Source organism: Sus scrofa, chromosome 16 (assembly GCF_054392235.1).
Source record: "Sus scrofa isolate SSC_HxYL_T2T_F1_AM1 chromosome 16, Sscrofa_HxYL_maternal_Yorkshire_Landrace_v2.0, whole genome shotgun sequence".
NCBI classification, from domain to species: Eukaryota; Metazoa; Chordata; class Mammalia; order Artiodactyla; family Suidae; genus Sus; species Sus scrofa.
In genome coordinates, this window is record NC_139398.1 from 47,421,175 (window position 1) to 47,672,507 (window position 251,333).

The following is a 251,333-nucleotide window of genomic DNA, read 5'->3' on the forward strand; positions in this document are numbered from 1 at the left end:
TTTCTCCAGGTAGGGCCTTTTAATTAATTAATTAATTATTACTTTTTATTGCTATTTTAGGGCCACACCCATGGTATATGGCAGTTCCCAGGCTGGGGGGCAAATCAGAGCTGTAGCCACAGGCCTACACCACAGCCACAGCAACATGGGATCCGAGTTGCATCTGCCATGTACACTGCAGCTCACAGCAATGCTCAATCCTCCACCCACTGAGCAAGGACAGGGATCAAATCCACATCCTCATGGATCCTAGTGGGATTTGTTCACTACTGAGCCACGAAGGGAACTCTTCTAGGTAGGTCTTGTTATCATTCTCTTTAATCAAATTTGTGATTCTCTTCTAAACTCTCTCCAAGAACTACATTTTCTTCTCCACTGTGGACATAGCTGGATGTGACACGCCACCAAGGGTTTGATTTAGGGTGACTGTAAAAAGACTATTACTAAAAATTCCTGTTGTAGCTCAGCAGAAATGAACCCGACTAGTATCCATAAGGATGAGGGGTCAATCCCTGGCCCCACTCAGTAGTTAAGATCTGCTCAGTAGGTTAAAGATCTGGCATTGCCACGAGCTGGGGTGTAGGTGTGTAGGTCGCAGACGTGGCTCCAATTCCACATTGCTGTGGCTGTGGTATAGGCTGGCAGTAGCAGCTCTGATTCAGTTCCTAGCCTGGTAACCTCCATATGCTGCAGGTGTGGCCCTGAAAAGCAGAAACCAAACCAAACCAAACCAAACCAAAAACTATTACTGCTCTATGCTACTCTCTTAATATGCCATTTGGTAATTGATCTAGCCACATAGCTACACCATTACTAGTTGTTTCAAACTTTATTTTCTGATTCTGCAAGTATTTTATTCAGATATATATGTACATGGCCAGTATATTAAGTCATTTGAAAAATGTCTGTCATTCTTACAAAAGATGCTTTCCTATGTTCTTTTACTTTACTATATTCTAGCGGACATATCCACTACTGAGAATGGAATTCTCCATGCTGAGAATGAACTAGAGGAGTCATAAAATTGCATTCTGCAGTTTTTCCCTATTTGCTATACATGATTGTCTTAATGATTTAGAAATGATTCAAGCTTCCAAAAGAGGAGGTGATTTTAAAAAGGAATAGTTAAACATTTTCTAATGCAATCATATTTCTAGCTGGGGTGAATGTTAAAAATAGGAGTTTCAAGCATCTAAAAGTTACAAATGTGGAGAAAGAAAAACTAAATGTAGGCGGGAGAGGGAAGACACACTATAGTTTCTACTCAACACAGGGCCATTCAGGCTATTCAAAAAGAGAAGAGATTTTAGGTCAACCATAAATATGAAAGATAATCTGATGGAGAAAAGGGCCTGAGGCTGTGGGCAATGGCTGTGGAATGCAGTCATCTCTAACTTATCCTGTCTTTGCTATTAGAGTGCTTTTTATAGAGGAAAAGGCTTATTTTCTCTAGCAGTAAAGCTTCTTAATGAAGATTGAATACAAAACATATGCTCACTGGAAATATCAAAAAACAAAGTGGATATAAAATCTTAGTATTATTTATTTTTCTACCATTTCAACAGGACAAAATTTATTTTGCTATTTTTGCTTAAAGGTCAAATTGGGTAACAAATATCATTATTGACATACAAAAAGGAGAAACTCTTAACCTATGTTAATCAAGATTAGCTAAGTGTTGTAACAAATAACCTGATATCTCAGAGTTTTTTTTAAGGAGGTTTATTTCTTGCTCTCATCACAGTCCAGTGCAAGTCTCTTTGAGGGGGCAGTATGGGGAGGGGGTCTCTCCTCCATGGGGTCATTTGGGCTTCTTATATCTGGAGGTTCTGTCCTCTTGGATCCCCTGCATCTGGATGGCAAAGGAGAGGTAGAGAGGGGTGGACCAAGCTTGCAGTGATGGTCACTTCTTCCACCCACATTCTTTTTTGGGGGCTAACTGCAAGGGAGATTGGGGAATATAATTTAGTTGTATGCTCAGAAAGAAAAGAAATCAGGTTTGGAGAGTACACTAAAAAACAAAAAACCAAAAACTAATATTTGGGGGTTCTCTGAAAAAGTCAGAAATCTAGCAAATCTTTAGAGCCTGCATTTCTACTTGACATTACATGGCCAGAACAAAGCAGCAGTTTCTCCCTTTTCCAGGGGCCAGCCCAGCCCTCCAGTTCACTTTTCAGCCTGCTTCACTCACTTGCATTCTGTGGTCTGCATGTGATTCAATCTTTTCTGTGTTTTATATCTTGTCATTAATATGTTAATAACAACAATTGACTGTAATGGATTGATTTGGTTCTGCAGTTGTTAATTATGCTTTAGATGGTGATGAAAACCAGCAGTGAACTCAACCTGAAAATCCCTTTCTCTATAGAAGTAGTGTCCAGTATCCAATTATGACTGAATTGAGATATTTTATTTTTAGACTGGTTGCTTGTTTATTTATCATTTATGTTCTCAATAGAGATAGTAATTTATCAGAAACATTGTTGAATGTGAAAACTTTGCTTTTCTATTTCTTCCTAGGAATAATGCTTGCTGAACTTGTAATTTTAAGATCCTTTTTATGAACAAAGAGCCCTTCACAGAAAAGCAGGCCTAAAGCAACCTAATGTCCTTAGGTTGACAACAGAACAGTTTATAGGCATATAATCAATTTCATGGTTATTGATTATTGGCTATATGGGGGAAGGGGTGAGGTAGGGTAGATTTGGTATAGCTATAAAAAAAAGTCCACCTCAGATAGAAGTCCAATATATCTACCTTGTGGTTCTTTTAGTTGAACTAGAAATTGTTCCATGACTGAAATTCAGAAAATCAAATTATCTTGAATGGGGTGGGGGGTGGGTAAATTTTAAATAACAGATACAACTCCTTTGCTCCTTTGGAGAACTCTGTCCATAAATACCTCAGAGTTGAGTGTTAGAAGTTTGTATGCCATTCTAAAAAGAGGGAAATAGATTATCAAATTTATAACTGAATAAATTGTTTGCAAAGGAAATACCTCTGAACACGCTAGACAGACTGGAAAAACTTAACACAAACATACTTAAGTCCAATTAACACTTAGAGAAGGAAAGCACAACATTATATTGAGAGCTTTATCCTTTTTGTTTGCTTTTTTCTTCACTAAGTAGAGATTAAAGTATTATTTTTAAAAACCACTTGAGGGTATTGTAATGTGTCTGATAAAATTGCTTAAGCTCAGAATGATGGCCTTTCTACTCCTTTTCAGTCCACATGAATTCGGTTACATAAGTTCCATGGAGAGAAGTTTTAAGTGGATTTATAAAAAAAGACTGATGGAAGAGTTTAAAACTTTGTTTTAAAGTTTTATTACTGATTTTGATGAGGGGAATAAACTGCAAATGCAATTTTGCAGATTAGTCAGCCCTGGGTGTCAGGGAATAAAGACATAGCAGATTTAGAAATCCTGATAAAGACAGAGAGAAAAAAAAACTTCTCTTGTGAGAAAACATAAGTGGAAAATTCATAAAAAGTCACCTTGAGTGGATGTGAGGTGGGGCAGGAGGACTGTCCGTGGAGATATAAGAGGTTATCGGAAAAAGGCAGAAGACCTAAACAGACATTTCACCAAAGAAAACATACAGATGGTTAGCAGGCACATGAAAAAAATGCTCAAAATCACTAATTATTAGAGAAATGCAAATCAAAACAACAACGAGGTACCACCTCGCACCAGTTAGAGTGGCCACCATAACAAGTCAACAAACAGTAAATGCTAGAGAGGGTGTGGAGAAAAGGGAACCCTCCTTCACTTTTGATGGGAATGTAAACTGGTATAACCACCATGGAAAACGATAAGGAAACACCTCAGAAAACTAAATATAGAACTATCATATGATCCAGCAATCCCACTCTTGGGCATATATCTGGACAAAAGTTTCCTTGAAAAAGATACATGCACTGGTATGTTCACTGCAGCACTATTCACAATAGCCAAGACATGGAAACTACCTAAATGCCCACTGAGAGATGAATGGATTAGGAAGATGTGGTATATAGACACATATATACACACAATGGAATACTACTCAGCCATAAAAAAGAACAAAATAATGCTATTTGCAGCAACATGGATAGAACTAGAGACTCTCATACTGAGTAAAGTAAGTCAGAAAGAAAAAGACAGATACCATATGATATCACTTATATGCAGAGTCTAAAATATGACACAAATGATCTATTGACAAAACAGAAACAGAACATGGACATGGAGGATAGACTTGTGTTTGTCGGGGAAGGGGGAGGGAGTGGGATAGATTGGGAGTCTGGGGTTAGTAGATGAAAACTGTTGCATTTGGAGGGGATAAGCAATGAGGTCCTGATCTATAGCACAGGGAACTACATATCTAATCACTTGTGATGGAACATGATGAAGGATAATGTGAGAAAAAGAATGTGTATATATATATATGTGTGTATGACTGGTTATTTGGTTATACAATAGAAATTGACAGAATACTGTAAATCAATTATAATAAAAAATTTAAAAAATAAAAAATAAACTTATTTAGAAATTCTATATTTCCTTGAACATGGCACAAAATAAACTGAAAAATGAAAAAAAAAAGAGGTTATTGGATGCTGTGGGATGAGAGAGCTCCAGTGAAGAGCACTAATACACTCTCAACTTACTTCCCTGGCTCTAAATCTTCACCCCACACTAGGATGTGGGAATTATTATTACCTTGTCCCAGATGAGGAAACTGAGGCTCAGAGGGATGGAGTGATCAAAGTGCCCAAAGTCCACAAGCTAAAGAGTTGGGGCTGCAAGAATTTAAGTTCAAGACCCCCAGATACCAATGTCTGAGCTGAGAAAAACAAGAGTGAAAGAGAAAGACAAATACCATATGATATCATTTATATCTGGAATCTAATATATGGCACAAATGAACCTTTCCACAGAAAAGAAAATCATGGACTTAGAGAATAGACTTGTGGTTGCCAGGGGCTAGGGGGAGTGGGATGGATTGGAAGCTTGGGGTTAAAAGATGTAGACTATTGCCTTTGGAATGGATTAGCAATGAGATCCTGCTGTGTAGCACTGGGAACTATGTCTAGTCACTTATGATGGAGCATGATAATGTGAGAAAAAAGAATGTATACACGTGTGTGTAAGTGGGTCATCATGCTGTACAGGAGAAAAAAATAATGTATTGGGGAAATAAAAAAATAGTAATAAAAAATTTAAATAAAAAAGAAAAAAAAGAGTGAATGCAGAGAAACAGCACAAAGAGACTCAGGTTGAAAGGCAACTGATCAGGAGCTTAAGTTTTAAATGCGGTTCATTGACTAGAAGACTCAAAGGAGGAAGTCTGAAAAGGCCTGAGGCAAGGTGGGCTGAGAGATGGAGCAATTCTCCCTCCAGCCTCCAGAGACTGGATCCAGTATGGGCTTAACCAGGGTACTTTGGTAACAGAAGGATATATGCTGGACAGGTTCCAATAGAGCAATAAAAACAATCCAGGGAACAGAGATTTATCTGTTGGAAAAATACACAAATCTAAGTGCCTCTAGCTTGCTTGAATGGGGAAGAGACTATGACGGATGGCAACCCTTTGAAGTGTGCACAGCACTGGAAGAGTGATTAGCCAGCTGTGGGGGTATACCTGGGAGTTGAAAATGATAAAACGTAGACAAGAAACCTTTAAGCTGAAAGCAGAAAATGCTTTTTGGAAAAATTACAGGGTAACTCCTTGAGGCCCTGGTATTTCTCCCTTTCCCTGATTCATTCTTTTTCAGGAGTCACAATGTCTCCTGGAGAAATACCTTCCCTATGAAGCCCCTGTAGCAGCAGGTGGGACTGGCTAGGCTGGCCCTCAGGGATACTGTTCCCAGGAGCACAGTGGCTGGAAGATCCAAATGGGCTGGACAAGGTGACTCATTTGCTTTTCCTCCCTTGGTCATAACTATGAGTCATACACTTTCATCCCGTACAAAATATGGAAAGTAACATCAAAAAGCCCAAGATATTGTTATCGAGTATTTAATGAAAAACCCCTTCTCATATAATCCTTAAAAAATATTTAGTTTTTCATTTTGTTGCTCTTTTTTTGATTTAACAGCATACAGAAGGTGGGTGAGGAGATGGGAGGCTGTAAGCAAGACAGAGAAAGATTAAGGTGTTAAGATTAAGGTGCTGCTGCTTCAAGGCAGTGATCCAAACTGCTCACCCTTGAAAAGAAAGGGCAATGGTCAAGCTCTTTTCCAATAAGCAAGGACTCTTCTCATAAATAAGTCAGGAGTTCTGGCCAACTGAGTATTCTTCAATTGTGTTTGTTGCCCTGAGTCTCGATGGCTAGACAGGATAGGGTGGTGGGTGATTTAAGAGCATGGACTTTGACATCAGGTGGTTCTGGATTTGAATCCTGGATCTGTCACTTATTAGCTATGTGATCTTAGTCCTTGACTGCCCTGAGACTTAGGTGCCAGATCTATAACTAACAATTATAATAAAAATAATAGTAATAATAATGCTAACACTCCTACCACTGATTAAGCTTCTACTCTGTACTAGATACTCTTCTATGGACTTTACATATATTACCTCATGTCCTCTTCACAACAACCCTAAATATAGGTACTAATATTGTCTCCATTTATAGGTATGAAACCTGAATCACAGAAAGTTCGAGAAACTTGCCCAAGGTCATGTGATTAGGTCCCTTTCTAATTGTTGTTTTTCTTTTTTAATAAATGAATCATAAGAGTAATCCACAGCATTCCTTATTTTTAAACCAAATTATCTAAAGTTCATAGAGATTATTTGTAAAAGAGCTGTAAGCAACACTAGGTACTAGGCTAATACATATTTCCCAGCTCTATTCTAGGAAGCACTCTGTTCTGTCAACTAACCAAACTAAACACGCAGAAACCATGGAGACTTTACGTTCAGTACATATGTTTTCAAATCCAGGGGCATACCACAGAGAAAAATGTCTTTTCTACACACACACACACACACACCCACACCCACACACACACACACACACACACCCCTCTAATTTGATGTTCAAGGCTATCTATGAAGTTGACACTGTGCAGTTTTCTTGCTCAGCATCTTGGTTGGTATATTAGTCTGTTTGGATGCTGTAAAATACTGGCTGGCAGATCCTTTAACCCTAACCCTAACTCTAAAACAGAAATTAACTTTCTCACAGTCTGAAGGCTGGAAAGCCCAAGTCCAAATTTCCAGCAGGGTTTTGTTTCTGGTGAGGATTCTCTTCCTGGCTTGCAGATGGCTGGCTTATCACCATTTCCTCACATGACCTTTCCTTGGTGCTTGTGGAACAGAGAGAGAGATAGCCCTCTATTCCTCTTCTTATAAGGCTTCCAATCATACTGGATTAAAACCATGCACATTATGACCTCTTTTAACCTTAATCACCTCCTACAAGTCCCATCTCCAATTATAATTACTCTGGGAGTTAGGACTTTAACACTTTTTTTTTTTTAATGTCCACAGCCACAGCATATAGAATTTCCTGGACCAGGGACTGAATCTGAGCCACAGTTGTGACCTACACCACAGCTGTGGCAACACCAGATCCTTTAACCCATTGCACTGGGCCAGGGATCGAACCCACGCCTCTGTGGCAACCCGAGCCACTGAAATCAGATTCTTAACCTACTGCACCACAGCAGGAACTCCTTCAACAAATTCTGTGGGGGACACAATTCAGTCAATAGCAATTGGCAATTGGACTGAATTTTACCCTGGGGCCCATGTATCTAAGAGATTCATTCATGATTCACTCAAATTTTTCTGTGGATCAGGGTTATCTCTAGATGAATAACTGACAAGGGGCTGTAAATCAGGTGTTTGTGTTACCCATAAACAGATTAAATGTAATAAATAAGATCTTTTGGTAAAGCTGAGTGAAAAGCTTTGGAATATAGGGTGGTGGTTTTCTCTCTAAAAATAAGTCTTGGTGGCTATTGTGCTCCTAATGCTGGAGGCATTTCAGAACATAAACAAGGGTCTAAAAGTAAAAGTTAGATCTGGAAAGGAAAAGGCCCATTCTGCAGAAGGAACATGTTCCTTCCAAATGGTTTGCATAATTTCCTATGTGGCTTTCATGTTACAGAAAACAAACACTTAGGAGTTTTGGTCGGCAATGTAGACCAAGTTTCCACATAATCTCTGAAATCTCTCTGGGGCTGGGTTAGTTAACTTAAGAAGGCTTGCTACTTCCTTCCATGTGTCATTTAAAACATTGGAAAATATGATTATACCATTTTCTTGCTTTTGGGCAACATTACTTAATCCCTTTGGCCATAGGCATGCTCAAATAATGGTGGCATCTTTGTATGTGGGTGATGATGGGGGACTGAGGAAATGGGAGGGGTTGGATTAAAAAAATTGGGCTTTTCCAATTATAAAAGCTCCTGTAGTATTCAGCTTCTCATGTTAAAAATAGGACCTATTTATAAGGCTATTGTCTCGAGAGAAGATTTTTTTTTAAAAAAATTTAAATATCTTAAGAAACCAAGACTAGGGACTCTATTGGTTCTTTCCATAGGGATAGAAAAGACCACTCTTTCTGGACACGAAGACCATGCATTTGCTGCTCTATTGGAGGGGTGGTAGGATGCTGGGGACAGGTGAGAGAGTCCTGCTCCTGATGGGGTTTTGGGGAGGGTAGAGAAGGTCCATACACAAGGACCTTTATGGCCTAGGAGGCATCTGAATAGGTGGAGGGAACACTGAGGGCACAGAAGGCCCTTGTTCCTTCTTTAGGACCCCAGAAAGAAACAAACTTTGCAGCTGCTACTAAATCAGTGTGCAGGACAGAATGTTCAGGCCGGGGAGGCTCTGAGGTTCTGTGCCTCACTTTCTGTGTGATGAGGAAAAGCCTGTGAGCCTCCTGGGGTCCTTTGTGGAGGCAGGAGGGGACCTAGAAGCAGAGGCCAGGCCTGGATGGACGATACAATGGGGACTCAGAGGACTCTGGGTTGGCAGGCAGCACTCCCTGAGGTGGATCTGGGCTGGCCTTAGAGTGTACGGGTCCTAACCAACTTGAGAGACCTGATCACCCATTCACTGTCACAGGATCCCAGGTGGACAAGGTGCCTGTGCCAGAGATCACAGCAGCCGGGGACCCCAACCACCAGGCTCCATCTTTTTTCTACATCAAGGTCAGATAAGCCACAGCCACCTTCTTTCTCCTGCCCCTTCTTCCAATTTTCCACCTTAGAGAGAAAGGAGGGAGAGGAGGCCGGAGAGTGAGAACAGGGAGGAAAGAAAGAAGTTTTCTGAAAGACTGAGTATGTGTCCAAGAATAGCTAACTGTTACTCAAGGCACTATTTAAAAGATAAGCTAAGACCAAGTCTTAAATCAGATAGGACTAAAGGTTAAAATTTTCTTAACTATGCAGTAGAAAGGGTAGCAAGTCATATTAGCTGTAGACAAAGTAAAGGAACAAAATCTAATGTTCTCTTGGTACTTCTGGATTACAGCATGGGTGGATTTTGCTTCACATGCTTCTTGTATCATGGATAGATGTGTGTGCCCCTTGGGTACGGCGGGAAAGGAATGAACTAAAGCAAAGTTTCATTGGGAACATTCTGGGTGAGGAATTTACCCTATTAAAATGGAATTTCTGGGAACATCCAAACCCAAAACACTGCATAAGGTCCAAAACAAACTGATATATACATATGTAATTATGTCAGACATTTCAGCACCGAGTATCCTACTTCTCACTGCATCTTAATGGAAGAGTCAAACTAGAGCTCCCTGACCTGTGCTCTTTTGACTATAGCTGCCCCCCCTCCCAAAATGTGATTTACAAATGTACTGTAAGGCAAATCTGTCCATCACCATCACAGTGACAGCCACTACAGGCAGCCAGCACCTGCTGAGCCCTTGCTTTATACCAAGGATTTCCGATCCTCTGCTAAATCCTTTTTTTTTTAATTTAATCAAAGTTTACTTAAAAAGGTAATCCTTTAAAAGATTTAACTTTAAAGTCTCCATAATAATTAAAATTTATTTTAGGTATTTTTACCTATAGGCTTTCAGTTTTACAAGGAAAGGCAGGAGTGATTGGACTGTGTATCTGTGTTACATTCTTATACGTCTACTCCTTGATATTGTTGCTGCTCTCTAATTTGCATGCTGTTTGCATATAAGTAAACAATATGCTTTTCTCCTCAAAGAGCTTTTGTTTTTCTGGAGATCTCAGAAACCAAACTATGACAAGGGACTTAAGAGTTTCCACTGCAGCTCAGTGGGTTGAGAACCTAACCAGTATCCATGAGGACTCAGGTTCGATCCCTGGTCTCACTTAGTGGGTTAAGGAACTGGCGTTGCTGTGAGCTGTGGTGTACGTTGCAAACTTGGCTTAGATCTGAGGTGGCTGTGGCTGACAGCTGCAGCTCTGATTTGACCCCTAGCCTGGGGAACTTCCATATGCCACAGGTGCAGCCCTAAAAAAACAAACAAACAAACAAAAAAAAAGACAAGGGATTTAGAAGCAGGGTTAATTTGCCCCTCCTGCCCAAATCTGTTTCCAGGTTTTTTTAACCCCTTCTCAGCTCCTTTCCCCTTAGAATTACACAGTTTAATGTTCTTCCAAGTGTGAAAGCCTAGGGTCCTTATCTAGATCCTAAACATTATGAGGAGCAGAATCTTTACTCTTATGCAGCCACAGCACCTGCAGCTTACATACAATGAGCACACAAATAGCTTTTACTGAGAAGGCCCATCAGCTCCTGCAGTTGTTCTCCCCTTAGCTTACAGTCTATTCAAAGGGGGAGCTATATGCCAGAAAATGGCTTGGAAAAAATCATAATAAATTTTATAATTCTGTGTTTAATGTGAAATATTGCCTAAGGATCCTGAAATTTAATACTCCATCTGCTATTTAAAACCTTTCCATTATTTGGCTAAAAAAAACTAAAGCATTTTTAACATGAATCCTCCACTCCAGTCAGGCTAGTTTCACTATTTCCACAATAAGCTCATTCTTAAGTACCAGCAGTTCTCACACCAAGGCCACCAAATTTTGGAGTTGGAATAAATTTTATGCTCCTGTGACAAGCCTGTTTCCGATGGTACTTACACATTGGTTTTAACTTTATGTGGTGGAGGCAGAGGATCTTTGGCTAGCATTTCTGACACTTCCATGTAATGAGGCTTCTTCTGCGACTCACGCCAAAGGCCAGTCAAATTCTCCGGACTTGGGTTTCCTTCCGAGTGGTGTTCACCAGGGTCTGTAATAGTGATCCTTTGCAATCTATCAATAAACAGGTTGTCCAAGCTGCTAGAATGATTCTCTGCTTGACTTGAAATGTGATGCTGAGGGAGGCACTCACTGGCTTCGGATGCGGAAGGCACAGCGGCTCTACTGCTGGAAGGTGGGCACTTGCTCACTGAGTGTTCAGGCTCAGGGGCCTCAGCATTGCCTCCAGGAGTAGCATGGACCAGGTCCTGCTGTGAGGTTGTCTGAGATGAGGTGATGGTAGCTATAGAGGAGCAGCCAGGAACTAGTGATGAAGTACCAAGTATCTGGTCAGAATTCTGGGCTGTATCTGTGTCCACATCAATAACCTGTAATTGCTTTTGTCCTCTGCTTACAGTCTAAACTAACAGGATGAAAGAGGTCACTACCTCCTCTAACTTCTTCATGTTCTTCAATGGCAACTTTCAGTTTGGCAACAGAGTCTATGATCTTTTTACCTTTGTCGGGCAATTTGCAGATGAATTTTACATTGTGCAAAAGTCTCACCTGGCGCCTTCAACGTCTCCAGCAGCTCTGCCAAACTCCGCTGGCCCAAGTCCTCGGGGGCTTGGGGCTCAAAGCCGCGAGGCAGCGAGGACATTCTGCAGGGGCTGTGGCTGGCGAGGCGGCGGGCACTCGACGTCTGCGATGGCTCCCTCTGCAGGCGCCGGATCCGCGGCCGGCGGGGACTCTGGCCAAAGAGCGGGAGTCGCCATTTTCCTGGAAGAACCTAAATGTTTTATATGATTGTATTTTCATCTCTGCAGCAACCTTATGAGATGGTGCTAAAATAGATGAGGGAATGGAGGTTCACAGGTGAACTAAGTACTGAAGCTGGGACTCAAGATTATGTGTTACTAGTTCCAAAGCCCATGCCTGTTTTTTCCACTACATTATGGGGTGTTGTTGTTGTTGTTGTTGTTGTTGTTTTTGAAAACAACACTTTTAGAAACTTTCCAGTAACTCTGAAATTCAGTTTGGGGGGCATTACATTATGTGCCTCCATGCTGATGGGACTCACAGCTCATGGGTGAGATACAGATGAAACTTGGTTCACTTCATTTACCTTGATAAGTCATCAAAGTCTTGCAAAGCATTTGTTGGAGGGAAAGTGAAAAGGCTCATCAGGACCGACATTTATTGAGTGTTTACCACATGCCAGGCCCTACACTAAGCCAGTATATGTGTTACTTTCTTTACTCACCCCAGCAACTCTATGAGATATGAACTGTTCTTATCCTCATTTTAGAGATGAGAAAGTTGAAGCACGAGTTTACATAACTTTGCTCAAGGTCATGCCTTATATTTAACTGTTCCAATGCCCCTATTTAGACATAATTTATACATAAGAATTATGCCTGATCACTTATGGTGACGCCTGGATGAGCAAATCCCTTAGAGATGAGAAATTCCCTTTAAAAAGCAAAGCCAGATCTTATCCACCATGGGCCTGAACTGCTAGCCTGTGCCTGGGGTGACAGCACACTTTTGTCCCTGCCAGAGTCTGAGGGCAGATGTGACCCCTGCCTGCCCCCAGGAACAGCTGTAAAGTTTTCAACAAGGGCCATCCTTCCTCTTTCATCTTGGGGCTCCCTACTCAGGTACCCTCTTGTCCTCATCACCCCCCTCCTCCTTCATAGGACAGGCTCTGATGCCAGACATCTTGCGGGGATTGCTTAGACTTTGCCTGGAACTTATTCACACCAAAGACCACACACATTTATGTACTTGCATCTTCTCCTTTAAAAAAAAATGATTATATTGTAAAGGGAAGTCTTGGCATCCAGGAATACTTAGGAAATCCCGGGGAGAAGAGAGCCTAAGGGGGAACTGGATGGTCCTACTCCAGAGCCTGTTCCTGTAAAAGTAGAGGCTTCCTTCATAGCCCCTGACACTTTCAGCATGGTGACAGAGGCTGGGGAGGCTTTTTTCCAGGGAACACATGCTCTCCTCTTGCCCAGGACAAGGGCTGGGGCTCCTCTCCTGCTTACTGCCTCTACAAAGCAAAGGTCTCATTCTCTTTCCTGGTGGTCCTATCACAATTCGGCATCTCTCCTCTCTTCCCTCTGCTTCGAGATCTGAGGAAGCATATTCTACTGTTTTCTGGCATTTTTATCCAAATTTCAGTCAGTAAAGTACTGAATTAATTTTAGCTAATATCCTAAAACATATCTTCATACCTCTTATTTTTATCCATCTCTAGGTATAAAGTTTCTGATAAGTGAAAGGGCCATTAGGTACTACCTCCTCGTTAGCAAAGGTTTTCAGTACTTTAATAAAAGTTTCTGTGGGAATGTTTTACACATTTCAAACTTGATATTCAAATTCAAATATATTCAACCCAGCAAAGAGACAGAAAATGTCACTACCTCTCTTCATCTGGTCTTGGCTAAATCTCTCACATGGGATGAAGGAGAAGTGAGCAGAAATACACAGAAAAATACCTGCTGGGTTTTGTGAACCTACGTGCTTCTGCTTTTGATCTCAACTTTACATATTCCTTCTTTCTTCTTCATGTTACATATTTCTTTCTTTTCTTTCTTAACCTGACTTATGCAAATTCTGTTAGCCTGTTGTAAAGACACAGTATGTATGGTAGCACTTTCTGGCTACCACACTTCTCTGCTCTCTAGCTCACTGTGCAAGCCTTAGTCATTCTCTAAAATCCCAGATCTTAGTCCACTCTTCATCAACCTTCCCAGACCTCTTCAGTTGCCATTCATTTCCTTCTCTTGGGAACCCCACAACACCCATAAAAGAGCAACTCGTTTCAGCAATTAGCAGTACACTGCTGGCAACTATTATTCCACATATGGACATTTTCTCTTTTTTCAGTGACATTGGTAGTTTCTTAAAAGAAGGTATTTTTGTTTTCCCACATGTAAATTCCAATACAAAGTAGACACTTGGTAAATGCATACTGAATAGATGAAGGCACTTGATCTGTCTCAAAGGGACAGCCCTAGATTTGATTTGATTCAGAAGAAAGCACAGCTCAAAGGAATGCTATTGTTTTGCCATTTCTTCACAGTGGAAAGTCCCAGTCAGTTATCAATTAATGGTGAGTATCAAAGCCACAAGTATCTAGTGCTTTACAGGGGACAACTTCTGGAGATAACTCCACAGACAAAGACTATTGTGAAACAGGTTGAATGTGGGCACCATTTACTCCCTCTCTGGTCTCAGACTAATCACTTAACTCTTGCAATGCCACATGTGGAAAATACATTCTGCTATCAGTCTTGTCTGAGTTAATAAGCCTGTGTTCCGTGTTCCAGAGGTGCATGGACTCCTGGCCTTGTGAGTTTGTGCATTTAAGAATCTTTGGGTAAAAAGCAATGATACAAACACAAAGGATCCATTATTAGCATCATCATATTGACATTCCCATATTGTGTCAGGTCAGGGGAGGATGAAACAAGGGCACAGCCTGGACAAGTGACAAGGCATATTAACAGTGGGAGCAACAGTGCTGGGTAAACAGTTGTAAATCCCCAATACTGAACTTTGTTAACATTTTACCGAATGCTTTGTCCCTTTTAAGCAAGCTGCAAAGCAAGAATGAATTCACACAGCCTCCTAGGAGGGCAATGTGATTACTCTGTTTATGTGGAAGATCACAAATTAATCACAAGCTAATTTGTAGCTTGATGTTCACCAAGCTGGATTTAGAAACTAGGCACCACTTTGCTTAGAGGCTTGGAGGAGACAGCTATTGGTAGAGGAGGCACATTTTTAAAAAAGGAGCCTGTTCTTCCCAGTACTTGAAAGGAAACTCGGCAGTTGGCCTGAAGAAAGCTACCCATCTCTCTTTCTGGTGTCCTCTGGTGATTTATTTCATTCTTCCTGCCCCATTAGGGGCAGCATTCTAGGACCCCAGCATCCTAGGTTTCCAAGGCTCTGATGGTGTCTTCCCAGAAGAGCAGCATATCATGGGTCACTGATGATGGAAGCTTACTTTCAAAGGACATGCAGTGAGGATATGATTTGGGGGCAAAATCCCAGAATATTAACATTTTGTTAAATATAAATGGCCAAAGAGCTGATTTTGCTAAGACATTTCAGGGGGAAGTTTCAAATTGTCATGACTGCCATCTATTAAGGGGCAAGGTGTCACTAATTCCCAGTGGATTAAAAGCACTGCTAGTTTTTCTCAGGGACATTTCCAATTTGGAAAGCCTGTCAGTTTAAAAACACAAATTAAATGTTGTCTTTGAGAGGAAACAAAGCCTCAAGGATTTAAACTACTGGCTGTTAAGTGAGATTTTTCTTAAGAAATCCTTCAACTGTGTGTTCTAGAAAGGACTGTGTGTTTAGAGCAGAGGGAGAGGGGTAAGGAGGAGAGGAGTTGAGAAGGAGGACTTGTCTCTGAGGAATGCAGCCTCAGGATACTCAGGCAAATTGCTACAAAGGAGGAATCTGACAGAGGAACTGCAGACATGAACTCAATCTCTTGAGGTGTCTGAGTCAAAACATGTTTTATGACTTTGATGATAAAAAATAAATAAATCTATATATTTAGAAGGTTAAGATAATGAAGATCAAAGCTACAAAATTTGGATGAAAAGAAGATTACTGTCATGTTTTAAGTTTTGGAAAAGAAATGATGAAATGACCCTTGGATCACATGGCTAAAAGTGGATATTTGGGTGCCTCAAAAAAAGAGAATTTCACAAACTTTTACACAGAAAATTCATCATAGTAATGTATAAAAAGCATATGAATTCATGTTGCATGAAAGGAAGTTTAAAGTACGAATCTATTATTAATGAAATAGCCACTGTAATGGCTATTTATCCATTGTTTATAAACCCAGACAATTACAAGATGAAAAATATATCACTATAAATATATTGGACTCTTTTCCATTCACTTACTTAATATCTTTAATATCTGTTGCTTATGTTCACCTCACTCCTGAGAAAGAGCAGATTTTATCTCCATCTTATTGTTTGAGAACGCAGGGCACAAAGAGGTTAAGTAGCACAACAAGGTCAAGTCTAATTGATAGTATTTCCTAGATCTTGGCCTGTGGATACCCTGAGACTCTCCACCAGACCACAACTTGCTCTCAAACCAAATATTCTGAAGTACCCAAGCCTACCAACGAATGAATATCAAAATGAATCTTGAAAGAGCCTAAAGTACAAAGGAAACTAGGAAATACAATCTACAGCCATGTTTAAGTCTTATCCAGGCTGGCTTCAGGATGTTCAAATGAATTTTGATGAATACAGAGGAATTTCTATGAATTGATAGGGGTGTGACAGGAGTAGCACCTCACTGTCCACTGGGACAACCTTTGGTACATTCATTTGGCTTCAGAAAGCAGTCTTGAGGGACCGTAAGAATATAACAGCACAGGTTTTAAGGACACACTGTGCTAGGATTTGCAAGACCTATGTGAGTTCAGACAAGTTATATAATCTTCTTGAACACCCATATCCTCATCTACAAAATAAAGAGGTTGTATTCAATGATGTCCTTCCCACTTTAATATGTTATGGTTTCATGAAGCAAGACTTAATTTAGCACCTAGAAAGATCCTTAGCGCACACGAAGTAACTCCATCCAGAAGGAAACTGCCTTTTCGGTCTGTTTCAGGACTTGTTTAGGGATTTACCACAATAGTCAGTGACAGCCTTTGTTGGCTGCCAATTGTCTGGACAGTCCTAGGATAGATGCTGGCATGGTCCTTAGCTGGACAAGTCAGGGGAAGAGCTGCAGAAGTAAAGGAGGGACACTGTGGGAGAAAAGTGACTCAGAAATGAGACTGTTCTCTCCATTCAACTCTCAAGTCTCTAAACTGGGCTCCTATTGTGGAAATTAGACCTTTGAGCAGTGTTCCATGTGTTTATTCTACTTGTATCAAAGAGGCTTTCATCTCCCTAGAGCAAATTATTAACACATTCCACCAAAGATGTGAGGGTGGAGGCCTGGCCTTGGAGAAAAAAAAATAATCACATCATAATAAAGAGCTGCCCGAATCATGAACTTAAGAAAAACTAACATAAAAGTCTCCACTTCTAATGACAGTGGTTGGCCAGATGCCAAGGTCCTTGTGCCCAAGAGAGCATGGCGGGCTGATTTCTTGTCTGTAGGCTGACCCTTGTGCCCAGGAATTTTCCATTGGAAGGCTGGTGGTGTGGGAGGTGGGGGCCTTTGTAGGCTCAGCAGGTTGAGGCTCTTGCAGCCGGTTCCTTTCACCCTTAGCTGGAAACCAGATTTTGTTGGCTGAGTGAACTGTGACTCTTGGTTCTAGGCATTATATCTTTGCTCTCAAGATTGTTTGGCTGGGGAGAGAGGGGAGAAAAATAAAGAGGAAACAAAACAAAATAAAAAACACCCAACACTCTCAGATATATCCAAGAGAAGAAACAGATATAAAATAAGCAGAGCAATTGTTTCAGTTTCACTAATGGATTATTCCTCAAGGCAAAAGGCTATGGGGGAATAGTTTCTAGATAGAAATTATGCCACTTTCTAGAGGAAGTTCACTTAATTTACAGGAGCTATGTGGTGCCTAGGCACCTCCTTTGAGATGCAGCTTGAATATATGTGGTAAAAGGGCCTAACACAAAAGAGAATACAAGGATTTATTTACTGCTGTTGAAAACCAGGACCTAGAGTCTGACTTTGTTTTTGTTTGCCTTTTAAAAAAATGTTTTCAAGTAATACCAAAATATATGATACTCTAGAGCTCATGTTCAGCAACTGTGACAACTAAGACTCATGAGCAGCCATGAATATGTTATTTGACATTTGTATCAGTTTTCTCCACTGGGGGGTAGAGGAGCAGCAGAAAGAACAGAGGAAGTGAGAATACTGGGGGACTTGAAATGCTTTATCCAGCCAGTGGGTCTTTGTGTGAAAACAGGGTAACATTTTCGGTCCTCTGCTTGGCCATGTGAAATCAAGCGTTTCCCTGTGATGTGAGGAGGGACTTCTGACACTTGTGAAGATGGATAAGTATCTTTTGTGATGATCAAAACCAGTCCCTTAATGAGAAGGGAGCTCAAAAATACCATTTCACCTATTTCACATATAGATTTTTAAACTTTGGCTAATCGTGTTAAGGACCGTTTGCTTGTCACTTGACTGTTTCAGAATGTGTCTCACAACATCATCTGTGCTATTGCTATAATTATTTGCATTAATGTATTGAGACACTGAGGCTCAGCATGTGTATAATCTGCCGAAGTTTCTCTATCATCATTAATCTATAACCTCAGTTCCCAACAGGGAGCTAATACCACCCACCCAACCAACTCCTGGGGGGCCTTTGGTGGTATGTGGAGACAGTCTTGGTTGTCTTAGTTAAGGGGAAAAGTGCCATTGGCATCAAGTGTGTAGAGGCCAGGGATGCTGTTAAACATCCTAGAAAGTACAGAACGCCCTACCCTCCACCATGACAAAGAATTAATTCTCCATTCCCAAAAGTACTAAGCACCAAGACTGAGAAAACATGCTCTACATATTCTCACTTTAAAGTTCCTCTTTGAAATAAATAAATAAATAAATAAAGTTCCTCTTTGACTTCAGTTAGCATTTCTAAACTGACAAAGGGCAAATCCATTTTATTTCCCAAACTCCATACATTTTCTTTCTTCACTAATTGCCTAACAGAGGCCACTACCTGGTTGTTATGTGGGAAGCTTAAACACAACATGACCAAAATAAATCTCCATGTCCTATATTCTGATCTTGATCATAGGCCCTATCATCTAGGGTTTCTCTAGTTGGAAACATGATTGCCATTCTTGACCTCTTCCTTCCTGTTTTCTCCTCACTCAGCCAATCCAATCACCTGACCAGCCTTTCAGAAACACCTGAGAAACATCTCTCTCAAGTGATGTTTCTTCTTATCACTGAAACCATTTTAGCATTGGTAAAGCCTCATCTCAGGATAAACTTCTGTCACCTTAGCTTGGTAAACCATACCAGGCACTTTTCTTAGTGCCCATGAGATATCATCACCATCTCCATTTTAAAGGTGCACAGAGATTAAGTGGCTAGTCAATGAAGAAAGCTGGGTTTGGACCCAGGCCAGCCTCTGTGCTGTCAGCTACTATGCTCTGCTACCTCTCCATTTATCATCCAAGACTCAACTACCATCTTTTCTGGCAGGAGTCATATATTCCAATTATTCTAAAAACTTCTTCATTCCTGGAACTTTCTAGAGCTCTTCACATTTCTGTGCCATTGAAGATTACGTTTCAAACAAACAAACAAAAAAAGGTAAAGAAAGAAAATGATGCTTCCATCATCTGGAATACCCTTCTTTCTTCTGGCTAGCTCCTACGCATCCTTTATAATCTCACTCATATATGAGCTCTTCAAGGGCAGGAATCATGTCTTGTTTATTATTCTTAATCTCTAGCACTATATCTTCTCTATAATAGGTATCCAAATATTTACAAAATATAAGAATAGACTATTTCTCTTTCTCTACTTCCAAAGCAAAGCTACTCTGAAAATATTTTCCAGTGAAAGCAGCTCGAGCCATTGATATCTCCTTCCTACCTCAAGGCAACTGATCAGAAGTTAATGCTTGCACATGGGTATATACAAGGGCAAATTTATTTAAAATATATTGATTATATGAATTCAATATATACATTGTACTGATTACATGAATTCAAAGAAGTGGCATCAGCAGGGTTCTGAAGAGCACTGAGCATTTCTAATTTGTTTATGGCCCTAAGTTTCTGCTTTGATTTGAAAATAAATCTCTTCTCTTTGTCCTGGTTAAACTATAACTTGTTATAACAGAGTAATTTGTTTCAAATAATTTATTTCAGAGTGTAGGAAAAATTCAAAAGATGTTTATATTGGAAAGTTTACCCCAACTTCACGTTATTTTAACAACTTTTATCTCCCTCTCCCTTGTTCCCCCAAACCATACGCAGTTGAAGAAAAGACACAATATGGTACAAGGATTTAAGGTCATCCTAACTTCTATTTCCAGGATGATTGCCATAGGCATGTGAGAAGACAAATATTTCCTGGTAAACATCATTTTTGTCATCAGCAAAAGAAGGACATATATTGTGTAGAAAGAAATCATTTGGAAAGACCATAAAGTCTTTATGCTCAGAAAAAAGATCTGTTAATCCCCAACTTAATTCCCACAAACCAATAGCAATTAAAAAATAATGACAAGAACTAAAGATAAAAAAATACCATTAAGAACTAGGGGAAGGAAGATGTGAGACTGGGCCCCATACATGATTATTGTGGACAAAGCATTGCTCTGAGGTTGGGAGAGTTAAAATGAAGAGTAAGATATGGTCCTTGTTCCTCAGAAGATGTGGGTAACTGCAATAAAGACCATTTTTTCCTGTAGATTTTTAGTAACATAGGGTCAAATTCTTTTTTTTTTTTTTTTTTTTTGACATGACATTTTCTCTTTTTTTTTCTTGCCAAATGGGATGACTGTTCAGGATGAACACATTTTATGTGATAGTTCTAGTAAACTCTCCCAGGAGGATCTTAGCTTTGTCTCTGAAAATCCATAAATCCCAGGTAGAATTATAGTCATTGGTACTCTTTCTAAGTGTTCCCAGGGAATGGATAAGCTAGTCACAAACAGAGCAGTTAACGTGTAAAACTGCTAACTAAATGTCTATCCACCAGGAAAGTGAAAAGATATACTATTCCTTTTGTTATCTACGTACCCAATAATTCCCACAGCAGTGCCAGCTCTATTTAATGGTGTATTTTCTTTAGATCATTTCTCATACGACTTTGTAGAAAATCAAGGAGTAAATGTTCTCCTTTTGGGCATAACCGTTCCATCCTAAAGACTGGCTAAAATGGTTATAGAGGCTGCTCTTGGCTTTCTAAAGCCAGGATTTTTATTAGCATGCCTTTTATGGCTATTCCTCTTGCTTGGAATACTTCCTCATTCCACCTTTCTAGTGACCCCTTCATCTAGTTCACTATTACTTCAAGGTCAACTTAAAATCACTGCATTTCAGCAGCTGAACAGATAGATGAGGTTGGGGTTTTTGGTGAGACCATTCATTCTTAACCCTAGCTACACATTAGAACCACTTAGAGGAGTTTCTAAAAACTACTAATAACTGGGCTAACTTTGGATCAATTAAATATGATTATCTAGGGTGGGTATGGACATTGGTACTTTAAAAAATATCCCCAGGTGCTGTTAATGTGTAGCCAGTGTTAAGAACCTCTGTTTTAGAGCCTAACTCCTTGCATATCTCCACAGCCATTCTGAGAGACTTGTAAATATTGGTTCAATGCCTCTCTTTATCACCATATCATATAATAAAGTGGGGAGTTTTGCTCCCCAGGAGGTCTCTGTGTGAGAGAAAGAAGAGCTCATTTTCCAGGTGTGTGTTCCCCTCCTTACAAGCAAGACAGGAAATCTGCTGGGGGTGGGGGTGCTGCTTGGATCTCTTGGGAGTGCTTCTCTAGTCAAAACTACAGACTGGTTCATTTTTTATCTTTTTTATTTTTTATATGATTTTTTTCCCATTATAGTTGATTTACAGTGTTCTGTCAATTTTCTACTGTACAGCAAATGTGACCCAGTCACACACACATATATATACATTCTTCTTCTCACATTATCCTCCACCATGCTCTATCATAAGTGACTAGATATAGTTCCCAGTGCTGTATAGAAGGATCTCATTGCTTATCCATTCCAAAGGCATTAGTTTGCATCTATCAACCCGAGATCCCAGTCCACCCCACTCCCTCCCCTTCCCCCTTGGCAACCATGAGTCTGTTCTCCAACAGACTGGTTCACTTTTAAGCTTAGTTTTGGCTGCTAACCTGTGCTTGTTTGAAAGTGACCCCGTGAAGAGACTGGGCAACATGGATATTAAATGAATGAATGAATGAATGTGTGAGTGATTAAGGGAGTCACTGAGAAATTAATACTTTTTTTTTAACACTCAACTTCTAATTTTCATGTATAGTCTCTCATCACAAGATAACTTTCAACAGTTTTTTCATTCCTTGCAGGAACTGTCCCACATACCTAATTGCTATTGAAAATCTGCACTTGGAAGTTTAAAAGATGTTTCGGATTTAAAGTCCAAAACTGACCTTCTGATCCTTCCCTTCCCCAAACCTGCTCCTACCAGAGGTTTAACCACCTCAGCTGCTCACACTACAGACTTTGAAGGCATCCTTGATTCTTCTCTTTCAATTACTGCTTGTCTAATTTAGCTGTCAATGCTAATGCTAAGACAGGTCAGCTACACCATATAAATGTATCCCACATCTAAACACATCTGGCCACATTCATTGCCTTTCCCTGCTCCAAGTCTCTCTCTTGCTTGCAGTTTTACAACAGCCTCACCATTGATCTTTCTGCTCTTGCTCCCTTCAGTCAATCTCTGATCTTGCAGCCAGAGACATTCTGTTAAATGCTAAGTCAGAGTACATCATTTCTCCACTTAAAACCCTCAGAGGCCCCTTATTTCATCAGTAGAAACCAAGAACTTTCAAAAGCTTTTAAGACACTATACAAACTGGTTCTTTATTTCTTTGTCCACATCTACTACCAGGATCCTCCTTGATTCCCTATGCCCTGACCTAGCCACACTAGTCTCCTTGAATGTTAATCCTCAAATGTAATCATGCTTCTGCCTCAGGGCCTTTGCACTTGCAGTTTCCTCTACCTGGATACTTATTCCAAATGTCCACACAACTCATTCCATCACCTCTCTCAGCAATTTACTCATCTGTCAGAGTCACATTTCGGCCTACTCTGAAGAAGCTACCTAAAATGACAATGTCCTCAACATTCCCTATACCTTGTTCCTGCTGCATTTCCTCCATACTATGTATTTTATTTATGTGTTGTATTTCTTCTCTCCCTCCCTCAATTAGAATGCTTCATCAATGAGAGGAGGAATTTTTGTTTACTTCTTTGCAGTTATATTCAAAGTGCTTAGAATACTGACATTCTGGACTGCTCTCAGAAATATTTAACAAGATTAATGAAATGAAGAACAGCAGGTTGTTTCTAACATGGAAACATAGAGGTAACAGAGCATTATAAGCTTTCCCTCCCTCATCCTTCACCATTATTCCTTTCTCAGCTTACCTTTGCTCTTTTTTTTTTTTTTTTTTTTTTTTTTGTCTTTTGTCTTTTTAGGGCTGCACCTGCGGCATATGGAGGCTCCCAAGCTAGGGGTCGAATTGGAGCTATAGCTGCTGGCCTATGCCACAGCCACAGCAACGCCAGATCTGAGCCACATCTTCAACCTACACCACAGCTCATGACAACGCCAGATCCTTAACCCCCTGAGTGAGGCCAGGGATTGAACCCACAACCTCATGGTTCCTAGTTGGATTCGTTTCCACTGTGCCATGATGGGATCTCCTCCTGCGTCTTACTTCTTAAACCTAGTATTTCTTGGAAGTTGCATGACTACAGACCACTCTCCATTTTCAGTCTGCAGTGCTAGTTCTTGGACTAGAAGTGCACCGAGTATTGTAGAATATTGCATTTCACTAACGGTAAATTCACTTCAACTTCTTTTCTGAATTCTCAGCTCATGTTAAAACTTCCCTGTTTAAGAAGCCACCATTGAGATTTTGGGGGTAAGTATTCTGAAAGTCCATAATAAATACCCAAGTAAATCCATCTGGATTTTTTTAAAGTATTTTTAAGTTATTGCTATTCACTCAATGAAGCACTCTGATCATAATGTAGGTGCATGGTGCTCAAAGACATAATTCTCAAAAATGCAACATTTTTTATATTGATTTTCTTCTTGTTTGGGTAACCCACTGATATATACCACAGGATGGAGAAAACAGATATGAGGTAACAGGAACAGTTTGAGTAAGATCCTGAAAGAAAGAGTACACAAGATGACACAAGTTTTGAAGGGAAAGTGGGGACTGGCCAGAAGCTCAGATTCAAGCCTCTTGGAGTAGCCAGATAATAACTGCACTAGATGCCAAACCAGACACTTCCGAATGTCATGGGACACATGATCTGCAAAGAACTTGACAACGAACTTCGGCCAATCTCTTCATTGAGGAAACTGAGGCCCTAAAAAGGGAAAAGTAGTGGGCAGCAGGACAGGCACTGACTTAAAACAGCTCTTGAGTTCTGCTTGGGGCCAACTGGTCCAGAATACAGAAGACATGCCCCCAAGGTTGCCATAGGATCAGCAGATATGGCTGTAGTGGGACTACAGACATCCAGCAGGAAAACAGCTTCAGGGAAAGAAAACAACCCATATTTCAGATGGCTCAGAGTAAGTCTGCCCTGAGTAAAGCTAGCAGCCTTGGCCTGGGCTGCAATTCCCCTCCTTAAGGCTAAGAGTAAGGATGAGAGCAATTCTGGGTTGGGAAGGGTGAGGACCTTTAGGTGAAACAATGGATGGGGTGGAAACTCTCCCAGAGTCAGAGCTGTTGTTACTGTTCCTACTGCAGCTGTTCTAGACAATGGTACTACCAGGCTGAGTGTGGGTGTGTTCTTTCCTGACACTGACGATGATAATGGCCCTCTATTAAAATGTTTTGGACTTCATCATCACTCCTTGTATATTATCCTTCTTGAAACTTCTATTTTGGGTGACCTCCAGCCAAAAACAAGCCCTCCCATTTCTATACAATTGCTTCCTGGCTTGGGTTGGAATCCAACATAGAAGAGGCAGGGGAGGAGACTTGCTTCACAAGGGCTAATTTTCTGTCCTTGCAGCTCCTGGCAGCCCTCCCCTCTGGGCTTGCCTCTCTGCTGCTCCAGCCTCCTGATCAGACACTCTGCCCTGTCTTGGGCTCTCTGCCCATACTGCACCCTATGGATGAAGGAAGGGCAAGCTTTACTCCACGGGTCCAGGTCTCCTCCTCTAACCATTTCCCTTGGCAGGCCAGTGACTTTCAAGGACTCAAGCTGTCAAGAGGCTTCTCTAGGAAGACACAGAAAGCCTGTGCAAGGCCAGCGTCAGCACACTTAAGTATGGGACCCTCAGGATGCTCGGGTAACAAAGCACAGTCTGAGCTGGACCTGCTATACCTCTTTTCACAGTATCCTTGTCTTTGAAGGTCTCCAATCCAAGCGACACAGGAGAGAAAGAAAAACACTGGACCCAGGTTTCAGAACCATGTCCTAACATCTTTTCTGACCTATTGTGACAGATTCCAAGGGGAACCTGAAAATGACTAAAAGTGAAAGGCTAGGTTTTTAATGAAATATGAAAGTAACTGAGATAAATCATGTCAAACAAGAAAGCTAAAAGTCAATTTAAGAAAGTTCTTTAAGTCCATGAAGGGAATTCATCAGAGTTAAGGGACAAAGTAAAGAAAATGGCTTGTATTAGAAAAATGATCAGATGTGAAAGGATGTGTTTATATAGAGAGGTTTCTGGGAGACTGTTGGAAGTTTCTTTCTTTGGTGATATATTCATACACAGATTGAATATAACCCCAGAACTGGTAGCAATCTTGAAAAAGAAGAGAAAATTTGGAGAACTCACATTTCTCAATTTCAAAATTTACTACAAGGCTACAGTAATCAAATCAGGGTGACTTATAACTCAATGCAACAGGATTGAGGGTCCAGAAATAAACCCTTATATTTACACCAAAATTTGTGTATCCATCCAGCTGTTCATAGATATTTAGGTCATTTCTGGTTTCTGGCTGTTACAAATAGGGCTCCTATGAATATTTGTATATAAGTCTTTGTATGGACATATGCTTTCTTTTCACCTGTAAATACCAAGGAGTGGGTTGGCCTTATATAATAAATATATGTTCAACTTTTTTTTTTTGCATTTTTTTCTTATTGTGGTTAAAAAAATACACAGCACAAAATTTACTATCTTAATCATTTTTAGGTGTACAGTTCAGTAGTGTTAAGTATGTTCACATTGTTGTGAAACAGTTTTCCAGACTTTTTCATCTGACAAATCTGAAACTTTATATCAAGTAATGATGCCTCCTTTTCCCTCCCTACAACCCCTGGTAACCACCATTCTATTTTCTGTTTCTATGAATTTGACTACTTGAGATATCTCATATGAGTGAAATCATATAGTATTACCTTTTTGTGTTGTAGCATGTGACAGAATTTTCTTCCTTTTTAAGGCTGAGTAACATTCCATTGTTTATATATGCCACCCTTGGTTTATCTGTTCATCTGTCCAGGGACATCTGGTTGCTTCTACCTCTTGGCCCGTATGAATAATGCGACTATGAATGTGGTGTGCAAATCTCTCTCTCTCTGACATGGGTGTGCAAGCTTTAAAGAACTGCCAGACTATTACCTAAAGTGGTTATACCAAATTATATTCTTAGCAGTAACGTATGAAAGTTTCAGTTCATCTACATCCTCATCAATATTTGGTATGGCTAGTCTAATTAATTTTGGCTCTTCTTATAGGTGTGTAGTGGTATCTCACTGTGGCTTTAACTTGCAGTTTCCTAATGAATAATGATGTTGAGCATTTTCCCTGTGCTTACTGCTGTCTTTGTGTCTTCTTTGGAAAAGCTGAGGACCTTTGGGTGAAACACTGGATGGGGTGGAAACTCTCCCGAAATCAGAGCTTCTTCTTGTTACTGTTCCTGCTGCAGCTGTTCTAGACAATGGTACTAATGCGCTGAGTGTGGGTGTGTCTCTACATTGACTATGATAATGGTCTTCTTTTTCAACGTTTTAGAATTTATCATCTATTCAAGTCTTCTTTTTTGAAGTTTTGTTCTTTATTTTCTTATTGAGTTTGAGAGTTCTTTATATGTTTTTAATATAAATCCTTTATTAGATAGGTGATTTTCAATATTTTCTCCCTGTGTGTAACTTGTCTCTGTTTATCTCATGCCTTTAAAGACACAAGTTCTAAATTTTATGAAGTTTAAGTTATCCACATTTTCTTTCATTGATCATATCTTTGGTGTCATATCCCAAAAATCTTTTCCTAATCCAAAGTCACAAATATTTTCCCTGTGTTTTAATCTAGAAGTTTTGTACTTGTAAGTTTTACCTTTAAGTCTATGATCTATTTGAGTTAACTTTTGTATACTGAGCAAATATGATCCATATTTTGGCATGTGGATAACTAATTTTTCCAACAGTTTTCATTTGAAATCCTGCCTTTTCTCCACTGAATTTTCTTTGTATTCTTTTTTTTTTTTTTTTTTTTGTCTTTTTTGCTATTTCTTTGGGCCGCTCCTGTGGCATATGGAGGTTCCCAGGCTAGGGGTCTAATCGGAGCTGCAGCCCCCGGCCTACGCCAGAGCCACAGCAACGCAGGATCCGAGCTGCGTCTGCAACCTTCACCACAGCTCACGGCAACGCCGGATCCTTAACCCACTGAGCAAGGGCAGGGATCGAACCCGCGACCTCATGGTTCCTAGTCGGATTCGTTAACCACTGCACCACAACGGGAACTCCTGTATTCTTGTTTAAAGTCAGTTTCCATGTGTGAGTGCACATATATCTGGACTTTCTATTTTATCCTATTGATCTATCTTTATACTACTGCTACAATATTTTCATACTGTAGCTTTGTAAACCTTGAAATCAGCTAACATTAGCCTTCAAACTTTGTTCTTTTTCAAAGTTGCTTTTGTTATTCTAGGTTCTTTGTGCTTTCACATAAATTGTAGAATTTTAGTCAATTTCTATTATTACTGGAATTTTTATTAGAACTACATTGAATCTGTAGATCATTTAAGGGGGATCAATTGACATTTCAACAATGCTGAATCATGTGATGCATGAACATGATACATCTCTTCATTTATTTTGATCTTTAACTTCTCTTAGCAATGTTCTGCAGTTTTTGCACGTCTGTCAGATTTATCCCTATGATTCCATTATTATTTAATAGTATTTAAAAATTTTTCAGTTTCCAATTATTTATTGCTAACTGAGTCTGATTTTTACTTTTACATTTATCTTATTAAAGGCTTCTGTCTCTCCTTTCATTACTAAATGGGTAAGCAGTTAAAAAGTGTTTATTTTGAGAAACTTATTGGCCAAATACTACTCATACAGGTCTGGGAAAAAAAATTCACCACAAGCTTTTTTCATTACCTTCTTACAGGCAGAATCTTTTCCCTGTATCTTTGGATAAGGGGAACACTTCTCTGCAGTTCTTTTCTGGAGCTTCCTGATTTTCTATTGCTGCAAACAAAACCCACAGAGATTGAGCTCCTGGCACAAATGCTACCAGTTTTCTAATCACTTGGCTTTGGCCGCTGAAGGTCATAGAGCTTCCTGGCAGGAAGTGGGGCACAGACGGCAGGTGGCCCTGCCAGAGCAGCTGAAAAAGAGCTCTATTCATGGCAGATTGTAGATCACCAACTCACTGTGACAGCAGTGCATACCTGCCAGCCTCAGGGCAGTCTGATTAGGGTAATTTAGGTTTTGTCTTCAAGCATAATCATTAGAGCTGTCAGCAGCATCCATGATGCTAAAATAAAGAACTGTGTCCAGGGAATGGCAGAGAAGACCTAAATAGGTGCCCCTGCAGGCATGGAAGGCTTAGAGACCATGGATTCATTTCAACTCCAGAACAAACTGACTCAGGAATACTGAATAAGAAAATGTAGTTATGTTCAGTGGAGGTCATGGTGGTCTGAAGACAGATAGGGCTACTATATGGATGAGAGCTCAGAGGTGATCTTCCAGTCCTACAGGTGAATTTCAACAAAATGGTCCATTTTTTTTTTCTCAAAAGCAATGGAACCACAGACTATTTAAGAGCAGAACATGTTGAGATGTAATTATTAATTTGCTTAGCATGATATCTGCTCAACAAAGGCCACAAAAACTTAGAAAGTTTCAGAGAAGACATTGTTGGCTTTTGTAAAACATCAGACTCAGGACTAGAAACTTTATATTAAGTACAAATGGAGATATTAATAGATTTCAGGAGCAACAGAAAGGCCTTCCATGCTCCCAGCCCACTATGCACATCTATACCTGAAATTTCATGAATTCCTTTGCTTCTTTTTTATCTACTGAGATGCCAGTATCTCTGGTAGGAAGATAAGACATTATGCCTTATCATTTAAGCTGGTAGTGTGAATGGACTTATCAGAAAGCTTTTTTTTTTCCCCTGGCCCTTGGAGACTACAGCATAAGAGAAATGAAGGAGCTGGAAGTCTCATTAAACACCTCAAATTTCACATAGGGCTAGCTCTATAAAAGCCACATAGAAGAATCAAAGGACATGATCAAGAAAGTGAAAAGACAACTCTAGAATGGGAGAAAATTTTTGAAAATCACCTATCTAAAAAGGGTGTAGTGTCCACAATAGAATTCTTATAACTCAACAACAAAAGGACAAAAGCCCAATTAAAACAATGGGCAAAGAATTTGACTACAATTGTTCCAAAGAAGACATACAAATAGTCAAATAAGCACTGAAAAAAAATGCTTAACATTGTTAATCACTAGGGGAATGCAAGTCAAAAGCGCAATAAAATACCACTTTACCATCCACCAGGATGACTATAATGGAAAAAATAGAAATTAACAAAGTATTAGTGAGGATGTAGAGAAACAGGAACTCTCACATATTGCTGGTAAGGATGTAAAACAGCACAGCTGCTTGTGGAAAACAGTTTGGAGGTTCCTCAAAGTTAACACAGAAATACCATGTAACACAGCAATTCTTCCCTGAGTATATATATAAAAAGAACTGAAAACAGATATTCAAAAAAAAAAAAAGTGTACACATAGTTCACAACAGCACTATTCACAACAGCCAAAAGGTCTAAACATTCCAAATGTCCATCAACTGAAGAGTGGACAAACACAAAATGGTATTTCTGTATAGTACGATACCATAAAGCCATAAAAGGGAATGACATACCCATATGTGCTACAACAAGGTTGCACCTTTAAAATATTATGGCACATGGAAAACAAACAAACAGACACAAAGGTCACACGTTGTATAAATTCCATTGCTATAAAATATTTAGAATAGGCAAGTCCATAAATACAGAAAGCAGATGAGTAGTTGTCAGGGGCTAGGGTAAAAAGGGAATGGCAAGTTAACAGCTTAAAGGGCTTGAGGTTTCCTTATGGAGTGATGAAATTGTTCTAGAACAGGAGAGTCATGATGGTTGCACAATGTTATGAATGTACTAAAAGACACACAGAATTGTATACTTTCAGATGGTTAAAGTGATAAATTTTATGTATATGAATTTTACCTAAATAAAAAAATAAGTCACATAGAAACTCTATGCATCTTTTAGTTAATGCTAGGGAAAACCAATATTTGCAAGTGCCCATTCATGGAGAGACAATTCTGTGTTATGAGTGATGTGTAAAGAATATGTCATTAGCCCAGTGTCTGCAAAGCCTAGTTAGGCAACAAAGCTTCAAAAGTGTAAACTCTTTTTATTTTTCCTGATGTACTGTCAGGCTGAAACATAGGAATTCAAACCAGAGTGAAGGAAGATGGGCAAGAGAAACAGATTTTCGATACAAGAAACATAAAGGCTAAGAAGCTGAATCAATTTGTCATAGTTGAGGGGAGTGCCAGGAACCAGACCTCAACACAGGACAAGCCGAACAGTAGCAGAGTAACACAGGGTAGTGGTTGTCTACCCTTGAAACAAATGCTTTCTCTCCTGTCATTTCCAGTTCCCAGTCCTTGGACTGTAAAGTATACACACACCTACTAACACAGAAATCAAGCCAGCTATGTACAATACTTGAAATCTGAAAAGTTATTCTAGGTTTATCCAGATATTAAAAAAAAAAAGAAAAGAAAAAAAAAAAAACAGTGGTTGATTTCCCCCTCCCCCTTTGGTTGAGAGTTTTGTTTTGTTTTGTTTTGTTTTTTAATTTGGAAAACAAAATGAAATTAGGTACTACTGAATCAGAGAGAAAGTTCACTGCAAGTACTTTGATTAAATTTGGTGATGCAGCTAGTGGTTTTATAATTTAATCTTTACCTACCCATAAACCATAGTTAAAGATACTATATAAAAAGTTTATTGGGGTTTTTTTGGGGGTTTGGGGGGTTTTTGTTTGTTTGCTTTTATTTTTTTTCCATGAAAACCTGTTTGACTGGACCAGGACGAGTCAAGGGTCATGAGCTAGGTGGTTGTATGGATCACTCAGTTTCTCTCTTTTATGGCTTCTAATTGGCGCCTAGGCAGCTAGCTTGAAAACAGCATCAGGTGAGTTTACTACTAAGGCTGGGGAAAAAAATACATTTTAGATCCTGATGATGCACTAATAACTCTGTCATCTTTATATGTTAAAAAAGGCATACATCTCTAGGCAGCAATTGTTCAGTGGTCTATATATTTGTGGTAAATGAATGATTCAGGTTATGAAGAAGACAGAGGATGATGGAAGTTCTAAATTAGGGATAAAATCATTTTTTCCCCCTAGTCTGCATGTTACTTTAGTCCACTTCTAGTTTAAAGACATTCTGAATAACAACAGGATCAATTTACAGTTGAGATTACTAATTGAATCTGATGGAAACTGAAAAAAAGTGGCATGCAGACATTGGTTTAAGAGATCATTCATGCTGGAAAAACTTATTTCCAAATCACTATATTACAGTCTAAAGAACAATTTTAAAAATATCTTGGCTCCATGAAGAAAGAAAGAATAAGATTCCTATTGTGTTATTAGGTATATAACCTAATTTTAGAAATAAAATTTAATGAATTCTATCTCATGATACAACTTAAAAAATACTTCAAGTCTAGGGATCACCTTTAGTCAGGTAATCCCTGGATACTCAAGGTATTATAATAACACAAAATCAATTTTCAAAAAAATCACTGAAGCACTTTAGTATTTGCCAGTTAGATTTACTTAGTCTCGCTCTTATTGGAATCCATCAGCCTGCAATGTTCAGGGACAAAAGTCTCTTTGCTGGACATGAACCAGTAGTCTGGATGGGAAAGTGTGGGGCCCTGAGTTCTCCTGATGTTGGTTTCCACCAAAGCTATGTTAAACTGTTTTAGCTTTGGGCCCAAGGGATGGTTCTGGTTATGTAATTACCTAAATTCTAATTTTTTTCATCAGGTAACCTGGCTTCAAATTTACTCCTCCTTCTCAGTTCTGTGATTTTTGACATTTAAAAAAATAAAAAAAATTCATCTTGGTTGAATGGGAATCATATTTATCAAATGAATTCTAAACCAAGAAACTTAGCAAAAGGACCCCTTGGTACCTTGCTCACTTGGCATTGCACGTGAAGAACCAGAGGTTGTGGCTTTTTCTCAGAGGGGTCTGGGTCCATGCAAGAAAATGCCTGTGGTCTCTCCAAAACTTTTTCACAGACAATGCACATAGGAGAACACATCATGAGGCTGAATTTACAGATAAGTCTGTATACAATTAAATATCAAAATAGATTCCTTAAAATTATATTTGTTCGCTCATTGTTAACGGATTCTAGGAAAACCTTTGCATTTTTCTTTAAGCCACAAACAGTCTAATTAACTTAAAAATGCACTTTCAAAGCAAAACAGATAAAACAAACCTTTAAAGAGCCATATATGATAAATTCAGAGAGGATTAGACATTGAGGCCATTAAAGACAGTAATGCATTGATAATGAGCTATCTCTCCCATTGTCTTCCCATTCCAGGCAGGAGGACTACAGAAGTATCTTACCATCCTTAGGTGTTTGTTGAATGAATGGCAGTGTGCAGAAGTACAGACAAGCTTAGGCACTAAGTGATGCTAAGGGGATCTAAAGTGTTTCTTAGGTGAGGATACTGCTTCTATTTCAGAAGACTTGACAATCTGATATTCTAAAAAGGCAAACACAGCCCCAGAGACTTTTTAGGGTCACCTTTTTAAATGAAGGGGGTTAATATTTACAATGAGCACTACTGGAAAAATACTATTAATATTTGGAAAGTATCTGGAAAGATGGTTTTAGATATTTTGACCTTCGTATTGTTCTTCAGCATTCACTCTTCTAAGGATCACACTACTTTTCACTTAAAAGCCTGAATTCAGGAAAGGATCTGGCAAATTCATTCTCCTTGAGTTTCAGTAGTTGAAAGAGTTTATTATAATATGTTAATCTACTTTTCAATTGACAGAAAAGGTTTAATATATTGCAATAGCTCTTCTGTTTATTTTTTAATAAGGGTTAATGTCTTAACCCAAGGTGATATATTTCTAATTGTAGAATTAAAGACATCAGTTAAAGCATGGAAAGAAAGAATTTTGTAGAAGAAATGCTTTTTAAAAGAATTAGACTATTTAATTCACCTATTTTTTAAAAGTATAATTGATTTATAATGTTGTACCAATTTCTGCTGTACAGCAAAGAGACCCTGTTATACACATACACATTCTTTTTTTCACATTATCTTCTATCATGGTCCATCCCAAAAGACTGGATATAGTTCCCTGTGCTATACAGTAGGACCTCATTGTTTACCCATTCTAAATGTAACAGTTTGCATCTATAAACCCCAAACTCCCAGTCCATCCCACCTCCTCCTCCTCCCCGCCACTTGACAACTATAAGTCTGTTCTCTATGTCTATGAGGGTGTTTCTGTTTTGTAGATAGGTTCATTTGTGCCATATTTTAGTATTTCACCTATTTTCATTTAAGGTCTGGTAATTTATCATCTGATAGTATTTTGTCCTTCCTGCATATTAAGAATAGCTAGTACAAACAAAGCAAGTGGATGCCTGTAATTGAAATAGGCAATCCCCAATGGACCCATGAATTTTACCCTGCAAATCTGTCAGCAGCTTGCTCTGTACTCAGGCTAAACTAGGTACTCAAATATCAATCTATGTTTGCAAAGAGGCAAATTTTAATTGTTTTTGTCTTTGTGAAAAAAAAAAAGTATTCTGCATTCAGAGGACTAAATAATTTTTTTTCTGATTAGTTAAAATAAGTTCTATTCTTTTAAAATAATTATTGGGCTATGTCATTGTTAAATTTTCTATTAAATCATTACCTAATGGTGACTGAAAAAAGATCGTTTGTATTTTTTAGAACTCTGTTTATAAATGCATTCTCCATTTTCTCTTTATCATTTCTCTGTAAATTGCTTTTATCTAAACAACTCAATACCCTGTTAATATATGTTTATTCATCTTAAGATATATATCCAGAAATGTGTGTTAGAATGAGACCAGCCCTTTAAATACTGCAGATTGGCTCCATTTCTGAAAATTTTCCTTTTCAGTGCTTTGCCCATGAACTGTTTTATAGACTCACAAGCTGCCTGCCATATATAAGCCTGATCTCCTTGTTCTGTTTTAGATTTGAAATTCCCAACAGGAAAGTAACTATTTCAGAAACCAATCTCAGAGGCCTGTTTACTTTGCTTTACAAATTCCTAACCTTTTCCTGATGTAGAAAGTATGCAAAGCTCAGGTTAGGTCAACAACAGAGTCAAGGTTAACTGTGAGAGAGTGACATGGGAAAGAACCCAACTAATCCAAACATTAAAACATCAATAGGCAACTTAAACTAACTAACTTTTAGCCATCACCTAAGTAAATGTGCATTTAATGTATTTGTTAATTGATTCTCAGACTTTTTATATCTGCTTTTTCCTTTTGCTTAAGGATGGGAATTTCATTGCTCTTAAAGAACTGTATCTTCTGCTGGGATAATTCTGTTCTTGGCCTCTGGAACAGCTCATAAATTATATATCCTGAATTATAGAATGCAAGAGTTAACAAAATGGTTTCCTATTCCCCTGGGAAGCTCAGGTAGGAATGGCTGCTTACAGAGTGATTAAGTATAGAACTGTAGGCACAGAACAGCAGTGGACTCATAAGCTTTTTCATTTACATTTGAAATTTTGTTTGTTTTGGCTCTATTAATTCATATGTATGAGAAAAATGCAACCCCAAGCTTATGTCTAACCAATGTTAATTGTGTCAAAGAGAGATGGGGGCAAGCTTTCAGAACCACAGCATGTCTTGGACATATATCCATTTGACAGAGTCACTCTGCTATTCCAAGTCTTCTCCTGTGCTTGAATGAAGAGTGCCTTCACACATGGGATAGTCTTACAAGAATACTACATGGCCTCACAGCCACACATGATTTCCTATTCAGGATTTATCAGGTTAACTTAATCTCAGAGGATTCCAATTCTTTCAAAGTAGGAAAATATTTATTATAACCAAATAATTTGGGGAATGAATGGGCTGAACAAAAAAGTAAATAATTTTATTGAAGAGCCATTAATAAACATGCTAGAGTCCACTGTGATCTTCAAAAGAATGGAGGATCATTTCCCACAGATATTTGACCTTGGGAGATTTTACTTTACTCAAAAAATATCTCCTAAAAATCTCATGTTCTGAAGGAATCAAGCCACAGTTGAATTTTAACGGAAAGCTTGCTTCAGTCATTGACACTTACTCCAGCACAAATCAGAACGTTGATTTTGCTGACTTGGTTGAATTCCATGAGCAATGTTACTTTGGACCAGATCCATAGCCAGTTTCAGTATCCTATCACAAAAAAGCTGTCATCAGTCTTTGAGATAAGGTGTGTACATGTGCTTTTAAAAATCTGAAGCTCGTTAAGTAACCTTGAAAGAGTTACTGTTATTTGATTTTTAAGAGCTTCATCAAGTCCCAGCAGAACTGAAGATTCATGGGAGTAAGAGAAGTCTGTGGGAAAGCACAGCCATTGGCGACAATGACAAATTCCTTGAACTATTAAGGGTACAATTCTTATTCCCTGGCTTTCCACGAAGAGCCTCTTATGAGAAATTTAATCTAAGTTTTTATACCATATCTTAAACCATAGGGGTACTATAGTTTTACTACTATGATGTTAAAAATTATTTTGCTTATTTAAACAAAAACATTTTTAAGTCTTCAAGAGATGCTAGAATATTTATGGCGATGCTTTCTGGTACAAAGAGGTTCAAACCAGAAGAGAACAACTGATACCTCTTGATTTTGACTCTGGTCTGGCAAGAACTTTTATTGGCAGGATTTTGAGGCTGCTTCCTATTCTGTATCCATAGGGCTAGAGAAGAAAAAAGGTAATCTAAGGATGGGACAACCTGGCCAGTCAAAAACCAGGTCAAGCCAGTTCTAGCCTCAGGTCCAGCCAAACCAGAACTGAATGATTTAAAGGACAATGACATGTATTACTGTGGTCAAATTTATTGACTCAGTCATCTGAAGCTCATCTAAGAGACTCTGGAGCTCTGGAGCTATATCTGAAGATATAGCTCTGGAGCTATATCTGAAGATGGTTAGAGATCATTTAATCAAACCCCCATACTAAGAACCTAGGAGACTGAGGCCTAGAAAGGTTTTGTGAGATGCCCTCAGAGTGACTTCAGGCCCAGAGTATAGTATCCCTGAGAAGCAGACAGTCGGCCTGTTTTTCCAACACAGCAATAAACATCCGTTTCTGACAGAGCAGAAACACAGCACTGCAGATTTCCTATAGGCTTTTATAATTGGAGAAACCTCCATACTTATTGCACATCATCTTGCTTTAAAAATCAGAGAATGGTGTGATGAAGGGAAAATATGGAAAGATATAAAAGGTAGCTTTAGCCAGAGATAGAAACCAGATAGGAGAAAGCTTGAGGTAATACTCTAATCTGTGCACAGATAAGATAGCTCCCTGCTGAGAGTAGACAGACTTCTCAAATGAGTAAATCACAGAGTGATGCGCCATTCCAGAGCAATCTGTTTAAGTAACAATCTACTTCTTTTGAGACTTCTGCTTCTGGTCAGGATGTAGAAGGATGCTGAAAACTATCACCCCTTTAGTAGTAACAAAATAATCCAGACAAAATAAAAATTATATTTTTCTACAGGGCAGGGGAAAAGATACTGATTCAGCGAAGACTTGATGATCTCAATTCCGAGAGACATAAGTTTTCAGAGGTGAACTGGGGGCCACTATGACAACTGCCACATCTTGGGCATGTACCTGCTGTGGGTCCAGGCAGAATCTTGGGACAGATGGAGGGACTTTTCATGGATGGAAGGAAATTGGTGAAGTTTATAGGACAGTGTGGTCTAGCTAGAAGGACAGCATTCCCCCAAATGCAAGGACAGAGCACTTGGACCAACAATTCTCCTCTTGCCACTCCCCTCATCAAGAGGCTTGTTGAGAAAAAGAGCAGTTGGGGGAATGACTAGTAAGCAGAGCAAAACTGTATAACTGCACATTCTGGAGCCCTGCAAGAGTTTAATGCAAAAGCAAACTAAAACCATCTGAAACTTCAGATAGTCCTAATCCAACTCAACAAGTGACAAGTCAAAGAGTCAGCAGATGAGATGAGGGAAGTTGGGTTAACACAGGTGAACTCAATATAGTTCATGTGACCTAAAGCAAGCACAACCCAATACAAGAAGAAATCTGAATTAGCAACTCCTCCTTCTGAATACAACCACAGAGGACACTCATGCCCTCTTTGAGAAATAAACAAAACAAAGTTATACGTTGGTATCCACTTACTTTCAAATACAATATCCAAAGATATCAATGAAAAATTACATTACTCATAAAGAAGCAAAACCCCCCCCACATATTCAAGAAAAACAGTTATTAGAAACAGACTTGCAGATAACAGTAATTGGAATAATCAGACAATGAATTAAAACAATTGTTATAAACGTATTCAATCATTTACTGAAAAAGATAATTATGTTGGGTAAAGAGATGGAAACTCTTTAGGAATAGAAACTATAAAAAAGAACCAAATGGAACCCTAGAGTCAAAAAATTAAAATCTCTGAAGGTCCAAGATCACTGGATAAAATTAACTCTACATGGGATATGGCCCAAGAAAGGGAAAACAAACTTGGAAACTGGTCAACAGAAATAATTGGAAGTAAAAATGAAAAAGGAAAATAATTGGAGAACAGAATATCAGTGAAACCTACAGTCAATATAATACTCAACAGAGAAAAGCCAAATGCCTTCCTTCTAAGATGTGGAATAAGACAAGGATGGCCACTCTCACCAATTTATTCAGCATAGTGTTGAAAGTCCTATCCACAGCAATCAGACAGACAAATAAATAAATTTTAAAAATAAACAGAAAGAAATAAAAAGTATCCAAATTGGAAGAGAAAAGGTAAAACTGTCACTCTATGCAAATGACATGATATTATGTGTATAAAACCCTTAGGACTCCAGATAAAAACTACTCCATCTGATCAACAAATTCAGCAAAGCAGCAGGGTACAATATTAACATTCAGAAATCAGTTGTATTTCTGTGTATTAACAACTAAATATTAGAAAAGAAATATAAAAAACAGTAACTTTTAAAACCATACCAACAAAACAAAACAAAACAAACTGAGGAATAAACCTGACCAAGGAGGTGAAAGACTTAAATGTTGAGAAGTATAAAACATTAATAGAGGAAATTAAACAGGATTCAAAGAAATGGAAAGATATCCCATGCTCCTGGATTGGAAGGATTATTATTGTTAAAATGGCCATGCTACCAAAGCAATCTACAGATTTAATGCAATCCCTATCAAATTACCCATGACACTTTTCACAGAACTAGAATAAATAATCCAAAAATTTATATGGACCCACAAACGATCCAGAATTGTGAAAGCAATCCTGAAGGGAAAAAAAACAAAACAAAGGTATAACTCTCCCAGACTTCAGACAATATTACAAAGCTATAGTAATCAAGACAGTGTGACACTGGATCAATGGAACAGAATAGAGAACACAGAAAGAAACCCAGACACCTATGGTCAAATAATCTCTGATAAAAGAGGCAAGAAAATAAAATGGGAAAAGAATAGTCTCTTCAGCAGGTGGTGCTGGCAAAACTGGACAACTGTATGTAAATCAATGAAACTAGAGCATACCCTCACACCATGCTCAAAAATAAACTCAAAATGGCTTAGACTTAAACATAAGACATGACACCATAAAATTCCTAGAAGAGAACATAGGCAAAACATTATCTGACATAAACCATACAAAGTTTCTATTAGGTCAGTCTCCAAAGGCAATAGAAATAAAAACAAATGGGACCTAATCAAAATTACAAGCTTTTGCCCATCAAAGGAAACCATAAAAAAGGGCAACCTATGGAATAGAAGAAAATAGTTGCAAAAAATGCAACGAACAAGGGCTTAATATCCAAAATATACAAACAACTCATACAACTCAACAACAACAACAAAACAAACAACCCAATCAAAAAATGGGCAGAAGACTGCAATTGACATTTCTCCAAAGAAGACATATATATAGCCTGTAGGCACATGAAAAGACGCTCAACACTACTAATTATTAGAGCAACTTAAATCAAAACTACAGTGAGGTACCACCTCACACCTGTCAGAATGGCCATCATTAATAAGTCTATAAATAAGAAATGCTGAAGAGGGTGTGGAGAAAAGGGAACCCTCCTACACTGTTGGTGGGAATGTAAATTGGTAAAACCACTATGGAAAACAGCATAGAGGTACCTCAGAAAACAAAATATAGAACTACCATATGATACAACAATCCCACTTCCAGGTGCATATCTGAACAAAATTATAATTCAAAAAGACACACCCTCCCCTATGTTCACTGCAGTACTATTCGCAAGAGCCAAAACATGGAAACAACCTAAATGTCCATCAACAGATGACTGAATTAAGAAGATGTGGTATGCACACACAATGGAATACTACTCAGCCATAAAAAGAATGAAATAATGCCATTTGCAGCAACATGGATGCAACTAGCTTCTCATACTAAGTGAAATAAGTCATAAAGAGAAAGACAAATACCATATGATATCACCTATATGTGGAATCAAATATGGCACAAATGAACCTATCTCCAAAACAGAAATAGACTCACAGACATAGAGAATAAACTTGTGATTGCCAAGGCGGAGGGGTGAGGGAGAGGGATGGACAGGGAGTTTGGGGTTGGTAGATGCAAACTATTACATTTAGAATGGATAAGCAATGAGGTCCTACTGTATAGCACAGGGAACTATATCCAATATCTTTGGTTAGCCCATGATGGAAGATAAGAAAAAGACTGTATGTATGTATGTGTATGTGTGTATATATATATGGGTCACTTCACTGTACAGCAGGAATTGGCACGACATTGTAAATCAAGTATACATTAATAAAAATCAAGAGAATCAATATACTGTAATTGGAATCCCAGTAAAAGTGGAGACAAATAATTGAACAGGAAAAAATATTTGAAGAAATAATTGCTGATTGCAATAGCATGCTTGGACGTGGGAGGGCATTATGCTAAGTGAAATAAGTCAGACAGAGAAAGATAAATACTGTATTTATATATTACTCTTACAAGTGAAATCTAAAAAATACAACAAACTAGTGAATAAACATAGAAGCAGACTCATAGAGAAAAAACTAGTGGTTACCAGTGGGGAATGGGGGAGAGGGAATATAAGGGTGGGGAACTGGGAGAGACAAACTATTGGGTGTAAAATAGGCTCAAGGATGTATTGTAAAACATGTCGAATATAATCAATATTTTGTAATAACTGTAAATGGAAAGTAACTTTTAAAATTGTGTAAAAATTAAACTTTTTTTTTTTAAAAAGAATGGCTGAAAAAAATTTTTTTTTGTCTTTTGTGTTTTCAGGGCCACACCCACAGCATATGGAGGTTCCCAGGCTAGGGGTCTAATCAGAGCCACAGCTGCTGGCCTACGCCACAGCCACAGCAACACCAGATCCGAGCCGCATCTGCAACTTACACCACAGCTCACTGCAATGCCGGATCCTTAATCCACTGAGCGAGGCCAGGGATCGAACCCAAAACATCATGGTTCCTAGTCGGATTCATTTCCACTGTGCCAGGATGGGAGCTCCTAAAAATTTTTAAAATTTTGAGAAATACCAACCCACAGATTCAAGAACAGAATTCAAGAAACTCAACAACTCTCTAATAGCATGATGAAAACTAAGCATATTATAGTCAAATTGTTGAAAACCAAAGAAAAAGAGAAAATATAGAAAACATTTAAAAAATACATTGCCTACAGGGTGATAGCAATATAATGAGAGTTAACATTTCCTTACAAACAATGCGACTCAGAATACAATGAAATAATACCTTTCAAGTGCTGAAGAGAATAAAACAAAATAAAACAAAACCCATCAACCCAGAATTTTATATCTAGTGACTATATCATTCAAAGGTGAGAGTGAAATTGAAGATATTTTCAGAGACATGAAATCGGAGATATTTTGTCACAGTATACCCGCACTATGAAGAGATACTAAAGAAAAGGTCTTCAGGGTGAAGGGAAATGATATCAGGTGAAAACTCAGATCTACAGAAAAGAGTGAAAAGTGCCAGAAATGATGATTATATGGGTAAATATAAGTTATGTTTTTTCTCTTAATTTGTTTGAAAGACAAATAAATATTTTTGTTTTTGAAAGCAAAAATATTAAAAATGTGTTGTGGGGTTTATAAATATGAGGAAAATATATGGCAAGAATAGCATATAGAATGGAAAGGAATAAATGGAAATAAATTCTTACATGTAAAGTAGCATAATACTAATTCAAGGCAGACAGATGACAGATGTTATTTCTTCTTTTACATACACAGGGGAGCTGAAGCTCACAGAAGCTCCTTGAGTTGATCAAGATTACAAAGCAAGATAGTAGTCAAGCTTAGGGCAGGAACTAGGTGCTCAGACTCAATTCTACTGCTCTTAAAGCAAAGTTGGGATCAAGTAAAATATATTGCATGGATGTCTGATGGTTAATCCAAGGATTTACATAACTAAATAGATCTTATTTCTTAGTCTACAAGGTTTTCTTTATAATGAGTTATTTTATCTACCTAGGATTTCCCCTTTTCTCCTATGGGTTGACATATTATTTATAAAATGTATAAGGAAAAAGGAGACACGCATAGTTCTGCTTCTTTTATGGTTTCCCTTTTCTGTTCAGTTTCTCCCCAAATCAATCTGCTTCCCTCCACTGATGAAACCTGGTTGTCACCTCCCATGCAAATGAAGAGCAAAGAAGAAAAGTTATATAGGGATAGAGGAGTTTAAATGGAGGGTCTTTGGAAGGTGTTCATTCAACCAGATGATATAAAAAGAAATGAAAGTCCATTAAGAATAAAAAATTGTGTTCCCTTTTCACTGACTTTTCACTTCTTGGTTTGGATACATTACTATGTTGACCATGAAGAAGGATTATGTCATCCAGTCTTATCAAGTCAGATTTTTGCATAGAACAGGATGACCTTCAATAACCATTGGCAAAAAATAAGTAAAAATGAACTCCTGCCATCCCTGCTGCTATTTCAGATGCCCTCTGCCTGTCAGTCAGCAAACAGCACTCTATCCAATGGTCCGTTTCCAAAAACAAAGAACATGGTAGTGCCATTCTTACCAGTTCTCAGCTTTGCATGGGCCAAGAAGATTCCTTTTAAACCTAGGCTTTAAGAAAAGTCAACTGGGATCTCTAATCCACCCATATCAAATCACAACCTGACATAACCAGGGCTTCTAGGGCAGAACAATTGTAAAAAGCTGCTCCAAGCTTGAGGAAAACCAGCTCCATTTTTGTTTTGCACATAGAGCATTTCCTTTGTGGGTTGTTTAGAGGCAGGACAGCCTTGCACACAGATCAGTCCTTCTGGTTGGACCAACATAAGAATTCAGGAGGAAATGGTGGGGAAACATTTCAGATGTGTTAATAGTCTGTGCCCAAGAACCTGGCTTTATGTAACTCTCATGTCTGTAGAAGGTCATGGGAAAGGACCATTAAAATTTTCCTGGTTCAGGAAAATCTAAGGATCAGAACATCATTCAAAAAAGACTGTGATAGAGTAGTCAGATTGATAGACAGAAAGTAGAAGGCTAGTTGTCTGGGCTGGGGAAGAGGGCAATGGAAATGACTGTTTAATGCAGATGGTGTTTTAGTTTGGGAAGATGAGCAAAGTTCTGGAGATGAATGCTGGTGAGAGGTGTACAACAATGCAAATGTACTAATGCCACTGAACTGTACACCTAAAAATAGTTTAAGTGGTAAAATTTTATATGTATTTTACCATACTTCTCCTAAAAAAGGAAAAAACCCTATGAGTGATTTAGTAGTTAGCCCCAACTAGCCTGGAGAAATTGATGGGAATTCAATTTTGTTTTTAAGCACCTGGCAAATTTTGTTCACTTCCCCACTGCATCTCCTACATTCTCTCAGCTACTAGAAACATATAGGACCTAGTTCTGTTTTGGAGAAGAGGAAGTAAGATTGGGAGATAAAGAGATCCAAAAAAAAAACCCCTAAATATGACATTAGTATTAATATTCTATGCCAAGCATCATGCTGCTACTTTATGTATAGTTTATTCAACTCAGGGCTGAGCAGATACCTATTGGTCTGATTTTAATGAGAATTTTTACAGTACAAAACTGACAGAACACTATAAATCAGCTATAATGGAAAAAATAAAAATCATTTAAAGTAAAAAAAAAAAAAAGAATTTTTACATAATGCCTGAAGTCCTTGAAATTAACCTGATTAACCTGCTACAGGAGTCGTGGATGTGTGTTGGTGAGACTGAAGATCAGGTGGTTGTGAAACAGGTATTAATGTCCTTGTAGCTCACTTTCTCAAAATTTGAACCACAAGAGTCATTTTAAAAGAATAAAACATTTCTCCTATACCCTAAGAATAAATCCATAGACTTTTGTTTGAGAAACAGTGACTTAAATGACAGAAACTGCCTTCTATGAAACTGCCTTACACTTGTGAACTACCACTGCAGAAGGAAGTTCTGTACTTCTAACCGATAAAAGTAACATTTAAGATCATCATCGTAAGAAAAACATCAATTTAAGAATTTTAAAATTTTCTTATAATTTGTGGTCCTCCCTCCTCCTTCAAGAACATGATCAGGGACCTACCTCTGTTTGAGAAATAATTCCCCTAGAAAGTTCTGGGAGCCTTTGACAGCCATGATTGGTGGGGACAAAAAACAGGGGTGGGGAGGGAATGAAAAGTTTTGGTGGTGGTGGCGATTCTGAGCAAAAATACTTTTTAGTGTGAACTGGAAGTTCCCGTTGTGGCACAGAAGAAACGAATCTGACTATGAACCATGAGGTTGCAGGTTCAATCCCTGGCCTCGCTCAGTGGGTTAAGGACCCAGCATTGCTGTGAGCTATGGTGTAGGTCACAGATGCAGCTCGGATCTGGCGTTGCAGTGGCTGTGGTGTAGGCCGGCAGCTGTAGCTTGGATTAGACCCCTAGCCTGGGAACTTCCATATGCCTTGGGTGTGGTCCTAAAAAGACAAACAAACAAAAACCTGAACTGACTTCCTAAAATGGGGAGTAGGGTTAGGAGATAAATGGTGTATTTATACGGAGGGAAAATTACTTTGTTATTTTCAAAAGATAGTAGGTGGACTGATTGGCTACATTCAGCTATTTTAGAAAATGGTGCCTAGTAAAAATATTCTTCAGCATCAGGACTTGGGTGTCTTCATTTCAGGACCCCCCACGTTTCTCAAGCAATTTGATTTGGGGTGACTTGTTTGGAAATTTAGAGCAAACTGCCTTGTGAGTACTTGCACGAGCTGATTTGGTTTCTCCCTTGGGCTGTACGGCTGCTAGCCACGTACTGCCTACTTGGTCTAGGGGCAGATTTGGTTCTTTTTTTTGCCCCCCTTTCCTCTCTGTGGTTCCTCTGATAGGAATAATCATTTTTTAAAATGGAAAGGAACCTACTCCCTTTTCATAATCTCAGCTACAAATCTGCTTTTGATTCTGCATGCTTCATTCTGTTCCCTGAAGGATAATTTGGAGATTTGAGTAATTATCCCAAGACTCATAGGAGGCTGTCTTTCGAAGGAGGGCAATTCTGCTGTGGTGGAGACGGCCGCTGTCAAGCATTAACTTCTTAATAATGAAGCCTTTCAGGCCCTCAGCTATCACACAAAGATGCACTTGAGGCTAGTGGCTTGGCGGAGTGTAAGCGGACCACTTCTATTCTTTCCTTGGACAAAATAGTCCTCTTGATCTCTGGGTTGGAGCTATTTTTATTTCAGTACAGTCCTTTTTTGCTTTTTAACTTGGTGGGCAAGTCTTTCACTTATATTTTGATCCACTGCTTAATCTGTTGCCTTCTTTTTTAAAAGAGACCTGCAAAAAGACACCCTTCCCAAAATCCAGTAACTAGCTGCCCCCTTTCAGTATATTTAGAATCCTCCCTTTTTAGAAGAGCAGTGACTCAACTTCTGAACTAAATGTGTATTTGCTCCTCTGATCACAGTACACTTCCTGTGATTAGCATGTAATGTCCCTGGCACAGCTTTAGGGACAATCATACCTGCAATTAACAACCAAATTAGGATGTATCTTTTCTTGGTAAACGAGATCCACCAGAAATTCAAGAACAGCTGCTGCCCTCCCCTCCAATTTTAACTCTGCTTTTCAAACTTGTAGCAGAGAAATGAACTAGAAAATTCTATTTCCTATTTGATAAATCACTGTATTTTAACTGATTCAAGAAATACTTAGAATGCTTAATATGTAACAGACACAGTGTTCTTTTTTCCACTCATTACTGGGAGCACTGTGCCTGAGACCTATGAGTTTAAAAAGAATTATGAAAATACTAGACCTAATATATTTATATTATAATAAATGTGGCAATTATATATACATACATATATATTAACATCCTGTGTAGGCACAAAACTAATGAATAGTTAATTAAATTAGCAGTCAACCAGCAACATATCACCTTAATTAACTGCAGGCATTAAAAAATCTCATTACATTCAGAAGCAATTTTTTGGTAGATTTTTCTCATTTTCCAAAGATTCCCAAATAGTCTGCTTGTAAGCAAGTCATAATTTCAAAAGCAAACTTACTTTAAAAACTATCTAAATTTTTTCAAAAATTACAGTAATGTGAGATATAGAGGTATCAAAATGCTGAATATGATAAAACCTCTTCAGGCTTTAAAACATCTCAATGAGAATAGATGCAAGGTGCAGGGATGTCAAAGAGAAGACCCTAGCCTTTCTTTTCTTTTTTTTTTTTTTTTTCTTTTCCCACTGTACAGCAAGGGGGTCAGGTTATCCTTACATGTATACATTGCAATTACAGTTTTTTCCCCCACCCTTTCTACTGTTGCAACATGAGTATCTAGACATAGTTCTCGATGCTATTCAGCAGGATCTCCTTGTAAATCTATTCTAAGTTGTGTCTGATAAGCCCAAGCTCCCGATCCCTCCCATTCCCTCCCCCTCCCATCAGGCAACCACAAGTCTCTTCTCCATGGACTTGGAGAAGAGACTTGTGGTTGCCTAGCCTTTCTGAAGCTTACAATCGTGGGAGACAGATGTGGCTACTGGCTACCAGAATGCTAGTACACCTAGTAAAGGAAATGCAAAGGATGTGTTTAGGAAACTGCTGTATTCCTGTTAACACTTTGCTTTTATAAAGGACACACTGCTCCCAGATAGGACCTAAGACACAGAGTCTCTGTAACTTAATGCCCTTTGGAATATCTGAAGACAATTCTCAAGCTAACCCCAAATCCTTTCGTTTCTGCTTCTTTCTGTTCCTCATATAATATTTTAATAATTTCACTTTGAGCATACTTCATTTTGTGTTTTATAAAATCTGGTGCCCAAAAAGAAAAATTACACTCCAGATGTAGTATAAGTACAAAAATACATGAGAGTCTTACTACCCCACTAGTATTTTATTCTTATATTAATTCAAATGCATCATGACTATTGGGCTCACAGATTGCCCTCAATAGGTACTTGTATGGGTGGCTTTCTAAGTGTTTTCACATTTATATTTGTTCAAGGGAGTTTTGTAATCCCCCCACCCCCAGCAACCCTGCTCCCGCCTCAAAAAACAAAAACCACCTTGATTTTCTTATTTAGCTTAGTTCTTATCCCTCCGAGTTTTGTGCCAGCTTAAACTTGATAAGCATGCCTTCTACACTGGAGAGGACAGAGGTGAGAAATTGTGGGGGTGACAGAATGGGGGCCTATACCCAAGGGACTACCCCAAAATTATTTCAGTCCCTGTGGGTTAGTTGTTACATCAGGCAGAAATTCCAACAATGGTATTGTTCTCTATTTTGCCAATAGAGATACCACAATTTATTTCTTTAATAATTTACTGAAAAAAAGATGTTCTGATTTTCAAAAACCATCCAAAAGAGTTCCTGCTGTGGCACAGTGGGTTAGGAATCTGACTGCAGCAGCTTGGGTTACTGCAGAGGTGCGAGTCGGATCACTAGCCCAGCACAGAGAGTTAAAGTTTCTCTCATTGTCACAGCTGCAGAGTAGGTCAAAGCTGCAGCTTGGACTCAATCCTTCACCTGGAACTTCCATATAGTATGCATAGAGCCATCAAAACAAACAAATACACAAACAAAAAAAATCCAAGCAGAAATGATGCTTTTACAGTTTCTATTTACAGTTTCATATTACCTCATGCATGATTTTAACATTATATGACCCAGGACTCATGTATGAACCATGACATTTCTTTAGAGGCAAAATATCTGAGTCTAGGGTGATGAAGTTAAATTTATGTGGCACCAAAGAATCGTAAAGATAATGGCACTACATCAGTCATGGTAAAGCTATAAACTTGGATGGGACCTGAAAAGGTCTCTACCTCCAATTATGTCATGCCTCAAATCTGTCTTCATTTCCCTTAGGTCTTCCTTAATCTCTCCTTTGAAATTCTGCATAAATGACACCATTTTTTGAGCTGTCATAGACATTTTAATTTTTTAAAGTTTTAAGCACAGTGTCCAATTCACTATTCCTTGTCTAGCTTTGCCTTTTGGTACAGATCTAAAGTAACTGGATCTCTGATAAGTATTTATTGGCTTAGAGGGCACATAGAAGTGTGGGTCCTGCCCAGGATTAAAGGGCCTGGAACCCAGGGAAGGCACCACATTCCCTGGTCATGTGAATTAGCTATGCCTGTTGCTAATAAGCCTCCGGAGATGTTTTACCAGGATCACAGAAGCAATTTGTGATGCCCAGAGTAGAAGAAAAAAAAAAACCAAAAACACAATCCAGCTTTATAAATCTCGTAGAAAAGAACTTTGCCTTCTTTACAGAATTATTCTCCTTATAATTTAATTTTTTTCAAAGCCAGAACAACAGAACATAGAAATAAAACCTCTGTAATTCAAAGTGAATTATGGAAATGTATTTTTTTTCCAGTTGTGTAATTCAATTCAGCGTTCTTATCCTTCAATAAAACCCTTACTATTACTAGCTGAAAGCATGAGTTATAACCATTTTTTAAAATTCTATGGATCTCATCCATGGAATTTCTTTGCTCTTCAATACTGTCTTCCCCCAAGGGACTCATTATTCATTTACACATCTAGAAAGTAAATAATGTGCTATTAACCAGAAAAAAAAAATGCAGCCTCCAATTCATTGTACCAGGATATGCTCTATCTTTCTCTCGTTTTTAAGCAAGACAAGCATTTGGAAACAGAATACTTTAAAAGGAAAAGATCAGAACTTGCTTTTCAATGAGTTGAGAACAACAGGCACCATTGTAGCCCAAAGCAAGGGTCTTAAATACAGTTCAGGGGGGAAAAGAAATCCATAACAGGCTATTATATGTAAGCTCAAGATTTAGATTAAATATTCTTAGGTTCCAGATGATTCTAATTTCACTCTTAATGTGTATATCCATTTCCAAATTTAATCATTACTTAAGACCTCTGTATTCTGATAAATTAAAAACACTGGTAGTAATCATTTTAACTAGAAATGGGGGGTGGGAGCGTTATTTCCAGAGCAGTTATTCGTCGGTGGCCCAGTTGGCACCATAGGGAAAATTCTTCCCAGTATTCTCTGGAATGGGAGAATAGGACACAATCTGGTTTAATCAAAAGAGTATGGGTCAGGATCTAGTTCATATAAAGGGCAGCATGAACCCTGCCTGTGTATGGCACCTACACCAAAGGACAGGCATTCCCAGACATACAATCACTAATCTTGTCAGCATCTCAGAAGTGCAGATGACTGACTCTATCTGAGTTGATTGAAGCTGGCTACTCTGGGCTTCCCTGGAGATGAGAGAACTACTGAAGAGGTCAAGTTTTGTTTTGTTTTGTTTTGTTTTTTTCTCTCTCATAGAGGATCAGCGATGATGTGAAGAAGAGTAATACTAACATTTAGGGAATATTTATTTCATTCACTGTTTTCCACGTATTATGTATATGAACACATTTATTCCTAACAATAATAGCAAGGAAGTAATGAATATTCCTATTTTACAGAGGAGGGAACTGAGGTGCAAAGAAGTTAAGCCCTTAGCTTGAGCCCAGGTGGTCTGACTTTAGAGTAGCATTATTTAAAAGGAATAATGTGATGCACATATATAATTTGAAATGATCTGTAACCACATTCAAAAAGTAAACAGAAATAGATGAAATTAATTTTAATAAAATTTTTATTTTCATGTATCCCAAATATTACTATTTCAGCATATAACAATACAAAAATCAATGAGATATTTGACTTTCTTTTTTTTTTTTTTAATGGCTGCATCCATGGCATTTAAAAGTTCCCAGGCCAGGAACTGAATCCAAGCCACAGCTATAACCTACACTTCAGCTGCAGCAATACTGGAACCTTAACCCACTGCGCCATAGTAGGAACACTGAGATATCTGACATTTTTGAACTAATTCGTTGAAATCCACTTTTACACCTCCAGTACATCTCAGTTTGGACTGGCCAGGTTTCAAGTGCTTGGAGCCACATGTGATCTTAAGTGGGTCTATTGATCTTAAGTCAACTTTCTAAATAGTCTCATTTTACTACCAGTGATGTGCCATGCCCTGCAGAAAGATTACTCCTCTCCATGGCTGGAGGCAGCTTCTAAGTACAGAGGTGTAGTGGAGAAGGGGATCAGTGCACAGTTTCTGGGAGAAGGGGAGGAATCAGACCTATTCCATCCATTGGGAGATTCTGTAGATACTAGAATTAAGGGCCAGATCTGGCAAGACTCAGGTTGACAGAAGCAGCCCAAATGTGTCCCTTCAGGCCACAAGCTCTGCACCATATGCAGTGGCCCTGCACCTCCTTCTTCTCAGGCTCTCTGTGGGCTCACTGAGAAAACTTGAGGCAAAATACGGGGACACAGAAGAACCTGCCCCTATAAGCAACTCTTGAGTGTGGGCACTTAGCAAGGTAAGGCAGGCATACCCTTGATGTTTCTGTTGGAGAGGGAAGTAAAAGCAGGACCTTTAGAAAGCACATCATGGGCTGTCCCTGTGCCCGTGGGAGGCTGTTCTGGATAGAGAATGATACTGCACGTGCTCATCACTGGTATCATAAAAAAGCCAGAGGCAGTCTCCACAACTCAGATCCCTGGGCAGTATGAGTTACAGATGTTTTCTCTTGACTCTCCCTCTTTGTGGACAGTCCTTCCTGGGGTTACAGGCTTAGTATCTCTTTTATTTCATTAATAAGTATTAAAAAAACTCATTGCTCTGTCTTCCAGGTAGACTGAAGACAGCTGTCTCTCCTATCTTAGGTCTTGCTTCTGGAAAGAGAGGGCTACAGGGAAGCAGATGTTCTAATAGACCAGACGGGCTTCAGAAAGCTAGGCAATAGCCAGGGGACCAGGGTGGTCTCCTTCGTGCCCCAGCTGGCCGAGAGCTGTCTAACGGAGGCAGTGTCACAGGGCTGTTGAGGGGGTTCCTTCCAGTCATAGAGAGTAGGACCTGTTACTGAGCAACCAGCTATTTCACATCCAACAGGCACATTCCTTCTGTTCTGCTCTGAAGTTGTTTCAGAAACTACATTTCCTCCCTTCAAGGCCCACCTCCTTGGCCTTGTTCAGGTTTATAAATGGAGTGTCAGAGAGGAAGGAATAGAAGATCAGGTGGTAGATGTATGTATACATAAACATTTCTGTATTTGTACCCCAAAGAAAGCACTTCTCCATAGAAATCACAAATCAGCATCTTTCAACCTTCTTTGATCATAATTCACTGCAACAAAAAGTTAAATTGGCACAACCACCTTGAAAAAACTGTTTGGTGGTATCTACTAAGGTTGAACTTCCAAGTACCCAGGGACTCAGCAATTCTACCCCTAGGTATATACCCATGGGAATGTGTACGTATGTCTACCAAAAGACACATACCAGAAAGGTCATAGCAATACTATCTATCATATCAAAAAAGTAGAAACAACCCAAATTTCATCCACAGCAAACTGGTTTAAAAAGTTGTCTGTGGTCGTACAATATATAATATGTGTCCTGTATACCATACAATAATGCATATGATCAAACTACAGCCACATTGATGGTTCTCTCAAAAACAGCATTGAGCAAAAGGAGCCAGACACAAAGACCCAAAAGAATACATGCTACATCCCCCAATCCATTTACACAAAGTTCCAAAAACAGGCAAAACTGATCTATGCTGTTAGATATCAGGCTACTACTATATTTTGTTTTATAACAGACAACATGAAGGTCATATATAACTGAATTGAAAGGATAATGAAGCTATTCTTACTTTCGCTATATGCACTGATTTCTTTTCTATTCTGTTTTCTAAAGCCTCGTTGCCACTCACTAAATGGATTTTATAATCTTTAATGGATTGTGACCTGTAGTTTGGAAAACACTGTTATTAATGCAGGTTGGGCTCTCAGAGTAGCCCACAGGCTAGCTAATCTCTCTCAACCTGTTTCCCCTCCATATAAAGAGACTAACAGTACCTATCTCATAGTGTGGCTGTGAGGACTGGATGAGTTAATGCACTTAAAGTGCTTAACGCAATGCCTGGCACATGTTCACGAAAATGCATGCACATGTGCACACATACACACACATGCTTATATTAGTATTTTTATTCTAATTCTCAAATATTTCTACATCTTCCCTTGGGGAAATAAAGCTTTCAAATCCCTGCTCAATATCCACTGACAGTACAATGAATCTTCTAGTAAAGACTTAGAGGTGACATTGTTCCAAGGAAGCCAGGTTCCTTGTGATTAAGACTTGAGGGTTTCCACTAGAAGTGAGCTTCTTTAGATTGTTTCTGTGCTCCCACACCATGTTCCATAGAGCTGTTTTGTTTTTCGTTTTTTTTTTTTTTTGTCTGCTTTGGTCTTTTAAGCAGGGCCTGAGATCATTTAGGCATGTATAGCATAACTGTATCTATACAATCCTTATTTTTAAAAAGTCATCTTAGCTTGGGAAGTGTTGGCCACTGCAAAGAGCAACCCTTCTATTTGGCCAGGGGGTCTGACCAGCCCCCATTGCTTCCTCCAACAACAAGGGCTTTATGCTCTCATGCAAAAAGACCAGCTGTCAGCTTAAATTTCCCTAATCCAGCCAGATCCCAACTCGGCCAATCAACAGTCCCTATCTGAGAGAAGCCCATCTGTGAAATGCAGCAGTGCCCTTACTGGAATGACATGTCATAAAAATTAGTTTGGGCACTAATCTAAGGAGGCTTTGTGCTGAGTCGAGGGACTGAGAGGTCCCGGTTGGTGTCCTTCTCTTTGCCAAAGAGCTGGACCAGATGAGCAGGGCAGAGCTTGAAAATGCAGCAAGCACCCCCACCTCCTGCCCCCCTACCATGTGATGCTATCCCCAGGGGTGAGGAAAGAAGTTACCCACTCCCCAGAGTGGGCAGCTGGTTGCTCTGTCACGCGAGGGGCTAAAAGGATGGGTGGATGGAAACAGACCATATTGCTGGTGGGGTTTTAATGGGTTTGTTGTTGTGACTTGTTTTCTGGCTGCAAGATATATTACTAATGCATGTTGGTCTTAATTTGTTTTAAAAGTTCACATGAACTCATCTCACTAAGAAATAATCTTTTGGTGTGAGTTGCTGCTCTCACCTCTGGAAGAACAGTGGTTCCCAATAATATGTTTTCTGAACTACTGAGAAAAATTAAAAATTTTCATTTCGCTGTATTTTAATGCACAGATAACTTTTTTCCCCTTAGCCCACCTATTCTGACCTATTTGCTTCCTCTCATTTGATAATATACTCTCTCCCTCACCCCTTTTTTTCTTTTCCTAGACTCTTTTCCCCTTTCAGCCCTCATCACAGGACCATGGAGAGATTCAAGATGGGTGCATAACAGCTGGGCAGAGGGCAGAACTGAACCTGGCATGCAGAGGGGTGCCAGCTCTTCTCCCCAACTGGTTGGGTGTGGCCAGAAATGGGAGGAGGCCTGAAAATGGCCCTGACTTAAAGGATCCTGCAAGGTAGGGTAGGACAAGGTTTGCCCACATGTAAAAACTGCTAACCATTCACGGCAGAGTATGAATGCAGCTATACAGAGGGCAACAGCATAGCAAGGGTATGGGACTGTCTGCCCAAATTCACCTGCAGTATCTGGCAATCTTATTTCCACTACTTCTCCATGTTTGAATCACATTTATTCTGTTTTCCAATAATTTTTATCGAGGGCCTCCTAAGCACTCTGCATTGTTCCAGGTGCCTAGGGAAATGTTTCATCAAAGACCATTCACCAGTCAGGCTGCCTGGAAGTGTGCACTAGGCTGACTTTGACCAATTAAAATGTAAACTTTATAGACAGGAGCTCAAAGGATCTGGAGCAGGCCTCTTTACAACCTTAATTGACTGAATAATGTGCTTCATCTGTGCCATTTTAAAAACTCACCATGCCATGGATCACAAATTTTGAATTGTATCTTCAGACAGTGGCATGTGCATTTTTACACTTGCCCATTTTCATGTAGTTTAATTTCTGCTTTGAAATATTTTGGAATTTTTCCTGAAAGTGTAGACCTTGTCCTAGAAGTTTAGAGACATTAATTCTGTAGTAAAGTTGGGGGGAAAATCCATCACATTCTTTTTTTTTTTTTTTTTTTTTTTTTGGTCTTTTTGCCTTTTCTAGGGCAGCTTCCTGTGGCATAGGGAGGTTCCCAGGCTAGGGGCCGAATCAGAGCTGTAGCCGCCGGCCTATGCCAGAGCCACAGCAACTCGGGATCCGAGCCACGTCTGCAACCTACACCACAGCTTACGGCAACGCCAGATCCTTAACCCACTGAGCAAGGCCAGGGACCGAACCCGCAACCTCATGGTTCCCAGTCAGATTTGTTTCCACTGCGCCGTGACAGAAACTCCAAGAACATTTTCTGACTTCATTATTTTTAAAAATTTCAATTAGTCTTTGGGATAAAGAGAACTAATCAATGTTTTGGCCGTGTCTTTCCTCCAAAGCAACATAAGTAATCAGATGGCCAGTTTAGGTCAGCCCTGAGTGGTGAGCAGCTAGCTTTACAGCTTGAGGGAACCAAAGAGTATTTTCTAAGGACTTTGTACACATTATATTCTCAAAAGAAAAGCAATCCATCTGTTAGTTAAAAACACATGCTTATGCAATTTTACATGGTGAAATTTGTCTTTTCTGCCATGTAACAGTAAGTCATGAGGCTTACTGATAGATAAATATATGAAGAGAGATTGTAACATCCTATAAAGTAAGAGTGAAATGAATTAAAACCACAGACAAGGGGTTGAGGGAGAGGAGAAAAGACACAATGTTAAGTCTCAGGGTGGAAATCATAGTGAGCTTGAGAGAAGACTAGTTAAAAGAACACTTTATTAATTTGTTCATTTGTTCACTTACTTACTTGACTCTTCATTAAACACTAAGGGCTAATTAACACAGTACCAGGCACTGTAAGATCAAATAAAGTCTACTATTTCTCCCAAGCTCATGTGATCCCTTTAAAGCTACCCTTCCACTCTTCTTCACTACATTAGGCTCCTTTTCCTTCTCAGTGAATCCCTTCCTCAACACCCCACACAGTCACTCCTAACCTCCTCCACACATTCTACTTCTCTGCCTTTGCTTCTTTATTATTCCGTTCATTTTTGAAACCTCATTCTTCTTTTCCTAATATCATAACACAGTCCTAGCCTTAAATTAATAAATGAATTTATTGAGTCCAACATGGAGCAAAGATTGTATAAAAAGTATAAGATGCAATGAGGAGCTACAATTCATGCTTACAACACAGACTTTGGACAGCATATCACATGTGCACAGTACCAGCTGGATACTCCATGCAATGAGTGCTACAGGAGTTTGTGGATGGAAAACCCACTGGAAGTTTCTTAAGGAACTGAGGCTGAAGTCTTGAAAATAAGATTTAGTGGTTGTAAAGAGAGCAAAGACATCCCCAGGTAGTGTGAAACAGTGCCCATCCCAAGAAATTCCACCTCTGTGGCTAGTAATTACTTGCGACTCTGTGAGCACATCCTGGAGCTTAAACCTTCTCTCTGTCTGTGCGTTGAATGCATGTTCACTGCAGCCTTAAAAAAACAAAGGTGAGTCAGTGTGTCTCTCTGGCTTTTGTATTTTTCTCTGTCTTATTTATTTTAAGCCCCTTGAGAAGAGGCACATATCTCTAGCTTGAAGGGACCAGTGTACTCTGCCTCACTGATGGACTATAAAAGGACTAGCAGGTTATAAGAATTTAAGATTCAAGGGATATTTATGACAATCAGGTCAGTTCCTGTGAACAGAGAAATAAAGAGGTGAAAGAACTGAGACTGGGTTTTGTACAAAGAAAATATTTGAAACATACCAAATCAAGAAGTATTGATTTATTATTCTGGCCATGATGCAGTACAATGCAACCACAAAATGAGAGGGAACAGCAAAACAGGGGCAGAATATGCTGTGAGGGTAAATCAGGTAATTCAGAAAGAGCAGGCTGACCGGGTCCTAGAAAGAGGGGCTGGAGCCACTGGAGCCTATGTTGTGATGGGGGCAAGAACAGATGAAGAAACGCCGGGGAGGGAGTGTGCTAGCAAGGTGGGACTTCTGGACTCCAAGGAATAGTGAGTGATGTCACTGGCAGGACATTTGGGAGAGCGCAGGGCTGTAAGGGTGGCTGGGTTGAATGTCCTGCTTAATTTTAGGTTGGTTGATTCTGTGCTAATATCTACACTTAGGCAGCTTCTGTGAAGCAAAGGAATCCTCAATAAAATTTTCTGATTTTTATTGTCTTTATACTGAGTCTCAACCATGAAAATAAAAATGCCAGCTAAGTCAGCTTAATAAAAATAAAAATACAGGACTCTCACCAGGAAATTCTGGGCTTTCCTGCACCTTTCTCTAAGATTTATTAAAAAAAACCTAATTATTGAAAATAAATTTAAAAGATTACTGTGTGTCTTTTTATATTATTTCTTCTATTGTAGTTGAGTTACAATGTTCTGTCAATTTCTGCTGTACAGCAAAGTAACACAGTCCCCCCCCGCACCCCCACATATATATACATTCTTTTTCTTAAATTATCTTCTACTATGTTCCATCACAAGTGACTAGATACAGTTTCCTGTGCTATATGTCAGATCTCATTGCTGTGTCTTTTTTTTAATGACTTTTATTTTTTTCCATTATACTTGGTTGACAGTTATCTACTATACAGAAAAGTGACCCAGTCACACACAGGTATATATATACACACATTCTTTTTCTCACATTTTCCTCCATCATGTTCCATCACAAGTGACTACATATAGTTCCCTGTGCTACACAGCAGGATGTCATTGCTTATCCATTCCACATGCTATAATTTGCATCTATTAACCCCAGATTCCCAGTCCATCCCACTCTCTCCCCTTCCCCCTTGGCAACCATAAGTCTGTTCTCCAAGTCCATGCATTTCTTTTCTGTGGAAAGGTTCATTTGTGCCGAATATTAGATTCCAGATATGTGATATGGTATTTGTCTTTCTCTTTCTGACTTACTTCACTTAGTGTGAGAGTCTCTAGTTCCATCTATGTTGCTATAAATGGCATTATTTTGTTCTTTTTCAGGCTGAGTAGTATTTAATTGTGTAAATATACCACATCTTCTTAATCCATTCATCTGCTGATGGACATTTAGGTTGTTTTCATGTCTTGGCTGTTGTGAATAGTGCTGCAATGAACATAGGGATGCATGTATTCTTTTCAAGGAAAGTTTTGTTCGGATATATGCCCACGAGTGGGATTTCTGGGTCATAAAGTAGTTCCTATATTTAGTCTTCTGAGTACTCTCCATACTGTTTTCCATAGTGATTGTAACAATTTAAATTCCTACCAAGAGTGTAGGAGGATACCCTTTTCTCCATAGCCTCTTCAGCATTTGTTATTTGTGGACTTATTAATGATGGCCATTCTGACAGGTGTCAGGTGGTACCTCGTAGTAGTTTTGATTTGCATTTCTCTAATAATTAGTGATGTCAGGCATTTTTTCATGTGCCTATTGACTATGTGTATTTCTTCTTTGGAGAAATGTCTCTTTAGGTCCAAGCACCACTAGCTGAAGAGATTGTCTTTTTCCTATTTTATATTCTTGCCTCCTTTGTTGAAGATTAATTGACCATGGGTGTCTGGGTTTATTTCTGGGTTCCGTATTCTGTTCCATTGGTCTGCATGTCTGTTTTTTTTTTCCCCAGTACCACACACTGTCTTGATTACTATAGCTTTGTAATATAATATTAAGTCTAGGAGAGTTATGCCTCTTGCTTTGTTTTTGTTCCTCAGGATTGCTTTGGAAATTCTGGGACTTTTATGGTTTCATATAAATTTTTGAGCTGTTTCTTCGAAAAGGTAAACAAAATTGACAAACCTCTGGCTAGACTCAAGAAGAAGAGGAGAGAAAAAAAAACAAATAAACAAAATAAGAAATAAAAAATGAGAAATCTCAATGGATACTTCAGAAATACAAAAAAAAAAAAAAAGAGAGAGAGAGAGAGAAAGAGAGAAGACTATGAACAATTATACACCAACAAACTTGACAACCTAGAAGAAATGGACAACTTTCTAGAGACTTACAGCCTGCCAAAACTGAATCAAGAGGAAACAGATCAATTGAATAGACTGATCACTAGAAATGAAATTGAATATGTAATAAAAACTCTCCCTACAAACAAAAGTCCAGGACCACGTGGCTTCATGGATGAATTCTACCAAACATACAAAGAGGAACTTACACCCATCCTTCTTAAGCTTTCCTAAAAGGTTGAAGAAGGAACACTACCAAAGACATTCTATGAAGCCACCACCAACACTAATACCAAAACCACCCAAAGGTACTACCCAAAAAGAAAATTACAGGCCAATATCTTTGAATGAATACAGATGCAAAAATTCTCAATGAAATTTTAGCCAACCTAATCCAATAACATATAAAACAGATCATACACCACGACCAAGTGGGATTCATCCCAGGCTCACAAGGATGCTTCAACATATACAAATCAATCAACATCATACACTGCATTAACAAAAGAAACGTCAAAAACCACATGATCATCTCAATAGATGAAGGAAAAGCATTTGACAAAGTACAACAAACATTCATGCTAAAAACACTTATCAAAGTGGTTATAGAGGGAACATACCTTAACATAAAAGCCATTTATGACAAATCCACAGCCAATATAATATTCAATGGAGAAAAGCTAAAAGCCTTTCTGCTAAAATCTGAAACGAGACAAGGATGCCCACTCTCAACACTTTTATTCAACGTAGTATTAGAAGTCTTAGCCACAGCAATCAGACAAACAAAATAAATAAAAGGTATCCAAATTAGAAGAGAAGAGGTAAAACTGTCATTGTATGAAGATGATATGACATAATATGTAGAAAACCCTAAGGACTCCAGACAAAAACTACTCCAACTGGGAAATCCCATCATGGCTCAGGGGTTAACGAATCTGACTAGCATCCGTGAGGAGGCAGGTTCAATCCCTGGCCTTGCTCAATGGGCTTAGGATTTGGCATTGCTGTGAACTGTGGTGTAGGTCACAGACTTGGCTCAGATCCTGCATTGCTGTGGCTGTGGTGTAGGCTAGCAGCTACAGCGCTAACTGGACCCCTAGCCTGGGAACTTCCATATGCCACAGGTGGGGCCCTAAAAAGCAAAAAACAAACAAACAAAAAACCAAAAAACAAAAAACCACTCAAACTGATCAGTGACTTCAGCAAAGTAACAGGATATAAGATTAACATTCAGAAATCGGTTGCATTTCTGTATACTAACAATGAAATATATTAGAAAAGACATACAAAAACATAATACCTTTTAAAATCCCACCTCAAAAAATTAAATGCCTAGGAATAAGCCTGACCAAGGGGGTGAAAGATTTACATGCTGAGAACTATAAAACATTAATCAAGGAAATTAAAGAGGATTCAAAGAAATGGAAAGATACTCCGAGCTCTTTGGTTGGAAAAATTAATATCGTAAAAATGACCATGCTACCCAAAGTTGTGTGTCTTTTTAATATGCTTGCCTAAGAGTCATCCTACCTTCTAGGGGAAGGTAACACTGTCTTAATAACAAGGACCCAGATTCTGTTGTTAACCCAGACTTAGATGTTACAGGACACTGACACATGGCAAATGGTTTTTGTCTAGAAAAAAAGGTAATTCCCATGGTATGGCTTCACTTTCCTGCAGGATATTAACCAGTTTGGTGTCAAAATTAGCAAATTTATTCAAGAATTTTTCTTTCCACATATCAGTTCTCATATTCCCCTTTGGATAAGTTTTGTCATTTCTCTACTTCTATCATTAACAAATTTAATAGATCTTGGAAACATGCTCAAAATTTGTATGAGATATATTTTTATCTTTTTAGAAGTTATAACTCAACAACTCTTAGAAGTCTGATTTGGTATCACAGATTTAATTTACTGATTAACAAACACCTGGATTATGATGTGTCTCTGATAATATTAAGACTCCCAGGAATTCCTGTTGTGGCTCAGTGGGTTATGAACCTGACTAGTATCCAGGAGGATGTGGGTTTGATCCTGGGCCTTTGCTCAGTGGGTTGGATATCTAGCATTGTGGTAAGCTGTGATGTAGGTCATAGACGTGGCTTGGATCTGGCGTTGCTGTGGCTGTGGCATAGGCTGGCAACTGCAGCTCTGATTCAACCCCTAGACTGGGAACCTCCATATGCCATGGGTGTGGCCCTAAAAAGTGGAAAAAAGGGGGAAAAAAAAGAATCCCCAAATCTTGTAATTAGCATCAATAATTTTTTACAATATATTTTATCCATGTCCATGTAAAAGCACATTGGAAGGAGACGACCAAGAAGAACTAGCCCTCGTAAACCACTGAGCAAGTCCTGAATAGAGTTAGCAACAGAATCTAATAATTTCCTAGTTTGCAAGAAATGTTCTTCCACTATTCTGTAGAACTGGTCTTCTGCAGAATCATAAACCCATGTGATTGTGAAATTCTTGCAAGCTGTCAAGTCAGGAAGCATTTCAAATAGAAAGAGGAACTTAGAAAAATGTATCCCTGGGGAAAGATTTTTTTCCCTTTCCCTTCTCCTAAAGGACTCATAATTCATTTCAGCTGCTTTGAATCTTCATGGCATCATCTTTTTTTAAAAAATGAAAAACTGACACCTTATGGAAAGACATTAAATATAGGAGAAAATGCAATTTTCTTCTGGTGAGGCCTAGTTAACTACCCTTCGTGTTTAAATTATATAAAATTTTATTATTGTGGAAGTCCTGAAATATCTGAATTAATTTTTTTTTTGTCTCTTTTTTTTTTTTTTTTTTTTTTTGTTGTTGTTGTTGTTGCTATTTCTTGGGCCGCTCCCACGGCATATGGAGGTTCCCAGGCTAGGGGTCGAGTCGGAGCTGTAGCCACCAGCCTACGCCAGAGCCACAGCAACGCGGGATCCGAGCCGCGTCTGCAACCTACACTACAGCTCACGGCAACGCCGGATCGTTAACCCACTGAGCAAGGGCAGGGACCGAACCCGCAACCTCATGGTTCCTGGTCGGATTCGTTAACCACTGCGCCACGACGGGAACTCCTGAATTAATTTTTTTTTCTTAAAATTAACCCGAAATCAGCTGATGGACCAACCCCAATTACTTCAATAGCTCTATGACAAAACTGAATTAAGCTTCCCAATGTCTTGTTTCCAATTTTTTTTTTTCAGAACATGGTACATTTCTTACGGTATGAAATTACTGCATAGTACAAAGTTGAATTTTCCGTGCATACAAAAAAAAAAATGATGGAGTTCCTACTGTACACAAGATACCAGATAGAACGTACAAGTTAGTTTCCGCCTAAAAGGAGCTTACAATTTAGTTGGAGAGGCAACAATCAAATAATATCCCTTTGTAAAAGGACATAAAGATACAATTTTGATGTACTTAGAATATAGAGTCTATTGCAGAGGTCTTGATCATCTATGGATTGCAGCCAGGTAAACCATGGTACAGCTTCTCTAATTAGAGTGGTACATGTGCATGTGTGTGTTCTAAGGTAGGACTGATATTTTATAGGAACCATTTGGAAAAGAAAAAAGGCCAAAGGAAAGAGGCTGAGATTGGTAAATTATCTCACTTGCTCGTTCAATTAGTAACCACATCCCATGAAGGAACATGTTTTATGAAGAAGGCAAAGCACCAGCCAAGTACCTGGCACACAGTAGGCATTTAATAAATACTCACTGAATTAAGTTAAAGATATATCAGAAGTGAACTTTGACTTCAGAGAGCTTATGACGTAGGAGGGAGGCTGCATTTTCTATTTAGTCGAATAATTATAATACAATGGAGAAAGTGGATTCCATGAAAAAGATACTGATGAAAAGCTGAGAGGGCACAGGGAAAGCAGTGCTGGTTGGTATATCAGATTACACATTGGGTACAAGGCGGTACGTGAGATGGACTAGGATGTGTTGGCTGTTGACTTAATGGTGACTAAGAGAGGGACTTTGTAGGTAGAGGAAAAGCATAAGCCAAGTCTCTCAGAGGAAGAACAAAGTGAGACCTGAATAAGGCAACTCAGTTCAGGCATTAAAAGACGGCAGAAAAATAGCTTCAGAAGGTACAGTAGGTTTAAGTGGTGATGATACCTAATACCACACTAACAGTTTGAACCCAGAGCTGAAGACAAAAAAAAATTATTAAAGATTGTTTTCCACTTTTGAATAGGCTGCTGCTCCTAGCAGAAAAGATTGGCATTCTCTGTTGGATTACTTTAAGCACCCCTTTAAGAAATCTCCGTATGTTTGGTGATATTAGAGCTTCTGATGCCCTTCAGTAACTGTGCCACTCTGATTTACTCTCCTGCTGTTAAAGCTGACCCTCCTCAAGCCCAGAGTAAAGGAATGTTGATTACAAATATCTTATGGAGTTGTGGCAGAAGCTGCATCAATACTAAATAACCACTGTTTACTGAGCACTCACCATGTCCTAGGATGCTGACAGGATGTAATTATCCAGAAAAACTGAGACATGAACTGTAATCAGAGTTCCCATTTACCAAGGAGAAAAGTAAGACTCTGGGACTGATAATCCTTGCCCCCAGTACTAGAGAAAGAGCAATAATTGGGCCATGGCATAGTGATGTGAGAGTCTGGGCAGGCTGCTTCTCTGCACAAAGAGTTCTTCCAATTTTGCCTTTAACCTACCCCCATCCCCAATTTAGTTTAATAGAAAAGTAGATTGCATAACTAGAAGACTGGCCTGGACCTTGGGGGCCATGTCTTATCTAAAGGCCAGTTACTGTCTGCGTCTCAAGAATGTCTCTCTAGGCCACTGTTTGCATCATTTCAAAACCAGAGAGCTATGGAGTTTCTATGAGGCCTATTCCTGGGAGCTGGAGATTGCAACTCAAGATTGAAATGTTCCTCAATTGTTACTGTCAACTTGCTTGGTCCTTTATTATCTACTGGCTTTGGAGCACTTTAAATCTTAAGATATATCTTAACCCTCTTTTCATAGCATTTAACTTTTTCAGATCTTTAAAATAGTTTTCTTTTTTTTGTCCTTGATTATCCAAATGTGTACAACTAAAAATATTTTGTAACATTCAATCCTTAACCCTTATGGACTTTCATTGTTTTAGTGGGTATTTTCTGAATTCATCTAATCTTTTCATGTATCTTTACAATTTAGGAGATGGATGCCCAGAAATAACTACAATTATTTTCTAGCAGAGACTCCAACGAGTAGGCACAAAGAAGAAACTTTGTGTCTAGAACTGAATTCCTCAGGTATGGCCATCACATGATTAATCCAGCCTCTCCTGAGGCTCCTCTTAGCATCAGTATTCCTAGGACTCATTGTCATTCTCATCTTTTTTCTTTTGCCAAAATAAGATGATATACCTCTAGATTTATTTATCAAACTAATTAAATATTTCCATGTCTCTAGAGGAGCTACATAATCATACACAAGGGAAAGCATATTAAATTATGCAGCTAAGACTACAAAATATAAAATAAAGGAAATAAGGAAGAAAAAGATAGAGGTATTTCTCCTAAAAGAAGGTCATATGGAAGAGGTGTCTTGTATCAGTCCTAGATGGTTTACAAGCTCCCACTCTGCACCACAAAGTCTCTGCTTGACACATGTGGAGCAATCAGAATGAGGCTTAGTTTGTTCATGAGGTTATAGACCCAAGAAAGCAGGAAAACTTCTGCCATGAATATCTATTTATTTATTTATTTTTGTCTTTTTGCCTTATCTAGGGCCACTCGCTGGCATATAGAGGTTCCCAGGCTAGGCGTCTAATCAGAGATGTAGCCTCTGGCCTATGCCAGAGCCACAGCAATGCCAGATCTGAGCCACGTATGTGACCTACACCACAGCTCATGGCAATGCCATGATCCTTAACCCATTGAGCAAGGTCAGGGATTGAACCTACAACCTCATGGTTCCTAGTTGGATTCGTTAACCACTGAGCCATGATGGGAACTCCTGCCATGTATATTTATAATCAATGAAACTCTGCCTCCATAGCTTGCCTTTGTGTATCTCATCCCACTTGTTTATTAATCAAATTTCTTCCTTGTTTTATTCAACAAAAAATTTTGAGTGTATACTATGTTCCAGAAACCATATGCTAGTTTCTGGTACTGCTTTAATTATTCAAACTGGCCATTCTTCTATTGTGTAAGATCTTATAGGATCTCAGTCATCTGAAACCTCTTTTAGATAGCATTAAGGGAAAAGGCCAGAAAATAAGGTTTTGATTAATAAAGAAATTTTTAAAAAAGTGTTTCATGGTTGCTTTCCATTCCTTGTAGTATTTAAAATGCCTTAATATTTGGCTAGAATCTGTATAGGTTTCAAAGGACTTCATAAACACTCTGAAGTTAAAAGTGCAGTTTTAGGGTTCAGGTAGTTTCAGAAGGCCTTCTTCACCATGAACTCCTTAAGTGCAGAGACTGCATTTTATTACTGCTTATCTCTCTAGAATCTCCGCCAGAGCTAGGTATGGAATTGATAATCAGTAAGTGAGTTTTGAATGAATATCTTAACATCCCATGTTTGTAGGTTATTTTTCCTACTGGTATGAAGTGGAAGGCTGTTTCTACTATCTTATTTTCATGGGTCCAGCACTGTTCTCATCAGACAAGGCACTTGGCTAAATCTCACCCAGGAGAAATGTCAAGGTGGACTTAGAGCATGAACAGACAATGCCATGTTATCTAGCCACGACATTACTCCTTGAAGCCAAAATCAAGGAGGTTTTGTGACATCCTTCATAAATTGAAAAGTTTGACAAAGACACAAAGTTGCTAGGTGGGGAAACTGGAGAACACTAGTAGTGATTAGTTGGGGGTGGTAGTGATTAAGGTTTCATTTGAACAGTAAGATGGTATCTGAAGCAAGTACTTCATTAATATGCTTTCTTCAACTCTCCTCTTTCATAGGGGACTTGGGAATTATTTCTTCATATCCTCCATGACAACTGCACGGGCTGCTAGTTAAAAACACAAAACCACCCAATGACCAGAATATAAGAAATGACAGGAATAGCTGTCTAGCATTTTGGTCTCTGGAAGACAGAAAGATAACAAGCCTGTAAGGTCCTCATCTTAGAAAAGCGGGGAAGATAGGAGCTTCAAGAGTGTTGTTTTTTTTTAAAGATGAATTGGGAGTTCCCATTGTGGTGCAGTGAAAATGAATCTGACTAGGATCCATGAGGATGCATGTTCAATCCCTTGTCGCACTCAGTGGGTTAAGGATCCAGCATAGCTGTGGCTGTGGTGTAGGCCAGCGGCTCCATCTCCGATTTGACCCCTAGCCTGGGAACCTCCATATGCCTTGAGTGTGGCCTAAAAAGCAAAAACAAACAAAAAAAAAGGTGAACCCATAGATATGGAGAAAAGACTGATGGTTGCCAGATGCAGTGGGTGGGAGCTGGGTAAAGTAGATAAAATTGATGAAGATGGTTAAAAGATACAAATTCCCAGTGTGTGCTAAGTCAGTCCTGAAGATGTAATATACAGCATGGTGACTACAGTAATAACATTGTGTTGTAAGTTTGAATACTACTAAAAAAGTAGATCTTGTAAGTTTTCATCACTAGAAATTTTCTTTGAAATATTTATAACTATGTGTGGTGATGGATATTAACTAAACTTTATTGTGGTAATTATTTCACAACATATACAGTTGACACTTAACCTGAGTGAGGGGCTCAGGATGCTGATGAAAATATGAGTTTAACTTTACTGTGTGCCCTTCATATCTGTGGTTCCACATCAGCAATTAACCTCGGGTCATGTAGTACTGTATGTATTACATATTTACTGAAAAAAACAAAAAACAAATATAAGTGAATCTAAGCGGTTCAAACCTGTGTTGTTCAAGGGTCAACTGCATATATGTCAAATTATTATGTTGTACACCTACATCTCAATAAAAAAAAATGAAGTGAGATGTCAAAAAAGTGTTAACATCTTATTATTGCTTTATCCATCATTTTCCCATCACGAATCTTAAATAGACTGATTTTCAGCTGCCCTAATTATCTATGAAAACATTCTTAGGAGATAACTCAAGACACAGAGGTTGAAAACATGTCCTGTCAATGGAATGCGTATTGGCAGAAAAATGTTAGGAGTCAATTTTAGGGCCTAGAGCTTAGGTATTATCATGTGCGATCTTGGAAAAGTTACCTAACCTCTCTGGACTTCCATTTTCTAAGTTCATTAGAAATATTTTTAATTTGGCCCACTTATCTCTTCACATAAATGCTAGAGAAACAGTTCATAGAGATAAAATACATAAAAATGAAGAGGCTTATTTAAATGTAAATTATTTTGCATAAATAACTTAGTTTTCCTTTTTTTGACCCCAACTTAGTTCCGAGTAGAAAAACTAGTAAATAAGAAAGGATTGAGGAGTTCCCATTGTAGCGCAGCAGAAATGAATCCAACTAGGAACCATGAGGTTGCAAGTTCGATCCCTGGCCTTGCTCAGTGGGTTAAGGGTCTGGCGTTGCCATGAGCTGTGGTATAGATCAGCAGCAACAGCTCCGATTAGACCCCTAGCCTGGGAACCTCCACGTGCCGCAAGTGTGACCCTAAAAAAAAGGACAAAAAGACAAAAAAAAAAAAAAAGATTGAAAATATTTTGTCCCATTCTGTGGGTTGTCTGTTCATTTTGCTTATGGGTTTCTTGGCTGTGCAAATGCTTTTAAGTTCAATTAGGTCCCATTTGTTTACTTTTATTTTCATTACTCTAAGAAGTAGATCAAAAAAGATACTACTTTTCTGTAGAAAGGTTCATTTGTGCCTTATATTAGATTCCAGATATAAATGATATCATATGGTACTTGTCTTTCTCTTTCTGACTTACTTCACTCAGTATGAGAGTCTCTAGTTCCATCCATGTTGCTGCAAATGGCATTATTTTGTTCTTTTTCATGGCCGAGTAGTATTTCATTGTGTATATATACCACATCTGCCTAATACAATCATCTGTCAATGGACATTTGGGTTGTTTCCATGTCTTGGCTTCCATGTCTTTCCATGTGCTGCAATGAACATGCAGGTGTATGTGTCTTTTTTAAGGAAAGTTTTGTCTAGATATATGTCCAAGAGTGGGATTGCTGTAAGATTTTTTACTCTAGTTCTGTGAAAAATGTCACGGGTAATTTGATAGAGATTAAATCTATAGATTCCTTAGGGTAGTATGTCCATTTTAACAATATTAATTCTTCCAATACAAGAGCACAGGGATCTTTCCATTTCTTTGAATCATCTTTAATTTTCCTTCATCAATGTTTCACCTCCTGGTTAGGTTTATTCCTAGGTATTTTTTTTTGGGGGGGATGCAATTTTAAAACAGATTTTTTGTTAACCTCTTTCTGACATTTCATTGTTAGTGTAAAGAAATGCAACAGATTTCTGCATGTTAATCTTGTATCCTGCTACCTTTGCTGAATTCATTTGTAAGTTCTAATGTTTTTTGTGTGATTGCTACTTTTATCTTTGGTCAAGTCCCTTTGGAAACTCATAGGACTTGGACTCACAGGTATATAAACTTTGCTTAATAGTGCAGAACTAGAGAAATTATAATTAATGTTTCTCTTTTGTGAATGCTTTGAATAAAGCCAGAATGTCTTTGGGTTCAATTTTATCCCTCAAAAAAGACAAGTTATTTTACTGGTAAGACACAGAATATGAACAGATTGCATATGACTTAAAATCCTTCTATCTAGAGAATAGCTATGGCAAGTCTCTGTATATGCAAAGGTGAAAGGGAGATATGATTGTCACATGAAGAAGAAAATCCTGGAAGTCTGTTCCAGATACCATAAAACTCCTGGAGAAAAACATAGGCAGAATATTCTTTGACATAAGTAGCAACAGTATTTTTTTGGATCTACCCTATAGCAATGGAAATTACTGCAAAGAACAGATAATAGAGTGGGAGGATGCCCAGAATTTAATAGTTCAGAATCAAAAGAAAAATGAAAGTGAAAAAAAAGAAAGTTTCATGTAGTCTATTAAATGTATCAGGAGAAGACAATAAAATAATAAGGCAGGGCTATAGAACAGTATAATATGAAAAACATGAATGCACATGTTCCAGAAAGCACTGGACTGACATAAATTCAGAGACAGATGACTCTGGCAGGGGGTATACACAGAGTTGCAATCATTGCTATGTTTTATTAGTGATTATTTTTATTGTGGCTCAACACAGTGTTACCTGTATCTGTGTGTTTCAAGGGTAGGAAAAAATCCAGAAGATTTTCTTAAAGTGGGAGATGCACAATGACATGTATTACAACTCTGTAACAATGCTCATACACGCATGTGTGCACACATGCACACATACATAGGTACACAGAGACTCACAGGGGTACTGCATTTTATCCTCTGAGGAGAAACTTAGACTCTTTCATATTCATCTGTACTTTCTAGATATTATATGGAGAGACAGACATCTGAATTTGGCCAGTGGGAGGGTTGCCCAGTGATTAATTAGATCAGTGCATGGGCTGGGATATGCTGACCTTTCCTGTCCCTGCTAAGCCCAAGGCCTCTGCTTCTGAGTGCTTCACTCTCTGCAAACTACAACAGCAGCGTTCCTTTCAATAAGTGCTTCACAAACTTTACTTCTTATTGCCCTGAGAAGAGGACTTTTTAGCCTCTCCACTTTGCTGACTGGACTGAACTGACCTGCTTAGGGTCCAGTGGGAATTAGTGCCCAAACTGGAAATACAACTTCAGTGCCTTTGGACACAGTCGAGAACATTGGTCACTTAGGACAAGTCTGTCTCAGCTTTTTTCCTTCCTGCTCTGTCTCTGCAGGGGTAACCCACCCCATGGATACATTCTTATGAGTCTGTGAATTTTGGTTTTGACATACTTAGGGTATTTTGATATTGTCAAGTATGTCTGTGGTACTTGCAATGTTGACAAAGGTTTACTGTTGATTAAAGTTAAAGAGCCAGTCTGTGCCTGGATTTATATATCCTAGAACTTGGAAGTGTCAAACAGCTAGATAATGCCAGGTGTTAAGGAATAGGAGGAGAAAATTTTAAAAGGCTTTAGGCATAGCTGGTGAGAGAAATACTGTTTCTCCTCACACTGACCTGACTAGAACTCAGTCCCATGGCCACATCTAGCTGCAAAGGGGTCTTCAAATGTCATTTTAATTCTGGAAAGCCACATGACCAGCCATAACACAGGCCACTTTTACTATAGAAGAAAGAGTAATACTGAAAGATAGCTAGAAATTGCTGCCTCCCAAATTACAGGGTTTTCCCCCCCAAATTATTACTAATAAGGAGGCAAACAATCAGAGAAAAAGCAGGGGAGGAAGGGCATCAAATAAACCTGTCATCAAATATTTACTTTTTCTGCAGTCTTTAGAATTAAAAGGAACATTTAAGATCCTTCGTTGGCCTTGTTTTTATTTATTTTATGTTGTTTTATTTCATTTTACATTATTTTACTTTACATATCTGTGCTCAACTCCAGATGCTGAAGTTGACTGAATCATCAACCTCATTTCATGACATTATCATCATCACTCACGCCATGCCCCAATCTTGTTTTGTTTTTAAACATATTCCAGGTAGTCATTAATAACTACCACATCCCAATCCCCACTTTAGGCTGCACCCTGAGTGTGTTTGATACTTATCTTTGAAATCATGTGTTTCTTCATAACCATCTGGTATTTTTTGCATATATATTTTTTTACGTTACATAAATTATATTGTGCAAAAAAATTTATTTTCCTCATCTTTTCATCCATCATTGTGATTTTAAGATTTATTTCTGTATCTAGTTTATTGCTTCTGACTATATCATATTCCATATTTTGTCACATTTTGCTTAGGAATTTCCCTGATTATAGACTCTTAATTTGCTGTTCAACTATCCACTGCTCCCACCCCCAAAAAACTGCAATGATACACATGCATTCCTGTACTCTCAAGGATCTGTGAGAGAACTTCTCAGGAATGGTATTATTGCCCAAAGCAAGATTTATGTACCTGAGTCAACTAAATACTGCTACACTACTCTTTAGAGCTCCCACAAGGAGCTCCCACAGTTGGCTTTACCATATACTTCTCCACCATGGTTGACATTATCAAGTTCTAATTTTATGAATTTGATGAAAATAAAGCCATTTTCAGATGTCTCTGATTACTATTCATTTTATCATGTCTTCATATATATATTAGCCATTTCTCTGATTGCTATTCATTTTATCATGTCTTCATATATATATTAGCCATTTCTCTGATTGCTATTCATTTTATCATGTCTTCATATATGTATTAGCCATTTGAATTTCCTCTTATGTAACTTGCCTTTTTATACCTTCCCTATGTCTGCATTGAATTTTTTGTCTTTTTCTCATTGATTTGCAGGAATCCTGTTTACTCTCCATATAAACCCTTTGATAGTTAAGTCATTATAAATATTTGGTTGGTAGTGGAAATCCTTCCCCCAACCTACCGTCTGTCTCTGTCCATCACAGTAGAGGGTTTGGGTTTTTTTTAGAATTCCCTTTCCCATTCTGAGCCATAAAAATATTATTTTACTAGGTATAGGGTTTTATCTCCACATTTAAGTCTTTCATCCAGCTAGAATCCTGTATTATACTGGTATTAAGAATGGATCCTGTTTTGTTTTGTTTTTATATAGTGACCCAAATTTCCTAATGCTATCACTAAACAATCTGTGTTTTGTTTTGGAGTTCCCGTCGTGGCTCAGTGGTTAACGAATCTGACTAGGAACCATGAGGTTGCGGGTTCTATCCCTGGCCTTGCTCAGTGGGTTAAGGATCCAGCGTTGCCATGAGCTGTGGTATGGGTCCCAGACGCGGCTCAGATCCCGCGTTGCCGTGGCTCTGATGTAGGCTGGTGGCTACAGCTCCGATTCAACCCCTAGCCTGGGAACCTCCATATGCCGCAGGAACAGCCCTAGAAAAGGCAAAAAGACAACAACAAAAAAAGGTCCGTGTTTTGTTTTCCCTACTGATTTGGACTAGCATCAGTGTCATAGATCAAGCATCCTGATATACTCTGTGGTCTCTCTCTCTCAGATCTCTATTCCACTCCATCACTCCATTTGTCTACTTGTCTTGAATTCTTCAACTAGTTTCATATTTTTAAAAGTATACAGAATGTATACATACACATAAATACACAAAAAACACTATGTGTGTATAGTGAAGTGTAGTCCTAATGGCTAATTTAACTGGACTGACCTGGGAAATATGGAATTTGATAAGTGACTCTGTGTGCCATATAAATGGCAAGAAAATGGGAAAAGTACACCAGGGCTCTACCATCTATCTTTTCCCCCAAGAGTGATGTGTATGATGACTGCATCCAGCTTCTGCACAGAAAGGGCCTTGCCTCTCTGTCCTTCTATACGTCTTCATGTTCTTTGTCCACAAACGTTTTTCTTCTCATATTTGCTCAGACGGTTTCATAAAAGATTCAGAATGACTTACAAAAAATGTAACCAAGCAAAATATAATAATACTAAAAGATATGAGAAAAATGAGCCAAGGGAAACATTAAAATTGTGCCTATTTTATCCAGAGCCCAAGTTAGTGTATAGTCTTCTCAACTGACCCTTATCTTTCTTCCATTTGTAGTTTCTCTCTCTCTGGGTTTCACAATGTTATTCAACTTTGGGGTTTTCTCATTATGGTATTTAGGAGAGGAAATGAAAACCTCTGGACAAGAGGCTGTTGGAAGAAGGTCTATTTACGTGGTGATTTCATAGACCCTGAATAGTTACCCGATACAGGTAGAAAAGGTTTGTAGAAAGAGCAGAGACTGGGACCCTGAAGGCCAAGGCTCATGTCCCCGCTCTGCCACTGAATGGCTGGGACCGTGACTCAAACACAAACCTCTCTCTGGTTTATTGTCTTCAGCTGCCAAGGAAGGAGGCTGCCCTAAGTGGTCCCTAGGTTCCATCCAGTGCCAACATTCTCCGATTCTCCATGCTTTTTTCCTCTAGGGGTATCAGTCATCAGTTCTCTCTGGAGATGTTTTACAACTAATATGCACACTGGGCCATCTGTTAGTCCTGTAACTGAGAAAGGTCACTCCCAGAAGACTAATTAACCTCCTTCCCTGGTTCAGAATAATTGCTCCATAATATTCACATCACTCTTTTACAGCAGGAATTCCTACCCTGTAGAGGGACTAACAGAGGTAGCTTATGCAAAAGAGAGAAGAAATAACAAATGCATTACACAGCTAAGAGGAAATAACTTCTATAAACTATATTTTCCAGCAAATATGCAAAGAAATTAGTCACCAAATCAAGGAGAAAAAACGGTTGTCATCAAACTGTCCTCTGGTCCTCCAGGCTTCTTGTGCCACCACTTCTATTGATAATCCAACTAACTCACTCAGGCCCCCATTCTGCACTGACTGCTGGCATTCAGGTACCTCACAGTTACATCTGAGATCCACTGGAGAAGAGATTCTGATTATCACCTCACATGGCTCCAGCTTCTGTCCCTGGTTCTGTCACCACCCCAACTATTTCACCACATGTCCTCCCATGTGCTCCAGCCTCATTCAAGGTGCCCTTCACTCAGGGTGATCTCAGAGCCTTGTTCATGGTTGGGGCATGGAAGAAGGCAATTTGTGCCCAGCACACAAGAAATAACTCAAAACAGGGTTTTAGGCCTAGAACTACACGGAGAACCCAATAGTCGGGTACCATCATAGAGATTCCCTTACTGGCTGTTATGGACTGAATTGCAAACTATCAGAATTCCTATGTTGAAGGCTAACCCAAAATGTGACTATATTTGAGGATAGGGCATCTAATGAAATAATGAAGGTTCATGAGGTCATTGGGGGGTGAGGGGATCCTAAACTAACAGGATTAGTGTCTTTATAAGAGGAGACAGCAGAGAGCTCAAGCTCACTCTTTGTTTCCCTCTGCTGTATGAGGACAGAACAAGTAGGCCATCTGCAAGGCAGGAATAGGGCTTTCACCAGAAACCCAATTGGATGGCTTCTTGCTCTTGGATTTCTCAACCTCCAAAACTATGAGAAAATCAATTTACAGGGTTTAAGCACCAGTCTAACACACCCCTCTCTCTTCTTGGCCTTGGCCTATTGAACCCACCCTCAGAAGAGTCCCTTTTCCCATCACTCCTGGTTGTCTGCTTCTCTCAACGTGGCCTCTAAGGCTCATGTGGTCAGATCCCTGCTCTCCAGTGGAGCCTTGTCTCCACTGCTCTCTCCTCAATCGAGGCCTTGTAGCCACGTGGGCCTTAAGTAGTACCTGGAGAAGCACTCTGGAGCCTCCTATCACAGGACTTGTGCATGCAGTGTTCCCTTTGCCTGAAAAGCCCTCCTCCTCTTCACCTGTTTGTCTCCTTTTCCCTTCCTTTAGATCTCACTTCAGCTACCACTTCTCAGAGAAAGCCCACCCAATCTTCGTGTCTAGGTCAGGTTCTTTTGTAACGTGCTTGCATCCTTTTACACCTTTTAGCAACACACAATACTAGCAGAAAGAATGTTTTCTTTGATTGCTTCATAGGGTTCAGGTGAAATTCTAAACCAGACCCTGAGAGTTGGATTCCTCTGCTTCCCTCCAACCCAAGCTAACTGAAAGGGTGGTGAATATTTTCCATATTCTTCCACCTTTTGGTATTTCTTTGCATAACCCAGTGCTCCAAATGATCACATTTTAATCAATTTGTAAATTTCTGAATTACTACAGTTCCTAATTAATTAAAATGCTTGCTCTTAAAAAACTTTAAAATAAACTGAAACTATGAGAAAAGCTTTACACATCTCTATAATTTGTGTTTACCTTCCACTGCTTCTTTAAAACTCTAAATCTTTCATTTTATATATTGAAGAATTTATACACCAGTATGGAAATTCTGCATAAATCATTTTAAAATTTTTGTTATCGCTAATTTTTAAAAATCCCTATTTTTATTTGTAATTTTGCTTTTTATTATGAAAGACCAATACACTCCAGTTGGAGTACTAACCTCCATGTATTATTACTCTCATGTACTCATCAAAATCAATCATCTTATGGCCAATGTTGTTTCATTTACATCTCAACAAAATACTGTTTAAAAGAGCATTTTTTAAAAATATCTTTAAAATAGGCTGTTTTGTTATTTTAAAGCATATTTGGAGAAATTTACATTTGGCATCAGTTTGAGTTTCTTTTTCCACACTCTCCTATTGAATTTAGAATGGAATAACAAAATTGTACTATAAAAACTACAGGCTCAAATATTAAAGATCTGGTATCAATCAAAATGTCAAGTACTCCCATGTAAATGGATTAAGTATAGCTTAGAGAAAAGTTTGTATTATTTCTCCTTTAAGAGGAGAAGTTTATTTTGGTAGGATCTTTAAGCTCCTATGAAAATGAAAACATTTAATACAAGTGCTGTTGAAATAAAATCATTCTGTGGTAAGGTAGTTCAACTTTCCCTGTAAATTCTGAAAAGGCATGAATTAAAAATAATAATTGAGTCCTGGGTTTCTTAACGTCTCTTCTTTCTCTATTAACTGGATATTTGCCCTGGGAAGTAGACACTGGACTTATATCTGGAGGTTAAAAGCCTGAAATTGAGATCCAGTCTGGCTGATACTTCTGGTTGTTTACCAGACAAGCATTCCCCCTTTGTCCACTCTGCTTGGGCGTTGGAGTCAGTGTAGCTAGGGAAGGGCAACTGCCCCCCGGGGGTAAGGAAAACTCAGACTATGAAAGCCTTTGAGGGTGATTCCACTGCCCTACACCATGATTAGTACAGAGGGCCCAGCTGAATGACTTTGGACCAATCAGGTGTAAGGACCAGTATCCTGAGGCCTCTCCGGAAGAGTTCCTCCTGATGAAGGATAGAGAAAAATTAGGAGAAACCACATTACCCTTGCTTTCTGCCTTGCATGCATCTGCTGAGGAGGTGGTTCTTAGAGTTGTGGCAGCCATGGTGGGATCATGAGAGGAGACAATGCTGACCTACTGAGGAATGAGCAGTGGAATAAGGGAAAGATCTGACGGCTTGGTGTCTTCATCAGGTCCCAGAATAGACCCTACCTCCGGACTCATTGTGTGGAGAGAGAATAAACCCCCCGCTATTTAAGCAACTTGTATGTAGATGTTCTGTTGCTTGCACTCAAGAACCAACAAATTAATAAAGAACCAACACTAGTCTGTTTTGCTTATACAGATTCCCAGCAAATCCAGCATCTTTTAAACTGAACAACAAGAGGTAGTTAAACAGCTGTAGTTAGAGTCACTTCAAGTTACTAAACATTTGCTGAGTACCTATCATGTCGCTAGGGCCCTGAGAGGGCAGGTGACCTGAGATTTTTCTGATCATTCTTCTTTGGCTTGGTTTCTCCTTAGAAAAGATTTATAGAAAATTGAGACTCTACACCAAGAGTGTGGAAGTTTTCAGATAAAGATTCAATTGGCCACTCCAGCATGGAAATCAAGCAGAGAAGGGTCGGGAGAGAAAGCGCCTGTCCTATTATTCACAGCTCTTCCAAACAACCACCCCAGGGAAACAATAGGAGAAGAGAAGCCCTTTGCATTACAGCTCTAAACTGGAAGCACATAATTATGCAAAAAAATGTAAACAAAAAATAGGTAACTGAGAGGGAGGCTGAAGGGCAGTTTTTCTGTGGCTGGAAAATTCTGGTTGGATACTTTTAAATGTCTCAAGACTGCTTGCAGAGCATTGCACTGTCCCCTCTACCATACTTCCTCCAGCTGGACCCTCCCCCTTGTCTGCAGCCTTCACTTTCTGGCACTGCCTTTGTTTCCCACAGAAGCTCTACCCTGTGTCTGTACTGCAACTTCTGGCTTCTTCTTAGAGCAACAAGGCTACAAAGGGGTTCAGCTCTGAAGGCCTCATAATCATAGTCAAACTGAAGTACAGAGAAAGAAAATGTCCACGTGTATAAATGAGAACAGCATTGACCTGTCTGTGCAAAAGTCAAGTTTTCTCTTTAAATATTTGAATAATGAATTTTCCTTGTTTGCTAGTCAGGAAGCTCTGCTCCTACTGTAAGCATTCCTCCCTGGGCTCCTACTAGGTGCCAGGCAGCAAGATGGGCAAGGGGGACAGAGTGGTGAGCCCTGTAGACTTAGTCCTCCCTCTTGAGGAATTTTCATTCTATCCAGAAGGCCACAGAAACAGTGTGAGAAAGTAGAAATAAGGATTCTTGGAATGTACATCAGGGAAATCCCACAGAATGGGTAAAGCACAGTTCCCCCAAAGAAGGAAAGGGTGACATCATTGGGAGAAGCAGGAAAGAGAAGTTGGATGAATAAAACAGCAGCCTGTAACTGTCTATCAGAGTGAGGGTTTGAGACTATACATATGGACAGATTTAGCTAAGAGAGCACCCAACTTAGGAAATGACCCAGGGAAGTGGGGTGGAGCTGAGACAGGGCTTGGGGGAGGAATAGAATGGGGTGCTCATTCCAGGTGGATAGGAACTGGTGCATCTCAGTGGGCAACAGCATAGCGAAGAGACCGGTACAAGAGAACCCCAGGGCCGGCATTGGAGAGCAGTGGCATGGTAAGTATAACCTGTAAAAAAATGTTTCTAATTCAGTTATATGTAAAAATATGACTCAGTTGGGGAATGGTCAGTCTGTGAACCACAGTGTCTTAATTGCTGGATATAGATGTATTTGCTTTTGACTTGTGATGATTATCTAACAGTGTCTATCAATGATTTCATTCCCATACCGGCAAACAGATAATCTAACACTTCTCATTCAGGACAGCAGAGGGAGAGAGGGGTGGGAGATCCCAAGAAGTGTAACAGGAGGTCTGCTGCAGCCTGGTCTCTGGCTCTAATTAGCCAAGCCCTATCTTTGACAGATCTGCGTTTTAAAGGAACATAAATAACACTGCCCCAGGCCCCTAAAAGGTCTTTAATGCATTTTTTAAGCTGAAAACACATAAAATCTGCACATTTTATAAACAAACATTGAGAGAAACATGATGAGAACCAGAACTTCTAGCAAGAAACTCCATTCCAACCCCAATACTAAGCTGCCTTTCTAAGAGATCCTGGATCCCAGCTTCCCCAGGGGAAATGTTTGTGAAGTCTGAGTGTGTTTTCCTGAAATACACCTAGAGGTGTACTCTGACTGCAAGAGTTCATGAGCTGACGAGCCTTAACTATGCCTGGGAGGGATCAGGCAAGAGGGGAAAACCAGCTCTTAAAAAATGGGAAAACCTACATCTATGTTTCAGTCACAAAGGGTGTTTTGTAACTAAACTGCACAGAGATGTAAATTCACCACCTGGAGGCAGGTTTATGAGCACTTGTTTTGTTTTGTTTTTTTTCTGCCCAGGACTTTGTTATGGCCTAGGGATTTGCTAGCTCTCTTGTTACATGAGGTTTAAAGTCAGTGGTATTTTTTAACAGGTTGGAAATGGCTTGGGGAAATGAAAGGCAATAGGGACCGTAGAGGAGATGATGATCTGAGGAGGACAAGGATTTCTCCAAGATTCAGGACAGTCTCCATCCCTGGACATTGGCAGCTGGGGACCCAACACAAGACAGAGTCTAGACAGCGACTTCTGAAGCTGGCTGTTCCAGTAACTAGCTGAGCAAGTTCCTTCACCTCTCTGGGCCTTGTTTCCTCCTTTGAAAAGTTTTTAGATGAAAAAATGCTGTTTCCTTCTAGCTCTAACATGCTCTAATACTGTGATCTGGGGGCAAACCCTTAAAAATACCAGTGAGAAGCGCAGGCCATATCCATCACAAGTATGTTCACAGGGCTCAGAACATGAGGCACTACCAATAGAGAGGCATTTCCAGGCAGTGGGAGTCAATAAGGCTACAAAGCATTTGTCAAGCTGCACTAGCTGGGGAAGGCTTAAGAGGGTAATGCCTACTCAATGCTCTTTATGTGCTGAGACCCACCTGGGTACCTCCAGTGTCCAAAGAAGCTACTCCTGATGAAGCGGGCATCAAAGGCATCTTATAGCATGCTGGGGCTCCTGAAAGCATGCCTCTGTTTCCTATCTGCCTGAAGAGCTTGAACTGACATGCTCTTGCTTTTCAAAGGCCCACAAATATCTCCTACTACCTCCCTCTCTCTATCTTGACATTATTATAATAATAAGGTTTCCTTTTCCTAATTATCTTCCCCTGTTCTCTCTGACAACTAGAGAGATGCTAAAGACCAGGGTCTGAAAGAGCAGCTGTCACCTGGTTGTCACTCCAGGACCTCAGCCCCATTTAATTTAGACTAGAATAGGGCAACCTCTTTCGTCAGTTATCAGACTGAGTGAAAAAGCAGCCCAACTCCAACTCCCCTGACCCGGCACTGCTAAAGAAACACTACAAGTAGAGGAATTAAATTATAAGCCATAGGCAAACTCTCCCACCGCACTCATTATTTCCATATTTAATCTTTTTGCCCTTCTTACCTAATCAAATAAGCCTCAGGACTAGGTCCTGGCTCCTCAGGGCAGAGAAGGCCCCGACCCTGAGGCCCAGGTATTCCCAGAGTGAAACCTGGTGAAGACCTCCAGTTAGCACAGAGACCTTCATTCAAAGCTATACATGTGCACAGGTTTAGGGACAGTAGAAAAATAGTTTTCCTTTAGTCATTCCTCAAAATTACTAAGGCAAGTTTTTATTTTCTATGTGCCTATAATGACTGGATTTAAAAACATACAAACCCATGGCAGCCTGCAGGATCATGACGGCTGGATGCTGCGAAGACCTTTTTGAGACTTAACAAAAAGGCCACTGCTCCCGAAAACACTCTCGCTGCCTCCAACATTGCTAGGTTGGATGAATCCCCTCCCTTTAAGCCTTTGTTCCTCATTACCACACAGTTACATGTTAGGGCAGTGTTGAACAAAGCTCTGCACAAGGCCAATTCAAGAAAAATAAGATGCTTAAGAGTCAAATATATATTATTAAAAAGCAAAACACACAATAGGAACAGGATTTTTTTTTTAAAAAAAAATCAGGAAATGTAATAGCTACAACTCGTTTAAGCATTTGAGTTTCATCTCAGAGCTAAAATCTCAAGAACCACATGATTAGCCTGCACTACAGAATCTGACCTTAATACTGCATCTCTGAATAAATTTCATTGCTGAGTAAGACATTTTTGAAGCTGATTTATTTTGCCTTTCCATATTGACTTCATAAACTACTTGGCTCCTCTCTTTGTGCCTCTAAATTATGTTGTCATTAGTTGTTAAACCCAAATGACTACATGGCAAAGTCTTCACTTCCAAAGAAGTTCTTCTCATGCCCACTTATTATGAAATACATAATTTTAATTAGTTGCTTTTCTCTTCTTGTTGGCAGGCATAGCGAGTATTTAAAAAGCTGTCCTGAAGAACAGTCCTCTCCATACATAGTAACATAAACATCTTTTTTCTATTTCTCAGATTAAGTCAGTTGGTTTTCACCTTACATCTGTCTCCTTGTGGACAGGTGGGGGAGATGGTGTATACCTCTTCAGCTCCCATTTATGCTGCCAAATTTGTCTCTACAATGGTGGTTCCAATATATGCCTCACCTGCATACATAAGTGTATCTATTTCCTCATATCCTTGCCAACTGTTTTGTTCGTAATTTCCTCATTACTTGTAAGCTGGAATATCTTTTCACATGTTTATAAATAATGCACATTGGCTCCTCTGTGAGCTGTTAATATCCTTTTCCATTGGATTGGTTATCTTTTTTTATTAAACTGTAGAATTTCTCTTTATATAGGGTGCAAGCATCTTCCTCAGACTATTTTTCTGTTCTTTCTTTGTTAGTACTATCTTTTTTCCCACAGAAGTTTTTCGGTTTAATAGAGTTCAAGTTTATCCATCTTTTCCTATGGTTAGGTTTTTAAGTTTGCCTTTTTCACACTTAAATCCTAATATATCTAGAATTTATTTTATATACAGGGTGAAGTAGGGATCTATCTTTTCCATCCTGTTCACTTTTTTTGTGTCTTTGTATTTTTTCTTTCTTTTATGTCCTTAATCATAAAATTATTCATGTTGAGTTATTAATCAAATTATTGTTATTTGAAGTTCTTAGGTCCTCATCCTGTTGTTTGTTCTGTGCCTAATTCTGTCTCTTGGGGGATAGTTTCCTTGACAGTTTTTAATTCTAGATTGTGAGCTCATCTTCAGCAGAACTTTATGTGTGGCTCTGTGTAGACTGGCTTTGCTTTTACTTCTGTCAGGTACCCCTGGTGTACCACAGGCCCAGGCCCAAGCTTTAACATAATTTCTCCTCCAGCTTCTAAGCCAATATAGATATAAAAATAGTCAACCTCAAACTCATGAAGTAGGGGCTTGTGAGTACAAACTATCAGGGAAACTTGTTTCTCCATGGAACTCTGGCAGAGACAGACAAGCTTCCCTATGTTGGTTCGTGGGATTTTTTTTCTGATTCATTCCTTCACTGAGGTATAGCCCTTTGGAGTTCAGACTATTCACAATGGAGACTATACTTACAGGGAAAAGACAATCTCTTGGTAAAGTAGTGGGCAGGTAATTAAAGTTACTGAAGGGCAACCTTGATTTATGTGCAATGAGAAGATTTTCTGTCTCATAAATTAAGACCTAATAATTGTATTGACAACAGCTACATCCCATGACTTGCTATTAAATTCAGAGAATGCTGGTTTGCTAGTTTAAAAAAGACACCAACGTCTTACTTCCTTGCTTTAAGATTATGTATTTTATGGTAGAAGGGAGATGTCTGCACTTCTTTTGCCATCCTCGAGCCACTCCCCATCCTCGAGGAACCTTCTGCCCCACCTGCCTTGCCAGGATGAAAATGCTACAGAAGACACTCAGCAAGAGGCTACCTAGGAGAAACCTGTGTGAGAACATGTGCCCTTGTTTGGGTATGAGAGTGTGTACACAAGCAGAGATAACCTTCCAATAATCTCTTCTGGAGGCACACTCCCCATTCTTTTAGGAGCATATTAATCACTTTTATGCTCTCCTGACTCCTAATCACAGGCATTTCCAGTATTGTCAAAACAGTGCCTGCCAACATCTGTTTTTGACTGTTGGCTGGGGTTCCAGGGAATGTTTGTGAAAGAGGGAGAGAACAAGAGATTGACAGTCCTGTGTTGACACTGTGGGGCTGTTTGGAAATGAGAATGATCCAGGTCTAATGTTGTAATTCCTCCTTTTATGGGCAAAAAGCAATGTCTCAGCGTGAATGATTTTAACTAAACACTCTGGGACACACCCCAGACAGTGCACACTCCCTGAGCACTCACCATGCTTTTTGTTGCTGCTGTTGTAGGACAAAAGGCAGAAGACCATTTTTTGCTTCCCACTCCCAAATCTACTACTCCTAATGAAATAAAACATCAGATTTAGAAAAAGTTCTTGACTTGTGTACATTCTTCTTTTCCTTTTTTCTCCTTCTTTTCAAGCTACAATACTAATTACCACTCATCATACTAATAAATTTTTCATTGCATAAGTTATATATTTGCATTGATAAAAATTAAAACAATACTGATAAGTCAAAATCTCTCCCTTAATTCTACATTACTCCCACATTGTGTATCCTTATTATTCATCCACTAGGTATCCTTTTAGACTTTTTCTGAGCATACACATTCCTATATATATTCACATATAAGAAAGCATACAGGGAGTTTCTTTTGTGGCTCAGCAGTAACAAACCTGACTAATATCCACGAAGATGTGGGTTCAATCCCCGGCCTCATTCTGTGGGTTAAGGATCCAGCATTGCAATGAGCTGTGGTGTGGGTTGCAGATGCGGCTTGCATCCAGCATTGCTGTGGCTGTGGTGTAGGCTAGTGGCTACAGCTGGATTCAGCCCATAGCCTGAGAACTTCCACATGTGGAGGCGTGGCCATAAAAGGACAAAAAGAAAAAAGGAAAAAAAAAAAGCATACATTTTGTTTTGTGGGAGTTTTTGTTTAGTGCATAAATTGTGCCATACTCTGTACTACCACTAGATTTTCTCACTTAAGTATTCTTAAGTATATTGGAGTAAAAAAATTTTTTTAATTATAAAAAAGAATATATGTTGGACAAATTTTTCATACCAGTACCTATTTACTGATCTCATTCTTTTTTTTTTTTTTTTTTTTTTTTTTTTTTTGTCTTTTTGCCATTTCTTGGGCTGCTCCAGTGGCATATGGAGGTTCCCAGGCTAGGGGTCAAATCGGAGGTACAGCAGCTGGCCTACGCCAGAGCCACAGCAACACGGGATCCAAGCCACATCTGCAACCTGCACCACAGCTCATGGCAATGCCGGATCCTTAACCCACTGAGCAAGGCCAGGGATCAAACCTGAAACCTCATGATTCCTAGTCAGATTTGTTAACCACTGAGCCACAACGAGAACTTCATGATCTCATTCTTTTTAACTGAAGCATAATCTTCCATAGAATGGATTATAATAGTTTATCTGATTATTTTCAAAGGATGGAAATTTAGAATTTTTTTAAAAATTTCACTATTACAAATAATGCTATGACAAATTCCCTTGCACATACCTTTTTGGGCATACATGCCAGTTTTTCATCTAACACAGGTACTGAGAAAAGAAATTTCTGGTCTTAAGGGTAATATTTTCTTTTTTAAAGCAACAATAAAAACTATCTAAATGTCTTTCTAAATAAAAAATAAATTCCTATGATAAAAATAATCTCAAAGTAGGGATAGAACAGAGTCATAAACCCAAAAGCAACTGGATTTTAATTCAACCATATCAATAATCACACTAGATGTGAATGGTCTACACACACCAATTAAAAAACAGAAATTGTCTATTGGATTAAAAGAAAAAAAGTAAGATTCAATTATAAGCTACCTACAAGAAACCTGTTTTAAATCTAAAGACATAGATATATTAAAACTAAGAGAAAAAAACACTTATCAAACACTAATAAAAAGAAAGCCAAAGTGCCTATATTAATATCAGATAAAGTAAATTTAAGAACAAGGAATTATTACCAGGGATGAATGGCCATTACATTAGGAGAAAGAGGTTGGTTCACAAAGAAGACATAGTAATCCTAAATGTGTACGCATCCAATAGAAAGCTTCAAAATACAGGAAGCAAAAACTGACAAAACCGAAAAGAGAAATAGACAAATCCACATAATTAGTCTTTAGTACTTTTCTTTCAAAATCAATAGAACAGAAAGAAAATTAGTAAGGATGTGGATGAGCTAAACAACACTATCAACCAACTTGATGCAACTGACATTTATAGAACACTCCCCCTATAGCAGCAGTACCTAAAAAATGTTAAAACACTGAAATTACCCAAGGTATGGTCTCAGGCCCTTATAGGATTAAAGAAGAAATCAATAACAGAAAAATATATTTAAAATCCACAAATATTTGGAAATTAAATAACATGTTTTAAAACACGTGAGTCAAAAAAGAAGTCACAGGGAAACTGGAGATTATCTTGAAATGAATGAAACTCAAAACATGATAGTTCAAAACTTGTAGAGTGTAGTTAAAGCCATACTTAGAGGAAACTGTAGTGTTAAATGCTTATGACAGAAAGATTATTAGGAAACTCACAGAATTGAAAGGAACACTAGAGAAACACAAAAGGTAAGAAGAGGGAGGAGACAACAGGCCCACAGCCAATATCACACCTTCCACTCATCTTGTGAGAGCATCACTGCATGAGTTGCAGGCCACTAACAACCACAGGCTATCTGAAAGTCTCTACTGGCTGTGGAAATTGGCCCTTACACCCCAGTGGTTGCCACTTGTAACCAGAATAGTCTCCTTTGTTTCTACTTTTTATCTTCACCAATAATTTTTTCATTGTCCAGAGCTCGTAGGTCTGACTGACAGAGCCCAGATCATATGCCTCTATCCTAGCTGCAAAAGCAACTGGGAGAGTAAGTGGCTTAAGTCTGTGTTTCCCATAAAAATTTCAAACCACAAACTATTAGGATGTTAAGTGAGACTCTTCCTGACACCATACAGCTTGTCAAAAAGATCCAGATCTGAGAATCCTGTACCCTGTATTTTCAAGAGGATTTCTAGACATGTCTTTCAGGATTTTTCAAAGGGCTGAATTAAGCACTAGATCTTCTACCCCAACCATCACCATAGCTCTACTCTTCCTGGTCTACACAGCACAGTTGGAGAGGAAAGAGAATAAGAGGTCAGAGTTATCAGGAGTGCAGTGTTCATGTTGTAAGGCTATTTATGGACCCCATCTGACAACTCCATACCCTTCACCCATCCTTATTCAGGAAGGATTCTACCAGATCCTCTCTCCAACTAACAAACAAGGGAAGTAGACACTCCAGAGAGTCATTGGTAATAGAATTTGAGGCTATCTGCAAGAGTGACTAATGTCTCACTCCCTGCCTGCCTGCCTTATATGGGTGAAGAATTGGTTATAAGATTTGAAAATTCTAAAGTAAACTAGATTTAATTTTTAATTATAACTATTAGAGCTGCTCAAGGTTTCATTAAATAATGGTAAAAGAGAATTTGATAGAGTATGGTTGAAGTATGTATATTGGTAACAATGCTCAGCTGCAGTCAAGAGAATCCACTGTAGCTAGCTTTATCAGGAAGGGATTTATTTAGGGATATAGGCAATTCATAGAACCAGTGATAAGACTGATAAAACAGACACCAAGATGAGCTCCAAGAAACTGACTTCAGGAGTTTTATTGTCATAATAAAAAAATAAAAACAAAAACAAAAGTCAGAAAGCTACTTTTGGCTCCAAGAGACCACTTCTGCTGACAGGGGGCAAATGTAGGCTCCATGTACTTTTTAAACAAAAGTCAGTTCTGAGTCAAACTCTTTTGTAGATATATCTTACTTATGGAAACTAAATTATATATCCTCATACTTGGGGGAGGAGAAATGGCAATTAGGGTTGTTGTTGTAATTCATTCTACATTAGAAAACTGGGATTTAAATTATGGAAATGTATTAAAATCTGGAAAAGGTATGATTTGGGACAACAAAAATGACACTATTTTCTATAACTGTCATTAGAAAAAGTGAATTATTTTATTTTATTTTTTGGCCACACTGACAGCATGCAGAAATTCATGGCCAGGGATCAAACATGTACCATAGCTGTAACCAGAGCCATAACAGTGACAACACTGGTTCCTTAACCCACTGAGCCACAATGAGACTTCAAAAATAAATTATTTTACATTAAGTCACACTGAGCTGTGACTGTAAAAAATTACATTGATCTACAATCTTGATTTTCTCACCTAAAATATATCTACATCAATTAACATAGATCTGCCTTGTTTTGTTAATGGCTCTATAATATCCCATTGTATTGATGAATCCTGATCTATTCACTTGTCAAATGATAGAAACTTAAGGTCCTCCCTATATTTCACTATTATACAAAAAATGCTGCAATGCAGATCCTGGCATATATGTAACAACTCTCCATGATCTGTCCCTTCCAAATGATAGGCTGAGATCTCTTTGGTTTGTTGTTCCTTTTTCCTGAGTTAAATAGAATGTTCTCTTTAACCCCCCTCAAGTAAAAGTACTACATATTTGAAAATTAATTACTGAATAAAAATAAAAGGAATGCAAGCAGACTCATGGCAGAGGTAGCTCTCATGCCAGCTATCTTTTTGACCTCAGACAAATCACAAACTCTTTGGGGGCTTAATTTCATTAACTGTAAAGTTTGAAGAAGGTAATCCTTGAGGCCCAGCCATTAAACTCTGTGGTCCTGAGTAGTATTCTTGAGACTCCTGATAACAGCTTTAAGCTGTGAAGGCATCAATAACTATTTCTCCCACTTCTGAAAGTCTCAAGACGGACCATGAATTTGAGTTGTTTTTTTGTTTGTTTGTTTTATATCTCCATCTCATCTCATCTTTCCAGTACCAAAAGCAGCATTCCAAACAGAGTAGATGCTTAGTAGACTAATTACTGAATGATGGGAAAACACCCAATGAGAAAAAAATCTAAACTTATCCTATCCATCCATCATCCCCAATAATCACCCTCATGTCCTACTAACATTTAGGTTCTAGAATGTTTATTCCCAAGAAACTCTATACATCCTATGGTTAAGCAATTGAAGCATCCCTTCCTGATTCCATTCTCTCTGAAAAAGTTATTTAATTTTTATTAATTGCCGGGATTATTTGGTGTTATAAAATATGGTTTATGGGAAGAAGTAGTTTGCTCCTTAATTTTTTTTGTTCAAAGGATTGAAGCTTTAGTCCCTTTGAAAGATTTGGAACCCTGAAAGACCCAAACCATCCTTCCTTTATGGAAATCCGGCAAAACCTACTTTAAAAAGTTTGTCTTTTATGTATATGAAAGTAGTTTGCAAGTGCCACACTTTTACTGGGCTCTGTCACTGTGGTCAAAATACAGAGCCCTTAGCCTTGACTGAAGAATAGGTTATAATGAGGTGAATAACCCTGCAGCATAGGGAAAATAGCATAGGTTTTGTGAGGTGGCCCAGGGCATAAAGCACATTCTATCTCACTAGCTGTGTGGCCTGAGGGTAGTCATCTTACCTCTTGAGTCTCAAGTTAGTAAAACTTTCTTTGCAGGGCTGTTAGGAAATTTTAAAATTGTATGTAAGATGTCTGCCATATGATAATTCCTAAGGATGGTAGTTGTTAATTTATATCACCCATGCAGAATAATACTGATGAATACAAAAGACATTCTAGAATAATTGGTATTCACATAGGGGACTGAACACAAAGACACAGTGAAGAAGGCAAGCATAGCCTGCATTAGGTCTAAGGAACTACTCTCTGGCTTCCACAAAGCTGGTTGAATGGAATCCCCTGAGGTCAGCTCACCAGACACAATCTCCATGGAATTTTATCAAAGCCAGTGATGCTTTACTGTAATCCATTAAAAATTATTCATTGTCTCCTGGAATGATTTCTATCCCGGAAATATTATCTGCCTATTCATGCAGAGTTACATGCAATATGCCAGATCATCCTGGAATGTCTCCTTGTATTTTATTTCATATCAACCACCAATTCTGCATCCCTTCCTCTCCATCCCAACTCTGCCTTGGCTTGGCTGTCACCTCCTGTTTCCTGGACTCTTGCACTGGCCTTATCTCTAGTCTCACTCCCCTACAAGCCGTCTTCAATCTTGTTGCCAGAATGATCACTCTACTACCTCCCCATCTAAAGGATAAATTATATTCATCTGTAGCACATATGAAACCCTCCATCATCTTTCCTGTCCACATTCTGCCTAAATTCCTATTGCTTTTTGCCATCTTCCCAACTCACCCTCCCAGTCAAACTGTACTCTTCCAAGAATACCGATCTATTTATGTGTCCCAGAACATCCCGTGTTCTGTACTTCACATGCAGTTAGTGCCTTCTGACAGGAATGCCCTCTGCTAACTTGTTCACCCGAGAAACACCTTCTCAGCTTTCTTGAATCCTTCCCTGACTCCTTCACTCAGCTTAGGGCTTTTCTCCACGTTCAACCCAACCTCCAGACAAAACTCATTCATGCAATTGCCCTATTGCAGTGCAATGTTTCACCTGCTTATTGGTCTCTCATGGTTGAATCATAAGGCCCCTGAAAGGCTCCTTGATAGTAAGAACATGTATTTTCATATTTATATCCCTAGGCCCTGGTACAACACTTTGCACAGAGTAGGTACTCAATACATGATGGTAACTATCCACATCAGTCAGGAATGAGCTTGGCTACAAGTGATGGAATAACTGGCTAGTAGTACTTATTGAAAAAAATAGGGAGTTATTTTCTAAAGATAACAAGACTTCTGGAGAAGATGGTTACTGGTGATGGCTTAGCTGTTCTCTGATGCCATTGGAAGTCTTGGCTCTTTCTATCGTTCCCTTTTCAATTTATTCTCAACACAACAGCCAGAATGATCTTGCTAAAATGTAAGTTAGACCACATCACACCTACACTTACAGCATGAACATTACATGAACATTCAAGGTACCGTACAGGGTGAATGCCTGCTTTTCCTTCCTCTGTAGTACTTATTCCTATGTGACATACTATATCTTTTACTATTATATATTATACAATGTCTTTCTCTCCTATCATCATTAAAATGTCAAGGAAGCAAGAGCTTTTGTGTGTTTTGCTCATTTTTATATCTCTAGCAACTATAAAAGTGCCTTATACATGGTAGACTGTATTAGTCGAATAAATGAATGGATCTTTCTGCTCCACCTCTCTTAGTCTTGGTTTTGTCTTCATGTCTGCTGCCTCATAGTTTTATGATCAGACATCACATATGTGTCCAAGGCGTAAATAAGGGGATGTGAAGAGTGGTGCCAAACACATAGGTCCCGTTTCATTGGGAAAGCCAAAAAAAAAAAAAAAAAAAAAAAAAAAAAAAAAATCCCACAAGTTCCAAGCTGACTTGAGCTTACATCTATTGGCTCAGGTTATAACACAAGCTTATGCTAGCAGTGAGACCATCTAGGAAAGCAAGTAAGTAGCTTAGCATATTGCTATCCTGAACAAAGTTGGTAATAAGAGAGGGATCTGGATATAGGATGAATAACTTAACAGGTCTGCTGTGAAAATGCTGAAGGAAAAAGCCACACCTTGGGAATGAAGTGGGAACTACACTACCCTTTCTGGGAGTTGTCTCTCTGCATATCTTTCCTTCTTCCCCCAGATGGGCAGACCCTGGCCACTAGAGTAACATGAAAGGGGCAGGCAGCCTGTGGTCTGAGCCTTGGGGAATATAACAGAGACATGTGTGTCTGCTTCCTTGAAGCCTACTGGAAGGCTAGTATGTAATGGTGTTCAAATGATTGCATCTCTCAGGCTCACAGGCATGCTCAGCCTTGTTCAGGCAAAGAACTCCTTCAGAATCTCTGAACTGGGTCACCATAGATTGGCACTGCTAAGACTTTGGGTCTCCAGACTGCACACTGATAAAGAAACTTTGTTGACTGTTAAGTTACCTGCAGATGGGAACAGTCAGACAGAAATACTGATGCAGCATCCTCCAGGCTCTGTGTGTGCTTTCTCCAGAACCTCTCTCTGCCTAATGGGTCTGTACTGCTCCACATCCTCCAGGATGGAACTGATGCTCACGTGAACTCAAGGGATGGTATCTCGGGTTATGGTTCTTGTGACACGTGTAACAGAAGGCATTCCAGGGAGAAAGACAAGTCTAAAGAAGGTGCTTGACCCTGGATGTTAAGACCTGAGGAAAGGTGCCATGGTGACATTCCCTGCAGTTATTCCAGCTCTCACCTTGATTCCATTATGATTCCCGTCACTCTGCTCCTCACTAGGTGAGGGGCTCCATGAGGGTGGTGGTTGTACACCCGTCAACTTTTCATACACCGAGCACTTAGCACACTGCCTAGTAGGTGCTCAATAAATGGACAATGATTGAATGAAAAGGTCTCTGAAAAACAGAATGTGACCGGAATGTGGGTGAGGCCAGAGGGAATCCTTGCACCCTGTGGGTATGTCTCCATAGCCTTTGCATTAAAAACTTAACTATTTTAACAAGTTTCAGAAGTTAAATACTTAAATAGATCATCTTTTCTACTTTTGTTGCCACTGAACAGAAAAAAGGAAAAAAATGCAAGCTTGCCCATGGGATTTAAAATGTTATCAGATACTTTTTAATATCAAGATAGACCACTTGTGGCTAAAAAATATTCCATGATTCTGTGACTCATTTTCAGCTTTATAATGTGAGAATATTTACCACCAAATGGATAACTTTTATCCAAGTAAGTTTGTTAGTGTAGTCCCCAAACAGATCTAATTGAACATGACGACTTTTAAAAACAAATGCAGTATTTTCAGTAGCTAATATTCCTTGCATTTAATTAAGATATCTGTCATCTCACATGTGGCGTCCAGAGGCTCAAAAGTCCCAAAAAGAAGGAAGGCATTTTCCCTGAATCATGCCCTGGAGTGTTTCCAGTGCTTATAATGGAAAGGCGATCCTCTCTTATCTCCAACACCAGCCAGTAGAATTCTGTCCAGACTGTTCCCACACACTCCCACCCAGATGAATTGTATTTAAAGAGAATAGGTTCTTAACCTGAACACCATCTGATTTAGAACCCCGGCTTTTCCTGGCCTAAGAGTTCATAAAGAGAAAAAGAAAAAAGAGGTATAATTATACTCCCTCCCTCAGCCCCCAGTGGAGAGCATCATTAAGCTTGGGAAGTTGGTCAAGGTGATGGAAGAAGAGAGCTGCTTCTCAAAAGCTGCCATGTTAGATACCCATGCGGCCACTGTTTCTGCCATTGTTCCTTTCTGCTGTGAGGAAAAGGTGCACACGAAGTCGCCGGCTACACAGGACTGTCCTATGTGATGTGATGCCATGATTCGACTGCCTCTTACAGTACGGCTTTTCATTCCAGGACTGTCATTGTGCTGCTGTTTTGGATGCAGCTTGGCAAGAGCACAGAAAGTCCATACAGCCACCCACAACTTGATCTACAAGTCGTGAACGGAAACTTTTGAACACGTTCCACCAGCTGCACAATGGTACCATTTATTACTTTATTCTCAGGGGAAAAAACGTTTGCTGTGTGAATAATACCAGGGACTTATGTAAGCCTCTTCATTTTCAGGGAGCTTTAGGGATGTCAGCAAATTCACACAACACCCTGGAAAGGTAGCAGGCATTGTCATGAGAGAGAGAACTCAGATTTTCCCAAGGCCGAATGGACAATAAATGGCATGGACTTGTTTCCAGAGAGATCCATATGCTTCTGCTAGAGAGCACAATCAGTTTCCTACCTACGGAAAGACTCCACAGGTTCTATCCTGGACTTAACACTTGAGGATAACTACCCCAACTTTGGATACATCTACGAATGTTGCCTTACCTTGGGCTTTGTCCAAATGGATGAAAAGGACAAGACAAGGTGGTGCCACTCACATAGGATAGTGGTGAAGGCTCTGGCATCTCTCACATGTCTTGCTATTTAGGAATTGTCTGATCTAGATTCACAGGATCATGGGGAGAGGAGCTGAGTATTCATAAAGCCCTATGAGAAAAAGCCAAACAATTCTTCCTACAATATAGGACAGATTTGTTGACTTCAATGGCTAGTTAGGAGATTGAGAAAAAGTTTTCGCTATTGACTATAGGAACATGTGAATACTTTCTGCAGTGAGTTGATCTGTGGCCTCCAAAAAGATATATCCAAATCTTAACCCTCAGGACCTGTGACCGTGACCTTATTTGGCAAACGGGTCTTTGTAGGCATAAATCAAGGATCTCAAGAAGAGATCATCCTCCATTTAGGGTAGGCTTGAATCCAATGACAGGTGTCCTTAAAAGAGAAAGGCAGAGGGAGGTTGGAGATGCAGACACAGAAAGAGGAAAGCCATGTGAAGATGGAGGCAGAGACAAGGGTTATTCAGCTACCAGCCAAGGGAACTCTGAGGATTCCTGGCAGCCGCCAGTAGCTAAGACAAAGGCATGAATGGATTCTCCCTCAGACCCTCCAGGAGGAGCCAACTCTGAAAACCTTCAGTGTCCTGGCCTCCAAAACTGTGGGAGAAAAATCTTATGTCGCTTTGTGCCACCGGGTTTATGGCACTTGGTTATGGTAGCCTGAGGACACCAATACACCCTCTTCAGCTCTTTCTTCCACTCTTGAGAAGTACACGACTTTTAATTTAACTTAGCTAGATACACACCATGCCAAACTGTTGTGTATATGTGTTAGTGGGTATTATAACTCTAAAATGGTTGATACTTTCTCTTGTGGATAAACAACAATAGTGAATGAAAAACTGCATCACTGTGACCTGTCCCACTCCAGAAAACCGTGACGGCAGGGAAAGTCAAGAACCATTAAATTCATATTCCGATCACAAAGTAATCGTTGTCAAACCTCTTCTCCAGACCACTGCACAAAGGAGCACGCAGTGGGGCACCACGAACCCTTGACAAATCATATGCTTATAATTATTATTAACTTAGTACAAGTTTATCACATATAATTTAACTATTATAAAAATCATTAATGTGCTAAACAACAAACTCCAATATGCATATGGTACATATTGCTCTGATTTTTTTCTCTGAACATATCATCTCTCTCTCTTTCTCTCCTGGTCTCCCTCTCCCTCAGTCACCCTCTCTCCCTCAGCCTTTTAAACACTAGAATGGATAGTGGTCTGCAGGACAACCTAGCAACCCGTAGTTTTTTAACCATTTTCAGTTTGATGCAAGCAATGTCTAATGAGTGTTCCCAGATGTAAGTCCTGTTTCTTGCAAGCCTTGGGTAAGGCATAAATCTCTCTCTAAATACATTTGAGGTGAAGGTGCATACTGGGTTAAAGCACAGATTAGTAAACTTCTTCTGTCAAGGGCCATATAGTAAATATTTTAGGTTTGCAGGCGCTGAGGTCTCTGTTATTACCACTCGACTCTGCAGGTCTAGCATGAAAGCAGTTACAAACAGTATACACATGAATGAGCAAGGCCGTCTACTGCTATTCTATTGCTGCATAACAAGTGACCACAAATTTAGTGGCTTAAAACAGCATTCACTTATGATTTCTAGTTCTATAGGTTAGAAGTCTGGGTGGGCTTAGCTGAGTTTAGGGTCTCAGAAGGCTGACATGAAAGTGTTGACTGGATGGATTTTCATCCATGGGCTCTGGGAAAAAAATTCACTTCCAAGCTCACCCAGGGTGTTGGAAGAATTCAGTTCTGTGTGGTTATGAGACTGAAGTCGCAGTTTCCCTGCTGCGTGTTGGCTGGGGCTGTGCTCAGCTCTTAAAGCTCCCTCTCAGGCCCACCCTTCTGTTGTGCAGTGTGTTACCCTGGTACTGCTTGCCAACCCTCTCTAGCATGAAGGTGAGGTTATAATCTTTCAGCTCTTCCACAAGGTGGTGCCCCGGTTGTCCTCCTTTGTCCCACCTATAGCTGTGTGACATGGGGATTTTGAGGCATTTTGCACTCACTGGGCTTTTTCTTCTTTTCCCTGTTAAACTTGCTCATTAGATCTGCTTGTTATGATTCTGATACTGTCCCCTGTGTCACCACTCTTATTCACCTCACTCTTTTTCTTCTCCCTAAAGTGTATGGGACTAGTGCAGCTGGGGAGGTTCAGAAGGCCCTGTAGAAGTGACACCATGAAGTCACCTACAGAAAGCTAAATTTCAGGAATTAACTCTGCTGTCTGCTTGCGCAGGTAGAGCCTCTGGCCCCACGTCCTGCCCAGGGCACTGTCAGTGAAGATGAGGAAGCAGCCTCTGTCCCTCTTCCTCCCCACATGCTTCACAACTGTTTTTTGAGGGAAGCTACTGAGACCTCCTGGCTGCCAGGTCTGCAGGTCCTGGGAACTGCATTGTGAGGCCCCTGGCTGGACTCACTGCCCTCCATCCTCTTTCTCTTTCCATTTCCCTAGGGTGACCCTGTTCACACAATGTAGGCACACCCTACGTTGCTGAAGCCATGGCTGTCTTCATGTATAACACTTACCCTTCTCTTCTTGATCCTGGACGCAGGCTTGAATATGTGGCTCCTCCCTTGGCAAGGGCACTCCTATCTCAGCTCAGTGACCTAAAGTTTGATCCTATAGGAGAGATACAGGTTTTTCCTGTCATTATCTTTCCCCAGAATTGTTTTCAACCTTAAAAAGATTTCTTTTCCCATTTTATAAACAAAATGTTGCACCCAACCACCCAACAAGATCTGGATATAACCCACCCAGGAAGGTAAGATCCCATCCCCAGCAGGTACCCCCTTGAAGACTCATGATGCAGACGCCCTCCAGCAAAGAGTACTTGTCAAATTTTGCTTTCTTTCCTTCTTTTATGAGAATAGTCACTTTTTTATTGGTTCCCCAATTATGAAATTCTGTTCTAATATAAAATACACTTTTCAAAGTATATATCACATTTCCTCCTAGAAATTCTGACACACATCTCTAGGAACTTTCTTCTCCCTTGCTGGAAAACCAATGCTATAAAATGTAAGGGGAACAAAAAGGAAAGGGTGGAGGCCACACAAAAAATAACCCTGTGGGACCCAGAGAGAAACAGAGAAGAGCTGCCTTTTCCGATGCCTTCCAGGCTGAACAATGTTCTCTGAAATGGGTATGTGCTCCGTCTCAACGTGTACACCATGCCTGCTATGTTTAAAATAGCATAGCTCTGAGTATCATACTATATATTTCCCAAATGAAAAAGTTTTCACTTCAACTCCAGAAAAGTTCTGCTTTACGAATTTCTTGTTTCTCATGCAATAAGCTTAATATGACTCTTTTCTGCACCAGTGGGTCAATTTTGTCATTTGCCATTGGTGGATCCTTGAGAAGCAAAATGAAGACCTCCAATCTGTAGAGCCAGTTTGCAGGCAGATGTATGAACTCACACCCCCATCCAGGGGCAGGGAAGAGCTGTGTGTGTGCATTGTGGGTGTGGGAGTGAGGCTGGTGGAATTCTGCTGGAGAAACAGAAATCACAGCTTGTAGAGCTCTCCTTTGAACTTGATCATTTGAAAACTTTGTCTCTCCCTGAGCAGTAATGAGGGCTGATGAGATGTATCATAACACCAGGGTGTGAACAGACATGAGACTCCCATCACTCCTGCTAAGCAGAAGCAAGGAAAACACATCAACATGACCACCCAACAGACATATGATAACAGGAATCATTTCCCAGGCTGGTCAACTCTGCATGGTCTTGTCTGCTTTGGCCGCACAAAACACCACTGTCCAGTTTAACACAGCTGGACTGGCCTTTAGGAGGCACACACAAACACAGCCACAGGGTGTGCTGACCAGGACTGACTTGAACTAAAGAGAGGGGAAAAGATGGTATTAATGGCTCCCTTTCATGTCCACAGGATGCCTTCAAAAAGGAGCAGAGGCCTTAGCAGTTGTTTAATGCCCCCAAACGTTACTATGTATCCAGAATATTTTGGGTTCTGTTTAGTATTCAATTATTTTAGCAAGAGATAAAGTAAAAGCTGAGTGAATCACATGCATTAAAACCTGAAAGCATTTCCCAACCTAAAGATAACTAATAACTTTTTAGCCTACATTTCACATGAGGAAAAACAAATGTTTCAATAAAATTTCCCAAATTCTTGGAAGAATCAGAGATAAGATGCTCCTGACAGCAACTTCAGTGTTACTGGCCCAATTTAGCACTTTGAGCCTTGGCAGCGGTCCCACTGACAGGACAGAGGGCTCTTTGGGAAGACATAGGCAATTTGAAAGACGAGTGTTATTTATAAATTACCTCCAGATGGTTCAGTTCCTGCCATTCCTAAGTTGCTCTGATTTTCAGAGTGGAAATTTTAACCATAGACCATTTGAGGTTGATTTGGTCTAAGCTGGAGACAGTTTTGAGAATTCAAATGACAAAAAGAAGGCAAAAACAGTCTCTCCTCTGGGACTGCTCAGGAGACTTGTTCTTGCTGTGATGCTTTAATCACCATCTGCATTCTGCTTTACAATCCACAAAGCCCTTTTCTCAGACTCTCAGAGAGGCCTCACCCTTTGCACCTGGGAGGAACTGCTGAAAATATCCTCCAGGGAGGGAACCAAATAGAATAATTTACTGCTGAAGTATATGTTACCCATCTATCTATCCTCCCTCCCTCCTTCCCACCATCCTTCCTTCCTTTTTGCCTTCCTTCCTTCCGTCCATCCGTCAGCCTGCCTGCCTGCCTGGTTAGGTATTGGAGCTCTGATCCTACCTGTCTTCCCACATCAGAAGTTGTATCTGATCTACACTTAGACATCTCCCTCCTTTCTCTCCTCTCTCCTTCCTGCCCCCTTCCCTTGTATCCTTCTGTCCGGGGAGGGCCAAGTGTTACCAAGCCTAGTCAACAGACGACAGCTGACCATGTCTGGCTCAAAGCAGGCATTTGATAATGTTCGAGTTTAAGTGATCCAGAGGACATCAACAAAGGGTGTTCATTCTTGTGATTTATAAAATGTATAAAAACAGGCTAAGAAATATTCATCTAAAGGAAAAATAACTAATACAGCGGGGAAATCATAGCAATATAGGTGAGTTTTTTTCATTTGAAAGGCCAATTGCTAGCATAATATAGGCTTGTAAAATTAATTCTCTAGGAGGAATAATTCAGTGATTATTCTAGCAGGGTGGATTGCCACAGATGTAAGAAGAATGCAACAATAAAGAAAGTAGGACAGGAGTTCCTGTCATGGTGTAGTGGTTAATGGATCCAACTAGGAACCATGAGGTTGCGGGTTTGATCCCTGGCCTTGCTCAGTGGGTTAAGGATCCAGTGTTGCCATGAGCTGTGATGTAGGTCACAGACGCGGCTCGGATCCTGCATAGCTGTGGCTCTGGCGTAGGCTGGTGGCTACAGCTCCAATTAGACCCCTAGCCTGGGAACCTCCGTATGCCATGGGAACGGCTCTAGAAAAGGCAAAAAGACCAAAAAGAAAAAAAAAAAAAAAAAGTAGGACAAAGACAGCTGTCCCAGAGTCCCTCAAATTCTAGCATATATCAACATTACCTAGAGGGTTTGTTAAGACAAGCATCAGTAGGCTCATCCACAGTTTCTGATTTCAGTAGGTCTGGGATAAGGCCTGAGAATTAGCATTTCTAATAAGCTCCCTGGAGAAGCTGAGCTCCTTCTCCATCTGGGAGTGAGTGAGAACCCCTGAGTTAGAGATCAGCTTGGGGGAGAGCATGAAAGAGCATGGCATGGCAAGAAGAGCATGACTGAATTTAGAGGGCATCTGGTGTCAGAGACTCTGAAAAAGAAATTGGACAAGGTAGTTGAGAACTCAGTGCCAAAGTTAAAAAAGAAGAGACATTTTCTAAAGCAATAGAAAGAGATGTTTTCGATGAGAAGCATGGTAGATCTCATGACCTGTGTTTCAAAAAGCTAACTCTAGTGACAAGGTAAGGGGTCTTGGTCTTTCTGAAAGCAGAATTTGTTTTGGATGGAATCTGTAGCTCTTCTGTATAATTTCATGCTACAGTAAATTGAGATAGAAAAATTAAGTGACATGACACAAAAGAAACTGACATTACCTTAAAAAAAAAACACTCTAGTATTACCATCTAACAATATAATGCTATTGGTTTATATTAAAACATATTTTTAAATATAAATACACTTTTCACAAAATTCTTGGAAAATACAAAAAAAGAGAAAAAAGTCAATAACCCAAATTTCCACCCTTCAGAAAACCACTAGTAACTTTTTAGTGCACTGTCTCCATCTTTTTTTATGCACAAGAGTACTTCACTCTCTGTCATGACCACACTACAGATAAAAAGTATTTTCCTATCTTAATCTATAAAAATTATTTTCTTGGGAGTTCCCATTGTGGTGCAGCAGAAATGAATCTGACTAGTATCCATGAGGATGCGGATTCGATCCCCGGCCTCACTCAGGAGGTCAGGAATCTGGCGTTGCCATGAGCTGTGGTGTAGGGTGCAGACATAGCTCAGATCCTGCATTGTGTAGGCCAGCAGCTGTAGCTCTGATTCCACCTCTAGCCTGGGAACTTCCACATGCTGCAGGGGCGGTCCTAAAAAGAAAAAAAAAAATTATATTCTCATGTCATAGTAAGTTCTGCCAAACACAATAGTTACATTCACAAGTATGTATAGAAGATACTGACATTTGTTTATCTAACTGTCATATTCTGGAGTTTTCCCTGCTTGCTGAATTCCAGTATCTTTAGGCCAACACATACCTTATTTGACTTAAGTAAATTTTTTTTTTAACTGGCTGTACCTGCGGCATACGGAAGTTCACTGGGCTAGGTGTCCAATCAGAGCTGTGGCTGTGCTCTATGTCACAGCCACATCAACACTGGATCCAAGCCTCAGCTGTGATGCCACAGCTTGCACCAATGCTGGACCCTCAACCCACTGAGCCAGGTCAGGGATCAACTGTGCATCCTTACAGAGACAATGTCAGGCCCTTAACCTGATGAGCCACAATGGGAACTCCAAGTAAATCTTGATTAATATAAAAAAATCATGGACATTCCCTCTTGCCAGTGGTTGATTAAATGGCTGTCTATTACTTTTTTTTAAAATGTCAAAGTTTGGAGTTCCCATTGTGGCTCAGTGGTTAACGAGAATCCGACTAGGAACCATGACTGTGAGTTTGATCCCTGGCCTCGCTCAGTGGAATAAGGATCCGGCGTTGCCATGAGCTGTGGTGTAGGTCACAGACGAGGCTCAGATGTGCATTGCTGTGGCTGTGGTGTAGGCTGGTGGCTATAGCTCCGATTAGACCCCTTGCCTGGGAATCTCCATATGCTGCAGGAGTGGCCCTAGAAAAGGCAAACAAACAAAGTCCAAGTTTTTTACTTTGACAACCAAAGTTCTCCATGATGGCAGCAGGTTGAATAATGGTCCTCAAAGGATTATAAGATCCTAATCCTTGGACCTATAAACGTTACCTTATTTGGAAGATGGATCTTTCCAGATGTGATTAAATTAAGGATCTTGAGATGAGTCAATTATACTGAATTATCTGGGTGGGTTCTAAATGCCATCACAGTGTCCTTATAAGAGAGTGGCAGTGCTTGCTTCCAACAGCACATACACTAAAATTGAAACAATACACAGAAGATTAGCAGGACTCCTGCACAAGGATGACATGTAAATTTGTGAAGCATTCCATGTTTTAAACGAAAGAGAGAAGCAAAGGGAGATTTCAAACAGACACACAGAGGAGAAGGTTAGGGAAATACTGCACAGAGAAATGTGAAGATTAGAAGTATGTAGCCACAAATCAAGGAATGACAGCAGCCATCAAAAGGTAGAGGAGACAAGGAATGTCCTCTACCCTAGAAACTCCAGTGGGAATATGGCCCTTTGACATCTTAATTTTGACCCAGGGATACTGATTTTGGACTTCTGGCCTCCAGAACTGTGGTAGAATAAATTTCTATTGTTTTATATCACCAAGTTTGATGCCACAGCAGCTACAGGCAAATAATACAGTTCAAACCCTCCTTGAAAATTTCTGTCCCAATTCTGGTCAATAGGACATGGTCTACAGAATGGAAAGTTTTTCCTGGAAAGAGTATCTTGCTCTTAAAAAGAAATACCTGGAGTTCCCATCGTGGCGCAGTGGTTAACGAATCCAACTAGGAACCATGAGGTTGCGGGTTCCATCCCTGCCCTTGCTCAGTGGGTTAATGATCCGGCGTTGCCGTGAGCTGTGGTGTAGGTTGCAGACGCGGCTCGGATCCTGCGTTGCTGTGGCTCTGGTGTAGGCCGGTGGCTACAGCTCCAATTGGATCCCTAGCCTGGGAATCTCCATATGCCGTGGGAGCGGCCCAAGACCAAGAAATAGCAAAAAGACCAAAAAAAAAAAAAAAAAAAGAAAGAAATACCTGGGAAAAACAAAGTCTTATTTCTCCTGCTAGATGTTGGTTGCACCTGCATGTGTCATTAGAACTGTGGCAGCCACTTTGCGATCATGAGGCATGTCAGCCTGAGAACAAGCCAATGAGACAAAGATGGGACAACAAAAAGATGAAACAAACATTAAACTGCTTTAATTAACCAGTCCTGGGACTTCCCTATAATGAAACATCTTATATGAGATAATCTTCTGATGTGAGGCAAGATAATTTTTAAGCTATCTTTAGCTGGGTTTTCTATTATTTTCAGGTAGAAAGCAACATATCACATGCACACATGAAATGGATTATGACAGGAAATTAGCAAACTACAGCCCTGCAAAGAGCTGCCTGGTTTTGCTGTACTGGATCACAACCACCGTCTGTGCTCTTTAGCATCACAACAGCAAAAGTAAGTAGTTGTGATGGAGGTCAATAGGCCCACAAGCCTAAAATTAGGCTATCTGACCCCGTAAGAAAAAGTTGACAAACTTTTGCCATTCTTGAACACAACCATTCTTTTATTGTCGGATACTGTTTTTTCTTGTTTCTCTAAAAGTTGTCTTCTTTACATGAGTTTTGAAGCCTGTCACTTGGTTATATTTCTGCATATAAGACCAAGCGCTATATACACAGAGAAAGAGTCCAATAAGAAAATAAATAAGCATTCATGGAAACAACTTACAATCATCTTCTGGGTCAGACAGGATTTTATCAGAGTTTGCCAAAGACTGTGGTCAATGTATGAGATCGCATTTTGCGCATATAAATAAGTACAGGTGATTACAACTAAATTAAAAACTGCAGCCTAATCTAGAAGAACAAGAAAACAAGTTTTTATTTCCCTATTTTAAGTTTACATCGGCCAAACCAAACTTCCTCCTCGGCTGAAATATGTTGGTGGTACTTACATCACGGTAATGTTATTACAGCTGAGCAAGGCCCTGAACCCAGTTTCCAGTAGGCAAGTTTGAAGCACCCTACCTCACAGTTGCAACCTGTGTTGGGGAGGTAACTACTATTCAGTGTGTAAGGCAGGACTCAAAGTGTGTCAGGTGTATGTTTATTGATGTCTGGCTCCATGCCATATTCTCTAAGAATAAAAATGTCACTCCTTTTTAAAGTTCCCCCAAGCTGAGCTGTGCTCTAAAGGCATCTTCCTTTAAGGGATCTGAGTGACAGGCAGTCCTGCAGTTAGAATTGTGGCTGTACAAAAGCAGGTCGGAGGATGGAATCACAGACCAAATAACCCTTTGAACTTTGTAGAAAAGTCAAGCTACAGCTGCCCCAGCCAAATATTTCTACTTGTTTTCCTAGAAGGTATTCAAGAGTCTCTCTTGGTGCAAAAAGAATAAGATGGTCATGTCTCCCAAATTTTTGTGGGGACTTCTAGGTTTCCCCAGGGGGCAAAACCCAGATAAAATGGTGAAATGCACAGGGATCTGAATTAACCTTGAAGATGAGCCACACATTGTCCTTTTGTCAGGAAAAGGAATCCTATTGTCTCCAAGCCTTACATCCTGGAGAGAGTCCAGAGTTAACAGCCCCTGAAGATAATGCACCATAAATACTTAGGATCTGGCGATGCTCTTACCACACACGCGCGCATGCACACACACACACACACACACGTACACACAATGCCAATGCCAAATGCAACAAAAATATCACCACCAAACTCTCAGGAAAATAGCTAGAAAACCATCGACTGCAGTGTGCTAGACTCAGAATATGAAAAATAGAGGCAGAGAGTTTCATCTCCATGAATACTCAACAAGAATCAACAAAAGTTCTTTGGAAAGCTCCTGTCTAGAACTTCCAGCCTGTTCCACAGTTACTTTCTTTCCAAAACATCTGATACAGGAGCTTTCCACTTCCTTTCCCAAAGAATGCTGGATGTGTGTTAGGTTTTCCATATCAACCATGCAAAACAATGACTCTCCCCTCACCTCCCCTCATTTCTTAACTGAGATGGACATTAAAACGAGTGAGGAAGTACTTGTTTTATTGAAGGTTTTCAACTCTTGTAATGTTTAAAGTAAAAACAAAAATTCATTAATAACTGAAGTAAATAAAATTTTTGATTTCAGATCTTAGGAAAAAAGCAGTTAAAAGTTTAGCACTTTTCCTTAATAACTTGGAAGGAGTTTTATACATGTTGTCTGCTCTCTCACTTTAATTTTGATATGCAGCCTTATATCATATCAGCCTTATATTGAGCTATTCAATAACTACTGAGGCTCAGAGAGAATAAATGACAAGTTTGTATTGTTTCGTATTGTTTTCTATCACAATCAAAAACATTTACAGACACGTACTCTTTATACACAAACTCTGTATTGATGTTACTTGGTATATGGTCAGTCTCTTTTCTTTCTTGTTGTTCCCCTTTCTTTTTTTCGTCTTTTTAGGGCCACAACTGTGGCATGTGGAGGTTCCAAGGCTAGGGGTCAAATCAGAGCTATAGCTGCCAGCCTACGCCACAGCCACGGCAACTTGGGATCTGAGCCGTGTCTTCGACCTATACCACATCTCACAGCAATGCTGGAATCTTACCCACTGAGTGAAGCCAGGGATCAAACCTACATCCTCATGGTTGCTAGTCAGATTCATTTCCAATGAGACACGATGGGAACTCCTGTCAGTCTCTTTTCTAAATTTGGATCTGCTTCTAACATTTCATCCTTTGTACTTGCAATAACATGAAGTATCTAAGAGACCCCCCTAATGTGTGTGTAGGCTTTTTTTTTGGGGGGGGGTGTTTTTTGCTGGCATCGTTTCCTCTAAGACAACATCTCTTTGTCATTTTCCACATTTATGGCAGTAAGTTCCTAAATTCTTTTGGTCCCTTATCTTGAGTCTCTAGACAGGCTCCAATGTCAACATTCCCATACTCAGCTGTATTTCCTAATATCCATTGACATTCAGTTTCAATTTTGCTTCCTCCATTGTCACTTTTTGTTTCTTCTCTTCCATTTTGGTTGGCAATTCATTCCACTAATTACCTATTTGTGTACAATGTCAGATTGCTTATCATTGGAAGACAAGGAGGCAACCCAACTATATACTTTGCTGCTTGTGAGCAAACTAAGTAACAGACGCACAGACCAATCACCGACTGAGTTTTAAAGAAGTGACATGATTGTGACAGTGAGGCACATATTTAAGAAGTGACAAGCTTCCTAAATATATGCACTGATGACCTAGCAGTAAAATTTGTACTTCGTGCAAGTACAGTTCACACACTAGGGTTAACGGAAATCTGAATCATGTTGCTGGAGGAGACTGATTTTATTTAACTAAATTGACAAAATTTTGTAACTGAAATTCACACATATTGGAATCCTGCAAAATGAAGACTAGCTGTGTTATCTTTGTGATTCTTGGGACTGGGTCTTACACACCTGTAACAGTGAAATGACAGCACATTTGAAAGAAGGCAACACTGATTTTATTCTGCCAAACTATTTTTTTCATCTTGTGAAATAGTAGGGTTGTAGTCACAGGGAGGATTATTGTTTAGCCATTTCATTGAAAATCTAGCCCACATATCTTTTCTTCTCACCCCTACAGACCTGCTCTTTTAGGTTCCATCTAGTTTACAAAGTAGTAATGAAGATATTTCCTGTCTTCATGAAAAACACTTCCATCCTCTCCCTGCCCCAGGGAGGAAATGGAAAGAGAATGCTTATCCATCACAACAGGATGTAGAGCCGTGTACCCAGGTCCTCCCCCATGTGCCAGATTTAATGCAGTCATAACCCAGGCACAAATCTAAGCAATATGCCATATGTGTGGTCCTCAGGAGAAATCAGAACAAGCCTGCAGGAAGTTAGGCAGGGCAGTATGCCTCAAAGACATTGAATATTCATCACCACAATATTGCATTTCCTTTGTAGCTTGGTTTTCATGGGACTCTGTGTACACATTAATGTAGAGGGTGCATTTGAGGGGCATGGAGCCTGCATTCATCTCATCCTGGTGCAGATGTTATTGTTAAAGTGAGAAGAGGAATACCAGGAGGTAGAGGTACATGAAAAGGGAAGAGCCAGGACTGCCAGGATCAGAGTTCATCCTAAGATCATCATCACAGTTGTACAAAAGTTTATAGTGAAGGGAGAGTATCTTTGTTGGCATTTCCAAGAGGCAGATCCTGAATGTAAGTATTTAATTTGGGTGGTAATGCCATCAAGATCAGGAGAATGGATAAATGAATCATGGACAGCAAGGAAGCAATACAGAATCCTTCAATGAGCAGGTTGCGAATGTAGGCAACTGGGGCTCAGTCACCCTGTGGACCTCCGTGAAGTAAGGGAGAGTGTGCCTCAGAGTTGTGTTACTCAAGGGACAAGAAAGCTCTTGAAGACAGCTCAGCCTTCTGGTTGAGGGCTACTTGCTATCCTTCAACTTCTCAGCACTTAGTATCTCCTCTGCATATAGCAGAACATACCCTAAGAGGCCGAAGAAGCCTGAAGGAAGAGAGTCATAAATTCTTACAGTAAAACCCACCTGAAGTTTATAAAATGGTGAGTATCAATGGATAAAGGTAGGGTATCAACAGTGTCCAGCATTGGGTTACGGCCATGTTCTAGGCACTATTCTAAGTACTTTGCATGTATTAACTCATTAATACATGAGAGGCTATAAAAAATTTACAAGGTAGGCACTATTATAATATTTTTATAAATTAGGCCCAGAGAAGTTAAGTAACTTGCCCAAGCTCACAGGCTAGCAAGTGGCAGAAGAAAAATTATAAACCGTATGTTAAGGCTCCATATAATCTTTGCACCATACTGCCAACATTCTCTGCAATGCATGCTTGATTGTCTCTATCTATTTCCTTTGTTTTTCCACAAAATCTTGCAGATTTTTAAGGCTTACTGTATGGCTGTGGAATAGCTTCATTTTTAAATAGGATAAATAGGGAGAACATTTAATGGAGCAAGGCATTTTACTCAGGGTTCCCAATAGCATAAGGTACTAGCCAACTCTGGACAGGATACCTGAGCTTATATATGAGAAAGAAACATTCTTTTCTTATTTAAGCTACAGTGGTTGGGAATCTTGTCATTACAATTGCCCAATCCATATACTAACTAATACAAAGGATAATGTTGGAGTTTTCATTTCAGCTCCCAGATACCAAACACAAAAGACAGGTGGACCCAGTCGCTGCCTGAGACCTTACAAGGAGGTGCTGAGTTAGCATCTGTGTACCTGCATTCCTGCCCTGGTTGGGTTGTTTGTGCATGTTTCTTCTCCTACTTTAACTAAAAGAGGGTGCAGCCTCTTCTAGAATTTCCTTTCCTTGTGCAAGGAGCTGGTACAAGAGACAACATGATTAAGTCCTCTTTGGCTCCTTCACGAGTCACTGCTTGATTTCAAGTCTGCCTCACCAAACCAGTCCTGAGGTCTTCATGCCCAGAGCTGTCAGCAACCCTCCCACTTTCTGTTTACGTTGGCTTGTGTCACTGTGCCATGCTGTAGGTGTCGGCTAAAGCTGTTTACTGGCTTTATTTAAAAACACCTTGAGGTGTTCTTAAAATTCTGCTTTGATTAGCAATACAAACAAGTATGGCAACGGGGCAAGAAAGTATTGGATATAAATGAACCTAACAAAATCCCACAGAACAGCATGAAGAAACTTTGAAAAAATGGTGTATTATTTAAACCCAATATTACACAAACACATATACATACGTATATGTATAATTTCAGGATATCTTACATTTTTACCATAGCACAGGCCACGTCCCGGGCTAAGTGTAACTCCAGAGCATATTTTTTAGGCTTAAGCAACAACTAAAAAATAGTAATCAAAATATTAGTTTAATATGCTTGAAACATAACAGCATCTAAAATAAGATTCTTATTGCAAAAGCCACACATGAGCTTCACTGCTCACTTTTATAGGGTCAGTGAACATGTGAGGGTGAAATGTGAGCAGAACCAGACTATACAAAGCAAAGGGCTCAAAAATCAGTTCACACAGAATCAGCAACTACCCAAGTTAAAAAAAGCACTTGTCCAGCCTCCAGGAAACAAAGGCACAAAGAGAAGAAGATCACAGAGCTGGTCAGTGGCAGAATCAGGACCCAGTTCTCCTGTCTTTTACACTGCACAGCAGTTAACAGTCTCCCTCCCTCTGTATTCTTACTTCATGATGAGGCACTGACTTACACTCCCTCATTCTCCACCACCCTCTTATTTTCCAGAGTCATGCCACCCTGCCACCTGCCTTACCTAACTCTGACCCATGGGGTCTGGCCACCTGTCTGCCTTAATATGGGTGTGGATCCATCAGAAAAGAAAGTTAAAGAGGGAAGTCAGGAGGGGAGTGAGGCAAGCACACTCCTCTGACAGGAGAACCCAGCACTGCCTCCCTTCTACAGCCCAAGAATAACATCCAGGCATCCACATGTCTGCCTCCCACAAGCTGACACACAGTGTCTTTGTCCTAGATTGAAAGTATCAGCACTAGAGACCATGTCTATGTCTTCTCTCTCCCGAGAGTTAAATGAAGCTAGGAAGTATTTCTAGAAGTCACATGAAACAGGAGCTTGCAACCCAAGCAGAAGAGTGCTATGTGGGTTTTGTTCTCCCTATGTGAGGGTGACTCTACAGGAAAGCAGCTTGCTAGAACCAAGGCACTAACATTCTCCAGCCCAAATTCAGAGTGACCCACAAAAAGCCAACACTGATGCAGCATGAGTTCCTTCTCCCTGGAAAAAAAGGGTCTTGCTCCTGATGAGCTGGGAGGGGACAGGGCAAGAGTATAAACAGTTCATGGTATGTGTTCCAGTCAGTAATAATGTCTATCCCCAACCCTCACCCCAGGAGCATTTCTTAATATAACATTTGATCATTGCTTAAACAGATTACAATTCCAAAAAAACACTTAGGAGCTTGGTGGTAACGAGCACCATTCAGTGGTGGTTCTAGTTTACAACTTTAAAATGTTAATCACACTGATGTAAACCCCAGAAAAGACAAGAAATGGAGGAAATTAACATGTGGTACATTGGCATTGGTTTTGTCCAATTAGTTTTGGTAATCTAAATGTGTTCTCAAAGCACCTCTTAAGGGGAACCAAAGACATGTGACACGTTTAAAGTACTGCAGCCCTACATCCTCTGATTCGTGGCTATGGGGTAGTAGGCTGATATTATTTAACCCAAGCATACTTTAAAAAATGTCGTTAAGGGAGTTCCCGTCATGGCGCAGTGGTTGATGAATCTGACTGGGAACCATGAGGTTGCGGGTTCAATCCCTGGCCTAGCTCAGTGGGTTGGAGATCAGGCGTTGCCATGAGCTGTGGTGTGGGTCACAGACGTGGCTCGGATCCCACGTTGCTGTGGCTCTGGCATAAGCTGGTGGCTACAGCTCCGAATGGGCCCCTGGCCTGGGAACCTCCATGTGACGCAGGAGCAGCTCAAGAAAAGGCAAAAAAAAAAAAAAAAATGTCGTTAGGGACTGATAAATATGTAAGATCTAAAATAGATATCTGTCCAATTCTGAATTTCATTAAATGACTGTAAAAAGGGGAAGATTAAAGAGATAAAATATATTGGGTAGTTACTTTGTTAGGCACTGCCTTGAGTGCTACTTATTTAAGTACCATAACAATTCCATGACCTAGGTACTATTATTAACCCCATTTTACAGGTGTGGAAATTGATGTCCAGCATGGTTTGGTAACTGGCTCAAGGCCACTGAGCTACTTAAGTGGCAGAGTCAGGAATTAAGCCAAGACAGTGTGACTCTGGATCATATGCTCTTAATCACTATATCCTATTGCCTTTCAATGCACAGAATACAACTATTATTCCTAAAATACAACCTTTTTGAGACGTGTTCATATATACTGACTTCACAATGGGAGCTGAAGATACAGACAGATGAAAATGATGAGGTTCCTGCCCTCTGGGGTTTATAATCTAACTGCATAGATTAGAATTGCTTAGAAAAAAATAACCATAGAAATAAATAAAATAGTGTAAGCGGTGATAAGTGCTATGAGAGAAATGAAGATCCTAAGGTATTAAATAAGGGAGAGGACTGTCCTCACCTAAGTTCTCCAGGGAAAGATTGCCAAAATACAGTAAGTAGGTAATTTATTTGGGGAAGAAACCCCTAGGAAAGAGGAGTGGGGACTGGGAAAAGGACAATTAAAAAAGAGGAAAAGCTGAAACAAGGGTATTGTCTCAAGTTGCTCACTGCTGTTGTCCATGGGGGTGATCCTGTTGGGGTACTAGGGAACCATAAGGCATGCACCTCAAAACTGTGCACCTGAAGCACTAAAGAGAGAAGCAATGGCCTACCAGTTCCCACTGGTCCTGTGCCATCAACCTCCTCCCATTCTCAGGCTGTGCATGGGAAGCTCCCACTGCAGCATCAGAGAAACCCTCAAGCAGAAACCAGAATAAGCCAGGAACAGCTGAAGTAAGGTGCTGGCAGGTGACACCTGGACAAGACTGTTGCTGTCAAAAGTAAGAGCTGGGATGAAAGGGTTTGGGGCAGGGACAAGAGAAAATCAGAGACAAGATGACCTTCTTAGGTGGTTAGGTCAGAGAAGACTTCTCTGTGGAGGTGGCTTCTAGGCTAAGGCCTAGGGAAGAAAAGGATCTGGAATAGCTAGATCAGAAGAAGAGTATTTTTCAGGCCCAGGAAACAGTACGTTAGAAGGCTCTGAGAAAGAGCGTGTACTGTTAAGGAACTGAAAAATCAGGGTAGCTGTGGTGAATAAGGGGGTGAGGCAGTCCAAGACATTAGACTGAGAAGGACAGAGGTCAGATCATGCAGAGCCTTTGAGGGCATGATAAAGATTCATTTTAAGTGAGTACCAACTCACTAAAAGGTCATAAACATGTATCCTACTAACCTCTAAGAAGCATGTATGAAGCTGAGAGGTTATTCTACACTGGGAAAGACAATCTGGTTAACAGTTCTATTGATCAAAGAGTGGGTGGGTCTACTATTGGGGCCAAGAATGAGGGCTTCCCCCCTCTAAGTAAGGACAGGGTGGATGGCTCGTCCTGGTTGCAGAGCTGGGGTCAAAAGACAGGAATTCAGTCTCAAACATACTGTCCATGAAAACAACTTAGAGCCAAAGCTGTAACAGGCCCTGAAGCAGTACTAGGTGAGTTCTGCTTGGGGAACTCCTAAGAGTCCAGGGGCCTTCATTTCCTGTGTCTGGTGTCAGCATTAATCATCACTTTAGAAAAACATCTTATGGTTTTAACCTGGAACTCTGAAAGGAACTCTTATACTGGGGACTCATGACTCTCTCCCCTTGAAATGCATTTTCATCGTCCCCTGGGAAATCATTTTCTTTGATTTCTGTTGCAACTGCTATGCTGGGCCCAAAAGGAGGCATTAACTTTCTGGTCCAAGCCTCAACAAAACCCATTTCCCTTGAGATGTTTGTTGAACAAGAATTGCATGTCTATGTTTATTTAAACATATTTGTCACATGAATAATGAGCAACATGAAACGCTTACATCTGAGAATCATTAAACAGGTAATCTCCATTTCCCCTGCCTACCTGACCTTTCCTTAGCTTACAGGTACATCAGTGTACACATCCTGTCTGTAATACCTTTTATGGTTGTATTAGTCAGAGTAGACTAACTGCTTAACAAGAGTAAAATTCCTGTGGCTTAATGCAACAAAAGTTTATTCTCATTCCTGTCGAAGTCCCATGTAAGACTCCAGGAAGGCTGTGTTCCACAGAGTTACTTGGGGATCCAGGTTCATTCCCTCTTATAGCCCTACCTTCTTCTCAGTCTTTGAAATCTTCTCCATTTGGCCAACAGAGGGGCAAAGAGAGTGCATAGAAAAGGTGCCCTGCTCTGAAGTGAGGCATGCTCATCCTGATGAGAACTAGTCTCCAAGCCCACCTGGTGGACAAGGACTGAGAACTGCCATCAAATGGAAACTCAGGAAGAAGCAGGGAGCTTGGATGTGGGCACCACCAACCTCCACCACAGCAGTGAAGGGTAACAAAGCACCTTTCTAACTCTCCATGAAAAATGTGGTAACTGCAAAGGTGCTTCATCATGTTACACAGGGCAGGGACCAAAAAAGTATGCTTGGCTTCCTAAAATGCACATAGTAACAGAAAACTTCCAAGGCTACAAAGGCTCTTTTTTCCCCATTTCTTTTCTTTTTTTTTTTTTTTTTTGCCATTTCTTGGGCCGCTCCTGCGGCATATGGAGGTTCCCAGGCTAGGGGTCAAATCGGAGCTGTAGCCACCGGCCTACGCCAGAGCCACAGCAACGCGAGATCCAAGCCGCGTCTGCAACCTACACCACAGCTCACGGCAACGCCGGATCCTTAACCCACTGAGCAAGGGCAGGGACCGAACCCGCAACCTCATGGTTCCTAGTCGGATTCGTTAACCACTGCGCCACGACGGGAACTCCCCCATTTCTTTTTAATTGTAGTAAAATATATATAATATTAAAACTTATCATCTTAATCATTTTTAAGTATATAGTTTAACGTATTAAGTACATTCATACTGTTGTGCTACTAATATCAAGAACTCTTTTTATAACCCCAGAGTAATAAGTTAACATTCAAAAAAGTTAATAAAATCTATGTAAAGACTATGTACATTTTTTAAAGAGTTCTGTGACCATAATGTTACTTTGGTTTCAGATTAATTTTCAGTAACTGACCATTATTGAGGGGTATTACTTATGTTTCTGCCTGTTTTAATTGTAGTAAAATATATAACTCTGGACCAGAATCCGGTGAGCCCAAAGAGTCTGCATAAATGAGAGAGGTGTGGCAAGGTAGATAATCAAATCAATGTCTTTTAGACACCCTGAATAAAATCCTTGATTTTTCCTTCTGATTTCCCATAGTTCTTCATTCATAAAGTCATAAATTCTTTGAATTCAAAGGGACCTTAAATCATCTGGTCCCTGCAAAGCCCACCCTGGTGTCTCTCACATTGCCTTAAATTAGAGTCTTCTGTAAATTATTCTTTACTGAGTCTCATCAGCCATGGATACAGTGGGATCACCATCACTACAATAATCACAATTTATCACAATTTTCAGCTCACTTTTAAGTCTCACCCAGTGGAAAGTCAACAGCATCCCACATGGGCCCTATTCTCTTGCTCCAGATTTCCATGGAAAGAGGTCTGTCACAACTGCCTCTGATCCTGCTACCTGGTCCCACAGACAATGCTGAGATCCACAGCCTTGGGGCTATGACCTAGGAAGTGCATCCCAGGATGTGGCCTCTCCTAATGTGGGGGCTGCTCTCCCCATGGGTCAAAGCCTGACCATGATCAAGGCAGAGCTGCAGACCAAGGCTCCCTTCCATATTTCCTGGAAGCTAAAGAGCCCTCTCCCTATAGGAGGCAATCCCCCCTTACTCCCTCCCCCCATGCAGCGAGCCTAGAGAGCAGTCACTGGCTTGACCTCTTCATCCTTCCCTCAACCCCAGGGACCCCCAAGTACTGAGCACAAACCTCACCCTTTCTGACTCTTTACCCCAAAGCAAAGAAGCTCAGGGACAGTTTCTTATGCTCCCAGCCCCATCAGTCTTTCATGCAGCCTCCAATACATCTGAGTCTAAGTTCATGTGCTTTTCCTTTCCAATCTTCCTTAGGCATCGTAAGCTCTCTGAGGACAGATGAGCTTGTGTCTTATTCATCCACAGCATGGAGAACCACAGCTATGTACTGCTTGACAAAGAATGGAAAAAAGAACAAAGATACCCACTACAGAGTTACCCTGGTGACCCAGCCAATCCAAGACAGGTAGTAGAAAGTTGTCATGTTGTTTCCAAAACAATTGTTTTTATACATGTAGGAGTTTTATTTACACAACTTACCTTGTTTCTGATCTACCCAAATCTGATACTTTCCAATTAACAACGAGAAGTTAATATTCACCAGCCATGTAGGATACAAAAAAAAAAAAAATGTTATCAGATTCCACTGGAATGATCATTTATGTTTTCTATTCATATAATAATAATCCTCTTTTAAAAAGTCCAACCATGAACTGGGGCCCAATCAACAAGGGAGAGCCTGGTAATCAGACACCTGAGCACTTCACCATGTTGCAATGAATGATTCTTTTCTTCCTCTGTTTGCTGGTCTTTTCTAGTCTTGCCTTCTGTTTCACAGCTTTGTTAAATATTCAGGTCAAGGTCAGAGCAAGGGACTATCTCTGGGTAGGAGGAACTGAATTTAGCCTCTCCCCAGTGAAAACATTTATCACCCAGCCAAGGGGTTTGTCTTTAGATCCCAGCAGAAAAGAGGAAAAAAAAAAAAAAAAATCTCCCTTAAGATGTCAATTTTGCTTTGCTTTGCTTTGCCCCAAGCTAACCCTGTTTCAGGTTACAAGGAGGCAGATTCCTGCAGAGGGGAAAGTGCTAGACCTGAATTCTATTTCTAGCATTCACTCTGACACTCCTCCTGACCTTATCCTGGCCACTTCTTCAGTTTTGACCCACCCTCAGCCCCATTGGGACTATAAATTGCCACCCTCCACCACCTTCTCCTTACTGCAAAGCTGTGTTTAAGATTCAGGAAGATTCTCCAACATCTCAAAGCTAAGCAGTCTTTAGGAACTGCTAGTGCCAATGAGCCAAATGGGATTTCTGGGGATGAACCTCAAAAGGTTGGCTTCCTGCACTTCTAACAGGAAAAGTCTAAAACTGACCACTGAGGCATAAACACAGAGATACACAATATTCCATGGGGGAAGAACTCAACAGCTAAGTTACCTGGGAGTGTTCAAATGCTCACAAACTCTCCTTCTAAAGGGATGGCAAACCACTCTGTATCCGGACCACATTTTAGGAATTTAGTCTCATCTCCTAAGAGCCCTTTGTATCACTAGCATCCATAAATTGCTGAAGCAAAAGGTATGATCTTACTGGTAAGGGGAGAACACAGCACTCTCTTCTGGAGTGCTAGTCCCAGTGTATTTAGTGAAAAGGAAGGTGATCACGTGCCACAGTAGATGGCACTCTTCTGATACTCTGTACAAACATAATTATACATGGCACTGCAGCTGTGTCACTGGAGGCAGTGTGGCCTCCCTCAAGAAGGCACACTTTGGAGGAGGACAGCTGTAGCAAATCCTGACCCTACCTCTTACGAACTCTGTGGCCTTGAGCAATTTTTTCATGTTCCAGCCTCAGTTTTTTCTACACAACGGGGTTTACAAACGGACCTAACTCATTATATTTTGAGATAGCTGAGAAATTGCTTGTACAATGCTTAGCACATGTCAGTTACTTTATGCTGTTGGTCTATTAAAAATAGTAATAAAATTAAGGTTCATGAAGAAAAATATACTCATGAATGATGAGCAAACTCATGAATGATGAGTATCTTGATAAATACTTCTGTTTCAGCACCTGTAACATGTCAGTACTGTGTTTACTTGTTTACAGACCCACTATTCTGAATCTCTTTCTTTTTTATTGTATCATGAGCTGTTGTCTAGTGACCAGTCCTACGGAATCTGTTTAGTGAATAAAAAGTAAAGTCATAAATTAATGAGAAGGAATAAACAAATAAGTGGATCTACTCTTATTAAACCAGGACAACTGTTTCTTATAGAAATATTACTAGAAAACTAGCATTTTGCTTGTTTATTATGAATTTTCCAACTTTTCCTCCTTGTCTCTCAGGAGGGCCAAGTTGCAGATTCAGAGTATTTTCCCAAGAGTTGCTTAGGTGCTAAAGGTGTTAAACACAGTCTCCAAAAAGGGGGGAGATTTTTGATAGGATGAGTCCATTTTCCAATGCTGATCTGACCAGCAGATGTGGAAGCCAGTCATTTCAGAGTGGATGAAAAGAAAGAGAGGTGATAACAGTACAAATGAGCATCTCATTATGGAATTGATAGGTCTTTCAGGAGTGTACATACTAAGCTTCCTAAAATAAGAACTGTGAGCAGGCAGAAAATGAAGCAAGTCTTGCCTGGATGCATTTTCTTGCTCCACTCACTGCAGTTGCCACTATGCCAGGTGACCCAGTTAGTTTGTAGAACATCCTCTAATCCGTCAGAATGGCAGTAGCAGATATTTTGAAAACCAAGGGAATCACCTTCAGCATTTTATCTCAAATGGGAACATATTCAAACACTTATTCAAATGAACTTGAGCTCCTACTTACAGGACCCGCTACATAATTTGCAAATCCCAGTGCGAAAAGAAAATGCACAGTCCTTTTCAAAAATGATTAAGTTTTTCAAGATTATGATGGCAGAATATTAAACTAAGCATGGGTGCCCTCTGAGCAAGGGACCCAGTGCAACCACACAGGTCATAGGCCCTTAAAATCAAGTCTAGTACCAAGGATCACCAAACCTTCGGTTGTCAGGTGGGCTGCTGCGGATTAAAACAGAAAACAGATGCTATCAACATCTCAGCGTTAGCCTTCCCTAGAACTTCCCCACTTCCTCACAGCCTCCAACAGGTAATCAGTTTCCACTCATGTTTTTTTCTCCTTCAAGTCCTCAGTCCATAAAGCAGTTGAAAATCACCTAAAAATACCCACCCCCAACACACACACACACACACACACACACAGGATCCACAAAACCCCAAATCAACAATAAGAAAACCCCCACAGGATCTAAAGCCCTACAGAATTGCCTCCCTAGGACTTGCAGCTGCTGTTGAATGATGTGCCTGTGTGCGGCTTGAGCAAGTGGAAACATCATATACTAAAGCCATGGACGCTAAATACAAGGCTGTAAACCAAAACTCCGGTGAAAACCCTGTTAGAAGCCATGCCCCGGAGTCCTGGCTTCACATAGTATGTACAAGTAAATTAATTTCCGGATAGTCCCTTAAAAACTGGCTGGGGGTGGGGAGCCCCAAACCAAAATAACAGCAAAAACCGAAATGGCTGTAATTGCAGAGAGAGAAGAGAAAAGCTGAGATGATAGGCAGCAAGGGCAGAATGTCTTTCTCGCTGGTGGATAATTTGATAAGGAACCTGGATTCTGAGCGGCCTCACAATGGCCTTTTTATCCGGCTCTCACGCACCACCAGCAGCCCTGGCTGGGAATCACGGGGGTGGCAGCCGTCCCCGGAAAACGGCGGCGCTCCGGCACAGGAAAGCCAGCTGATAAACTGATCTGCAGACAACGCTTCTTCCTTCCTGGGAAGCAGCCACAAAGGCAGCCAGCTGACCTCGGCCCAGTGCTTCCCCAGCCAGGGAGGGCAAGAGAGCAGCGGGGGGAGGAGAGGGAGTCGCTGGACAACCTCCCCTCCACCTCCCCCCACAGTTTCATTTGGCAAAAGCATCACAGGGAGTGATTCAGGCTGAGCCCACGCTAGGAAAGCTCGGCTCGGTATCTCTCCAAGTTGGGAGGACTGAACCGTCTCAGTGCCCCGCACCTCCCCCCCCCCCAGGACCCCTCGGCTGCTGGGCTGTAGCCCACAGCCTTTCAGGCCCCCACTGGCTTGGCCCTGGCTGGGAACGAGTTTGGTGGGGGGAGAACTGAACAAACTGGCATGGCCATCCCCCTCCCAGACCGTCCCCTGGGGTGGCCCCTCCCTAAGGCTTTTGGTCAGAGCAAAAAGAAACACAGACATTTGTGTCACCCTATTAGGCACACAGGACTCTGAATTGTGCATTAGGCGCAAAAGACTTATCATCTTTCCCCTGGCAGAGTGGCCCAGTAAATATAATTAAAAAGCTTTCAGGGTGTTCCTAAAATTTTCCCTCTAACTTCTCTGGCCACAGAGAACCTTAATAGTTAGTTTCTTCTCTCTTTCTTTCAAATCAAAACATCTTATTTTCATGTTATCATTTTTAAAAAGACAATTAGAAAAATTGGCAGGATGTCAGATGGCGGATTCTGAGATGCTCCAGGCACTCCCCAGGAAGCCATGTTTTCAGGAAAGTTGACCCAGCAGCTGGTCCCTGCTGCTGTTAGATGTGAGCTTTCACTTTTTTGCTCCCCGCCAAACTTGGATTTCAATCTTAAGGGAGGCCTGAAAAAAGCTGCCTATGAAGGAAGAGGTCTGGAAAGGGGATTCCACAAGAGAGCAGAAATCCAGGGGAAGGGGAGTTAGCTCTGTGAACTTGGGGACCTCTGCCTGCTGGCTGGGGAACAGGTGGCCTCCAGGCCACTAGGCTGCAGGTGGAGCCATCAGCTGGGAGCCAGGATGTCCTTGATCTGCTTTCCAAGTTGTACATGACTCCCACAAAGGAAAGAAGGGTGGAGGGAGTCAAATCTGCTGTTTGTACATCCTGGTACGAGACCCTGTCCATGGTCAGTTCACTGATCCCTTCTCCAGAGGTCTCCAAGGAGCCCATGTCTCTTAATCCTGGACTCCACGTTCCCATCTCCCATACATCTCTTACTCAGTATACTGCCATTAACAACACAGCCAGAGCTATGAGCCTCTGGCTTGAGCTCCAGAAGAAATTTCTTCCAGCTTAGCACCTACAGAGAAGAGCTTTGGAGAGCTGGATGAGGTATTCCATGGCTAAGGGCACAAAGTCCCCTAAGTTGGCGCTTCTATAAATACTGCTCTATTCTGTAGTTTCCTGGTGGCTTAGCAGGTTAAGGATCTGGTGTTGCTGCTGCTGTGGCTCTGGTCACTGCTGTGACGTGAGTTCAAGCCCTGGCCGAGGAACTTCTGCATGCTGTGGGGGTGGCCAAAAGAAAACAAAAACAAACAAACAAACCAAAAACAAAAAACATTGCTCTATTCTAAGGAACAAAGCTGGTTCTTGACCTAGAGGAACAAAGAAGTTGCTGGAAAGACCCTTTGTGCCCTGTGAGGGTTTGGAAACCTAAATATATTAGCCCTGCTGAGTAAGGCTTCTGTGACCTAGCAGGACCTGCCCTTTAGTCATCCCAAAGATTCCCAGTCAAGTCTTAGGATGCCCTCAACCTCCCACAAAATTTCCCATACCTTGAAGTTTTGGTGGAATTCCCATCAAAGAAAGAGATATGAGGGCAGAAAGCAGTAGTTACCTTCGGCCTAAAATGAACTACTTAGGGTTTTTATATTCAGCTATCCACTACGGGGCATTGTTTACCACAATGCTTCAGGAAAATGAAAAGTAGCCCCCTTTTAGGAGTAAATTGAGGATATGTTTGAGATCTAGTTATTCTTTTTATAGTTTTGGATAATATAGAAAAGAATATGAACAATGGCGACTATTTTCAGAGGAAGGAGGCTCTGCATTCACCAGGTCACAAATTTTACAGTCTATTCTTGATAACAGTATCTTTGCAAAGACATCTAGGTAAACTTCAATCATTCTCTAATACTCATTTAATAAGCTCTCACAGGTACCTGTTGAGAAAGCTGTTCTGATTCTGTCTATTACTCTGTCTCCATACTCAATAGAAAAAATCCCTGAGAAGAACAAGCTTGGGCATCCCAACCCCATTCACAGTTAATACCTCATCCAGAATCCTTTGTCTCTGTCTTATTAGATTGCAGACCTGCCCCCGACCCCTGAGGGCTTGCTCTGTCTCCTGCTTCTGCTCTGTCCTTACTCCTCAGGTCTAATGGCAGACATGGGAGTTTTCATGGCCCTGACCCTCCATAATCTTCCTCAAATCTTACTCTTCTAGCTACTACAATAACTTCCTTGCCCCGCCCACTCACCTCTATGGCAGGTGCTCCTAAAAAGCCTAATCTACCCCTGCTCCCCAAGAGGGATTTCTGACACATGCTGCCCTTCGAGTTGCTTTTAATACAACTTCAGGCAGAAAATACTCAAGAGACCTCAAAATTGTGGTCAGTTACTACCATGAATAAACACACAAGGATACCATGGTTCTCTTTCAAGAAAGCAATTAGAATTCAAAACCATATATACAGAATGGTGTACAGAATGGCCTCTTGTTTGGATTTGGTCATATTCAGGAGGCTTCTGTACACTCCTCCCACTTCGCCCCTCCCATTTCCCTACTGGTTTAGTAGAGTGAGCTTTTCAAAGGGCAGAGTTAGTGTCTTACTACAACTAAGGGTTAAAGAGGCAGAGGGATCCAGGCCCTAACCCTGTTGTCCCTCCAATCCACTGACCAATATGGGTCAAAAAGGAGGAAATTTCAGTTTCTGTGTGGCTTAAGTGGGTTAAGGATCTGGTGTTATCACTGCAGTGGCTTGGGTCACTTCTGTGGTATGGGTTTGATCCCTGGCCTTGGAACTTCTGCATGTTGCAAGTGCAACTCCCCCCCAAACAAAAAGGGAGAGAAATTTTCAACCATCAGGACTATTTTTCAAAATAAAAGTCTCTACTGAACATAATGTAGTACAGCAGCTATGGAAAACAATTTGGTAATTCTTTAAAAAGTTAAACATAGAATTACCACATGATCCAGCAATTTTACTCCTAAGTATGCACACATAAGGAGTGAAAGTAGGTACTCAAACACGTGCTTTTGCACCAATGTTCAGAACAGCACTATTCACAGTAGCCAAAGGGTGAAAAGAACCAAAATGTCCATCAACTGACAAATGGATAAACAATTATATTCCATAAAATGGAATATAATTAAGCCAAAAAGAAAAAGGAATGGAGTACATACTACAACATGGATAAACCTCTGAATTTTTATGCTAAGTGAAAGAAGACAGACAAAAAAAAGACCATGTGTTTTATGATTCCATTTATAAGAAAGTATACAGAATAGGTAAATCCACAGAAATAGAAAGTAAATTCATAGTTACCAGGGGCTGAGGAGGAGGGAGGAATGGGTAATGACTGCTTAATGGGTATGGGGTCTCCTGTGGGGATAATGAAAATGTTACGGAACTAGACAGAGGTGATGGTTGCACAACATATGAATGTCCTAAATGCCACTGATTTGATCACTTTAAAATGGTTAATTTATATTATACAAATTTCACTTCAATAAAAAAAAATCCTCCTACATCTTTGAAGGATCAGTTTATTCAGGTCCTTCCAACTCTAATGTCATTCTTTGGGGAATGGAAGACTGAATGCAGAGGGGTTTGGAGGATGAAAATGACAAATGTCTACTTTGATTCTAACTAGTTAATCACAATGGTGGTGGTGGTGATGATGATGATGATTTGATGATGATGGAGGAAAGAGACTTAAAAGGGGTCCCACAGGTCAGGATAATACAGTATCCACAGAACACCTGGAGTGAGACCATATTCCTTAGCAACCTTAAACTTTGACCCACTGTGACCCCACTGTTTCTGCAGCCTTGATGAGAATGAAGGCTGGTAAATGATGGAGCCAGGATCCCCATCCATGTTTGTCTAGTAGCAGAACCAACACTAGTTTGACTTTACCACACAGTCACCCTAAAATGATGGTGGGAATTTATAATTATTGCTTTCAAATCATAAGAAGCCCTTCTCCATAGGCCTATGTATAATAAGAATATTAGCTAATAGCAAGTATTTAGCACATTCCAGGCACACATCCAAGTGTGATTTACATAGATTAAGCTGTTAATTTCTACAACCCTGTGAGCTAGGCACTTTTATTATCCCCATTTCATAGATGAAGAAACTGAGGAACAGAGAGAGGACAATTGTCATCTAAGATCCCACAGCATCTGCACTGACAATCAAAGAGAAGGTTGTTTGCTACGGAGCCTCTGTAAGAGTTTGCTTTGTGGGTACCTGAGTGATTACTTGCAGTTCTTCCCCTCCCTTTTGGAATTCAACATGTTTCTCCTTTGTTCTTTCAAGGGGATCATGGCCTCCAACATCTGGCCCTGCTGCTTTTGGCATCAAAACTATATACGTACCCTGGAGCAGAGACTTACTGGGTTTCCTTAACAATATTTTCATGCTGTTTCCTACATTAGGGATATAAATACAACAAAACAATAGCTTGTCTTTCGTGTGCCTTTGCCATTGTTTTTGTGATGCGCTCTCGGTGAAAGGACACTGAAATAGTATACAAATAGCTTTGGCTCTGGAATTAAAGGCTTTTCTTTGCTGCCGCAGGAAGTCCAAAGAAGAGATTCATTCTTTTTCCTGGGAAGAGAGACTGATTATAATTTTGTTTTATCTTGGAGTGCCATTTTGCTTTTCTCTTCCTCTCTCTTTATTCTCCATAAAACTTGGTAATGCTGAGCTGTAAAGTATTGCTTTATGATGCTCCCCAGTCAGTGAAGTCAGGGAGCTGGGGACCTAGTAGGGGAAAGAGGTCTCTGGTTTGAGGAGGGGTTGAAAGTGACCTCAATACTAGCTATTCTAAGACAGCCCCCTCCCTACTCTATAGATGAGGCACTTGAGTCCCAAACAGCAAAGAAAGAGTCACATTCCTAGCTCACTGTAGAAGCAGAACTTAGCCAGCCTTCTACTTCCATATCCTGACTTTTCCCCTGCCATGCCACCTTCTTCTCCAAGCTACCCCTGAAATCAGGACAGCACTGTTCAAGGAGTTGGTGGTTGTCAGGTCTCCCTGGCAGAAGTTTGGCCAACAGCAGATATCACGAGATGGTAGAAGGCAGAAGGTCTAAGGACAAGGTTCAAGGCAGGAGTAATAAAGCAAAGTGTCTAGTCTTCGATCCAATGTTGCCAATTTCAGAAACAGGCAGTCTCAAAATTCTCAACTATTTAAGATAATAATTGTTCTCAAAGTTGTATAAGATCCCTGAAGGTGCAGAGTAAGATGCTCCTTCACTGACAATCCATAGTAGTCTTAACTGTACAGGGAAATTTCCATGCATCACCTCATTTAATTCCATGCATCACCTCAACATTGTTAATTATTAGAGAAATGCAAAGCGAGACTGCAGTGAGGTACCATCTCACACCAGTCAGAATGGCCATCAATAAAAAAGTCTACAAGTAACAAATACTGGAGAGGGTCTGGAGAAAAGGGAACTCTCCTACACTGTTAGTGGGAATGCAAGTTGGTACAACTACTATGGAGAAGAGCAAGGAAGTTCCTCAGAAAACTAAGGATAAAGTTATCATACGATCTAGCAATCCCACTCCTGGGCATATATCCAGACAAAACTATAATTCAAAAAGACACATGCACCCCTATGCTCATAGCTGCACTATTCGCAATACCCAAGACATGGAAGTAACCTAAATATCCACTGACAGAGGGATGGATACAGAAGATGCATACAAATATACTATGGAATATTACCCGGCCATAAAAAAGAACGAGATAATACCATTTGGAGCAACATGGATGGAATTAGAAATTATCATACTAAGTGAAGGAAGTCAGAAAGAGAAAGACAAATACCATGTAATATCTCTTATATGTGGAATCTAAAATATGACACAAATGAACCTATCTACAAAACTGAAACAGACTCATGGACAAGGAGAACAGACTTGTAGTTGACAAGTTGGGGGAGGCTAGGAGAGGGATGGAGTAGGGGGTTGTGGTTAGCAGATGTAAACAATTATATACAGAGAGGATAAACAACAAGGTCCTACTGTATCGCACAGGGAACTATATTAAATGTCCTACAATAAACCATAATGGAAAAGAATATTTTTAAAAAAGAATATATGTATAACTGAATCATTTGCTGTACAGCAGAAATTAACACAACAGTGTAAATCAACTATACTTCAATTTTTTAAAAAAAGGGGGCATGGGTCAGGGGGACAAGCCAGACTCTGATTCTTCCAAAAGGATATGCAGTCATCTATTCCCTTTATTCTAGAAGCAACTCAAATACTATCCTGAATTCTTACACTTTGGTAGAGATGACCCTTTCTATCTGAATCTCCCAAACTCTTTTGAGAGTGGAAGAATTAAGACTTTAATTACTGACAACTGTGTTAGTTGTGCTTGACTGCTCTTCAGTTGATAAACAAGTCCCACCTAAATAGCTCCCCTCCATCTTAATGGAACCTGGGTTAGGTGTTAAACATTCTAATGTGCTCCTTTCTGAGTCAGCTTAAAATATTGCTACCAGTATTAGAAATAAGAAGAATAAATTTACCTGCATAAACACTTTTATCCCCCAAACTTGAGGACTGTTAAAATGAGATGCAAACTTATCCATCCATTTTTTCAATCACATGACAAACATTTGTGGAGCACCTTTCACTTTTAGTACTGTGCTAGAAGGTGCTAGGAAGGAAGAGAGAAAAAAAAAATGATACAGTCCTGCCCCCTCAAATTGCTTGCAAATACTGGTCATAGTTCAGATTCTGTCAAATCCAAGGAAAAGATTCTTCAACTGAGTTTCTTTAAGCAAGATGAGAAGAAACTCTTTAGAGGCATGATTCTATTATTTGTATAGCTTTCTGGGTATGAAAAACAGGAAGAGTAATCACCACAACTTTAGGGTCCTTTTAAGGCATGAATCATAAACCAGATCAACAGGTATGGTGAAGGGTTTGTCAGTTTAGCAGCTCTCTCTATACAAGGAGACTAGTGGTTGGTTGGAAGGAAAGGCCAACACTCACCCCTGCCACAGCCTCCCTCCCACATGAAGCCATTCTGCAGACAGTTTTGCCTTTTCTGCTGTTTATTTTGTTAAGACTCTTAAACCTGTCAGCGAAGCGGTTTCCAGCCCAGTCTGTGTGGTAATAATCTCCCTTTCTAAGAGATAAGCACTCCGAGTGAGGCAGATTGGAAGAAAAACTAACACTAAAGTTGCTGAGTACACACGATTCTTTGAAGATGCCTCCTGCTCAGGCTTTATTCACTTCAGGAAAAAAAAGAAAAAACATCCAGCTTGGACATTTCAGAAACTCACTTAGATATTTCTAGAAACTCCTTGGTGAAAAATGCCAATGCATGTGTGCATGCCCAGACAAACATACACTTCTTGCAGCAGAGGGGTAGATGGAAAAAATGAGCAGGGAGGGCCTGCTGGAGACTTCCAAAGGAAGGACCTTTCTGGCAAGCCTGCAGGTTACTCAGATGTCCCAAGTTCTAAGAGATAAACCAAACTTCTACCATTAGAACAGGAAGGCAAGAATGCTACTTCCAGAAAATGAAATAAAACACTCAGATAAGAAATATTACTTTTTCATTTTCTAAAATCAGATGAACTTTTCTCTAGGGCAGGCTATTTATTCTTGGCCATTAGGAAGGAACTCCCTAACCAAACATCATGCATGATCCATCCCCTTGGCAGAGATCTTGTCTGCTCTCCATAACCTGTCCTGCAGCCAGTGAACAGTTCTCTGCTGATAGAACCCTAATTTTATTCAGGGGACTATAGGAAGTTCTTGAGTAGCAGTAATGCTTCAGTGACCTTGCTTCCAAGATTCTCAAGGTTTTCATCATATGCAGCTCTGATCTATGACTGGATTCTGTTCCCAATTCATTTAGTCAGAGGTGAGAAACTGGGTCCTGAGGGCTGGATTCTGTTCCCAATTCATTTAGTCAGAGGTGAGAAACTGGGTCCTGAGGGCTGTACAGGCTTTAAAATGGCATCTATAAATTGGAATCAACCGTTTGGTTGAATACCTGCCTACAGGACTCAGTTCACCTCTCCAGTTTCTGCACCCACCCTGCTGCTTTCAGGATTTGCACAGACACACATCTGCTATATTGATATGTTTCCAGCACTCCCTAGTCATATTACAAGACATCTGTCCTGCAAGGCCAATCCTAGGGGATAAGGACTTTTTTTAAAAAGCTGAATAAAATGCCTATTTACCTTGAAAAACTAGCCAGTGAGTAGACTGAAAAGGTCTTCAAAACGGTGTTTTTAGAAGCACAGTTGTCACATATCAGTAAGTATAACATTTCACCTGAAGAGTTCTTCGGTGACTATAACTATTTTTTTTTTTTTTTTTTTTTTTTTTTTTTGTCTTTTTCGTCTTTTCTAGGGCTGCACCCACAGCATATGGAGGTTCCCAGGCTAGGGGTCTAATCAGAGCTGTAGCCACCAGCCTATGCCACAGCCATAGCAACACAGGATCCGAGCCACCTCTGTGACCTACACCACAGCTCACAGCAGGCAACGCCAGATCCTTAACCCACCGAGCGAGGCCAGGGACCAAACCCACAACCTCATGCTTCCTAATTGGATTCATTAACCACTGAGCCATGATGGGAACTCCAGGGGGCTATAATTTTTTTAAATTCACTCTTATATTTATTTATTAATCTTTTGGGAAGTTCTTGTCATGGCTCAGAGGGTTAAGAACCTGACTAATACCCATGAGGAGATGAGTTCGATTCCTGGGCTGGATCAGTGGGTTAAGGATCTGGCATTGCTGCAAGCTTTGGTGTAGGTGTGGCTCAGATCCCACATTGCTGTAGCTGTGGTGCAGGCGGGCAGCTACAGTTCTAATTCAACCCCTGGCCTGGGAACTTCCATATGCCATAGGTGCGGCCATAAAAAGAAAAAAATAGTAATTTTTTGGCCATGACTACAGCATGCAGAAGTTCCCAGGCCAGGGTCTGAACCTGTGTCACAGCTGTGAAAATGTCTTAACACTAGGCCACCAGGGAACTCTCTTGTGGCTATACTTTTTGTTTTCGTGGTTTGTCTCTAGCATATTTTCTGAAGCCCAATTTTATTGCAATTCTAATTTTTCAGGCCTGGGGTAGGGCCTGGGGAACTTCCTCAGTGCTCAGCCCAGGAGATTCTGACCTTGGAAGTTCCCAGGTCCACTTAGAGATATACTTCTTTGGACTCAGGGCCAGGCATTTCATCTCTTCAAAAGCAATCTCCACCTTCTTTTCATTTTAAGTAGCCATTTTTTTCTTTTTTTAAAAAAAATCAGAGTTAAAATTGTTATCAGAGGTTTTGTTAAAGCATTCAGCAAAAATATTTACATTTGCATTTCAATGATTCCAGAATTTGAAGCATTACAGTTTTGAAAAGGAACCTAGTATTAATTTTGGAAGGAGATTTTCTATAGACACTCCATATTGTGTAGAAAATAGGGCTGGTATTCTCTAAAGACATTTTTTGGCAGTTTCATAATCTGTCTGAGGGTTCATGGCTTCTCCCAGCAGCGCAGGGAAAAACTCCATGCAAATGAGTCACTCCAGGGTTCCTCTATGCAAATGAATAAGTTGCCTTATCTGTTGCCCAGAAGTTCCCTTTCCAGTGAAAACCACTCTGAAGCGGGTTACTGGTTACTGAAATGGTCTGGATGAGAGGCCCCAGTTGGGCAAGCACCTCTAAGTAAACAGAAGGGGTCACATGATTTACTGGGTAATGAGTGTTCGCTGGAAGGCATGTGGTGTGAGGTTACTGTCCAGTCAGAGGGAGATAAGAGGGGAAAAACAATAATAACAACAGAAAACTTATTTGCTTTTGTTTTTAAGGGAAACTCCCCTCCTGTGTGTATCCTCCCCCTGAGGCTCTTTCTGAACCAGTTCCTCCAGGCAGAGTGATTCCGTCCTTGATGTGGGGACTGAGCTGAGCTTGGGGATGAGGTTCTCTGCGAGCACTCTAGTCGGCTGCTCATTCATGACTGGGGATCTCTTTTCTGCAAGAGGCTTCTTGCCAAATATTTCCTGAGATCCTTCTCCGACATTCCTCTTTAACAAGTCTTCCCCTTGCCCTGGTTGGGTTTTCGGCTGGTTATCTGCAGAACATTTGCTTGGTACTTGAGAATAAATTACCCACTTGACAGAAGAACCCACTTGCTATACGGTTTTTGTTTGTTTGTTTGTCTGTTTCTTTTGAGGATAGGGTGGGGACAGCCAAGCCTGCAAGTTAAACAAAAGAGAGGCAATGGGCTACTCAGACTCTGGTCCAGGGTAGAAGACTCCCTTGACTGATTATACCAGTTACTGAGCTGCTTTACTCTTTACTGGTTTTCTGGAGTTCCAAATGCTGAATAATCCATTCTCAGGGGTCAACCACAGTTGACAAATTCCAGAGTAATGCTCATATCTTTTCTACTGTGGATTGAAATTTGCTTATCACTTCTACAAATGAAGGACAAAAACACCAACAACCTAATCTACAAATGGGAAAACGATATGAACATACACTTCAGAGAAAAAGACATGTAAATGGTTCTTAAACACATGAAATGATGCTTAATTTTTGTTAAGCCAATTTCAGATTATTTCAAAATAAAAAGATAATTTTAAAAATACTATTTTCACTCATAAGAGAAAAGCAAAAACTATATGACTGGAAGAATAAAAGGGGCTTCTGGATGATAGTGAGGAAGAATAAAAACTCAGGTAGTCCATGTAGGAATATAGGCTTCAATGCATTCTTTGATATGGCTATTGATTAACATTTGTGGCTTAAGGATTCCAGGGAGTAACATCATGCCCACAGGCCTTATTTACTATAGAGAGTGTATCTACACCCAGATGGACATTAATCCCCAACACCCTATGACTCAGTTTACAGGAAGAGAAGGGCAAAGAAGCCATGAGACTTAGGGGACAGGTCCACCCCTATCACTCCTACTGGACAAGGACTGATATAGGTAATTGGGAAAGGCCAGAGGGAGGAAACCACGTTGGTACCTCCCATCTTTAAGGGATAAAAACCCTTATAAGACAGTAGAGGGGGGGGCTCCTCTCCCTGCTCCCAGCTTCCTGGGAATTATTTTCTTGCCTGCTGCTGTGTGTTCAAGAAGTTCATTCTTTGGCTGTGTGAATAAGAACCCAGATTCCGGTAAACATCTTTCTGGCATCAATAGTAAAAGATTAGAAACAACCTAGCAGTTCAGTTGAGAACACAGGCTAAATTAATCATTGTATTCCTATAAAATTGAATATTACCTAGCTATAAAGCAAGGACTGGAATTTCTTGATGTACTACAATAGAACACTCTCCAAGATATTTTCTTGCGTAGAAAGAGAAGCAGGGCATGGGGGGAGGGAATTATGTACAGTATCCTATCTTTTAAGTAAATAAGGAAATAATTACATATATCTTTGTTGACATATAAATAAACTATCTCTGGAAGAATATACAAGAAAATGGTAACACAACTTCCAAGTAGGAGAACTGGGAAGCTGGGGACAGATTCCAAAGGGAGACTTCTGCTAGATCCTTCGCCTACCTTTCAAATTACAAATTATATGAGGGTATAATCTAAAAAATGACATTTGAAATCTTAAGCCTATATTTTCTGTTGTATGTAGTATATTAATATTTTTATTATTACTTGGACTCCACTTTTATATTTTCTCTCTCTCATATCCTTTCAGCTGTAGCCCCATTAAGTCAATGGCTTCTTGGGCAATAGGGAAAATGCTAACACATTAGATCTACACATTAAATATTATAAGACACATCCTGACTTCTGAAATGTTCAAGTGGGAAAAATATATGGCATCTAGGAAATGGGTTCATCTGCTCTGCTGATTATTCATTTATCAGGACCCAGATACTGACCAACAAATGGCAATCATTGATATTTTCTTTACATTAAACATTGTCGCCGTTTTCAAAAACATTAGGAAACACCAAGAATGGTTTATGTATCCAAGGAAGGGAAGTGAACCAGCAAAGAATGAGAGTCAGCTCCAGAGAGGAAAGGCCACCAGCAAGGTAGATGAAGAGGTGACCCCATGTATCCCAATTTGGCTGAGGGTCAGATATAAAGGAGCTACTTCCAAAAATAGGACTAGAGCTACCATTCTACAGCCTCGAGGGTTTACAGGAGTTCCTTTTCTCTCAGTTTAGCATTAGCGCTACATTGCCATTTCAAAGGACAGCTCCCACAGACCCAACTCCACCCTTGACTGTACATCTTTCTCTAATCTGTGGCTGATGAGGTCCATGCCAGGCAGTTTCCTCACATTAAAATAGGGCAGCTCCAAGGGATTTTCCTCTCCTGCTGTTTTTACAAAAAGTAATTCCTGCGGAGTAGGATATCTAGAAGCCCCTCCTGATCAGATATATTTCTTTCTTCCTTTTTTTTTTTTCCCCCAACTTTTTAGGGCTGTGCCCACAGTATATGGAGGTTCCCAGGCCAGGGGTCAAATTGGAGCTACAGCTGCCAGCCTACACCATGGCCACAGCAATGCCAGATCCGAGCAGAGTTTGCAACCTACACCACAGTTCACTGCAATTCTGGATCCTTAATCCACTGAGTGAGGCCAGGGATCAAACCCACATTTTCATGGATCCTAGTTGGGTTCATTAACTGCTGAGCCACAAAAGGAACTCCTGATCAGATATATTTCTATCCAGTATGTACGACAGGGTCTGCAGCATCTTCCAGAAGAAGAAAGAAGAATTTTAGGAGTTTCCATTGTGGATCAGTGGTAACAAACCTGACTAGCATCCATGAGGACTCAGGCTCAATCACTAGCCTCACTCAGTGCATTAAGGATCCCAGGTTGCCTTGAGCCTCAGTATAGGTTGCAGATACAGCTCAGATCAGGCATTGCTGTGGCTGTGGCGACAGCTCTCATTCAACCCCTAGCCTGGGAACTTACATATGCTGTGGGTGTTGTGGCCCTAAAAAGACAAAGAAGAAGAGGAAGAGGAGGAAGAAGAAGAGGAAGGAGAAGGAAGGACGGAAGGAAGGACTGAAGGAAGGAAGGAAGAAAAAGAGAGGAGGAGGAATTATTTTACCTGCCAGGAGAGGGAATCAAATATCCTTGCTCTCAGGTGGCTGCTAATGCTGGCTGCACTAGAGGCATCTGAAGTATCCCCTCCACTGGCCAGTCTCCAATACCCAGACTCAGCTCCGCAGTAGGAGGACTGCAGATACAGACCCTACTGTTCACAGGCTTCTTGTAAGACGCAACCATACCCAGCAATGTAAAAACATAGCTCCGCTCAAACTTAGAGCCTTGTTTTGGCTGGATTTCTCTTTGTATTCTGAAAGGATTTCAGTTTAAAATGGAACCAGAGAATATGAAATGGAGACTCACACAGAAGAAAAAAAATTAAGAACTGAGAGGCTGATTTCTGCTAAATGCCTGATTTACAGAAGACCTACACTCATTTCGTGACCAATGAACATCTGCCAAGAACCTTTCCCCATCCTCAAGCCAATGAACTTACTGCTTGGACTCTGGCTGGACTTTCGCCTCTTTGCACTCTTTTCATAAATACAGTCTGTCATGTGTTTCTTGAATGTCAATTCCTCTGCTGTTCCCAAATAAATTCAGTTTTGGATTATTCGAGCTTTCTTCAGTTTACCTCTTTATTTATAACAGTACCATCTTCCTTTTGTTACAAGGACAATATATCAATAATTTTGGATTTGAATTTTGCTTCCCTTCTGTTAGTGGCTGGTCATTGTGAAAGTCTCCTTTAAAAGACAAATATTTTTACATTGTTTTATGACTAGAAGAAACCTCAAACATGTTTTCCTGAACTGTGTCTTAGCCTTCTACCTGATGGACTCTACCTGATCTTTAAAGACCTCCAAGGATCTTTCCTGGAGGTTTCTAAAATCCATATGTGATAACTCTGGAGATTTATTCAAGTAATTAATTATCCACCTTTATGCTAATACTTATGTCAATCTTTTCATGTACTAGAATGTTCTGGATTGTGAGAACAGACAGCCACTGAAGAATATTTTTCTAAAACTATCTAGATTCTAGAGCTGGCTGAGACCTTACTTACCAGTCATCTTAATCCATACTGTTTATCTTACACGCAAGAAAGCAGGCTTAGAGCAGAAAGCCAGAGCAGACCCAGGTCTCAATCCTGTGTTTCCTGAATTTCACTCAGTTCAATACTCTTAAATTTACAACTATACTGGTGTGTTTCTTATACATAAAAGTTGTTAAATCTCTACTTAGTTGTTAAGTTCCTATCTTCTCCAGACTAAAATCCTTTATCTCCTAAACTTTCCCCTCTTCTATTTTTTTCCTCTTCAGGATCACTTACTCAGTTCTATACAGCTGTCCAACTGACTAGCTTTTGGTCTGCAATGACTACCATACCATTTTCTGCTATTCCCCTTTGCTTCCTGAATAGGTTCTCATTTCCTTGTTTCAGAGTAGTCTGTTTATTCTCCCCTCTATTGTACTATCTCCTGTGTCTTACTAATGAGCTTCATCCTGTTTTTGACAGACCATGCTCTGTTTTGACAAGGTAAAATTGATCAGTGAATTAAACCCATGTAAAACATCCCTAAAGACAAACGCACTACAAAGAAATATTTAAATGCTGTTGGCTTCCCTGCAGATAATAAACCCAGGTAAAACATCTCTAAAGACAAACTCACTAAAGAGAAATATTTAAATGCTGTTGGCTTCCCTGCAGATAATAAACCCAGGTAAAACATCTCTAAAGACAAACTCACTACAGAGAAATATTTAAATGCTGTTGGCTTCCTTGCAGATAGTAACTCGGAAAGCAATTTTAATAGCCAGATGAATTCTGGATGGAGGGCTCTGTTTAAACTTTGTGTTCCATAAATAGAAAGTGCAGACATCCTGCCTCTAGACTTCTTTTGTCACTTGAAGCTTTTAGGAGTATGCTTTTGTTTCTTGATTTCTCTTTTCTTCTTCTGCATATGAGAAGGTAGCAGGGGAGTATCCAGAGCACACCTAGGGCTGGACTGATTCCTCACTTCCTTGCTGCAGGCAGATCCCTCCCAACACCTTGGTTAACCCTTCACTGCCTATAAGGCTGGGTCTGGTGAGCCTTTCATTCTAATCATCCACACAGTCATGGGTTTGATAACTTGCCTCCAAAGTGAGGCACTCCATTTGACCTAATGGACATTCCCTATGAACCAAATAGGAGTTCAGGTGATTTAAGAATCTGAAATTGCATTTTTAAGTTTGTCTCACAGATTTGTAGACTTTTAGAATAGAAAGATTTAAGATATTATTTAGATTTGGGATTGATAACATGGGACCCACAGAAAGCTCTAGGGTCCATGGATTGATTAGAATGGGTATCAGTTAGGGTAGTTAAACTATGCTGTGAAAACAGTTCCAAAAATCTCAGGAGCTTAAAGCAACAAAAGCTTATTTCTTCTTCATGCCACACAATAATCCAAGGTTGACTGGGGACTTGACGCCTACACCACTGTCATTCTCATTCTTGGAGCTGATGGAAAAGCCACCATCAGGAACATTACAGGCTTCAGTACAGAAGGAAAAATAGCACTGCTCTTAATTCTTCAACACAGAAGTGCTACCCAGAACTTCTGCTCCTATTTCATTGGCTAGTGCCTGAGTTCAGTGCCTAGGGTGAAGTATAATCTTCCCGCAAGAAGGAAAACTACACTGAACTGTTCACTGCAGGATCCATGAACATTTGAGGTTGCATGGAAAAGGACAGGTGAACAGGCATTGGTACATGTTCCTGGAGAGCAGTTCTATAGCTTTCAGCCTATTCTGAAAAGGTTGACCACCACCCACACCCCACCCCCAAAATCAAATTTAAGAACCAATGATTCTAGCCCAAATTCCTTTTTTTACAGATGGAAGAACTTGAAAGCCACATTTTAAACAACTTGCCAAGAACAAAAAAACTGCCTTGAACTTGCCAAAACAACAGCTAACTGGGAGCAGAACCACCACTAAGACTGCATCAGGGAGAGGCCACACTTCCAGGCATAGCAACAGGCTCCAGCCTCTGCAAAACCAGCTCTCTGCATTCAGATTTATTTAGAGAGGAAGCAAGAGGTCATGGGAAGGGGCTTTGTTTCCTGGAGTTTTCAAATCCCAAATGGAGGTTGGAAACTGGTAGAGGATCCTCCTTGGAAACTTTTGAAAAATAACTCACTTGAAAATATTTCAATGCCAAGAAAAACGTGACCTCTTGTCATCCCCCTGACTCCACTCCCACTATTCTCCTTTCCTTCAGCTGTCTTTCCTCTTGTCAGGTAACCTGGGCGTCCATCATATCCTTTCAGCTTCCTCATGTCTCAGCTGAGCTTCCGGTTGGGGCCCAACAAAAGGTATTATTCTGGAAGAACTGGTTTTTCCATCTCTTTTCATAACTCCATTTCCTTTTCGGAAGACCATGTGTTTTTTTAAATTCATTTCAACTCCCCATCCTGTCACCTCCCTTTACTTTACCCCCACTTTCATTTCAGGCTGGAATACTGCCTTAGCTTCCCAACCAGCAGGGTAATGTTTTATTTCAGCCACTAAAACAAACAAAAGTTAGGAATTTCTTTCTCTGACCCTCCAAGCATGAGGACCAATACTAGGATATAGGAGAAAATTTAGCAATTTATCTAAATTCTCTATAGGAGAAAACTTAGCAATTTATCTAAATTCTCTATCTCAATTCTCATTTCTCTTCCTCTTCCTCTCAACTCACTATTTTTTCATTCTCCCAATTTTCTATCCCTTTTCATGTTGGACTTGTGTCAGGCATGATGGAGGATAACAAAAACTGGGTATTGTTTAGAACTTAGAAGTTACTGAGTGTCAGGATAGAAGGGAAATAAGAAAAAAGATTAAGAGTTATGTGAGAATTAATTGCAGAGGACCTAGAATCCAAGGACACCTGCCTTTAGTTTTCATGAAACCTGAAGAATTTGGGGACCATCAAGAAGAAAAATAATTTAAAAATGCAAATAGACAGTTAAGCATTAAAGCAAACACTATGTAGATGTAGATTCAATTACAAGTGAATATTTATTTAGAATTCCCCAGTCTCACTCCCATCTCAATCCCCCCTAGGAGGACAACTACAAGGGAGGAGATATTGGAATGGAAACATACAGTCCTATCAGCCAATTAAAGCAGAAATATCTTACACTTGTATATCTTTCACCAACACAAAAATGTGAATGCATTGCTAGGGCCCCTACCAAGGCCTTAGAAGAGGCCCCAGCAAGTGAGGGGCCACAACATACAAGTTTTGTTACCTCTGAGAATCAGCTGTATTAGAGATTGAAGTACCCAAAATATCTGAAAGGCGAGTCAGGTAAAGGAGCCAGCAATCAATACCTAAAGTCTGAAGCAAGGTCTAAAAATACATTTTAAGAAGATCCCACTAGGCTTTTTTCTACTTCCTCCTCCAAAAAGGGGGAAAAAAAAAAGTCTGCTTATGGCTTAATGCCCTGGATTTATGTTTTGACAAGAGGTAATCCAACTGAAAGGAATACTCCCCAAAGAAGTAATTTTAGTTATCACCAATATCAAGAGGGTACAGATTTGGGAGGAGGTTGCGACATGGAATCTTTTCCAGGGTCCCTCTAATCACACTATGGTGATCTAGAGGGAGAATAAGAGAGGGTTAATGAGATTCTCAGCACAGGCCCTTGGACAGCCACCAGTTGAATTAAGAGGATGAATGTGTCCTTGGAGACAGAGGAAGGAAGGGAAGGACAAATTCTAATCTTTGCCTATTTGGCTGAGGGCTGCCCTGAAAACATCTTACTGGTGCTTCCTCCCCACCATATATTCTGATTTATTCTACTTTGAATCATTACATGGATCTTCTTAGTCATAAGATTAGACAAAGGGACACGCTCTTGCTTCCACATAAGTATGGATGAGAGTGGGAAGACTCTTGTTGGATGAAGTGTCACTGAAAAATGGTATAAAGAAGGAAACAAATTAATTTCTCAAAGCCAGAAGGGAAGATGTAAATATGGTATGTTTGGGTTACATACCCATTTAGAACCCAGAATTCTTTCTAATTCATGGATATTTATCAAAATCATGGTCACTCAACCAGAAAGCAACTTCTACACTTCATAAACTTTAACACATACTCCTTTGTAGCAACAAGATAGCAAATCCATTTGGAATTCCCCTGTAAAAAGCCCATTAACTTACTTAAAAAGAGTCTCCTTTTGCTGGGCAACAGAAAGATAGTGTTCCCTCTAATCTAGACACCAATGAGAACTGAAACTGCAGGACTGATAACAACACTGCAGTGGATTCTTCTAAAGACCAATTGGAATGTCCAATGGGGTGGGAGTGAGATGGAGAAAGAATATCAGAGAATCAAGGAAGTAGTCAAGTTGAAGCCAGAGGCATTATTTGGCATTAATCTAGTATTAGAGACTCCAGTTGAGTTCTACATAAGGTTTGTTTTTATTTTGGGAGAAAATCACTTTTGTTCCTTTGGGAAAATATTTATATAAATTAGTTAACACAATCAATCAGTCTCTGAATAATTCTCATATTTGAGGTGCTTTGGTGCCTTAACAGAACTCATAGGTGTAAAGTGTTTGAAAACAGAAGACCTAAATTTTGGACAAAAGGTCACTGAGGAGTCGGCCAGTCGACCTAGACCCACTTTCCATCATTTATCCTTGGGTGGCTCTGATCAAACTGGCTGGTTCATGCTGTCCAATATGGTTACAAAGGCAAGACTTGGGACAACCAGATGAGACAGGACCCAGGGGGTGACCAGGGGTGGGTTGACCTCACAGAGCAGGGTTATGGGCAAGTGTCAAGGTCTAAGAGTTTGAATACGAACTTTGTTTTTCACTAGTTGTGACACCTGAGACAGCCACTGCATTATACTTGACATTAATTTCCTCACTTTCAAAGTAGTACTGATGGGCTTGATGATTTTAGAGGGGCCCTGCCAGCTCTAAGGCTCTGACTCTGAACCAAGAAGCCCACACATGGATGGACATTTAAGGCTGGAGGTGCTTGTGTTAGGACTATAAGACAACTGAGCTGAGATGTTATAGAAAAGAATTAAATCATAGATTGCTAGTTGGGAGCTATTACTATCGCAATTTCAGTGACCCTAAATCCTTTTGAAACTGCCATTGGGCATAAATACATAATGATGGTGACTATTATTGATATGGCCTCAGTAAATGTTAGGAACATTCAACTGAATGATGGGTGGACCAGGCAACTTCTGAGGCTCTTGCCAAACAAAGATTCCCCACGATTTCAGGATTCTTTATGGGAAACAATAAACAAGGTAAGTCCATGGTCTTTAGGAAAAAGGTACCTGTCTTTGCTACTCTTTCACTTTTTCCCATTTTTAAAACTTAGATTCTCTTGGAGATTTGAATTCCACTGGTAATCACAGTCCTATCAGATTAGGGTCCGACCCTTACAATCTCAGTTAATCTAATTACCATTCTAAAGGCCTTATTTCCCAAATACAGTCACGTTGGAGATTAGGACTTCAACATATGAATTTTAGGGGGGCACAATTCAGTCCATAATATACTCTAACTCCTTAGCTTAAAGTTCCCTCTGTAATGGCACGTGGCTTGACAACAGCAAGACCAGTGCAGTAGTATGTGTAAGTAGGTAGAAGGAAACTAATTTTATTAATAAGTTATGGAAAATGGATAATAAATGTTTTTGGAGATATTTCAAATAATTATGATAGTCTTGGGTATTCAGAAGCATTTAATAAAAGGTAATAAAAAGATAAAATGTATTCCCTTGCTCTGATTTTAAGCCCATTTAGAGGATGTCCTGAGGTTTTTGGCAGCTTACAGAATTAATAGAGTTCAATATTTCTAAGAAACGCTTTAGTCTGGAGGAGAGGAGGCTGGAACAGGAAAATGCCTATTTCATTAGATATTTGAAGGACTGTCATGAAAAAATAGAACTGGATCACAAATCACAAATATCTGGCATAAGTGACATCATTTCCCCTTTTTCTACTCTTGACAGACATAACTTATCAATCATGGCATTCTCCAAAGCCTCAGAATACACTCAGTAATACTCTAAATAGCACTATTTTCTAAAAAGAAGTGGTATATAAGGTAAAATAATAAAAATAACATTGTCGATAGCTGACATTCATTGAGTGCCTACCAAGTGCAGACACTGTTCTAAATTCTTTCACGTATAAACCCATTTCTTCCTCATAACCACCTGATGAAGCAGGCGCTGATGGAATTCACATTTTCCAGGTGAGGACACGGAGACATAGTTACTCAGTGACTAGCGGAAGGAATGTGGATCTGAACCCAAGCCATGTGGCACCAAAGCCATGGTCATTATTATTCTGCTATAGTGTTCACCCTGCTTGGGTAGACTTTATCCCACATACTTCCACAAGCAGAACTGAGGCCAATAGGGGGATGTTGTTTGTTCAACACAAGAAAATAACTTTTTAACAATTAAATTGTTCTAATCCAGACACCGGCAAGACTAGGTGTTCTATCATTGGAAACACCCAAGCAAAGTTGTAGAACTACATGTTAGGGCTATTGTGCATTGGATTTCTGAATTGGATAAAGGAAGGAGTGGGTTGGATGCATATCCCAGCTTCCCAACTGGCTCTAAAATTTAGGAATTCCTTGACTTAAGCAGTGTCAGCAAAACTAGAAGAAACCCACAAGTGATATCATTCCTTATTCTTTCTTTTTCACCATCTCCCAGCATTTTCAAGCAGAAAGAATGTCCAGGATTTGAATAAATCAAACTGAATTTTAAAAATAGAAACTTGATAGATGGCATATAAAACCCATATAGCCCCTCCAACACAAACAGTAGTCTTGAAAAGACTAGACTGAATTCTATAAAACCATTGTTCTTTAATAGTCTGAGCAGGTTTATTCCACTTCTTATTATTACTTTTCTGGGAAAGGGATCAAAGTTACAGCAACAGTAAAAGATAGGTAAGTTTGCTAGTTGTTAATGAAGTTGACAGTGTCTTCAAACATTAACTCTCTATCTCTTCCCAGGAATGGTATGCTTTGCAAAGCAAGCATCTTTTCCTGGAATGTGACCTTGGCCATTTCTAGCAACAGTAGAGAGAAATGCCATCCCTATGAGGTTACCACTTACTGATGGGAAAGAGAATTAATGGCAGGTGCCAAATCATTGGAGATGAAAACTCACATACATGAAATGCTAAGGAATCTTCTAATATTTTGTGTGTTATTCCTTCCCAAGTTTTTACCTGAAAGATTCTTCCATGACTCTGAAAGTCTGGCATTACACTCTAAGCCAGGTGTGAAGGGCCTGGGTTGTATCTGCACAGCTTTTGAGACCTCCTATTTTAAGATAGAGCCTGACACTTGCCTTGGCCTAGCTCCAATCCAGACTGTAGATTCACTTCCTGAAACTCAGAGAACAAAACTCATAGAGGAGTCCCTTCTTGTTAACTAGTCAGTGTATTTCAGCAGACTGATCACTAGGATCAGCTTTAATCCAGCTCCAGTATTGAATCAAGATATATGACCTTTGTTGAGAATTTTTGCATCTATATTCATCAAAGACATTGGCCAATAGTTTTCTTTTTTGGTGTTTGTCCGGTTTTGGAATTAGGGTGATGGTGGCATCATAGAATGTCTTTGGGAGTATTCCTTCTTCTTCAACCTTTTGAAAGAGTTTAAGGAGGATGGGCACCTCTTTATATATTTGATAGAATTCGCCTGTGAAGCCATCTGGTCCTGGACTTTTATTTGTAGGGAGTGTTTTTATGACAGCTTCAATTTCATTTCTAGTGATCGGTCTGTTCAGTTGGTCTGTTTCTTCTTGATTCAGTTTTGGCAGGCTGTAAGATTCTAGAAAATTGTCCTTTTCTTCCAGATTGTCAAACTTGTTGCCATATAGTTGTTCATAGTATTCTCTTATGGTTTTTTGTATTTCTGCAGTATCCGTTGTGATTTCTCCTTTTTCATTTATAATTTTGGTTATTTGAGTTCTTTCTCTCCTCTTTTTAGTGAGTCTGGCCAGGGGTTTGTCAATTTTGTTTACCTTTTCAAAGAATCAGCTCTTAGTTTTATTAATTTTCTCTATTGTTTTTCGAATCTCTGTTTTATTGATTTCTTCTTTTATCTTTATAATTTCCTTCCTTCTGCTGACTTTAGGTCTTTTTTGTTCTTCTTTTTCTAATTCGTTTAGGTAGAGGGTTAAGTTGTCCATTTGGGATCTTTCTGCTTATTTGAGAAGGGCCTGTATCGCTATAAATTTCCCTCTGAGCACTGCTTTCGCAGCATCCCATAGATTTTGAGAGGTTGTGTCTTCACTATCATTTGTTTCAAAGTATTTTTTAATTTTCTTCTTGATTTCCTCATTGACTCATTGGTTTTTTAGTATCATGCTGTTTAGTCTCCATGTAGTAGGTTTTTTCTCATTTCTTTCCCCATGGCTGATTTTTAATTTCATGGTGTTGTGGTCAGAGAAGATACTTGAGATAATTTCTATGCTCCTAAATTTGTTGACTTTAGCTTTGTGTCCCAATACGTGGTTGATTCTTGAGGATGTTCCATGTATGTGCATTTGAGAAGAATGTGTATTCTGATTTTTTTGGATGTAGTATCCTGCAGATATCAATTAAGTCTAACTCTTCTATTGTTTCCTTCAAGATCTCTGTTGCTTTATTGGTCTTCTGTCTAGAGGATCTGTCCATTGGTGTGAATGGGGTATTAAACTCTCCTACTATGATTGTATTCCCATAGATTTCTCCCTTTATGTCTGTTAATATTTGTTGTATGTATCTGGGTGCTCCTGTATTTGGGATATATATGTTGATGATAGTAACATCCTCTCCTTGGATGGATCCCTTAAATAGTGTCCTTCTTTTTCTTTATGTCTTCAACAAAATCTTAGCCAACCAAATCCAACAACATATCAAAAAAATACACCATGGAGTTCCTGTCATGGCGCAGTGGTTAACGAATCTGACTAGGAACCATGAGGTTGCGGGTTCGGTCCCTGCCCTTGCTCAGTGGGTTAACGATCCGGCATTGCCGTGAGCTGTGGTGTAGGTCGCAGACGTAGCTCGGATCCTGCATTGCTGTGGCTCTGGTGTAGGCCAGTGGCTTACAGCTCCAATTGGACCCCTAGCCTGGGAATCTCCATATGCCGCGGGAGCGGCCTAAGAAATAGCAAAAAGACAAAAAAAAAAAAAAAATACACCATGACCAGGTAGGGTTCATCCCAGGTTCACAAGGATGGGTCAACATACACAAATCAATCAACGTCATACACCACATTAACAAAAGAAAAGTCAAAAATCATATGATCATCTCAATAGATGCAGAAAAAGCATTTGACAAAGTCCAACATCCATTCATGATCAAGACCCTCGCCAAAGTGGGTATAAAGGAAACATTCCTGAATATAATCAAAGCCATTTAAGATAAACCCACAGCAAATATAATCCTCAATGGGGAAAAACTGAAAGCCTTCTCAGTCAAATCTGGAACAAGACAGGGATGCCCACTCTCACCACTGCTCTTCAACATAGTTTTGGAAGTCCTAGCCACAGCCATTAGACAAACAAAAGAAATAAAAGGCATCCATATAGGAAGAGAAGAGATAAAACTGTCACTGTATGCAGATGACATGATATTATACATAGAAAACCCTAAGGACTCAACCCAAAAACTACTTGAACTGATTAATAAATTCAGCAAAGTAGCAGGATATAAGATTAACATTCAGAAGTCAGTTGCATTTCTGTATACCAGCAATGAAATACTAGAAAAGGAATACAAAAATACAATATCTTTTAAAATTGCACCTCAAAAAAATCAAATACCTTGGAATACACCTGACCAAGGAGGTAAAGGACTTATATGCTGAGAGCTATAAAATTATAATCAAAGAAATCAAAGAAGATGTAAAGAAATGGAAAGATATTCCATGTTCCTGGATTGGAAAAATCAATTTTATAAAAATGGCCATACTACCCAAAGCAATCTACAGATTCAATGCAATCCCTATCAAATTACCCATGACATTTTTCACAGAACTAGAACAAACAATCCAAACTTTATATGGAACCACAAAAGACCCAGAATCACCAAAGCAATCCTGAGAAACAAAGACCAAGCAGGAGGCATAACTCTCCCAGACTTCAAGAAATATTACAAAGCCACAGTCATCAAAACAGTGTGGTACTGGTATCAAAACAGACAGACAGACCAATGGAACAGAACAGAGAACCCAGAAACAGACCCTGATACCTGTGGTCAATTAATCTTTGACAAGGGAGGCAAGAACATAAGATGGGAAAAAGAAAGTCTATTCAGCAAGCACTGCTGGGAAACCTGGACAGCTGCATGCAAAGCAATGAAATTAGAACACACCCTCACACCATGCACAAAAATAAACTCAAAATGGCTGAAAGACTTAAATGTAAGACAGGACACCATCAAACTCCTAGAAGAGAACATAGGCAAAACACTCTCTGACATCAACATCATGAATATTTTCTCAGGTCAGTCTCCCAAAGCAATAGAAATTAGAGCAAAAATAAACCCATGGGACCTAATCAAACTGAAAAGCTTTTGCACAGCAAAGGAAACCCAAGAGAAAACAAAAAGACAACTTACAGAATGGGAGAAAATAGTTTCAAATGATGCAATGGACAAAGGCTTAATCTCTAGAATATATAAGCAACTTATACAACTCAACAGCAAAAAAGCCAATCAATCAATGGAAAAATGGGCAAAAGACCTGAATAGACTGTTCTCCAAGGAAGATATACAGATGGCCAGCAAACACATGAAAAAATGCTCAACATTGCTGATTATAAGAGAAATGCAAATCAAAACTACCATGAGATACCACCTCACACCAGTCAGAATGGCCATCATTAATAAGTCCACAAATAACAAGTGCTGGAGGGGGTGTGGAGAAAAGGGAACCCTCCTGCACTGCTGGTGGGAATGTAAGATGGTACAGCCACTATGGTGAACAGTTTGGAGATACCTTAGAAATCTATACATAGAACTTCCATATGACCCTGCAATCCTACTCTTGGGCATATATCCAGACAAAACTCTACTTAAAAGAGACACATGCACCCACATGTTCACTGTAGCCCTATTCACAATAGCCAGGACATGGAAACAACCCAAATGTCCATCAACAGAGGATTGGATTCGGAAGAGGTGGTATATATACACAATGGAATACTACTCAGCCATAAAAAAGAATGACATAATGCCATTTGCAGCAACATGGATGGAATTAGAGACTCTCATACTGAGTGAAATGAGTCAGAAAGACAAAGACAAATACCATATGATATCACTTATAACTGGAATCTAATATATAGCACAAATGAATATCTCCTCAGAAAAGAAAATCATGGACTTGGAAAAATAGACCTGTGGCTGCCTGATGGGAGAGGGAAGGAGTGGGAGGGATCGGGAGCTTGGGCTTATCAGACACAACTTAGAATAGATTTACAAGGAGATCCTGCTGAATAGCATTGAGAACTATGTCTAGATACTCATATTGCAACAGAACAAAGGGTGGGGGAAAAATGTATACATGTAAAATAACTTGATCCCCTTGCTGTACAGTGGGAAAAATAAATAAATAAATAAATATGAATATACACGTGTACTTAAAAAAAAAAAAAGATATATGACCTTGAGCAAATCACTTATCATCTTGACCTCTCTGTATTTTAATTTTTGATCTATAAATTCAATGGAATTCCAATTTAAAAAGCTCTGGAAGTTATTTTGTGGATACTGACAAACTGACTCAAAAATTTATATGGATAAGCAAAAGATCCAGAATAGCTCACACAGTATTGAAGAAGAGGAAGAACAAAACTGGAAGACTGGTGCTACCTAACTTCAACAGTTACTATAAAGCTAAAATAATCAAGACAGTGTACTACTGGAAAAATACTAGACAAATCAATGGAATAGAACAGAGAGTCCAGAAATAGACCTACATAAATATAGTCAACTGATCTCTGACAAAGGAGAAAAGCAATAATACAATGGGGCAAAGATAGTCTTTTTGACAAATGATGTTGAATAACTGGCATCTGCTTGTAAAAAAAAAGAAAAGAAAAAAGAAACCTAGACACAGAATTTATACCCTTTACAAAAATTAATTCAAAATGGATCACAGACCTTAATATAAGACACAAAACTATAACATTCCTAGAAGATAATATGAGAATACCTAGCTGACCTTGAGCATGGCAATGGCTTTTTTTTTTTTTTAGGGAAATTTATTAATATTATTTTTTAGCCCTTTGTTCTCATTATGACCAAAGTGGCTTATATGCATCCAGGACAGATAAGCTCAGGGGACCCTTTTCTTGTTCCTTCCTGCCCCAGGGATCTGTGTTAGGGCACCCAAGAGAATGGATCTTGAATTATAGAAGGTATTATTGGCTTTTTAGATACATCCATTAAAATAAAACTTCAGCTTTTCAAAAGACATGTCAAGAAGGGAGGTAAGCCACAGGCTGGGAGAAAATATTTGCAAAAGATATTTCTCGTAAATACATTATTTAAAATATATAAAGAACTTCTGAAACACAACAGTAAGAAAGCAAACAATCCAATTTAAAAATGGGCCAAACACCTCAACAGACAATTCACCAAAGAAGTTCGATAAATGACAAATAAGTATATGAAAGATATTCCACACCATATGTCATCAAGGAAATTCAAATTAAAACAATGAGATACCACAAAATACCTAATATAATGGCCAAAATCCAGAATATTGACAAAACCAAATGCTGGTGAAGATGTGGAGCGATGCTTCTTCACTGCTGGTAGAAATACAAAATGGTACAGCCATTCTGGAACATATCTTGGTAGTATCTTATAAAATTAAACTTACTCTTACCATACAATTCAGCAAGCGGACTCCTTAGTAATTATCCAAAGGAACTGAAAACGTGTTTACACAAAAATCTACACACAGATGTTTATTGCAGTTTTATTCATAATTGCCTAAACTTGGAAGCAACCAAGATGTCCTTCAGTAGATTAATGCGGTATATCCAGACAGTGGAATATTATTCAGCACTAAAAAGAAATAAGCTAGCAAACCATGAAAAGACATAGAATAACCTTAAATGCATATTATTAAATGGCAGAAGCTAATCTGAAAAGGCTGTATCCATATGATTCCAAATACATGACATTCTGCAAAAGGTAAATCTATGGAGACAATAAAAAGTTCAGTGTTTTCCAGGGGTTGAGAGTAGGGGAAGGGATAAATAGCCAGAACACAGAAGATAATTGTAGCACAGTGAAAATACTCTGCATGATACATACTATGTCATTAAAACACATGTCATTATGCATTTATTCAAATGACAAAAGGGAACAGTAATATAAACTACAAACTTTGGGTGATCATGACATGTCAATGGAGGTTCATCCATTACAACAAATGTAACACTCTGATGGGGGACGTTTTGAAGTGAGAAAACTTCGCAGGTGTGGAGACAGAGAATATATGAGAAATCCCTATACTTCCCCTTAATTTTGCTATGAACATTGTTATCCTAAAAAAATAAAGTCTAAAAACATATAATTATGCTCAGAGCTTTGTCAAACTTCTTCCTTTACTAAAGCCATTAGCTGGCCACTGAGTACCCCTGAGACAGTTACTATGATAGGGTGTCAACTGAAAGGTCATATAACACTTGGGTATAGTTACATAAAAGCTAAAGAAGGACTCAGCATGAAGCCAAAATGCAGCCACGAGAAGCAGCAATTATCAAAGCTTATGATTTTACTTATTCTGCTTAAATGTTCTTCATTTGGACTGATATACTGAAATTTCTTTTGAATAAGCAACTTGATTGATAAGGGAAACCAGGATAATTCCCCCAAGTGAGGCCTCTTTCCCATCAGTATTTTAGATGAATGAAATTCATATCCAATAAGTTTGAGAAGTTCTGCTCATTTAATGCTTCTTCTTGGAAATTCATCCTCTAAGAAGAGTAGAAATATCTTCTGAACTTTAATTGCTCTATGAGTTCCCAAACATCTAAGACTACAGCTCATTTATTCCTTATTAATATTCTTTATATGTAGATCCTATGGGCATTCTGGAGTAACTGAGAGCCACTACTCCAAACTCTTTACTTTTGTGCACACACCCAAACCTGCAGACAATTCCAAACTCTTTAGCTTTTTAAGATCCTCTACAGTGTCTCCCCAACCTAGTTTTACAACCTAATTTCCCATTACTCTTCAATGTGAACTTTCTGCTCTAACAAATTTCTCCCATTATTTGTTCTCAAAATAGTCTGCATCTATTTCTCCCTCCCTATTTATGTACATATTCTATATGAGGGTCTTGAATTCCATTAGGATTGGGGGAAATATCAGAAGTTCTTAATTAGTCATTTAACAAATATTTATTGCGGGTTTGCTTTAACATTCCATCTCTTGGGATGCTTTGTTGCAAGTAAAAGAAGTAGGCTCTAGCTAATTTAAGAAGAGGAATTTATTGAAAGGACACTGGGTAACTCAGAGAATCTCTAGGGGTCCAAAGAATAGTATTAAAGATTGTGCAGCCAGGAACACTGTTGTAAATTCTGCTGCAGGATTTATCCGGTGAAGATAGGATAGCCACCACCTTGTGCCTGGACATTATGGTTTGTACTGGCAGCACTGGTTCCTGGATGCTGATACTAGAACCACTGATCCTGTGACCTCCAGGAACTAGAGTAGCTGCCACTGTACCCAATGCTCACCATCAGCATGGGTTCTGCATGTTCTCTTCTTCATCAACTAGGAGTTGCAAGGGCCATCTGGTGGTAGTACCTGGATCATATGCCTATGTCCTAACTGCAAGGGAGACTAGGAAATCCAGTGTCTGGAATTTTCAGCTTCAATAAGAGCAACATAGGCTCTGATTCATTCTTTCCTACAAGAGAGAAGGAGCTTCAGCGTAAGAGTGGTCAAAAAGAATAATTACCTACTACAGTTATGTGATGGATTACTGAAAAACAAGAGAGGAGTTCCCATTGCGGCTCAGCAGGTCAAGAACCCAGCATTGTCTCTGTGAGGATGTGGGTTTGATCCCTGGTCTCGCTCAATGGGCTAAGGATACGGTGTTGCTGCAAACAGCAGCATAGGTTGCAGATATGGCTCAGATCTGGCATTGCTGTGGCTATGGCATAGGCCAGCAGCTGCAGCTCTGATTTTCACCCCTAGCCCGGGAACTTCCTTATGCCGCAGGTACAGCCATAAAAAGAAAAAAGAAAAAAAAAAAAAAAAAGTGAAAGAAAGCCTCTTTTTCTTACTCTCAAAAGAGTTTACTTAAGTAGACAAGATAAACAGATAAGACTACTAGAAAATAAGAGAATTTATAACAATATAATAAATTTTACTGTTTAAATAAAAAACACTAAAATGTTGAACATAATCAACAGCATTAAATAAAATATACTTTAGAGCTCCAAAACACTGCTTTCCCAACAGATTATTTTCTAGAGCAAAATTTATATAAACGAGCTCTGCTTCTACCTGATTAAGCAAAAATGCCAGCTCTCTTTCCCTCTCCTGGGAAGAAAGACCTTTAAGGCTAAAGAATCAAAAAACAATAGCATGAACTTATAAATAATGTAGGTTCTTGACCTGCAATCAGCAAGGTAGAGAACACGCCCAAGGTCCTGGGAAACCCAATAGCACTTTTCTGCGTTATGTGTTTACCGCCTTCCACTGGGAAGGGTAGTGCTAGGCTGCACTGAGGGAAAACCACCATGTAGAGCTGAGAGCTGTGTGCTTTTCCTGTGCTGTGTTAAGGTCATGGCTGCACAGAGCATTTGGAGCTCTGCTCCTGCAGTCAGCCAATGTCCACTCAAGATTAACAATGGAAGCCATGTGGGAAAAAACAGGTCTCTTGGCTGCTTACAGGACATGCAAGGTCAGCAGTCAGGGCCTCCACCCATAGCAGCCACCTGGCCAAGGGCCTTGCAGCTCCTCCACTTTTCTCTTTGCTGCCATGCTGCTCACAGCATCACCTTCTCCACCTTTCTAAGAGTCAATCTGGCTTCCAGAAAGAGGGTGGAAGTGAAAAAAAAAAATAGAAGGAATTAGGTGACAACTTCACTCCTCCAAGAAGGGAAGACTTGCACAATATGGTAGAAAGAAAATTGACTCCAAAGCTTTCTCCAGTTACTAGCTGGATGACCTTTGGCAAGTGGTTCTTCCTCCATATCATCATCAGCAAAATGGGATTATGTGAGACAAGTGGTATGAAATTACCACAAACTATAAAGAACAATAGCTACCCCTGTACCTGAAACTAGGTTAGTTCAGACACTATTTATGTTCTTCAGTCCTAAGGGACACTTAGAGGAGATTGCAGATCAAGCTGTTGGCAATGGACAATCAGTGGCCTTCTGCTTTGGCTCTTGGCTTTGTTTGTACCTATCAATGTTCTTAAGGAAAAGCTTTTCCTTATTTAGACTGGTGGGTAGAGCCAGAGCATGGGGCAGCAAAAGAAGATCTCATGCAGCCTGGGGACCCACTTCACTTGGTTGGATTCCCTCCTTTCCACAACACACACACACACTCTTGAGAAATATATAAAATGTGATCATAAATGACTAATGTTCTAGGAAGTGCAGTATAACATCATGCCAAGAATAGAGATTCTGGACCTAGATTCCCAGGTTTGGAATTCCTAACTCTGCTCTATGATCTTAGATGCATTACTTAAGCTTTCAGTTTCCACATCTATAAGCTAGTATAATAACAGAACTTCCTATCAGGGAGTTCCAATCATGGCTCAGCAGAAATGAATCCAACTAGTATCCATGAGGATGTGGGTTCAATCCCTGCCCTCGATTAGTGGGGTCGGAGATCCGACATTGCCATGAGCTGTGGTATAGGTCACAGACAAGGCTGGGATCCCATGTTGCTGTGTCTGTGGCGTAGGCCAGCAGCTGTAGCTCCGATTCAGCCCCTAGCCTGGGAACTTCTATATGCAGATGCAGTCCTAAAAAAGCAAAAAATAAAAAAATAAAAATAATAGTACCTATCATATAAGGCTGTTCTCAGGATTAAATAAATTAATATACATAAAGCACTTAAAAAAGGATCCAGTACAAAGTCGTTATTCAACAATAATTCATACTACCATTACTATTATGTTCATACATATATGAATATAGTTGTATTGGAAATCACAATCAAAAGAGGAAGAAGTTACTGTGCACATGTGTGCCGATTGCAACTGATTTTATTTAGTCCTCACCTGAATCTCAAGCATGATATTATTACTCTGACTGATGGTCAGACAGGTTAAGTAACACATCCAAGGGTTAGAAGGCAAGGAGCTGGGATGCAAACTCAGGTTCCTCTGGCCCTCAAGTCCCTCATAATGCATGTGTTCTCTTCCCTGGGAAGCTGCCACCATTGCTCAAAACATTCAGGATTCCTCTTTGGGAATTTCCTTCAGAGGCTGCTGACCTTGTTTAGAATTTCCTCCACACTGGAAACACTTCTTTACAAAAATAGGCTACCAGAAATTCTCAAAAGCCATTTATTGTCAAGGTGAATAACCCGACCAGGTAATGATATTTTGGGCTAAAAATAAGGTGTGATTAATGTCCTTAGATGGCTGGTAAGTTGGCCCTAGAGACAACCCCCAGAGAACAGCTCTAAAATGTTTTTGAAAAATTCAGCAACCCAGGAAAACTATATTTCCCAACCCTCACTTGGTGACTTCGGTTCTGACAGGCTTCCATAAATGGGTTTTTTTAACAGCTTGATTTTAACTTCCTGTATGTGAAAGAACACTGATGAAGACAGTCTTAACATAATTATGAGTAGGACTCGAGGTCTGTCTCTCCGTAATGATGTCCTCCTCTCTGGTCCCTGGAATATTCTTGTGCCCCTAGGCTCTACAAGGCCCAGGACTACTGTAGAGGTCAGCATGACGGGAAGAGGTGAGCTGGGCACTTCAACCACAATGGAGCTAGGTGGTGTTTCCTCTACTGGGAGGACACTGAAGCCCACAAGGGGTCCCTAACCTACTGCAGGGCTCACAGCTAGTGGAGAGAACAGAGGCAGGGATGGCTCATGTCTCCAGGTTCTCCTTTACCCCTTTCTGCAGCCACAGCAGTGTTCCCACCAGCTCAGCCCCAAATGCCTCCGTGCTGGGCCCTTTGAAGCAGCCTCAATTCAGAGGCAGAGCAGTGCAGGCAGGGGTATAATTAAGTAATTACTGAAGCTGTTCAGGGCAGGGCCATGCCTTCTGGCCCACTTGTTCCTGGCTCCTGCAACATGTAAGATACAAGGAGATCATCCCCTTTCTGGAAGTGGTTTACTCAGGGGCCTGTATTCCAATCAGACAGAGCCCTCTGCCACGTCATCCAGCCCCTAGGGTTTCTGCTTCGAAGACTCTGTCCCCACACGCCACTCCTCCAGAGGAGGCTGCCTCAGAAAAGGTGCTATTGTGCTCATGCCCTTAATATGGTGGTACATGTCAACTTCAAACCCAGCCAAAGAGGAAGATGAAACAGGCAATAATTCCCCTCTCAGGTCCCATTTTACCTTATATCTCATCTACCCGAGACCGACTCATCTACGGAGAAATAGGAAAAGACAGGTGTGGGAAGAAAGATGGAGAAAAAAGGTAGCTGAGTTTGTACTTTAATGAGAAAAAGTCACAATTGCTCCAAGGGAAAAAAATACTTGTAGACAAGAGCACATGTTCAAAAAATTAGGTGATTCAAACTACGTTAACTATTACATTTGTTCTCTAACCACATAAACTCCAGATTCTTGACTTGTTCCATTCTGCTGGTTCTTTTCACACTATATCTGTTATAATTTACCCTTTCAAAAAAGGGCCTTTGAAGTCCTATTAATATGTGACTCCAGGAAAATTCAAGGTAGGAATAAAAATTCAACTCTTCAACTACTCTGGGGAATTTGAGTCTCTAAGAAGGCATTGTTTTAAAACCAAGAACAAGCCAGAGATTACCAAGATTGGATTTCACTCTTTGCTTCCCAAATCCTGATCCCTAATCCACTAGAGCTAATTTTGCATGATCCCTTTTCTGTATGGTCTGGGGCCTGGGGTGGGTTTCTCTTAGATGGAGGAAGAGTCAGGAGATGTGTCACAGGGAAAAAGAAGCTGCCAAAAATAAGTTCATGCCAGTAATAGCATGTACGAAAAGAACTTGCTCCTACATGCCAAATAATCATCTGTATGGGAAGTTACTTATAAGGAGGATGACATTTAAACTTTGGCATCTCAGCAGTTTTACTTTTGATCTTGGAAAACTGCCCAAAGTAACCAAATCGTCCATAATCTGGCTTGCTTACCATTTAAATTTTTTTGAGGGTCGGGAGCCACATTGTCTCCCTAGTTGTATGGTACCAGAGGCCTACTTTCTGATCTAAAATGAGTACAATGGATGGACCTCAAAAATATGTGATCAAACAGCAACAGCACAAACTTCATTATACAGTGACCTTATTTATACTCTAAATCCCAGCCTGCGGCTGATCACGTTTGACAAATTTTAAACCTCTTAAAATGAGGTCTGAAACAGAAGTTCGATAGGCACTTAATTACACTTGCCCCAGAGGGAACAAGGAACATGATGGCTCTACTCCTTACGTACCTCCAGGTCAAGCTGGATTCTCATTAGGCTCAGTCATTCAGCTTCTGGTGGGGGCCGGCCTGCCACTTGGGTCTCCTTTCACCTCCCTCAGAGATTCTGGAGTTCTAGAACAACAGTTCCGATAGGACCTGACCACTCCTTCTGAGTGGTCAAGGTGGGAGATGAAAGTGGAGAGAGGGAAGCCAGGGAGCCAAGACAGGTGGAGACCAGGAAGTTAGGAGAAGTATGAGGGCAACTAAATGTCTCCTCAGCTCTTGAGGAAGTGGAGGCAGTGGATGGACAATGCTCCCTGAGGAGCATGTACATTGTGCATCTGGGCTTCAGGAGTGCCACTGTCACTGAGAAGAGAAGCCCAGTCTAGATGCAATATCTGACCTATAGCTCTACCTATAATGAGGCCAAATATAAACCCCTAGTGAAAGACTAAAGATCGTCTACTTTTCTTGCTGATATTGAAAAGAAGATCTAAAATTTTTGATGAAATTTTTTTCCATTTCCTAAAATTGCTGGAAAGTCTTGATACCAAAAGTACAAGAATCAGAGCTTTAGTTTTCTCCCACCAGCTGGCAGATGTGAGAGAAACCACTCACCCACCCAGCGTAAGGGCACCCTGAATGGGTGAAGTGGCTAGTTGCCTCGTTGATACTATACACTCACCACTTAGGGTGAACTGACCACGTGGGAATAAGAATTAAAACAGAGCTGGTTCTTGGGCAGTTGGGAGCAGGACTGATTTCAGCAGTATGCCCTTTTGTGGCTTTAGCAATTGTTCATAGGTGACATCAACTGGACTTATAGTGGTTCCTGTTGATAAATACTTTGAATATCATCCCTCATCCAGATTCTGTCATAAAAATAAAAATATACGAATATTTTGGCCAGTCAATGGATAAGTGGTCATAGTCACATATTTGAAACACAGTGTTTAAATATAGATAAAGTTTTATACAAACACCAAAAAAATTAGTGAGTCCCATTGAACTCTAGGTCTGTATGTAAAAAAATTAAATTATATTTTCTGCGTTTTGGGAACATTAAGGGAAACCATGATAGTGAGGTAGTCTTTTAAGATGTCAATTTGACTTAGTCTGGTATCTACCCTCCATTATTCAATCAAATACTAGTATCAGTGATGCTGGGAAGGTATTCTGTAGATGTGATTTAAGTCCAAAATCAGCTAACTTTAAGGAAGATTACGTAATCTGGATGGTCCTGAGCCAATCAGTTGAAAGGCCATAAGGGGAGACTGAGGCTTCCCTGAAGAAAAAACTCTGCCTATGGACAGCAGCTTTAGCCCATGCCTAAGCATTCTAGCCTGTCCTTCCTGATGGCCTGCTCTATGGATTTTAGTCTTGCCTATTCAACCCCCATAATCTTATACACCAATTCCTTGTAATAAATCTCTTAGTATGTATCTCCTCCTGGTTCTGCTTCTTAGCTGAACCCTGTATGATAGAGATATGTAGATAAATCTCCCCATGAGCTTGGCTGAGACCTTCACTGTGGCTGCATCACAGCCCATCTTCTCCTTCCACCCCAGCCTCCTTCCTTCCCTTCCTTTCAAAGCACTGATTCCAAGGGCACTGACTAGTAAACCTCCTGCCTGCGAATCCCTGTCTACTTCCTAGAGAACCACACCTGCCCAAGGACCTTCTTCACCGAGTTCCCCTCTAGTTGCAACATCTTTGACTCTCCCTTTTCATTTATCTCCCCTTGTCACATACAAATACTCTTAAGTTCTCTTACGTTTAAACCCCAAACCATAATAACTACAAACCATAATAACCATTCCTAACCATTCTGTGTTATTTTCAAGTTATGGCTGTTTTTTCACCCCATCCCAACTTCTTAAAGAACTCAGTTGACATTTCCTCCACTTCACTTCTAAATACAACAGTGTGTGCCTTCAGCCATCATCCCTCCTCTGAAATTAAATTCACTAAGGTCACCAATGACCTCTTATTTACTAAACTGCCATGGGTACTCTTCAAGCCTTCCCGCACTTGACTTGGCCATTAGCAGCATGACCTTCCCCATTGTTTTGAAACTATTGCCCATGTCTAATGGCCTCGCCTCCATGATTCCCTCTGCCCTGGATTTCCATGTATCTCTCTGGCCACTCTTTTTCGGTCTTCTTCATGACATCCTTTGTCAGCTACTGAAGCCTCTTATCAAACTATAGAAATGATCCCTGAAAGTATAGTCTTTTGAAGCCTCTTCTCAATCTACACTCTCTCCTTGAACAATTTGGCCATACCCATATAGTTCCAACCACCATCTACATGCTGGTAACTATAGAATCCGTATTTCTAAGCTCCACCTGTCTTAGACTCTAAATTCCACATTTCCAACTACTGAACATTTCCCCTGAGTGTCCTGCTTTATCTAACACTAAACACCCTTCCATACATGTTACTACTTTCTGAGCTAATAGCACAATATCATTATTCCCACAATAAAGCCTGTGAAGATCCTACATTCCTTTTTCTCTCCACACATAGCCTACTGGTCATTAAGGCTTGTGGTTTCTTCTTAAAGAGTGGATTCACAAAATTAGCCCTACTTCTTCCACCTTACTGTTTTATTTCAGATCTTCACTATCTCACATATTTTATAGAATGATGAACAGTATGTCCCTGGAACCTCAACAAACTGGGCTCCAAACTCTAAAGGGCTCTGCTCTCACCCTCAACCACATGTCAAGGAATCCATAGGGCCAAAGAGACATTGCCAGTTCTGCCACATACCCTCTTTCTAGGCCCTGTTTCTATACCTGGGATTGCAGATTCCCTGTCCAAAAGGCCCAAGTCTAGCTATGAGGGACTCTCCCCCAGATCTGTCCTCCCAAGACTATATTGTATCACTGCAATACACACATATTGGTTTGAAGGTGGCCAAGTGGTGGATGTTTATGGGGAGGTCAGGGTGTGGATGGAGGTTGGACATGGGGGCTGGATTGTCCATATAAACATGTGCAAAATTCCTTGCGGTTCTCAATGGAGCTTGGGTGTCAGATTGAGAGAGAATAGAGGTGGGATATGGGAGTGAGGTCTTGGTTGTATTCTCTTTTCCAGCCTCACAAATGTTGGGAGGAGGGTGCTGGTTTCGAAGAATCTTTTACATGCCAAGTACCAAGTTAAATGACAAAAATCTAAGATGAACCAGATATTATCACTGCCCTCAAGAAGATCAGAAACAGACAAGAAGGGAAATATTATAAAACCAGGTGAAGGAAATTTTAATAAAGGCATATTTTAAGAGTTGTGTAAGTAGGGAGAGCCAAAACCTTCCAGGTAATATGGGAAGCCTTCCCACATGGGGTAACATTTGAATTGGAATCTGAAGTTTGAGACTACATTTGCCAAGCTTGAGGAAGCCACTGTAAGCAAAGAAAACAGCAAATATTCAAGGAATCATGGGTACTGAGTGAGCTGGGAACAGAGGGAGAGGTAGCTGGAAAGGTAGCAAGGACTGCCATGAAAGGCCTTGTGAGATTTTTCCAAGGAGCTTCTACCTGATGTGGAAGGCAATAGGGAATCTAAGGATTAAAGAGAGAGGATCAATATAGTCTCATCCACGTGTCTGAAAGATTTCTTCTCTAGACTAGCATCTTAAGGAGTCTTCTGTTCTCTTCCACTCCCACTCCTCGAGAATCCAGCCACATTTTGCCGCCAAAATAATCCTACTAAATACAGATGGGATGCTGTTACTCTTTTGTGTCTTCCCACTGTCTACAGGTTAGAGTCTAAACTCTTTGGCATAGTTTCCAAGGCCCTTTATGTCCTGCCCTTGCCTGCCTTTACAGGCTAATCTCACATCACTCTGCCACATGCATCTTCCATCACAAACATACCCATTGACTTGCTCCAGCCAGAAGACATCATGCTCTTCAATTACTCAGTATCTATGTCCTTCTTCAACTTGTCAGCCTGAACCACTGCTTATCTTTCAAGCAGCATGTAATAAAGAAAAGAGCTCAAAATTTATATCCAGATTGATCAGGGTTATACTCCAGGTCATTTAAATTCTCTGCGCATTGGCTGTTTCACCACTTCCAGAGATACACACCCACTTTTGGTGCCCATTGTGAAAATAAATGCAGAAATATAAGTGAGTATCTGGCATGAATACAGCAGGCTTCTGTTGGAGTGAGCCCTCTGGACTCATATGCCCATGTAACCGAGCTCTTCTCCATAGCTAACTCCAGCGGTGCTTGCCAACTCTGTATACCTGAGTTTGCCCTCGTTCTTTGCTCTAACCCCTGCCTGGTTCCTGTCAATAATTCTTTATGCCAAGGGAGATCCTGCTCTCTAAATCCTCAGCCACTGGCTGATGTCCTGCTTCAAATCCAGGAGATCCTTGAAATCACAATGTTGCCATTTGGCCACTGACCAGACCAGCAGAAGTTACTGCTTCTTGGAGGCTGATGTTAACACCACAGAATTGATTTTATTGAATCCTTTGGCTATAATTTTGGTTTAATTCACCTAAAAAGTTGTCTTAGCTTCTAAACCCAAATTCTGCCTATTTTTACCTTTTTTTCCATTTCCTCACCAACCAGGAAAGAATGATAAACTCCATGGTTTATGACTGATACCTTAGGTATAAGTTATCAGCCAAGTCACAATACCTTAAGACAGAAAGGGCACAATAAGAGTTAACTGGATGTGTGGTCAGTCAATGCATAACCTTAATAACATTGGTCAAGACACAAGATAGAGAGCAAGAAAGAACTTTTTTCTTCACCCCTCCAACTTCTCCGTGGGCTATGGCTATGTGGCCTTTAGCTGTAGCAATGTTTATCCTAATTTTAGTTTGTTCTAGTCAGCTCAATTTGTTGTTATAGTTCATTCAAAGAAGCGTCCAGTCACTGAAAGAGAAAAGAATAATATTCTGCTGCCTGGAACACCCACGGTAAAGACATCCTCCTGGTTTCTCTGCCAGGGAGCTCTGCTGTGACATGGTACCAATGCTAGATGTGGGAGAGAGGTGAGGCAGCTGCATTTTGTGGTGCCTGTCATTCTTATTCGACAACTGTTTGGGTTTTAGAAACTCTTGGCATTGGATTCTATTAGTTCACCCACTCCATCTTAGTAACTACCACTTGCCCTCCCTATAAAAGGTCATGCCAACTCTGAGATGAGGCAAGGACACATTTGGCAGCCCTGCCTGGCTTCTGCTCTGGCATCTGAAGCAACTTCTCTTGTATCTGGTCAGATATGCAACTTCTTGTGGCCTCAGAATGAATACATATGGGTGGGTTCAGATGTCAGAATATGCTTCCCCAGAAGGGAAGGGATAAAAACTCCCTTCTGCTTTTAATAAGTATATTGAGTGCTAAGATGATCCTTAGTCGTGCTGTGAGAGTCGGTGGTGTGTACTAGACAGTGTGAACACACCTCTTTTGGCATTTGCTAATGTACCTCCATTTAAAAGAAATTCCCTTCAGCCCTTTTATTTCACCATCACGTATGGCCCTGAGCTAACCCAGCACGTGAAATTCCTATGAGTAGGGTGAAAAGCCCACTTTGTTCTCAAAGCATAACAAAGATCAGGGAAGAAGGGTACAAAGGTGCACTGGGGCATCAAATATCCCCATAAATGATTCTTCCTATGTTTTGCCTCTGTCTCAAATTTGAGAATTACCTATACTACTTGTTTAACTTCTTCTAAAATATAGTAATCACCAAGCAACTTGAGAAATGGCTGTGTGCCAGTGTTTCTCATGCATAGAGTCACCCTATAAGCAGTCATTATTGCCCTGACCTTACAGATATGGACACCAAAGTCCAGAGCAAAGTAAGAGACAGGACTCAAAGCCAAGTCTCTTGGCTTTGAACCCCAAGCCTTGTACACTGTACAGTTTTCTTGACCACTACACTTTCAATTTTATGCTGCAAACCTCTGGCACAACAGAGATTCAGCCCTGTATATAGTCACTCCATTATAATGAGTGTCATTCCAAACAGAATGGGCAAGTACAAAATCTCTACTGTAATCTTTTCTTTTTTTCAAAGTACACTTGTCTTGGGAGAAGATATGAGAGAGAGAATGGAAGTGTTCATATGGAATTATAGGGATATGACAGACTGAGTCAAAGACACTCCAAATCTTTTGGATTTATTATTTTAGATTATTACTAAATTTGCTAGTATCTCAAAACATGCTTAATGTTAATCCCCGAAAACCTGCATTCAGGAACATGGCTCAGAATGCACTTAATGGAATGAAGTTTTAACCCATCATTAAAAATTCTCCATTTCCTGGAGTTCCTGTCGTGGTGCAGTGATTAACAAATCCGACTAGGAACCATGAGGTTGAGGGTTCGGTCCCTGGCCTTGCTCAGTGGGTTAAGGATCCGGCATTGCCGTGAGCTGTGGTGTACGTAGAAGATGTGGCTCAGATCCTGCGTTGCTGTGGCTCTGGCGTAGGCCGGTGGCTACAGCTCCGATTCGACCCCTAGCCTGGGAACCTCCATATGCCGCAGGAGTGGCTCAAGAAAAGACAAAAAAAAAAAAAAGTCTCCATTTCCTTCAAAGACAAATTATTATATTTATTTATTTTTGCTTTTTAGGGCCACACCCATGGCATATGGAAGTTCCCAGGTTAGGGGTCCAATCAGAGCTGCAGCAGCCAGACTGTACCACAGCCACAGTAATGCCAGATCTGAGCCGCATCTGCAACCTACACCACAGCTTGTGGCAATGCCAGATCCTTCAACCTACTGAGCAAGGCCAGGGATTGAACCTGCATCTTCATGGATACTAGTCAGATTCTTAATCCACTGGGCCAAAACGGGAACTCCAAAGACAAATTATTTTAGGCCAATTTGATATAGAGGTATTTGAAATTACAGAATTTATAAGACAAGGCATTAAGTCTGGAATCTGGAATTTTCCCAATAGAATACACCTGCATTGGGTGAGTATACCCACATTAAACATGATATTGCAGCCCTTGCTCCAGCAACCAACTTTCCAAAGAGGAGTCAGAGTAGATGAATTCATGGGAACAGTGCTAAGAGCTATTATAATCAGTGACCTTCATAAGTCTGATGAAAGGCAAGAGAAAGCGGGAGAGAAGGCAGGGAACTCACCTTGGAACAGAGATTCCAGGGTCAAGAGAGGACAGCTTAACTTTGTGAGTTATGCCTTTCCCTTGGGCCAGGCCATGTCAGTTTTTGCAAAATATTTTCAACTCAGTGAATGGACAACTGGACTTCCCCTCCAGCCTGTGGGAATGTGCCTCTGATTTTATAACCCAAGTCACTAGAACAATGGGATTTGCTTTTTGAAAATTTGCCTTTCAGACCCTATTGCTGCAAAACACCTATTTCTATTGGTTTACCAGTGCAGCTTCTAAAACTGGTTGAAAAACAAAACAAAACAGGGAGTTCCCATCGTGGCACAGTGGTTAACGAATCCGACTAGGAACCATGAGGTTGCAGGTTCGGTCCCTGCCCTTGCTCAGTGAGTTGAGGATCCGGTGTTGCTGTGAGCTGTGGTGTAGGTTGCAGACGCGGCTCGGATCCTGCGTTGCTGTGGCTCTGGCGTAGGCCGGTGGCTACAGCTCCGATTAGACCCCTAGCCTGGGAACCTCCACATGCCGCGGAAGCGGCCCAAAGAAATAGCAAAAAGACAAAAAAAAAAAAAAAAAAAAACAAAACAAAACACAGAGTTCTTGGTAAATAATACGCCAACCTCTTCCTATAACTAGAATCAAGGTTGACACTCTCCACATTTGGAGCTCAAAGTCCTGGCCAAAGACTATTTTTCTGATTCATCTAAAGATGAGGGCTAAATTGATCAAAAGTATAGAGGCAAGAAAATAATGACCATGGAAGCCAAATTTGCCTCTGGATGCTTGGCCAAGACTAGAAAGTACAGTGCCTAAAAGCTCAGGCTATGGTGGGAGATACGTCTGGGTTCAAATTCCAAATCAACTACATAAGCAGATAACTTAAACTATGTAAACTTTAGTTTCCTCAGCTATAAAGTGGTCATGTCAATTTTATTGATATTTGATTTGTTGTAAAGATTAAATGAAAAAATGCACATAAAGCACCTGACACAAGGAAAGTAATAAAATTGTATTGCATACACATAGGATAAAGCTAATAAACAGAGGACTCTGTGTTCACTGAATAAATATAGTTCTGTGTGCAGGGAACTCCAAAGGAGTCTGACTGGCTTGGTTGCTTGCTTCTTTCTCTACCTTCTCAGAGAAGGTGATTCTTGCTAATGACTGGCATGTCTTAGAGAAAGCTAGCACAGGAGTTACTAGGAGTTAGATATAACTGTCTAGGAGACTAGACGCATTGGTCCCCGTGCATTCTTCTAGACTCAGGCCAGTGGTGTATTCCAGCCTTGACTAGTGCAGAGCAAGCTGACCAAGACAATGGCTCTAGTCACTAAGTGTCACATCCCCAGAGGAATATATGGTCTTTTTCTAAGTAATTGGCCAATTAATTTTTAAACCCAGGAGTCTTTTTCTTAAACATCCATATTTTTATTACTATTCCAAAAACATCCAAGATCTGTAAATACATTATAGCCTTGTAAAAATGTGTTCCAGATGAATAGAAAAGATGGATGGTTTACGTTGTTTTACTCTCATTGTGGTAGCTTGTGTGGTTTAGAGCTGTTGCTTTCTTTTTGTTGTTAGCAACTAGATATTTTCCAAATAACCAGTTATTAGAATTGAACCTGTTTGTTTTAACACAGAGACACACACATAGTTGTGTATACAAATACAATTTGAATGTCCCTCCATGGGTAAACATGAGGAGCTGTCACAGTTGGAATATTAGTTTCAATGCTTAAGTTATAATTACGTGATCTTGGGCAGAAAACTAAGCTTTTCTGGATCTCAGGTTTCTGAAAAAAAAAAATAAGTAGACCACCATAGGCCTACAAATGTGTTTTGTTTGGCTAATATTGTTTTAGAAATGTGAATGATTTTTCTAAGCATTCACTCTACAGTTCCCACAGTCTTAACCACCCCTAATATCGTCCAGCTGACTGCCTTCTCATATTTGCTTCACTTGCTCAGTTCCTGAAAGCATTTGGATTGCAGACCCTGGATGAAATGACCCAGAGGGCTGCCTCTAGCTATGAGACTCTGCTATGCTGATTCTATCAAGTTGCTGAATTGTTTAATCTCTCTGTCAGGAGAGTAAATAAAATCCTCATTCTTTTACAGTTAAGGCTTGTGGCGTTATCAGGAGCAAATGAAGCATGTCTCAGACAGAAAGAAAAATCATTACTTTCTGGTAGGAAACTGAAGGTAAGTCTCTTTGCAAATATTTTTGAAGACCCCTATTCTGTAACTCTAGATTCTTATCTACGAGGTATCATGTATTTCAGCCAGGCAGCAACTACCTCTCCTTTTAAAGATTTTTGTACCTGAAACTCTCCCAAAGTTTCTCCCAAAGTTTCTGTTTGCCTTTCTTCCTTCATCTTTGGCTCACTCATTAAGGATACTGGGCAAATACTCCAGACAATTTAAGCTCTAGATGTGACAAATGGAGATTTAAACTGTATGATTAACCATTATATCCACAAAGGGGTAACCTGAGGTTCCAGCTGCTCTGGGCTTGGAGCCAACAGAAATTGAGTCAGACCTTCCTCCTGAATAAAGGCTTGAGGGCCCAAGATAGATCTTAAGAAGGATAGAAAGATCTTCACTTGTAGAGCTTTTCTCAAAGAACGCAACACCTCTCCTATCAAACCAAGTTTAACGGCTCTACTAACCAAAAGTTATAGATTTTACTGTCCCAGTTGGAATTCCACCCTGAGAGCAAAATCTGTCCCTCTTTGATTTCAGAAGCAATTTTCTTCAGACAATGATTTTCAATTTTGTTTCATCACCAAACTACTTACTGTAAACTGGGGAAAATTACTTAAACTTTCCTTGCCTGATCTCATTCATCAATCATAGCAGAGCTACTGCTCCCAAAGTGACAATGGCCGGAACAGTGCACAGAGTTACTGGGGATCATATTAAAATGCTGATTCAGATTCGATGGATTGGAGGGGGCCCTGAGATTCTGCACTCTGACTGTTCCCAGCTGATGGCTCCTGGTCCATAAACACATTTGGAACAGGAAGGACATGGAAAGCTCCATTCATTTCAATTCAATATTTACTTGCTTCTAAGTGCTGAATTCTTTGCTAGGCTCTGGAATGACTAAATGCATGAGACAAAATCACTTTCCCCAGAGAATACACCATCTAATAGAGGAAGTAGATACATAAGTATCTAGCTATGATATACATGCTGTCCTTACAATATGAATAAAGTTCTCCAGAAGTCAAATAGGAGAGTGAGAAATAAAATTACAACTTACAATCAATGTACAAATATCCCTATCTCTTTGGATTTCCCTTTCTTTTTTCCCTGTGCAAGCTTCATCAGTAAAAAACAGACCTATTACATAGAACCCAGATCAGACCCCTCCCTTAAATTGATATCCCTCAAAGGCCAAGTTCTGGACAAACTGCAATATAAGCAGACACTTTCAAAATGACAATTTTCAAAAAGAGATTCTCATGATTCCCATGCAGATAAAAAATTAATGCATGTCAAATACTCTGGCCAATCAACACTGTTCAAAGAGCATTTGAGAAGCTATGTATTTATAGGCAGCATTGGGATAAGACTGCTGGGTCAGATACAAAACAGGTTATTGTCTAATAGGCTCATAAGCTGTAAACTTTTAGGTTATTTATTCTATAGACAGAAATTACTTGTATCTCTATCAGATAAAAATCTACAAGTTAGCAGCTACCTCTCTAGAGTTGTAAATTTGACCAGATCATAAAAAGCCAATCCCAGCTCTGAAAGAATTCACAGTATTCTCTTTAACTTATTCTCAAGTTTCAGATAAATTTTCTAATTGTACACTCAGCCACTTGAAAATCATCACAAGGATGGAGAAGACCCCCTCCTCACTTCCACTGCCTCTAAAGATGTTTGAGGATCTGAACCTTTCTCTAGTTTATGTGACTTGGTTTCATTCCTAGATAAAATGATCTACATTAATAATAATATCTGTCACTGACTCAGGCTCGGAACTATGTATCTGAGTTACATTATCTCTCTGATTTTTACAACAGCTCTTGAAGTAAGTAGAATTATCCCTATTTGACAGTTGAAGAAATAGTCCCAGGGAAGTTAGATGATTTGCCCAAAGACACTCAACTAATGGCAGAATCAGGGTTCAAACACAAGTATATTATTAGAAAAGCAACTAATATTTAGGAAAAAAGTGTGAGACTCTAATGCTAGACAAGAATATGTTGGCTTTGGGACCAATGTTTTGAAAGATTTTTTTCACAATGCTTCAAATTTCCAACATTAAAGTCATTTGGGTTCTCTGACATCAACCATACAAATATTTTTTCTTAGGTCAGTCTCCCAAGGCAATAGAAATAAAAACAAAAGTAAACTAATGGGACCTAATCAAACTGACAAGCTTTTGCACAGGAAAGGAAACCAAAAAAAAAAAAAAAAAAAAAAAAAGACAACCTACGGAATGGGAGAAAATTGTTGCAAAAAATGCAACAAACAAGGGCTTAATCTCCAAAATATATGAACAACTCATACAACCCAATAGCAAAAAACAAACAACCCAGTTGAGAAAATGGGCAGGAGACCTAAATAGACATTTCTCCACAGAAGACATATGGAAGGCCAACAGACACATGAAAAAATGCTCAACATCACTAATTATTGGAGAAATGCAAATCAAAACTACAATGAGGTACCTCCTTACACCAGTCAGAATGGCTATCATTAAGAAGTATACAAATAGTAAATGCTGGAGAGGGTGTGAAGAAAAGGGAACCCTCCTGTACTGTTGGTGGGAATGTAAACTGGTACAACCACTGTGGAAAACAGTATAGAGGTATCTCAGAAAACTAAAAATAGAACTACCACATGATCCAGCAATCCCACTCCTGGGTATATATCTAACAAAACTTTCACTGAAAAAGATACATGCACCCCTATGTTCACTGCAGCACTATTCACAATAACCAAGACAAAGAAACAATCTAAATGCCCATGGACAGATGAATGGATTAAAAAGATGTCATATATATACACAATGGAATACTACTCTGCCATAAAAAATAACAAAATAATGCCATTTGCAGCAACATGATGGAACTAGAGAGTCTCATTCTAAGTGAAGTAAGTCAGAAAGAGAAAGACAAATACCATATGATATCGCATATCTGGAATCTAATACATGGCACAAATGAACCTATCTACAGGAAAGAAACAAACTCACAGACATGGAGAACAGACTTGGGACATGGAGAACAGACTTGTCGTTGCCAAGGGGGGGGGGAGTGGGATGGATTAGGAGTTTGGATTTAGTAGATATAAACTATCACATTTGGATAATAAGCAATGAGGTCCTGCTGTATAGTACAGGGAACTATATCCAATCACTTGTGATGGAACATGATGGAAGATAACATGAGAAAAAGAATATGTATATATGTATATGGCTGGGTCACTCTGCTATATAGCAGAAATTGACAGAACATTGTAAGTCAACTATAATAAAAAATTAAAATTAGAAACAAAAAATTTTTAAAAAGTCATTTGGGTAAAGTCATTGTCAGAACTCACATCAAAAATAAAATAATAGTTAATAGAAAATGAATGGGGAGGCATGGAGACAGCAGTGTCCTAGGGGCAGATACTGTGGCATTCTGCCCCAAAGGGAACTGGTATATCAGACTCCAGGACCTGGAACAGCAAAAGCTTTAACAGACCTGGGTTAAAATCTCAGGTGATTTTAATGTGAAGGCAGGGTAAGAACTAGTAATCTGGACAAGAGGTTTTTCAGAATGAATGACCAGGAAAGGTTAAAAATTGAGAATTTCTGGGCTCCATTCCAGAATTTCTGACTCAATAAGTCTATATGGGACCCGAGAGAATGCATTTTTAACGAGCGTCTAAGGGAGGTCAGATCAACGTGGTGGCCCCTTGACTCCAGGACCTGTGGAGCTCTTTTGTGGTAGAGACTGCCTTCTTCTGCAATGTGCCCCATCCAGCATTGATTTAGGCCTTCTTTATTCACTCTATGCAAGTTTAAGTGTGCATTCACACCATCGGGGACTCTTGCTAAAACACAGATTTTGCTCCAGCAAGTCTGGAGTGGGGCCTAAGACTCTGCATTTCTCATAAAATCACTAGGGATGCAGATGCTGCTGGTCCTTGACCATACTTTGAGCAGCAAGGTTTCCATCATTGATTCTTTACTTTGTCTGATCATTAGAATTACCCATAGAGATTTATTTGTTTCCTATGGCTTCTGTAACAAATTACCACAAACTTGCTAGTTTAAAACAACATGAATTTATTCTCTTACAGATCTGGAAGGCAGAAGCCCAAAGTCAGTTTCAATGGTTAAAATGAAATTATCCATAGGGCTGTGTTCCTCCTGGAGGCTCTAGGGAAAATCTGTTCCCAGCTTCTAGAGGCTGCCTATGTTCCTCAGCTTGTGGGCCCTTCCTCTACTTCCAAAGTTGTTTTAATCTCTGTTTTCACTGTCACCCAGCCTTCTCTCTGCCTCTGACACTTCCTCTTGTAAGGTAATTTGTGATTATATCAGATAATCCAGGATAATCTCCTCCTCTCAAAATCCCTAATTTAATCACCTCTGCAAAGTCCATTTTGCTACAAGAAATAACATGCATGGTCAGGGATTAGTATGTTGTCATCTTTGGGGGTTGAGGGGTATTACTCAGCCTACCATAGAGATTTTTTCATTTTATTTCTGAAACTTGGGCCCCAAAGTAAAGGTTCTAATGTAATTGTTATTAAAAGCTCCATGGTAACGACGGTGACACACAGAAGACTTGAGGAACAATACTCCAGGTAGACCAGGCCACACTGGTACTGGGCCACCCACCTCCCTTTTCTACCAATTTCTCCCTGGATTCCACTCAGGACCCTGGCACACAAACCTGGGTCTTGCAGGAGAGGCAAGGAAGGCCTTCATAACTAGAGACCTGGTTCCTATCCTTTGTCCCAGGAAGTTCAAAGACCCACGGCAGCAGGCATAGGGTTGATTCAGCACTTCTCCCTGATCAGGCCTTGGATGTTGGCAAGTTTAATTCGGCATTTATAGTATTGCCAGTCACTTTTCAATCCTTATAATTATATCTCAGATCTCACTTAGCCTCCTTCAGCTAGAGTTTAAAAGCTAAGAGCTTTTCTGAAGCATCCAACTATTAAAACTTCACGGCCTTTTACAAAATATTGGTTGACAGAGGTATTATGAAACACTGCCTGGTATAATTAAAACTACACTGCAATTGTCAACACCATGAGTCAAGCACACTGTGTGAAGTGATAGTCCAGATCGCACAGGCTGTTCCCTAACTGGCTAACCAGGCCTGGGGCTTTCCTAATCCACCCCCAAAGCCTGAGGGCCTTGCAATTGGCTAAGAGCTGCAAAGGCCAGCCACTCAGCCAGAAAGTGGACAGCCCTGCTAGTGATTTCTGCTCTCATCTTGGACAGGAACGCTGGCTTTCTACTATAACTTCCTGGGGGTTTGCAAGAACAGCTTGTGCAGGCCAGGTGTTCCACTTCTCCTTTATGACTCCAGCTACGCTGATGTAAACAAGCCTTGGTTTGTGACTCTCAGTATGACTACCTAAGTGTCTGAGATGAACACGGTTTTGGCTGGCATCCTTGAGAATGTCCTGTCTCCTTGCCTCCAATTATCATCAAACTTCTCCAAGAAAGGGTCTCCAGATGCTTCAAACTGCCCCCACAACACTGCAACTGACCTATCTCTCTCTCCTCTGCTCACTTGTGTATCATCAGTTCATCCCTGTGCAGAATGCAATGTTCTCTAAATCCTCACTCTTTGTTTTCAGTTTCATGCTGCTGAACTTTGCTCTTACCCTAAAGTCCAAATTTCATTCCCAGACCTACATCATCTGGCCCCTGCCTATTCTTCTGTTTTTATCTCATATTCCCTTCCTCTTCATTCTCCAGGCTCCAGGCACCCTGACCATCTGCCATCACGTCCACCCTGCCATGCTCTTTCCTATCTCAGCATCTTTGCCATGCTCTTCCCTCTGCCAGGAAACTCACCCCCTCACCCCACTCCTTTTCCATGGCCAGATCCTTCTCATCTTCCCATCTCAGCTAAAATGACACCTGTTGAAAGTGGTCTTCCCTAACCACCCTCTAAAAGCACATGCTGCCCTCTCTTAATATCCTCTATCACAGCATCCAGCTTATTTTCTTTATCACTTGTATTATTTGTAATTATTGATTAGTTTCTTTGCTTATCGGATCAATCTGTCTTTCCCGGTAGATATTAAAATCCATGAGGATAAGGATCATGGCTGTCTTGTTTATCAATGAATCTCCAACAACAGGAGCTGAGTATATAAACTTTTTGACTAACTCACCCTGTATCACTTCTCTTCCCTTAGCTCTGAGATGTTTTGTTCTTCTGTTCTTGTGCTGAACCTCCTTCCCTTCATCTGTCTATTCCTTTAAAGGGTCATCCCTGGCCCTCATTTCTTCTCAAAAACTTTGTTAGTTCATGAACAACCTCCTCTTCAAGTCCAATACTACCTCTTCATCCCACTACTCCCTAGCACCTGACATCCACCGTCGATGCCTATCTTCCATTTTATTGTATTTGCTGGACATTTCTCTCAAGATGGTCAGCTTTTGCCCTAAACCAGCCTTTTCTCTAGATCTCCTTATTTCTCTTGATGCCTTCTCCATCTATTTGATGATTTAGGCCTGGAATCTCAGTGCTGTTTTTGACTTTGAGCCTCCCCCTTCAATCAGATTAAGAGCTGCACGCTAACTATCCATTTGCTTCTGCCACTGCTCTTGTTCAGACCCATACCACCTCTTCCCTGGACTACAGAAACTGCCTCTTCACTGATTTCCAGTGTCAGCTTTTCCCTATCACTAGATTCATCCTTCTATCACTAGACTGACATTGACTCAGCTTCATTTGTATTATGTCAGGGCTCAAACACCTTCAGTGAATCCCTGCTGAATACAAGTCCAAATTTCTTAGCCAGACAATCAGGCCCTGGATTGCTTTTCTTCTTGGTTCTCTATTACCACCCAGTCTGCAGTTTCCATATTCTAATCGAATCAAATAACTTCCTATTCCTTGTTTTTGATTTCTCCCACCTCTGATTCTTTACTTCCGCCATTTTTGTCACCTGAAATGCCCTCCTCCACCTTCATCCAAGAGACTAATTTCAGGGCTACCTTGTCAATATTTTTTTCTGATTCTGTCCAACAACAGTGACTACTTCCTCATCCTGAATGGTCTGTCTACCTTTTATGCCACTTTTCCTTGAAGTTTAGTTATTTGTATACCTGTGTCTCTTTCAGACTATATTTAAGTTCTCTCTGATGTGAACACACACATACATACACAAGCCCACACAAAGGCATGTGAAGAGTCCTTAATAAGGACTGTAAATAATGACTATCCTCAAGGTAGCCTATGGAGAAATCACTGTCACCCATGAAAGGATGAAGCAAGTTTACATTATGCAGATGCCAGAGTAATACTGTGGCTTATTCTCTGCAGAGCTTGGACTCTAATCCTAAACTAAACTAAAACAACCCACGTGATTATCCTCCGAGCTGTGATTTTACTACTTCCTCCTGCCTGAATTCATGGAAAGAAATCAGTCTGGATCTAGAAGAAACCACACTGTTTGCCTGAGAGGCTGGATGCAGAGCCTGAATAAGCACAGGCTCCCTCAGTATTGACCTAATGAGATTACACAGGCAGCATTTCTGCAGCACAACTTGGACTGTTTGCCAAAGGAAGCTGGGGATGATGTTCATTATCAACAAATGGTCCTTTCCCCTCTGAATTCACATGATACTTTTTACCTTCATCTTTAGGAAACTTAATGGGGGAATGTATCAAGTAATTACTACAGTGCCCAGTGGCTAGCACTTACCTGACATACAGTGGACACTCAGTTTTTCTTTAAAGGAAGAATGAATGAATGAACCTCTCTATTCCCCTCCCACCTGTGGAAGCCCATACATTCTGATAGTTGGAAGATGTATCTTCTTCCCCACTAGTGACATCTCAGGATACCTCCAACCACTAGTGCCTACCCAGAAGCTCTGTCCAGGAACCTGGCATCCTAAGTCTCCTGCTCCACTGAAAAAGTCCACCTCAACCTAGAGTTCAATGTGGGACTAGTGAAAAAATAAGAAAGGGACTTAAAACCAAAGAGACCTAGTGTGGCATCCCAGCTCTGTTCCTGCCTATGTTGACCAACATGGCAGGAACCGGCCACGTGTGGCTATTTAAATCTAAATTAATTAAAATTAGATAACATTAAAAATTTAGTTCCTCTGTAGCACTGGCCACATTTTAGGTGCCTAATTGCTACATGAGGCTAATGGTTTCCATATTGCACAGTGCAGAGACAGAATGTTCCCAACACTGCTGAAAGTGCTATTGGACAGCACTGCCATACACAAGTCACTTCACCTCTTTGGAGCCTCAATCTACTCATTTGTGAAGAGTAAATCAGCTGGATTAGATGGTATCTAAGGTTCTTTCTCCTCTGACAATTTTGGAAAGTGTAGAATCTATGCCTGTTCCCTTTGAAGCTCTAGAATATGACTGGTTTACTAGTCATTAGACTAAGAATAGCCTGAGAATAAGGACAACAGAAGTTTAACCACTCAAAAAGCTCAGGGCGGAGTTCCCATCATGGCTCAGTGGAAATGAAGCTGACTAACATCCATGAGGACGCAGGTTTGATCCCTGGCCTCACTCAGTGGGTTAAGGATCTGGCATTGCCGTGAGCTGTGGTGTAGGTTGCAGACACGGCTCGGATCTGGCATTGCCATGGCTGTGGTGTAGGCCAGGAGCTGTAGCTCTGATTTGACCCCTAGCTTGGGAACCTCCATATGTCACAAATGAGGTCCCAAAAAGACAAAAGACAAAAACAAAAACAAACAAACAAACAAAAAAAAAACTCAAGGCAAGACTTGGGGAATGGGGAGAAGCTGACTCTGGCACAGTGCCATGCAGGTTCTGGCTGTGCTAAAGCCACTTCTGCCCTTCACGCCTGCAGCTATATTCCCCTCTCAAACCTTTCCCTAGCTTCAGAAAATGTATTCAGCTCATTTGGTCTGCTCTCTGCTAGAGGACAGCTGGCAATTCTCATCAATTAAGTATCATTTAATACCATCAATGCCCAAAGGGTCCAACATCACAACTCAGCAGAGCTCAGAGCTATCCCCTGACCTGTCATTGCCCAGCTGTGCAAACTTAGGCAAATCACCTGTTGAGACACAAGTTCCTCCTGTGTAATGATATGTAAGTCTATGGACTCCAAGGACATCCACAACTCCAAGATGCTAGATTGTAGCATTAGGTTTTCCAAAGTAACCACAGGCCTATAGGGAAGTTACCTTCTTAAAGTAGAAGAAGTTGGCATTGGCCTTTGAGGGACTAGTTAGATTGTCCCTGGAGAAATGAGGAGGGTCTTGTGGAAAAGAAGCATTCCCCTCCCTGAAGCCTTAGGCTAGGTAGAACGGAACAATCTGCCCTTGTTCTGATTGAGCTCCCTCCTGGTGATGAGTCACACGGCGGAAAAGGTGTGCCGGTGTGCCGGGTGCCTGCCTGCCATGTCTGGTTAATGGAATTCCTTATATGGCACTTGTTTTTCTGACAGGTGATATGTTCCTGGACATGAAGCTCATTTTAAGTCAGTTCTTCAGGTGACATTCAGACAATGTTTGTTTTGTTTTGTTTCACAAAATGTTGTCTCAAGGGAACAGCTTTTTCAGTGGGGGAAGTTTCTTTCTGGAGACATCCAGCTGCCATAGCTTCTAATGCCACAGAAGTCACTCAGATTCAAGGGCCAAACCTAGGGCCACAAAGTCATCACCCCCCCCCCCCCATAGCTCCATGTTTTCTGGGAAGAGGATATCATCAGGGGCAGCAGTGTAGACAGCCCTACTGTAGTCAATGGCTTAGTGTTCTGTGTCTAGGTGGTGTGGATACAGAGCTCACTAATGGTCTTCCCACCCTTACCTCCCTCTTCTCATGGCATGTGGCCTGCTGCAATGCAAGAAAGACTTGGCATTTCGATGCTGGCTGAGCAAGGACCAGGATGGGATGGCCATTCTCTCTAGTAGGGAGATTGGGATGAGCATAGCCTTGTATCATGAGGGTAGTTCGCTCTGCTCATAGACAATACACCAAGCCTTCTGCCTTCGCGCCCTACAGTGGAGAACTCCAGCCTATCTTAACTAAAGTCCAAGATGTTCCAGGCCCTGGCAGTAAAGAATGTTTACCTGCCTGCCTGATCTTGAAGTTTCCCAGTACCATGTGTGGGGCTAGTCATGTGTCAGGGCCATGTAATATGCCTTCCTACATAGTCTCTAAACTCGACAACCATCCTGCAAGGTAGGGTTATTATCTTCTCTACTTTAGAGAAAAAGAGAGTGAGGGTCAATGACTGACCCAAGGCTACCCAAGCTGACAAGTGGATGAGCTAGGATGAGAACCAGTTCTGGGAGGCTTCAATACCAACACTCTGGTTCCCAAAGGACTGGAGCCTTCCTAAGAACGAATGAAATTAATGGCAAGCAATTGGGAAGTTTGAGGAGAAGCCTAGGAGCGGTGATATATTAATTTCCTAGTGACTGCACAAAACTTAGTGTCTTAAAACAATACAAATTTATTCCCTTAGAATTTTGGAAACCAGAAGTATGAAATCAATTTCAGTGGGCTACAGTCAAGGTGTCACAGAGCTGGTTCTGAAGGTTCTAGGGGAGAAGCCATTCCCTTGCCTTTGCTAACTTCCCTCCAATCTCTTGCTTCAGTCCTCAACATCTCTTAATTCCTCCTTTGACCTTCTCCCTCTGATAAGGACCCTTGAGATTACACTAAGGGGCCACTCCGATAATCCAGGATAATCCCCCCCTCTCAAGATCCTCAACTTAATCACACCTCCAAAGTCTCTTCTGCCAGATAAGGAAATACATTCCCAGATTCCACGGATGAGGACATAGACGCTGAGGAGGGGGGCATTTATTCACAACCACAGAGGATTTCTCATTTACCTTGAGACTTGGAGCTATGTTTGGGTTTCCACATTCACCTCTTCTCAGCTCTTTTCTCCACCCCTTGTGTGGGAAGCAGGTCTGCAGATTCCAACAGTCAGGAGGGAGTAAGAGAAGCCCTGGCTTGGAGGCTCTGGGCACATGCACCCATGCCTCTCCTTACCCTTCTGCCCTACATTTCCCCCAGGGTATGGTGGCAGCAGAGTGAGAGGTCACTGTTATCAAGCAGCTGGTAACCTAAGGTTGCTGCACTAGCTTTGTCAACCTGGCAATCTTCTCACATGGAAGAGTCTTCCATTCTTTTCAAACTACCTCCCACCTTCACACTCCTGCCAGGAAAAGAGCACCTATTTGCTTAAAGCACTTTGTGTTCCACTGCACCTGGACAGTGTCCAGTTTCCTTCCATGGTCTACATAAAGCCCTGCAAGGTGAAACTCCTGCCCTACCTCAGTGCATGCCACTCCCCATCCTCATCTGCTATGTTCTAGCCACATCAATAAGGTTGATAAAAGGGAATGTTTGTGACTTCAACAGAAAATTTTCTTTCCTGGTACTGTTTGATACCTTCAATGGCTGAAGTAGTCGACTTATGTCAGAGTCAGGGTTTCTACAATGCATTGGCTTTCTTTGAAAACAGAAAGTTTATCTTAGCAACCTGTCCCCTTACAGAGGTATTATGTATGTTAATACTATACAGTATTATATAGTATATAGTATACTATACTATATACTATACTCATACATAGTGTCTTTTATACACACACACTAATATATAGACTAATACCTTTAAGTCACTCGGTGTTGCAGCTGGAGACCATTAGAATGGTTTCTGCCTTCAAAGATTAATACATACTTTGCAAAACTGCTTTTGCACCATTATCCAAAAAAACTACCTGTGGTCAGAGAGTGGTTAATACTGTCTTCACCTTTTAGATGGGAAGACTGCCTCAAAAAAGAAAGTCAAGTGACTTTCGAATAACAGTCCCAAGACAGAACCCAGTCTTTCTGACTCAGAGTAGACTACTCCTCCTTCTACGTGCTGAGTCCTAGGGACTTGAAGATAGACTGATAAGGTACCTTGTAAAGGAAGAAAACAAAGAGAAAGGTCTGTAAATTGATAAACAGCACACACTGGATGCTAATGGAACACAATTTTTAAAATTTATCACTTAGTTTCCATGATGGCTTAGCAGTAACAAACCCAACTAGGACCCATGAGGACATGGGTTCAATCCTTGGCCTCGCTCAGTGGGTTAAGGATCCAGCATTGCCATGAACTATGGTGTGGGCTACAGACATGGCTCGGATCTCACATTGCTGCGGTTGTGGCTGGCAGCTATAGCTCTGACTCAACTCCTAACCTGGGAACTTCCATATGCCACAGATGAGGCCCTAAAAAGACTATATCTATCTATCTATCTATCTATCTATCTATCTATCTATCTATCTACATACATACATACATACATACATACATACATACATATATACATATATCACTATGGGGTTTAGTTTGGCTGAGGGAGGTAAAAATCAGAGGGGGGAACTTTCAGGGAAACCCCAGCCTACTTGACTTACTGCCTTCTGTACATATGTACCCTGCATCCTTTTTTTTCCCCTTCCAGGATGGAAGGGCCTGCTTTCCCCTCCAATGCCACACTCTGACCCAGAAGTCAGGAGGCAACAGTGAGGCCATGGGAGATGGAAAGGGCAGAGGGTGCCTGAATGCCCCACCCAGTCCTCACAGCCCTGCTACAAGTAATTGATTAACCCTGCCCAGGTAGTCCCTGGATTTCAGGAAGCTGGGGGGCAGGAACAGAGACTCTACTCTCAGGGTTCTCAATAGGATGGTCCTCTCAAAACATTTTCAGTAAACTTGGATCAGTAGCCAAATGTTTTTTTTTTCTGTTTGTGTGTTTACTTATTTCTGATATCTAGATCTGCTCTCGGATGGGTTCCAATCATCCCACTGTCTTGGGCAGGTCAAAAAACTTCCTAAGCCTTAGTTTTCTCATCTGTACAACTGAAACAGTAATAGTACTTATCTTTCAAGGATCATAAAGAGGATTAGTTAAGATAATGGTAATTCAGAGTAGTTTCTCAAAAGGAGAGTTATCACTGAGTTCATTATGCCTGCCATCTTGAATAGAGTAAAGCTCATTAGATTCTGTTCAATAATTGAATGAATGATACATACAGTCAAGACAAAACATGGCAGCCAAATTGCACACATAAACCAGAGTTCTGGAACTCAAGTCCTGGCTACTACTCTCCCTTCTCAGGAATAATTTCACTCTTCAAGACTCAGGTGTAGTGCTCACGGCAGGGCAAATATGGATTAGCAATAATGACTCACTGAGCCTCTAGGAGGATCCAGTACCCCTTTTCCTGACCAGGCTATAGCCATTAATAGGTCTCAAACAGTATTTTTAAAATTGTTTCAAATTGAAGATACCAGTAGCAAGGATATTAGCTCATTAAACTTTCTTTTGTTTATCTGTATACATATATATATATATATACATATACACACACATATATATACACATATACATGTGCATACACATACATATACACATACGTACATGCATGAAGACAGCATACTGAATTTAATGCCACAGAGTTTCTACTGGGGTTGAAATCCAAAAACTTTAAGACACAGTTTTTATTTGTTTGTTTGTTTGCTTGCTTTTTAGGGCCACACCCGCAGCATATGGAGATTCCCAGGCTAGGGGTCAAATCAGAACTACAGCTGCCGGCCTATGCCACAGACACAGCAATGCCAGATCTGAGCTGCATCTGCGACCTACACCACAGCTCATGGGAATGCCAGATCCTTAACCCACTGAGCAAGGCCAGGGATTGAACCTGCATCTTCATGGATGCTAGTCATATTTGTTAACTGCTAAGCCACAATGGGAACTCCCAAGACACACCTTTTTATTACAGGCATAGCCTTTGCTCAGTCTTCATAGAGCAATAATTACTGTTGATTTTCCAGTTTCATGACTTTTGGGGGTTATGTATTTTGACAGGAGAAAACAGCAACGTTGGGTGTGAATATAAGAACACAGAGTTTGAGGGAAGACTCGTGTATGCATTGCCCCAGCACACTGGTCACCCCATTTTTTCATAGAGCAGATTTAATGGTACATTTTAACCAGTGGAGCCATTGAGCAACTGATGCCTGGGGAGTTAAGACCAGTGGGATATGTCAACGTCTACTTGCTGGCATTACCCCTGCCCATGTGTGTGGCACAAGGTGGACTTTAGAGAAAGATCACAGAACACAATGTTCTCTTACATTTCTTGCCCTGAAAACCGTATCTCCAGCTCAGCTCCTGACATTTCCTGAACTGTGTGGGAGCACTAGCTATGTACAAGGAAAGCCTCTGAACAGGAAAAGGAATCCTGTGGGGAGCTAAGAAGCATACAAGCATCCTGTGATTACTCGTCTCCTTGCAGGAAACTAATTCCCTCTCCTAGTAAGGTCAGTTATTATTCTGTGCAGTACCCCAATTCTGAGATAATTACTCAAGCTGGTTTGCATTAAACAGAACCCTAGGGAATAACAAGAATGCCACTTTTCAGGTATCACAGAGAGGACCCACTAAGTTAGTGTGAAATTTAGGGTAGGTGATGATGAGAAATGATGAAGGTAGCCTTCTCAGGGTAAAGTGGCGGTATGATGCTGTGGAAAGAGCAGTGGTCCAGGAGTTAGAATGTCTGGCATGCAATTCTAACTCCACCACTAAACAACTGGGACTTCTTGACATGCCATAACCTCTCTGTGCTTTACCTTCCTCATCTGTGTTAGTACAGATCATGAGGACAGAGTGGGGAGAGGGTGCAGCAACATCATTATTTAAATAAAATAACCATTTATTTATTGAAAAATTTGTAAGAAGGCAAAAAATAGAAAACCCATCAACATGAAGCAACTCTGACTAAAGCAAAATGGGGAGTCTAGCTCCACCTAAATTGTTCTTATGGTAAGCAGGATTCTAAGATAGCCCTCAAGCTTCCCAGTGTACACATATTTTTCCCTAGTTATTAAATCAAATGCTAGTCTGAGTACTAATGTGAAGGAACTCTGGAGATGTATCGAAGACTCTAATTGAACTCAAGATAGGGAGACATTATCTGGCTGGACCTGACCTAATCATGTAAGTCCTAGAAGCGTAAGTTTGTTCTAGCTGATGGCCAAAGAAGACAACAGAGATCTGAAGCACGGGAAGGATTCAATACATCATTTATGGCTTGAGTATGGAGAAGACCACCCGGCAAAGTAGGCATGTGGTTTCTAGGAGCCAGGAGCAGCCCTTTCTAACAGCTAGCAAGGAAACAGGGACTTCAATCCTATGACTGCAGTAAGACTGAACTTGGAAGTGGACTTTTCCCTGGAGACTCTAGATGAGAACTCAGCCCAGTCAACACCCAGATTCCAGTTCTGAGCAGAGAACTCAGTCATGTCATGCCAGACTTCTGACCTACAGAACTGTGAGCTACTAAAATGGAAATTGTTTTAAGCTGCTAAATTTCTGGTGATTTGTTATGAGCCCTCATCCTATGGTGGCTGGCAAGCACTCCACAGAACACCATCTTCTAAGGAGCCCTCGGGAGACCTCAGAACTAGATTATCCTGCCATCGCTCCCAGCTCCAAGTTCCCACATTTCCCCATTCTACTTCTTTGAGGACAGCTTCAAGGAAATCAGATTTGAAGTTGTGAGCTATAGGAAGCTTTCATATTTTTTAGTCTAATGACATAGGGATCATAAAAAAGAAGTGAGAAGTGATAAGCAATAACTGTGTAAACACAGAACATGGAAATAAACATTGTTCAGTGTCTGGGTAGTCTGATGAAATTGAAAACTTACTGGTACTCAGAGAAGCAACACCTATGCTATATTTGGGCAGGCAGCTGACCAAATGAGGTAGTTTATCTTCTTCCTAATGCTCTAATCTAAGAAAGTCAGAGTCTTCTTTGTTCTCCTGGTCACCCCGTGAAAAGTTACAGTGAAGGTATCACATTCAGAGAGAGTAGTCAGCCCACCTAGGCCACGCAAAACAAGTAAAGAACGAGAAGAACTTGGGCTAGGAAGCTGGTGGAGTCCATCTGTATCCGCTGGGTTGTTCCCTTTGAATGCTCTCTGACGCAAAGGAGGAAATTCACGAGTGACTCTAAATCTCACCAGTGTTCCAATGAAAACAGGAATATTGCCTGTGGAAACACTTCCTGACTTGGAAAAATAGTTATGACTTCTAAGACCCTAGTTATCCCCATCATGTCCCAGTACTCCCTTGGTGGAATGCCCTTTTCAATATGGAGAGATGGCACAAGAGAGTCTGAAATTTACTTGCTGTATGTCTTAGATAAGCTGCCCAAATTCTTTGAGTCTCAGTTTCCTCATTCATAGCAGTTGATAAGAGTAACTTGCTAAATAACAGTGCTTATTTCATAGAGTTCTACTGAAGAATACACAAGATGATATATACAAAAGATATCATACAGTATTTAATAACTGTCAATATAGTAATCATAGCTATATTTTTATTATCATATGTCCTTTAATGGTTTCCAAATGTAAGCTCTAAATTAGAACTATTTCTTCCCTTCTGGGAAAACTGCAAAATCCTGCCTCTAGCCTGGTATTTATTCCTACAGAATTCACTGAATTCCAGTATTATGGCCAGGGCTCTCCTAACAACCAATGCAAATGATCTTCAAGAAAGAACGCTTATACCCTAGAATTTAAGTTTCTACATGAAAAAAGATATTCTGATTATATAAGCATAATGGGATGAGTTAAAGTCCCTAAAAAACCTAAATTGCTATGGCATTCCTTGGTATCATCATTATTATTGATATTACTATCATTGTTTGCACAATGAGCACTCACAAAGTAATCAGGATTAGATGTTTAGTAACTATCCTTAGAGCTTAGAATGGATAAAGTTCAATGTGAACCTGTAAGAGTGGGAAAGGACCTATGTAAGGTGGGCAGCAGGGCTGGTACCTGACTCACTCCTTAGAGGGGTAGGCAGAATTGGGTGGACAGAGGGAAGAATAGCTTGATAAGATTCTTGAAGTGGAGACTGATCATAGTGTGATGACAGTGAGTGAGAGGTCTGGCATGTCAGAGACTGAAAGCTTTTGGTGGAGCATTGAAATTGAGATGCTTCTATATAAAGTGGAGGTTGCCTCAGAAAGCTTTGAGTATCCATTTGAACGGCAGGGACTTAACACTTAAACAGTTAATAGGAAACCATTTATGTTACATAAGGCATAGAGCATGGCAAGTGGGGATTAGCATTTGCTGTCTAATTTCAGGGCAAGTTGGGTGCTCTTGTGGGAAGACTGGAGGCAAGAAGGTAGAGGAAAGCTGCTCTCAAATGCCTTCCCACTGAGGTGAAGAGCTTTTCTAGGAGAGTTCTTAAACTGCAATGTGCACTCAAACCTCTGGGGATTTTTGGTAAAATGCAGATCCTGATTGGGTGTCTGCACAGACTATCTGCCAGGTGATGCTGATGCAACTGGTCAGTAGGGGACTACATTTTGAGTAACAAGGACTGAGACTAAAAGAGTCACAGCAGAAATGGAGAGAAAGAGGTGCATGCATCAAAGAGCGGTTTGACCGAAGTTAGTATTTGATGAAGTACTGATGCATTCTACAACATGATGAAACTCCAAAGCAGTGTGCTCAGTGAAGAAAGTCAGACACAAAAGAAGACATATTGTATGATTCCTCTTACATGATATGTCCAGTAAAGGCAAATGGACAGAGACAAAATGAATAGATTAGAGGTTGCCTAGGGCAGAGAGTGGAAGAAAAGTGACTGAACATGGACATGAGGTTGTTCAGGGGATGATAAAAACGTTACAAAATTAGGTAATGGTGAGGATGGTTCTGCAAATCTGTAAATATATTAAAAATAATGAATTGTCTTAAAATAGATTAATTGATGGTATGCAAATGAAGTTATTAATTTTTTTAAGAAAAGTTTCAGTAAAATTTTGTGCTTGAAACACCAGAGATAAGAGACAGGAAACAGTATGAGAAAAATACTAATATGTTAAGCCTGTGCCACAGGTAGGCTGGCTCTTGTTCTCTCTTGATCTTTTTTCCTAAAGGCAGTGATCCCCAAGGGGCTCAGATCTGAGCTCAGGGATAACCTAGGTATTTTAGACACATGTAAAGCTAGAAAAAGCCTTTTTGGTCAAATCCTAGCTTAATTATAACTACCTTCATTGCAGAGTTGATCAAGTTAGTAATCTAAAAATATATGAAGGGGAAAGATAGAAATTATTAGAAAATATACAATGTAATAATATAATGGCTCATCCATTAATTTTTAAATATTCTCTATTCAGACCCCAATAATACCTCTCAGATTGAAAAATTGCTTATCTTTAGGTTTCCAAGCACAAAATCATACACAGAAATTGCATTGCTTTTATCACAAACTGAATACAGCACTAAAACCTGAAGATTCTAGGTCAACAGGTCCCAAACTAGCAGCATCAGTATCATCTGAGAACTTGTTAGAAATGCGAAGTCTTATGTTCTACACTAGATTTACAGACTCAGAAACAGAGGGTAGGGTCCAGCAATCTCTTTTAATAAGACTTCCAGGTGATAACTTGCACGCTAATGTTTGAGAACCACTGCTGTAGGTCATGTCCCATATATATTTACCAGCCTCACTTGGGAAATGATGTTGATTCAAAGTCAAGAGCTACTGTGCTGTGAAGGCAGAAGTTGTGATGGCAAGCAGGGAGCACAAGGGCAACCACTTCCACTTTCCCCATTCATGTCAGTTGCACTAATCGATTACTGCATTCTTTCACAATGAGTCATCATAGCAGGGGCCTTGGGCCAATTTTCCTATTTAGAAGTCTGGGAGAACACAACCTCACTATTGGAAGTCTGGGTGAAGCCCTGAAATAATGTGGAATTGGGTAGGGAAAGCTGAACCAGAGTAAAAAATAAAAATAAAATAAAATAACATGGAAGAATTTGGCAAAGAGTAAGAACCCAAAAGGTGTCACTGACTCCCCAGGTTCCTGTGTGGTATGTAGGAGATCCAAAATTTCCTACTGTCCAAGCTGAGGAACATATACTGAAAGACTGGATGGATTAAACAAGGCCGGAGTTCAAACAAATGAGTCCACCAAGTATCTGTAACCTAGTGAGAGCTATACCTTGCTCAGGGTTTCAATTTGAAAGCCACCTGCAACTCTCATCCAAATACAGCATTAATGGCAAAGTACCAGATGTTAACATGAGGTCCCAAAACTCCGGTGGGATCAGCCACAACTGGCAGACACCAATATAGGTTGCCAGTGACCAGGCAGTACAAGCACTTGTCATCAGAGGCCAGAAAGGATCCAGAGGACAGCTCAAACTAAGGACCTCTCTGCCAACTGCCATGTTCAAGAAGAGTAAGCTTTCCACTACTGGAAATCTTTTGGGAGAAGGGAAGGTAGAAGGAGGTTTCCTTGAGGAGACAAATATGGTCCTGAGAGAGAGTTTGAACTCTGATATAACCCAGTGTTTACCCTAAGAAGACAGTTTTAAAGGAGACTGGGTTACCCGTGAAACTATGAGCTAGAGAATAATCTCAGATTAGATACAGGAAATAAAGTTAAAAATATGGGCAAGCATCTGATTTATAACTGTTCATTAAGCTTTCAAAATATATTAATTCAGATTTTTTTTTATCCTTAGGTAAGTCTCTCCTGATCCAGCTAAGACAAGTGGGGCTAGGAGGTAGAAGCAAAGGTTGGCCCAGTCTTGAAGAGTTGAATGGCTCCAGGTTGCAACACGAGGTGCCCTTGTCCCACTTTAGAATGCTTCCCCTTCAGCCCAAAACGTTTCGACAGTTAGTACCATTTGTTCCAGTCACATCTCACAGCTGGTAACTGGAGAAGGTGAACATGTGCTTCTAATATTCACTTTTCATAGACTCATTAAGTCAAAGATCATCTGGCCAAAACTTCTCATTTTACAGATGAGGAAACCAAGGTCAAAGAAGCTAAACTAAATGACTTGGGAGCTGTGGACAGGCTGGACCTAGAAATCCAAGTTGCTCCGACTCTATGTCTACTACTCTAACACATCAAGCCGTTCATAAACCAGAAATGATCAATTCCACACAGTGTAGCCATATATCTAAACTCAATGATTCAAAATAATATCTTTAAATCACTCATTTATATTTGTTTCCCTTCTTCCTGCATTTGTTTTGAGAGATGTAAAGAGTTTCCTGATGAAAAGCTATTCTGAGAGAAGCTGAGATGAAGCCTTCATGATCTATGGCTGCCAAAGTTAGCTCCTTCACAGCTGTACCAGCACAATGGAAGCTAAGAGGCGGCCAAGCTGTCTTTGGTGCTGTATTAAGAGGTGTAAGTGTCTGGAATTCTGCAATTCAAAAGTGCTTTCTGAAGGGCAGCTGCCTCTCCAGTCTTTGAAGGACCACCCTGGTTTGAATGAAGGAGAACTTTGCATGTGTCATGGGGCATGACTTTCAAAGAGGGCCAGAATCCAAAGCCCATGAGTTTTCCTGGTCCATGAGAACACTGACACATCTTAAACTGAATTTGGTACATATCTTATTTCTACCATCACCTATTTTTTCTTTAATTTGTGTGGGGATGTAAAACGGAAATCAAGGCAATTACCTTGATAATCTGATCCAAAAGCACATGCTTGCTTTAAGTCTCCTGGGATTCATGAACTGATTCCGCTTCAAGTGCGTGAAATCTCATGGGAACTGTGCCTTGTTCAGGGTTCAGATTTGGAGGCCTACCTGCAACTCTCATTCAAAGCAACCAGAACCTTTCCAGGTGCTAAGAATGAAGGCACTCCCAAAGCCCTCCTTTGTCAAACAGAGTGAAAAGACCATCTCCTTAAAATGCATTTTTTTTTTCTTTTTAGGGCAGCACCTACGGCATATGGAGGTTCCCAGGCTAGGGGTCCAATCAGAGCTGTAGCAGCTGGCCTACACCACAGCCACAGCAACAGGGGATCTGAGCCGTGTCTTTGACCTCCACCACAGCTCATGGCAACGCCGGATCCTTAACCCACAGAGCAGGCCAGGGATCAAACCCGCATCTTCATAGATGCTAGTCGGATTCGTTAACCACTGAGCCACAATGGGAACTCCTTAAAATGCATTTTCAATACTGATTTTACTGTGGGTTCCTACTGTTTGTATCTTTTTAAAACTTTCTCTCTATGCACAGGGTCTCTTCCTTCATAATAATAGCTGGCAGAAGAAACAAACACAGATAATTTAATATATGCCTGACTCCCACTATCTCTGAATTAAACAAATTCAATAAAGTTTACACCAAATCTTGCTTGTTATCTGCCATTAGCTATTTAATTTGTGATTATTTTTGTCATTGAGGCAATGTTTATCTTTCTCTAGGACAAATGGTGGTTCTAAAGACAGTTTGCTATCAATTAACATGTTTCACCATTTTTAGAATTTGAAGGGTTGGACAATATTATATTTATCTGATAGTAAAATTTGTAGGTATTTCACCACCAAAATTTCCTTAGCAAATGTTAATAATACCTTGCTGATGCCTATCTAGCATTTCAATTTCAAATTCTCATCTTGGTCTAAATAAAATGGTGAAAGCTTTCTCTCTACTGATCTATACATTCCTCCTTGCTTTCTAGAAATGAGAAAAAAAATAAGATACACACATATACAGATCTCAACCCCTTTCCTTTGTTTCTCCTACTGCCTAAGCCTTTACTCTGCCCACTAACGCTGGGTGAGCTAGTTGTCTTTATTCTCACTGTACTCCAAGTCCCTGGAAGGCAGTTTGTAGAGATTGATTCCAGCTGGAGGTCACAGCGAGGCAGGCAGTATACATTTGCTCTAGAGGGCAGATTTCCTAGATACCAGTACCCTCATTTGCTTATTTGGATTGTCCTTCCTTATACAATCAAGGTTTCTGATGGGTATTGCGGAGCAGCTATTAACTCACAGACACTAGCAGATGGGCTTCCTGGCATAGTCATGCCTGCCAGGCTGAGTCCTTCAAAGAGATAGTACCATGATAGAAAAAAGAAGAAAAACCACCCTAGGACATGGGTGCCAAACCCATAATTGTGAAGGGTTACACACCGCTGCCTGCACTGGTGGCAAATAGGCAGGTGCATTTTACAGACAAAAGTAACATTTGTTTCTGGACTTTCTACCAGACTTTTCATAGATAATATTTGTACAACTGAAGCTTTTTAAAAACACCTCCACTCCAAATGATTTTTCACATGAGACTATACATATTCAGAATTTAGGGCTAGGAAAGAACTTAGCTCTTATCTATCTGAACATTTTAACAATAAATGAAACTGCCAGTTTTCCCAAGTTCCTATGCAAGAGGAGCCATAGTTAAAACTAACTGAGCCTAGCAAGTATAATTCTTTTTTAAAAAAAATTATTTCAATTACTGGTAAAGCAATACATGTTGAGAGAGAGGCAGCACTTGACAGAATACAAAGCCTATCACACAGGTGGTAAAGATGAAACAACAGTCCCAAAATGGAGTTGCTTATGCTAAGCCCCACATCACCAAACCAAGACTTAATTACAGTTTCAGCTCTTCTAGAAATGGAATCTTGAACCAGTCAATCAGGAGTTGCTTAAACAGTGCTAAGGTACTCTGGCTGACAGACCCCTGCCATTCTCCGAAGAAAAGTAACGGTGCAATAACCAACTCCCTTTTGCCTTGTATAACTTTCTTGTCCCTGCTCCCTCCTGCCTATAAAGGTCTTTTATTTTGGAGCTCCTTCCTGTCTGCTAATTGGATGCTACTGATTCATGAATCAATGAATAAAGCCAATAAAGTCCTTAAATTTTACTTAAAAGCATCAATAGGCTTTGGGGTAAGCCGATGATCTAATTTCAAAGATCAGCCCTACTATGTTTTTTTTTTTTTTTTTTTTTTTTTTTTTATTATTTTCCCACTGTACAGCAAGGGGGTCAGGTCATCCTTAGATGTATACATTGCAGTTACAGTTTTTTCCCCCACCCTTTCTTCTGTTGCGACATGATATCTAGACATAGTTCTCAATGCTATTCAGCAGGATCTCCTTATAAATCTATTCTAGGTTGTGGCTGATAAGCCCAAGCTCCCGATCCCTCCCACTCCCTCCCCCTCCCATCAGGCAACCACAAGTCTCTTCTCCAAGTCCATGATTTTCTTTTCTGAGGAGATGTTCATTTGTGCTGGATATTAGATTCCAGTTATAAGTGATATCATATGGTATTTGTCTTTGTCTTTCTGGCTCACTTCACTCAGGATGAGATTCTCTAGTTCCATCCATGTTGCTACAAATGGCATTATGTCATCCTTTTTTATGGCTGAGTAGTATTCCATTGTGTATATATACCACTTCTTCCGAATCCAATCCTCTGTCGATGGACATTTGGGTTGTTTCCATGTCCTGGCTATTGTGAATAGGGCTGCAATGAACATGCGGGTGCATGTGTCTCTTTTAAGTAGAGCTTTGTCCGGATAGATGCCCAAGAGTGGGATTGCGGGGTCATATGGAAGTTCTATGTATAGATTTCTAAGGTATCTCCAAACTGTTCTCCATAGTGGCTGTACCATCTTACATTCCCACTAGCAGTGCAGGAGGGTTCCCTTTTCTCCACACCCCCTCCAGCACTTGTTATTTGTGGACTTATTAATGATGGCCATTCTGACTGGTGTGAGGTGGTATCTCATGGCAGTTTTGATTTGCATTTCTCTTATAATCAGCGATGTTGAGCATTTTTTCATGTGCTTATTGTTCATCTGTATATCTTCCTTGGAAAACAGTCAATTCAGGTCTTTTGCCCATTAGAACATAAAATGGGAAAAAGAAATTCTATTCAGCAAGTATTGCTGGGAAACCTGGACGGCTACATGCAAAGCAATGAAATTAGAACACACCCTCACACCATGCACAAAAATAAACTCAAAATGGCTGAAAGACTTAAATATAAGACAAGACACCATCAAACTCCTAGAAGAGAACATAGGCAAAACACTCTCTGACATCAACATCATGAACATTTTCTCAGGTCAGTCTCCCAAAGCAATAGAAATTAGAGCAAAAACAAACCCATGGGACTTAATCAAACTGAAAAGCTTTTGCACAGCAATGGAAACCAAAAAGAAAACAAAAAGACAACTTACAGAATGGGAGAAAATAGTTTCAAATGATGCAACTGACAAGGGCTTAATCTCTAGAATATACAAGCAACTTATACAACTCAACAGCAAAAAAGCCAATCAATCAATGGAAAAATGGGCAAAAGACCTGAATAGACATTTCTCCAAGGAAGATATACAGATGGCCAACAAACACATGAAAAAATGCTCAACATCGCTGATTATAAGAGAAATGCAAATCAAAACTACCATGAGATACCACCTCACACCAGTCAGAATGGCCATCATTAATAAGCCCTACTATGTTTTAACCATGTGTCCCTAGGGAATTTATCAGATCTCTCTTACCCTCCGTTTCTTCATCTATATGTTTATATAATAGTAGCATAGCAGACAGTAATCTAATCCATCCCTTCCTTATTTGTAACAGAATTCTGATCCTGGTGACAATGGTAAGGGGACAATTCCCCACCTTGGTCCTTAAGATAGCTGGACGATTGTGATACATATCAATGCAAATTCCTTATAAATACTTTTAGTGGTAGCACTGTCTAGATGAGGTTTTTCCTCTGCCTCTAGTCTGCTCTCACAGCCCTGATTTTTTTTTTTTTTTCAGATGTCTAACTTCTTTCTCCATATGTTCCAGGGAGGCAATAAAGCTTAAAGGCAATGAAGCCAACTGTGGTGATCCCTTTCTCCTTGCAAAGGATGGTTGGTGTCAGCATGGGCATGTAAGCTATTGTGTGTATTCTCCTGGGAAGTGTGGGGCTTCTGGGAAAGATTTATAATGAAAGGGACATTGGGAAAGAAACTGGATGTTGCCCCCTGTGGATGTGATACAGTGGTCATCTCAGGGCCATGAGATGACTCATGGTCCTTAAGGACCACCTGCCATGCTGACAATGTCAGAGCAAAAAGACAGAAATATCATTTCTTGAGGTCTCTGAGTTTATCATCCCTGGAGCCATTCTACCATGGAATTTCTTTTAATCTGAGGTAATAAAGCTCTGTTGTTTACACCAGTCTTATGTCCCTTATAGCTGAATGTATTCCAACTGGAACAGAGGAACTTACCATGTAAGGTTATTCTGAATAGTAAATGATAAATGTGGTGTGAGAAATAGTGTATGATCAAGCATGAAGAAAGCAATAAATATTAGTTGTCGCAGGAGTTCCCGTTGTGGCACAACGGAAACAAATCCAACTAGTAACCATGATGTTGCGGGTTTGCTACCTGGCCTTGCTCAGCGGGTTAAAGATCCGGCATTGCCGTGAGCTGTGGTGTAGGTCACAGATGCGGCTCAGATCTGGCATTGCTGTAGCTGTGGCATAAGCCAACAGCTGCAGCTCTGATTCAACCACTAGCCTGGGAACCTCCATATACCGTGGGTATGGAAGAAAAAAAGAGAGAAAGAGAGAGAGAGAAATGAAAAGAAAGAAAAGAAAGAAAGAAGAAAAGAAAGAAAAGAAAAAAGAAAATACTAGTTGTTGCTATTGGTTTAGTTATTCTTATGGGAGAATATAAAGTGAAAATAAATATCTCTCATACTTCCTCATCATATTCTCTAGTAATAAAAACTTGTTAATAACGTCTATGTATCCTTATGTTAATTTTTTTAATGAAAATAAAACATATTTTTTCAGTCCCAAGAGTTTTCCTAATAGATACATTTATGCCCATAGTAACTTGCCAATCCAGTTGAGAACTACTTCTAATCCCCAAAAATGTGTTTCATTTAATCATCTTCCAAAGATTGGGAAATATGGCCTTCTGGCTAAACACATTTGGTTTTTCAAAATCCTCCCTTTTAATGTAGAAAAAAAAAATTCTTGGAAATGGCAAAGGACATAAATAACCAGCATAGACAGCCTTCGTGCTCATTAAGGGCCAACTGCAGAGAGCCAAGGCCTGACCACCCTGATGGGAGGTTTTTGTTGGAACTGAGTTTTACAGTATCTGTGGAAGCAAAGAGGCAGTTACTATGTGGGACTATGTCAGTGGCTGGATATGTTTCTAAGCGCATGTCATGTGGAAGTCAAATGACCATCCAGACACAGCCTGCAGCTCTCATCCTCTAAGGACCATGCACTGTTCCCTGTGGCAACCATGTGGGCCACAGAAATTCAACCAAAGTTCAGGAGAACCAAAAGGAAATCACCAAGCAGAATAGGTGAAAAAAGGCTGAATGTCAGGCAAAACTTCCTCCAGAAATAACTGGCAGTCAGAAGCATTTCTGATTGATGGACGAGATTCAAAAAAACGAGGATCTAAGACATTTTCAGATTTCTTTCTTCTCTTGGAATTTGTAATAACTGTTCCCTCTGAGCTCTATGGGTCAACAGAGCATAAAAATGCTTATCCACTGAAAGAAGTGAAGGACGTGATCAAAATTTTCCCAGAAGTTCAAACTTGCCCAGAAACTTCCTATTTCTAAAATATGGTTTGGGAAGCACTTCCTGCCTTGAATGGGGATAAATCTATTTGGGTAGAAATGTGGTGTAGTGTAACTCTGGAGTTAAGCCAAAGGCTCTCACCCCTGGTGCATTTTACAATCATATAAAGTTTAAGTGCCAACACCAGACCCCTACCCCAGGTACCAATTAAATCAGAATCTCTGGGACTGGGGTTCAAGCATAAGTAAGAAGGCAGGGATTTAAGCATGTGCATATGAGCTTTCTAAGTTCCACAACTGAGCACAGGGGTGAAAATATACTGAGTTAGGCCCAGAATTAAATCCTGGCTTCCTACCTTCTAAACTATGTGACCATACACACACACATTATTTCCTCTCTAGGCTTCAGTTTCCTCATCTGTAAAGTGGGGATTACAATAGTACAATAGATTAAGTGATGCATGTAAAGGACTTGGGCTAAAACTTGATAACCCACATTAGGTCCATCCTCTCTATAAGGGGCTACCACTGCATTCCCCTGAAGAGTGAGGTTTGCACTGGCAGGAAAAAAAGAAAAAAAAAGTAGGTGCTGAAAGCTCAGAGGGAGTTTATTAAGAAAAGAAAGTGCCACTTTCTCTTATCTTGCCCATTAATTGGGCCTGTGAATTTCTGGAAAAAAGAAAGTGTCTTGAAATACCCACTTAAAATCAGTGCATTCAAAAGAAATCCACGATGAGGCTAACAAATCCTTCTCCACCTCTTTTCCCCACTGACAGTCATACAGGAAGATGATGAAAAGGCTACCATGCCCCGCTATGGACATTGGCTAACCTGTCACAAATGTCCATGGGCAGTAAACAACCATGGTGTTGACCCTGACATGAAAGATGCAGAAAAGCAAGGACCAGTGTTCACCTGGCACCAAGCACAATCAGTGAGGATTCGCTGACAACAGACCAGAATTTCCATGAGATTATGAATTTCTGTATTTGTCTCTCCCAATACACCACTTAGGATCCCTGGAGCTGAGGACTTTATTTATTTATTTATTTTTTGGCTGTGCCACTGCATGTGGAAGTTCCAGGGCCAGGGATTGAACCCACACCATAGCAGTGACCCACTACTAAGCCATCTAGAAACTCCAGGGGGGCTGTATTTTTTTAACAATAGCTACCACTTACTGAATGCCTTCCAAGTACCAGGAATATGTATATACACAATTTATCTCACTTAATATTTATAACATTCAAGGGAGGCACTGCTATCCCCCAGTGTGAAGAGGAGAAACCTAAGGCTTAGGAAGAGAAATAACTTGCCTAAATTCGCATAAATCAAGAAAATGACCAGATTTGGAAATTAAATCTGTATCTGGCTCTAAAGATTTTACATCTCATGCCTAAAAAAAAAAAAAAAAAAAAAAAAAAAGCCTGGCATATAGTACGTCTTAATGTTTGATGAATGAAGCAAGTTGTTTATTTCCAGAAGAAAAGCAAAAGAATGTAAAGTCAGCATCAACATCATCTTTATAATCTCCACCAGCTTTATTAATTCCTTCTGAACCATAGTCCCAAGGTCTTTCCAAGGTTGCTATGGATTTTTTTAATCAACCTGAAATAACTTGGTTTACCGACTCATAGTAATTTTACTGGAAACATGAAGGTGAAACCAATACATGTATACCTGTCTTATCTCCCCAACTTGATTGTAAGCCCCAGAAAATAGAATTATGCACAATACATTCTGCATTATCCCATAAGCCTAAGCAGAAATATGTGTCATCCTTGGGAAATGTTCAAGGGCTGGATAAAATCCTGTGAATTTGGCCTCCTTTCAACATTTTTATCCATGTAGAATCACATTAGAATGAGCATTAAGGGCAGACTAGAAGGGGAAAAGAAGTCACAAATGGCAGCATGAGGCATGGATGTAAAGGAGCAGAACAGCCCTCCCAGCTTCTAAGCTTTGATCATGGTGGAAATTTTAATCAATCCCATGTCTAAATGTTCAGTCATCTCGAGCATACCTCATAGGCCTCTCACCATCTCTTTTGCTGTCTCTGAAAATCCATCATTCCTTAAGTCAGTAGTGATAAGGGTAGGAACAAAGGCAGGCTATGTAGTCCATGAACACAGACTATATGTCATGCTTTAGAAGCACTGGATCACAGAAAACTTAAACATGAAGCTCCTTAGAGAGTACATAGTTAAGTCTCTCAGTTTCACAGACAAATGAACTAAGACTCCACATCAAGAATTGAAGGTCACACAACCAAGTGGTTTCAAGGCTAGAAATTGAGCCCTGGTTCCTGTCTCTCCCTCCTCTGTTCTTTTGACTTCCCTAGGTTGCCTTTTTAAAGACTGAGTAAGGGAAAAAACTATAGACTGGCTGGGGAAACTCAAGAGGCTGCCCAGAAGTTGGGGTGGTGAGGGTAATATGGACAAAGAAGCCAAGCACAGGCTGGCCTAAGATGCTCCACAAGTGGCTGCAATCTGGTCCTCCTGGGGCCATGATTTCCTCTATGCACAAAGTCAGATCAAGGCTGCTCACCTCAAGTATTTCTGATCACATAGCCTTGGTTTTACTAGGTATGCACTAAGTAAACCAACCACATCAGGAAAACCTAAGAATTCAGGTTTTCTCAAATTGGAGGACTCTTAGTTCCATATAATCAAATATAGAGAGAAAATGATCTTTTAAATTCTGGACTTCTCAAATTAATTAGAAAAACGCATATATGATGCCCACACATATGTAACTAGTCTTTATAGCCTGACAGCAGGAAACAGAAGACCAAATAGCTCAGGTGAAAATGTGAAATTAATAGCTTCATAAATCTGAAAAAAAAAAAAAAAACAGTAGATGCACAGATTATCCAGAAGAAAAGGTTTTTTCTTTTCCTTAAGCCTCACATATTTAAATCTTTTCTTTATGAAATTATGTCCAATTTAAGTCTTTCTTATGTTGTCCCCAAATATCCTTCCTTGGTAACCTGTGCCAATCTTGGATGAGCCTTACTTTACCAATTTCCTATTAACTAACATACTTCTCAAGCTAATTCACTGCCAATACTCCCCTCTCTGGAAGAGCAGATGGAGAGTAGGTCTTCACCATCTTCGCAGGCACGGTTTCTCATGGATGTGCTGCCTTGTGATAAGCCAGGCCTGAAGATACCTGAAAACCTAGCATATGTCCAGAGTCAGCTGGCCTGATCTGCTGCTGTGATTGTGCCTGACTGCTGCTATTTTAGAGGGGAATGAACAACCAAGATGAAGCCATTTGTCAGTACCTGCCTGATCTTGAAAGATCCTAGCCAGTCACATGTTCTCCTGTTTTTCCAGCAAGACCAGCTTTCATAAATGATCTTATAATTTTATCTTCTGGCGCCACAGCTGTCAAACTCTACAGATGAATCCATTCATGTTGCAAGATCCGTGACACACCCAGTAAAGTTGGCATTAACCCCTGAACCAATCCATCACATATGAATGTTATGCCTTGGCATTCAGTTACAGCAATTCACTCAAAGAAAATCCTTTCGGCATCTCTTCAGAGTTATCCAGTAAAAAGTCAGCTTGTGAAGTGATCATAAAGATCCTGAGGTGGCCCTGCTCCTAGCCCACTCATACTATTTCCACTGGCGTAGGAAAGTGGAGATTAGCTTTCAAATCATGTTCACAGAGGTGTTCTGTGGTAGATAAGGAGCCACATCTGGAATAAGGGGAGCTGGTTCTTTTAGCTAATGGAATTTTCATAACCTCAAGGGAAGGCAAATTGTTTTGGATCTGAGACAAAACTCTTTAAACACAGACTTTTTTTGTACATACTTATGTTCATTTTTGATAGGAAATTTTGTTGTGTTTTAAGTCATGATAAATGACTCTCTGTGTGTTTTCCCTCCCCAGATTACATCAATATTAGGCACTTACTATGGTGTGAGGCTTTTTGCTTAGAGTTTTAAAAACAAAAGTTTATCTTTTGGGATCAGACTCTTGGTCTTTCTAAGCAAGTGCTCTGTCTCTAATGGTACCTCCAAAGGAGCAAAGAGTGTGGGTAGAGAGGAGTGGGACTGAGGGATGGGAAGTAGGTGGTGCAGGGACAATTTTAGAGATTCTCAAAGAATGAGCTGGAAACTTAGCATCTTCATTTCCCTTTAGAATACCTTATGTTTTGGTTGTCCTATTTTGAACCTAGTAATTTTGCTCCATTGCACATCAACAATAGAGGGCTTCACATATAAAGCAGTGCTCTCTTTAATTGTCCAGAGGCTATTCTCTTTCAATCTTCAAGAAAGTGCTTTATGACATTGTCTACGTACACATTATTTGGACCCATCAGATGTTAAGACTGTCCTTTCACTAGATATCCCAGAGTGTGCTCTTTTCTTCAACTGGCATTTTAGGTATCAAAGACTGGTTTTTATTCAACAATCCCTGGTGATGCCATTGATTGAGCTCCTATGTATGCCCCCACCTGCCTATTTACTGTGCATAGAAACAAATGTCATAGGTTTTGTAGTCCTATTCAAACCACCACCAACCATGTGATGTCTTGTACTGTCATTTATCTTCTGTATGGATGTCCTCCACTTCTGACTAGATTGGGGAGATAAACCAACATTCCCAACTCCAGAGAAGATAGCCTAGTTCTTCTACCTTTCCGAAGACTTATTCCCTAACTCAGAGCCCAGATGCCATTGCACTTTTTTCTTTTTTATGAGTGTGTCTATTGTGGTTTTTGGCTTGTGGTTCCCACAAGGTTTAGATATGGCATTCTATATACATACAAAAGTTGTTTTAAGTTGCTGGTCTCTTAATTTCAAATGCATTTTCAATATTCTGCATTTGTCCTCTTCTCACAATTTCTGGTTTTGATATCTTATTTGTCTATAATTTCTTTTTGTTCTATGTTTGCCTTTACTGGTAAGCTTTCCTATTAGTAATTTTCTTGTTTCCGATAATGGCCTTTTCTCTTCAACCTCCAGAAATTCCTTTAGCATTTGTTGTAAAGCTAGTTTGATGATACTGAATTATTTTAGATTTTTCTTGTCCATAAAACTTTTGATTTATCCATAGAATCTGAATGAGAGCCTTACTGGGTAGAATATTGTTTGTTACAGGTTTTTTCCTTTCATCACTTTAAATATATATTGCCACTCCCTTCTGGCCTTGCCATTGTTCTTGATGGTCAAGATGCTAGGTAAACAAAGTGTTTTCCAGACTTGGTCTGTATTGTCTTCTCTGAAATACCGTATTTATAAATCTCAAATCTGAAACCTCCACAAATAACCCCTTCAGAAAAGCAACTGAAGACCTAGAGTATTATTATCGGTGAGAGGAATCTAAATGTTCACCTGAGCCATCAACTTCATCTTATAGATGAGGACACTGAAGTCTTCCTGAAAGGAACTTGAATAAACTCTCTAGTGAAAGTGTTTGGAAGTGGATTTTTTATTTTTTATGGACTTAACTATCTTAGCAAAAATGTGGGGATGAAAAAAAATCTAGGCCATTTTTCATGTCCAAGACTTCACTGCATTATAACAACAATAAATAAAACCTCTATTTGTGTGGATGGATTGTTATTCTAAAGACCTCAAAGTGGAATGCTATTAGGAAAGGTTTTTTTTTCCTAGCCTTTTAATTTGGGAGAGAATAACATCTCTACAATGATTGGAAGGGAAGAAACAAATGTGCCTGCGATGTCCCTAGCACTGCACGGTGGACCAAAAACCTTCACTAGGACTCCTTTTTCTTATAAACTATTTGATAAAACCATCAACCAACAGGGGAAATTCCTCACTTTCAAATTCAATACACTGGATGAGAGGAAAAGTAGATGATTAATTAACTAAACAGCTAACTAATGTGTTTCAGGACTAAGTCTTTTAATTTTCTCTTGTTTGTTTTTCTTTTTTGGCCACCCTATAGCATATGGAGTTTCCAGGCCAGGGATAAGATCTGAGCCACAGTTGTGGTCCACGCTGCAGCTGTGCCAATGCTGGATCCTTTAACCTACTGTGCCAGGTCTGGAATGGAACCTGAATCCCAGTGATTTAGAGGTGCTGATGATCCTTTTGCACCACGGCGGGAACTCCTAGAACCAGGTCGTTATTGGAAGGATTCAGGACAGAGTTTTGCATATGAAGTTGCACTCTACAATTTTATAATGAGATTCCAGTATGATTTTTCAAAACCTATACATAATCATGGTAGTTTTAGAGTACATTTTGGTTAGCAGCAATAAAATTTTGGAAAGCAATCTGGAAATATGTATCAAGAGCCCTAAAAATATTCATGTAACCTGACTCAGCAATTCTACTTCTGATAATCTATCCTTAGAAAATTAAGCAAAATACGAAGTTTTCAGCACAAAAATTTTCATGACGGTATTATTTATGATGGCTAAAAATTTAGAATAATTCTCAATGTCTATTAACAAGGAAACGTCAGCAAATTATAGTACAAGCATTCAGTGGTCATCATTAAATGTGATGATTATAAGATTATTAATGACATGTAAAAATGTTTATGATGAAATAAGTAAACAGCAGGATGCAAAAAACATGTATGTATGTGTGTGTATTATCCAAACATTCAATGTGCATATAAAGAGAACTGAAGGAAACACAACAAACTAAACAATATTTACAAGCAGGACTCTTTTTATCTTCATTTTCACTATACATTTCCATGTTTTCTAAATATTCTGCCATTAGAATGTGATAGCCCTAAAAGTAAAAAATAATTTAAATTTTAAAAACCAAAAAAAAGAGTAATCTCAAATGTATGATGAAAGTACAGAAAGGTGAGTTACAGCTACTCCTTCTTGATTCTGTACTTATATTAGCGAATGCATAAATAAATGTAAGAATGAGGGAATATCTGTGGCTGATTTTCAGAAGGTACTTGAAGCCATCACTAGTTAGATTATGGATATCCCCTAGTGATATCCATAGATTCAAATGAATTGATTGTCTTCTATATATATAGTGATGACAATTATCAACATCCTGGAAGAGCAAGTCATTCTCCAGCACCAGGGGTAGATCAAGCTGTCCACCTGAACTAATAAGCAACAGAATTAACAGAGAAGTTATTACTCCAGTTCAGTTAACCTTAACAGGCATCTACCATGCATATTATTAGACTGGACTACCTGCTACTGAGACTACAGGAGACAGTATACATGATCATTGCTCTCAATATTATGTAGGTAAGACTGACCTACATAGGTAACCATAACACAGGTGTGCTAAGGGTGCTGGTGCCAGTAACTGGGGAAAAGATGTGAGAATACAAAGAAAAAATAAATTTAAATAGACACTTTTAGATGGCAGTGCTTTGTGTCCCTGCCTAGATAAAAACAATCTACCTATTTAGTGAAATATTTTTGCCTAATTTATGGAAACTAATATCCTGTAGCCATGAAGAATATTCTGCTTTTATGGTGTTCCATGATATGTTTATAGCATCTTTCTAGGTTCTAAAAAGACTTACTTTACCCAAATATTCACATGTAATCCCAATAGATTCCTTTCAATAATGGTGGGAACATGTCCCAAATCACCAAATGAGGGACAAGGACAAGAAGACTAAGACAAACATTTCTGCTGAGTCATTTTTCTTTTCACTGCTAAATGCTTTCTTGGAAAATGAAGCCAGGATCAGAGCTTGTTCAAAAGTTTGTTTGAATACTTTCCATTTAGAAAACATGTCTACTGAGGCAATTAGTCTATAAAATCTATAAAGCAACTTCTGAGTCTTGATTTAAAAAATAAATAAAGCCAGAGTTGGGGTCAATGGGGAGGAACCAGAAGGCTATTCTAACCACCCTGCAGCACCCCCTCTTGAAAGTCTGACTCCCTCTGTTCCTAGCCTCGGAAATCACGGAAAGGGGAGGGATTTTGAGAAAGCCAGTCTTTATCTGTCCAAGGAGCAGAAGAAGAGCAATAAAAGCTGTTAAAAACCTGGAGCTTCATGCTCATTTGCCACCTTCTTTCCCACTTTCCCCTCCTTTCTCATTAAGATAACTTTTGGTGTGGACACAAGGGAAAGACTAGTCCCTTGAGGAGCTGAGAGTCTAATAAGACAAATCTCATGTAAGAAGCCTTACACTTAAGAAGCCTTAAACCTGTACACACAAGTACAACGGGGCGTGGCCTTCTAAGATACGCATTTGTTTACAATTTATGGATAGGAGTAGTGAGAGTTAATCCATATATGCATTTGAAAAGGAGGAAGATCTGTTTTGAACAGAGACAAAACATCATGTTTATATTGAGCGGAAAGTTTAAAACACTTTTATTCAACTTTGATTTAAAATCAAAGACTCTAAAGGTCTAGCCTTGGTTTCAAGCTAAGCCAAGTTCTGTCACTTTAATGATGCATTTTAGGAAATGGGGGGTGGGGGGGAGAATGGAGTAAAAAGGAGGTCTTTGGTCCATATAAACACAAGTAAGACTGTGATGCTTAAACATGGTTCAATGTCAAAATCTGCCCTAAATGTTTTAATTCTCTGTGTGCTTGAATGTCTGGGTGGTCTGAGCTCATACAGTGGCCTCAGTGAAGAAAAGAGTCCCCCTTCCATTTCTCAGAGCTATGAGCAGCTGCTCACTAGCCATGTTGTATGAGTGACATAATGGCCAGATAAACCTTAGTGATACTGCAGAGTAATTACTTTAAAACAGCCCAATTAGCTCCAGTCTCATGTTTAGTGAAAATCATGCCCTTGGAAAGGTCATGTGAAAGACTCAGAAGAAATCAGTGGAGTATTTGATGAAGCCCCAGTTCCCAGAAAGCCATCAAGCCTCAGGAGCTGAAACCTCCTCTTTCAAAACCATGGGTGGAGCTTTATCCACCAAAGCATTGCTACCTTGTCAGTCCAGGAACTAACACAGCATTGTGCAAGAAGATTTAATGACCAGAAGACCCAGTAAGCAAGCATTAAGTCTCCACTGTGCCTATAAAAACAGTCATCCTTGCCTGAGTATCAGTCCACATCAGAGAGAGCCAAAAATTTTCACATCCTGCCCAGACACCAGCAACAGCCTCTACAACTGCTTTATTTCTGTGCTTCATTTTTCCAGCCCAGGATCTCACTCAGTACCTTCTTTATTCACCTACAAATCTGTCACTCTTTCACATTATACCCTCCCCCTGGGCAAGGAAAGCATGTCCATTCCTCCTCTACGCCTGTTTGATCTTTCTCTCCAGTTTCTCACATCCTCACTCCAGTTAACTGCTCTGTTCTATAAGAAGTCACCCTTGTAAGCCCAAAGTCTTGCTTTCTATTCTCTTGAGAAGATAGGTGTTTTCTTTTACGGTTCTCTCCCTTAGAAGAATTTCACTATTCCAACAGGGACTGGAAAGTTAAAATGTAAATTCCTAACAGCCCTCACATTTATCCTTTGGTAGGATAATAAGAGATAAGGTGATTCTCTTAATAAGAAACACACATATAGGAATAAAAGGGGGAATCAAATCCCCAAACCACAAAAAAAAAAAAGAAAGAAACACACAGTTTGCAAAACAATATGGAAGATAACAGACTAACAACAGAAAGCCAGAATCATCTGTAGACTCAAGTTTTCAAAATTTTTTAATTATAACACATAAGGATAAGTGAGTTTTTCATATGTTTATACCCCTAGGAAAATCATTAGAACTCATTAGCACCCCAGGCAAAGAGTGTTAATAATAAATATTTTCTGATTTCTGTTGAAAAGGCTAATAATTGACTTAAATTATCCTTGTTTACAGGTATCAGTAGGGAAAAATCACTGTTTGAGCCTAGGTGCCTAGTGTGAAATTATCATCAGTAAAATTTCACCTTTCTCATATTCAGAGAATTCTGTTAAAAGCTAAAAGGTAGAATTCAGATATAAGTAGAAATTCACACTCTACTATTTACTTGAGAAAATAGTGATTTTTGATAAAGTTTTATTATCAAAACTCTCTTAGATATATTTATTAACTAAGGTTTAATTTTAGCTAGAGAAATACATATGAGAATGATTTGCTGGTGGCTAGTGCAGAATTTGATCAGAATGGGATATTGGACTTATATTGGTGCCTCTCCTTTCTTCTTTACATTTCCTAAATATTAGTTATAAGAGATAGTGATTTTTCTAGCAGAGTCTCCTATTTCAGAACTATGAGGCACCACAAAATCATAGGACTAATACCACCATCCCAACTTTTAGTTAGTACTCCTACCACAAAAAATATAATTATATGGAAGCTGTAATTACTTTATGATTCCAATCTTTTAATTGCCCCTATCTCACCTGGGTAGGCTCAAGAGGAAGGGACTGGATTCTTTCTGGTTTCTGCTTGATATTCTATCCAAAGGGACTCCCAGCTCTCTTATCTCTCTGGAGGCTCATCTATGGAATTTTTAACTCAAGCCTTTTCAAGTCCCTTGGGCAGATTTTCTTCCTGGGGTGATTTCTTAGTTATGTATTCAGCTTCCTGTTTATTATGAAATCCAAACCTTAACAAAGGTGAAACACCAAAATTTGACTCCTTTATCTCTGCATCGTCATTTTTCCTGACCCCTGTTTTCTGCCTTGGAAACAATGACTCCTGTTCTTCAGGTTCATGAAGATTCTCTCTCCTCTGAACATTTGTAGGACTGAACACTCTGTTCCCACCATGGCACTTTCTGTGGCCTAAATGCTAAAACAGTGGACACAATACCAAACCATCAGCCTGCTGCTTCAGCCCAACCTACATGCATATTGACGACATCCTGACAAGCACACCCTAAACGGCATCCTAATGTAGTCCCTGAGGCCAATGTGAAAGCTCACACAGTTCAGCCTTTCCCATGTGGAACATCTTCTGCAAAGGGCATTCCAGCTCAGACACTCCAATTATAAGCTTAGTTCCAAATCCCATGCCTTGACCCAATTTTTATACCCTATTCCATTGTCTCTCGATTCTTATAACCACCAACCTTTCTACCCATGCTCTTAGTTGTACCCTCTGTCTGTCCCTTAGAGCTGATGCCCAGCACCATGGTCCTAGCTATAACAAGTGGCTCAGCCTGACAATCAGGCTGATTCTTCCTTTGCCACACTGTTTGGGTCTCTCTCGCTTCTCCTAGGTGCTTGGGGCCTTCCTAGGTCAGTGCTACTTTCTAGGCCCAACAGATTTCTCCCTGATATAGCGAAATGAAACACAGTAAGAAAGAAAAAGGATTATGAATTTACAAAAGAACAGTTGGGGCTCTTATTTAGTGCAATTAGGATCTAGTAATTGGTCAGTTAGTTAAATCTCAGTGGGAGCAGAGTGCTGAGCATACCAGAGATCACCCTTCTGGCTGCTAGAAGGTAGGTGACAGTGTCCTATACAGAGGAAGTGGTAAGTGTGAGGTAAGCTGGTGAGTTGGTTAAGTGGAGATCATTTTCTAAAGCCTCTACTCTAATCTTCAGTCTCTTTATAACAGCCATCAAGATTTACCTTATAGCCTCAAAAAAAAAAAAAAAAAAGAGAGAAAAAAAAGAACAACTTACGTCAAACAATCAATTTAATCTTGTGATATTCCCTGGAGCCACAGGTCAAAGGAAGCATCTTCTTCATAAGCTCTGTTCCACTCACCCATGACCCAGAATACCTTCTGAGAATTATTAGTAACCTTGACTGAAGCTTTGTCAAATGCAGAAGACATCAGCACAAACAATCTAAATACAAATTTCAAAGCAGATGGACTGTGAATAATCGAAGTCATATTCTACTAGTAACTTGATGATAATAGCATCATATTATTGGACCAATTCACAGTGGTAATTGCAACTTGGTATGTTATTCGTTCATCTATTTAAAATCTTGGAAGCACCCTTGCACAGCACAGTCAGGAGGATTTGAGAGGCTAAAGCCCTTTCTGTTGTTGTTTCAGTGGTGCCAGCCACAGCATGTTTAAACACTGCTGTTGCTAACTGGGTGCCAATGTGGCTTCGCTAGCAAGTGTGGGCAGAGATATATTTTAGAAAATGAAAACAGTTGCTCCAAACTGTGAAATCACCTGCTAAATCCAATTACTCTTTAAAAAAAAAAAATCCTCTATTTGTGTTTAGTGAATCTGTAAAAAGATCCTTCTTGTCATAAACATACCTAACTCAAGGGCCTTCCTAAGAAACCCCTCGTGGGGTGCTTAAACTATAATCAAAGCATTAATGATCTCTCCACTCCCTTCCCTTATTCACCTACAGCCCTGGCCAGTCTGTACAAGACGGGTTCTCAAGAGCACGTTCAGAGTCCCTAAAAGAAGATCCAGGAAAGGTGCACTGCCTGGGAACAATCATCAACTGTTTGAAGGGCATTTATTACTGAGGATATCTGCTTTGGGGGGTTTTGTTTTTTCCACAAAAAGGAAGAAAAGAAAGGGAGTGAATTTAAAAATGCAAAAAAGCCAAATTCCTGAGTATTTCTGTGGCTATAAATACTAAAAAGTATACATAAATCATGTTCATGGATGTGCTATTCTCTTCCTCCACTCCCAATAATCAATTGGATTACTGATTTCTGGACAGCTAGGACATTGTCAGCATGCTCAGCTTTCACCAAGGCTTTAGACAATGTGCTATACAGGGCAGCTGCTCCATAAGTGCAGTGGGTGAGGGCAGGAGCTCTAGGGAAGACTGCCTGGGGCTCACATCTCAAGCCTAACAATTGCTACCTATGACCTTGGGCATACCACATAATTCTCATTCATATTCCTCAATTGAATGTGAAGCATTTAGAGGGAATGACTGGTGCATAATAAATGCTCAGTAAATATTGGTGATTATTAACTAATTACAATTTGCCACACTTTATATGTGAGTGACTGTATGCCCCACTGATTCTTAGAAGAAAAGATTCTAGAATGGAAATAGTATCCAATTAGTAAAATAGACACAGTATTTCTTCAAACTCAAGGACATGGTATCAGAGTGTGGGTAATGTGGAGTCACCAAAAGTATGTCCCCATAATTTGTCCCATAATGGATAGATATGCCGTATCTCCCACAAATTAATCACCAGAGAGGAAGTCCTGTGGATCTGCAGGTGTCTTTGTGACCAAACAGAAAATACCATGGCATAGAAATCAAGATATCTAGACTATTGTCTAATTTTGTCCTTAACTAGTTGTGTGACTTTGGTATAATCTTACCTCTCCAGACTTCAATACTTTCATATATATAATGAGAAAATTGGTCTTGCAGTGTTATCTAACAGAACATTCTGCTACGATGGAAATGTTCTGTATTTGCACAGTCAGGTATGGTCACCACTATCCACATGTGGCTACAGTAAAGTGTAGTGACTGCAACTGAGGACCTGTGTTTTTAACTTTCAAATTATTTATTGATAATTAATTTAGACTTAAATTTACATAGCCACATATGGCTAGTGACTACTACACTGGACAACAGAGATATTTTCTAAGAATTTTTCTGGCTCTACCATTCTGTGGTTCATAGAGCTGCTCTAGGTTTAAAAAAAAAAAAAAGTGGAAAACAAGTATTATAGTGGATTGCAAAGCTTATTCGGCCCCTAAAGTCCGTTTATTTGTTTTTTGCTGGGGTTTGAGGGGTTTTTTTTTGGGGGGGGTTCTTTTTTCTTTTTTTTTTTTTTTTGGTCTTTTTGTCTTTTTAGGACCCCACCCTCGGCACATGGAGGTTCCCAGTTTAGGGGCTGAAGTGGAGCTGTAGATGTTGAGGAAGAATATTAACTCAGGTAGTCAGTGTAGGAGCGTGGGCTTCGATGCATTCTTTGATATGGCTCTTAACATTTGTGACTTAAGGGCTCCAGGGAGTAATATCCCAACAGGCCTTGTTTACTATAGGGAATGTACCTATGCCCATAAGGACATTAATCCCTAATCCCCTGTGACTCGGTTTACGGGAAGAGAAGGGCAAAGAAACTACAAGACTTACAGGACACTTCCATCCTTAAGACCCTATTGGACAAGGACTGATATAGGTAACTGAACAAGGCCAATGGGAGAAAACCACACCTTTCTGGACCCCACATTGGTACCCTCCCACCATCTTTAAGGAATAAAAACCCCTATAGGACAAAAGAAAAAGAGGGCTCTTCTCCCCATTCCCAGCAACCCTGGGAGCTATTTGCTTTTCTTTACTAAAGACTTTGCTTGCTTGCTTGCTGCCTGTGGGTTTGCGGAGTTCATTCTTCCACTCCTGTGAACACGAACCTGGATTCCAGTATCACTGTCAGCCTATGCCACAGCCACAGCAATGGTGGATCTGAGCTGCATCTGCAGCCTACACCACAGCTCACAGCAACACCAGATCATTAACTCACTGAGCAAGGCCAGGGATTGAACCCATGTCCTCATGGATACTAGTCGGGTTTGTTAACCACTGAGCTACGACGGGAACTCCCTAGAGTCCGTTTATTTGGAAGGTGACTAAATGCAAATATACGAAAAGAAATCGTGAAGTACATAGATCTTGAGAAATGAGAAGTGGTTCTGACTGGAGGGAGAGGAATACTCTAGTGATCCCCAATGGTATTTTCCAAGTCTTTGTACCATATGCGAAATATCTCACCTTCTGAAAAACAACAGCCAATTGACATTTATTGTGTTTAATTCACAACAACCCTGTGATAGAGACATATTATTATTCCTAATTTACAGATGAAGAAAGTAATACACAGAAATGTTAAGTAACTTGTCCCAGGCTCTCCAGCTACAGAATGAATGGATAAGACAGGATACAAACTTAGACAATTAGCTCCAAAGTCTCTATTTGTAAAACAGAAAATAAACTTCTTAATGAAGAACAACACATATACGTATCAGTGCTCAAATTGAAAGTGTATGCTTGATAAATTTTCACAAAGTGAACACACCCAGATCATTTCCACAAAATTACCATTATTATGTCTCTATTCAGTCACTGCTCACTCCACCTCAACTGATTTCTCACACCACAGACTAGCAGAGCTTGTACTTTAACCACTATGTAGTTTATCCCTGAACACAGCATTAGAAGATCACATCCTTGTAACTAAAAGAACCAAACATACACATATGACAAGAGCAACAGCTACTGATGATTTCAAATCCATCAGTAATAAAAAATGGGCAGTCCATATATAGAGCTACTCATTCACTCAATATTTATTGAGCACTTGCTATATAAGGCAACCACTGTGCTAAGTTCTGGGTATTCAACATTGATCAGACAAGTTTCCCTCCTCATACATTTATTCTTTGATCCAGTTCATTAACCAATAGGAATTTGCATCAATGAGGAGGAGCCTTACTCAGTGGTCTCATGGTGGACAGCAGGCTCAATGGCAGTGCCAAGAGTAGTGCTAGCACCCCAGAAAAGAGTTACCCTGGCTTTGATCCGTAGAATTTTAGCAGACTGCCCTTCTAGTCTCCTGGAATTTTGGAAAGGTGACAACTGGAGCTCATTGCATGACTTCCCACTAAAAATAACTTTATAAACAATTTCTAAATACTATCTTTATAAGAAAGAACTTAAGAAAAGTCTGCAGGCTTAATGTAACCAGAGAGGTTACAACATGAGATGGGAGATGTGGGAATATTGTGTGGACAGATTAAAAAAAAAAAAAAAAAGGCCACCAGGGAACTCCACCCCAGCTGATGAGGAATGATTTTTCTCCACAGACAAGCAACTGAGCAACTCTTGCTTATACTTTTCCAAAGAAAAAAAGAGGCTGATGCAAGACAGTAAAGAGTCCAGGGGTAATTCCAACAAACATATCCTGGGATATCCACCAGCAGAGGGAATAACAACTGTAAAACAAAACAACAGCAACACAAAATTCAGCTGCTATGTGCTACTGAGAGTTGAGCTATTTAGCTGTTTCCATCACTGTGATCCCTGCACATCTTAAGTGTGCCTGGGGAGACTTTAGCAACTGTTCTCCTCTGGCTCAGGGAGAATGTACATGCAAGTCAAGTTTTAAATACACTCAAGTCTTGCTTTTTCCAAAGTCAGCTTGATCTCCCCCTTGAAATTAATATGCTAACATGACCCTCGGGAATTGTGCAAACCTACGAACACACCACGAGGTCAGTTGTTTAGACATTGTTGGGTTTTCTTAGTGCTGAGAAAATAGCATGGGAGCCCTGCAGGAATGATGCCATCACTGTGTTTTTCTTATTCAAGCTCAGTTCTCACACTAGCTGGAGCTCTTGCATCTACTGTACAATGGAAACATACTGTGGGAACAACTGAAATTGCATCTCAGGGGAGGAAAAGGGGTATATTATCTCCTGTTACCCAACTCCATGCTCTCCAACCAGTCTCACCCATCCTTGCGTCAAATCACATAGCTAATGGAGCATGACTGGCCCTGAGGGCCCCAGTCTATTTATTGTCAACAGCGAATGCCAGTATGAAGTAAACAGGGCCTCCAACCACAGAAAGTTGACTGAGGCTATGCAAAGGGCTTGCAGGGAAACCCAAGTCCAGAGAGGGCAGCTGGTGTGCAATGAACTGAAAGAGTGGCCCCAGGTTCTTTCTTATAAGTGAGCAACAGGCAGACTCCCAGGAGGTTTGCAGTGCCAATGAGGAGCAGCCAGGATCAGAAAGTCCTAACTTGATGAAAAGTCAAGATAAAAGCCACCCTTTCAAAAAGAAAGGGTTGGGACATCTAGATCCATTACTCCCAATATTTTCTTGCATTGAGCTTGGCTTCAACATAGTAGGACCTGGCAGTTGGCAATTTTCCCACTTAAGTCTCATGTCTTTGACAAACCACAGTGTGAAAACTCATTCTTCATCTCTAGACTATGTGAAGTACACCCAAGGCTACTTGGCAGAAAGCAAAGGTCTGTGAAATGATCTGCTCCCTGGATCCCTTGCACTACTGCCTGGGAAGTTCCCAGAGCCAGCAAATGAGCATATCTGTCTTTGTGGATAAGGTATGGGCCTGCGGTCCAAGTTCTCTAGGTTTTCTCTTCCTATGGCCAAGATCTCTTTGACCTGCACCTTGCTCTTTTCCTCAAGGGGCTGGAGTCTAGGGTCTTAAATCCATTATTTCATTTATCCATCTATCCACTCAGTAAGTATTTACTGAGAACCTACTATGTGTCAGGCACTGTTCTAGGTGCTGAGGATATAGCAACACAAAAGACAGACAGAGTTGCTTTCTTCATGGTGCTTACATTCTAATGACAGAGAAAGATGAAAAACAAACAAGTAAATGCACCATTTAATATCAGGCAGTGATAAGCAGTGTGTTAAAAAATGAAGCAAGCTAAAGGGCTAGAGAGTTATTGTATAGGATGATCAGAAAAGTCTGCCTCAGGAAATAGCACTTGAGTCAATGATATGTGCCACCTAGGAGAAAAACGGTCCCGGGATAGAATGGTAATAGAATAGAAAGTGCAAAAGCTAGAAGGTGGGAACATGTTTGGCATGCAAGGGCACAAGTATGGATGGAATATAAGAAGCAAGGGGGAAAAATAATAAAATACAGTATCAGAGAGGAAGGCAAGTGCTTAATCACATTAAATTGTGATAAGGACTTTGCATTTCATTCTAGTGGGATGGGAAGCCATTTGAACATGGCTGTGATACGATCTTTATGGCTAAACTTTGTGACTCTTAATGGCCCCACTCAATCACAGAATAAGACTGGGAAACAAAGTTCTAGATGGAGAATAGACAGCCAGTAAGAGGTAGAAAAAAAAATAATAATAATGGCTACAGCAATTCCAATGGATCAAAGCTCAGTTATGACAGCAAGACCAGGAGAATTCTTTGATGCAATATCCTATCCTCCATCCCTTTTCTTTGCAAGGGACCCACTGCTACAGTTGAGAGATGAAGAGATGCTGTTTCATCACATCAGTACACAGACTGGCTATAGCTCCCTCCATGACATGCACAAGTGCCTGTGCCCACCTCCCTGCTTCCACAGCTTGCTATGCCCTCATGCACCCAAGGCTCCTGTCACAATGAGTTATGCATCCTCATCTGTGTTATGCCTCTATGCCTGGAATGTGCTTATTATTCTGCTACAAGTGACAGTCTCTGCCTCGTGTGCCTAAGGAAACACTCATCCTTTAAGAGTCTGCTTAAACAGTACTGCCTCTGTGATGAATAGACTGTGTTTCTGTTAATACAGATCACTCTGCAGTGAAATATAAACAGGTAACCACAGATAAGAATAAATAATCCAGACTTGGGGGAAAATGGGCCAATTTCAAAAGGTGTTCTTGCTTGTTAGAGTGGAGAAGAGGTTCCTCTGAAGGGAGTAGAGGCTCTTAGTGTCCTTCTTCAGGGAATACGTAACTTCTGGGATAAGAAGAGGCAAACAGGGGAGAAAAGGATTTCTTAGGGACTAGACACTCAAGAACAGAGAGGTCTGAAGTGGTTCCACCAAATAGGACCAGGCTGATACTGACCATTGGGATTAAGCAGGGAGCTAATCCAGGAAGGCTATGTGCATCTGGGTTTAGGTACCAGCTCTGTCCCTGCTTAGAGTGAATTGGTAGAAGGAATGAAGTTTCTGCTTTCCTGAGGTGAGGACTGCAGGGAGGGCAGCTCTGTCAATGAACAAGGCACAGAGAAAGCCTAAGTGCTAGGGGCAGTAAAAACCAGAATGAATAATGCAGAAGAACGAATCAGTGATATGGAAGATAGAATAATGGAAATCACTCAATCTGGTCAACAGACAGAAAACCGAATCAAAAAACTGGAAAGCAATATAAGAGACCTATGGGATAATATAAAACGGGCCAATCTACGCATAATAGGAATTCCAGAAGGAGTAGAAAAAGATAAGGGAATGGAAAATATATTTGAAGAAATTATCGCTGGAAACTTCCCAAATCTAAAGGATACTGGATTCAAGATACAAGAAGCACAGAGGGCCCCAAACAAACTGAACCCAAACAGACCCACACCAAGACACATCATAATAAAAATGGCAAAAGTTAGTGATAAAGAGAGGATCCTAAAGGCAGCAAGAGAAAAACAGAATGTTACCTACAAGGGAACCCCCATAAGAATATCAGCTGATTTCTCTACAGAAACACTACAGGCCAGGAGGGAATGGCAAGAGATATTTAAAGTGCTCAAAGGAAAAAATATGCAACCTAGAATACTTTATCCAGCAAGAATATCATTTAAAATAGAAGGGGAAATAAAAATTTTTCCCAACAAACAAAAACTTAAAGAATACAGCAACACAAAACCCAGGTTAAAGGAAATATTGAAAGGGCTTCTCTAAACCAAAAAGAAAGGAAGGAAAGGGAAGAAAAAAAAAAAAAAAAAAAGAAGAAGAAGAAGAGGAAGAACTAGGATTGAGGAAACCGTAATCAGAGAGCAGTCACTCAAATAAGCCAGCATAAAGATTTAATCATGAACATGCTTCAAACAAAATAAAATTAAAAAGAAAAAAATAAAAGAGTCATCAAAACCATAAAATGTGGGCAAGGGATGTTAGGAGGTAAATAATCCTTTTTGTTTGTATATATGTCTCTCTTCTTAATTTTAATATAATAATGAAGTGTTTGAACTTACAGGACCATCAGGCTAAAACACACAATTATGGGAAGGGGTTAGCATACTTAAAAAACAGGGCAACCACAGGCCAAAACCAAATATTGCATTTGCAAAAAATGAAAAAAAAAAAATACACTCAAGCAGATAATAACAGGAGACCATCCAACCAAAAAAAAAAAAAAAAAAAAAAAAAAAAAGAAGAATGGAGAACCATAGAATCAACTGGAACACGAGGATCAAATGGCAATAAATAATCATCTATCAATTATCACCTTAAATGTCAATGGACTGAATGCCCCAATCAAAAGACACAGAATGGCTGAGTGGATAAAACGGCAAAAACCTTCAATATGCTGCCTACAAGAAACTCACCTTAGGACAAAAGATACATATAGATTGAAAGTGAAAGGCTGGGGAAAAGTATTTCATGCCAATAGACATGACAGAAAAGCAGGAGTTGCAACGCTCATATCAGACAAAATAGACTTTAAAACAAAAGACATAAAGAAAGACAAAGAAGGACACTATTTAATGATTAAGGGATCCATCCAAGGAGAGGATGTTACTATCGTCAACATATATGCCCCAAATACAGGAGCACCCAGATACACACAACAAATATTAACAGACATAAAGGGAGATATTGATGAGAATACAATCATAGTAGGAGACCTAAATACCCCCCTCACATCAATGGACAGATCCTCTAGACAGAAAACCAATAAAGCAACAGAGATCCTAAAGGAAACAATAGAAAAGTTAGACTTAATTGATATCTTCAGGACACTACATCCAAAAAAATCAGAATACACATTCTTCTCAAATGCTCATGGAACATTCTCAAGAATCGACCACATATTGGGACATAAAGCGAATCTCAATAAATTTAGGAGCATAGAAATTATCTCAAGTATCTTCTCTGACCACAATGCCATGAAATTAGAAATCAACCATGGGAAAAGGAAAGAGAAAAAACCTACTCCATGGAGACTAAACAACATGCTACTAAAAAACCAATGGGTCAATGAGGAAATCAAGAAGGAAATTAAAAACTACCTTGAAACAAATGATAATGAAGACACAACCTCTCAAAATCTATGGGATGCTGCGAAAGCAGTGCTCAGAGGGAAATTTATAGCAATCCAGGCCTTTCTCAAAAAAGAAGAAAGATCCCAAATTGACAACTTAACCCTCCACCTAAATGAATTAGAAAAAGAAGAACAAAGAAGTCCTAAAGTCAGCAGAAGGAAGGAAATTGTAAAGATCAAAGAAGAAATCAATAAAATAGAGACTCAAAAAACAATAGAGAAAATTAATAAAACCAAGAGCTGGTTCTTTGAAAAGGTGAACAAAATTGATAAACCCCTGGCCAGACTCACTAAAAAGAGGAGAGAAAGAACCCAAATCACCAAAATTATAAATGAAAAAGGAGAAATCACAACGGATACAGCAGAAATACAAAAAACCATAAGAGAATACTATGAACAACTATATGGCAATAAGTTTGACAATCTGGAAGAAATGGACAATTTTCTAGAATCTTACAGCCTGCCAAAACTGAATCAAGCAGAAACAGACCAACTGAACAGACCAATCACCAGAAATGAAATTGAAGAGGTCATAAAATCACTCCCTACAAATAAAAGCCCAGGACCAGATGGCTTCACAGGTGAATTTTATCAAACATATAAAGAGGAATTGGTGCCCATCCTCCTTAAACTCTTTCAAAAGGTTGAAGAAGAAGGAAAACTCCCAAAGACATTCTATGAGGCCACCATCACCCTCATTCCAAAACCAGGCAGAGATACCACCAAAAAAGAAAACTATCGCCCAATATCATTGATGAATATAGATGCAAAAATTCTCAACAAAATCTTAGCCAACCGAATCCAACAACATATCAAAAAAATTATACACCATGACCAGGTTGGGTTCATCCCAGGTTCACAAGGATGGTTCAACATACGCAAATCAATCAACATCATACACCACATTAACAAAAAAAAAAGTCAAAAATCATATGATCATCTCAATAGATGCAGAAAAAGCATTTGACAAAGTTCAACATCCATTCATGATCAAGACCCTCGCCAAAGTGGGTATAGAGGGAACATTCCTGAATATAATCAAAGCCATTTATGATAAACCCACAGCAAATATAATCCTCAATGGGGAAAAACTGAAAGCCTTCTCACTCAAATCTGGAACAAGACAGGGATGCCCACTCTCACCACTGCTCTTCAACATCGTTTTGGAAGTCTTAGCCACAGCAATTAGACAAACAAAAGAAATCAAAGGCATCCATATAGGAAGAGAAGAGATCAAACTGTCACTGTATGCAGATGACATGATTCTATACCTAGAAAACCCTAAGGACTCAACCCCAAAACTCCTTGAACTGATTAATAAATTCAGCAAAGTGGCAGGATATAAGATTAACATTCAGAAGTCAGTTGCATTTCTGTATACCAGCAATGAAACATTAGAAAAGGAATACAAAAATATGATACCTTTTAAAATTGTACCTCACAAAATCAAATACCTCGGAATACACCTAACCAAAGAGGTAAAGGACCTATATGCCGAGAACTATAAAACCTTAATCAAAGAAATCAAAGAAGATGTAAAAAAATGGAAAGATATTCCATGTTCCTGGATTGGAAAAATCAATATTGTGAAAATGGCCATCCTACCCAAAGCAATCTACAGATTCAATGCAATCCCTATCAAATTACCCATGACATTGTTCACAGAACTAGAACAAACAATCCAAACATTTATATGGAACCACAAAAGACCGAGAATCGCCAAAGCAATCCTGAGAAACAAAAACCAAGCAGGAGGCATCACTCTCCCAGACTTCAAGAAATACTACAAAGCCACAGTCATCAAAACAGTGTGGTACTGGTATCAAAACAGACAGACAGACCAATGGAACAGAATAGAGAATCCGGAAATAAACCCTGACACCTATGGTCAATTAATCTTTGACAAGGGAGGCAAGAACATCAAATGGGAAAAGGAAAGTCTATTCAGCAAGCATTGCTGGGAAACCTGGACAGCTGTATGCAAAGCAATGAAACTAGAACACACCCTCACACCATGCACAAAAATAAACTCCAAATGGCTGAAAGACTTAAATATACGACAGGACACCATCAAACTCCTAGAAGAAAACATAGGCAAAACACTCTCTGACATCAACATCATGAATATTTTCTCAGGTCAGTCTCCCAAAGCAATAGAAATTAGAGCAAAAATAAACCCATGGGACCTCATCAAACTGAAAAGCTTTTGCACAGCAAAGGAAACCCAAAAGAAAACAAAAAGACAACTTACAGAATGGGAGAAAATAGTTTCAAATGATGCAACTGACAAGGGCTTAATCTCTAGAATATACAAGCAACTTATACAACTCAACAGCAAAAAAACCAATCAATCAATGGAAAAATGGGCAAAAGACCTGAATAGACATTTCTCCAAGGAAGATATACAGATGGCCAACAAACACATGAAAAAATGCTCAACATCGCTGATTATAAGAGAAATGCAAATCAAAACTACCATGAGATACCACCTCACACCAGTCAGAATGGCCATCATTAATAAATCCACAAATAACAAGTGCTGGAGGGGCTGTGGAGAAAAGGGAACCCTCCTGCACTGTTGGTGGGAATGTAAACTGGTACAGCCACTATGGAGAACAGTTTGGAGATACCTTAGAAATCTATACATAGAACTTCCATATGACCCCGCAATCCCACTCTTGGGCATCTATCCGGACAAAGCTCTACTTAAAAGAGACACATGCACCCGCATGTTCATTGCAGCACTATTCACAATAGCCAGGACATGGAAACAATCCAAATGTCCATCGACAGAGGATTGGATTCGGAAGATGTGGTATATATACACGATGGAATACTACTCAGCCATAAAAAAGGATGACATCATGCCATTTGCAGCAACATGGATGGAACTAGAGAATCTCATACTGAGTGAAATGAGCCAGAAAGACAAAGACAAATACCATATGACATCACTTATAACTGGAATCTAATATCCAGCACAAATGAACATCTCCTCAGAAAAGAAAATCATGGACTTGGAGAAGAGACTTGTGGTTGCCTGATGGGAGGGGGAGGGAGTGGGAGGGATCGGGAGCTTGGGCTTATCAGTCACAACGTAGAATAGATTTACAAGGAGATCCCGCTGAATAGCATTGAGAACTATGTCTAGATACTCATGTTGCAACAGAAGAAATGGTGGGGGAAAAACTGTAATTGTAATGTATACATGTAAGGATAACCTGACCCCCTTGCTGTACAGTGGGAAAATAAAATTAAAAAAAAAAAAAAAAAAAAAAAAAGAAAGCCTAAGTGTTGTGCTATTTCAGGATCGTGTGGTTTTTTGGCAACAGAGCACAAAAAGTGGCCTGTTTCTTAGGTATGTAGCTCCCAATCCAACATCCACAGATTTCCCACAGTTGGAGGGAAACTAAGTTCTAGATTTATTAGAAAGATACGAGAGCATGCTGTACTATCTAACCCTTTTGATACAAATAAATAGAGATTCTTGGGCATTTCAGGGGAAGGAAATACTGGGCAAAGCTGGGCATCCCACTCTGGTAGACAAATGGAGGTTTAGGGTTATTCAGTCAGCAGCATACAACACCTACCTGCAACACTGGTCTCACACATTTAAATTTTGGCTTCTCTGCCTCATTCCAAGGCATGTTGTCCACCTCTTTTCTCCTGCAATAAGCAAGGTGCCTGGCACACAGGACATCTACAATGAACAAACAGATGAATGGATGAATGAGGAAGGGGAATTGAGATGGCAGGCATTGGGTAGGGTGTGGGAAAGGCAGCAAGGACAGGGAAAAAGCCAGACAGAATTGGGCATATGGGAAGGCACGTGTTCAGACCAAAGTTGTGTGTTTTCCAATACTTTCTTGAGTCTATAAAGGAAGAGGCTTCACCTGTAGAATCATATACCAACTTTGATTTTCCGAGGTAGGTCTTTCTACATTATTAACAGGAAGTGCTTGCCAACCCATTCTACCACTACAGAAACACAACAGACAGTCAACCACTAAAAATGAGGGTTTCCATTGGATGAGTATGTTGAATAAAGGACCTACCTGCATTATAGACAGTCCACTGTGGAAGAACACAACAACCATAGCCCCACATATGGTAACCCACCATTTCTGATAACCAAATTGAAGTTAAAACCTTAGAAGCTGTGTGTGTAAGATCAAAACGGCTGAAATTCCAACAAAGCAACTAAAATCTCAACTTTCCATTGACTTTGTTGAGTAGTGGAAAATATCCTAATTACTATTTTGATAACTGGCGGGAGCACTGGATTTTTCTTTAAAATACATGAACTTGAGTCCTGACTTTGCCATCATTTGACTGTGTGACATTAGCCAAGTCATTTAAATACTCAGAAATGTAAAAGGGAGATAATAATAGTTAAGGTGCAGTGTTATTGTGAAGATTAAACAAAATTGATGCATGTGAAATAACTTTGTGAAGTACTGACACGAAAATAAGTCATTTTGTACTACATTTCTGTTATTAGAATTATAATATGATAAACCATTATATTAATAACCTATTTACTTTATTACTTTATTATTATTACTGAAGAATGTAGCCAAGGAGAAACATTGAACTTTATGCAGTTATGTGTATTCTAATGAACATATATGGCAATTCTTGAAGTTTTTTCTTTAATATCATTAACCAGAGTTATGGCAAATGAAGAAGTCCTTGGGGAAAACACAAAGCTTGTAAGAGTATTTTTATAATTTATTGTTCTCTACATTTTGCTTTCCAAATCTACCTCAAAATGTTGGTTCCTAATGGTCATCCAGACTTTGTAAAATCTAGCCAGAAGGAAAGGCCTTTCTAGGCATGACAAAGTCAGAAACTATAAACATAAAGATGGATAGAGCCAACATAAAAATTATACATGTCAACAAAGCAAGAAACCAAACAAACGAATTAACACAAAGTTAAAAGTCAGATCAAAAACTTGGGTAAAGTGCTGGATAGAGAAAATAGAAAGTGCTAAATTCCTACATTTATTAAAGTTTTCATTAAAAAAGTATAACAATACAGTGGAGAAAATGGTCACATTTGGCATATAAAGATGATTCATAAGAGAAGAAACAATAAGAAAAAATGCCTAATTTCTCTAGTAATTAAAGGAGTGCAAACTAAAACAAGATGCTATTTTCCACTTATCAGATGGGCAATGGTTTAAAAGAATGGTAATATCCATTGCTGGCATGGGTGTAGGAAGTGGGCATGCTCATTAACTGTTGGTGGGAATTAATTTTGTTACAACCTTTCTGGAAGGCAATTTGGCAAGACCTGTAAAAATCTAAAATACACAAACTCTTTGACCCAACTCTTCCACATTTAGAAATTTTACTAAAGAAATCTTAAGAGGTCTGTACAAAGTTATCTCTCAAAGAGTTGTTTATTATAGAAAACTGGAAGCAACATAAATATCCAGGGGATTATTTTTAATAAATAATGGAACATACATACAGTAGAACAGTTTAAAAATGATGTTGACTTAGTCATTGACATGAAAAGATATCCATAATTAGGAGACAAAAATATAATGCAAAACAGTAAAAACTAACAGTCGGGTTATTGCCCCTGGGTGGGATTAGGGGTGATATTCATGCTCTATAATTTTCTCAATTTTTTATTCATGTTTTTATTATATCAAGTATGTAATGATTACTTTTATATTAAAAGAGATTAAAGCTATTTCCAAAAATAGGTTTTTTTAAAGCAGCATAGCTATTCTCATAATAATTGTTTTACATCACAACATTTTAAGTTTGACTTCCTTTTTCTTTGTAGGTCCCAAATGAGACATGCTTAAGACAACAAAATACCCTCTGTGGGAGAGATTGATTTATTTTAATCCTTACAATCTGATACACTAACATAAAAGCTAAAATACTGAATAATCATCCTTCCCCAATATTTCTCTAGTAACTTTTGCTTGTTCCCATACTTTTCTACTAGTAGGACAAATCTCATTTCCAAACAAATAACCCAACTACATGGAATATGCTTTTCACACAAGGCTGCTGTTCCCTTCTCCGGCTTTAGCTGCCTATCTCCAAGGTGACTATGGGTCCTGATACAGAATTACTTTATTCACAAACAGCAGTGTAATTCCACTTAAAGCAGTCAGTTTAGTGGAAAATGTATTCAGAAAGAAAGAGATTAGTTGATAAATAAAGCACACTGTTTAAGCATCTAGGTTCTAGAGTAAGACTATAGAGATTTAAATTCTGATTTTAGGAGTTCCCATTGTGGTGCAGCGGAAACGAAATCTGACTAGTATCCATGAGGACTTGGGTTCCACCCTGGCCTCACTCCATTGGGTAAAAAGGATCCAGCACTGTGGTGTAGGTTGCAGATGTGGCTCGGATCCCACATTGCTGTGGCTGTGGTATGGACTGGCAGCTATAGCTCCTAGCTTGGGAACTTCCATATGCCACAGGTGTGACCTGAAAAAAAAAAGCAAAAAAGTTTAAAAAATGAATAAATTCTGATTTTATTTACTAGCTCTATAACTTTGGTAAACTACTCTATGCCTTGGTTTCCTCTTCTACAAAATGAGTACATGAATATCATCTTCATAGGATTACTGTGATAATGAAAAGAGAAGCCCTATGCAAAATACTTAGTGACTGACACATAGTTAACATTCAAGAATGCTGGTCTTTAATATTACCATTTGTCTTAATTATCTGTTGTTATATAATTATTCTAGTTTCTATAGATCAGAAACCTGGGGGTGGCTTAGCTAGGTTCTCTGGCTCTGGATCATAAGGGTGCAATTAAATTGTCAGCTGAGACTGCAGCCCTCTTACAAGTAAATGGGGAGGTTCCTCATGGGTTTTCGGACTGAGGAGCTTAGTTTCTCAATGATGTGGTCTGCAGTTCACTGCTGTTTGTGAGAATATGGCAGCTTGCTTCATGAGGGTGAGCAGGTTAGAAAGCAAGAGGGACAGTGTAAACAAGATGAAAATCAGTCTTTCATAACCCAATCTTGGATGTGACTGCCCTTCACTGTGCCATATTCTACTCCTTAGAAGTAAGTCACTATGCTCAGCCTACACACAAGGGGAAATGATTCACAAAGAAGTGAACACAAGGAGGTATGGATCATTGAGGGCCATTCTGGAAATAGCCTACCACATCATTGTATAAGCTTTTACTTTCCAAGAAAATACTAACTTTTGAGATTTATATTGTGTGGTTTTTGTGGACTTTTGTAAACCCAGATAAATTGCAAAGTGTCCAATTAGAGTTAATGGGTCATTCTGTCTGAATTATTATCTGCATTTACATGATGATGGAGTAGTGCACAGAGAGTTCCCACTATAAAGGAAAGATGGGTGCTATAGAGGTCCTCTCTGTTATTTATGTCACAAAAACTATAGAGTTTTTTTTGTTTCACAAATATAACCCAAAATCTATACCCTGTAAGATATTCTTTAACCAACTTTTTCAGGAATTAGACACCACCTCAACACTCAGGGTCACCTTCCTCTTAGAGAAAAAATAGTGGCCCCACATTCATAGTCCATTTAAATCACAGACTGCATCTTACTGCCGTCTAGTTCCTAATGATCATGGGGCTATTATTTTATCTTCACAGTTTATCCCAGGTTGTGAGTAACCCCATTTTCTTCCATTCTCAAAGTACTAGAGAGATTTTTTGTTACTTGATTCAAAGAGTAATTTAGTTTTGAGTCTTTTGATTCACACACACACACACACACACACAGTTCTCTCCCTAAAAAGAACTTCACCTTCTCAGTCAAGCAGCCGGTTTTTTTTTAAATTGTGTGATGTTCTTTCTCAGTACACAAATTATATTAAATATTAAATACTATTCTTCCTCTTATAAATAAATAGAGAGATATATACCATATTTATGGATTAGGAGACGTTAATTTCTCCCTCAATTAATTTATTAGATTCAATGCAATGCCAATCGAAATCCCAGCAAGCTCTTTTAAAGGAGAAATTGACAATATGATTCCAAATATATATAGACCTCAGCCTCACCTACCAGAAGACTAACACACCAACTCCAGGACCCCTAGCACACTATAGCCAGAGACCCTGGGACCCAGCTCTGCCCACAAGTGAGCAAGCATCAGCCCGGGGAGCCCCCAAGCTTCCGGAGTCAGCCAACTCATGACCTGGCCCTGCCAACCAGCAGCCAGTGTCCTCCACACAAGTCAGGGCCTGGCAACCAACCAGACTGTGGGCCAACCATACCCATCAGACCACCCACAGTAATCAGTCCAGACTACAGAAGGACCCACAGCATATAGCTTTGGTGACCAGGGAGAGTACACTGCTGGAAGGCATAGGATGTCTCTTACAAAAGACCACTTCTCCAAGGTCTGGAAAAGTAACTAACCCACAGATATAGAAATACAAATGGAAAATTAGGCAAAATGAAGCAACAGAGGAACATATTCCAAATGAAGGAGTAAGATAATACTCCAAAAGAAGAACTAAGTGAAGATAGGCAATCTACTTGATAATTAGTTCAAAGTAATGCTTGTAAAGATGATCAAAGAACTCAGTAAAAGAATAGAAGAACAGAGTGAGAAATTAGAATTTTTAAACAGAATTAGAAAACATAAAGAAGAATAAAACAGAATAATATAATAACTAAAATGAAAAATACACTAAAATGAATCAACAGGTTAAATGACAGAGAGGAATGGATTGGCAATATGGAACATGGAGTAGTGGAAATTACTGAAACAAAACAGGAAAATAAAAAAAACAATAAAAAGAAATGAAGTCAGCTTAAGAGACTTCTAAGACAACCTCAAGTATACTAACACAAGCGTTATAGGAATCCCAAAAGGAAAAGAGAGAGAAAGGGGTAGAAAACATATTTGAAGACATAATAGTTGAAAACTTCCCTAATCTGAGAAAGGAAACAGACACCCAGATCCAGAAAACACAGAGAGTTCCAAACAGGATCAACCCAAAGAACAGTGCACCATGGCATACCGTAATTAAAATGGCAAAAATTAAAGGTAAAGAGAGAATATTAAAAATCATCAAGAAAAAAGCAACACATTACATTCAAGGCAACTCCAAAAGGCTATCGGCTGACTTTTAGCTGCAGGCCAGAAGGGACTGGGACAATATATTTAAACTGATAAGAGGGATTATTATTATAACCAATAATATTTTTTCCAGCAAGGCTTTCATTCAGATTTGATGGAGAGATCAAAAGTTTTACAGATGCATAACCTGAAAGAGTTCAACACCATCAAATCAACTTTACAAAAAAATGTTAAAGGAGCTTCCCTAAGTTAAAAAGAAAAGGCCACAACTAGAAACATGAAAATTGCCAAAGGAAAAAGCTCATTGGTAAAGGCAAATATATGGGAAAGGTAGCAAATCAATCACATAAAAGCTAGTAAGAAGATTAAAAGACAAAAGTAGTAAAATCATCTATAGCTGCAATAAGTACTTAAGGGATCCATAAAACAAAAAGATGTAAAATACAATGTCAAAAACAGTAATCACTGGAGGGAAGAAAGTACAAATGCAAGGTTGTTAAAATGCTCTTGAAATGAAGGGATCAGCAACTTAATCTCTACATAAAGAGCTTGCTATATATAATCATCATAGTAACCACAAACAAAAAATCTTAAAGAGATACACAAAAAAATAGAAAGAAATGCAAACGTAACACTAAAGACAGTCATCAAATCACAAGGAAGGAGAAAAACTAAAAAAAATAAAAAGGAACTACAAATAACCCCCCAAAATTAATAAAACACAGTAATTACATACCTATTAAAATTTCTTTAAATGTAAACACAGAATGAATACAAAAGCAGGATCCATATATACGCTGCCTACATGAGACTCACTTTAGATCCTACACAAACTGAGAGTCGGGGGATACAAACAGAATTCAAAAGAAAGCCATGGTAGCTATATTTTTATCAGACAAAACATACTTTAAAACAAACACTAAAAACAGACAAAAGAGGATGTTATATAATTACAAGTGATCAATGCAAGAAGACGGAACAATTATAAATATATATGCATGCAACATATGAGCACCTAAATACATAAAGCAAATATTAACAGCTATAAAGGTAGAAAATGACAGTAACACAATAATGCTAGAAGACTTTAATACCCCACATACATCAATGAACAGATCATTCAGACAGAAAAGTAATAAAGCTAACACTGGCTTTAAATGACACAATAGAACAAATGGACTTAATAGACATACAGAACATTCCATCCAAAAGCACCAGAATACACATTCTTTTCAAATGCACATGGAATACTTTCCAGGATAGATCACATGCCAGGCCAGAAAAAAACTCAGTAAATTTAAGAAAATTGAAATAAAAGCAAGCGTTTTTTTTTTTTTTTTTTTTTTTTTTTTTACCACAATGCTATGAAACTAGAAATCAACAAGACAAAAAAATGCAAAAAAACACAAATACATAGAGACAAAAAAAAAAATGCTACTAAACAACTAATGGATCACCGAAGAAATTAAAGAAATTTTTTAAAACCTTAGAGAAAAATGAAAATGAAAACACAATGATCCAAAATCTATGGGATGAAGCAAAAGCAGTTCTAAGGGGGAAAGTCATCACAATAGAAGCCTACCTAAAGGAATAAGGAAAATCTCAAATAACTTAACCCTACACCTAAAGGAACTATAAATGGAAGAACAAACAAAAGGCAATGTTAGTAAAGGGAAAGAAATAAAGAATACAGTGGAGATCAATGAAAGAGAGACTATAAAAACAATAGAAAAAAATCAGTGAAACTAAGAGCTGTTTCTTTAAAAAATGTAACAACACTGATAAATGCTTAGCCAGGCTCATCAAGGAAAAAAAATAGAGGACTCAAAGCAATAATGTCAGAAATGAAAGGAGTTCCCTTGGGGCACAGTGGGTTAAGTATCCAGCATTGTCAATACAGAAGCTTGGGTTGCTGCTGTGGAACAGGTTTGATCCCTGGACCAGGAACTTCCACATGCTGTGCACATGGCCTAAAAAATAAATACATAAAGTCAGAAAATAAAAACGAGATGTTACAACCAACACCATAGACACACAAATGATCAAAAAAGATTACTCCCAATCTCCCAAGACTGAACCAAGAAGAAACAGAAAATATGAATAGAACAATTACCAGTAGTGAAATTGAATCAGTAATTCAAAAACTCCAAACAAACGAAAAGTCTAGGACCAGATGGTTTCCCTGATGAATTCTATTAAACATTTAGAGAAGAATTAATACCCTTTCCTCTCAAACTATGCCAAAAATTGCAGAGGAAGTACTTTAGAATTCATCTTACAAGGCCAGCCTCACCTTGATTTCAATACCAAAGATATAAAAAAAAAAAAAGAAAATTATTATAGGCCAATATCACTGATGAACATAGATGCAAAAATCCTCAACAAAATGTTAGCAAACAAAATTCAACAACATATTAAAAGGATTATACACTATGGTCAAGTGATATTTATCCCAGGGATGCAAGGATTTTTCAATATCCACAAATCAAAAAATGTAACATAATGTGAAGAATAAAAAACATACCATCATCCCAATAGATGCAGAAAAAGACTTGATAAAATTTAACACCCATTTATGACAAAAAAAACTGTCCAGAAAGTTAACCTAGATGGAACCTATCTCAGTGTAATAAATGCTATATACAATAAGATCACAACTAATATCAAACTGAACAGTGAAAAGCTGAAAGCATTTCTTCTAAGATCAGGAACAAGACAAGGATGCCCACTCTTGCCATTTTTATGCAACATAGTTTTGGAAGTCCTAGCCACAGCAATTAGAGAAGAAAAGAAAAAAGGAATCTAAATTGGAAAAGACTAAGTAATATTACCACTGTTTGCAGATGACAGGATACTATACATATTATCCTCAAGACACCACCAAAAAACCACTAGAGTTTATCAACTAATCAGGTAAAGTTTCAGGACAGAAAATTAATACACAGAAATATGTTGTATTTCCAATGTGAACTACTGGGAAGGGAAATTAAGGAAACAATCCCATTACCATCACAGTCAAAAAGAATAAAATACCTAGGAATAAATCTTAGCAAAAGATCTGTACTTAGAGTATCATAAGACACTGATAAAAAATTGAAGATGACACAAACAGATGGAAATATATATGATGTTCATGGACTGGAAGAATTAATATTATTAAAATGAACATACTACCCAAGGCAGACTACAGATTCAATGTAATATCTGTCAAAATACCCATGGCATTTTTCACAGAATAAGAACTAATTCTAAAAAAAAAGTATATGAATACATAAAAGACTGCAAATCGCCAAAGCAATCTTGAGAAAGAAGGTCAGAGCTGGAAAAATCAGATACCCTGACCTCAGACTATAAGGCTATAGTAATCAAAACAGTATGTTATTGGCACAGAAACAGACCTATAGATCAATGGAACAGGACAGAAAGTCCAGAAATAAAAACATGTATTATGGTCAATTAATCTATGACAAAAGAAGTAAGAATATATAATAGAGAAAACTCAGTCTCTTTATTAAGTGGTGCTGGGAAAACTAGAAAGCTACAAGTAAAAGAAAAGAATTAGAACATTCTCTAATGCTATGTAAAAAAAATAAACTCAGAGTTCCCACTGTGGCTCAGCTAGTAAAGGACCCAAAGTTGTCTCTGTGAGGGTTATGAGTATTATCCCTGGCCTCACTCAGTTGGTTAAGGATCTGGCATTGCCACAAGCTGTGGGGTACATTGAAGATGCAGCTCAGCTCCCATGTTGCCATGGCTGTGGCGTAGCCCTCAGCTGCAGTTCTGATTCAACCCTGGCCCAGGAACTTCCATATGCTGCAAATGAGGCAGTAAAAAAGAAATTAAATTAATTAACAAAATAAAATAAACACAAAATGGATCAAAGACCTAAATGTAAGATCTGAATCATAAAATGCCTAGAAGAAAACAGTAGAACAATGTTTCACATTTATTGGAGCAATATATATATATATATACATTTTTTTTTTTTTTTGCTCTCTCTCCTAAGGCAAAAAAAACAAAAACAAAAATTTAAAAATGGGACCTAATTAAACTTGACAGTTTTTGCATAGCAAAGGAAACTACTGACAAAACAGAAAAAACAACCCAGTGAACGGGAGAAAAATGTTTGTGAATGATATGGCCAAGAGGGGTTAATAACTAAACTATATAAACAGTTCATACAACTCAATATCAAAAAAAAAAAAAATCCAAAAAAATTCAAACAATGGGCAAAAGACCTGATTAGACATTTTTTCAAAGAAGACATACAGATGCGCCAATGGGCACGTAAAAAGATGCTCAACATCACTAATCATCAGAGAAATACTAATCAAAACCACAATGAGATACCACCTCACACAAATCAAAATGGCTATCATCAAGAAGGACACAAATAAAAAATGCTTGCAAGGATGTAGAAAAAAGGGAACCCCTGTACACTGTTGGTGGAAATGTGTATCCACTATGGAAAACAGTATGAAGGTTCCTAAAAAAACTGAAAATAGAATACCATATGATCCAGCAAACCAAGTCCTAGGCATACATCCGGACAAAACTACAATTCAAAAAGATATGTGCACCCATATGCTCATAGCAACACTATTCACAATAGCCAAGACATGGAAACAACCTAAATGGCCATCAAGAGATGAATGGATGAAGAGAATGTGGTACATATACACACTGAAATACTACTCAGCCATAAAAAATAACTAAATAATGCCACTTGCAGAAACATCAATGGAACCAGAGATTCTCATACTAAGTGAGGTCAGAAAGAGAAAGATACCATATGATATCACTTATATGTGGAATGGCACAATGAACCCATCTATAGAACAGAAACAATCTCAAAGACATGCAGAACAGACTTGTGGTTGCCAAGAGGGAGGAGGAGGAGGAGGTGGGATGGACTAGGAGTTTGGGGTTAGTAGATGCAAACTATTACATTTAAAATGGATAAGCAATGAGGTTGTACTGTATAGCACAGGGATCTATATCCAATCATTTGTGATAGAACATGATGGGAAATAATATGAGAAAAAGAATGTATATATATGTATGACTGGGTCGCTTTGCTGTACAGCAGAAACTGACACAACACTGTTATTCAAATATATTTTAACAAAAAAAAATTTTTAACTGCTGATTTGAAAAATTACATGAACCCCACTGTTCACAGAAGCATTGTTTATAATAGCCAAGATATGGAAGCAACCTAAGTGCCAATCAAGAGATAAATGGACAAATAAGATGTGGTATATACATACAATGATATACTACTTGACCATAAAAAGGATGAAATTTTGCCATTTGCAACAATGTGGATGAACCTGGAGATTATCATGCTTAGGGAAACAAGTTAGACATAGAAAAACAAATACTGTATATTATCACTTATATGTAGAACTTAAAAAATGAATGAATATAACAAAAAGAAACATATGCACATATATAGAGAATAAACTAGTAGTTACCAGTGGAGAAAGAGAAGACAGGAGAAGTAAGATAGGGATAGAGTATTAAAAGGTACAATGTGCTATGTATAAAAAAATTAAGCTACAGGGGATATATCTGCACAGCACAGGGAATATAGACAATATTTTATAATAAATTTATTTATATATTTATTTATTTATTTTTGTCTTTTTGCCATTTCTTGGGCCGCTTCTGTGGCATATGGAGGTTCCCAGGCTAGGGGTCTAATCGGAGCTGTAGCTGCTGGCCTACGTCAGAGCCACAGCAACACGGGATCTGAGCAGCATCTGCAACCTACACCACAGCTCATGGCAACGCCGGATCCTTAACCCACTGAACAAGGGCAGGGATCGAATCCACAACCTCATGGTTCCTAGTCGGATTCATTAACCACTGCACCACGACGGGAACTCCTATTTTATAATAAATTTAAATGGAGTGTAATCTATAGAAATTTGAATCACTATATTGTACACTTGAAACTAATATAATATTGTAAATCATCTATACCTCAATTTTTTAAAAAAAGAAATTGTACTATATACAATACAACTACATTCCATGTGTGGAATATTATACAGCAATAAAAGGAAATAAATTCATTGGCTCACAACATGAATAAATTTTCAAAAATATTATGTTGCATTAAAGACGCCAGCCTCAATTGAGTACAATTTTAGAATTCTTTGACTTTCACAAATAGGCAAAACCATGGAGATGAAAATAAGAATAAATGTTACACTGGGTTTAGGAGGTTGGGTGGGAACTTTGTGGGGTGCCAAAAATGTTTTAAATCTTGATTTGGTGATGACCACATGGGTTTAAAAATATGTAAAACATCTTTAAGCTGTACATTTAAGATACCTACATTTTATGATAGGGAAATTACACCTCAATACATGCTGAAAAAATTTTAAATAATATTGAAAATGCTTTTTTCTAATTAGAATCTCCCACTCTATTTCCAGAGGATCTCCAGAAAAACTTCAACATTATACCATATACTGTTTAGATAAGTATATCCTCCCATTTTTCCCTGTTGAGAATTACTGAGTAATTCACTTATTCATCTGTTACTTATGGAACATTCGTTCACTATATTATCCAAAGAGCAGAACTGAATTTGTGAAACCACAAATGGGAGAACAACCACTTTATCCCTGGAATACATCTGCCCCATGACTGGACAGCAGCCTGGGCTCCTGAGTAAAACACAGGGGGAGAGTCAACCCCCAGTCTTATATGCAAACTTCTGGTTTAACTAGAAATTCAGGGGTAGGCACCTCACCCTCAGCAGGTGAGTTGGTGTGCAGATGATGGGAATTTCTCGTCCCCATTTAATCCCCTGTCCTTTTTCAAATGAGCTTATCTGACAGAACATGTGGTAGAGGATTGGAAGAGGGGGTTCATCTTGACAAAAGTTGCCTAACCACCTTCAAAGGTATTGAGATAATTCAATAAGAATCATTTCTTCCCTGCTGCGTACCGAAGAACTGATGGCATCTGAGGCATCTGTCTGGTCAAGAGTGGGGTCAGAGACAGTGTGTAGTTAAAAGGGAGGGAAGTTAGTACATCAGGTATTCCAAGTCCATGGGAACCTGGTATGGGCAGGGGGCTTGTTCCCAGAATCTGTCAGCTGAGAGTATCTGGTACTGTAGTCTTTAGGGAAATTCTAAGTACTTTCCAAGTTTCCTATTCTATGAAACAAAATTTGATCCAGTCTCTATTGCTAAAGGCACAATCAGCATGTCACTGGTGTCCAACAAAGACTGTCCTTAGGGTCTCTAAATGAGCCAGCGACCAAGGTTCTTTTTTTAGGAATTTCAGGCTTTGATTCCAGAGAAGTGTTATGTATAAAACTTGGGTGAATCCCACTTTATTGTCCCTTGCTCACTGTCACATCATCCTCTACATCTAAGTATGATGTCTTCTCTTACCTCAAACATTTATAACCTTTCACCAAAAACAATTAACTTTAAAAATACGTGTTCGTATTATTTTTATAATTATGCATTTTGGTATTCATGACTTTTAGGAGCAAATACACACACACACGAGCATTTTCATCAACTGATGGTACAAACGCTTAAAAGAATGTACACAGAATACTCTGGAGTTTCTTTTTTGAAAAAGAGAGTAAATTAAACACGTCAATTTTAAATAAATACTGATTTCTTTGAAAGAGTAACTTAGAAGATCCTTATTCCAACACAAACCCCTCTTTGAAATTATCCCTAGAGCTGCTTCATCAGCAGCATATAACACAAAGACAGATAAAACTCATTATTTTATAATTAAAACCACCTTTAATTAAGAAGGATGTTGGCCCAGCTTACAATCCAAAATCAAAATCATCCTTAAAAAGAATGATTTTAAAATATCTATAATTAATCTAAAAAAGGACAGACTGAACTTCTTTGCAGAACAGATGCTGACTCACAGACAGTGAAAAACTTATGGTCGCTGGAGGAGACAGTTTGGGGGGTGGGGATGTGCTTGGATTATGGGATGGAAATCCTGTGAAATTGGATTGTTATGATCATTATACAACTATAGATGTGATAAATTCATTTGAGTAATTAAAAATAAATAAATAAAATATCCATAATTCAAAATTGTGATTTTTTTAAAAAATGTGATAAGGAATGGTAGCGTTATAGAAACATGTGACAAGCCTCCCAAGCAATGCTTTATAGGAAACAACAGTCGATTTTTATAATATTTTCTTTGTGAAATTTTTTAAAAAAGAGAGAAATCAATCCAATCTCTAATCTCATTATCATTCTTCTTTCAGTTGTATACGTATGTACATTTATACTATGTATCATCACTCTTTGAATAAGCCCTTTTTATTTTTTAAAATACAATTCGTAGAGTTCCCGTTGTAGTGCAGCAGAAATGAATCTGACTAGGAACCAGGAGGTTGTGGGTCTCATCCCTTGCCTCTCTCAGTGGGTTAGGATCTGGCGTTGCTGTGGCTGTGGCGTAGCCTGGCAGCTGTAGCTCTGATTGAACCTCTAGCCTGGGAACTTCCATATGCTATGGATGCAGCCCTAAAAAGCAAATAAAATAAAATAAATAAAATAAAATAAAAGTAAATTATTTGAAGAGGTTAGAAAACTCAGATGAGCATAAAGAAAGTATAACCACATATTATCTCATCAATAGATTATTTTAAAAGCAAGTATTGTATACTAGCTTAAAAAGGATTAGAATGAAGCTGAGATGGCCCAGCTGACTAAGAAATAAGATTCAGGAAAATCTGTATTTATCTTGCAGAAACTGAAAATTGGGAGAGAAAATAAAGTCAAAGCATTGTGTCTACAAGTCAGATCTCAAGTTACCAACGCTGAACATACAAGTACCTTTGGCATTAGGGATTCTTAGCATGTCATCTAAGGAACAGATATTTCTCAGCTCAGAAAGTTGTGTCCATAGAACAGAGGAAGCCAAGCACTGTTTGTCTTTCCAGGCAAGTTAGCCTGAGTAAAACAGAACAGAGGTGCCATCAGCTTTCCCCTCTGGACTACAGAATGGGAGCCACCAAAACTTTTCACCCACTAGCCAAGGCCAAATCCAACCAACCCTACCAACATTCCAGAAAAAAAAAAAAATTCTACTCTTTTTAAGGGCCCCAAGGTTTACCTGTAAAGGTCAAGGTAAGGAAGAAAGCATTCCTGACAAATGCCTTCCAGAGTCCTAATTCTAAACCTAAGTTTACTCTATGTGGTATCTGAATTTTCCATCTATATAACCAAAAATCTGTATAAAATCAGCTGAAGGGGTATTTCCTCTCCACCATCCTTATGCATTCCCTTGGCCATGCTGATGCCTCTCCCATGAACTGAGTGCTGATTCTATGGACCCGGAGAGGACTAGGCACCAGTCTAGACCGGAGAAGCAGACTTGGGAGATACCAGCCTATAAAGAAGGCTGAAGTAATAGACTGGATCATCTCCTCAAGGAAGAGCATGTAAAGTAAGAAGAGGAAAAGACCAAAATGGAGATCTGGGGAACTCTTACAGTCTGGCAGGATGTGATGACTGACAGAATGTAGGAGATAAGAAACAGGGACAAGCATGATGATACCCATATTTTGAGTGTTATAAAGTTCTTTTTTTATTTTGAACATCTCGATGGCAAGAATTTGGTCTTATTTATCTTTGGGTCTTCCTTAGCACCCAGTGGTACCTATTTATTTATTATTTTTAGGGCCACACCTGTAGCATATGGAAGTTCCCAGGCAAGGGGTTGAATCGGAGCTGCAGCTGCCAGCCTACACCACAGCCACAGCAAAGCCATATCTGAGCCCAATCTGAAACCTATACCACAGCTCATGGCAATGCCAGATCCTTAATCCACTGAGCAAGGCCAGGAATTGAACCTGCATCTTCGTGGATACTAGTCAGGTTCATAACCCACTGAGCCACAATGGTAACTCCCCCAGTAGGTACTTAACTGGTATCTTCAGGAGAGAGAGCAGAAGAAAGAGGAGAGAGAAGAAGATAGAAAAGGAGACAGGAAGGAGGAAAGCATCCAAAGAGGTAATATTCCCACAAAGATCCTATGTACAGCCTGCTGTGATATTTAGAACACTGGTGACCAAGGTAAACTCTGAACCAGAAGAGACATGGCAAGAAGCCTGAATATTGAACACTGGAATGCATGTCCTGCAGAATTTACTGCTGGTCCTGCAGACCAGCTCCTAGGAACCAGCATCCAGAGCAAAGATAAGGACCTCTGCTTCCCCTGAGAGTGCACGGTATTTCTCCATCTACACAAGAAAACAATGGGAACTTCAGCGAAGTCAAGGCTTCTGAAGTGAAGATATCTTCTTAGGTTCTTTGGGCTGTTTAAAGAGAACGTAGTTAAAAAAGATCTTGAGGGGTTCCCATTGTGGCGCAGAGGAAATAAATTTGACTAGGAAGAGTGAGGTTGAGGGTTCGGTCCCTGGCCTCGCTCAGTGGGTTAAGGATCCGGCGTTGCCATGAGCTGTGGTGTGGGCTGCAGATGCAGCTCAGATCCCTAGTTGCTGTGGCTGTGGCGTAGGCCAGCAGCTATAGCTCTAATTGGACCCCTAGCCTGGAAACCTCCATATGCCACGGGTGTGGTGCTAGGAAAAAAAAAAAAAAAAAGATCTTGAGAACGCAACAACGCAACCAGCCCAAAGTAAGGCACAAAAGACTACGTAGCAACCATGTAATATGTGTTTATAATGATCTGTTCACACTGGTGCTAACTTTCAGGAGATAAGACTGTGAGGTGGCAGAGAGGGTAGAATGGCCCTGGCTTACAGGGCATTCATCCTGCACTGATGATGAGTTTCTCACAATGATGCCAAATGATAGTTTCCCAAATGTCTGTGGTCTGCATCTTTTTAAAAACTGCTATTTATTTTCTCCCAGTGAAAGTTTATCTCCATTTGACTTTGTAGGTCCTTGAAGCTAATAAATTATGAAACTGCTTGCCTAGAAAAATATTTTTTATGGAAAGAATCAATTGTAATCTAGAGGAAACACTCACTGTCTGAATTCCAACAAACCTGTCCCATGATATGGTTCAGTTCTTGCACTCTGCCCAAAGCCAAGAGATGTACCATGAATAGAAACGCTTCAAGGGCCCTGATCAACACTCCTGCACTGTACTGAAAATTCGGACCCCTAGCAGGAAGGTGGGGTGAGAGAGAGACAGAGATGGTAAGAAAAATCTTTTTATCTGACCACTTGGAACTTTTTGTTTAGTCTGGAGAAACCCAACGATACAGGTCTTAAAATTCTGTACTTTTTCACTTTGGCTTTGTTTGTGTATGCTACATGCACCGAAAACACTGTTCAAGTAAAAAACTCATTTCTAGAGCATTTAAAGTCAGCTCATGCTAAACAATGAATTAAAACAATGGATTTCTTTTCTGTAGTTCCTTTCAAGTACAACATTAAGTCTCTGGGTACTTATAAGAATTTCCTTAACAACTCAGTCAGAAAATACCAAATTTTCTTTTTTTCTTTTTTCTTTTTTTTTTTTATTTTCCCACTGTACAGCAAGGGGGTCAGGTTATCCTTACATGTATACATTACAGTTACAGTTTTTCCCCCATCCTTTGTTCTGTTGCAACATGAGTGTCTAGACATAGTTCTCAATGCTATTCAGCAGGATCTCCTTGTAAATCTATTCTAAGTTGTGTCTGATAGGCCCAAGCTCCCGATCCCTCCCACTCCCTCCCACTCCCTCCCGGCAGCCACAAGTCTCTTCTCCAAGTCCATGATTTTCTTTTCTGAGGAGATGTTCATTTGTGCTGGATATTAGATTCCAGTTATAAGTGATATCATATGGTATTTGTCTTTGTCTTTCTGGCTCATTTCACTCAGTATGAGAGTCTCTAATTCCATCCATGTTGCTACAAATGGCATTATGTCATTCTTTTTTATGGCTGAGTAGTATTCCATTGTGTATATATACCACATCTTCCAAATCCAATCATCTGTCGATGGACATTTGGGTTGTTTCCATGTCCTGGCTATTGTGAATAGTGCTGCAGTGAACATGCGGGTGCATGTGTCTCTTTCAAGTAGAGTTTTGTCCGGATAGATGCCCAAGAGTGGGATTGCAGGGTCATATGGAAGTTCTTTGTATAGATTTCTAAGGTATCTCCAAACTGTCCTGCACTGTTGGTGGGAATGTAAACTGGTACAGCCACTATGGAGAACAGTTTGGAGATACCTTAGAAAATAACAAATTTTCAAAATGAAAAAAATATTTCACAAATGGCAAAGACTTAATACTGTTCCTTCTGATGAAGTTCTCACTACCTGCCCAGTTTTCCCCTTTAATTTCCCATCAGTTCCTTCCTCTCCCAAAAAGGGCATTAAACACCATTCATTTCTTTATAGTATACACACACACACACACACACACACACACACACACACACACACACACGCCAGCATGGATACCCACTATATTGACCACATTTTCATATTTTCTATAATCTTGATGCTCTGGCATTTGGGGCATTGATCCTGGAGAGCCTCCCCCTTTCAAGACTAGCTAATTCCTAAAGATAGCAAATGACTTCCCTGGGAGCAAAAGCCTATAATAAACAAACCAACCAATCCAAAGTCCATGCCCCTAGCCATCTTCTTTGTTAAATTTTCACACATCAGGCCAATATTCCCCCTAGCCTAAATCACCCTAGGGCCAGGTGCCAGACAACTAGGGACCTCTCATACAACCTAGAGTCTACCTAAATTATCCAAATTATTCAATGTATCTTCCCTGCCTCATACATTCCTTCCCAGGGGAAAACAAAACAAAACAAAACAAAACTAGTAAAGGCTCTGGGCCAGGCTCTGCCCTCCCCTCTGTCTCTTAATCAATCCTATTGCTTCCCTATGTGGTCCTGCAGGGCCTGATGTGCTCTGCCTCATGTTTCTACAGATCTGTGAGTGTAAAATCCTCTTTAGGACACTCATTTGTGTCTGCATGTCTTACCATACCCAAATAGAACAAATCCCAGGGGCATTTTTTCTTAAAACGCATCCATCCAATAATCAAAGTGCTTTAGAATTCGCCCACTTTTACTAGGCCACCTAAAAATAGATAAGAATGAGAAATTCTGCTTCAAGGTTCTACTCCCTAGGGAAGAAAGCATCCTCCAAGTCTCATATCTCAAATCTCATTCTCAGCATGAAAGTCCTTACTTTGAGTACTAGGCATATGAACACAATTGTGTTTTTATGAAGCTATTTATACAATGAGTTTCTGAGCTTCCCAAGACCAGGCATACTCTTTTTGCTTCTACTATTGCACAGGGAAAGATCACATTGTATTAACAGTATTTGATAGTAATTAAGACATGGCCACTGAAGTTAGAGTTTGGACTATTTTGTGAATATGCCACTTAATACAAGATATTAGCAAGATATTATTCAAGGCTCAATTTCCACAATTGTAAAATGAGCATAATGATATGACATACCTCATAGAGATGTGGAGCAATTAAATGAGTAATATAGGTAATAAATTTAGCAAAATTCCTAGAAAATAGTAAGCCTTCAATAAATATTTTCTAATATCATCATGATGATGGGTGCTTTGGAGTGATAGTTAAGTAGCCCTTAAGACAAAGTCCTTCTTATTGTGGTAAAATAGCTTGCACCTATCCATCACTTTAATTAGAAAAAAAAAAACAGAAAGGGGACCTTTATTAAGCACCTTATCCTTATATAAGCCAGATGCTAAACTAGACACTCTGCATTATTTGTTTTATCTAATCCTCATAACAACACCAAGAAGTAATATCGTATCTGTTTTACAAACGAGGTGACTGAGGCTCAGAGAAACCAATATCCTAAGTTAACTCAACTTGTAAATAGCAAAGTCAGGATTTAGAAAAAAATATGCCCAACTCCCAAGCCTACTGGCCCTTGTTGCTTCCTGAGTAGAACCTGAATCCAACATCCTTGGAAAGTTCAACTCTTACAGGGATTCCTGAGAACTGGTAGAGAGCAGAGATGATATAGAGATATGCTCCTTTGCTAAGAGAAAAAATTCAGGGCTGCCACTGCAAACCAAAAACACAGAATAGAAATATAAGCACTGAGGGAAAATATTAAAAGACAGAAGTAGGTGAAACAGGAATGGACGGAATTTAGAAGTGGAAGATAAAAAATTACAGCATCCCAAATATGAAGTTCACAATGAATGTAGCATTAAGGAGATTAGTACCCAATGTGAATACAGTAAAATAAATGGAGGATGTGGTGAGAAAAGTGAGTAAAACAAAATGGTAATAAGCAGAAGGTTATTTTAAAAAGTTTAGATTAGAAAAAAAGATGATAAATATGGAGGAGACAAAGTGAGAAAACATGAGCAAAATGGATATCCCTGAAGAAGAGAACCCAAATAATGGAAGAGTAAAATCTTTCAAGATACAATTCAAAATGATTTCTGCTCAGGTGACAGACCCCCAGAACAAGGAACCCTTGCAAGGAGGTTTGCAATTCTCTAGAGAGTTAGATCAAACAGAACTCTTCAAATCCAGCTCCATCAGCCAATCCCAGAAGTGCAACATTTTGAATAATAAAATAGATTCTTTGGGTATCAAAGCTGTATATTTTCCCCAAAAAGGAAATATTTAAATTTATAAATTGAAAGATATATCTTGTCCATAGGAAAAAAACTATCATAGCAGAATTGTTTGACTAGAAAGATAAAAAAGAATCCTTTTAGTATCCTTAAAAAGCTACCAGGAGTTCCTGCTGTGGCAAAGCAGAAATGAATCTGACTAGTATCTATGAGGATGTGGGTTCCATCCCTGCCCTCGCTCAGTAGGGTGTGGATCTAACATTGAGGTGTAGGTTACAGATGCAGCTCGGATCCCACACTGCTGTGGCTGTGGCATAGGCCAGCAGCTGCAGCTCCAATTTGACCCCTAGCCTGGGGACTTCCCTATACTGCAGGTGCAGCCCTAAAAAGCAAAAAAAAAATTATAAATCCTAAGCATGTATATATAATTAATAACATTTCTAAGGTGAAGAATAGAAGATGTGTAATAATTTATCACTGAGTTTTGCTCTTTTTAATCCAGAGTTAAAGACCCCAACAGAAAGTGCAAGGGGAGGGGTGGACCCTGGAAATCAGAGCAAAGGGGAGAGTTGTAGGCCTCTTTGGCAGAAAAGAGAACTGTAATTGAAGGGTCTTAATGAGGGAACTCTGAGGAAATGTCCACAGTATCCCATGAAAGCATCAGTATTTGGACATTTGCTGTCTTAGGTTAGTTCCTAAGAGACCCTGAAATGAGGGTTCCTGGGCAAGTTAGGGATATGTTAAGGAAGAGTGCTCAGAATCTGATAAGAGGGTGAGGGAAACAGAAGAAAGAAGGAGAAGCCAAGGGAAGGTGAAGGTTTCTGGCACAGTCCCAACCTCACACACAGGGAGCTCTAGAATATAAATTACATCTCAGAGTTTGTACGTTTTGCAGCAAGGGAGCTAGCTTCGTTATCCCGTTCCATTCAATCATTGGCTCTCCAGGAAAGGGGGAAGACATAAACCCCATATTCCCAGGCACACCCACACCTCTACACCTATAGGTTAAGAGGCTGTGGTGGCCCAAGGGTGTTCCTCGAAGGAGAGTTGCAGGTGCAACCCACCCAGCCCACCAACCCTATAAGAGCCAGAGGGCACAAGGTGAGTGAGGAGGAGCAGCAGAGAAGCCAGGCTGGGAGAGACACTGGGGAGGCAGACTGCACCCCTGGGCACATTTGAGACACAGCCAGGCCCCAGCTAGACAAGGGGGGATGTTTTTCTTGGTAAGAGAGATTTTTATTTATTAGTTTAGATTCTATATTAGTTTAGACTTTTTAAATGAAAGTGAGGCTATCTGTTAATACCTGAAAAAACTAAGGGATCTACCAGAGAATTCATCTATGGGCAAGCAAGGAAACAACAACAAATTTCAAGAGTTGGGAATGAGCAGAAATAAAGTTACTTTCTGTTTATACCCTACCAACTCCAACTCATTCAACAAACTGCTTACACTACATAAATATGATTATACTCACATAGATTATCTCAGGAAAGACATGCAACAAATCAATAACAGCATTTGTCCCTGGGGAAGGGAACCAGGTGGCTCTGGAGTAAAGTGAGAGAAGACCTAATTTATGCCTTTAAATTCTGACTATAAATGAATATTTTTTGAACAAAATTATTTAACTTTAAAGTCTTCAACAGTAAGGAATATAAAGCAAATAGAAAATCAAATAGGAAGGCAAGATGGAGCCAAGCAAGAGTCAGTTTGCAAAATGTATACTATAAATCTTACCAATTTGCTATATGTAACAGAAGATAAATCTGGCTCTGAGATCTTGGCTACCAGTATAAAGAAAGTAATGCCACTATCCCCAGCACCCATCAGGTGAAAACAAACCGTATGTTCAGGAAAAACAATGCTATTCCTGGAACTAAGATTAGAATTAAATTTCTCCAATGGGTCCTCTCTTTTGGATTCTAAAATGGAATAAACATTTTCACTAACCTCATTATTACAAACACAGGAGCAAACTCAATAGGGTTGCCAATCTTACCATATTTGTTATTAGTAATAAGAGATAAAGGTGTTTTGACCAGGATCATTAATGGCTTCCACAGCAATAACCACAGCAATTATTTGGCTTTAGTAAGAGAAACAGGAAGAAAATTAAGGGGTCTACAGCATGAATCATCAGGCTGCTGCTGCTGCTGCTGCTGCTTGAAATTCACTTAATCTCTGAGTCAGATACAACCAACTGCACTGTGGATTAGATTTCACCACAGTTTGTCTTCAGATAATATCTGAGCTTTGAGGCCTATTCAGTATGCAATGAATGAATGGTATGAATGCAGTGAATGAATGGAACAAAATGTTCACCTAAATATTTTCACTGTAACCCAAAGTAAATGTGAATCACTCACACACCTATTAGAATGGATAAAATTAGAAAGACTGACCATACCAAGTGTTGGCAAGGTTGTAGAGCAACTGGAACACTCACACACTGCTGGTGAGAATGTAAAATGGTGCACTTTGGAAGGTAGTTTGACATTTTCTTAAAAAGTCATACATACACCCACTGTATAACCTAGCCATTCTACTCCTAAGTAATTTTTGCCCAAGAGAAACGGAAAACTATGTTCATATAAGACTTGCACACAAATAGTAACAGCTTTATTTGTAACAGTCAAAAACTGGGAGCAACTCAAAAGTCAAGTCAACAGCTGAATGGATAAGCAAATTTCAATAGAGTCCCACTCAACAATAAGAAGAAATGAACTGATACACAGCAACACCAGTGGTCAGGTGGTTCTTACGTGGCAAGCACTTTACACTGCTTTATTTTCACCTCACAGACACCCTATAAGATGAGTACTATTTTGTCTTTAGAGTTGAGGAAACTGAAGTTTAGAAAAGGTGAGCAACCCATCTGGGGTCACTCAGCCTGGTGAGTGGCAGAGGTAGGATACAGACCAAGCCAGTCTGATGGAGGGTCTTCACACACATTTGGCTTACCAGGGAGTGCTTTGGATTCTCTGGACCCACCAGCCTCTTCAAGGTGAGGCAGTACCATCCAGGAGATGACCTCCAAAAACAAGGAGCTCACAGAGTTGGGAACTCCGGAGGAAGAAAGTTTTTCTTGTTTTCAGATAATGCCCCAGATGACTCACCTTTTCTTGTCCCTCTGCTCCAAATCCTCAGGTCTTAATCCTGATATATCAGATCTGGGGACCCATTGGAGTCCTCCCCAGGGAGGCTGCCCTTCTGTCTCAAGGCACAGGTCTGTACAAGCACTGTTCCACCTAGGCACTTATTACTGAAGCAAGCTGCAATTTGATATTCTCTTACTGTTTACTTCTGCCTTAATTATAGGGTGGGGAAAAGAGTGCCTAAGGTTTGCCAAAAACTTGGGCAATTTTTTTTTAAAGGTCTTTCCTTTCTTTCTAGTTGTTCAAGTTTGTTGGGAAAGGCAAGAGAAACGGCTGTGGAACTGAGCTTGCTGCTGAGTTGTCAGGGTTTAGAGATCTTTGCAAAGGTCATTGTTTTCTGTAAAGGTCATTGTCTTTTCATGAAAACCCCGGCAAAGCATGCCAATGCAGGAAAGCCACCAGCTTGCCAAATGTCCGGTGTCCCCAGTCACCTGCTCTTCCTGTCTTAGGAAGGATGTGGACGCTCTCTGGAGTAAAGACATCAGTTCAGTTCTGTTCCTTTCTTGCTCTTAAATCAGCTGCAAAATGCAGGAACAAAGCACACACAGGACGATTCTCAGAGCCCTGTGCCGCCTCCTCGTTAAACGCCAGCAGCTGCTGGGTGTTGCACAGAGAGAGATAAGCAATATGACATTCGTGGCCATTCACAGCCTGAGTGTAGATCATTGTGCTCTCAACGGAATTTCTGAGGTTTCAGGCCCTGAAGAATACCCCACCAGTGAATATGCCAAGAGGGGCTGCGGTCTGGGCAGGGGGTCCTGGGTGAGGTGGGGGTGTGCAGCAGGAGCGGCCAGCAGAATCAAGCAACCAAATCACGAGTTACTTGCTCTTCAGAAAAGCGGCTCCGCTGACCAGAGAATTAGGGCAGGATGATTTTGGCAAACTGCATGTTGTGTTAGCTGCACAAACTTTTCCTTTCCTCTTGGGCAGCCTCTTAATAATTGGGTGGGAGCTTCTTTTCACATTTCGTGAAGAGGCAATTTCTGTCAGATGTTTTTCAGAGGGGTTTCACCTCAGGTTGCCAAGCACACACAATTCCAGATGCAACTCTGAGTCTATTTAATTTGAGAAGATTAGAGTTCGCAGCTTTCGTGCCATTGGCAGGGTTTTCACTTTTCTGCTGGTCTCATAGTTGCTCACATCACTTTAAGTGAATCTTACTCTTATCATCAAACCAAGTCTTAATGAAAAATATGAGGGAGAGGAGAAGGACCCAGAGGGTTACTGGGGCAACTGGCATCTCACAGGAAGCTGCCAAACCATGTGAGTGTGTCCTAATTGGAGATGTTTCCCTTCCCCCAGTGGGTGCCTCTAATTTACCTCTTTATGGCAGATATTAATTTTCATTCCCATGTGGGGCTTGTTGGAGGAAATTATTTCAATTACTTCCCTTCCATCTTCCTGCCTGTTCCAAAAGTCTCTATGTCTCACCCCTTCCTCCCACAACCCTGCCTCAATCACCCATTATCAACAAATAAAATACAGTTCTTAACAGAGTTTCTGCATCTAAAAAACGGGTCCCCCACAAACAGTATGTGCAGAACCCCCACCAACCCCTGTACCCAGGCCACTGCCCCAAGAGTGTTTTCATCATCTGAGGGTACAGTCAAGGTGGGTGCCTCAAATGAGGTGGGGCTGTACTGGCAGAAGATGCTCCTATGCTGGTAATGAGGGGGGGGGGGGGAATCCTCTCCAAAGAAAATAACCCTAGAGAAAAAAAAAATGCTTCATTTTTAAACAATAACTAAGCATATGAAAACTTCCACTTAATTCATATTATTTAAATATATGTATATGTATATGTATGCTATCCTTTATCTCATTCATTTATTCTTTCATTTAATTTATATCCATTTAGAGCATACTATATGTGAAGCACTATTCTAGGCACTGGAAATTCAGCAGGGAAGAAACAAAATGGAGTTGACATTGTGATAGTATAAGACAAAAAAAAAGCCATAAATGCATATTTCAGGTTATAATGAGATAGATGAAGGAAAAGCAAGCAGAAGGATAGAAAGGGATGGAGATTGGGAATGACATTTTAGATAGGTGGCCAAGGAAGCCCTCACTGAGATGGTAGCCGCTAAGCAGAGAGCCTACTAAAGTGAGGCATGAGCCATAAAGATACTTGAACACACAAGGCAGAGTGGAAAGCAAGTGCAAATGTCCTGGGGCAGAAGCATTCTTGTTATATTCAAGGAGCAGCAGGATGCCAGTGTAGCTGGAGTAGAAGGAATAAGGAGGAAGGAGTAGGAAACAAGGTCTCAGAGGAGAGGGCCCTGATGGGGTAGGCTCAGCATGAGATTGGCAGACTCTGGCAAGTTCTGAGCAGAAGAGAAGAGCCATCTGACTAACAGTCTACAAAGAGCATTTGTCTACTGCATGGAAAGAGATTGAGGGGTCAGGGATAAAAGCAGGAAGCCCAGTCCAGAGGCAACTAAAATAATCCAGGCAAGAGGTAATGATGCTGGGGCAAGGTGGTGACGGTGAAGTGGCAGAAGGAGTGAGTTTCTGGATATGAATAGCGAGAGTTGCCGGATCCGCTGATGGATTGAGCTGGCTGAATGCTCTTTGTCTTAAAACTTCTAGTAAAGAAGTGGTCCCAGCAGTAAGTTCAGAGAGGTATAATAAGTGCATTGTAAACTCTGGCACTTAGGCTAGGAGCAAAGGCCCCATTTACCAAGTACCTGCTATGTATTAGGTGCAGCCTTAGGTACTTCCACAGAAACTTCCTCCTCACAAGTCTTTGCCATAGATTTGCCTATTTCCATCTCACAGATCCTGTGTCTGCCAGACCCTAGAGGCTGTCACCCTGAGTCCCTTACAGAGCGACAGCCCCTGGGAGTGCATAGCAGAGTGGCTCAGTGGGGATACATGAGCTCAGCAAGGGCAGGCACCAGAGTGAGGAAGCCCTGACCCCCTCCCCGCTTCTCATCAGAGTTCCAGGGTGGAGCTGTAAGTCCTGGGTCTGACCCAGCATGAAGCTTCCTCAATGGGATGCAGGATACAACTGCTGGGACTGCAGCTGCCAGAGGCAGGAAAGTCAAGCAGGGAAAGGCAGGAGATCCCACTGACCCTTCCAAGCCCAGGCCCAGCTTTCCTGTGCCTGTGCCAACAGGGAGGACACTACCCAGGCACTGCTAGCAGCTCCTGTAGGCAAAGCCCCCCGATTCAGAGTGTCCACATTTCCGTCTCCACACCCTGAAACTTTCAGCTATCCATCCTGGAGGAGTTCCGAGGTCACTGTCTCTAGGCCAGCCAGCGATGTTTGGAGGAAATGGGCCCACTCAACCACTGTGCACCTGCACTAGGCGTAAAGTGTTTCTCCTCTGGTTGCCAGAGCAACGAAAACAACAGTGGCTGCCGAAACCCCCTTAACACTACAGCCCAAGTTGACCCTGACCAATGGAAGCCAGACGTTGTATCTTGGTCTCTCCCCCTCTTCTCCCACCCACCTAAAAGTATCTTCTCTGAAACCAAGAACTTACCCAATCTTCATATGGGGCAGAAACTGTTCTCAAAGCTTGATCAGCTGAACTCCTCCTGGCACGCCTGGGTTTCTCTGATCCCCAGAGCCCAGAGAGAGGGTGTGAAGCCTGGATCTAGGCTTGGAGCAGGATGTCCATTTTGGGAAGAGTGCCCTGGAAGCTCCTTTTCAGAACCACTGTGAAGCTGCTTCACTCTAGTCCCAAGTGAAGTGTGCAGTTTCCTAAGGTGTGGCCACAGCTGCTGACCCCAGAGTTTGTACCCCGACACTCGTGGGTCTGACTACTGCCCTTATTAATGAATCCATCTCATGAGAGGGGATGTTCACAGAAACTTCCTCCTCACAAGTAGGTACAGCCGTTTTTGAGGAGATGAGTATCTTCAGTCTACACAAAAAAGGACCCTCTTTGAGAGGACAAATGACTTGTGATCATTTATAACACCAAATGACTTCTGTGAAAGTGACTGGAAAATGGACAATTTGTCCTGCCCAGGAATTCACAAATGGACATGATGAGCCCAAGACACACTTGCTCTGAAGCAAAGTATACAGCCCCAGCCTCGAAACCATAATGTCCAAGGGGCATGACAGGTTCACATGTCCTCTCAGGCTGCAGCAAGAGGATGGAGACTGGACAGCAGGGTCCTTTCCCCCATCCTGTCAGCACCCACCACAGGAGTAATCCTGGAAGGAGAGGAGGAAAAGCACCTCTATGCTATTTCTTTAGTTCTCTTTGAAATCCCACAAATTAGACATGGCACTTCCCATACATTACAAATGAGGACATCAAAATTCAGAGAGGTCAAGTGACTTGCCTGAGCTCATACAGCAGGTAAATAACAGGACCAGGACTTGCACCCAGGACTTTCCTACTCCAGTGGCTTATTGAAAGGCTTAAATAAGGGACTCCACTCCCTGATTATTCTACACAGGACCAAGGCATATATACCAAGCCCTATTTTTTTCAACTCTATTTTTAGCTCTCTCTACAATGTAATCTGTACTTTAATAAATACTCAAATTGGTGACAAAATAAGAGAGAGCTTCTCTTAAAATCAACTTTCAGTTTCCAGTCTGCTCACAAATCTTTTCAAAGAGCAACTCTCGTGCACAAAACACTTTGAATATCACAATGCCTTATGATACATAGTTCCTCTACTTATCAAACTTGCAATGGGGCTGGAAAAATAAGACATGGACCCAAATAACTACCAGACAAAGTAGATATGATCTGCATATGCCCTGAGAATGGGGCCCTGTAGAGAACTGGGAGGTCTGAAAAGGTGAGACATAGTTTCTGTTTGACATAATTAAAAAGGGCTTTCTGGAGAGAAACTGAGCCTTAACTGTCACATGGGATTTTAGTAGACAGAGATTGATAATTTTCATTTTTAAAAAATATCTGGACCTTTTGTTTAGATTTCCCCCAAAATTTGCTCTAAGTAAAACAAGAGTAATTCTTCCAATATCATTCTACAACATGTCCTTTGACAAGGAGAAGCTCCAAGAAAAAGGGCAGTGTCCAGAGAAACAGAACCCAGCAGTTCAATTCACCTGACTATCTATCCTAATTCCATGCAGAAATGGGTGACAGGTCTCCTTGTATGCTGTGCCACCCTCTCTTTTCTCACTGTCTAGTTCCTACAGCAGCCAGCAAAAAGCTTGGCACTGATGTGGCGGGAGTCAGGGGGTGCATCCTGTGTTGAGCCCTGTTTCTCATTCTCCATTCAGAGATCAGCGGGAACTTATTTCTCAAGATAGAACAAGACAAGTCTTGTGCGAACGGGTGGTTCCAGGACCACTTCCCCCAAGAACAAGGTTTCTCTTCCATCTTCTACCACAGCCCTGAGGTTCTGACTCTTTTTCTTTCATTGCTCTCCTCTATCTGTCTTTAATGGAGCAGATGACCACTAAATACATAAAAGCAGTGTATTTCCTACACTACAGGAAATCTCAGGGTACTAACCAAACACAGGATGTGTCCAGCTTGTACTTAGTTCTCCCTGCTAGGAAGCCCCTCTGCCTCTCTCCATTCAACATAGTTTCCTCCTACGCAGCCCTTGAAACCCTCCTCAAAGGGCACCCCTTTGGGGAAACCATTTCCCTTCCACAATTTATAACAAGGTCAGCCTTCCCTGTTATATATTCTCATTTTAGCTCTCCTTCCTAGTTTGTAGTTACTTTAGTGTGTATCTCCTATAGCAGATCTTAATCTCCACGAGGCAGGTATTGCCTAAGATTGTCATCACGTCTGACACATCGAAGGTGCTCTGCAGAGAAGTATGGACCAAACGTCCTGATGTAGTGATAACTGGAATCAGAAAGCCCTTGGCTGGAAGGCCAGCTCCAACACTTACTATTTCAACAGTTAATTATACTCCCCATATCTCAGCTTCCCCTTCTGAAAAGTGAGGATAACAACAGCCATTTCATAAGATATAATGAGAAAACTATAGATAAGAGCATCTGGCTGGCACCTAGTGAGTGCTCACTCAGTAATATTCATTTCTTCATCTCCTTGTCACCTAACTGGCTCACCAGGGCTCCCAAGGTGCTTTTGACTTAGAATCTTAGGCTACAACAGACTTTCCTTCATAAACACCGAAGTCTACCCCAGAATTCAAATGGAAAGTGCTCTCTGGGTCTGTCTGAAGCTGAGCTGAGAGCTTCCATTCATCCTCTATGTCTGTCAGGATTCCAAGCCATAAGCAACAGAAACCAACTCTTGTTTATTTAAGCAGAAAAGGAAATGGGAAGCTCAGAGTTCCGAGGCTGGTGCAGAAACAGGCTCAGGCTCTCCACCAAGAACAATGCCCAAGTTGGGCCAGAGGCTGGTCCAGGGAGATGCTGCTGCCACCCCCACAGGGCACAGACCCTGTGACTGGTACTATGTAGAGAGCCAACACTGGACAGTGGCTATAGAACCACTGTCCCTGTTGCCTCTAGAGCCTAAACATTCTGTCTCTGCTGTCCCATGCTCTCATGAGAATGGGGTCCACCAAGTGCCTGTTTTTTCTCTGAATCAAAGTCTAGGACAGAATTTCTGAATGGGGGAGCCCAGGTCCATGTGACTGGAACCTGAAAAGTAGGAGAGAAAACAGAAAACATGGTGTGCCGTATTTAGCTTCTCTGTGAGAGAAGCCTCTGCCTCATCAAGTCTGAAATTTTCCCCCAAAAGAAGTGCTCAATCACTAGGCATATCAGAAAAGAAAAAAAAAAAAAAAAAAAAAGAGAGAGAGAGAGAAAGAGAGCAAGAAACAGAACTGCCTGGAACTTGCCTACCTCCTGTATTCTGGATTTCTCCATACCCTACCCTTGGATTAAGCCCTCCCCACAAACAAGGATTTTTCTAGTTGACTTCTTCCTGCCCCATATCCCTGTTAATCTAAATTATTTCCATTTTCTTAACTCCTTCCTCATCCATTTATATCAGGTGTTCCCCTGCAAAGTCACAGGTCTGGCATTGTACATGCATGGAACCTAGTCAGTGCTTCCCTCAGCTCAACTTGTATTTGTTTCCAGAGTTTATTTTGAGTAACTCTTAGCCTATAGAGAATAAGAGCAGTTTTATGTTGACACAGTATTTCAGGGAAGAGTTCCACCTCTCACATGGTCACTTTTGACAATGTCTGAAACAGACAGTCTTGGTGAACTTTATGCTCTTAATATGGTCCTCAAAGAAAGTATTCTTTGGGCAAATGAATTTGAGGAAGGGCTCCCCTATGAAAGTCATAAGGCACATTAGCCAATTAAAGCCTCTGAGCAGTCCTGACAAATTAAGAAATCTATTGAACTTTTCAACCCAACGCGTCTGAAGTTTGACTAGCAAACCACTGTCACATTTTTGTTGCTGTCCTCACAACATCTCTTCACAACTGTAATATACTGCAATAGAGATTCCTTGATATCAACTCAGAAGATTATTCAAGTTCCCTTTTTCTTGTCCATCCTGCCTCTCTGAATACAATTATCCCAAAGTAAGTGAACTTTGAGCTCAGAGAATAGGAACGAGGAGGATGCAGGGAAGCATAACACTTGCTGTTCAAAGTGGGGTCCACAGACCAGCAGTATCAGCATCACCTGCAAGTCTGGGAGATGGAGGCTCTCAGGCTCACCCCAGACACAGGAAACAGAATCTGCATGTTAAAAGACCCCCAGGTGATTCCTTTGCACAGTAAATTTGACCCACACTGGCAAACACAACTTATACACCTGCAAACGCCAATTCCATGAAATGAACACTTAGGAATTCACTTACCACTCAAATTCCCTCATGTACATAAATGTGTCTATACCCTCAAGGGATGTGGTTCTCCCTTTACCATTTCTCAAAGCTCAGCATTCTTTCACTGGCATGGTCTATACCCTTTGGGATTCCGGGACTTGAAGGAAACTTTGGCATTTTGTGGTTTGGCCACAGAGAAGCTGAGCTGCCTTCTATGATCTTCTTTAAAACATCCTGTGGGAGGTCCTGGCCCCTGGCACTGAGGGGTGTGCCATCCACACACTGTCTCCTTGCACATCTAGGAGGTGTTACTGTAGCTAGCTGCACACCACATGACATTCAGAAATCCAGTTCTGCAGAGCACAAAAGGAATTTTTAAAAAGCACTTCATTAATTTTCTGCAAAAACTAGAGTCTCCCAACGACCAGCAGGTGTGCTAAGTAAGATAGGGTGAAAATTTTTTTAATGTAAACTGTAAACACAGCCAGTTTTGGCTTCTGGACCTTAGCCTGCCTGACACCTCATTCATCTGCCATAGGTCACAAAAGGTCTTACCACTTCCCTTAATGCCCTGCTGTGCACAGCAGGATTTCAAGGAATTTGGAGTGAGACAAACCTGGGTTCAAATACTGACTCTGCTACTTACCACTTCAGTGGCGCAAATATTTTGCTTTACCTCCCTGTAAAATGGAGCCATGAGAACCAGCTTCACAGAGCTGTTGTAATGAGGACTCCATCAGGCAAGTGTGGGGAGCGCCAGCACAGCGGTTCACTTGTATCAAGAGCTCCAGCCAAACCAGACCCTCGCACACCATTTCTCTAAGCCCACTCACAAATGTCAACTCAAAACTTCCCTGTTCACAGTCCTCCAGCCTGAGAGGACCACCTTCCTAATCCCACAAGCTGTAGAAATGACAGCATGGATCCTCTCTCACTCCCCATCCAGCCCGCCTTTACCCTCGTGCTTACCACAGACCACAAACTCTACAAGCTGCTTGGAGATTTAGCAAATTTCATTCTCTCCACCTTCCCAGCAGCCCTGAAGAGCCTCTCCAACCTGAGAAGGGCTTGGGGAAGGAAGCAGAGGAAGGAAGCAGAGGAAATGGGACAGGAAGTGCTGGAAGAATCCTTCCTCTAGAGACTTACAATCTGGAGTCTGTTCCCACTGCTTGGGGAAGGAAGCAGAGGAAGGAAGCAGAGGAAATGGGACAGGAAGTGCTGGAAGAATCCTTCCTCTAGAGACTTACAATCTGGAGTCTGTTCCCACTGCTTCTACGATAAGGGGGCTAGTGATAGAGTTCAATCAATGGCCAATTATTTAATCAAACCAATGGCCAATGAAGTGATCAATCAGGCCCATGAAATGAAGCCTTCAGAAAAACCCTAAAGGACATTGTTCAGAGAGCTTCCAGGTTGATGAACAGGTAGAGAACCCCACGCTCACCTCCCACACATACATGCTTACCATCATTTTGGGGGGTATAAAGAAATATTATTTGTAATCATTCATTCCTTACAGGGAAGAGAGATATACATGACAAATGGAGAATCAGACTCCAAGTGACATGTGGACTGAGGCTGAAAAAAAGTACAGGCCTGCTATTTGTTTTAGACCTACTTGTGGGCTCCCTGTCAGCATCAAAGGAACATTATTGCTAGCCATCCCAGACTACAAGTGTTTTCCAGAAAGATAACTTGTTTGTGGAAAAGAAAATGCACATGAGCAATACTAACAAGGTGAAAATGATTGGTGTTACTAAACAGCAAGTCATATGCTTAAATGAACTGACCAGCAAAAAAAGCACAATAAGACCGTTTTCTGAAATATGCTCCACAAATAACTATATTCTACATTGTCAACAAAATGATTTTTAAAATTCAGCAACAGTTATTTTTTCTTAAAGTGCTTGCCCACTCCCAACATCCAGGGATGGGATGGGCCACCAAAGGCTTTAATATAGATCCCAGACAGGGGACCTATCCATAGCTGCATCTTATAGAGCTGCTCAAAATGTGGTCCATGGAGCTTGTTAGAAATGCAATCTTGGATTGTTACGATCATTATACAACTACAGATGTGATAAATTCATTTGAGTAATTAAAAAAATAAATTTTTTTTAAAAAAATGCAATCTCGGAGTTCCTATTGCAGTTCCGAGGTAATGAACCTGCCAAGTATCCTAATCCACTGGGATGCAGGTTAGATCCCTGGCCTTGCTCAGTGGGTTAAGGATCTGGCGTTGCTGTGAGCTATGGTATAGGCTGCAGATGCCACTCAGACATCAATCACGTCTTGCTGTGGCTGTGGGGTGGGCTGGCAACTACAGCTCTGATTCAACCCCTAGCCTGGGAATACGCAGTCTCAGACCCCAGTTTAGAGCTATAAATTGAATCAGAATCTGCATTTTAACAAAATCCTCAGGGGATGCAGATGATCATTACAGTTTGAGAAGGGCTATTTTAGAACATCAGAAACTTAAAGGGTTATCACACAGTTTACCCTCCAGGGATAATCAAGAAGAGGCAGATTCATTCTGTTACAGCCAAGAAACAACTATAAAGGGACAGTGCTTTTTTGTGGCATTACTCATCAGGGCAGGAGAACAGCACCTTTTTTCAGAAACCCTCTGATACATTCCTACTTGGATAAATTAATGGCCCCAATTCAGTAGTGGACCCTTGAGGCAGGAACAATCACCTCACATGCCAATATGCTCTACAAGAAGCCTACAATTGTGTTCTAGGGCTCACGAGGCTGGTGAAGTAAACTTGTCTTGTTCTTTATGGCCATGTTCCTTAACTTTCAACCACCAGCCATATCATGACATGGATGTGCTAGAAAATGCAATGATAACAGATTGTGCAACATCTGTGAAATGGAATCATGGGATGAAAAAAAAAAAGAGAGAAGAGAAGAGGAAGGAGTATTTTACAACTGCTATAGGAATCAGGACCAGGAGGATGTGCAGAGTTTCAGGCTTAAGGTAGGGATAGAAAAAAGTAAAAGGGGGTTAACAACAAAAATTGGCCTCTGGTCTTTATTATATAAATTCAAATGTGTTTTAAGACCCTTTGGCTTTCTGAAAAATTCTGACAATTTATGATTAGACTATTCAATGAAGTAGTTTAGACTGAGCAGAAGAATGTTTACACCAGAACATTTTTATCAGATTTTAAAAAATGAACCCAAAGCTTATGTACAACATATAAAAATAGGCATATTTATAATGTGAAAGCAGACCAGCTCAGTCTGTGTCACTAACACACTGCCTCCAACTGGGAAAAAACTGAAAATCCCCTTTTAGAAAGGCTGATGATGGTTTCTCTTTATTTACATGGGAAAAAGGACTTTAAGGCATTAAAAAAAAATCAGGGGTATTTATCCAAATTTTATCTTCCATCTGCACTCACATATCTTCCCCTTCAAATCCTCTCCCAAAATTTCTAGAAGAAAATTTAATTTTTTTCCAATTCCACCACATCTCTGCTATAAGAAAAAAGCAGGCTTTTAGGGCAACGGCTGGGATTAGAGGAAATAAACAATGTGTAGTAACCTATGCTGTTTTATGGCCCTTCCCTTTATGGAGTTCTCTAACATGCATCATCTCAAGCCTCTAAAGAGGTATGAATTGTGTTTAATTAAAGCCTGGGTGATGGAAGTGGATAGAACGTTATTTTGAGGATGTTCACACATCTTCGGCCCCTCTTATCAAGCTTTCAGAGGTCTGTTCCAAAAAGTTAGCGGGGTGGTAGGAGGCAATTATGTCTCTTCCCTAGCAGCTGCCAGAGATTATTGCCGTCAGAGTAATTATCACCAAATAATTGTTCCCTTTCTTCCCTGCTGATGGGGCAGAATGGGAACAGAGACTCATCTGAAATAGATTTCATACTCGCTGAATACAAGTTGGATAGCTCAGGTCATTGGGCACTCACTGAAGGATTTCCACATCATGCCTTAGAGAAAATTAAAATTCATTTTATACAAAGGAAAAACCATCAAGTGTCACCTACTTGAGGTTAACCAGATTTCTTGAAGTTGAGCAACTGTGGTTTCAGATTGGAATAATTGCCTATCTTAGCCTAAGATAAATTTCCTCTGCTGAGAATGACTTCAGAAGATGGTAACAAGAGGAACATTTTCCAGTGTCCTGAATTTTGAGACAAGTACCAGGCATACCTCTGTAGTGGTATTTGTGAAAAGATAGGACTAACAACCCCTACCGCCTCCCTGCCTTTATGACATTCACAGGCAGGATATTTAAATTGCTTACTTGGCTGGTCTCTGGAGCAGTGGCAAAGTCCAGATTCTTTAAGAAGTCCTCGAAGTTGTGACAGATAAGATAGGCTCCAATGTAAGTGAATAGTTCTGAAATTGGATAGTACTACTTTCAGGCTCCCATTGACCAAGTAATACCCTAGACTGCGGGGTGATGAAATGTTCTATACAAACAAATATTTATGGGCAAGAACAAAGCAGAATAGATTACCATCAGCATCTTTACAGTCTGGCAATATGAAAGTGGGAAAGAGGCCATCTCTTATCTCTCTCACTGAAGGGCTTTAATCTCACTCAATAAACCTGCATTATTTCCCCATGTGTACCAATGTGCTAGAGGTTAGGAGCAGGGAGAAACCTGAGGTAAGTAAGACAAGCTCTCTGTCCTCAGAGAGCTTGCTATTCCTTGTTCTTTTCTGAAGGAGGCAGAATGGCAGCAAGACTTCTGAATTAGAGTCACAAGATCAGAGTTTGAGATTTGGTTTCACCGCTTGCTAGCTATTGACCTTGGACACGTCACTGACCTCTCCATCCCTCAGTTTCTTCCTCTGTAAATTGAAGGTAACGATATTCTGGCAGCCTCCCTCACAGAATTGTGAAGACCAAATGAAATTAAATATGAAAAATCTTTGCAAAGCATAATGCAAATGTGAGCATTATTATAATTATGGGTCATGGTGAAAGAACTACTAGATTCCTAAAAACAATGCCACCTGCTACATGAACAATAACCCCCAGCAACTCCCATTTCTAAATCTCCTAAAATCAGCACACGAGAAAAGCAGGTTTGCTTTTCTTCAAAGGCAAGGGTATATCACAAATGTTTGTGTGGGCCTAGTGCCAAGAGCACAGTAGGTGCTCAAAAAATACTGAAAAAACAAAATTGCTATGCGGCTCCATAGTTAGATTAGACAAAGGGAACCAAAGGGGCCACTCTGGCTGCTACTGCAAAGAAAATGGGGCTCAGAAACCAATATCTTAATGTCATAATTGATTAACATATAATCATCCAAATATGTCAGTAGTAATAGTAAATCTGAAATTGTTTACCATAGACCAACAACCATAAGCTAAGGGGTTTCTCCCCCTCCTCTCTCATCACCACCACAAGATTTCTTGCTAGGAGCTTTGATTGTTGCTTACATTTCACCTAGATTGTAAAATTATAGTTGGTAGCCTACAGAAAGAGTTTACGAAAAATATGGAAGCATAAATTCTCAGGTAAATGGAAGCCAACTTTAAAGGTATAAAGTTTAAGCAGGAAAAGCATTCAGTGTCAGAGTCTAGACTAGTAGGGCCTAGCTCAAGAGCTCAAGACACACATCAACCTGTGGGGTGTTGATTTCTGAAGATGATGATAATGAGTGAAGTTGCAATTATAGTTCCACTTTTGAGCCTTGGGCAAATAGCTTAAATTCTTTCATCTACATTTTCCAAACCTACAAGACATATATACTACCTTTCTCAATACACCACTAACACAAAAACAACAACATCCCTAGAGCTCATTAAAGAGGTTGAGGGGATTAAAAAATTATACTTATTCATTTAAGCCAATACTGAAATTGACCAAGGGTGAAGTTGGGGAGAAGACTTGGGGGAAAGTACAAGAATATGGTTGAGGGCAGTAGAAAGCTGGCCCAGAATGAAATTCCCTGCATGTAACTGTGAAACATACACCTCTAGATAGGTGACTGAGTTGAGAACAGACCAAGCACTTGTTATAAAAAGTCTGCCCACCCTCCTACAGCCAATAGCCCAGTTACATGTGTGAAAGGATCAAACATGCCCTGTCATTTTAGCACTAAAATTTAGGTCAGCACCTGAGCAGAACTCCCAAAGTACAGAAACCCAAGCATGCGTGTGGGTCAAACAAAACACTTGGCCCACACAGGCCCCTCATGCCCCTCACTCTAGCCCAGCTTACTTTTCCCCTCTGCTACATTCACAGGACATGTTTAAAAAGGAAAAATTATCTTGAAACCAAAGACATTTAACAAAGGCAGCTGTTTTGAGGGGACACAGGAAAAGAAATGACTCAGGAGAAGGGAAAGGAGGCATATAAACAGAACTTAAGTCAGACCCCAAATACTTTCAATTAAAAGGATTTTCAGAAAGCCTCTCACATCTTCATCTCTATAGAGGCCAAAACAATCAAACACGCTAAATCCAAGCTCTGCCCTACAGAATATGTCCACATAGGCAGGCTCCTTCTGGCCAGCCCTAAATCCACCCTCTCCAGACCCAACCATCTCATCTGGAATTACAGAATTCCAAGAGCTACTAAGGATGGCTTAGAACCTCCCTTATTTTACATGTGAGGAAAGAGGCAAATGGTGAAGACTTGCCCAAGTTCCTAGAACTGGTGAGTTAGAAGTGAGATCTTCCAATACATCCACCTCCACATGCAGGCAAAAATAATTTATTTTATTTTTGCCTTATGAGGGACCTGGCTGCATTTGCCAAAGAAACCTCCTCACCAATTACCAAGCTGTCAAACCAAGGGGGAGGGATTTGCCATTATTTTTCAATCTCTGCACCAAAAGTGCTTTTGTTACAGCACCTAACAGAATACCTTAAAATTGATTGCAGAAATGGATCTTGTACCAAATAAAGCTCATTAATGAAAGGATACATATGTACATACCAGATACCTTCCATCTCCCAGCTGGCCTTCTCCACTCTTTTTATCACAGGTCCCTGGCTCTGGGAGACTGCCAAACTCATAAGACTAAGACTAAGGATGTGCTAAGACTTTATGTTGACAGACATGCAGAAGAACACTAGTTTCACCTACTGTTTTTCACTGTGTTTCAGTTAAGTCACACACACAGAGACACACAGTTTTACTAATAAATGAATATAAAACAGTTGAAACCAGACAAGTTCTAGAAGGCTGAGGCTTGAAACCCAAGCCTAAGATGGTGTTCCTAACTATTAAGGAGTCCTAGCTCCTCTCCTACCCTTTGTGCCCCACCATCTTGGGTCATGCCAGATGACCAACTGCCTCCCACCAATCCAGGCTTTAAATCCTCCCATGCCAAGAGATCAATGCTTCTTCCTCACTCCTCCACCGAAGATTTCTGTCGCTGTGAATTTGGAAGCCCTTCCTTCTTCTACTTCATATTCTTCTTCTAGTCATTTGGTCTAGAACATAGGCTGATTCTAGTCCTCAGTGAGTTCCTTCACCTACTGGTCTAAGCTGAACATCTACTTCTTCACTCTGAGCCTCTCAGTAAAGCATCAACTCCATATCCTGGCCAGAGGCAGAATTTCACTCTCCCCCTGTTCAAAGCTTCTGCCTGTTCAAAGAGGTTCAGGTTCATCCACTGAATCCTGTTTTATTTCTTATGCATCTCTCCAGCTCATTCATTTGAAGAGCAAAGGTGATAGGTTCTATTCATTGATCCTTGTTCTCAGTAATGGCGTAGTCATTGTTCTAGTGCTTTTAAACTTTTAATAGTCTTTATTTGGGTTCCCCATAACACTTATCTATGGCAACAATTTGGGAGAAGTCATTTATTTGGCTATTGATCCCAGTAGAGCATAGTGAGGGAATGTACAAGAGGGAAGGGAAGAAAAATAGTGCTAAGAAGTTGTAGTTACCCCAAATAGCCAAAGGAAACTTGAGGAATAAGAACAAAGCCAGCGGTATCATGCTTCTTGATTTCAAACCATGTTACAAAGCTAGAGTAATGAAAACAGTATGGAAGGAATGATTTCAAATTCATTCTGTGGGGCCATCACCCTGATACCAAAACCAGACAAAGATATCACAAAAAGAGAAAATTATAGGCCAATATCACTGATAAACAGATATGCAAAAATCCTCAGCAAAACACTAGCAAACTAACTCCAATAATACATTAAAAGCATCATATGCCATGATCAACTGAGATTTATCCCAGAGATGCAAGGACTTTTTTCAGTCTCTGCAAATCAATCAATGTGATATACCACACATTTATTCACAAATTGAAGAATAAAAACCACATGATCATCAAAATAGATGTAGAAAAAGCCTTTAATAAAACTCAACATTCATTTATGATAAAAAAAAATTTCCAAAAAAACAGGCATAGAGGGAACACACCTCAATATCATAAAGACCATATGTGACATACCCACAGCTAACATCATACTCAATGGTGAAAAGTTCAAAGCATTTCCTCGAAGAACAGGAACAAGGTAAGGATTTCCATTCTTGCCATATTCATTCAACATAGTTTTGGAAGACCTAGCCACAGTAAGTAAGTAAGTAAAGTAAGTAAGTAAGTAAATAAATAAATAAATAAATGGAATCCAAATTTGGAAAGAAGTAAAATTGTCACTGTTTGCAGGTGACATGATATTATATATAGTAAATCCTAAAGACGACACCTGAAAACTACTAGAGCTCATCAATAAATTCAACAAAGTTGGTATGATACAAAATTAATCTGTTCCATCTCTATACACTAACAATGAAATATCATAAATATAAGTTAAGGAAACAATCCCACTTACCACTGAATCAAAAAGTATAAAATACCTAGAGATAAACCTACCTAAAGAGGCAAAAGACCTATATTCCAAAAACTATAAGACACTGAAGAAAGAAATTGAAGATGACACAAACAGATGGAAATATATATCTGGGTTCTTGAATTGAAAGAATCAATATTGTTAAAATGACATACTACCCAAGTCAATCTACAGATTCAATGCAATCCTTACCAAATTACCAATGGCATTTTTCACAGAACTGGAACTAAATTTTTTTAATTTCTATAGAAACACAAAGGACCTGAATAGCCAAAACAGTCTTGAGAAAGAAGAGCAGAGCTGAAGGAATCATGCTTCTGACCTAAGACTATACTACAAAGCTATAGTGCTCAAAACAGTATGGTATTGGCACAAAAAACCACATAGATCAACAGAGCATGATAGAAAACTCAAAAATAAGTCCACACACTTATGGTAAATTAATCTACAACAAAGGAGGCAAGAATATACAGTGGAGAAAATACAGTCTCTTCAATAAGTGATGCAGAGAAAACTGGACAGATACATATTAAAGAAATTAGAACATTCTCTAAGTACAAAATAAACTCAAAAAATGGATTAAAGACCCAAATTTAAGACCAGATGTTATAATACTCCTAGAGGAAAACCTAGGCAGAACACTTTTTGATAGAAATCACAGCAATATTTTTTTGGATCCATCTCCTAGAGTAATGGAAACAAAAGCAAAAATAAACAAATGGGACATAAACTTATAAGCTTTTGCACAGCAAAGGAAACATAAACAGAATGAAAAGACAACCTATGGAATGGAAGAAAATATTATGCTACCAACAAGGGATTAATTTCCAAAATATACAAAGAACCCATGCAGTACAGTATCACAACAAACAAACAACTCAATCAAAAAATGGGCTGAAGACCTAAATAGACATTTCTCCAAAGAAGACACATGAATGGCCAATAGGCACCTGAAAAGATGCCCAGCATCACTAATTACTAGAGAAATGCCAATCAAAATCACAATGAGATAGTACCTCACAACTGTTAGAATGATTGTTATCAAAAAGACTAACAAGTTCTGGCCAGAATGTGGAGAAAAGGGAATCCCTGCTTGTTGTTAGTGAGAATCTAAAGCGGTGCAGCAGAGAGAAGCAGGAGATTGTCCATTGGTAAGGCTGTCCACAGTTGAACCCTAGAGCATCTGCTACAAAAATGGTTGCTCCTATCACTGAGTTCCTCCCTTCTCTGTGTGATCTTTCAGAACTCAATTTAATTCAACATGTATTGAATGTTTACACTATATAATGTCCCAGACAAGACTCAGGTAAACGCAAAAATGTCTAAGACATAGTTCTTCCCCATGTAGAACTGTGTATCTAGTGTAGGAGAAAAATAGAAATATAAGTCACCAGAGAATAAAGTAGAATATGAGAAGTGTTACATTGGAGCCACAAGCAATGAGAGTTGGAGAAACATGAGATTAAGTTTGACTAGAGGGAAAAGGCTATCAGTGCAGTTTTCCAAAGCCAAAATATTTTAAACATATGCTAAATCGACAAATATTCAATTCCCACCAAAAGAAAGGGAAGAAACATTCTTTCACAGGGCCCTAAAGCCAGAAAACAACAAGAAAATTAGAACCATTTTATCTCAACTCATAGAAGGAAATAAGTCACATATTTCAATATCACTCAGTCTTCTACATACATTTAAAATGAAATCACAAGACCAAGATATTTCTTCTGCTTCATATTTAATAGTGCATTTTTAGTCAGTTCTCGTTTGTAGAAACAAGCCATTAACAATTTTTGTGAGACTCCAAAACTCAATGAATGTGCCCTTATCCTGTTTTCTCCACAATAGGCAGTTACTTTCCATGTTTGTCTTTTTTTTTTTTTTTTCCTTTTTTTGCCTCATCCATGGCATGTGGAAATTTCTGTGCCAGGGATCAAACAAGCCATAGTTGTGACACACTCTGGGTTCTTAACCCACTGTGCTGGGCTAGGGTTTGAACCTGCACCTCTGCAGCAGAGATAACACCAAATCCTTAATCTGCTGTGCCAGGGTTTGAACCTGCATCTCTGCAGCAGAGATAACACCAAATCCATAATCTGCTGTGCCACAGCAGGAACTCCTTCCATGTCCCTACTTTTGATAGATACCTTTAGAATGAAGATGAACCAGACCTCAGCAGTTTTCCAAATCCAGATGAAGAAAATGGATAACTTCAGCATGAAAGACAAGGGCCAGGGAGCAGAAGACGGATGGATGAGTAAGCTCACATTCATGGAGAGTTGAGGTTTTGTTAGGAGAATCTCAAGCTTTCATTTTGTGGTGTTTGGGAGCTTAATTCCCTGCTTCGAATTAAATGTATAAACTATAATCAGATAGGTAATTTGCAATTAGTTTCTTAAGTCTGGAAGAGGTTCTATGAACTACTTAAGTGGAAAGAAGAAGGGGAGAGGTATGGGGAAGGAAAAGAAGGAGAGGTGAGCATCTTGGGCCTCAGGAAGTTGCCAGGCGACTAGCTACTGGGGATTTCATACTGCAATTCCAGTGTTAGAAGACTATGGATAGAGAAGAGTGGGAATGAAAGCATGGGGTGGGTTCTTCTCGTTCTTTTTGCCCAGGTCCTGCTTTCCTGACTTCTCTGGCTCCACTACTCCAAACCAGAAATTAAATATGCAGCTGGAAGTTTGGGGACACAGCTTGAAGCAGCAAGTACACTGTCTCAACTCAAGTTCTATGTGGCTATGCCCCTGCCACCATCTCAGAAGGAGATGCCAGTGGGCTACAATAGGGAGGACAAGGTTGTGTGGGCTGCTCTCTCTTGCTATTACTTCTTCAGCTGCCAGCTGAGAACAGAGGAGATACTTCTTGGGGTTCCCTCCTTTGACTCTCAGCAGAGAGACTCAACAGCATTGTCATGCCTAAACCAGCCACAAGCCAACCACTCTACTGCCAAAAAAAAAAAAAAAAAAAAATTTACCTAATACCACCATGTATTATCCAGGGATGGTGAGGTCTGGGCAAGGACTGCACATTTTCTGGAAGGAAAAAGAATGCCACATTCAGAAGTTCAAGTCTGAAAGAAATTTGGTATCCTGAATACTTCCCCAAGGTGGCTCTGTGACTCAGCTACACAGTGTTGCTTAAGAGCCACAGCAGGACAGTCCCTAGTAAAGACAAGTTTTAGATCACTGGAACTTGGTCCCCAAAAGAGAAAAGTTCTAGGTTACTGGAGTTTGAGGTCCAAACCTGGCCTGTCTTCTTTTCTGTACTCTCTACATTTTATGTGGGCTGAAGAGGTCAACATTAAGAAACTTGTCCCAATCATACTAATAAATGGTACAGCCAGCTTGGAAGCCAGTTCTGACTCTTTC

General features: G+C 40.0%; 1 non-coding gene and 2 pseudogenes across 2 annotated transcripts; 1 reads left to right on the plus strand and 2 right to left on the minus strand.

Moving 5' to 3' along the window:
- Positions 1-10,958: 10,958 nt before the first annotated feature.
- On the minus strand, positions 10,959-231,550 carry LOC146395557 (DNA-directed RNA polymerase II subunit GRINL1A pseudogene; annotated as a pseudogene). Its single transcript, XR_014831347.1, has 3 exons — positions 231,416-231,550; positions 93,440-93,533; positions 10,959-11,974 (listed from the first exon to the last, which is right to left on the minus strand). The product of XR_014831347.1 is annotated as a DNA-directed RNA polymerase II subunit GRINL1A pseudogene (transcript).
- LOC146395558 (U6 spliceosomal RNA) lies at positions 98,492-98,599 on the plus strand. The gene has a single exon (XR_014831651.1). It is a non-coding gene; the product is annotated as a U6 spliceosomal RNA (small nuclear RNA).
- LOC146395559 (small nucleolar RNA U3) lies at positions 150,507-150,598 on the minus strand (annotated as a pseudogene).
- Positions 231,551-251,333: the final 19,783 nt, after the last annotated feature.